Source organism: Nomascus leucogenys, chromosome 3, assembly GCF_006542625.1.
Source record: "Nomascus leucogenys isolate Asia chromosome 3, Asia_NLE_v1, whole genome shotgun sequence".
NCBI classification, from domain to species: domain Eukaryota; kingdom Metazoa; phylum Chordata; class Mammalia; order Primates; family Hylobatidae; genus Nomascus; species Nomascus leucogenys.
In genome coordinates this window covers 121,015,713-121,304,070 of record NC_044383.1, presented here as the reverse complement: position 1 = coordinate 121,304,070, position 288,358 = coordinate 121,015,713, and the positions used below count along the sequence as shown (strand labels likewise).

The 288,358-nt window shown below is 39.4% G+C and overlaps 2 protein-coding genes and 1 pseudogene across 16 annotated transcripts; 2 read left to right on the top strand and 1 right to left on the bottom strand.

Annotated features, from left to right (window-relative positions):
- The first annotated feature begins 90,502 nt into the window (after positions 1 to 90,502).
- On the top strand, positions 90,503 to 188,237 carry HBS1L (HBS1 like translational GTPase). 8 transcript variants are annotated; one of them, XR_004029363.1, is made up of 19 exons: positions 90,522 to 90,752; positions 94,782 to 94,847; positions 103,264 to 103,389; positions 107,048 to 107,242; positions 144,614 to 144,722; positions 149,845 to 150,104; positions 150,556 to 150,721; positions 153,678 to 153,795; positions 160,384 to 160,530; positions 162,574 to 162,648; positions 163,198 to 163,315; positions 163,980 to 164,048; positions 166,830 to 166,934; positions 170,121 to 170,211; positions 170,602 to 170,710; positions 180,040 to 180,140; positions 182,901 to 183,045; positions 184,070 to 184,618; positions 187,877 to 188,237. XR_004029363.1 is itself a non-coding variant. In XM_003255754.3 (18 exons), exons 1-18 carry the CDS (start codon positions 90,710 to 90,712, stop codon positions 184,079 to 184,081), a joined length of 2,055 nt encoding a protein of 684 aa, XP_003255802.2. In that variant the 5' UTR covers positions 90,503 to 90,709; the 3' UTR covers positions 184,082 to 184,733. The 8 variants fall into 8 exon arrangements, 6 of the variants coding, with proteins under 6 accessions (XP_003255802.2, XP_012361559.2, XP_003255803.2 ...); XM_003255754.3 differs by lacking the exon at positions 187,877 to 188,237 and having other exon boundaries at positions 90,503 to 90,752; positions 184,070 to 184,733; XR_004029364.1 differs by lacking the exons at positions 180,040 to 180,140; positions 187,877 to 188,237 and having other exon boundaries at positions 90,503 to 90,752; positions 184,070 to 184,733.
- Positions 187,913 to 234,643, top strand: ALDH8A1 (aldehyde dehydrogenase 8 family member A1). Of its 8 annotated transcripts, none has more exons than XM_030809715.1 (9): positions 187,913 to 187,985; positions 201,460 to 201,590; positions 202,231 to 202,303; positions 208,504 to 208,651; positions 209,904 to 210,059; positions 213,000 to 213,149; positions 219,075 to 219,331; positions 222,879 to 223,040; positions 233,155 to 234,643. In XM_030809715.1, exons 2-9 carry the CDS (start codon positions 201,553 to 201,555, stop codon positions 233,605 to 233,607), a joined length of 1,437 nt encoding a protein of 478 aa, XP_030665575.1. In that variant the 5' UTR covers positions 187,913 to 187,985; positions 201,460 to 201,552; the 3' UTR covers positions 233,608 to 234,643. The 8 variants fall into 8 exon arrangements, with proteins under 8 accessions (XP_030665575.1, XP_030665573.1, XP_030665572.1 ...); XM_030809716.1 differs by lacking the exon at positions 187,913 to 187,985 and adding an exon at positions 198,164 to 198,579; XM_030809713.1 differs by lacking the exons at positions 187,913 to 187,985; positions 202,231 to 202,303 and adding an exon at positions 191,835 to 192,101.
- An 18,814-nt stretch (positions 234,644 to 253,457) lies between these two features.
- On the bottom strand, positions 253,458 to 254,355 carry LOC100588550 (annotated as a pseudogene).
- Positions 254,356 to 288,358: the final 34,003 nt, after the last annotated feature.

Genomic DNA, 288,358 nt, shown 5'->3' with positions numbered 1-288,358 from the left:
GCACAATCTCGGCACACTGAACCTCTGCCTTCCAGGTTCAAGAGATTCTCCTGTCTCAGCCTCCTGAGTAGCTGGGATTACAGGGGCACACGACCATGCCTGGCTAATTTTTGTATTTTTAGTACAGATGGGGTTTCACCATGTTGGTCAGGCTGGTCTCGAACTCCTGACCTTGTGATCCACCTGCCTCGGCCTCCCAAAGTGCTGGGACTACAGGCACGAGCCACTGCGCCCAGCCCACCTCTCTTCTTTCATTCCCCAAAGCAGCACCAGCACCAGACACAGGAAAGAAACCACCTTGAACTTCAAGATAAGTCCATATTGCCCTAAGCTCTGGCCTTGGATGGTCTTTCCTCTTGGGGCTCTCAAAGCCCTAGCATCCACCTTCCCTATCCCGGTTCCTGTAATATGATTTGGAAAATTTAAGTTTGCAGACTTTATTCCAGATTAGGCTCAATGTGTATCTTTGCATATCACAAAAGCTCACCATATTGTTGGCTAAACAAAAGAAAAGTTTCCCAGATTGACCCTCAGCAGTAGGCTAAACTAACAATATGTTTGTAATTATAATTTGTCTTTTCCTTGGCCAAGATTGTCTTTTTAAGCAGTGTTCACTACTCCACCAACCTATGATCTTGAGCCCTGGGTTTTTATTCTTTGAACATTAATTTTCCTTCACAATGACAAGTTTGTCATAAGCTGGAGAGCTGGAAACACTATCTCTTCCCTGAATGTTGGTAGGCCAGTTCATTTTAGACTGCAATTCACAATCTTCCAGTGTTGCTGAGATTTTTTTTTTTTTTTTTTTTTTTTTTTTTTTTACTTTTTGAGATGGGGTCTCACTCTGTCGCCCAGGCTGGAGTGCAGTGGTGTGATCTCAGCTCACTGCACCCTCTGCCTCCCAGGTTCAAGCTATTCTTGGGCCACAGCCTCTTGATTAGCTGGGATCACAGGCACCCACCATTACGCCCAGCTAATTTTTGTATTTTTAGTAGAGACAGGTTTTTTTGAGATGCAGTCTTGCTCTGTCACCCAGGCTGGCGTGCAATGGCGCAATCTCGGCTCACTGTAACCTCCACCTGCTGTGTTTAAGCGATCCTCCTGCCTCAGCCTCCTGAGTAGCTGGGATTACAGGTGCCCGACACCATGCCTGGCTAATTTTTGTATTTTTAGTAGAGACAGAGTTTTGCCACGTTAGCCAGACTAGTCTCGAACTCCTGACTTCAGGCGATCTGCCCGCCTCGGCCTCCCAAAGTGCTGGGATTACAGGTGTGAGCCACTATGCCACGCCAGAGATTTTATGGTTTTTAGTTTAGATTCCTTGGCATAATTAGAATGAGACATTCTGCACTCCTCCCCTCACTGGGTCTGGAACCCTGGATGCTGGCGTGTTGCTACAGGTTTTCTTCACCATCACAGCCAGCTTGCAAGCTATTAACAGCATCCCTGCTGGGCACAGGGGAAGCATTAACCCTAGTACCTTTCTCTTTTTCTCATTTTCTTACTCTCCTAACACAGAATTCCTTTGTAGACTTTAAAGAAAAGGTTTTCTGTGCCATTTCAGCCATAAAAGAAAGAAGCTGCTAGAGGGAATAGAAGGAAGCCTGCGTTATTGCTGAGAAAATATCTGGCCAGTTTAAAGTTATGGAGTTTTTTTCTCCGTGCTTCAGACTTCCTTAGGCTTTCCCTTTCAGTCTCTTTTCCACCCTGACAAAATCTGTTCAATTCGTTCACACTAAGGTATAAATGACTAACAAGACTTAATACATTATCATTTCTAGAGCTATTTGCATTTCATTAGGGTGAAAGGCTTTAGTTAAAGGAAATACTACTACTGGATGGAGAAGAATTATGTTGAAAAGTCACCTTTGGGCTGAGCGCGGTGGCTCATGCCTGTAATCCCAGCACTTTGGGAAGCCGAGGCGGGTGGATCACCTGAGGTCAGGAGTCCGAGAGCAGCTTGGCCAATGTGGTGAAACCCCGTCTCTACTAAAAATACAAAAATTAGCCAGGCATGGTGGCACGTGCCCGTAATCCCAGCTACTCAGGAGGCTGACACAGGAGAATCGCTTGAACCCAGGAGATGGAGGTTGCAGATTGCGCCATTGCACTCTAGCCTGGGCGTCAAGAGTGAAACTCTGTCTCAAAAAAAAAAAAAAGGGGGAAAGAAAAGGTACCTTTGTGACACCTTTGAAATTATTTTCCCCACTCAGTGGGTCACTCCTTGAGACTAAATATGAGGGTAGAAATTGAAGGCTTGTGTTTTTTGGATAGAGAGGTCCCTATTGTAATGAATTCAGCACTGATGAATAAAGTCAGTTTTCCCTTTTTAGAACTAGATTGAATTGGTCCCTCTTTTTTAAGGTAAAATCTCTCACAGGGGTTGAGAGAAAGGAGGTAGTATCTTCTATTCAATCTTTTATTAATATGAATGTGTATTACTCATCAATACTAGCCCTAACGCTCATCTCAATAAACTCTAAAACAGCCATAAAGGAAGGAAAACAGGGCTAGGTGCAGTGGCTCACTGCTGTAATCCTGGCACTTTGGGAGGTTGAGACAGGAAGATTGCTTGAGTGAGGTGGAGACCTGCAACATGGGGAGATCTTGCCTCTAAAAAAAATTTTTTTTTTTTTTTGAGATGGAGTCTCGCTCTGTTGCCAGGCTGGAGTGCAGTGGCACGATCTCTCCCTCCCGGGTTCAAGCGATTCTCCTGCCTCAGCCTCCCGAGTGGCTGGGACTACAGGCATGCGCCACCATACCCAGCTAATTTTTTGTGTTTAGCCAGGTGTGGTGGTGCACACCTGTGGTTACAGCCACTCCAAGCTGCAGTGAGCCGTGATTGCACCACTGGGTGACAGACTGAGGTCCTGTCTCAAAAAAAGAAAAGAAAAGAAAAAAACAAAAAAAGGAAAGAAAACACTCACAGCCTGTGTTGGTCATGCCTGAAAATAAAGGGTCCCCAGTGCTATTAATCCTTGCCTTTGAACAAATCTAATTCAAACAAGAAATACTACAAATGCTGAAACTTGTCATTTTATTACCTGATCTTTGCTCATACTGGTATCTTACATTTTAAGGTTTTGAAAGACTATTGAGGCAAAGTCAAATAAACATCATGAGGTCATGACTGGGGTTGGATTGGGAAATTTGGTCTACTAATTCCAGAAATGAGGACTAGAGATCTGTGCAGATGGAAATGAAGGCCAATTAGACATGATTAACATGTAGATTCCAAAATAAGATAGCATAGCACTTTACTCTGAGACTTTGCCAGTATAGGTTAGTAAATTAAAATGAAATGCAGTCAAGTTGAGACATCAGAAAATGAGGTTAACAGCAACATTATGCAAACATCACAAGACCTGATTAATGGATCTTCACGCTTTGGGAAGAAGGATTCCCTGAAGCTGAACAGTGGGCTCTTTTGTGGTTTGATGACCTTATCCACTTTCTGAAGGAAAGGACTTGCACACAAAATAAGGGAGAAGTATTTTTGGTTAGGGCAAATATCAAAATTGGGGATGCATATAAAGCTTTAGAGTTGCCCAAAGCTTTTAAAAGTTACTGATATTTAGGAGTATTTGTTTCCTTTTATTTATGCCTAGGTTGTCCCACTACAAGATCTGCTTGTAATGGTGCTATTAGCTGCTGTGAAAAGAAAACTAAATAGTTAAATATAAATATAAATTATATTTTGTGGATATAAAGAGTAAGTGATGAGAAAATAGACTGAAGGATCATAAGTCCTGGATTATTTTTTAAAGTTCTACCTTTGCCCTTCCTAAGATTTCATTTCCATAAAGCTTTAGGCTGTTATGGTGCAAATTGCTTGTTGCTTAAGGGCAGCAAGATTTACTTAATGACTATCTGCAAATCATTTTAGAATCTTGAGGGAGGAATGTTATTAGAGCATAGAGCAGTCAATGTTCTCTGTGCAGGGAAAAGCTTCCCCAGCCCATGGCCACAGGCTTTGATCTCATCAGCCCTCATAAAGTCAAATGAATTTCTGTCTTGTGTTTTACAGAGACTTTCTTCTAAGGAGAGCAAACCTCAGTACAGACATTATCTAATTCTTCCTCTTACATTCATGTAAGGTTGGGTGGGGCAGGTGTTATTATTACTCAACCCATTCTGCAGATGGGGAAATAAAATAGAAAGTTAAGTGACTTTCCCAAGGTCAAAGAGAAGCTGAACAAGAGCCAGGAGGGTTCAATTTGGGGTTTCCCAATTGGTGGCCCAGAGCTTTTGTATGCTGACCCCAGAATCATCAAGGAGCAGTTAGACAACTGGCAGGTCATATAGGGCTGTGAAAGGAGAGTGGGATCCTGAGCCCGAGGGGCTGTGTGTTAACCCTTCTGTTGTTTACTGTGTGATGTTAAACAAGTTGTTGTTCCTGCTGGAATTAGTTTCTCTTCTTTAAAAGAGGATATTCTATATTAGAAGTGTGTGCCCCACAAGACTGCTGGATTAGATGAAATAATGCATTTTCAAGTGACAGCACATGATAAAATAGTCCGTATCACATAACATTCCAGAGAGTAAAGTTTATGTCCATTATGTTGACATTCATAAGTACAAATATGAAAGTTAATCAATAAATGCATTATCTAGATTCATTTCAAAATATGCAAAGTAGTCCATCATTATATTTACTGTAGAAGTTATATGATTTTAATGCAGTCAAGGTAGGCACAAATCCATGTGTCTTTGATTCTTTCTTTCAGTCATTGTTCCATGACCCTCACTCAGACACAATTATAATTCCTAGGAGGCCCAAGGAGAAGTCTCATTTGTACTCACAAGGAAGGCCTACTAGCTATCATATGGTTCTGTCATTTTCTTGCCTGTGGTGCCCATGATCATCATTTCCACCAGGCACGGTTGCTGTGCTCTAGGCATGGCCACCACTGCAGCTGGTGTGCTGGGTTCCTCATGGAGCCCAAGAGCCCCGTGTTCTCTGAGTTTTCAAAGAACTACAACCAAGCTGTGTATGGAGCTGGAATTGCTGGTGGAGGTTGGCGGGGACTTTCCTCTCTACAGGTTATACCTTTCTCCGTGGCTTTTCTTCCTGTGTCCTGATGTCACAAAGTTTTAGTGTAATGGCTTCATGACCCACATAGCACTTGGGGGCTGGATCAGGGGAGAAAATTGAGGGTTGATCACTGTGCTGCTCTTAGAAGTAGCACAGTGCTGCTTCTCTTCTGATCACTAGTGCCGTTTATTAAAAAACTGGATCGTGACTGTATTGTGCTTGTCTGAATTGCTTTTTTTAAGGAAGGATTTTCTTCCAAGAGGTATGTCAGACTCTCAGTTAAATGATTTCTGGTAGGCAACCAATCTAGAATAGGAGACATGTCTGAATCCTGGACTGAGCACAGCCATCCCTCTCAATCCTCCCACAGGGAAATAACTGTGGGCCGGGCATGGTGGCTCACATCTGTAATCCTAGCACTTTGGGAGGCCAAGGCAAGCAGATCACTTGAAGTCAGGAGTTCAAGACCAGTCTGGCCAACATGGTAAAACCCTGTCTCTACTAAAACTACAAAGATTAGCCAGGCATGGTGTTGCGCACCTATAATCCCAGCTACTCAGGAGGCTGAGACAGGAAGATTGCTTAAACCCGGCAGGTGGAGGTTGCAGTGAGCCGAGATTGCACCACTGCACTCCAGCCTGGGTGACAGAACAAGACTGCATCTCAAAAAAAAAAAAAAAAAAAAAAAAAAAAAAAAAAAAAAAAAAAAAAAAGAGAGAGAGAACTGTGATGTAAACAAACAAACAAAAAAACACCAAAGTTAATACATAAAAACATGATTTAAAGGTTAGCTTTTTATTCAATGTTTTCAATGAATCCTATGTGCTCCTGGACTTCATTAACTTTATTAGAGAGTGATCGGTTCTTTAGTTTGTAGTAGCTCCTCTTTTCCCTTCAAACATATGAGAATGAAAATAAAAAAGAACCATCCATTGGCCACAAATACTTAACGTTTCAGAGATTATAGCATTTATTAGGTCAAACAATGTCCCTATTTATAGTTGGAAAGTCTACGTTCCAATGATTCATATAATCATCATTTTTTTGAGGTGGAGGAGGAAGATTATTCTAAATTTTTTCTCCTTTTCCTTTTTATCCTGTCTGTCTGTCCTAAATCCAACTCCACATCTTGAGATATAAATGTTACAGATTATAAAGTGAGATTCTCAATCTGTTGTAGTTGTTGTTAGAGCATGAAAAACTATTTCCTCTAGGGGGAGAAAGGCCAATGACAGCATTCAAAACTGAATTGTTCAATTTCTGTCAGATATATGACATCTGAAAAATGATTTCACTTTTTCTTTTAAAACCCAAATTTTTAAAGCAGTTTTGTTTTTTATTTGTTTTTTATTTTTGAGATGGGATCTCACCCTGTCACCCAGGCTGGAGTGCAGTGGCACGATCTCGGCTCATTGCAACCTTCGCCTCCCAGGTTCAACCGATCCTCCCACCTCAGTCTTCTGAAGAGCCGGGACCACAGGCACGTGCCACCATGCCTGGCTAATTTTTCATATTTTTGGTAAAGACTGGGTTTCACCATGTTGCCCAGGCTGGTTTCAAACTCCTGAGCTCAAGTGATCCTCCTGTCTCGGCCTCCCAAAGTGCTGGGATTACAGGCATGAGCCACTGCACCTGGCCTAGATTCACAGCAAAATTGAGCAGAAAGTGTAGAGATTTCCCACAAATCTCCTGCCTTCCCACCCACATGGATAGGCTCCCTATTATCAACCTCCTCAACCAGAGTGGTACATTTTTACCATTAGTGAATGTACATTGATATGCCATAGTCATTCTTTACCTTAGGGTTCTCTGTTGGTATTGTGCATTCTGTGGATTTGGACCAATGTACAATAATATGTCCCCATTATTATAGTATCATACAGAGTATTTTCACCGCCCCCCAGATCCTCTGTACTCTGCCAATTCATCCCTCTCCCAACATCTAATTCCTCCTATTTTTACTGTCTTCACAGTTTTGCCTTTTCCAGAATGCCATGTAGTTGGAATTATACAATATACAGCCTATTCAGGTTGGCTTCTTTCACTGAGTAATATGCAGTAAGTTTCCTCCATGTCTATTCATGGCATGATAGTGCATTTGTTTCTAGCACTGAATAATATTGCATTGTCTAGGTGTACCAGAGTTTATCCTTTCACCCAATGAAGGGCATCTTGGTTGCTTCCAAGTTTTGGCAATTATGAATAAATCTGCTATAAACATCAGTGTGCAGAGTTTTGTGTGGACTGTCTTTTTTGGCTCTAAATATCTAGAAGAGTACTCACTATATAGGTATTATGGTTTTTGGAGTTTGTTAAATTATTATTTATTTATTTATTTATTTCTGAGACAGAGTGTCGATCTGTTGCCTAGGCTGGAGTGCAGTGGTGCGATCTCAGCTCACTGCAACCTCTGCCTCCTGGGTTCAAGCAATTCTTCTGCCTCAGCCTCCAAAGTAGCTGGGATTACAAGCACGCGCCACCACGCATGGCTAATTTTTGTAGTTTAAGTAGAGACAGGGTTTCCCCATGTTGGCCAGGCTGGTCTGGAACTCCCGACTTCAGGCAATCACCCGACTTGGCCTCCTGAAGTGCTAGGATTACAGGCATAAGCCACTGCGCCCAGCCTGGGTTTGTTAAATTATATTTGAGACTTTTCATGGAGCAGAACTTTTATGAAACTTAAAACACATTAATTGAAAATACATTCCTGCCCTCACCCTCTAAATGTAAGTTTGGCTCAAAGATGAATTCCAAAAGAATTTCTGTGGCTGAACTAGAGGCATGAAGAACTAGAGGCTTTACCATGTATCTGGACTAGGCTTTTAAACATATACTCATTAGAATATGAAGATTTATTATGGTGGGTTTTTTTTTCAATATTCTGTTTCAGGACACTAAAAGTGCTGGAACAAAAGTGCTAAAATTTTGACTCCTAGTTTTTCTCTAGGACCATATGTGTATGACTAGATCAGGAGAAAAATCTGTAAGCTCACAGATAAATTAATGTTCGTAAAATTTTCAAACTGTTCTTCTGCACTAAGAATGATACATTGAATATCAGAATGTTGCTCTGAATAGAAGTTTGGAGGTTTTCTTGAACTCTGAAAAATGTACATGTTTGTATATATGCGTATGTGTGTGCACTGGCTATTAAAGAAATAATTACACTGACTAAACTTCTAATCAAAGGCATAATAGCTAAAGACCTCAAAGCTCATTTATTTTAATTTTTGTGCTCCAGACTTTTGACTAGCAAACCTTTATAATATGCACACAGGAGCCTAATAATAGAAATCTCACTGTTCAACTCATTTTGAATGTTCATTAAGAAGTACTTTTCCCCTCAAACCGTTAGTTAATATGAGAAGAGAGTTTATCTTTTTTGTACACTCAAGACTCCTATCAACTCCGTGGCATATAAATAAAGGGGTTAGGAAAAACCAAAGAACTTCCAGAATGACCGTAGGCTACAGGTGTAAGAAGAAAGCACCAACAATGTGGCATATTTATAAAAACTGGCAAATCACAGAAGAGCCTGGATGGCATGGGGAAGGGTACTTGCCTCCCCTCAGTTTGTCTCCGTGCAAAAGCGGTTAAATCAAGTTACAGCCTGACCTGCTGGGAAAGTACGGTTTAGCAGTCTCACAATTATCACTGTTGTTCAGCTGTAAAGGAAAGAAGAGAAGGGTTTTTTGTTGTTGTTGCTCTGTTTTATTTTGATTTTAAGAAGTGTTTCAGCATGTTTAGGAAGAGGAAGTTAGATTTATGCCAAGTTATCACTGATTTCTCTGGATATTCCCTCTTGCTCTCCTCCAGAGGTGGGAATTTCCCTACCTTTCTTGCTTCCCCTGCTGCTTCCAGCTCAATAGTGGAGCAACTTTGCTTATAGGCCTTTTCCTAGGCTGCCCACCTTTGACTGAATCCAGGCCTGAGCTAAGTTTTTGATGTATTTGAATATAGTACAACAATTCAGGCAGAACTTGATCATCCAAAGAATCTTTTTTTTCTCAACCCAGAAGATAATTTAACAGGCACAGAAGAACATTTCCTCATCTGATTATCTTAAAATATGCATACATAAAGACATATAGCTTTGTAATTTTAATCTTCTTTATTTTATGTTTCCCCCTAGTTTATAGTATTTTGCTGTCTTTTTTATTTAAAAAAAAATTTTTTTTTGTCCAGGTGCGTGGCTCATGCCTGTAATCCCAGCACTTTGGGAGGCCGAGGTAGGAGGACTGCCTGAGCCTAGGCATTCAAGATCAGCCTGGACAACATGGCAAGACCCTGTCTCTATTTAATTACTATTACTTTTTTTCTGAGATGGAGTCTCACTCTGTTGCCCAGGCTGGAGTACAGTGGTGAGATCTTGGCTTACTGCAGCCTCAGCCTCCGGGTTCAAGCAATTCTCCTGCCTCAGCCTCCTGAGTAGCTGGGATTACAGACGCCAGCCACCAAGCCCGGCTAATATTTTGTATTTTTAGCAGAGACGGGGTTTCACCATGTTGGCCGGGCTGGTCTCAAATTCCTGACCTCAGGTGATCCACCCACCTTGGCCTCCCAAACTGCTGGGATTACAGGCATGAGCCAACGCACCCGGCTAAAAATTTTTTCAGAGTCAAGGTCTTACCCTGTCATGCAAGGTGGAGTGTAGTGGCACCATCGTAGCTCACTGCAACCTCCTGGGCTCAAGTGATCCTCCCACCTTGGCCTCCAGAGTAGCTGGGACTATAGACATGTGCCACCATACATGGCTTAGCTTTGTCATTTTTCATTAGAAATTCATAGTGGTTTTTTTCCATTTAGTTTGGGAATTTCAAAATTTAAATTATTGTATATAGTTATATTGTTATCACTTATAATAGAATAAAAATAAAGATATAAGCTAGTGCTTATATTCTATTTTCAGTTTCCTCATTTACTGAATATTACTGAATCTTGACATTTTCAGTCACCTATAATCCTACTTCTTATTTAACTCAAAGATTTTTAAAAATCGATAAGAAAATAGTGGTTTTTTCCCATTTTAAAAGGTAAGGTTAATTAGATTATTTCAATTCTGAATATTATTTTATCCCCACAGGATGGCTGTGGGAGAGTATCATGCTGGGAATGGATGGTAATTGTCCATTTTAGTGCTGTATAAAGCATCCAAATGAAGTTTAATACTGAAGTTATTAAAAGAGAGTCTTGATTCTATTCTGAGATTGAGTGTGGCCCTGAGGGCCAAAGAAATGGACAAATGCATCTTGAATTATTGATTCTTTCCTACAGGGTGGGACTAGGGAGAGGAGTGGGTACTTCTGATTATTCTTTTTGCCTCAGGCTCCAATATGGTTTGGGAAGGCACTGATACTGATCTTATCTGCATTTAAAATTTTAATATTTTGATCATCATGACTTTTTGTGTGTTAATACAGATTTCTAAAATTATTCATTAGAATATTATTTCCCTGGATGACTTTGTTTTTTATGACACACTCCCCAACCTTAAATTTGGTGCACAAGGCAATTTTGTGCCTGGCCCTAGCCTGTTTTTCTGTATTTGCTGTTTCCTTAACTCTCAAAGGTGAGTATCATGGCCATCTCTGATTAGTTGAAATGCTTAGAACCTGAAACTATACTCTGCACAGAATAGATGTTTGTTAAGAGGTTAATGATACCACTGACAGAGATTCGACACTTATGCAGGCCAGGTCCCTTCCAATGCAACGAGTCCAGCAATGTTGGCCAAGGAGTCACAACAATTTGCTTCATGACCTCTCCCAAAAGGTAGGGAGAGGCGGGCAGCACTCCCTGAGAATACTGGGCTCATTTACGAAGTCAAAGCATCTGCAGGACCATCTTGAATGTAGCCCCTATACTGTGAGGGTGGCCTGAGTCTACATGACGTACAGTATAGAGGCTATGGAGCTAGATCACCTGGGTTTGCAGCTCAGCTGGCCCACTTGGCACTTGCAGGACTCTGGGTAAGTTGCACAACTGTTGTGCTAAGTTTCTTTCCCTGTATCGTGGGGATATTAAGTGTACCTGCCTCAGATTACATGCCTGTAATCCCAGCACTTTCAGAGGCCAAGGCGGGCGGATCATGAGGTCAGGAGTTCGAGACCAATCTGGCCAACATAGTGAAACCCTGTCTCTAATAAAAATACAAAAAATTAGCTGGGTGTGGTGGTGTTTGCCTGTCATCCCAGCTACTCGAGAGGTTGAGGCAGGAGAATCGTGTAAACCCAGAGGTGGAGGTTGCAGTGAGCTGAGATTGTGCCATTACACTCCAGCCTGGGCGACAGTGCGGGTTTGAGACTCCGTCTCAAAAACAAACAAACAAACAAACAAGCAAACAAAAAAAACCAAAAAGGAGTACCTGCCTCGTGAGCTTTCTGTGAGGATGAAATGAATTAATGCATGTATCTTTGAATAGGTTCCTTGGAAAACTGCCTAAGGCAAAAGCTTCTGTGTTAATTTTTTATTAGGGAGTGCAATCCCAGGAGGCAAGAGAGGGGAAAAGGAATGTAAGACAGGAAAGGAGGGAGAGCAAATACAGAGGGTGCATTGCACTGCCAGCCCATCTTCCTGATCACTTGGTCTCACAGAACTGCTCCAAGCCTGTATGAAAGCATCTAGAAACAGGCCCTCAGAAAGGAGGAAGAGCAAGCTATTCATCTGTCAGCTCCTTCCTGTCTTCTTTCTTTCATAGGTCAAAGTGGACCTATGGAGTTGGAACTCCACCCACCTGTAAGAATTGCATTAGCTGGCCCTCTGGGCAGCTGCTAGGAAAGCCAAAATCTCCACAAGGCCAGTCAAGCCAGTGTGCAGGTCCAGTGGTCTCTATCAGTCAGAGCCCTACATGGTGGCTCCTTCCTCTTTAGCTACAGTGGATAGGGCAGCTGTGGCTTTACAGCCACAGGAACAATTCGAGCTGTATTGTTGGAGCCTGGATTCTTCTCGATACTCTCAAACCTAGAAACTAGTTGCTGCTCCCTCAGCAAAGTATTCTTTGTGTGTTTGAGGGACATATTTGTTTTTGGCTCTGCCTGGTCTCTCTGTCTCCTACACTGTCCTTGAGATCTTCAAATATCTTTTTTTTTTTTTGGTCATTTGGAGCTCAACTCAAATGTCACCTTCTCAGAAAGGCCTTCCAGTGATGGGTGCAACTTTCCTTGTTCTCAGACATAAAGAGATGCATGTATATCCTTCTTCTCTTGAACTCTTAACTCTGTTTTTAAAATGCATCTACTTTTGTCCCACAGACGAGGACATTTTATGTTACAAGAGGAAAAGGCGAGAATCAGGGCCTGCGGCTCACTCTCACACTCTGCAGCCTGGCAGTTCACAGCCAAACCACAAATGGAACTAATGTCTCATTATTGGCTTCCCATCACATCTGACCTATTATGAATCAACCTCCTTTCCCTATCAATGTCAAAACTGGCTTGTTCAGGATGTGAAAAGATGTCATTTCTCTTCCTGTTTCTTTTTCATTCTGTTTAAAACAATTAATGTTGACTTTGAAGTCTTGGCTTATAGTAAATTTAATGCTGGCAGTGAAATTTGGAAAAAAAAATCAGCCACTCACAAATATAAAAGATGCTTTTTACTTTATTTCTTTCCCCTTCATCTCTCTATGCCTCCCTCCTCACAGAACATGTGTATAGTAACCCCCACTCTGCCACCCTGGGCTACTACAAGCTCAGTTCTTTATTCCAGGTACTTGTTCCTGGAATGGTTTCTAACCCTCTTTGGTCAACACATGCTAAGTTACTCACAAGGCTCAAGAATTCATACTTTGTGGTAAAGATAATGTGTGATTACAAAACAAAAGATCTAATATTTCCATTATAATCACCCTCTAATTTAATTTAGCGTTCTTTCGGGATTTTTTTTTCTTTTTCTCTGCTTTCTTATTTGATCCACTTCCAAATGACTTCTGTATAAACGATAATGGTCAGAACTGACACCTTAACTTAATAAATCCAGAAATAAACACTCTCATAATGGATTGAATTCCTTGGCTTCCATGCAGCACAGTCATCTGTCTGTTGAGCACTCAGTTCTTTTTAAAAAATTTTTAAAATTTTTTATTATTTCAATAATTTTGGGGGAACAGGTGGTGTTTGGTTACATGGATAAGTTCTTTAGTGGTGATTTCTGAGATTTTGGTGCACCCATCACCTGAGCAGTGTAAACTGTACCCAGTGTGTAGTCTTTTATCCCCTACCCCTCTCCCATCCTTCCCCCCAAGTCCCTAGAATCCATTCTATCATTCTTATGCCTTAAGTCCTCGTAGCTTAGCTCCCACATATAAGTGAGAACACATGATGTTTGGTTTGCCATTCCTGAGTTACTTCACTTAGAATAATGGTCTCCAACTCCATCCAGGTTGCTGCAAGTGCCATTATTATTATTATTATTATTATTATTATTATTAGAGACGGAGTTTTGCTCTTGTTGCCTGGGCAGGTGTGCAATGGCATGATCTCAGTTCACCGCAACCTCTGTCTCCTGGGTTCAAGTGATTCTCCTGCCTCAGCCTCCCAAGTAGCTGGAATTACAAGCATGCGCTACCATGCCCAGCTGATTTTCTATTTTTAGTAGAGACGGTGTTTCCCCATGTTGGTCAGGCTGGTCTCAAACTCCTGACCTCAGGTGATTCGCCCACCTCAGCCTCCCAAAGTGCTAGGATTACAGGCATGAGCCACTGCGCCTGGCCTGAATTTCTTTAAGTTGGTTTTCACCTGTCTCTGGTGCATCATTGAGTAGCTTAATAATCAACCTTCTGAATTCTTTACCTGGCAATTCAGAGATTTCTTCTTGGTTCGGATCCATTGTTGGAGAGCTAGTGTGATCTTTTGGGGGTGTTATAGAAACTTGTTTCATCATATTACCAGAATTACTTTTCTGGTTCCTTCTCATTTAGGTGGACTGTTTCAGTGGAAAGATCTGGAACTCAAGCACTGCTGCTCAGATTCTTTTGTCCCACACGGTGACCCCTTAATATGGTTCCCTCCCCCTTCTCCTAGGGATAGGGCTTCCTGAAAACCAGACTGCAGTGATTGTTATTGCCCTCCTGGGCCTAGCCACCCAGCAAGGCTACTGGCCTTCAGGCTGGTGCTGGGGAGTATCCTTAAAGAGTCCTGTGATGTGATCAGTCTTCAGTCTCCCAGCTGTGGATACCAGCACCTGCTCTAGTAGAGGTCACAGGGGAGTGAAGTGGACTCTGGGAGTCCTTGGTGTAGTTTTGTTTAGTGTGCTGGTTTTCTTGAATGCTAGTTATGCTAGCAGAGAAGTTGTCACGTGGATGGACTCAGGACCTCTGGTTAGACAGAGTGTTGCAGATAGTGGAATTAGCTGTTGTTTTCTCCTTCTTTGGGGCAGGGTTGTTCTGTTATGAGTTGCTATAATGGCTTGGATTGGTTGGCCTCCAGCCAGGAAGTGGCACTTTCCATACAGCACCAGCTGCAGTAGTAAAAGGGGGATATAATCTTGCCCTACATTGGCCAGGATGGGTCCTCGGGTGTCTCAGGTGATGGGCAGGGCCATAGAGCTCCCAAGAGCTTATGTCTTTTGTCTTCAGAGTTTTTCAGCTGTCTTGTGGCATTTGCAGCAGCAAGCCCTGAACACTCACTTCTATGATGTCTTGACTGTGGTCAACCAGAATCTGGTTGGACCCGGCCATTGAAGGGAATGCACAACCATGTGAAACAAGTCTCCTCACTTCAGAGCAGCTCCAGTGGTGAGAAAGGTCTTTGAATATTGAGCTGAAATCTACATCCTGTGACCCTGGCCCACTGTACTGGTTCACCTTATGAAACAGTGCTTCCGAAAGTACCCCATGTGGTTCTCCTGGAAATGAAGTCTTTCCACCCTCCATGTGAGGCCCTTTGCATGACAGTTGGTGGTTGTGGAGCCCAGATCCCTGCTTTCATAAGCTTAAGTTTGAAGATCTGTGCTCCAAAGCTAAAGAGAATAATGAGGCTAATGCTTCTTATGCATCCTAGCCCTTCAGATAGGTGGAGATAGGTTATTATTATCTCTTTGTTTCTCCATGTCATCTGTTCTCCAAACCAAGTTTCCCCAATTTTTCCAACTGCCCCTCATAGGAAATAGCTCCAAGTCTTATTCTCTTCAAACTATGTTTTATTATTAGCATTTGTCCTAAAATTTCACACTCAGAACTAAACGCAGTGCTCCAACTGTGCCCTGAAAGAGGTTGGGGGGGAAGGGTAAAGAATGAAAGTACAAGCTTTTCTTCTTAGAACAGATATTCTATTTCTTATAAGAGAAACCATTGATGAAATTAAACAGATTTCTTTGGTTCAAGATCTTCACTTAGCTATAGAAAATTTGATCTAGAGAGAAACAGTTTAAATATAACTATGGAACTGCAAAAGAGAATACTGACGGGTTAGCCTGAGCACTGTGTATGGTAAAACCTCACTCATTACTCTGAATTGCCGATTTAGAACTTTTGGTAGTTGGGGTGGGGTTAAGATAAAGATTGTCTTTGGCTTATCTGTGTCAAGTGGATTTAGTAAGCAAAAAATGGTGTAAAAAATTGCCAGGATATACTTAACCTATTTCAGAGAACACATTTTTAAAGTTTGGAATATAATATCATCTGCATTCTCTGTATGTATTCTCATTTTATACATGAATAAAGTAATTCTTGTTATTTATGAAAGCAAGTCTATGAGAGTATCTACTTGCTAGCACTCTTTTTGGCCTAAGAGGACATCATCGGGTAGATATAAGACAATAAAATTTTATTTTTTTAAAGAATATCATATAATTCATAGCTTTCAGTAGTTTAGACTGGCCTCCTTCCCCGCCTATCTGAGTTGAGTCAAAGTTAACCGCATGCAACACCTGGTAGACCAGCTGAGGGTCCTGACATAATTTATGATGTTTACATATTTTTCCTTCATATGGTAACTCGGTGGTTATTATTGTCTATGTGAACAGGTACATCTAAAAATCAAACAAATACAAGACAATTAGTGAATCTTTCCCAACAAGTCACGAATATTGAGCACAGGACTGGTGTGGAAGCAAACCACTGCAGAGTGGAGAACTACATCCTTCATTTATAGCTCCAAAATAACAGTAGACCCTGGTTTTTATGCCTCATCTTTTTACAAATTATTTATCTCTTCCTGATGGCTCCTCTTCCTCCTTCCACCTCACTAGAGTTAGGGTTCGAATCTTAGTTTTCTCTGCCTAACTTTTTCTCCTTTGAAGAGTTCATTTTACTCTTATGGCTCTATCTCTGCTTATCCTCTACCCCTGACTTCTTGATCTTTCTCTGTAACTCTATCCTCTGGACCAGCTGCTGCTATTTGATTTCGAGAGCAAAGTAAATGTTAATCAAGCATCCACTCTGTGGTCCTTCATATCAGTAATCTTATTCATCCTCATAATAATCTCTTGAGGTAGGCTGTGTTACTCCTGTTCAAATATGGGAAACCAGAAGCTTAGAAAATTATATTCAACGTTGCCTTAAACTCAACATTAGTTTGTGAGGATAATTTGATTATTGTCTGTCACTGTGAGGTCTTCATAATGTTTATAGACCATATCTGCATTTGCTCAACAATTGTTTGTATTCTCCCTTGTAGACAGTAAGCACTAAATAAATATCTGTGAATGAATAAATGAATGAGTAAATGAGTGAATGAATGGTCAGATATAAATTTTAGGTATATGATATGTAATACTTAGTTTGATTTGAGAAGTCCAAAGGCAGCAAGAAGACTAGGAAGCAACTGCACCAAGCCAGATGAGAGACGACGTGTGTGGTGGTCATGAAGGTAGTGAGAAGATGGAAGCCACGCTCCTGGCTTACAGGAGAGAGGGCAGTTCATTCAGAGTAGAAATGCCCTGCAAAGATCTTTAGGCTGTCGCACTCTCAGTATTTGGAGACTGACTGAACTCCCAGGTTTCTGGGTGGGTGACAGGGTGCCTGATGTTGCCGCCAACTAAGTCTGGGAATACAGGAGAAAAATCTTTAGGTCTTTGAGCACCCCACTACCAGATTAATCTTCATCAGACACCATTTCCACTATGTAACTCTCAAGATCAAGAATCCATAGCGACCCTTTTCTGCACCGCAAAACAAATACTGATTTTTTATTTTGGTGTCCAAAGAACTTATTTTGGCATTCAATGGTTTGGTACCTTCTCCTCCCCTGATCCCAACTGGATTATAAACCCTTTAAGGGCTGGGAGCATATCACATAGTTTTTTGCTGTTGTTGTTGTTATTGTCGTTATTGTAGTACCTAAACATAGCGCTCGGTGAGTAGTGTGTGTGTAATATTGTTTGTTTAAAGGACTTGAAAACAATTAATAATGATGCCTTTGAAAGTCATGATTATGAGTACGGGGTAATTCAGGAAAATAATAATGTAACTTGCCTTTACCTGAATTTATGTTACAATTCATAACAGCAATCATTCATATAGTGAATTTCATGTGCTACATATTAATTCTAAATGCTTTACATTGATTATTTCATTTAATTCTTACAACCCTATAAGATAGATATTATTATTATTCCCATTTTATAAATGAGAACACTGGGAAGTTAAGAACATTGGTTACAGTTGCACAGGTAGTAAGTGTAGAGTTTGGATTTGGACACAGGCAAGTCTGGCTTAAATGTTCACTTAACTAACACATCATATACAGCATCTTGTAGCTAACTCAGGACCCATTGATTATCATAGTTACAAGATAAGTAGTTATCTCATTTATCAAAGATGAACACACAACTAAATGCTAAAAAAAAAGTAATCAAAATCTTTATCACCTTCGAGCAAATATATTTCCTAATTCTCCATCATGTTATGCTCATGCTTAGAATTATTGAAAATGGTAAAGGTTTAAGAAGTTCTTTTGCATCTATAACTCATTTGATTCTCACAAAAAGTTGTGCAGTTGTGGACAAATTTGTTATGCCTCATTTTTTTGTTTGTTTTTTGTTTTTTGATATGGAGTCTCACTCTGTCATCCAGGCTGGAGTGCAATGGTGTGATCTTGGCTCACTGCAACCTCCACTTCCCGGGTTCAGGCAATTCTCCTGTCCCAGCCTCCTGAGTAGCTGGGATTACAGGCACGCACAACCACACCCAGCTAATTTTTGTATTTTTAGTAGAGACGGGGTTTCACCATTTTGGTCAGGCTGGTCTTGAACTCCTGACCTCGTGATCCACCTGCCTCGGCCTCCCAGAGTGCTGGGATTACAGGTGTGAGCCACTGCGCCTGGCCTGTCATGCCCCATTTTTAAGAGGAAGGTGACACAGCAGAGCTGGAAGAGAAGAGCTTTGCTCAGGGCTCCTGTTTCTAGCCCAATGTTTCCACAGCGTTAGAGACTGGGTGTCTGACCTGAACTCTTTCAACAAGAGCACAACTTTCAGGAAACAAGCTCTAGGATCCAGTGTTACCACACATGTAGGAAATATTGAACTTTGGATTGAGATCTCCTAGGTCAGATGTGCATGTGTAAACCACTGAGATTTTGTAAGAATACTTGCTAAAATGTTTTATTCAAAATATTCCTATATAGTCTTCTAAAATTTTGAAACAATTTACTGTTTATATCCTAATTCTTAGGAACTTTTTTAAAAAAACAGTTAATGGAAAGTTTCATAACTTAATAATCTTAGTTTTTACCATCTTGCTGAATTACCAATAATAATTATTGCTAACAATGGTTGTGATTTGGTAACTTGTATTTGATTAATTCACTGAAAATGAATCTAGGCTCATCGATTCACCAAAATGGGAGGGGAATAATAACAAGAATCTGCCACTTAGAGTTGTTCTCAGGATTGGCTATATGCATTAATTTGCAAAATGCTTCAAACAGCTCCCCATCCCTAGCAAATATTCAGTAAATATAAACTATTATTTTTATTAACATCATTATTAACATAAGTACTAATGGTCCATAACAATTATCTTTTCAGGACGGTATTCCAGTATTTTAAACAGTGGCACCAAGAGCTGTTTTATGTAAGACCTGTGTCCCCAACTATTCCTTAGAGTTCTTTTGGGATCTTTCACTTATTATTTTCTCTTAAGTCCTTACTAAGCCATTATATTATCCCAGGCCACTGTTAGGGCCTTATCTTTCTCTCTGTTAGATAAAAGTAGTAGTTTTGTCCTCCAGTGTTATCTTCTAGATAACATATTGAAAACTCAGTGGAAAGTTGAAGTCTGGAGTTAAATAAAGATCTAGTAGTGGTGTGAAAAGCATTTTATTGCTATTTTCTACCAGCTAACAACTCATTGATAAAAAAGATAAAAATTTTAGTGATCTTTATCAAGTGTACCCTACAAGACTGATGCCCCCGTGTTTAACCTTACTTTGTGGTGACGGCCACAACTACTTTTTCATTATGTCACCTGACACTATTTTTTTTTTTAACAGATCAAGAAATAAACTATTCAAAACAAAGAAAATCCACAAGAAAAAGATTTTGACTCATGAAAGGGGTACCCCTAACTTTCCTTGCTGGGTAAAATGAATCATTGTTAGATAATGACCTCAGGACAGACTTTTTAAAACAAAACATAATATTTTCATTTTCCTTTATCTTTGAATTTCACTCTTACGGATTTGTGGTTATAATGAAACATCCCTCATTTTATTTCAGAGCTATTTTCTGAGGCTAGAGCCATTTCTGTGCCAAAGCTACAACCCTCAAAGATGCCTGGCTGGACACACTGGGAAATTTGTGTGAATAAATGAGCTAATGTACTGTTGTGTTCTGTATGACCAGTGGGAAAATAGTCAAGATTCCTCCTAGTTCTTGGAAAACTTCTTTCCTTCCCACCTTCCTGCCCTTGTCCAATTTCTCTGGTTTTACCTTCCTCTGTCTGTTTCCTTTTCACTTCATATTGTCTTCTTCTATTTTCACTTCTTTTCTCCTATCTTCCCTCCATTCCTTTACCTTGACCCTTTCACTCTGATTTCTTCTATTATTTATTTCCATCTAGGAAATTCTATGGCAGCTTGTAAATCCAAAATACAAACCGTTACTGATAAGACCAAGGGACTAAAGCTAAAACATGTAATCAGGTCATCTTCCTGTCCTTGCATGCTTGCCCTATTTCCCTGAGAATTCAGTTCCACCATAGTTCTTGGCTCTTGGTTCCCTGTCACATTTACAGTCTTGTTCCTAGGCCTACCCATTTATACTTTGCATCTGTATGTAATCTTTCTCTTTCTTACCTTTAGCTCACTCTACCAGACTCTGGTGTGGGTTTGCAGTGCTGTGTCTGCTCCTTGTCACCTTTGTGACACCTTCTGTGTCCTGCTTCTATCTAATTGTCCTCTAGTGAGCCCTACAATGGGCCTGCCCAACTTGCTTCAAGGAGGGCATGGCCACCTCTCCAGCTCATTCCTTCCCTGACATTTGCTAGGTCAGTGTTGTCTTCTGGGCTGAATGGTTCAAGTATTAATTTATTATAATATTTATTAATTCAACAAAAATGTATCAAGCTCCATACATGATAATAAAGGTAGCAGACCTTTTTTCACATATTCCTATTTTTCCTTGAGTTTCTTAAATTCTACTGAATCTAGGAAAGCAAATATTGTTACACATTTCATCTAACACCCTTCAAATAATACCGGATAATTAATTTTTATGCAAAATTAAACCTAGCAGGCATTTTTAATTGAAGTATAATTTACATGGCACCAAACTCTGACTCACCTTGTTTCATTGGCTCTAAGTACAATGTCCTCATGAAATTAAACAAAACAAAACTGAATGATTAACAGAGTTCTCCATTTTTGATTCAGACATTTGACTCTGTTTAGGTCTGAAGCTTTATACAGACACAATAAGAAGTTAATAATAATAAGTACATTTCACCCAGGTGTTATTTGGGGGTTGTATGTGTTTACCAAAAAGGAAAGAATAAAACCAACAAACTGAACAAAACATATTGAAAAGTCCATGAGGAATCTGACTTATCTTAAAGTGCACACATTCACAGAAAAATAAAGTTTCAAAAAGCAATGTATGTTGAAGTTAGGACAAATACCTAATGCATGCAGGGCTTAAAACCTAGATGTTGGGTTGAGAGGTGCAGCAAACCACCATGGCGCATATATATCTATGCAACAAACTTGCACATTCTGCACATGTATCCTGGAACATAAAGTTTAAAAAAAAAAAAAAAAGGGCCAGGCATGGTGGCTCATGCCTGTAATCCCAGCACTTTGGGAGGCTGAGGTGGGCAGATCACCTGAGGTCAGGAGTTCGAGACCAGCCTGGCCAACATGGTGAAACCCCGTCTCCACTCAAAGTACAAAAATTAGCTGGGCGTGGTGACAGGCACCTATAATCCCAGCTACTCAGGAGGCTAAGACAGGAGAATCGCTTGAACCCGGGAAGCAGAGGTCGCAGTGAGCCAGGATCGTGCCACTGCACTCCAGTCTGGGAGACAAGAGAAAGACTCTGTCTCAAAAAAAAGGAAACAACAACAACAACAAAACAATGTATGTTAAAGTGAAAGGAAGAAAAGAGATTAAGATCCTTGTTGAATCAAAAAAAATTATAGCTTTTTATGTAACTCACAGTCAAAAACAATGCTCAACATTCCTTACTTCTGTCTTTCTGACTTCAACCATCAACTGAACGAGTCTTATCATTTTAATATTAGTATGTTAACAGTAATAATGATAATGTCATTAAGTTAAATATATATACAATTATAAGCACTATTAAGTTTTAACTTGGTTTTCTTTTCAGGTAATTTTTAACCAATGTTTCTATTTGCAAAGTAATGCACACATGTGAGTAATTGATATATTATTTGTAGTAACACTTTCCTTTGAGAGACAAGTACTCTAATTAAAATCAAGCAGATAGCATGAAATCACGCTAGCTCCAGCAAAACGAGCACTTTGGAAAATGCATCCCAAATGAGAAAATGAGATTTCCTTGAGTCTGTGCAAAAACACCACATAGCTTAGGACATTGAATAGAGATGTTACACTACTTCCCTGTTCTCCAGGCTAAAAATAAGCAGTATTTAAATTTCCCACTAAATCATTCTGCTTAAAGCTTAAAATATAAAATGCAGCATCTTCTCTTAATGAACTCTTAAGGGTAAAGAATTAATGTGAACTGAGCCCCTATGATGCATGTTATTTTATTTATTCCTTTAACACTTTGGGGTAGACACTGGTGTCCCTGTTTCACTGGTGAGGGAATCAGAGCTCCAAGAAGTTAGGTCAGTTGTCCAAGGTTGTGGAGGCAGAGATGCTATTCAAACCTATGTCTGTTGACTCCCAAACTCATGCTTGTTTCACTATATATTACTTACTTTCTCCCGTTTGTGTTTGAGTTGATAGGATAGAAAATCACTCTGTCATCCATAGTTGCTGCCAGGTGTTTCCACTGGCAAAGGCTGAGGACAGCCTCACAACCTCCTCTCTTGAGAGGTTCTTTCCAAAGTGCCAGTTCAGAAAACAAGGATCACAAGACTGGAAATAAGCAGCCCCGGACAGATACAGGAACAGTGGAAGAGAGGTAGCTGAGACCCATTTACGACACTGTCTGAGCAGTGCAGTTGGAAGCTGGTTGAAAAGCCATTAGGGGGCTGTAGAATGGGGGCAGATGAAGAAAGGGCAGGGGGACTGGGAAAGAGAGGAGGAGTGAGGCAGGTAATACAGACTTGAGGGAGGGAGAAAATGGCTTGAAGGTGAAGAGGTTAAGTGGTTAGAGAAGGGAGAGTGGATGAGGATTATCAGAAGGCACAAGGAGGGCTTTGTGGTGAGAGCAGAGGGTGGAGGGCAAGGCACAGATGAGACGGGAAGGAACTTTGCCTAAAGAACGAATGAAAGAATAAGCGCAGTTTTATCTTCATTAGAAGTGGAAGTTTGTCTTATGTGACAGGTTGTTCCAACCCATTGTGTTGGGTAAAGATATTGGATTATCTCAACTGTTTACCATTAGAAATGTGTAGATTCCTGGGGCCACTTTATAGCAAATGTTCCCTAATATGTCCGAGATCGTGGAATTCATTGTATGCAGTGGGTGCTGAGGTGAAAACAGCATGTGTTGAAAGCTCCCTAACTTCTGATCAATTAACCAGAATCCTCCCAATTTAAGAGCATACAGAGATAAAAAATAATTTTTCAAAGTGTAGATCACTTATTTCTGGGGGCCAACTATATGTGATTCATGGATTTCCTGGGGGTGAATTATACTTTAAAATATAACACTTAGAGTCATCACCAGGTCCTAAAAATCCTGTTTAAGTTTGTTGGAAATGTTGGTAAACTTCCTTAGATACCCAAAGGCCACACTGAGTTCACAGCTTATTTCATGGAGGTTTGCAAACCTTTCAGCAATGCTGAATTGGATTTCAGTTGAATTGCATGCGAACGTGGGCCAAGTTTCAAGGGAACATTGGGTATTTCTTTCAGGTAGAAGCCAGGTGAAACTCAAAGGGTCCAAAGTGGGTTTTGCTTTGAGTTTCCTTTTGGTTCTGCTTGAACTTGACACTCAAAGTGAAACTCAGGAGATCTGTACTTCTTGCAAACTCGGGCTCAAAAGGAGGTTTTTGGAAGCAGAACTTGCATGGTGAAAATGCTGAGCTAACAGTACAAATTGGTGCTTCACTTTGCTCTGCCTAAACCTCTGAAGAGGGTTTCATCTGGAAAAAGAAGTTTTCTTGTAGCATGTATAGAGTTCAGTAAAGCATTGCAAGAGGACTTTGGGCTTGCCGATAGATTGCCTGCAACAAATTCCTATAATGCCAGATTGCCAGAATCCTCTAAGTAGCCTATGGAATGGATTAACCAAGTTCCTATATCACATCCTTGAATTTACATTAAAACAATCTTGTTTAATTCAAATGAAATCTGAATGTATTACCTGGATAGTTGACCATAGTGACATGAAAATATTATGTTATTTGTGAAAATGAATAACTGGAAAGAAAATCCTGAGTTTCCTCCCCTCACCCCGCCCCCATTAAACACATCCATAAGGACCAACATATCACTGTCGTTAAAAGGTAAAGGCACAATAAGCATAGAGATGACCCAATTTCCAAGATATTTTATAAGATATTCTTCTGACCTGAATAGGGGTTGGTGCTAGGGCAGAGGGAATCTAATTTAGTTTTGGCAAACAAGCCTGAATACTAAATTAAACTTAACAGAAATGAGGGGGTTTTTGAGAAAGGAAACAGGTTGGCAGAATTTTGGCATATCAACAAAAGGAAATCACACAAAGAGAAAAGGATTAGTCAAAATAAAGATCAAATGAAGATCAAAAATAAATTGGCTTCAACCCAAGAAACATTTGTTACATTTTACAAGCAGGTCTTTCCTTCCCCGGTGTGAAGAACAGAGGAACCACCTGATCTTCCCTTAAAGGTCACTGAGCACCCTACATACCTGTGATGAAATGCTCCTAGAGACCCTGAGAAAGCCCAGCACAGGTGCAGTATTGGGAGAAAAACAAAACAAAACTTCCTATTCCCACAACGATAAACGACATAAAGCCAATGATTATTGGTAAGCAGATTCTGAGGAAGTGATGGACCAAGTATTTACGCTTCCCAAATACTTGCACAGTAGCTGCTTTAACATAATGAACAAACAAAATCTATCTCACTATCTAATCTTTCTATATGTTAGGCAATCTGAAAGATAGTGAACTTTTTCAGTCTCAAAGGATCTTGTTAGATGCATCATTATAACCAAGATCACATAATTTGTGGGGGCCTGTACCAAATGAAAATGCAGGATCCCTTGTTCCAAAAGCAGGAAAAAGTGCAGTAAAAGGTACTAAATGTAAGACTTTTTCTTTTCTTCTAGGGCCTCTTTCTCGACTTACAGTGTTTTTTATTTTCTAATTAATGTTATTCTATGTAAAGAAAAATTAAAATCATTAAATGTTAATAAAATCATTAATTAAAAATTAAAATTGAAATCATGAGCATGAATTTTACTGCTCATTTTGATTTTGTGCATGGCTTACAAGCAAACTTAAGAGCATTGCCTTAGTATTGCAGAATTACCAAAATTGCGCAATTCGTAGTTTGTAGTTCACACATACATACACATTTCATTCTTACCAGAACAGTGGAAATGCTTCACAAAATTAACTCAACTGTTTTCATTTCACTCCTTGATATGCATATATTGTGGCAACACTCTCTACCTTCAGCTTGCTGATGAGTAAGGAAGGCTTGAAAGGAAAGGAACTATGGGTTGCCCTATCTGTCCCTAACACAGAGGATTTATAGAAGGCTTTGCTGGAGAAAGTTACATCCGAAGACAGTAGAAACAAAGTATAGATGTGAGAATTTCAGGATAATAGTCTGGTAAAGGGCAGGATTACTGCATGAGATTTAATACACTTTAGCACAACTGATGGTTTTATTTTTGTCTTGTTTTTGCATCTTTTGGATTCTCTATAATTAATTGACACATTTTCTAAGTGAGGTGTTCAGACTCATCATGAGAATTAGATCGCCTCCACCAAGTGCCAGTGTCATTCAGAAACTTCCATCTTAGGTCAGAGATTATAAATCCAATCCTGACTAAGCCATTCACACAAACATTCACAATATGTAGGCAGTCCCAATATCTTTTCTAAAACAATGTCTAAAAATAAATGCTACAAAGAATACAATATTTTAGACTCCACAGAGGAGCTAAAAATGGAATGCTGCTGGACATCGAAATGTTATTTAATTCTGAAAGGTGATTTTCTGTGAAATCAAACTCTGAGGTCCTTGTGATACTACAATTATCCTACCTGTTTAAAGAACAAGGAGGCCCCAATTGTAGGAAACCATTAGCTTTTGTGTTTTTGTGTGTTTTGTACTTTTTTAAAATAGATGAAGACATACAAATAAGATTTTAATATATCCTTAAAAAGAGTGCTGTATATTAACTTCTGAATTTGAAATGCATTTACTCTTCATGTTGTTTTATTATTTTGCAAATAAACACACACAAATTATTTACAAACACATGCACTCATTTTACTGGTATATGCAAGTAAGTAGATATATCGATATATAAACTTAAGAAGCTATTATACAAGGATGGGTAAATTTGGTGAGTGTGCGCAGGAAGAGAAACAAATTCTCAAGGTGTAAACTGCAGTGTCTCTTCAAATTACTTGGACAGCTGTGGCATGCAAGGATCTAACAGACGGGCAGAGCATCGAGCCATGAAGCCTGAGCCATCTCTTGGGGAAAAGCCTGAGCAGAACCCAAAGAAATGATGACCCACACATTTTTATTGGAGGCATAAGTCAGAGAGCCAGTGCAGAAAAACACTGTTTTTTCTTAAGCCATTCAATTATAGCTAAATAGATTATCTTTTAAAACAAAAATGAAAAAGAAAAGAGGAGAAGGAAGGCTGATCCGCTAAGTATGTGAGATCATGTTTATACTCAGGGTCTGGGCCCAGTCAGTGTTGTACCCTTGATGGCTACAGATATTCCCCTAAATCATAACCTCAGCTGTGCTTCATTAGTCATATGAAGAATCACAGAAGAAAATGTGGGTTAGTTTGTGCAAATGAAACACGACTCCAGGAAAAAACAGCGCAACGTGCGTGCCCTGGAGACCATGGTTCAGAAATATTTTACACAAGGGAAAAACATTTTATAAACAGCAAATGCCACATGTTTTTGAGTGTCTGAATAGTAGAAGTGGCTTTTCACTCTCATTCGGTATCCCTTGCGACAAGGCGTCTGGTCCCTACCTACATATAGCAATGACCACAAATCCTATATTTAGTAGATCTATACTTAGAAAAATAAATTGCCCGTTTGAGTTTTTATTTATTATGATCTAGAACTCACATGGATTATCTGCTTTACTTTTGCCCCTACAAGCCTGAAGGGAAAAAACAGTTTAATTTTAATAGACATTTTTGGACTAGACTTCTGGGAGTATTTCATATTTTGTGATCCTCTTTTTCTTTTTGTAAATTTCTTTATGGGAAAGACAAGGTTCAAAAAGCAAGTGATTGTGGTCTGTTTTCTTAGACTTGCCTGGCAGTGCCTACCCATTTCTTCACGGCTGGACCTAAATGCCAATGATAATGGCACAGGCATAAGTGACAGAGCAAGGGAAATGTCAACCAGATTAATTTGAATCAGCCCAAGGCTGCCTTTATTCCTGGATTTTTTCACTGAGATGTTTTTTAAATATTAGAAAGCAAAGTTGAGCAAATACATCTATTTTATTTTTAATTTTTTTTATTTTAATAGGTTTTGGAGGAACAGGTGGTGTTTGGTTACATGAATAAGTTATTTAGTGGTGATTTCTGAGATTTTCGTGCATCCATCACCTGAGCAGTATACACTGTACCCAATGTATAGTCTTTTATCCGTTGCCACCCACCACACTTTCCCCCGAGACCCCAAAGTCCAGTGTATGATTCTTATGCTTTTGTATCCTCATAGCTTAGCTCCCACATATGAGTGAGAACATACGATGTTCGGTTTTCCATTCCTGAGATACTTCACTTAGAATAATTGTCTCCAATTCCATCCAGGTTGCTGTGAATGCCATTATTTTGTTCCTTTTTATGGCTAAGGCATATTCCACCTGTTGATTGATGGGCACTTGGGTTGGTTCTATATTTTTACAATTGCGAATTGTGCTGCTGTAAACATGCATGTGCATGTGGGGTTTTTTTTGTATAATGACTTCTCTTCCTCTGGGTAGATACCTAGTAGTGGAGTTACTGGATCAAACAGTAGATCTACTTTTAGTTCTCTAAAAAATCTCCACGCTGTTTTCCATAGTGGTTGTAGTAGTTTACATTCCCACCAACAGTGTAAAAGTGTTCCCTTTTCACCACATCCATGCCAACATATATTATTTTTTGATATTTTGATTATGACCATTTTTGCAGGAGTGAGCTGGCATCACATTGTGGTTTTGATTTGCATTTCCCTGATCATTAGTGATGTTGAGCAATTTTCCATATGCCATTTGTATATCTTCTTTTGAGAATTGTCTATTCATGTCCTTGGCCCACTTCTTGATGGGATTGTTCACTTTTTTTCATGCTACTTTGTTTGAGTTCTTTGTAGATTAGGGATATTAGTTCGTTGTCAGATGTATAGATTGTGAAGATTTTCTCCGTGGGTTGTCTGTTAACTCTGCTGATTACTTCTTTGGCTGTGCAGAAGCCTTTTAGTTTAACTAAGTCCCATCTATTTATCTTTGTTTTTATTGCATTTGCTTTTGGGTTCTGGGTCATGAACTCTTTGCCTAAGCCAAAGACTAGAAGGGTTTTTCCAATGTTATCTTCTAAAGTATTTATGGTTTCTGGTCTTAGATTTAAGTCTTTGATCCATCTTGAGTTGATTTTGGTATAAGGTGAGAAATGAAGATCCAGTTTCATTCTACATGTGGCTTGCCAATTATCCCAGCACCATTTGTTGAATAGCGTGTCCTTTCCCACTTTATATTTTGTTTGCTTTGTCGAAGATCAGTAGGCTGTAAGTATTTGGCTTTATTTCTGGGTTCTGTGTTCTGTTCCATTGGTCTGTGTGTCTATTTTTATACTAGTACCATGCTATTTTGGTGAGTGTGGCCTTATAGTATAGTTTGAAGTCAGTAACATGATGCCTCCAGATTTGTTCCTTTTGGCTAGTCTGAGCAAATGCATTTCTTTTTTTTTGAGATGGATTTTCACTCTTGCTGCCCAGGCTGGAGAGCAATGGCACAATCTCGGCTCACTGCAACCTCCACCTCCCAGGTTCAAGCGATTCTCCTGCCTCAGCCTCCCAAGTAGCTGGAATTACAAGCATGTGCCACCAAGCCTGGCTAATTTTGTATTTTTAGCAGAGATGGGGTTTCACCAGGTTGGTCAGGCTGGTCTCAAACTCCTGACCTCAGGTGATCCACTCGCCTCGGCCTCCCAAAGTGCTGGGATTATAGGCATGAGCCACTGTGCCCAGCCTGCATTTTAAATATTATCATGAAAATAGTTTTGACCTCATGGACCCCAGACCACACTTTGAGAGTCACTGCTATGAAGTGGTTATTTCCATATCTGATTGATATTAATACCAGTATGGGTAGCATACTATATACTTCATCCTCACCTTGCTTATTTTCCACTTAACCATGTATTCTGAAGATCTTTCCACACAAATATAAGGAAAGCTTCCTCACTTGCTTTTCTAATAGCCTGCTTTTCCATTGTCTGCATTGACTATAACTGAATTTAGCAGTACTCTTTTGAATTCCACCTGTCCCATTTAATTTTTTTCTATCATAAATAATAATATAGTGGACAGCCTTGTAAATACAGAATTTTATATACAGGCAGGTGTATTTGTGAGAAAAGACTGCAGAAGTGGGGTGCAACTTGCAGTTTCTTATATCTGGCCAAATTGCCCTTTATGGTGTTTTGCACACCCACCCTGAACAGGACTTCTCCCCCAACTTGCTGGTGGAAACTTTGCAAATCTGTCAGGTGAACAGTGTTATCTTAGTGTAGTTTTAATGTGTGTTTCTCTTGTTATAAACAAAGTTGAACATTTTTTCATATGTTAGGGCCACCTGTATTTTCTTTTCTGTAAACAATAGGTTTTCTTTCAGGTTTTTTTTTTTTCTTTTCAATTTCTAGTGGCTTTTAAAGTATTAGGGATGGTATGGAGGGGCTTTTAGAGTATTGCTTCTGCTACGAATTTCAAATGCTTTATCTTAATTTGTCATTTGTCTGTATAGTTGTTTGTGGTGTCTTTTGCCATGTTGCATTTTTCCATTTTTATGCAGTCTACTTGATCAGTCTTTTTTTTTTTTTTTTTAATTCTTGGCTTCCAGATTTTGAGACTTGGTTTAGAAAGGCTTTTTAGTTGTAAAGAAATGCATAAATATTTTCTTCTTGTATCTTTACCTTCTTGTATCATAGTGTACATTAAATTGTTGACACATGTGTAGACTATCTTGATATATATTTAAAAGATGAATCCAATTTAGTATTTTTCTGTATCTTATCCACTTTCCCCACACCATATATTTATTGAAAAGCCCATCTTTTCCACACTGAATTGAGAAGGAACATTTATTATATAATAAATTTCTAATTATATTTGGTTTCAGGAGCATATGAATAAAAAACACAAACCTCGTAAAGTAGTAGGATTTATTCCAGCGATGCAAGAATCATTCGGCATTAGAAAATGCAGTTATATGCCTGGTGTGGTGGCTCACGCCTGTAATCCCAGCACTTTGGGAGGCTGATGTGGGTGGATCACTTGAAGTGAAGAGTTTGAGACCAGCCTGGCCAACATGGTAAAACCCGTCTCTACTTAAAATACAAAAATTAGCTGGGCATGGTGGCACACACCTGTAATCCTAGCTACTAGGGAGGCTGAGGCAGGAGAATCGCTTGAGCCCAGGAGGTGGAGGTTGCAGTGAGCCAAGTTCGCACCAGTGCACTGCAGCCTGAGTGACAGAGTGAGACTCCATCTCAAAAAACAACAACAACAACAAAAAGAAAATGCAGTTATATAGCTCATTAGATTAAAAGATATCACACCCACCATGTTGATAAATGTCAGTAGTAGAATCGAATTGACTGAGAGACCAAAGACACTTCCTGATAAATCAAAAAAATTTACTTATCTAGAAGCTGCAGAAGGAAGTCAGTGTGATCAGGATATACAGCAAAGAAGCCAGCAGCCTTCTTCAGTAACAGACAGAGGTCACTGGCAGATGTGCAATTGCAGATAGCAAATCTAAAAGAGTAAGAGTCATATGAAAACTCCTAAAATTTCAACTGACCCCCTCCAAACCCAGCCTTATATTCATAAGACTGTGGCAATTCTCCTACAGACCAGAGTGGACAGGAGCAGAGAACTGTATCATCAGAATTCGATGTAGCATCAGTCTCAATGGAACCAAATACATACTCGACTACCTGGCATGGTGCAGACAGCGTGGCATATTTAGTATATTCATCCCCTCAGCTTCTTCAAGCGCACATACTGTACCAATTGTTTTCCCGAACTTAGATCTGTGAAAGAAGAAAAAGTGCCAGTTATAAACTTCTTTGGGAATAATGTTTACAACCTCTTAGAAAAGCTGTTAAGACCAAATCTATAAAAAGAAAATATATATAATTATCTCAACAGATATGAAAAATAACATTTACCGGTAAACAATCAAGAACTCATAAAGACAGAAATCTTAACAGCCTAGGACTTTACCAAGAACCTGTAGCAAGCATCCTTTTGGTGAAATATCAGAAGAATTCCTACAAATACAAGGATTTTTGCAAAACCACCATTAAATATGTACTGAAGGTCCTGAAAAATACTCTGAGAAAAAGAAATTAAAAATATGAATATTAAAAGGGAAGGGATAAAATTGCCAGTTACAGGAGATAGGATCACCTATACAGATATTTAAAAACTCAATAGATGAACTACAATAACAATGTAAGGGTTCATTAAGATGGCCAGATACAAGATTAACATACAAAAATAAAGTGCTCTATATACCAGATATAAGAAAATATAAAAGGGAAAAAGCCCCATTTACAGTAGCAACAATTTAAAATGAGATACTTAGTAATAATTATAATAATAAATTTTAATACACCTATAACAAAAAAAATCAAACTTTTCTTAAGGTTGTCAAAGAAGACTGGAAAAAAATGTAGAGATAAGCCATGTTCTTAGATGGGAAGACTCGATATTGTAAAAAAAATTTAATTATATAATTAATGTATAAGTTTAATGCAATCATAACTAAAATATTATCAAAATGTTTAATAAAGTTTAATTCGGAAATTCCTCTAGAAGACAATTTAAAAATTCACAGAGAAATTATGCAAAAATATGTAATAAACGATGGGGGAAAATCACAATCACTGGACCTTGCATTACTATAGAGGAAAACATAAGCTTTACTAATGAAAATAATATGATATTGGCATTGAAGTGGACATAAAAAGAGAAAATAATTGGTAACCAAGAAGTCAACCTTACTTGTATATAAATATGGTAATTTAAATCTAAGGGGGAAGGGTAATAAATGTTACTGGGAAATTTAGAAAATGATTTGGAAAAGAACAAATTGAATAAGACATGGTTCCTCTGCTAAAGAAGTAAAGAGTTTAGTCAACACATACCACATTTCCTCATTTTCTTATCTCTCGTGACACGTACACTATTGTGAGGAGGAAACCAAGGATTTTTTTCCCAATCTCTTTTCTTTATTCCCAAGAAAATTAGTAGTTCCAAGACCATGGAGACAGTAAGCTTAATGATTGCAAATTTGAGGTGGATTTTTCAGCACTTTATTAAACAAATGCTGCTTATTTTTGCTTTTTATAAAGACTCTGATTTATTGTTTCTAGTATTTGATAAAAGGAAAATGTTTTATTGCTATTTGAGAGCTTTTACAAATAATAATGATATAAACTTAGATGCAAGTCGGCCTTTCTGAGGAAGTTTTTAAATAAAGTTTGAATATGAGGAGTACATTCAAAGATCTTTTTTTTCCCTCTATATTTCTCTGTTGAATTCCTTTTTTATTCTAGAACTTGTTGGGGGAAAGAAACAGAGGCCTTTCTCATAGTAGTAAAAGAATTCATCTTTTTATCTGTAAGAATGAAAATAAAAGGAAAAATTCTGATTGTCTGTAATATAGATGTGTTGTCACTTAGACACACAAATAGCTTAGTCAAGGCAGTTTCGGAAATGATCTTCCCGGCAGGGCGTGGTGGCTCACGCCTGTAATCCCAGCACTTTGGGAGGCCAAAGCGGGTGGATCACCTGAGGTCAGGAGTTCAAGACCAGCCTGACCAACATGGTGAAACCCCGTCTCTACTAAAAATACAAAACATTAGCCAGACATGGTGGTGGGCACCTGTAATCCCAGCTACTTGAGAGGCTGAGGCAGGAGAATAGCTTGAACCCGGGAGGTGGAGGTTGCAGTGAGGTGAGATCATGCCACTGCACTCCAGCCTGGGTGACAAGAGCAAAAAACTCCATCCCCCCTACCCTGCCCAGAAAAAAAAAAAAGGAAATGATCTTCCCCTATTAAATGATTAACAATGTGTTTAAAGTGTATTACTAGCTAGGACTTTATTATTATCAGTAGAAATTCTACTCTCTACAAAAGCTGTCAAATGGTATTTATCATTGTAACTTCTCTCTCCATTTCTACCTCCAACTTAGTGCTGTATCTATAAGAACAGAGGTAGATATCCATGCAGGTGGAGACTATTAATCACCTATGTGTGTTGTAACTTCAGCTTCTAAACAAGAAGTTATGCTTGCAGTCTCAGAGTGATCTTCAGTTTGATCTTCCATTGGAATCTCAACTTGAGAACTAGACTTGTTGGAGTGCTTTCTGTACAAAACAGAAAGTTGACTAAAGTTAGCAAAACCAGAGAGATTACAACCTAGGAAAAATACATCAAGTTTGCGGTTCTGAATAAGATTAAGAAAAATAAGAGGAGATTCTATTGATTAATATTTTTTCATGATGAAACTATGGGCCTACACCTTTTAGTAGCGAAGGAAGATTTTGAGGAGGAGCAAAGGAAGCATCATTGTCCTTCTATTAACTTGGTGACTTGTTGGCTCTCTTTCCTAGCAAGCCTTGATATTCAATCCAAATAGGAATCCTTGGGCCAGGTGCGGTGGCTCACGTCTGTAATCCCAGCACTTTCGGAGGCTGAGGTGGGCGGATTGCCTAAGGTCAGCAGTTCGAGACCAGCCTGGCCAACATGGTGAAAACTTGTCTCTACTAAAAATACAAAAATTAGCCCAATGTGGTGGGCTAAATATGTAATAAACGATGGGTGCCTGTAATCCCAGCTACTCGGGAAGTTGAGGCAGGAGAATCGCTTGAACCCAGGAGGCAGAGGTTGCAGTGAGCCGAGATCACGCCACTTCACTCAAGCCTGCATGACAGAGTGAGACTCCGTCTCAAAACTCCTTAGTTATTCCAGGCAGAGGGTAATTTTATCTTAACCCTACATCCTGCAAACTACTAAAGAGAGTGCTGTCCCTCAAATACCTCCCTCTGCAAATCCTAGACAATAGTCTGACAAGGTCTCCTACCCTCACTGCTGCTCCTTTTACCCTCAACTCCCCAACTTACTCCCTAATCTAAGCCTGGGAATGGCCCTGTGAGGTCCACTGGCTTCCTGTTGTTAGATCCCAGCCAGGGCAGCTGCCGAGCATCCCAGACATGGCATGACCATGAAGCTTTCTGGGGCTTCTCCTTTCCCCTTCGCCAGAACTGCTGCCCCGAGGCCCATCTTTGCGATGGACAAAACTGCCCTTTGTCATTGTCACAATGGGTGCTCTTTTCCAGAGATGTAGAGATGACTCCTCTGCTTTCCTGCTTTTAGTCGGATGACAGAGAACAGAAAAGAAAAATCCATCTCAAGGTCACACACTTTAAACTTCTCTGCTGTCTTCTCACAGATGGAATAGAGAATTGAAGTCGGTTTTTTCTTTTATTCCACTCTGCACCACGAAAACTTAACGTTTTCAGGATGTAGCTCTCCTGGTGGAAATGCTTCTTGTTCTTCCTGGAACAAGGAATTGAATTGAAAAGGTGTCTATAGAACATTCTACAGATACCTTTCAATGCAATAGGGGGAAACCTCAACTCTGTCTCCTGATTCCTCGCCCCCATTTTCAACAAGCACAATAGTCCAACCTCCTAGCATAAGAGGAATAAACTTTCACCATGGCGATCCCTGGCCTATGGTCGTAGCCTCCCAGGGCACAAGTAAATCCCCTGTGTGATTGTTTGGTTTAACCTGTGTATATTCTGCTGCTTATGTTAATGTGCATTTTATGTCATTACTGGTCTTTTTTTTAAAAACCCTGCACCAGTTACATGCCATAAATTAACACAGATTTTAGGAGTTCATTAATATTTCTTGAATATTTTCTGTCTGTCAAGAACTATAGTGTCACCTTCTGATGTGAAGAACTATGTGTAGTTCTTTAAGGTAGAGATTCAAAGAAAAGAAATGAAAAGGAAAGAAAAAGAAAAAAAAAAAAAAGAAGAGTGGTGATCATTGGGTTGGCCAACATTGTTCGTCTTTGTTTCTCATTCTGCCTGTGCTTCTTCATATGAGCTACCTCCCAGTTATTACCTCCCTACAGCAGCTTGTACCAGATGGCAGTAGCAGAAAGGGAGCCGGAATTACTCAACTCTGAAAGGCTTTCTCAATGTATGGATGAATGGATGGGTGATCATGTGTTTGCTTTACTATTTTTGGTGTTTTAGAGTGAAGAACAGAAACAATATGGCAATCACCAATTTTGACTGGCAACACCACAGATCAAATTGCTTCTCTGCTCAAAAGCCTCCACTTTCTTTCTATCTAGCAATATAAGATAACACCGTAATACAATAAAACAATATGTTCTTACTGTGGTCTACAAAGCCCTAAAGGATCTCACTGCTACCCAACATTCTGACTTCACCTGCTGCCATTTTTTTCTTTCTCCCTATAATCTAGCCAGTAACATTAGCCTCCTTACTCTTTTCTAAACATGCTGGGACACTCTTATCTGAGGACCTTTGAACTTACTCTTCCCTCTGCCTGGATCTCCCTGTCCCCAGATACTTACTAGGTTATCTCCCTCACCTACTCGGTTCTCTGCTCATGTATCGCTTTACAAAGAGCCTTTCCCCAGCCACGCCTTCTAAACTGGTTTCTTTCTTACCCCCATCACTTTCTATTCCCATAACCAGCTTTACTTTTTTATAGTACTTACCATATTTTGTTGTATGTTTCTTTATCATTTGTCTCCCCCAGCCAGAATATATAGACTTTATGAGCTTGGATTTTTGTCTATGGCCTATATCCTAACACTTCGAATAATACCTGGGACAAAGTAGGTATTCAAACGTAGCAGATGCTGTCATATCCTCCTAGGTTCCTTGGATTCTATCATTCAAGTGTGCTCTGGCCAACTTCAAACTGCCTGTATCTGCATCTCCAAGCTCCAGGACGCTTTCTAGAAATGATATGTAAGACCATTCTACCTATTCTATGCAACACGCTTGAGGATTTACAACCATCACTACCACAGAGCAGCCCTCAGTCAATGATTCTCATCATCTGATGCATAAATACTACAGCTGCCTTGCTCTTCAACGGAGGAGAATGGGAGTAAGGAAAAGAGGGGAGGGGAATTGTTTTGAGACTTCGGTAGCTGTCTTAATAATACACCTTTGTTGGCTGCCTTCTTTCCCTGCATCATTTCCCCCTCCCCTGCTGGTTTTTAATTCACTCTCAAATTCTTTTTTTTTTTTTTTTTTTTTTTGAGATGGAGTCTCGCTCTGTCGCCCAGGCTGGAGTGCAGTGGCGCAATCTCGGCTCACTGCAAGCTCCGCCTCCCGGGTTCACGCCATTCTCCTGCCTCAGTCTCCCGAGTAGCTGGGACTACAGGCACCCGCCACTACGCCCGGCTAATTTTTTTGTATTTTTAGTAGAGAGGGGGTTTCACCGTGGTCTCGATCTCCTGACCTCGTGATCCGCCCACCTCGGCCTCCCAAAGTGCACTCTCAAATTCTTATCTCAAGGTCCGTTTGGGGCAATTAGAAAATAAATATTTGTTATTGTTGAATGAAATATTCATAGCAGATCCTGGATACATGTGTAGCAAAAAGCTGGATGGGGGCAGTTAGGGCATAGTTTCACAGATAGCGGAAAGCTGGCTGAGCAGCAAGGGGAAGGAGCTATCACCAATCAGGAGGGGACAAGTTGGTTGCATTAATAGGACTTCCAGGATGATGTTGGAAGAAAAAGGAAAAAAAAAGATACATTAAGGTGAAAATGAAAATGAGTCCTTGGCAGCATCTGAGAATCAGTATCTGCAGTTGAGTCCTAGAAAGGGCTGAACACAGAAACAAGCACACAAAATGCCAACTTCATGGGTGTGAAACCTGTGCAGCTGCACAGACTGCACGCTCAGAATGACCCTGTGTTTGCCTTAATGCTCTGCTGTTGCCATCTTGAAATTCTTAATAATTTTTGAACAAGGGGCCCCACATTTTCATTTTGTACTGGGCCTCACAGATTATGTAAGCAAGCCTAAGTTCATTCCATAGTTTCTCACTGCAGTTTAGGAAAAGTCAAGAACTATAGTTTAGGAAGAAAAATAGAATATTAAGAATTTAGAATGAGATAAATAAGACTTAAAGAGCTGGCTCACTAAGTAATTCTCAGGGTCTTCCCACAGTCTACTTTAGTTAAGAGTGCTCATTTCCTGTCTCACATGCAGCCACATTGGAAACAGAAATAAGTTATTTAGTAATATTTCATGGTACTAATTACTTAGTACAAATATGAAAACATTTGATATATATATGTGTATGTGTGTGTATACATATGTATAAACTATATAGTTTATAGTTTGTTTTGTTCAGAGGAAAAAATACAGTTGATGCTAACTAGAAAAACACTGATGAACGGCAGGGTGGGGTGGCTCCCACCTGTAATCCCAGCACTTTGGGGGGTTGAGGCAGGGGGAAAATCTGAGGTTAGGAGCTCGAGACCAGTCTAGCCAACATGGTGAAACCCCCTGTCTCTACTAGAAGTACAAAAATTAGACGGGCTTGGTGGTGTGCACCCGTAATCCCAGCTACTCGGGAGGCTGAGGCAGGAGAATCGCTAGAACCCAGGAGGTGGAGGTTGCAGTGAGCTGAGATTGTGCCATTGCACTCCAGCAGCTTGGGCAATAAGAGTGAAACTCCATCTCAAAAAAAAAAAAAAAAAAAAGAACAAAAACAGAAAAACACTGATGGAATGCTAGCCAAAAAGTCATATTTGTCATCATAGTCGACCTGTAATGTTCTGTTTTTGTGGTATGTGCCCTATTAGCTGCTAGTGGCTTTTTAATTGATCATTCATCTGGCTGTATAATTGGGAGGCTGCCAGGAATTTTTGATGTTTCCTGTCTGAAAAAATGGCATATAAAATGCTATTTTAAAATATGCCATTCTATTTATTTCCACTTAAAATAGAGGAGATTGAAAACAGTACATGTAAATACCAAAAAGATGTCTTCTGATATTAAAAAATAAAAAAAAAGTATTTGAGAAAAAAATTAATGATCCCCGTTGTGGGAAATTTTGAAATTTGTGGATTTTTAAGCAGGGAGCAAATAAGTAAAGCATTGCAGCATTTTTCACTAACTAAAAACAGATGTCATGTGATAATGGGTGTTACATCTGCAGCTGACACCCACTTCAAAGAACAGGTGCCTCTAGTTTAAAAAAAAAAGAGAGAGAGAGGGGGCAGCTCTTACAGCAGTCTACAGCAGCCTTCAGGAAGTGATGAGGGGGAGCCATGGAAAGACCAGCCCCTTGGACGCTCTGGGTCACTACGTCATGGTGGTACACCTGGGCACTTAGGTCCTCAGTGACATTTCTCCCAGGTAAGCCTTCAATGTCAGAGGTTAAACTGCCAGATGATTACATTTATTTAAAAGTTATTACTTTAAATGCAGTAGAATGAAGTGAGGGCCTTCCTTTACATCATATACAAAAATTAACTCAAAATGGATGAAAGATCTAAACACAAGAGCTAGAACTATAAAATTCTTAGATGCATTCATAGGGGGAAAAACTTCATGACATTGAATTTGGCAGTGATTTTAAGATATGACACTAAAAGTACAGTCAAAAAAATAGATAAATTGGATTTCACCAAGATTAAAAATTTTTGTGCATCAATGAATACAATCAGCAGAGTGAAAAGGCAACCCACACAATGCAGGAAACATTTGCAAATCATATCTCATAAAAGAGATTAACATCCAGAATATAAAAAAAAAACTACAACTCAACAACAACAACAAAACCAACTCGATTCAAAAATAGGCAAAGGACTTGAATAGATATGTCTAAAAGGAAGATATACAAAGCACAATAAACATATGAAAAGAGGCTCAATACTGCTAATCACCAGATAAATGCAAATCAAAACCACAATAAGATATTACGTCACACCTATTAGAATGCTCATTGTATATATTTTGTAAAGTGTTGGAGAAGAAGTGGAGAAATTGAAACCCTCGTGCATTGCTTATGGAAATGTAAATTTCTCAAAAAAATTAAATATAGAATTACCATATGATCCAGCAATTCCACTTCTAGATCTATATCCAAAAGAATTGAAAGCAGGAACTAGAACAGATATTTGTATACCAATATTCAGAGTAATCAAAAGGTGTAAATAAACCAAGTGTTCATTGACAAATGGATAAACATATGGATAAACAAAATGTATACACATACAGTGAAAAATTATTCCATCTTAAAAAGAAATAAAATTAATACATGCTACAACATGGACAAACCTTGAAAACATTGTGCTAAGTGAAATAAGCCAGATGCAAAAGGGCAAATATTGAATGATTCCATTTATATGAAGGATCTAGAACACGCAAATCCAGAGACAAAAAGAATAGCAGTTAATAAGGGCTACAGGAGGGGATCTGGGGAGTTACTGTTTAATAGATACAGAGTTTCATTTTGGGAAACTGATGAAAAAGTTCTGAGATAGATAATGATCATGGCTGCAAAATGTGAATGTACTTAATGCCACAGAAGTGTACACTTAATCGAGACCAGCCTGGCCAACATGGTGAAACCCCATCTGTACTAAAAATACAAAAATTAGCTGGGTGTGGTGGCGCATGCCTGTAGTCCCGGCTACTTGGGAGGCTGAGGCAGGAGAATCGCTTAAACCTGGGAGGCAGAGGTTTCAGTGAGCCAAGATCGCACCACTGTACTCCAGCCTGGTGACAGAGTGAGACGCCATCTCAAAAAAACAAGGTTAAAAATGGTAAATTTAGTCTTTTCCTCTTGTTTGTATTGAATTTAACTGGAAATTGAATTAAAGCTAGGTTCAAAATTCTGCCTTCTATAACACAGTGTGGCTTGTTCTCCCTAACTCTATTTTAACTTACCTCTGAGACATACTCGTTCTTTCCCTTATGAGCTAATGCTTGAGGATAGTTTCATTCTTTCAATCCACTTTTCTGTGGTGTAGTGACAAAGAAATTAAGGAAGAGAAAGAGAGTGAGCTTAATCTGGGCTGGTGCAGTCCTGGCTGAGAAATCTTGTTCTTCAGGGTCCTTTGGGGATGTTAAATGTCCTGTCCTATGGCCTACCCCAATCAGCCAGAGGTAGATCCCATCCATGGGCTCACACTGCGAGACAGCCTGGCAATCTGTGAGATGGCAAGTCCTTGCAGCCTTTTCTCTCAATCTGGGTTCTAAGATAATTTTAGGAGCTGCTACTCTTGAGGAATTTTTCATGACTTTTCCCACCGCTATCAAGAGACACCCTTGGCCCGGTGCGGTGGCTCACGCTTGTAATCCCAGCACTTTGGAAGGCCAAAGTGGGCAGATCACCTGAGGTCAGGAGCTCAAGACCAGCCTGGCCAACATGGTGAAACCCCACCTCTACTATAATACAAAATTAGCCAGGTGTGGCAGCGGCCGCCTGTAATCGTAGCTACTCAGGAGGCTGAGGCAGGAAAATCGCTTGAACCCGGGAGGTGGAGGTTGCAGTGAGCCAAGATCACCCCATTGCCCTCCAGCCTTGCCAAAAAGAGCAAAACTCTGTCTCAAAAAAACAAAACAAAACAAAAAACAAAAACCAAAGAGAGACACCTGTACTTAGCACACTCCACAAAATTTTTAGCTCATCTTTTTTTACTCCTCTCTGTTTATGTCTGGGAAGAATTAGAAGCTGTGCAATGCCATGCTGTGCCCCATTAAACTCTTTTTTTCTCTCCTATTCACCACTTAATCTAATTTTTATGGTCCAAATTTATCTGCTCTTCCTAGTTTTGTTGCTTGGAAGGGAGATTCTGTGATCCTGCTTTATTCCACAAATTTTCCCCCAGAAGTCTTTTTAAAAAAATATCGCCACAGTAAAGATTCCTAGATGACCGATACCGACATGATTCAATCAGTCTTGATTAATTATAAAAGTGTTGATATTTTAAATTGAACAAGTGTTGTGATAATTAAAGACCGATGCCAGACTACAAAGAAATTATGACTACAGTTAAATAGGTAGCATAGGCTGGGCATGGTGGCTCACACCTGTAATCCCAGCACTTTTGGAGGCCGAGGAGGGTGGATCACTTGAGGTCAGGGATTCAAGACCAGCCTGGTCAATATGGTGAAACTCTGTCTCTACTAGAAATACAAAAATTAGCCAGGCATGGTGGTGCACACCTGTAATCCCAGCTACTTGGGAGGCTGAGGCAGGAGAATCACTTGAACTTGGCAGGCAGAGGTTGCAGTGAGCCAAGATCATGCCACTGTACTCCAGCCTGGGTGACAGAGGGAGACTCCATCTCCAAAAAAAAAAAAAAAAAAAAAAAAAAAGGTAGCATAATCTTGGAGGAAACAAAACAAAAACCTAGAATCACAGGATTGGAAATGACCATTTAAGGACATATGTTGATAATATACTGTCTCCAGGTGGACACTGGGCTGGTAGGTTGTTTATAATTTGCCCTTGAGAGATTGGATATATATATAACACCAAACACACACACACACACACACACACGCACGCACACACACACACACACACACAATCTCAACAATAAAAGCAATATATACCAAGGGACAGTCTAATCTCGGTTCTCAGTGAAAAAGAGAACTCCAATGTCTGAAGGGAATAGCCTTTCTGTCATGGAGGGAACGTTAGCAGCACCTTGAATGTTATCTGGACACAACTTGTATGTCTCTTTCATGATTTTTGAGTTAAAAAAATTATTCTGGCTTCACTAACTGCACTATTTTAAATACAGCATGATTTTGGGACAACATAGGTCACACTTTCAGAAATATTGTGTGGGAAAATTAATGAAACTTCATGACTAACAAGGAATGCATCCAATGCCTTGTTTTCACGTCCTTCTTCGTCTAAATGACTCTATCCTAGAATTAAAGACATGGAGAAAACAATCACTGGCTGTCTCTAGTATCATGTTCTGTAATTTACAACCTTGTTTCCTTTTACCAGTCACAATTATTGCAAGTTTAAGCATCTTTATGGAAGAAGAATCTCTATTTAAGTTACTAATGGACAAACAGTGGATTTTAGCTATTAAAGTGTATGTCAAAATGACTGTTAAATTTACTTGGAAGAAAAACAGTGAAACTTGCTAAGAAAATGAAAAGCAATGGGAGACATTGTCCTATAAATTTTTAGAAAGGAATATAAAGCCATCATAATTAAAACACTGTGAAACTGGTACAAGTATGAACAGAGCAATAGTACAAAAAGCCCATAAACAGACATGACTAGAAAGAAGAATGAAGTATATGAACAAAATGGCATTTCTAATCAATGGGGAAAGGATAGTTATTCGATAGTGTTTTGATAAATAGCTAATCATTTGAGGGCAAAATATAAAATATATTATTTAGTCCTATATAGGTGTCTCTCTAACTCAAACAATGCCCCAAAACAGATTCCAGAGATATCATGTTCTCAAATGTTAAAACTAAAACCTTTAAGTACCAGAGAATAATTGTTAATATTTTTACAACATTCAGGTAGAGTGAGAATTTCTAAGTTTGGTGCCAAAGGTAGCAGATTAGCTTACATAAAGCTTAAAACTTTGAAAGTTGTTTTACGTTAAAACATGAGAAATTAAGAATCGGCTTGGGCATAGTAGCTCACACCTGTAATCCTGCTTTGGGAGACTGAGGCAGGTGGATTGCCTGAGCTCAGGAGTTCGAGAGCAGCCTGAGCAACATGGTGAAACATCGTATCTACTAAAACACAAAAAATTAGTCAGGTGTGGTTGCATGTGCCTGTAATCTCAGCTACCCAGGAGGCTGAGGCACGAGAATTGCTTGAACCCTGGAAGCGAGGTTGCAGTGAGATGAGATTGTGCCACTGCACCACTCCGGCCTGGGTGACAGAGCAAGACTCTGTCTCCAAAAAAAAAAAAAAGCAAAAACAAACAAAAATAAATTAGTAAAAAATAAAAATCAAAAGAAAAAAGACTGATAAAGATATTGCTACATGTGTAACAAAGGAGTACTACATAACAAGTCCACAGAAATGAATAGTGAAAAATGCCCAGTATAAAAATGATGAAGTATATGAAAAAGCATTTCACAAAAGAAGGTAAAATAAAAGATAAATATATTTTAAAATTGAGTACCATTAGTAACAAAAGAAATACAGAGTTTTAAAAACCTGGCAAGATACCCTTTAAAGCAAAACAATAACAAATGGACTAAGATTGTTTTTAGTAATACTATTTATTGTTACAAGGTTAATTCACTGCCAGAAGCACTTTGGCAAGCATTAAAAATATTTATTCAAGTGATTCCACTTTCAGAATTTATCCCAAGATTTTAACTATATCTGTGCACAGAAATACTCACAGCAGGGTTGCTTGTGAAAATACTGTAAATAACCATATGTTCAGTTAATTACATTATTGTATATCCATACAATACAGCCTTTTAAGTTGATGTTGTACAAAATATCTAGTGACATGAAAAATGTCTATTGTAGAAGCAGAACACAAATTACAAATATTGCATATAATGCAAGATAATTCCATTATTTCTTCTCCCATCCCAAACCCACCCCAGGCTTATGCTTTTCTCAGAGATGGTATTTCTGGAGACTTCTATTTTACTCTTTTTTTCTTTGTATTTTCTGAATTTTCTACCATAAACTCTTATAAGAGAAAAATGTTAATTTTTTCAATAGTAAATGCCAGAAGTTTTTGTCAGTAAGTGTCTTCTGAGGGAACCGCCCTGATAACATTTTGTGGTTTTGATATAATAACATCTGCTGTCCAGAGTGAATTTAATCCTGATGTTGTGTCAGTAGAGTTTCTTAATCGGGAAAACCAAATTGCTTTGTTCTTCTGCAACATCACAAAATTATTTTCACAACTGGGCCTAAAACCAGAACTTAAAAATGATATGCACGGAAAATATGATGGTGCCATTAGATGGATGTAAAAGTTATTCAGTTTGCTCCGGTTACCATAGAGGAGAAGAATAACAATGAGTGTCTGGACGGGCTAGATTAGAAATCTGGAGAACTAGGTTGCAGTTCCATTTGTTCCATCAGTTAGAGGTGTGCTTTGGGGCTAATGAGAATCATCATCATAAAAATAATCGCATGCATTATTATTATTAATCGTGTGGTTACTATATATTACTTTCTGCAGTTCTTTGTTTTATTATCCCGAATCTTCACAACTTCTTTCTCAGGCTATTTAATATCCCTATTTTACTGACAAAGAACTGGGCTTCAGAGAGCTTGTTGACTTACTCAAGATTACCCAGCTTCTAAGTTGCAGAGCAAGGTGTGATGACATTTTCAGTTTGTATAGTTCACTAAAGCTCTGATTGCCCCAGTAAACATCAATTAAAGGCAGCGGCTTTTGTTTACTTTGGAAGCATTGGTCTAATGGTGTGGCTCACAAAGAAATGCTCACTATTCTGACCAAAAATTGTTCACTGCTGCCATAATTCTATTCAGGAAATAATTAATAAATGCCTCTAAATACAACATATTATGTTAGTTATGGCAAGATACACCATTGTCGAAAATAGTCCACTCTTTAGAAGCTTAAAATCCAGAATTCTGGATATGAATCCTAAGTGCTTCACATACTAGCTGTGTGGACCTTGGCTTTAACCTCACTGTGCCCCAGCTTCCTTATCTGTAAAATGGGAAAAGGAATAATAACCATCTCAAAACTTACTACAAGGATTAAAAGAATTATATGTATGGTGCTGAGAAGACTGATATTTGATGTTCTTAAGTACTGATATGTGCTGATGAAACAATATATAAATATATAACCAATCTAGTGGCTAATTAGATAATGTTGACAGCATTCGCTGATAGAACTACTAGTCTACTTCAAAGTTTATACATGTATAATTTCTTTTAGCCACATTTCTCATGAGCAATGGCCCTGTGTATATATTGAACTAACTTACGCCTTTTATTACCTGGTCCTCCTCTTGGTTAGATTATCTGAAAAATGCAATCAGTAACATTTCTAAACTCACTACTTCATTGGCTAGGTTAAATGATATAAGACATTTAAAAGCATTTTATGTGAAAAAGTATATAAATATATGTATATTATTAGTAGTAGATCATTTAATTGTCTACTCAGTAGCTTTCTGTAGGCACAGGGATTGAAGAGGAAATAAAAGGACTAAAATCATAATTAGGTTCAAATCTAGAATTAACTTTTAATAACATCCTCAGTGTGTGAGACACTGTTTCTTTTAAGTATGGTCCAGACATGCAAGATGATGTGAATAGATGTTTTACTAAATTTTACAGAATTCTGAGTAATTATTGTTTTAGCACTTTCATATGCATGAACACTAGCCTTTCAATGACTTTGTAACATCACACAAAGTTCTGATTGTGTGTCCCTGTCTAGGTTGGCAAATACAAAGAATATATTGAGACATTTATAAAGGCAGAAAAGACAGTCCTATTTCATAAATAAAAAAGAGAATTATTAAACAAATATTAAAAAAAGAGAGGTAAGTCACTTGGTTAAGCACATGGTGTAAATTAGCAGCAATGCTAATTAAATAATGAAATTCTTGGCGAAGTACAGTTTTGTGCCAAGTCAGATGAGATTGTTAAAATATATATGCACAAACACATACTTAATCTCTTAATTTCACTCATTTTATATGACTTCATTGTAATTTGAAAGTAGCTCATTGAACAGCAAGCTGTGTGTGCCAAGTACTGTGTTAGAAGCCTAGAATTACAAAAGAGCAAGGACCAGGCAAGGGAAGCAATTTGGTGTTTGGAGGCTATGCTTTTGCTATTCTTTAGAGTATATTACATTATTTCCTAATTCAGAAATTGTTAGGATTTTAAAACATAAACCCAATTATTTAATGGAGAGTTCAGTTGCATCCAACCTACCTATCAGATGAATTCACTCATTAAAGAACAAGTATAGTAGTGAGAATAGCTGAAGTGGTTAGTGTCTCAGGAGATTCTCAGCCCCAGGCCAGGCCATTTTCACTTATATATAACCATAATCATGCACATGTCAAAACTCATTTACTGTAAAATTGATATTGGTTTTGAAATCAGTTAATACTCATTTAAGTAAAGGCAGTGAAAAAATCTCAAAGACTTTTCCCTCCCACCTTCTGCTTCTCTTTCTTCCTTTGCTTACCTTCACGGGCTCAGTGTTGGAAAAACATTGAAATAGCATTGTTTAGCAATATTTTTTACAATTCTACTTTGCAGTTGATGAGAAATTTAAAAAATCTTATTCTTTCAAAAAGTGATCTAGAATGGAAACTCAAAAGACATCCTGTATTACAAAAATGTAACCAAGTCTAATGTTAGACTTGAAAAGCTCAGAGTATTTAATCTTATTTAAACAATGGAATAAAAATCCAACAAAGCCTCAAGGGTTTTAAAAAATTGTTTTTGGAAATAAGAAAAGCTTAATTTAAGCAGTAAAGATAATTATCATGCTTAAAAAAATAAGTAGCAGTGAATCACCAAGACCCATTTTACTATGAGTCATAATGATATGTGGTCAGAGTCTTCAGTAGGTATACCTTTTTTTCTTTCTTCTTCTTCTTCTTCTTCTTCTTTTTTTTTTTCTTTAAGAATACCCTTTGGTGGTTTTCTTCTTCCTCCAGATTTTTCATAATTTGATATTGCTTTCTGGGGCTGAGACTTTTCATCTCTAGAAGATTCAGCACCCTATAAATAAAGTTCTTGTGGTTCACATGGTACAATAGGGCTGATCATATAGATGAGTTCCCTTCGGTGTCACCTACTCAGCTTCTTTCCCCACCCCATCCTGTCTCATGTGCAGACACATAAAATGTTCAGTTGATAAACAGGATGGCTTAAGGTAAAAGGTGAGAAGGAAAAAAAGGATAATATGAAGTGTTTTGAGGGTACAGGTATTATATCTGTTTTTTTTTTTTGAGATAAGGTGTCACTCTGTTGCTCAGGCTGGAGTGTAGTGGCACGATCATGGCTCGCTGCAGCCTTCAACTCCTAGGTTCAATCAATCCTCCTGCCTCAGCCTCCCAAAGTGTGGGATTACAGGCATGACCCACTGCACCCGGCTGAGATATTACATCTTCGTATGCCCCTCTTGTGACTAACACATTTACTCTGTCTCTTATAGGAGATCAGTAAAGATCTGTCAACAACGAGAATGAATGAATGAATGAATGAATGAATGAGGGGTCCTTGAGAATGGTTTGCAGCCTCTTTTATTGCATCTGGGAAAGCAACTGAATTGAAAGAAAGTTATATATAAGGACATTGGAATAATAATAACATCTATTATAGTACTTTATAATAGCTATAAAACACTTTCACATGGTTTATCTCATTTGAACCTCACAAAACCCTTGTTAAGGAGGCAGATGTTATTATACATGGAAAAGATGACAATGTTTTCCTTCAATATATCACTTACAAAGCACCAGCCTGTGGGAGTGTTTGTCCCCTGGATAGCATATAATTAGTTGTGGTCATTGTGGTGAGTAACAAACCATTTTAAAGATTAGAACTGCACCAGTCTAAGGATGAAATAATTAATGCAATGAGTAGTCTTTATGTACACATGGACAGACTGGCGAGGAATGGGATGAGATAGAAGCTTATAAACTATTATGTAAATAACAAACATTTAATGAGAACTTACTATATGCCAGGCACTTTGATAGGTCTCTTTTTGTACATTTTCCCCATTTAACGAATGAGGAAATTGAGACTCTTAGAGATTGAGTGACTTTCCCAAGGCCACAGAGTAAGTATATGCCAGGGGTAGAATTCTAATATCCAAAAAGTATAATAAAAGTTCCTATGTTGGCCAGGTGTGGTCACGCCTGTGATCCCAGCACTTTGAGAGGCTGAGGTGGGAGGATTGCTTGAGCCCAGGAGTTTGAGACCAGCCTGGGCAACAGAGTGAGACCTTGTCTCTAAAAAAAAAAAAAGTTCCTATCTTAAAGAGCTTGAAGGAAAAATCATGAATAACACACATCAGCAGATAAATATAGATGTGGCACAGAACAAACTCAATTGTTCAAATTAAAAATTTGAGCAGTACACACTGCATGAGCTAAAGTGGTTGTTAAGTTCTTGAGAGAGGTCAAAAACTTGAACTGACCCTTGAAAGGTGAATAGGATTTGGACAGGTTGCGTGGAAGGGGAAGGTGTTTCAGGTAAAGTGAAATGCATCAGCAATTTGCAATATGAGTATGAGCATAACATAGTCAAGGGAAAATATAAAGCCTGTTTCCATGGTCATTCACAACCACAATCTTGTATGATTTAGGGCAGGGAGTTAGATATGTCAAAAAATTCAGAGAGATATTAGACATGTCCTACAGGGAGTTAGAGGGGGATCAGTGGGGGTCATTGAAAACTGAGTATGTTGATAAAAGTTCCATGGAGGATCTAAATCTAGAGCTCAATTCGAATGAAATTTTAGACCTTACATGTGCATAGAGGGGAAAGAGAGACTGGGAGAATGCTCTTGGTAAAGTATGCTGGGTTTATGGTGTGTTTTATAGAAAACAACATTGCTATGGGCCTTGGATACCAGGCTAAGGAGTTTGTACTTTTTCACCCAAAATTTAGAAGCTTGGGGTTGCCTGTCATGGAGGACAGACATAGGTAAGTCTTTATTCTAGAAAAATTAGCCATGTGGCTCTCGATAAGGCTGACGGAAGGAGAGGACAAACAGCAGCCAGAGTTAGAACCATCAGGAGGCTATTAAGATAATTGAGCATTAGCATGTGGAATGGGCTCTGGAAAAGAAAAAGAGAAACAGAAAAGTGTGGGCTGGGCATGGTGGCTCATGCCTGTAATCCCAGCACTTTGGGAAGCTGAGGCAGGTGGATCACTTGAGGTCAGGTGTTCGAGACCAGCCTGGCCAACATGGTGAAACCCCATCTCTACTAAAAATACAAATACAAAAATTAGCCAGGCATGGTGGCACATGCCTATAATCCCAGCTACTCAGGAGGCTGAGGCAGGAGAATTGCTTGAACCCAGAAAGCTGAGGCTACAGTGAGCCAAGATCGTGCCACTGTACTCCAGCCTGGGCGACAGAGCAAGACTCTATCTCAAAAAATAAAAATATAAATATAAAAATAAAGGAAAGTGTGGGGACCTACTGATGTGGATTGAGGAGGAAAGAGCAAAGACAAAGAGGGCAGGCACCAAGGTTCTAGTCTGGTGACAAGATGCCTAAGGACAGCTGGGCCACCTGCCTAATACTCTGCAGTGTTCAAAGCTCTCTGTTTTTATGAAATGATTTCACCCTTCACTCTTTTTTGTTTTTTTTTTTTTGAGACGAGTCTTGCTCTGTCGCCCAGGCTAGAGTGCAGTGGCGCAATGTCGGCTCACTGCAAGCTCCGCCTCCCGGGTTCATGCCATTCTCCTGCCTCAGCCTCTCCAAGTAGCCGGGACTACAGGCACCTGCCACCATGCCCAGCTAATTTTTTGTATTTTTAGTAGAGACAGGGTTTCACCGTGGTCTCGATCTCCTGACCTCATGATCCGCCCGCCTCAGCCTCCCAAAGTGCTGGGATTACAAGCGTGAGCCACCACGCCCGGCCCCCTTCACTCTTATGATGATGGACCTGTAGGCTGGCTATCATTCCTCCTGTTGATGAAAGAAGAAACTGAGAGGTCAAGCCAGAGCTCCTAACCACCTGGCATGAAAAGGCAGTGAGCATAGGGAGTTGGTAGGGAGTGGTATGGGGATTGCTGTGAACTGGAGAGCCTAATTCTTATCTTCCATTTTTCATAGATTCTATTGTTCACGTTTTAATTAATTAATTAGAGATGTGGCCTCACTATGTTGTCCAGGCTGGTCTCGAACTCCTGGGCTCCAGTGATCCTCCTGCCTCAGCCTTTGTTCACATTTTAATTTTTTTGCAATTGGGGTGCATCTTATAATCCTATAGTCATTGCCAGTGAGGTGGCAGTCATAATGAAGTTATTATCATAGCTGTTTGTATTATGGTTGATTCAATTTAATGACATGCATTATTGACACTACATGTGATGATTTACTTGCCATATAGGATGCCTTTTAAAAGAGTATGCATTGAAAGTAAAGGTAAGTGTGTACAAAGAAAGGCATGTAAACAAACCTGTGGGATATACATTTGATATTTAACCACATTCATTTTCTATCGCCTCTTTATAATAAATTTATACAAACGTAGTGGCTTAAAATAGCATACATGTATTATCTTACAGTTTCATAGGTCAGAAGTCTGATGGAGGTTTCACTGGGCTAAAATAAAGATGTTGGTGGGCTGTGTTCCTTTCTGGAGGCCCTAGGGGAGCATATGTTTTCTTGCTGTTTTCAGCTTCTAGAGGCTGCCCACATTCCATGGCCCCTTTCCTCCATCTTCAAAGCCAGCAACAGCAGGTAGAAGACTCACATCGCATCTGTGTAACCCTTCTGCTGTCTACACATCTCCCTCTGACTCTGACCTGGGGAAGGTTCTCAAGTTTAATGACTCACGTGAGTGGGATGGGTCTACCTAGATAATCCAGGATAATCTTGCCATCTCCAGGTCCTTAACCTTAATTACATCTGCAAACTCCCTTTTCCCATGTAAATTAACACATTTCCAGGTTCCAGGGATTATGAATCGGTCACCTATTGAGGCCATTATTCTGCTCACCACAGTGTTAAAACAAAAATTCATCTTTTGAGCAAAGACCACAGCAAAGCAACAATTGATATTCTATGGGTCCCCAAAAAGGAGGTTATTACAGAGTAGGCATGAAATGTCTTACTGAGATGTATGTGGAGGATTTTACCAAAAACCAACCAGTGCAACTAAAGTGAAGGGGATTTTGCCCAGTCCCTCAGAATGGATATATTTCCAGTCAAAGAGGATTTACTGATGGAGACTTAGAATATGAGAGGGATAATGATTTTCTAGACTGCTTAAAATCTAAGCTACATAACTTCTCTCTATTTTATTGTCTGAATTAGCTCAGCCTAGTTAAGTACTGATGTTTTTCAACTTGGCTTTGTTAGAACTAGAATCTGTCCTCTTTTTGCCCCTTGACCTCTTTCTATGATAAAAGTGAAAGAATAAGACAAGCGTTACAAGTCAGAGTATGTGTTATTCCTGAGCAAGAGTATGTTAGTGACAATTTCCAGTGTGGGTGGATTTGAGGTTCTGGAGGACGAATGAATATTTTCCAGTTTGCTTTTCTATCAACATCAAAGACTCTATTGTCACATCTGCCCCATCTACTGCTTCAGTCTTGTGCCTGTTACATAGTATGTTCTCGACCTTAAGATTTTTTACAGAGGTTTTGTTTCATATATCTAAGTTTATAGTTAATTAAGTGAAGGCTTTTTGAGTAACTACTTATGCCAAAACAGTGCTAGAGGCTCTAGTGTGTGTCAGCGCATGGAATTTAATCCTCAGAGTGCATCCAGAAGGCACATATCCCATTACTGGGAGCTGGGCCTCATTTGTTCCTGGCAGTGTCCTCCAGGCTAACACTCAGCTAGGCTTAGCTTCATATGGTATTGGCCATATCCAACAACATCACCTCCTCTTCATGTTAGCCCAAGATTTGCTAACATGGAGGCTCTGGGAAGCCCCAAACGCTCTGGTGGATATTTTTAGGTTGGTGCAAAAGTAATTGCCTCCCAAGGCAAATGCTTTTAAGAAAACAAGTCACGTAGATAACAGGTTTTTGGTACTTTTATTTAGCAAAAATCAATAATGTTAATTTTTAGTTATGTTTGCATGAAAGTTGTGACAAAAGCTAATCATCTTTTATATCTAAATCCCCAGCCCCTTTGGATTTTATCAGCAGTTATAATTGTTCAATAAATATTAGAACAAATACATGACTTAAAAATAAAATACCAGGCATGGCAAAAAACCTAAAGAGAAGTGACTGGCTAGATTTGGCATAAATCAATAAATATCATGAAGCAGAACTTGTTTATGCAAATTTCCAATTCCCCTTCCAGTGCCTCTGCTCCCATCCACTGGGGCCCACCAAGCCTATTTCTGCTGGTTTTTATTCTCACTTATAGTGACAGTGTTAGCTATAAAGGATTAAAGTGGCAGCAGTCCATGGAGAATATTCACTTTCACAGTGGCTTTAATGTCCTGATAAGGTTTAGAAAAATCAAAGAATAGCACCCCTAATGGTAGAATCTCAGGAGTAGACACTAGGGCAAAAAAATTCCTATTTGAAGCCTTCAGGTCTTCATTTTGTGGTGACTTTTAGGCTGATTTTTTTTGCTACCCGTTCAGGTCAAGACAATAGTTTAGAGAGTAAACGTTATCATTTCACTTATCAATAAGATTCTAAAATGAGAACCCATGTCCCCAGGTTACTTTTTCTCCAGAGTTCAAATGTGAAACCATGTTCCATCAAACAGGATCTTAACTGTAATTGCAATCTTATGCAGATTAAAAAATTAACATTCCATTCCCAATGATGTTGCCTTTTCCTTGTGAATCATTTGTATGTGACTTTATTTAATGGGGTTTCTAATTACATGCCACCAGAAGACAAAAGGTATCGTAGGCTGCTCTTGTGGCTACAGTTATGATAAATCATGGGAGTGATGCAATAGTTCAGAATATCTGTGGGTGTGAGGCAGTGTATGCTAGTGCTGCTTCGAATTGGCTCATGAGAGCTGATTGTGTGCATTTCTTCCCAGCTCAGGTCCAATAACTTCATACCAGTAGTCTGAAATTGGATATAGGGGGAGTATTTGCACCAAGGAATTTGGCAAACAATACTAGTCAGGGTTATTGATCGATTGACTGACTAATTTCAAGAGAGCTGGCTTACCAGTTCACCACGGGTGTGGGTAATCTATGTCTCCAAAAGAAAGAAATATGCACTTTATTCCCAATTAATATTTACTCATTTTATCCTAGCTGACCCTAAATCAGGTCAGCTGAACTATTACCTCAGGAGCATGTAAGATTGCAGACAACATAAAGACCTGCATTTGTTAATAAATACATGAGTGCCTTCTAGGTGCTGTGGATACAGTACTGACTAAAGTCAGACACAGTACTTGCCCTCAAGGTGCTTACAGCTTGCTGGAGGAGACAAATGTTAATAAAAGAATGCCATAAATAATGTAAAATTCAGCCATGGTTAAGAGCCGTGAAAGACAGAGACGTCATATTACCAGAGTGTGTAAAAGGAGGATCTGATTCAGGGAAGGAAGGGAAGGCTTTTGTAAGAAAGTGATGTTTGCCTGAGATTTAAAGGAACAGCAGGATTAAAATAGACAAAGCTAGCAGGTGCCTAGTACCTGGCACACAGTAGGTGCTCATTAAAGATAAATGGTGGGTAAATTACGTTCTGCTCGTGCACTGGAATCTCTGTTGAACTTTGATAGCAATTTCCTGGGAAACATGGGTTTCTTTCTATTAAAGCATATCACTCTGGGATGACAGCTACGATCTCTTACAAACTGGTTTTCAGGGACCGTTAACACCTGCTCACTGGAAGAACTCCAGCGCTGTGTGAGATCATGTGATAGGAGAGCCGTGGCCTTTAGCTACACATCAACCACACAAGTAGCTGTGGTTTGCAGAGCTAAAAAAAAAAAAAAAAAAAGTTATTTTTCTTTTGAAGCCCAGAAACTGCCAGCCTCTGGAGTTGTTGTGACGCTGTCTGCCTTCATGTCTGCATGTTTGTTCCCTTGTGTAGGGTGACTCATGTTCCATCTTGTCCCTTTGCCATATGGTTTACAGAGGTAACATTCCCTCAAGGAAACAAAAACGCAACCACACGATCATCTCTAAGATAGTGGAACTTAGGTTTTGAATGCAATTGTACGTAGAATATGAGAACATTTTCCTTAGAGAAATCAAACATATCTGTAATATACAGTAAAGGTGCTTCTTTGGGGGTGGTGAGAGTGCAGGCGGATGTGGAAAGGAAGGCAGGACACAAGTGTGATTTGGTGAGAGCTGTTGGTGGATATGCCAACTGGGACCTGTGGTGGGAGAACCTCACTGCCTCAAGCACAAATGCACAAAGCTCACACTAGGGGGCTCAGGGTTCTAGGATTTATGGGTTGGGAAGGGGAAGGGGAAGGGTGTCTTCCACCATCTGGCACTCTGTGGTCCAGCTGTGTTAATCCAACCATTACTGTCCTAATGTTTAGCCCACAGCATCAACAGCTCTTTCTTTTTCATTGAATTTCATAAAGAGATATGAAAGTTTTTAATGTCAAAGTTTTGATTCCTGTAACCATGTCATCCCCATAGAAGCCAAAGTCTTTCCACATAGTCGTCATAAATACCCTGGCCTGGTACTTTTCCTCTGTCCACGTAATGAGCAGAAAGGGGTCCTCCTAATGTATATTGAATGTATACTATGTACCAAGTATTACAGTTCACCCATCATCCTGTAATCCTTCAGCAAAGCGATGAAGGAGGTGCCATCTCTATTTTATAAATAAGGAAACTGAATTGTAGTGATATTAAGTAGCTCAACAAAATCGTACTTACCCAGTAAGTGGAGAGCTTGGGGATTTGTGTCTATGTGTATCTGCTTTCTTTCTACTATGCTGAAGTGTGTTTTTGTCTGAAGTGTGTTTTTGCCTCTCTGGGTTTTTTGTTTGTTTGTGTTTTATTTTTTTTCTTTTGTTTTCTTTCTTTCTTTCTTTCTTTCTTTCTTTTGCCATGGTCTAGTCATGGTGGATAAGAATTTGGAAAAAAAATTGTTTAGTTGCTTTTTTGAAATCTCAGACTAATTTTCCCTAGTTGCAACAATGAAGCAAACTCAGTAATAGTGAGTGATGGAGTTCAGAATAAACTTTCTTATCTTCTTCCCAATGTGACTGAAATTAAGTAAAAAGAGGTGGCATTGTTTTTAACACATCATTTAAATGTAAAGGATTCTGAGAGTCTGGAATGTTTAAGTGAAAGTTACCCCTGCTGAGTTTCTACTGATGGAATCTTCTAAACAGAGCTGCTAAAAATGACTTATGGTGATTATCGTTGAGACTTTAAAATCCCGAGTGTATAACCACAACAGTAGTAACAGACACAAGGTGTGTAATATAGAAACACAAAGTTCAGAGGCTTTACCAAATTCATAATAAATTTAGAACCCAGTCAATCTAGAGGAAATTAGTATATAAACAAAAATAGAAAACACGTAAGAGAACAACCTTGTATGAAAGCAAAGTGAAAGCTGTTGAATTTGTCTTTCTATGGTATGCTTAAATACACAGAAACACTTTAATGCATCTGCCCAAATTAGTTGATCTTGATCTGTTCATCCCTAAAGTCAATCCGTGGCAGCACATCAGTCTCTCTGTCAGCAGCCATGGGTAACTTTGGCAACAGGTGTGCTGGGGATGTCAAGTGGCCATCCCAGACACCCTTGCCAAAGGGCTTTCCTGCTGACCTCAAGGAAAGATACAGTACATTTCCTGGAATTGATTAGAGACCCCTAGGCCGAAGCCAAGAACTTAATTTTTAAAATATTCCAGACATTGAAATAAACACAAACCTACTGTTGTTGCTTTTTTCCCCCCAATATTTGACTGCAGATTTGGTTGGCGCATGTCTTGTTACGTAGATCATCTACCTAAAAAATTCTTCTAAGAGCTTACCTTCACAGGCAATTTGATTTAATTTTTACAGTAATTTTAAAGCCTAACTTGTCTAGGTGAGAGGGAGGGGGAGTTCCAAGCTTGACTCAGATATGTACCAATGTTGCTATTTTAATAAATGAGCTGTAATCACTATCCTCTGCCTGTTATTTATCCTGGATAGACTTTGCTTTGATAACCCAAAGTCAATCACATAAACTCTTTTCTTTCTTAGGATTTTCTTGGTGAATTATTCCAAATATATACAATTTTTAGGAAAGAAGTGCCTTTAAGGCACCCTGCATACACGATTTCATTCTCAACAAGGTTGGGTAAAGCGAAAGTTAAATTTCAGAATCTATCTATATACCTGTCAATCTATATTTATTTATTTTTGTTATTCTTCACTAAATTATGGTTTCCTATCTGTGACTAATACTGTAAATGCTACTTCTAATTTGATTGTTTTTATGGCTGTGATATCATACACAAAATATACTGACTTTTAGTAAATATTTGAGACTATTCTTTTTGGATAAGGGTTGAGTTATAAATAAAACCTATAATGCAGGTTAAACAACATTAAGGAAATGTTCATTTTAAGTCTTCATACTTATTGAAATTATTTGGTTATACTAATCAAATGTATGAAAACACTCAATATAATTATTATCATAGATTTCCTTCACAGCAGAAACAAGCTAGTATCTTTGGTGATTAGACTGAAGGATTACTTTGAGAGACTGAGGCGGGAGGATTGCTTGAGGCCAGGAGTTTGAGACCAGCTGGCCAACATGGTGAAACCTTGTTTCTACCAAAAATACAAAAATTACCTGTGTGTGGTGCCTCATGCCTGTAGTCCCAGCTACTCAGAAGACTGAGGTGGGAGGATGATTTGAGCCTGGGAGGTGGAGGTTGCAGTGAGCCAAGCTCCAGCCGGGCAACAGAGCCAGACCCTGTCTCAAAAAAAAAAAAAAAAAAAAAAAAAAAAAAAAAAAAAAAAGACATTTCAGGCAAGGGGATATTAGGTAAATAAATTAAAAAGGGTTTTACTATAATTATAGAGATTTTTTTTAATAAAAAAGAACTAAATAATCAGCCTGTTTTCCCCATTACATGCGGTGAGTTCCCAAGTCTGCAATACAAGCTCAAAGGTCTCATTCAAAGATTTCTGACTGCTCTGCCTTCCCTCTTCATTTGATGCTTCAAACGATTCTTTGTAAGAGCATAAGTCATATAATCTGCAGTTAATGACTATGCAAAAGTGGCTTATGTTTTGAGTTCTTTTATGTCTTTGTATTTTTTTCTCTCTCCTAGGTCCTACAGATAGTAGTTGTTCCAAGAATTTGCTATAAATCATTCCTCTCGTATGTCAAGTCATGCTTGATTCACGGTATGCTGTTAATGGCCTTGCAGAAGATCTGACCATTATACCCCTTTACTTTATTTCTTTACTTTTACTACAAATGTATTTGTGCATTTCTCCAAAGGGCAATAAAGTCTTTATAGCAGTAAAATAGGTACTTACTGTGATACACAGTGATACAATGAATAATTTCAGATCACATCCAATGTTAAAAGTATTTATGAAAATAATGTGGTACAAATAGGCAGAAATCATGGTAATCCATGATTTGTCAGAATAATGTTTTCTTTTTGTTTGTTTTTTCAAAGAAGTAACAATGGCAGAGACATAGCCATCAGAGTTTTAAAAAGATAAGTAGAAGGATAAATAAAAATTGCTGTATTTGAGTGAGTTCTATTGAGTAAGTTATGGAAATCCTCTGGCAATTGAAGAAAAAAAATTGAACAGCTGTAACTGCATGCACATTATGCAAATTTGAAAGGAGCAAAGGCTTGTTTTGCAGACTGTTCATACCTTTCTCACAGCAAGACAAAGCTTTAGAAGGAATAAAGAAAGTTCCACTGAACAGTAATAGATCTTTAACCTTTTTAATTTTCAGCAATACATAACCATATCTAAAAATGAAATATTATTTTTGTACTATATAGTCCTTTGCTGAAAAGGGTTATTTCTACTAGTCTGAGAAACCCATTCAAGCCAGCTGTAAACCAAGGGTGGATGTACCACCACTTAAGCACTCATCTATTGTTGATCATTCGCTTCATTTCCAGGTTTCTGCTATTACAAATGAAGACTGCAATCAACATCTTTGCACAAAAATCCTTATGCTGGCTATAAAATAGATTCCCAGCAGTGAGATTGCTGAGCTGAAACTAAATGTATTTTTTCACTTGAATTTTAATAGATGCTATCAAAATGCTTTCTAAAAAGATTGTTAATATTTCACATTTCCAAATACTATGTCTCTGCCTCCCACCAGTAGAAGCATTCATACTTTCACATTTTCATCTTACCTGACAGGGTAAAATGAAATCTAGGGGAAAAAATGCTAGAATTAATAAGCAAATGTATCAAGGTTGCAGGATATAAGGTTAATATACAAAAATCAATTCTGTCTTTACATTAGCAATACACAAGTAGAAAATAAACCGATTATAATAGCATAAATAGTATGAGATATTTGGAGATAAACTTAACAGTATATATGTAAGGCCTGTATAATGAAATGAAAACTACAACAAAATTTTCCTCGGATCAATCTATAGAACCAATACAATCCCAAACACAGTATTTACTTGATGATAGTGACCAGATTTAAATCGTTGAAAACAATTTCTCATAATCAGATTGTACCAGAATGCTAAAACGTAGTGCTTAATTTGCCCTACAAGTTAGTAGCCAAATATGAATATTAAACAGTGTTTGATACAATGCAAACTAAGTTGATTGTTCAAAATACCTAAACTTAAAAGTAGGGCAGTCTTATATCAAAGTTGGCCAGGGACAGTTTATGTCATCTGTCCTGATATAAATAATGTCCTCAAACTACTTTGATTTGAATGATGAACTATATGGTCACCTTAGCTAATAGGAACTCAGTGCTTAGTTTCATAACCTTAAACCAGAAAGTTAAATGGAATTTAATAACTACCTGCTTTTGTATTTAATTGGTATATTCTTGTGTAACATTATAATCCTTCTTTTTTTGTTGTTATATATTTTTATTTTCTTAATGGTTGCCCTGGGGATTATAACTAGCATATAAATTTAAATAATTTATTTAAATTACTAGTGATTTGTTTAAATGCATACAAAAATTTTGCTCCAATATATCTTTGTTCCTCCCCCCTCCATTGTGCTATTATTGTCATACAGATTACGTCTTTTTTTTTTTTTGTGATGGAGTCTCACTCTGTTGCCCAGGCAGGAGGGCAGTGGCATGATCTCGGCTCACTGTAACCTCCACCTCCTGGGTTCAAGCCATTCTCCTGCCTCAGCCTCCCGAGTAGCTGGGATTACAGGCATGCGCCAACATGCCCAGCTGATTTTTGTATTTTCAGTAGAGATGGGGTTTTACCATGTTGGCCAGGCTGGTCTTGAATTCCTGACCCCAGGTGATCCACCCACCTTGGCCTCTCAAAATGCTGGGATTACAGGCGTGTCACCGCGCATGGCTACAAATTACATTTTTATAGATTATAAGAGCATCAGCACAGTATAAAATTGTTGCTTTATACAATTGTCTTTTAAATCCAATAGAAGAAAAGAGTTACCCTCAAAATGCATATATACTGTCTTTCATATTAATCTATGTAGTTTCCTTCTTGTGGATTTTCTTCATGTGGATTTGAGTTACTATCTAGTGTTCTTTCATTTCAATTTACATGTCTACCTTTAGTATTTTTCGTATTTTGTTTATGTTGTAATGTCTTCATTTCTTCATTTTTAAAGGATAGTTTGACAGGATATGAAATTCTTGGTTGACAATTTTTTTCTTTCAGTGTTTTGAATATGGCATCATACCATCCTCTGGTCTTCATGATTTCTGATGAGAAATCAAAATACTACTGTTTTTAGGGATCTCTTGTACATGTTGAGTCACTTGTCTCTTGTGTTTTCAAGACTGTGTCTTTGTCTTTTGACTTTATGACAGTGTATATGTAGGTGTTGATCTCTTTGAATTTATCCTAGAGTTTAAGCTTCTTGAATGTGCAGATTAATGTTTTTCACCAAATTTTGAAATTTTTTGACAATTATTTTTTCAAATATTCTTTCAGCTTCTTTCTGTCTCCTCTCCCACTGATATTTCCATTATGTTTACTTAGTATAATTGATACTCAGTTGTACTAAGTACAATTAAGGTTATTGGGGCTCTGTTGATTTTTCTTCATTCTTTTTTCTTTTTGTTTCTTAGGTTGGATACTCTCAATTGACCTATCTTTGAGTTTACTGATTCTTTTTTTGCCAGTTTAAATCTGCTAGATCCCCTCTCGTGAAACGTTCATTGTACTTATAGTACTTTATAACTCTAGAGTTTCTATTTGGTTCATTTAAAAATAATTTCTACCATTTAACTGATTTTTAAAAATTTGATGAAACATCATTCTCAGCCGGGAGCAGTGGCTCATGCCTATAATCCCAGCACTTTGGAAGGCTGAGGTGGGCAGATCACTTGAGCCCAGGAGTTTGAGACCAGCCTGGGCAACATAGTGAGACTGTCTCCACTAAAAATACAAAAATTAGCTGGACATGGTGGCATGCACCTGTAGTCCCAGCTACTCAGGAGACTGAGGTGGGAGGATTGTTTGAGCCTGGGAGGTGGAGGCTGCAGTGAGCCAAGATTGTTCCACTGCACTCCAGCCTCGGTGACAGAGCAAGACCTTGTCTCAAAAAAACAGAAAGAGAGAGAGGGAGAGAGAGAGAGAAAGAGAGAGAGAGAAAGAAAGAAAGAAATGGAAAGAAAGAAACATTATTCTCATATTTTCCCTTAATTTTTTACCTATGGTTTCCTTTAGTCCTTTGAACATATTTGAAATAGCTGATTTAAAGTCTTTATTTAGGTAGTCTACTGTCTGTGTTTCCTCAGAGATAGTTTTCATTGACTACTATTTTCCTGTGTATTAACCATGTTTTCCTGTTTGTGTGTCTTGCGATATTTTTTGGTCAAAACTGGGCATTTAAAATATTACATTGTGGCAACTCTGGTAATCAGAGTCCCTCCCTTCTAAGGGTTTGCTGTTGTTGCTGCTGTTTCTTTGTTTAATGACTTTCTAAACTAATTCTGTAAAGTCTTTTGTTGTTGTGTGTGGCCACTAAACTCTGCATGTTTAGCTTAGTGGTCAGCTAGTGATTAATCCAGGATTTCCTTAATGCCTTGAATAGTATATCTACTACACTTTGCTGAAAAGCTATGTGTGTGTGTGCAGGCATGGGTGTATGCACACATCTGTGTGTGTGTTGAGGCTCACTTTCGACTCTAATAGAGAATTTTTATTATGTAAAAAAGGAATTCTTTTTTTATACCACATATCTTCTGTTTCTTAAATTAAAAGCAATGTAAAAATCCCTAAAACATCTTTAAACAACAAAACCCAACACTGGTTCCCTCAAGTCTTTGCATTGTGTTTGTTTTCCAATTTTAAAAAATGACTATCTTGCTGTGCTCAGACAGTCTAAGAACCATGTGGCAAGGCTTACAAACAACTTCTTTTCACAGTAAAATAGTGCTGTTCACAGAAATAAATGTGTTAGGCTTACATTGGATTTAGAGTGTAAATAATTGAGCAGGCAGAAGTCTTGAACAGACTGCTTAAATATCATTGTTATTATAAAAAGTGTTACAGTGAGTCCACACTTTCAACAATTCATTATAACACTGCAATGTGCACTCCAGCATATGGAGTGGCAGTGTCTCAGAACATTTTGAAATATTCTGTTGTTTTATATGTCTTTTTGTGTATACCCCCCAAAGCATGATTAAACATTTAATGATCTTTAGAATTAAACTTCTAAAGATACAAACTATGAAAAGCATTCATAAAGGAGTATTTAATCTAATTTAAGATTTTAAGGTTTTAAGGGGAATTCATGGTTAGAATTTGGTGGCATAGCTTCTATGTTTCTTTTCAGAGATATTAGCACACCACTTTTCATAGCAGAACACATGATTAGTGTATGAAAGCTGCTGACTTTTGGGGTTCCCTACCTGAGAAAGTAAGTGGGAGAACAGCCTCCCAAAAAATAGGAGATATTGTGAATATAAGCACAATATTAAATTGAATATTAAATTAGTATTATTATATTAAATTAAATATTAAATTCATCTCAATACTTGTGACTTGTATTTCCCTTATTTCACATAACCTGCAATATTTAATTTATTTAGCACATATTTTAGCAGAATCAAAATTTCATCCTAGGATTATGCATTATTATTATGTGTGTGGGTTTTTTTTGTTTGTTTTTTTGTTTGTTTTTTGAGATGGAGGCTCGCTCTGTCACCCAGGCTGGAGTGCAGTAGTGCAATCTCGGCTCACTGTGACCTCCACCACCCAGGTTCAAGTGATTCTTGTGCTTTGGCCTCCAGAGTAGCTGGGAAATACAGGTGTGCACCACCACACCCAGCTAATTTTTGTATTTTTAGTGGAGACATAACTGAGACTGGTTAATTTACGAAGAAAAGAGGTTTCATTGACTCACAGTTCTGCATGGCTGGGGAAGCTCAGGAAACTCATAATCATGGGGGAAGGGGAAGCAGGCACCTTCTTCACAAGGTGGCAGGAGGGAGTGAGTGCGAGAGTGCAGGAAAAACTACCATTTATAAAACCATCAGATCTCATGAGAACTCACTATCACGAGAACAGCATGGGGGAAACACCCCCATGATCCAATCACCTCCCACTAGGTTCCTCCCTCAACATGTGGTGATTGCAGGGATTACAATTCAAGATGAGATTCGGGTGGGGACACAGCCAAATCATGTGGCACAGCATACCACATGCTATGCTCTTTATTCTCCAATCTTTCTCCCTATGTACTTGGTCACCTATTTCCTCCCCCTTGAGTCACTAAAGTCTATTTCCTCATCTTTGAGCTGAAACAAAGAAACAAGCAGATAGATAACCAATCAAAATAAATAAATATATCAACTTATACAAATTGACTTCTCTTAGGCCCTCTTACAGCCTCAGTAAATGTGCTTAGATATTCCTGAACCACAGTAGTGGACATAGTCTAGGCTCACACAGACTTCCTGTATACATAGTGCACCAGTCAGGCAGCACGCCCACCTTAAGGTCTGAGTCTCAGGTCCATGAACCTCTCCCTCTGATCTTCCGGGCATCAGCACCAGCCCTGCGGTGGTTCCTCTTCAGAGGCCTGAATCCTGGCTATGCTTGGTCCTTCTTCTGGGCTTCTATGTTCTGACAAGACCCATGTCTTTCTTTTTGCCCTAGAGTGGTAGCTTCTTCCTGGGGTGACTTATCTCTGTGTTACCTTAGTGTTCCCTTTTTGCTTTAGTTCTCTAACACCTGATCATTCTTTCATTCATTACATTAAATGGTCTCATTATATTAAATGATCAATCTTTCATTCATTATACTAAATTCATTGTATTTCATTCATTATATTAAACTAGTGTAGTTTCTATTTTCCTGACTGGGTCCTGGTGGTATCACTGTAGTGGCACCATGAGGATGCCTCTGGGAGTGCTGAGAAAGGCAGAAGACATGGCCTCTGCCAGGCTGAGACTTTTGCTGAAATAACACTGTGGAACAAACAGGAAGATGCAAATCCTTTCTTCAACCTGGCTTTCCTGCCTGCCTCCAGCATTTTTTTTTTTTTTTTTTTTTTTAGAGACGGAGTCTCACTCTGTCACTCACACTGGAGTGCAGTGGTGCTATCTCGGCTCACTGCAAGCTTCCCCTCCTGGGTTCACGCCCTTCTCCTGCCTCAGCCTCCTGAGAAGCTGGGACTACAGGCGCCTGCCACCATGCCTGGCTAATTTTTGTATTTTCAGTAGAGACGGGGTTTCGCAGTGTTAGACAGGGTGGTCTCAATCTCCTGACCTCGTGATCCGCCTGCCTCAGCCTCCCAAAGTGCTGGGATTACAGGTGTGAGCCACTGCACCTGGCACCTCCAGCATATTCTATTGGCCATGCCTAACAGGGAGTCGGAGGACAAAAGAGAAAAGCTCTTTACAGAGGCTCAGCCCCAGCATCACAAAACAGAGTAGAAAGGGTGGGTTTGGACACACACGGTTTTGATCACGGCTTTTAATTGTTAGTGATCCCAACTGAACTTTTGACTAATCTTGAGGATTCAATGATATGATGTTAGGTGCTAGGAAGAGAGGCATTTCACAGTATCCAAAGTATGCATTGTTTTCGTCTTGAATATGTATATGGAGATGTACTTTGTTATTTCTTGACTAATAGTGAAAAAGAAAGTTTGAACATATGCCCATACTTTTCAAATTAACTTGATGGTTATATAATCTGAAACTAGGAATCTAAAACTAGCTATCAGAAATTAATAAAGATGGAGTTATAGAACTTAGTTATAAGATATAGTGGAAAGAGGCTTGAAAGTGCATATGGACTATAAACAGCAGGCACAAAATTGTAACACTGGAGTCACAATACTACCATTTTTTCCCTTTGCTTTAGTAAGTATATTCTTCTCCGGAGACTCAGGAATTAAAACACAAACAAACAAACAAAGGATATTCTGTTTTACTCTACCAATTTATTAAAGTATTTAATTTTTTCTTTGTATACTATATCTTAAGACATAATATACTTATAGATATTAAACAACATATTTTCATTCATTTATTCACTCATTAAATATTGACTGATCATGTACTATGGGCCCAGGAATGTGCAAGATATTCGAGTTATGGTAGCAAACAAAAGCAAGATGGTTCCTGTCTTTAAATCTCCAAAGATAGACATTAAGCAAGTAATGTACTAAACTTGTTGGGTGCTATGATACGGAAAAATGGCCACTTTATAGCTAGTATATTTATCCAAGTCTACGGAGTTGGAAAATGCCTTCCTGAAGGAGCGAGGTTTCAGCTGAAACCTGAAGGAGGGATAGGAGTTAAGCAGGTGATGGAAAGCGGGATGGAGGAGTGATGAGGGACGTGGGACAGTTGTGAGTAAAGGAGGAGTTAGGAGAAGGAAGAGTGAAGAAGAGTATTCCAGGTACAGCATAGGCCATATTCAATGATAATATTATTTTCCCTAGACTGTAGGCTCCTTTTGCATTATTATATTTTTCCTTTCCATTATTTTTATATTATTTTTCCTTTTGCGGTTTTGTGTCTCTGGTTTCTAATGAAAGGCTTGTCACATAGCAGGTGTTCAATAAATATATAAAAACTGTATGAGTGAATGTGTTTTTCCTTTTCCTAAAATATTGAAACTCATTGATTTTCTTGGCAACAGTGATTCCATCTAGTAGGTATTCATACCAGTAGGTCTAGATACTTTGGTTTTAGGAAGCTCAGTTTAAAATCTAAAGATCTGGCCAGGCGTAGTGGCTTACACCTGTAATCCCAGCACTTTAGGAGACCAAGGCTGGCAGATCACTTGAGGGCGGGAGTTTGAGACCAGCCTTGCTAACATAGTGAAACCCATCTCTACTAAAAATACAAAGAACTATTAGCTGGGTGTGGTGGCATGTGCCTGTAGTCCCAGCTACTGGGGAGGCTGAGGCAGGAAGATCCCTTGAACCTGGAGGCAGAGGCTACAGTAAGCTGAGATCTCACCACTGCACTCCAGCACTCCAGCACTCCAGCCTGGGTGACAGAGCGAGACTCTGCCTCCAAAAAAAAAAAAGCCAATAATATGCCTATAATCTCAGCACTTTGAGAGGCCATGAGAGGAGCCCAGGAGTTCAAGGTTACAGTGAGCCATGGTCATGCCACTGCACTCCAGCCTGGGTGACAGAGCAAGACCTCAGCTAAAAAAAAGAACAAAAGGCCAGGCGCAGTGGCTCACACCTGTAATCCCAGCACTCTGGGAGGCCGAGGCAGGCAGACCACAAGGTCTGGATTCAAGACCAGCCTGGCCAACATGGGAAAACCCCGTCTCTACTAAAAACACAAAAATTAGCCAGGCATGGTGGCAGGTGCCTGTAATCCCAGCTACTCGGGAGGCTGAGGCAGGAGAATCGCTTGAATCCAGGAGGCGGAAGTTGCAGTGAGCCGAGATTGTGCCATTGCACTCCAGCCTGGGCAACAAGTGCAAGACTCTGACTCAAAAACAAACAAACAAACAAACAAAATGAACAACAACAAAAATACACCAAAGATTCTACCCCCAAAAAGAAATATTGCATAGAGTCATATTTAGTCAATAATAGAACATTTTGAGACAACACTAACATGTGAAGTTTCACTGAGCCAGGTCCAGGACTTCTAAAGGAGAAATCAGATGTTGTCATGTTTTAGCTTTGCCTAAAACACTCAAATATAAAATATCAATATTGTTTGCTCAGTTCTCTAGAATGGAAGTAGAAAGCACTCATTTAATTCATTTAATATTTTTATGTTCATATTTTAAGTGGCCATAAGGAAAGGAAAGCTGTTTACTGGTCTGTACATGAAGTTTTCTAACAAAATTCTTAAAAACATGAGATATGAAATGTTATTCCATGAATATAATAATAAAATAGCATATGAGTTATTTCACTGTTCCATAGTCAAATTCCTAACTAAACAAATAAGCACAAACATGTAATAATCAATAATCAATGAAACAAAAAGCACTAAAAAGCAAAACAAAATAAGGGCTTTAGATAAATTCCTAACTTCTTAACTAGAGTACATAGTGCAAAGGAAGGAAGAAACGAAGGGAGGGAAGGAGGAGGTAAGGAAGAGAAAGGAGGAGGAAGGAAGGGAGGAAGGGAAGGAAGGAAACTTCTATTCCTGCCACCTAGTGTCACGAAAAAGTCATGCCAAGGTCAAGCACAAGTGAGAAAAGTCAGGTGAAGAGCAATTAATTATCCATTTACAAAGTAAGAATAGAGATCCTAATTTAGTATTCAGTAATTTTTTTAAAAATTAGGTCCTGGGAATAGTAGGAATACCCTAACCAATGTATAATTGAATACTCTTGCTTAATTATATATACATGGATCTGGTCTCTGAGATAAGGAGGAGCTGGTTAAGTTAATTAGGAAAATGTGGCCTTTTAGGGCCAGACTTTCAAATTTTTAAAAATGTTTCTACCTTAGAATTGTTTAATTAGATTTCAAAGGAACAGTTTCTCATGTTTGAAATTGCACATAGTTAAATTAAAATACCCTAATAAAGCATTAAAGAGTTTATAAAAATAAACCTTTACTTTCAATTACAGGCTATTGAACTTAGCCAGTGGTTTCTATAAGTAAAGCCATATTATAAATTTACTCACAAATAACGAAATAGAGTCTCTGAGGCAAAAAAAAATAAGAGAAAACTAGGAAATGATGGGGAGCTAGAACACAACTTCTGTAAGTAAAGAGACAGCCCTCCCTTCTCACTGGTTTACAAAAATGCCTCTAATATTTAAAATAAGTAAGGGGTATAGTCCCAATTTCAAGAGTTATATTCCCAATTTCATTTGAGAATGAGCCAGGATGATATGTATAATCTTAGTTTTAAAATAATGGTAACAGCCAAAGTAAATACATTTTTTTAAAGATTTACTACTTTCTCAGGCAAATTGGCAGTTTGTCTCTTTGTACTCATGTCATAAAGTCTAAAAAAACTCATTAGACCTTTTTTTCCTGTAACTTAAAAAAAAAAGTTTCTTCTTTTCATTTTGTGGCTAATGTTGTCTGATTATCAAGACTTTGCATACTTTTAACACCCAGCAGCCCTATCATATTATTTTTCTCTGGCTGACGTCTGAGTGACAAGTATATTGATACAACTGAATCATCCTTCTGCAGGCATGTCTTTGTTATCAGATTAGTTTTCAAGTAGATTTATGCATTTAAAGAGTATGTCCGTTTGAACAAGATTAGTCTTTGCAAGATACGACATTTATCCTAGCAATAGGTGCTAGATTTCTACACTTTAGACATGTGAACCAAACTAGATAGTAAGCTGACATATTGTTAAGTAGTTCTTTTCTTCTTGGCTATCAGATCAAGTCACCAAAATGAAGCTGAAAGAGTGTTGTCATGAAAGTTTATTGGATTAGGGCCAAATTTCCGCCCTCTTATGATGCCAGGTGATGCCAGGATTTTCCAACAACCAAACCAAGTTAAGTCTTGCCTTAATATAAAGAGAATTCAGAAAAACTGACAAAGGAGAGGTGAAGTAAAGAAGAAAGCAAAAGTTGACGTTTTCTTGGATTTCTGTGGTGAGCCTAAAAAGCACTCCAAAGAGAACCATGTAAAATACAAGAAAAATTGAAAAGATGCGTCCCATCAATGTAATTTTAGAGAAGATGCTATATTGCTGTATAAAAATAATCCTATTATATTCCTTAATCATGATCTTTCATAAATATATATTAATAATATAATAAAGATCTAAAGTGTACCAAAAGTTAAAGAACCTTTTTTGAGGGATATAAAGAGTTTGTAGACATTTAAAAATCTAAGAATCACATTATACCACATAGTATAATGGTGTAAACAACTCCAGACATGTTTTATTAGTTTTTAAGGAAGTGGAGTGAAGTATGACTTCCTTCAATTAAACAGCAGAGGATTTAGGTAGGTAGAATGAAACTATTTGACTTGGAGTTTAACCAAAATGTAGGGGTATTAGCACACCTTCCCACTGAAGTACTGTATGATCTTTTAAAGTACAGGTGCGTAAAGGGCCCCGGTTTTATTTTATTTTCCAGAAAAGGATCCCCTTTTTCTTGATGGAGAAGTAACATTGTACAAAAACATGATGTGTAAACTCTGCAGGGCTTTTTGTTTGTTTGTTTGTTTGTTTTTGAGACGGAGTCTCGCTGTCACCCAGGCTGGAGTGCAGTGGCGCTATCTCGGCTCACTACAAGCTCCGCCCCCCGGGGTTCACGCCATTCTCCTGCCTCAGCCTCCCGAGTAGCTGGGACTACAGGCGCCCGCCACCTCGCCCGGCTAATTTTTGGTATTTTTAGTAGAGACGGGGTTTCACCGTGTTAGCCAGGATGGTCTCGATCTCCTGACCTCGTGATTTGGAAAGCTCTCCTTTACCTTCACAACAGCTTCTCACATCTCCCTTTCCACCCATTTTTCCCGACTTCTTGTCTTCCTCTCTCTCCCCCACCACATATCTCATTGGCATAAATTACACAGAAACAAACGGTCAGGGATTTAGCCCACATCCTTGTCATTTCCCACCTCAATTGCTTCAAAGTCATTGGATGCTGTCTACCGTTAGCAAGGACACTTTTAACAGTCATGAACCACAATCCTCTAGCAGGACATACCAACTTTCTATTTGTACTTTTCTGGTTAACCTGTCAACTTCCTGTTGCATTTTGGATCAAGCCCCTTGACTCAATATATGAAAAGGGAGAAATTTGGAGCATGGCTATGACCTCTTTTAGTGGTTGACATTTTTTTCTCACTTGGCTTATGGACATTCTTGAGAGACCTAACCCTCATCCTGAAGGTCAAAATGCTTTACTATGCCTGGCTAAATTTCTTTACTGATCTTGTCTTTTCCTATTTCATATTCTCTTTTCTGTTTAATTTCCTATTTATATCCTATTATTTTCCCAGAGCTGAGTTTTCTTTCACTCTCTGTTTTATGCTTAAGATATTTTCCTGCCTTAACTTACTATTTAATTAAAAATAGAATCACAGGCTAGAGATGAATGAGTTCTTAAAAGAACATCTGGTCCAATGTCTTTTCAAATAAAAAAAAATCTTAAAATTTTCTCAACAGGATGCTTCTCATAATGGGAAATTCATTGAAACACTTCTTTCCATTGCTGAAAAGCTTTCTGTATGCTGGGCGTGGTGGCTCAGGCCTGTAATCCCAGCACTTTGGGAGGCCAAGGCAGGCAGATCACAAGGTGAGGAGATCGAGACCATCCTGGCTAACACGGTGAAACCCCATCTCTACTAAAAAATACAAAAAAATAGCCGGGCGTGGTGGCGGGCGCCTGTAGTCCCAGCTACTTGGGAGCCTGAGGCAGGAGAATGGCGTGAACCTGGGAGGCAGAGCTTGCATTGAGCCGAGATCACGCCACTGCACTCCAGCATGGGCAACAGAGCAAGACTCCATCTCAAAAAAAAAAAAAAGCTTTGTGTGCATTTCCCTCATATTCAACTGAGACTTTTGTCTTTATAAATCCCTCTCTTCTAGGACAACACAAAATAAAGTTATTCTAAAATCTATAGAACAGTTCTTCGAATTGCCACGTGATGGCTTAGACTGCTATTTGATGATAGCAGTCACGTCATCCTTTAGCCTTCTACTCTCTAATCTAATTAGCTCCAAGATATTCAATTTTTTTCTGTAGTATGGTATTCATCATCTTACATCATCTTTGTCCTTAACTGTCAGTCTTCATGCCACTGTGTATAAGCATCTGATTCTCATGGTTCTCCGTCTTAGTCCATTTGGGTTGCTAAAAACAAAAATACCACAGACTGGATGACCTAAACAACAGGCATTTATTTCTCATAGTTGTGGAGGCTGAAGGAGTACAATATCATGATGCCAGCAGTTTGGTATCTCATGAGGGCTCACTTCCTAGTTCATCTCTCTGTGTCTTGATCAGTCAGAAAGAGGGCCAGAGAGCTGTCTGGGATCTCTTTGGTAATGATATTAATCCCATTTATGAGGGCTCCAAACAAATGAATTAATTACTTTCCAAAGGCTCCACTTTCTAATGCCATCACTTTGGGGATTAGGATTTTAACATGAATTTTTGGGTGACAAGCTCAATCTATAACATTTCCTTTCATCTATTTTCCAGTACACATTTATTTCACCTTTAACATTAATTTGGTTATGGCTATGGTTTGAATGTATCCCCCAAAAGTTCATGTGTTGGAAATCTAATTTCTCTCTTCATGAATGGATTAATGAATTAATGTCACTATCATGGGAGTGGGTTTCTTATACAAGTGAGCTCTCTGGCTCTCTTGCTCTTGCCCTCTTACCAAGCGTGTCCTCCATCATGTTATGATGCAGCAAGAAGGCCCTCACCAAATGCTGGTGCTATGCTCTTGGACTTCCTATTCTCTAGAACCATGAGCTAAATAAACTTATTTTGTTTATAAATTACCCAGTCAATGGTATTCTGTTATAGCAACAGAAAGTGGACTAAGATAGTTATTTAAAATAACTGTTGCATTTTATCTAATGTCCAAATTTGAACATATTGCTTATAAACAACTTTGAAACAGATACTGTGTTGTCGTTTACATTTCGTTTGTATAACATATATTAAAAGACAGAGAAAAATGGGCAACATTTTCAATTCTAAAATAATTATTAAAATAAATATGAAGATAAGAAATGTTTCAAACACCTTTTTACATGTGGAAATCAGAATGTATGATATGGTTTATTATTTGCTGCAATCTGTAAAAATTTCCTTATAAAGAGGTGATGCAAGCATTTTGTCGGCCTTGGAAGAATTATGTATCTTTAAGAATTAAAGCTAGAGGCTGGGTATAGTGGCTGACACCTGTAATCTCAGCACTTTGGTAGGCCTAAGCAGGTGGATCGCTTGAGTGCGGAAATTTGAGATCAGCCATGGGCACCATAGCAAAACCCCATCTCTACAAAACAAAAAACAAAAATTAGCTGGGTGTGGTGGTGTGTGCCTGTAGTCCTAGCTACTCAGGAGGCTGAGGTGGGAAGGTTGCTTGAGCCCAGGAGGTGGAGGTTGCAGTGAGCCAGGATTGCACCACCACACTCCAGCCTGGGAGACAGAGCAAGACCCTGTCTCAAAAAAAAAAAAAGAAAGAAAACTAGAAATTTGCTCATATTTTCGGACTTTGTAAGAACCTAAGCACACCAAGACTTAGTGTGCTTTCTGCTTTTACATTAAAAAATGATAGATGCTATAAATGCTGTGATTCAAGTATCATTTTCATTTTAAACTGGAGGCCAGGCATGGTGGCTCACGCCTATAATCCCAGCACTTTGGGAGCCCAAGGTGGGCAGATCACTTGAGGTCAGGAGTTCTAGATCAGCCTGGTCAACATAGTGAAACCCGTCTCTACTAAAAATACAAAAATTAGCCAGGCATGGTGGCACATGCCTGTAGTCCCTGCTACTTGGGAGACTGAGGCAGGAGAATCGCTTGAACCTGGGAGGCGGGGGTTGTAGTAAGCCAAGATCACACCACTGCATTCCAGCCTGGGCAACAAAGCAAGATTCCGTCTCAAAAAAAAAAAAAAAAAAAAAATTAAACTGAAAGAAACTTAGAGGTCCTGTGGCAAAACCTGTTTAAAAGCAAACAAACAAACAAACAGAGGATGGCAAAGTGAGTTGCCTTGACACAGTTAGTTGATTGCTAACCTGAAGCATTCCTAAATTATAGATAGATATTCTTTGCCTTGCACCAAGTTGCTTTTTGATAGGAGGCGAAAAAAAGGAGCCTTTCTATGCATTTCTTCATGACAAAGTTTTCTGCAGCCACTGCTTATATTGGTAAATGAAGTACTCTTCTTAGGTTCTTTGGGACACATGCTAAATACTGGAAATTTGCCATGACATGAAGGATACCAGAAATCAATCCTACTAATAGGCTTACCATGATACAGGTTATTTCCGAATTCCTGATTTACCCCTTATTCTAGAGTGCCTATGTTAAGGCACATAAAGAATTTAAAAATCTCTCTCCTTGTGGGAAACTCCCTCCCTAAATATCAGTGTGCCCCTGAAAGTTTCTTTTCCCTAAGTAGAATGAGTAAATCAGAAGGCAACAGCTCTATACAAGGAGTTCAGAATTCATCAAGCCAATACTCCTAGGTCCAGGGCTGAGAAGAAGAAAGAGGGGCCAATATAAAGGCCAGTCTACGTTTGGCTCTTCCTATTGGTCTCGTTAACCAAATTGTGATTTTAAAAAAATTTCTAGTATATTTTTCCTCTAAAGCTGTTTATTGTTTTTTCTTCTTTTTCATTGCCTGTCAATAGGCTATGACTAGTGGATAAAGCAATAATGACCTATATATTAAGACAGATTTATGTACACTAGTATGTCTGAGTATAGGAACAAAATTATCTCAGCTTTTGTCTGGCCTAAAACTCTTGGAATGGAATAATTAATTCTTAAGCATTTTACTGAAGGTTTGCAAACATCTTTATAGAGAATTTTCTGTGTTTAATGGATTAGGACTATCCTAATAACATGACAGTGTACTTCACTGCATGCTGCTTAATTTCCTGTCCTCTTTTTCATTCACTAATAAAAGCATGACTTAAGGAATAAACTGTCCTTGGGACACATCTGAATCAATTATCAGTGCAAGTGAAATTTAATATCCCTGTAGTAATTTTTTTTTTTTGACAGAGTCTCGCACTGTCGCCTGGACTGGAGTACAATGGCACGATCTTGGCTCACTGCAACCTCCGCCTCCCGGGTTCAAGCGATTCTCCTGCCTCAACCTCCCAAGTAGCTGGGATTACAGGTGCCCTACACCTCACTCAGCTAATTTTTTGTATTTTTAGTAGAGACAGGGTTTCACTATGTTGGATAGACTGGTCTCGAGCTCTTGACCTCATGATCTGCCTGCCTCAGCCCCCCAGAGTGCTGGGATTACAGGTGTGAGCCACCACACCCAGCCGTAATTTTTTTTTTTGAGACAGTTTCACCCTGTTGCCCAGGCTGGAGTGCAATGGTGCGATCTCAGTTCACGGCAACCTCCGCCTCCTGGGTTCAAGCAATTCTCCTGCCTCAGCCTCCTGGGTAGCTGGGATTACAGGCACGTGCCACCATGCCAGGCTAATTTTTTGTATCTTTAGTAGAGAGGGGGTTTCACCATGTTGGTCAGGCTGGTTTCGAACTCCTGAACTCATGATCCATCCGCCTCAGCCTCCCAAAGTGCTGGGATTACAGGTGTGAGCCACTGCACCTGGCCAACCCTGTAGTAATTAAAAATAATAATAATAAATGACCCACATTAATATTACTTGGGAAGACGATATTTTATCAAAAGTTTCCTTGTTCAGCTGTCATTTTTTTAAAGGGCATCAACCTTTGAATAAAATATTTGTTCCTTAAAACTTCTCAGGCAATTAATATGTTGGGTAACAAGTGAAAGAATGGAGACTACAGAATTTCATAACATAAATTTTCCACACAGAAAATCAAGTCCTTGTTACACTAGCTTTCTTGATTTGTTTTAGTGTAACATTTCAATGGGGTAGAATAAAAAGATCTTTTATGATTATTTATGGTATAGCTGGGAGGCAGTTTTCAGAATTGTGACTAGTGACCAAAGAAAATCTCACTTAAAGCAGACTCTCTAAACTTGTATTCTTTGTCATATAAATAATCCGAATCAATAGTACTTATAATTAACTTTATATATAACTACCATTAGCATTTTCATGAATTATGAGAGTCTATAGACATGTAACATGGCAGTATTTACTACTGTCTCTGTGAGATCTTTTTTGGGTTGATAATTATTCTCTGGTTATCTATTGCTAAACAACAACCCCAAAACTTAGTGGCTTAAAATAAACATTTATATTTGTTCACAATTCTGCAACTTGGGTAGAATCAGTAAGGACAGATGATCTCTATTCCACTCAGCATCTGCTGGAGTATCTGGAAGGCTGGATACTGGGATCATCTGAAGCCTCATTCACATACATGTCTGGTCATGAAGGCTGGTTGTCATCTGGAATCTCAGCAAAGGCACTACTGGGCACCTACATATGGCCTTTCCAAATGGCTGTTTGCCTTCCTCATAATATGGCGACTGGGTTCTGAGGGTGAGCATCCAAAGGGGACCAAGTGAAAGCCGTATCACCTTTTATGGCTCAGCTTTAGTAGGTACATAATGTGGCTTCCAATGTAGTCATAGGTCCACCCAGTTTTATGGGGAGGAAAGATCTCTCAATGGAAAAGTATGTCTTAAAGGCAGAGTCTCCCAATCTCTCAATGGAGAAGACTCAGTGTATTAACCTGTTCTCACACTGCCATAAAGAACTGCCTGAGATTGGGTAATTTATGAAGAAAAGAGGTTTAATTGACTCACAATTTCACAGGCTGTACAGGCAGCATGGCTGGGAGGCCTCAGGAAATTTACAATCATGGTGGAGGGATGAAGGGGAAGCAAACATATCTTCAGATGGCTGCAGGAGAGAGAAAGCAAAGAGTGAAGTGCTACACACTTTCAGACAATCAGATCTCATGAGAACTCACTCACTATCATGAGAACAGCAAGGGGGAAAGGGGGAAATCTGACCCTATGATCTAATCACCTCCCACCAGGCCCCTCCCCCAACATTGGGGATTACAATTCAACATGAGATTTGGGTGGGGACACATAGCCAAACCATATCAGTCAGTATTACATGGAAAGAAGATCATGTTGGATAGAATGTACTAGTGTGGACATCTTAGGAAAATATAATCTACCACAATACCACAGTCATAATGGGAAACCTAAACGACTAATTTTTGCCCAGTGTTCTACTTGAAAAGGATTAATATCTATTCTGTTTATCTAAATGCAAACATGGCTTTAAAAACTTCTAATTATTTCAATGTGATTATGTGTATCTCAACCAGAGTCAAAAGCAACTCTTGCCTAATAAAACCATCACAAGTCAGGAAATAAGGAAATATGAACAAATATGAAGAAAATGACTAATCATATTGAACCATTTCCTGAGAGAAACAGAAATTAGGAACCAAAGTCTTCTAAATGACCCGTGGTAAAATTACACAGGCAATCAGTATCAAGTGGCCTCTTCTCAGTGTGAAAGTTTTTCGGAGCTTCTAATGAATTTTACGGGATAGTTTGCAAAATCTATGGCCCAATATACAGGAACTCTGTTGTGTGACTGTCCCATATCCAAGTTTTTCAGGATGAGCAATGGCTCAACCCTATACACATATTGAGGTGAGAAGGAAAACAAGTGCTTTCCTTTGGCCTTTCCCATTTTCCAACTTGTCTTTCTGAAGAAAATCTAGTAAGAACCATATCCAGTGGCTGAAAGGGTTTTGATTTAAATTATTTTACTCCTTTCTTCTCAGAGTTTTTCTAGATACAGGTTTCTAAACAACACATTGACACTATAGCCCATTTTCTGCCTTTTCAAAGAAAACAGAGCATGACAGGGCAAGGAAGGGAAATTCCTCAAACAGTTCAGTGTTTTAAATGACTTTTAATGAGAGCCGCTTTTACCTTTTAAAACCCTACCTTTTATGTGTATGCTTTTTTTCTGGTTTAAATTTGATTTGCAAATTTTCTTTGCTTTGAATTTTCCCCTAGGATTTAAAGATGTTTCGTCCTTTGATTTGTCATTAACATTCCGTTGGTGCCTTGGAGCATTTTATACTGCGGACACACCTCTTTCCCATGGCTGAAAAGCTGTATGTGTCCCTACATCATACATACACTTGGAGTGCTAAGATGATACCCAGAGGTAGACAGTCTATAAATCCTGGAGGAAGTTGTGCACACACTAAGATGGTATATTGGCAAGTCTGGATTCAGACTAGGATGAATCTAGAAAATAAGTATTTCATCTTTGAAATTTTCCCACCCAACTTTCTTTCTTAAAGAATACTATACTCAAAATGGACAGTTCTCTTCAACCTGTGTAGAAGCTGTTGTATTAAAGATTTCCAGATGTATTGGATATATCCAGCAATATTGGGAGCTATGCTAATTTCTTTTTTTTCTTTTGTTTTCTTTTGTTTTTTGAGACAGTCTTGCTCTGTTGCCCAGGTGCAATGGCACAATCTTCGCTCACTGCAACCTCCGCCTCATGGGTTCAAGCGATTTTCCTGCCTCAGACTCCCGAGTAGCTGGGATTACAGGCGCCCACCACCACACCCAGCTAATTTTTGTATTTTTAGTAGAGACAGGGTTTCACCCTGTTGGCCAGCTGGTCTCGCACTCCTGACCTCAGGTGATACGCCCACCTCGGCCTCCTAAAGTGCTGGGATTACAGGCGTGAGACACCGTGCCCGGCCAAGCTGTGTTAATTTCTTGAGAACATAACCTGGAAAGGCTGAAAGTTCCTCAAAAAAATCTCCTACTTGGCATGGTGCAGTGTTGAGAGTTGGGCAGGAGGGTAGTGATATTACCTGGCTAGGGACTGAAAGGAGTGACCGAGGGCAGACTCACTGAGTGTTGCACGCCGCAGCATAGAGCTGAGAAAACACTTGACAATCATGAGCCCTACCAAGGGGCAAGAAAATGCTAAATGTTTTGTTGGACCAATAGGTGTGACATAAAGACAGGGAGGCCTCCTGAGGGCCTCATCACTGGATGCAGTGATAAAGTTCAAGGGCAACAGTAGTGATGTCAGCACCCAGGCAACCAAACCAGACCAACCTCATCTCATAATTTTCAAGACCCAAATGGAATCTGTCCTGTGCAGTGGAAGTCAGTGGGGCCAAAGAAGAATACAAGCATTGTTGGAGTACTTTCTATGTGCCTAGAGCTGCTCTAGATGCTTTAATGAATTAAGCCATTCAAATCTTCATGACTGTTTAGGGTAGTTCAATTTTTATCCTCTATCTTACAGTGTGACAACTAAGGCCCTGAGAGGAGAAGCATTTGGCCCAAGTTTATGCAGTGGCTCATGCCTGTAATCCCAGCACTTCGAGAGCCTAGGCAGGAGGATCCCTTGAGCCCAGGAGTATGAGGCCAGCCTGGGCAAGATAGCAAGACCTCGTCTCTACTAAACATAAAAAAAATTGGCAGGGTGTGATTGAGCGTGCCTGCAGTCCCAGCGTGAACCCAAAAGTATCTGAGACAAGTCTCAATTTAGAAAGTTTATTTTGCCAAGGTTAAGAATGCACTCGTAACACAGCCTCAGGAGGTACTGAAGACACGTGCCCAAGGTGTTCAGGGTACAGCTTGCTTTTATACGTTTTAGGGAGATATAACACATCAATTAATGCATGTAAGATTTACATTGCTTCTATCTGGAAGGGCGGGACAATGTGAAGTTGGGGGGGGGCTTCCAGGTCATAGGTAGATTAAAAAATTTTCTAATTAGCAATTGGTTGAAAAAGTTATTGTCAGTAGTAAGGAATGTCTGGGTCACAATAAGGGATTGTGGAGACCAAGATTTTATCATGCAGATGAAGCCTCCAGGGAGCAGGCTTCAAAGAGGGCAGACTATAAATATTTCTTGTCACACTTAAGGTCTGTGTTGATGTTAATGCTGGAGGGGTATAATGAGGCATATCCAACCCCCTCTTCCATCACGGCCTGAATTAGATTTTCATGTTAACTCTGTAATGCCATTGGCCAAGAGAAAGGGTCCATTTACATGACTGAGGGGCCTTAGAAATTTATATTTGGTTTATACCAGCTACACTGAGAGGTTGAGGAAGGAGGAGCACTTGAGCCTGGGAGATTGAGGCCGCAGTGAGCTGAGACTGTGCCACTGCACTCCAGCCTGGGCATCAGAGCGAGACCTTGTCTCAAAAAAAAAATTACACATTTGGTAAATTGCAGAACAGAGCTTTTTGCCCAAGTGGCTTATAATCACTACAGAAATTGCCATTGTGCCAGACCTTTCTCCTTCTCTGCCTCCAAGTTACAGAAGTTACAGAAGCTTTTCATTGCACCCATGTTTCTCAGGTGGCTCTCTGCTTTCAAATTGACTGAATACTGCCCAGGTGCAGTGGCTCACACCTGTAATTCCAGCACTTTGGGAGGCAGAGGTGGGTGGATCACTTGAGGTCAAGAGTTTGAGACCACCCTGGCCAACATGGTGAAACCCCGTCTCTACTAAAACTACAAAAATTATATGGGGGTGGTGGCACGCGCCTGTAGTCCCAGCTACACTGGAGGCTGAGGCAGCCGAATTGCTTGAACCCGGAGGCAGAGGTTGCAGTGAGCCGAGATCGGCCACTGCATTCCAGCCTGTGTGACAGAGTGAGACTCTGTCTCAAAAAAAAAAAAAAAAAAAAGATTGACCGAATATCTGAAACAGATTGTTTCACTGAAGGAAGCTCTTTTTAAAAAAATAGAGCTATACTGATATATAATTAACACCAGAGAATTGAAGCAGCTACCTTGTCTGGGGTAAATACCTGGGGTTCATCATCTCGTGCCACGAAAATTTAGGACACGGACACATCTGAGGAGTTTAAGAGTGGCAGTTTAATAGTCAAAAGAAAGATAAAGGAAACCAGCTCTCTCTAGTGAGAGAGAGGGGACTTCTGAGAGGAAAGAACCAGCTGGTGGATGCACCAGATTTTATAGTCAGGCTGGAGGAAGTGGTGTCGGATGTACATAGGGCTCACAGATTGGTTGAATCAGGTACTAGGTTTACATAGCTCAGGAGAAGGCTGGCCGCCCCACCCTAATCTTATTATGCAAATGAACTTTCCCGTCGTAGTGCCATCCTGTTTGCTCCTTCCAGTACACCTGGCTGGCAGAGAAGGGAAGATGGAGTCGCCATTTTGAACACAATTGACACAACTGCCAGCATGTATGTCTGCAGCTCGATTTTACAGGCTGCTCTTTGTTAGCAAAATGACTTGGGGCTGCTTTTCATTTAAAGGAAAACCTTAGCGAGGTCTTCTATACCCTCACTATCTAAGTAATTTTTTGTTTTTTTTGAGAAGGAGTCTGGCTCTGTCGCCCAGGCTGGAGTGCAGTGGCGTGACCTTGGTTCACTGCAATCCCCGCCTCCCAGGTTCAAGCAATTCTCCTGCCTCAGTCTCCTGAGTAGCTGGGATTACAGACGCGTGCCACCATTCCCAGCTAATCTTTGTATTTTTAATAGAGACGGGGTTTCTCAAACTCCTGACCTAAGGTGATCTACTCTCCTCAGCCTCCCAAAGTGCTGGGACTTTACAGGCATGAGCCACTGCACCTGGCCCAGTAATTTCTTCTTAACTCCTATATTAGAATTGACCCATTTAGGCCGGGCACGGAGGCTCATGCCTGTAATCCCAGCACTTTAGGAGGCTGAGGCAGGTGGATTGCTTGAGCTCGGGAGTTTGAGACCAGCCTGGGCAACGTGGCAAAACCCCATTACCACAAAAATTAAAAAAAATTAGCCGGGCATGGTGGCATGACAGAGTGGGTGACAGAATGAAACCCTGTCTTAAAAAAAATTACCCATTTAAAGTGTACAGTTTCTTAAGTTTTTTTTTTGTATATTTACAGAGTTGTACAACCATCAACACCCCCAATCTTAGACCATTTCCATCACCCCATAAGGAAACGCCCCTGTCCACTAGCAGTCACTCCCCATTTCCCCCAACCTCCCCATCCCTAAGCAACTACTAACCTACTTTCTGACTCTATAGATTTGCCTGTGCTGGAAATTTCAAGTAAATAGAATCATGAAACGTGTATTTCTTTTGGTTGTGCATACACTAACAAGATATATTTGGCAAGCCTGGATTCAGACCAGGATGAATAAAAAAAAATAAATATCTAATTTTTCACTGAAGTATCCCCAGCCAACTCAGAAGAGGGGCTTCTTTCACTTCATGTGATGTTTTCAGGTTCATCCATGTTGTAGCTTATTATCAGTACTTCACTTCTTTTTATTGTTGAATAATAGTGTACTCTGTGAATAGCCCACATTTAATTTTTCTATTCATCTGTTAATGGACATTTCAGTTGTTTCTACTTTTGACTCCTATGAATATGCTGTTGTGAAAATTCATGTACAAGTCTGTATGTGGACATAAGTTTTCATTTCTGGGGGGTATATACAACAGACACCTTTAAATCTAGAAATTTCTACTTATAGCCCTCACTGCCATATTACCCACTCTCTTGCACTCTCTCATTCCTTGCAGATGGTGTCCTTCTCCAGAATATTACTGATATTGGTCTCCAAAGTAATGAACTTCTTACAAATATATTTATTTTTCATGTTATAACTTTGTTCAACAATAATTCAATAACATTTATTTTATATATTCTAGTTTTGTACCAGCCACTACACTGGATGCAAGAGATACAAAATAAACTAGAGTGTCCCTGCCTTTAAGGAACTTACATCTAACTGGGGAAGTGGAGAGGGGTAGAAGCAAACATAAATTAGAATATTATTAATGTGTGTTGTAGCAGAAACAAATACTGTGCTTTAAGGCACACAGGAGGGACACTTATTTTGCAGAGTCAAGGAAGGTGTTCCAGAATGTGTGATGGAACCTGGGCTCTGCTGAGCAATAAAGAGGGAATGGGGATAGATGGGCATTCTAAGTAGAAGAATTAGTATGTGTGAATGTCCCGAGTCAGGAAGAGCATGGCTGGACCTGGAACCATAAAAGTAGGAGCTGAGACATAGAGTGCCCCATGTCTGGTGGTGTAGAGGTGGCAGGTGAAGTGGGAAACCAGGCAGCATTGACATCATAGTGGAACTCCTATGTCCTTCTAAGGATTTGGACTTACTTTGTAAATAATGTGCTTCCATTGAAAGATGTTTAACCTGGAGAACTGATTATCATTAGAGAGTTTAGAACAATATGAACTTTCGAAAAAGTATCATAAGGAGCTCCTGAAACATCTTTATTATTATATTTCATGATTAAGTGCTTGACAGCTGGAAAGCCTAGGGTTGGTGGTTGAAAGAAACTATCTGTGCAGGAAGAAGATTTCACCCAGGTGGTGTTAATTTGCTGGTATTCCCCATTTAGTGGTTCATGGCTCAGTGTAGAACTCTTTGACTTTTATTTTGTTGTTGCAGGGCATTACTCTGCCTTATGAAATGCATGACCCTATCATTACCTCTCCAAGGTTTTGGTATATTCTGCATTAAGCTTTATAATACCACAGAGAAATTAAAAATCACCCACTGAGCCTTCTTTGAAGATCCGTTTCAGCGTCCCTGAATACCTTCTTGTTTGCTTGGTTATGCTGTCAGCGCTTCTGTCAAACATGGAATTCCCAGAGGGCCTCAAGTCCTTTGGGGGCAAAGCTTTGTCTTGATCACAGGATCTTGTCACAGGATCTTGCCAATTTTTACTTAGCTGGATTTCTGTCAAGAAACAAAGGGGCAGGGAGTGGGGGAGAGAGAGAGAGAACGACAGAACAATATGTGAGGAAAGTAGTCAGGGGGAATTGCAGATAGGAAGGTAAGAATATCATTCGTCCAGACAGAGGGTTATAGAAGTAATTCGGGATATCAACAGGAAAATAAAGTAATCTGTTTATAAATTTTACAGATATTCGGTAACAATAATCAAGATGAGCAGATTTGCATTATTAACATATAATAACAAGTATAATTCACAAGTCCTCAAAACAATCGCAAAACTGCAAAGGACCCCAAAGGATCTTCCCACACACCTACGACATTTTCTAGTTTGTAGCATAGGCCCTACTTTCCTAGACACTTAACTAGAAAATTCTAGAACTTTTCTTATATACCATGTCTAATGTCACAATTATAACTATCCTCCATCCCTCCCATTCTTTTTTTTTTGGAGATGGTGTCTTGCTCTGTCACCTAAGCTGGAGTACAGTAGCACGATCTCGGCTCACTGCAACCTCTGCCTCCTAGGTTCAAGTGATTCTCCTGCCTCAGCCTCCTAAGTAGCTGGGATTACAGGCTCCCGGCACCACACCTGGCTAGTTTTTGTATTTTTAGTAGAGACATGGTTTCACCATGTTGGCCACGCTGGTCTTGAACTCCTGACCTCTAGTGATCTGCCCGCCTTAGCCTTCCCAAGTGCTGGGATTACAGGCGTGAGCCACCGAGCCCGGCCTCATTCTTCCTTTCTTAATGACTAAGATCAATTCCTTCATTTCTTTTTAATAGTTATGGAGTAGAAGCGTCACTATAATTTATTTACCAAACCTCATATGAGTATTTAAGTAGCTAACAAGGACAGTGTCATTTCAGGAACAACAGAAAATGTTAAGTGTAAATGGATCAGTAATTGTTTAGTTTCAAATACAGGAGGAAGAACAGACTATACTCTGAGAAATACTGATATATTGTTAAGTAAATTCTAACTCAGATGTATCACAGTGCTTAGTTTTTATTTGTATCTTTAAAATGGGACACTATATGCTGGGCATGGTGGCTCATGCTTGTAATCCCAGCACTTTGGGAGGTGGAGGTGGGAGGATGGCTTGAGCTCAAGAGTTTGAGACCAGCCTGGGGAACATAGTGAGAACTCGTCAATACAAATAAAATAAAATAAATAAATAAAACAACACTATGAGGCATAAAGGAAACATCTGACATATATGTATATATTAAAGATAGGAATGAAAATTCCATTTAATAAATTTTTGCATTTTTTAATTTGGTTTTTAAATTGAGGTATAACTTATTACTGGAAGGTGCATAAATTCTAAATGTACAGTACAATAAAATTGTACACATGTATAAAACCTTATAATCCTAACCCAGATCAATATATAGAACATCTCCAGCACCTCTGAAAGCTACCTTTAATTCTCTTTCCTGACTCCATTAATATCTACTTCAAAAGTAACTATCATTTTGACTTAAAAATTTTTTTTTTTTTTTACACAGAGTTTTGCTCTGTCACCCGGGCTGGAGTGCAGTAGCAATCTTGGCTCACTGTAGCCTCCGCTGCCCAGGTTCAGGCAATTCTCCTGCCTTGGCCTCCTGAATAGCTGGGATTACAGGCACACGCCCGGCTAATTTTTGTGTTTTTAGTAGGGACAGGTTTTCGCCATGTTGACCAGGATGGTCTCGAACGCCTGACCTCAGGTGATCCACTCACCTCGGCCTCCCAAAGTACTGGGATTACAGGCATGAGCTATAGCACCCGGCCTAATTTTTCTTTTTCTGCACTGGTAAGTATGTAGAGCAATCATTTTGACTTCTATCACTATAGCATGGTTTTGTCTGTTCTAGAATTTCACATAAATAGAATCAAACAGCACATACTCTTTAGGTCTGGCTTCTTTTGGCTCGCTGCAGCCTCGACCTCTCAGGTTCAAGTGATCCTCCCACCTCAGACTCCCCAGTAGCCAAAACTACAGGCGCTGGAACTGCAGGCACGTGCCACCATGCCTGGCTAATTTTTGTACTTTTTGTAGAGACGATGTTTCGTCATATTGCCTAGGCTCGTCTTGAACTCCTGGGCTCAAACATTCCTCCTGCCTCAGCTTCCCAAAGTGCTGGGATCACAGGCAAGAGCCACTGTGCCCGGCCTTGGTGCCTTTATCAGATTATTTTAGCCATTCTAGGATCTTTGCATCTCCATTTAAATGACAGGATCTGACTATTTCCACACAAAAAAAAAACCTGCTAGGATTTTGTTGAGATAACACTGAATATAGATTAATTTGGGAGGAATTGACATCTCTCCCATTTAACATAATAATAGTGACTTTTCCTATCTATGAACATGGAATATCTCACCATTTAATGTCATTTCCTTTATTTCTCTTAGCAAAGTCTTCTAGTTTCCCAAGATTAAAAAATTTATTTATGTTTTTTTTTTTTTTGAAATAGGGTCTTACTCTGTTGCTCAGGCTGGAGTGCAGTGGTGCAATCAGGGCTTACTGCAGCCTTGACCTCCCTGGCTCAAGCAATTCTCCCACCTCAGCCTCCCAAGTAGCTGAAACCGCAGGCATACACCACCATACCTGGATAATTTCTGTATTTTGTGTAGAGACAGGCTCTCCCTACATTGCCCAGGCTGGCCTGGAACTCCTGGGCTCAAGCTATCCTCTAGGTTTGGCTTCCCAAAGTGTTGGGATTACAAGCATGAGCACTGCACCTGGATGGATGATATTTCTATGCTAATGTGACTAATTAATTTTTAATTTTTATTTTTCTATTGTTTCTATTGTATATAAATGTTTCATGATTATATATAAAATTTTATAATTTTATCCAATTATCTATCAATTATATACCTTCTATATAAATTATACATATAGTTGTATATATAATTTATACAACTATATTCACAATTGTAAACAAACTATACAGTGTATAAAATATACAATTTTGTGTATTGGTAGTGCCAATTAATTTATTAATTTTAATAGTTTAATTGCACAACTTTACCTTGAAATTAAAAAAAATTTACATAACATCAAAAATATATGGACTACTTGGCCAGGTGTGGTGGCCCATGCCTGTAATCCTACCACTTTGGGAGGCTGAGGTGGGCGGATCACCTGAGGTCAGGACTTCAAGACCAGCCTGGCCAACATGGCAAAACCCTGTCTCTACTAAAAATTAGCCAGGCCTGGTGGCGCACGCCTGTAGTCCTAGCTACTCATGAAGCTAAGGCAGGAGAATTACTTGAACCTGGTAGATGGAGGTTGCAGTGAGCCGAGATTGCCACTGCACTCCAGCCTGGGCGACGGAGTGAGACTGTGTCTCAAGAAAAACAAAACAAAACAAAACACACGCACACACACGCACACGCACACACAAACATGGAGTACTTAGAATTAAATCTTCAAAAATTGTGCAAGACCAGTCACTGAAAAACAAAAAGCATTATTGAGAGAAATCAAAGGAGACCTATATAAATGGAGAGACATACGTTGTTCCTGTGTTGAAAGACTTAATGCTAAAGTGTCAATTTCCCCCAAATTGATCTATCAAGTAAGAAAAATACAAGTTAAATTTAGAAGGAACACATGTAGTAATTGAAAAACCTCATTTTAACATGCCTATGGAAATATCAAGAACCTAATATAACTAAGAAAACTTTGAAAAAATAGAACAAAGTTGGAGGATTAACATTACTAGATTTTCAGATTTATGAAGCTGCATTATCATGACAGCATGGTAGTAGTGTTAAGGTAGATCAATAGATCAGTAGTATATCAATGGTCCAGAGATAGACTGACAGCAGCAACTGATTTTGCATAAAGATGTTGATGCAATTCAGTGGAGAAAGGACCTTCTTTTCAACAAATGGTGCCGGAACAACTGAATGTCCATAATAAGCAAGAAATAAATCTTTTTTTTTTTTTTTTGAGGCAGGGTCTTGCTCTGTTGCCCGGCTCATTGCAACCTCTGTATCTCTGTCTCTTGGGTTCAAGTGATTCTCACACCTCAGCCTCCTGTAGCTGGGACTACAGGTGCTTGCTACTATGCCTGGGTACTTTTTGTATTTTTTAGTGGAGACGGGGTTTCACCATGTTGGCCAGGCTGGTCTCCAACTCCTGACCTCAAGTGATCTGCTCACCTCAGCCTCCCCAAGCACTGGGATTACAGACATGCGTCACCACATTCGGCCAAGAAATGAACTTTGATCCAAACCTTTCGTTATATACAAAAGTCAACTGAAAATCAACCATAAACCTACATGTAAAATCCCAAATTGTAAAACTTATTTTAAAAAGGAGAAAATTTTGGCTGGGCACGGTGGCTCACGCCTGTAATCCCAGCACTTTGGGAGGCCGAGGTGGGTGGATCACGAGGTCAGGGGATTGAGACCATCCTGCCTAACACAGTGAAACCCCGTCTCTACTAAAAAAATACAAAAAAATTAGCTGGGTGTGGTGGTGGGCACCTGTAGTCCCAGCTACTTGGGAGGCTGAGGCAGGAGAATGGCGTGAACCCGGGAGGTGGAGCTTGCAGTGAGCTGAGATCAGGGGCCACTGCACTCCAGCCTGGGTGACAGAGTGAGACTCTGTCTCAAAAAAAAAAAAAAAAAAAAAAAAGGAGAAAATTTTTGTAAACTTAGATCAGGCAAAGATTTTCTTAGATACAAAATCAATAGCATACTCTATTAAAGAAAAATTTGATAAACTGGACTTTATAAAAATGAAAAACTTCTATTCAAAAGACACTGTTAACAGCATAAAGAGATGAGCCATGTACTGGAAGAAATATTTCCAAATTTTATATCAGATAAAGAAATTGTATCCAGAATATAGAAAGAACTCTCTACTACAAATACCCTATTAAAAATTGACCAAAGATTCAAAGACTTCACCAAAGCTGATATACAGAACTGTCAAATAAGCTTAACATCTTTTTATTTTTTTTTCTCAAGACACAGTCTCGTTCTGTCGCCCAGGCTGGAGTGCAGTGGCGTGATCTTGGCTCACTGAAACCTCCACCTCCCGGGTTCAAGCAATTCTCCTGCCTCAGCCTCCCAAGTAGCTGGGATTACAGGTGCGTGCCACCACACCCAGCTAATTTTTTGTACTTTTAATAGAGATGGGGTTTCACCATGTTGGCCAGGCTGGTGTCAAACTCCTGACCTTGTGCTCCGCCCATCTCGGCTTCCCAAAGTGCTGGGATTACATGCATGAGCCACTGCGCCCGGCCATAAGCTTAACACCTTTAGACCACATGAAGCGTTGGCAATGATGTGGAGAAAATAGAGAAAATGGAACTACATTGCTGGTGGAAACATAAAATGTTACAACTGTTTTGGAAAACAGTTTGACAGTTTCTTTAAAAAGCTAAAGATAACCTATCATATCATTCTGCTCCTAGGTATTTACCCAGGAAAAATGAGTTTATGTTTATATGAAGATTTGTACACAGATATTCACAGAAGCCTTATTTATAGTCGTCGAAATGGAAAACAAACCAAATATCTCTCAATGGGTGAATGGAAAAACAAATTGTGGTATATCCACACAGTGGAATCCTCCTCTAATAAAAAGGAATGAACTGGTGATTCAAGCAGCTACACAGGTGAATCTCAAAATAATTATGCTGAGTGAATTAAGACAGATAAAAAAGAAAACATACTATATGATTTCACCTGTATACAATTTTTAAAAATGCAAACAACTCATAGTGACAGAAAGACGATCAGTTATTGTGAGGGGCCATGGTGAGGAGGCCTTGACGGGCAGGAAGTATCCTGGGATATTCTGGCATTTTTATGCTGGATATAAAGGTACTTTAGGAAACTTTTGAAAGTCTGGATATGTTCATTATCTTGATGGGGTTGATGGCTTCACTGGTGTATACATATGTCAAAATGTATCAAAATTACACATTATGTGCAGTTTATTGTCAATGATATCTCAATTAAGTTGTTAAAATTTTTTTCAGTAATGTAGTTGTACTTCTCTGATTCATAATTTTTTTCACAAATCAATATAAAATGATTTGTATTGTTATTTATGACATTTAACAATTCCATAGCAAGAGAAATGTCATTTTATTTCTCTTCTTTTACTCATTAATTCATTCAGCAAACATTTAAAGTGCCAGACATTAGGGTGCCGGAGAAACAAAGATAAAGCTTTGAAATTAGTGGGGGTAGAGAACTGGCATTTATTGAGTACCCACTCTGCAACACCTACTGTTTTTACATATATCATTTACTTTTCACAAAACAGAAGACATACATTTTCAGATATTCGATTTTACAGATGAAGAAATTAAATCCGAAGTGGTTAACAGCAACAAAACTGGGACTGAAATCCAGGTTCGTGGTACTCCGAAGTCATAGTACTTTCTGTCAAAACACAATACCAGAGTCTTTTATTTTTTATTTTTTTGAGTCGGAGTTTTGCACTTGTTGCCCAGCCTGGAGTGCAGTGGCACGATCTCAGCTCACTGCAACTTCTGCCTCCTGGGTTCAAGCGATTCTCCTGCCTCAGCCTCCCGAGTAGCTGGGATTACAGTCACCCACTACCACGCACAGCTAATTTTTTTTTATTTTTAGTAGAAGATGGGGGTTTCACCATGGTGGCCAGGCTGGTCTGGAACTCTTGACCTCAGGTAATCCACCCGCCTCAGCGTCCCAAAGTGCTGGGATTACAGGCGTGAGCCACGGTGCCCTGTCCACACCTACAGAGTCCTGAGGGGAGTGGAACAATCCTAACTTTTTCTGAAGAAGTCAGTGAAGGTTTTGCCATCATTGAGGCTCTATTGTTTGAGATGCAGTAGATGCTGTGCAATAGTTTTAAAGGACTGCGTTATTGACGACCTAAGGGCAAATTATATATTATCTGACAGAAGTAACTTTTTCTTATTCATTGTTCCTGTAGTACTTTGCTTATGTGGTCTATAACTCATTCACTTCATACCTCAGTGAGTTGTAGTTAAGCTTGTAATTGACAATTACAGTGGAGTGGAAGCTGCCATTTGTATTTTAATAACATAATTTTTTTGGGGGGGGGGCAGAGTCTCGCTCTGTCGCCAGGTGGAGTGCAGTGGCACAATCTTAGCTCACTGCAACCTCTGCCTCCCGGGTTCAAGCGATTCTCCTGCCTCAGCCTCCCGAGTAGCTAGGACTATAGGCACACGCCACCACGCCCAGCTAATTTTTGTATTTTTAGGAGACAGGGAGTTTCACCATGTTGGCCGGAATGGTCTTGATCTCTTGACCTCATGATCCGCCTGCTTCAGCCTCCCAAAGTGTTGGGATCACAGGAGTGAGCCACCGTGCCCAGCCAATAACACAATATTTTTAAGCACCTACTATGATCTGTGATAAATCCTCTTACATGGATAAATTATTCACAGTTTGTGAGTTAGTGTCTCTATCTCCATTTTACAAAGAAACAGGCTGCAAAATAAAAATTACCTAAGGGTGTAAAATAATAAAAACACTTAAGCCATGTAACATTAGCAACTATCTCTATTTTTCTGTAAAATTTTATCTTGGAGCTACATTAAACAACTATTTTTGTAGTCAAACACATTCAAATGCATGAATAAGTTACGTTCCAAGCCACTTAAATATAAACGAAATTTGGATTACTCTTATTTCTATTGTGCATAGCAAAAAGCTGAGTAAGCTTTTAATTATCTCTAGAATTTGACATTTGCCTTTGATGTGAAGTATCATCATTTCAAAAACACAAGCTAAAACTGAAGTTGTTTGTTCAGTATAATGAGGTTGGTTTCTTATATAGCATTATTAACTTTATGTTCTAAGAAATGAGGACATTTAATAGTAGGTTATAGATTCATGCATCAACAACATTCAGCATTACCACCTAAGGCCAGTGCTATGTCTAAAAAGCTATATTTAATACTCGCAATGTTACACACAATTATGTGTTCAATGAATGTTCAGTGAATCCTTCTTTATGATACTGATAAATATCGTTTATATAGCTAAAATCGTTTACATAGCTAAGGGCAAATCGCTGTTTACTAGAGATAGTAATGCCGAACGGAGTGAATACATGAAGTCGTAAATTATATGAAAGCAGGGTGATCTATTATAGCCAGGGTCTCAATTTAATCATATATACCCGTTTAAAAATAGCCTTATTTCCTTCTCTAAAGCTTGGACTCTTTTTTTTTTTTTTTTTTTTTGAGATAAGGTCTCACTTTGTCGCCCAGGCTGGAATGGAGAGGCCCGATCTCAGCTCACTGCAGCCTCGACCGCCCGGGCTCAGGGGATCCTCCCACCTCAGCCTCTTCAGTAGCTGGGACTACAGGTCTGCACCACGGGGCCGGCTAGTGTTTGTATTTTTTGTAGAGATGGAGCCTCGCTATGTTGCTCAGGCTGGTCTCGAACACCTGGGTTCAAGCGATCCGCCCTCCTGGGCTTCCCAAAGTGCTGGGATTACAGGCAGGAGCCACCGCACCGGCCTGGGCTAAATCTGATTCCAAGTTTACACAAGTTTGTTGAATGCCCACTGTGTGCCTAATGAAAGATCGAAGTTTGATAAAACAAGGTCCCTGCTCTTACTGAGCACATAGATTTCTCAGATTATCAGAAACCAAATTTGGAAAATAATCCAGAACGCTGGCTTAGGTAGCTCAAGGTTCCCAGCTTGCAACATTTAGTCCAAACCAGTCAATTCTAGGCGGCGGGATTTCTCCATCCCCCTCCGTCGCCCAACCTTTGGGTGGGGCCACTCCCAAACCCTCCCCCGAATCGTCCCGCCATGCGCAGCAGTGCGCATGCGCCCTCAGGGAGGCGGACAGCGACCCTGAGGCATTGCCGTCGCGCGGTGCACAGATAAGACGCCGCGCTTGCGCAGGCGCTCGGCGCAGAGGCCTGCGGGAAGCCAAAATGGCGTATACGGGTTCTCCAGGCCGCAGTTGGCGCCTTATCAGTATCTAAGCGGAGTGTTTTGGAAGGAGTTAAAGGGCTGTGGCAAACGCCCTCTCCGCTGTCATGGCCCGGCATCGGAATGTTCGAGGCTATAACTACGATGAAGGTAGGTGGCAGGGTCATGCCGGGAGGTTCTTTTCCCGGTTACAGCTGGGATCCTAGCCCGTTGGCATCCACTTCAATCTGTGAGTTTCTCGTCAGTGTTGCCCTGTCGGGATTGGGAGAGCCCCAGTTGGGGAATATAACAGGCCTTCTAGTGCCGCCAAATGCCGTCGTTTTTAAGTCATGATTTCTGCCCTCTGGGGTTGATTTTATTTGGGGAGGGGGAGGTGCTGCATAGCGTCGTATGGGTAGGACATTGGTGAGGTTGGGATCCGGTGATATATAGGCACGTAAGCATTATCACCTCTTCCATTGTTTCCTCCCATGTCGGGCACTCACGTGCCTGCTTCTAGCTTCTCTCTCTCAGATCCCTTTTGAGAAATGTCCATGAAACGTTGCTTATTTGTAAAACACAGATTGACTTAATACCTACATTCAACGGACCTGTACATGTGTTAGATTTACATGATAAACCTTTTGTGTATGTCCATACATACTTAGTGCAGAACCAATTCGCGCTAATTTATTTTTCAACGAATTTCAAAGTGGAAACTTAGGAGACAGTAGAAAAGACACATGTTAAAAAGGCCCAAAGAATGAGTCGATCAGATGGATCGTGAAGTTTATACTTAGTTCTTGGCTGGTAATGCTTGATATAAATGTATTTTGAAATTAAATAAACGGCAGTACTAGAGGAAAGAGTGTATGGGAAAGGACTTTTTGATATTAAAAAATGAAATAAAAGAAAAATGTCTATATGAATGTTCTGTAGGAGTTAACAGGAGTTAGAATTATTTTTAGGAGGAGCACATCCCTCTTCATGCAGTAGATAACTATAGGCATCACCAAGCATCACATAAACTAAAAATATAAACAAAAATAAACTAATGCAGGAGAAGAATAAAGAACTATGCTTTGCGAAGTGCAGAACATGTAGTGCTTAATATGTTGGTGATTGTCATTGGCACCCCAGTAGATTATTATAGAACATCAGTATGCTTTAACTAGAGTGAGGGCAGCTAACACCCTGTTCTCCATTTGGAACCTGTGACCTCAGTCCGTCTAGAACATGTGAATTTTCTGGTGGTTACTTTAGAATGGAGGCCCTTTTAAATAAATGTTGCAATGGATGGTATTGCATGTGGACCATTGTCACCTAAGAAATGACTTTAGACTGAGAGACATTTTTGCAAATATAAAGTACATGAATAGGTCTAATTATTATTCATTCATTTCTTGGATAGTTGTTTATCATTTCCTCAACCACCATTAAGTTAGTGCTTAGAGTACTGTTCTAAGCTTTGAGGACTGACAGTAAGATATTTGAGGGTGGTCTAAAAGGAGAAGATTATACGAGTTACAGATTATTAGAGTATGAAAAATGCTACAAAAGGTACTGAGAAAACGCTATGGGAGGGATACACAGATGAGAACACTTAATTCAGAATGGATTGGGGGGAATTTAAGCAGGATTTCTATGTGAAGGAATGCTTCATGGAGGAGAGGTGGTTGGCCTCAGGGAGCACCTTGGCTTCTTGAGGTCAGGTTGTCGTGTTGTCATGTTTCTTTGGAACAATTGGTGACATCATAACCAAGCTGTTCCTGTAACATTAAGGAGGTTCATTCCCTTTTCTTGTTTATAAAAGTTGTGCTCATCAAGGTCCAGTTTATTTCTCTTCTTCCCGGTTAGGCTTTCTCTTGAATTCTCAGAATAATAATTTCAAAATTCTCTTAAGTAATATAACCTCATTAGAGAGAGTTTGTGTTCTAAAACCTACTGGTTCTGCTACTTAACTCCCACTTTGTTTTTCTCTGTAATTTATGTAATACTTTACATGACTGCCTCAGTCACTGATTTAAAAGTCTCAGGAAGGCAAAATCCATACTTTAAGTAGCTGGCACAATGTTCTTTACATGTAGTAAATATTCCATAATTTTGTTGATTGAGGAAACAAACTATGAAGATTGCAGGAAAGAATTCTCTTCATCTTTTTATGTTGTGGCACTTCGGGGTCAACTTCAGCATTGACAAACTGACCTAGTAAAAAAGAGTCTTACTTTTTTTTTTAAGAGACAGGATCTCACTTTGTTGGTTGGCCAAGCTGGAGTGTGAGTGCAGTGGCATGATCATAGCTCTCTGTAACCTCCAACTCCCGGGCTCAAGCAATCCTCCTGCCTCAGCCTCCCGAGTAGCTAGGTCTACAGGCATGTGCCCCCATGCCCGGTTAATTTTTTATTTTAGTAGAGACAGCATCTGGCTATGTTGCCCAGGCTGGACTCAAACTCCTGGGCCCAAGCGAGATCCTCCCTCCTCGGCTTCTCAAAGTGCTGGAATTACAAGTGTGAGCCACGATGCCTGGCCTGTTGTTGTCTTCAGTATCTAAAAATATTTTGTTTGTGAATGGCCCCTTGTTTATTTGCAAATAAATTTTTATTAACTCGGGATTGTGATCTAATAATTTATTTAATCATATACATTTTTGCCCAATAGTAGCACTTATCTAATTTTTCTTTGCTGTAAATATTTGGTCTCAGCCTTTGAGCATGCTGTTCCTGCTGCATGAATACCCTCAGAAACTAGCTAACTCTATCCTTTGGAATTGGTTTGGATATTATATTCACGGGGATCTTTCCCTAGCTACCCCACTCCCAGTTCTAGTTTTGTCATTCATGTGTGTGTTCCCAAATTGCTCTGTGTTTCTCACGTCAGGTACTTGTCACATGGTTTTGTAATTGCCCATTATCTTGTATGTATTCGTTGTCAGATTTTAGGTGCGGTGATAACTGGAAATGTGTTCACTGTTATACCACAGTTGTCTCAGCTACTCCCTGGCATGGTGTTAGTGTTTGTCAAATGAAATTTATGTAAATATATTTATGTTCTTTGTGGGTTTTTAGTTGTAATTAGTTTGATTCATTAATTTATAATAAAACAAATATTAATCTAGTGCTCCATATGTGCCAGGTAGTTGGCTAAACCAAGTCTTGCCCTGAAGAAGCTGATAGTCTCATGTAGTGAACAGGCGTAGTGCTCTGTAAATTGGGTAAGTGTGCTGGAGGGTAACAGTAGCAGAGGGGCTTACTGCTTTACCCAGAGTGGTCAGGGAAGACTTGTGCAAAGAGGAGACATTTGAGCTGGAACCTTAACTAGCAGAAAGAAATGGCCTAGGAAAATCTAGGCAAAGAGCATATCCCAGGAAGCAGAAAAAAAGGCAGTTAGCAATCAGCGGGTGGGCATAGGGAGTTTAGGGTAAGTTGGTTTGTATAGATGTTACCTAGCTCTCCATAAAGAAATACTACTTTCATGATCTATTGTATACCCCCATGTTCTGTGGAAGAGAAGTGCTTTGGTTATAGAGGGAACTTGGTGAAAAAAATGGTTTATTTCAGATTTTTGTCAACACTGGAGAGACTAAGTTTTTTTTTTTCTTTTTTTCTTTCTTCTTTTTTTTTTTTTTGAGACAGAGTCTTGCTCTGTTGCCCAGGCTAAGTGCAGTGGCGCGGTCTTGGCTCACTGAAACCTCGCCTCCTGAATTCAAGTGATTCTCCTGCCTCAGCCTCCAGAGTAGCTGGGATTACAGGTGCACGCCACTATGCCCAGCTAATTTTTGTATTTTTAGTAGAGGCAGGGTTTCACCATATTGGTCAGGCGAGTCTCAAACTCCTGACCTCATGATCCGCCTACCTCGGCCTCCCAAAGTGCTGGGATTACAGGCATGAGCCACCGTGCCTGGCCTCAAGTATATTTTTTATAGGATTATTATATTTGATCCTATGAGGTGAAAACTTGGGACCTGGGTAAACCCAATTAATTTAACAACCAAAGAACTATGTATGTCTTTATAAATATAGAGTTAGTAAATAACCTATTTTGTGGGTGAAATTCTTAGAGTTTTTTTGAAAATAGACATTCTAGGTTCCTTAAATTTTGATAAACAGTTTATTTTGGAGAGGATTCAGATGCTTCCTCACTAGTAACTAAGAATATAAAAAGAACTTGTAAATGAATTTATCTCTTTTGTCTTTATTTTAGATTTTGAAGATGATGATCTCTATGGCCAGTCTGTAGAGGATGATTATTGTATTTCGCCATCAACAGGTGAATTTTTAAAAATAATTTGATTCCTTGGATTTGGTGTTTAAAAACATAAAGTAAATGTTAGTCGTTCAAGGACTGGAGTGTTCTGTGAGACTGTAATATATAACATTTAAAAAGTTAATTATATATTAATTTTTAAAGGCATATAAAATAATTTCTTTTCCTGTGAGTAGAATTTAAACTTGTGATTCTATTATTTAGTTTTAAATAATATGAAAAAGACTGTGGCTTTTTTTCCAACATACTTTGCATCATGCGGTTAATCTAAATATACTAAAATGGTAATTTAGTCAATAATGAAATTCTGAAGCCTCTGGAGGCAGGCAGCCATTACATCCTCAAAGATCTTTTGAGTATTAGAAACTTGGAGGTGTTATGCCTAGAATTTCCTTTATACAGTACTTTATCTGTTCTTAAACAGTTTGGTAAATAAACCAATACATGTAGTTCAGACTTCTTTTGGAGCCACAGAGGAATTTGGCATTCATATTTCTGTATGATTCCACATCAGAGCTGCATCTTCTAGATTATCAGCCCAAAGATTTCTTCTCTGCCACCATATAAGGAAAACATTCATATATTCTTCCCAGCAAAGGCTGAGTCATTAATCCTGATCCTCCTGTCACTTATTTCCCTAACACTACATTTGTCTCCAAATTTCAGCCTACTATCTACACAGGTTAAAATGCCCTGCCAAATTTTAGTATGGTATAGGCCGGGTACGATGGCTCACGCCTGTAATCCCAGCACTCTGGGAGGCTGAGGCAGGTGGATCACCTGAGGTCAGGAGTTCGAGACCAGCCTGGCCAACATGGTGAAACCCCGCCTCTACTAAAAATACAAAAGGTAGCCAGGCATGATGGCGAGTGCCTGTAATCCCAGCTACTCAGGAGGCTGAGGCAGGAGAATCGCTTGAACCCGGGAGGCAGAGGTTGCAGTGAGCTGAGATCACACCATTGTACTCTAGCCTGGGCAACAAAAGCTAAACTCCATCTCAAAAAATGGAAAAAAAAATTAGTATGGTATAAAAAGAGAGTATAATAGTATATTTACCTATACTTGGGTATAGCATAAATATAATTTATAAAACTCATTTTTCACAAGTTTAAAGGTTTGATATAACTAACATTTCTTTCAGAGTCTTCTGCCATGGTCTGAATGTTTGTGTTTCCCCCAGATTCACATGTTGAAATTCTAACCCCCAAAGTGATGGTATTAGGAGGTGGGGCCCTTGGGAGGGGAGGTGATTAGGCCATGAGGGTGGAGCCCTCATAAATGGGATTAGTGCCTTAATAAAAGAGGTCCCAAGGAGAACTCTTGCCCTTCTGTCATGTTAGGACATAGCAAGTAGGTGCTGTCTGTGAGCCAGAAAGCGGGTGTTCACCATACACAGACTGCCTTGATCTTGGACTTCCTAGCCTTTGAACTGTCAGAAATTTCTGTTTATAAGCTACCTAGTTTATGGCATTTTGTTATAGCAGCCTGAATGGACTAATCCATCCTTCTTGTCTTAATTACCCTCTAGTCTGCTGGGCTGTCTTATAAACTGTACCTGCTTTCATCCCATTTTTAGCCTCTCCAGACCAAATATGCCCCTTCTGACTTTTATAATTTCTTTTTCTTTATAAAGGCATAGATATGCTAGAAGTTGTCTTTATCATATCTACTCTGTCATCCTTTTCCTGTTAACTGGTTATTCTGAAATGCATCTAGCTCTTTATTTACAGGCCTGCTCTTCTGGTCAAGTACTTTTCTCATTTAGCTTAATTGTGGCTTTTCCTCTCATCTTTTAATGTTTCACTGTTATCAGTCCATATTCTGTTAGGAGATAAAAATTGCACCAGTTATTTTATCAGAGAACATTTAACATAAAAAGTTGTTAACCAGGTATTATAGAACAAATAATGCAAAAAGTGCAACCAGAATATCAAGAAGGTAGTAAATTCAGGAAGCACTTTACTGTCCCTAATTCTTAGGGGAACAAAAGGCAAGGTTGAAACCACCTTTTAGAAGCTGGTGGAGGCTCCTTGGAGCTGTGACTTAGACCTTAAGGAGAGGGTTCTTTGCTGCTTTACCTCTGAAGTTCACAAGAGGGACTGTGGGGCCAGGACTTAGACCTCTGGGCAGGGAGACACTGCGTGGCTGTTGCTGGTGCCTCAGAAGGTCCCTGAATCTTAGAGCTGGGATTCAGCCTTTTAAAGAGGGGATTCCAACCTACTGGCTGATTGTGTTTGGGGAGTGAAGAGGCAAATTGAAGCTGGTTCTGGGAGTTTTGGAAAAACTGAAAACAGATATTAATTGCAGTTACTAGAAGAAACTGCTTCTGGAAGGTGAAGTGAGTATTGCTGGGGTGATACTGGAACAAGAAGCAAAAGGAAAGGAACATGTGCCTGCCTTCCCTGGCTTTCCAGTGTCCCTTTAATATCTCCTTATTGGATGATCCTAAAAGGGAGCTAGGTATCAAAGAAGAAATGTGCTTTACAGTGACTTCAATCCAGCATCACAGAGCTGAGTAAAGGATGGTAGGTTAGAAGCTGAGAGATGGCTTAATAAGCAGCATTCCTTTATAGCTCCTTATTCAGGGATTCAAAAGAGAAGACATTTTATAGTGACTTAGGAATAAAACAATTTCACATTTTTTCTAGGACCCTCCTAGGCATTTGCCCTTGGGGGCTCCTATAATTCAGCATCACAGTTGACTAGGTAACTGAAATATTAGAGGTGACAAAGTGATGTCTGGTAGTACTGTCCTCATCACTCACGTTCCAAGCACGTTAGAGAGCATGGCATATTCATAGAACTGAGAAGATGATATGGTTATATTAGATTTGAGTTAAAAAAATCTCTAATAAATAGATAATGGATTAAAGGTGGTATATGGATGGATGTAAGTTGACTCGTTAGGAGACTGTTATATGTATTTATCTAGAGGAGATGAGGCTATTTTAGGACAGTGTTCTCAAAGTGAACCATCAGCATCACTTGAGAGTTTGTTAGAAATGCAATGTTGGGGACTCCACCCAAGAGTCAGAAACTGGGAGTGAGGCATAGCAGATGTTTTAACAAGCCCACTGGGGTATGCTCTTGGTATGCATTGAGAACCATTTGTTTAGGGCAAGAGTGGTAGCATTGGATTTGGAAATACTTTCAAGAGAAAATTTATAGGAGTTGAGGTCTACAGGACTTGGAAGTTGGTTGAATATGGCTTTGTATAAGCGTGGAATCTTTCAGGGGGGATTACTGAAAGACACCTTAATATTGCAGGTTAACACAGTCGTTGATCTAGGCTTCTCTGGATAAATGTTATGTTATCTTGAATAATAACGTAATAGTACACAAAGACCTTCAAAGGGTGTTTCTCTGAGATTTGCATTTATGGCCTAGCTTTCTTGAGGACAGAGTCAGAGTTTATCCATGTGTCTCTCATAGCTTTTGATGTGGCTCTTACCTGTGGTTTGTATTCAGGACAGTCTGACTCTGAGAGTTACTTTTCGAACACACCAAGAAGCCAACTGATCTTAGCAAAGCAGGAGATAGTTAAATGTTTTTGGTTTCTTCTGTGACAAACTGATATTTTTAACAAAAGCATATGACTTTGGATTTTCAAATTTTTCAAAGCATTTAAAAAATAGCAGTGACATCAGATAAGAAACTTACTTTCCTCTATAGTGGTATATTTTCCAAGTAATTTTCAATAAAAAATGAATGATTTTAGAAGAATATTTTCTATTCTTAAGCAGCTAATGTCATTGAAAAGCTGATTGTATTCATGTTGTAATGAAGTCTGATAATTGAATGACTTTATCAATTAATTGGAATTTCTCTCTAAAATTCATCAGCACTTGTATATTTTTTTGAATTCTATTAAGCCCAATTTTCCTGGTCTCACTACGCTGTCCAGGCTTGTCTCAAATTCCTGAGCTCCAGTGATCCTCCTGCGTCGGCCTCCCAAAGTGCCAGGATTATAGGTGTGAACCACCATGCCCAGCCTAGGATGGTGATTTTTAAATGTTAACTTTTCTTTCTTTTAGAAAGATTGATACTGAGTATTGAACCTATGTCAAAGAGTGGGGGGTAGCAAAAGGAGTTTGTACATAAAACTTTATTTGAATGGTGACGTATTTTGTTTCAGCTAATATGATTAGAAGTAATCTTTATTTGCTCCATTCTAATTTCACACCTTTATTGTATATTCTTTTTTTTTTGTAAGAAAAACGCTGTTCTAATACATTTATAAATTAGTTTGGTATAAGGAAGCTTGTTTAAAGTCTTGTTCAAATAACTTGCTACAACAGTATTATGGGTAAAGAAAATAACCCTGACTGAAGGAGTCTGGGAAGGCTTCTAGAAGGAGGTGGGATTGAAGCTAGTAAATTTGGGAGTAAGAATGGCATCCCAGCTAGAGGAAACAACGTTGCTTAAGCAATGGCCTCTAAGTGAGGCTTGTTTCATCAGACTACCAGGATTAATGCAAGTGGCAGGAGGAAAGAGGGCTAGGAAAGAAAATAGGAATGAAATTGTGAAAGACAGTTTCTAATTTTGTGTTTCTAGTGTCAACTTATTGGAGTTTTTTGAGTAAGGGAGCTAGTATTTTGTGCAGATAACTGATCATGGTCCACAAAGTGGTGTATAGGTGGGCCAGAATAAAGGGGAGACTTGTAGGACACCAGTGTTTCTTAATCTTACCTTGTGATATGAATCTGCTGGGAGTAATTTTTTTTTTTTTTGTGAGACGGAGTCTCATTCTGTAGCCTAGGTTGGAGTGCAGTGGCACGATCTCAGCTCACCTCAACCTCCACTTGGCTCCCAGGTTCAAGCAGTTCTCTAGCCTCAGCCTCTCAAGTAGCTGGGATTGCAGGTGCCCGCCACCGCGCCTAGCTAATTTTGTATTTTTAGTAGACATGGGGTTTTGCCATGTTGGCCAGGCTGGTCTTGAACTCCTGACCTCAGGTGATCCACCTGCCTGGGCCTCCCAAAGTGCTGGGATTACAGGCATGAGCCACTGTGCCTGGCCAGAATAATTCTTAAGAATACAAATTTCCTGCTTCATTCCAGCACCACTGAATCATAATCTCCAGGGGAAGAAGCCTAGAAATCTGTATTTTTAATGAATGCCTCATGTGATTTTTATTTTAAGATGTTTAGGAAACCATTGTAGGAAATTTCAGGTGTTAGGTTTTGAATTCTTTGCACTTTTATGTTTGTCAAAATGCCTTAAATTTTAAAAATTATAGGTGTCCATTTTTTCAGAAAGCACTTCCATCAGAGTTTGTGATTTAAAATTTTAGAGAATAGCATTTTGTATTTACCATTTTCTCATCATTACTTTCTCTCACTCCTTTATTTGTTGTATTTGTTGCTTTTGGGGCTCTCAGTACAACTTCAGAGGTTTGGACCGCTTCCCGCCTCACCCACCCACCCTTTGAAAGTAATGGAAAGACCTGCGGTTACTTTTGCACCGACCCAATACTTCTCCTGGGGGAGTTTTCTTACTCTTCCCCCCACCCACCCTTTGCAAATCCAACCATTACTACTTCCAAAATAGTGGCCACAGTATAGGTTTTTGAATTGGAGTTATGTGTTGGGTGTGTGTGGTGGTATAGGACCACCCCCGACCCCACCGCAGAAAAAATATCTCCTGGCAGGCAGAGGAGAAACCTGTATATTGAAAACTTCCTCTTCCCTGTCAGTATTTCCTGACTGAAACTTGTTGAGGGAAACATCTGATTTCATGCCTCACTTGATTTTTTAATTTGTCTTAGGTTTCTCCCTCCTAGTTCATGGGTAGGAGGAGAAGTTGGGGGAAGTATGTTTGTTACTTTTAGACGAAACTGAATACAGTTTATTAAAGCCGGGAAAGCACCAGGGACCAAAGGGCCTCATTTATACCACATTTTATTAAATCTGAAATGCCATGAATTGTAAGGTGTATCATTATTTTAAGGACCACTTTAAAACAAAAGGCTATCAGTCTAAGTATTATGTAATGCTAAGATGTCATTTGATTGAAAGACACATCTCTAATTCTGAGATTTGTAATGTGAAAAAAAGTTGTCCTCTTAAGAGAACTTATGAAATAGGATGTCTGTTCTCCTATTTAGCCATGCTGACCTTATACCAGTGTTGTTATCTACTTGCACGAGAGGGGGAAAATAGGGATATCTATATCCCTACACATACATACATACACAACATAACGTGCATTCTTAAAAAACTTTGTGGTCTTCAGAATTATATACTAAAATTAACAACTTACGGGAAAAAAAGATCAGGACAAACCACTCCATCTATAGAGTGCAAACAGAAATAATTTTCTTAATAAAAATGCTTGCACGTTTGAAAAGATACATTGATTTCCTAATAAGTACTCCAGTAAATATAGGATTTTACACTTTTAAAAAAGGTGAAAGCTTGATAGGAGATGTAAGAAAGGGTTGAAACTAAAGGATAATATTGTAAAGGCACAATGCTCACAGACCTTGGAGAGCCAAGCAGTAAGGGCTCTCCAAACAGGGCACACGTCCAAACTGAGCCAAGGAGAAGAATGTGGAGCTATGTGGCATTACAATACAATTATCTTACAGCATAATATTTCTCTGTGGTTGGTGTTATCAGACTTTATATGTGTTGTTATTATGCAGTGATGCAAAACTTTGAAGTTTTGGGAGAAAAATTTCATAAACTAAAGCATCCTCAGTGTTACACTTTCATAGCCAATTGACAAGAGGTAATTTGTTTTAAGGAAACATGCATTATAGTAGAACGGATTGAATTCTCTCAACTGCTCTTTATTAATGTTTCTCTTACTCTGTTCTCCTTGTTCAGGATCTCTTCCACCTCTTCAATTTTCCCTATATTCCTACCTCCTTTATTGTAATGCTCCAGTCTTCGTTGGTTACTTCTGTGCTTCCACAGTGCTTGTTGTCTGGTATTACTCGTTTGGCTTTTAAAATAAATCATTACGTTTTTCTTCTTTGCCCTCCCTCCTAATTTGTAAGGCCATTGACTTTTACAATGAATAGAGAGTGCTTATGCTTTAACCTTCTGAGTATAGGTGTTACACATACACTGCAGCTTTATGTTCTATGCGTTATCTATACATTTTGATGTCTTTTTCTCTACCCCCCAATGTGATTGTATATCTATAAATTTTGAATGTAGCTTCCCTTTAATAAATAATATCTTCCTGATAACCTATACACAAGTCAATGAACTTAACATGTTTTGTGCTCTTATAGAAAGCTAGATAATACCTCTAATAATACCTTGCCTTTTGAATATTATATCTATATTTCTGTCCTTCTTAACATATTTAATTTTGTTCCTTTACAGTTGAGCACGGTGTCCAGGATTCAGTTCAGTGGCCATCCAGTAGAGCTGGAAGCATTAGTACTGTGGATATGCCTGTGATTTTCTCCTTTGCTCACTTGTGTTTCATTTATGATACTCAGGCATTTATTGGCATTTAGATAATCTGCCTTTCCTTTCCTTAATGAGATATATATGAATACCCAGTTATATATTGAGTGATGATGTTTGGCAGTATTGCAGAGTAGCACAGATGTCTGAAACTTAAAGTTAGGTATATGACACTAGTTTACAGTGTCAGTGTGTGATTGAAAGTGTGTGATTGAAAGCATGAGTTGTTTAAAGATTAAAGTCTGTATTTTCCATGAACTCTTAGATTCAGGCAAACTTAGCACTTCTTGTGTTTTCCTTTCTGTTTTTTTTGAGACGGAATTTTGTTCTTGTCACCCAGGCTGGAGTGCAATGGCGTGATCCCGGCTCACTGCAACCTCTGCCTCCTGGGTTCAAACGGTTCCCCTGCCTCAGCCTCCTGAGTAGCTGGGATTACAGGTGCCTGCTACCATGCCCAGCTAATTTTTATATTTTTAGTAGAGATGGGGTTTCACTGTATTTGCTAGGCTGGTCTCGAACTCCTGACCTCAGGTGATCTACCCGCCTTGGTCTCCCAAAGTGCTGGGATTGCAGGGGTGAGCCACCGCGCTTGGCCATCTTGTGTTTTCTTAATTATGTAAATTAGAAGTTTGATATTTGGTTTGAAATATTTGTATCGAAGAGAAAATTTCAGGGAACACAGGATAGTACACAAAGAAGAGATATTAGGAAAGGTAGATTTTGGAAACCAGGGAGAAAGTAGGCTGAGTGGAATGGTTTCAGTGATTGGGGGAAAGAAGGAAGAATATTATAAGAGAATAATAAGTTGTAAGCACCTTCGAGTAGGATTTTAGATATATGTTTTGGTATGATATTGTTTTTGTTTTCATCCCTTATTATGAAATATGGGTAACTATAGGTGATTGATTAGAATTTTTAATTTTTACTTTAACTTTTGTAAAAAAAAGTTATAGGAAATGGCTGTACCATAGCATTCTTTGATCATTTTATATTCTAGCTGCTCAGTTTATTTATTCACGGCGTGACAAACCTTCCGTTGAGCCTGTGGAAGAATATGATTATGAAGATCTGAAAGAATCTTCCAATTCCGAGTCGAACCATCAGCTCAGTGGATTTGATCAAGGTATAGCAAAAAGTAGTGTATTTGTTATCTGAAAGTGATTAATAACCAAATACACCAGAATTTATCAGTTTTATTGTGTTTATAACAGTGACTATGAACACTAATGATGTAAACTTATCTTTCATATTCAGGGACAGTTTATGTTTTATTAAATATGTTTTGTGAGGAGTGTATTTAACTGTATGATTGAAAAATTGTATGGCTATTGTTTAGTAACTGGAATTTTAATTGAACTATCCCATTTAAAATTTTTTTCCGTGGGAGAGAAACTCCAGTGATTTGTTAAGAAGAACTTTTTCAGACGATTTAATTGTTTCATAAGCTGTATGTGGAGCTTATGATTAGAATACATAAACTCCTTTACTTACAAAGATGTTAAGTTCAAGAGGTTTGAAAAAAAACCAGTTGAAGTCTAAAGTGACACTGTATAAGTGTCCTCAGGATTTACATCTGTGTGAATTAAGTTTCAAGATTTACATATGTGTGAATTAAGTTTCAAGATAGAACTTGGTAATGACATCGGTTCTGAGTTTTTGCATATTTTCAACTCTCTTAAACATTTTAATGAAGATATTTATATTTTAGCTTTCTTCTTTTATAAATAAGTTCCAAACATGACATGGCTTCAAACATCACTCAAGCCATAGATTTGATAGCAGAACTGAAATGACCAGGTATAACAATAATGCCATTTGTTGATAGCACGAGGATTTGATCTTTCTCTGGAGTGTGGCTTTGTTCTATAATTTTTTTTTTTTTTTTTGAGACAGAGTTTCATTTTGTCACCCAGGCTGGAGTGCAGTGGCACAGTCTTGGCTCACTGCAGCCTCCGCTTCCCAGTTTAAAGGGATTCTCCTGCCTCAGCCTCCTGAGTAGCTGGGATTATGGGTGCCTGCCACCACAGATGGGTAATTTTTGTATTTTTAGTAGAGATGGGGTTTCACCATATTGGCCTGGTCTCGGACTCCTGAGCTCAAGTGATCCACCCGCCTCAGCCTCCCAAAGGGCTGGGATTACAGGCGTGAGCCACCGTGCCCGACATAATTGTTTTTACATTGGAAATTTGTAATAATTTTAAAACAAGAAATGTATGAATCTGGGAGTTGATCTTTGAATTAATAAATAAAATATATACTGGCTGCTAACCAACTCAAGAAAAATGGAGAGAAAGCATGAATATACAAAAGTAGAAAGCAGAAAGGGAAACAACAGATAAAGGAGAAATAAAAGGGATTTACCAACTCTGAAAATACATGGGAAAATCTGGATAAAAGTCTAGCTGTAGTATGAACTCACTTTTTAATTGTATTTTTAAAGAGTATTATTGTTAAGATTGTAAGGAGAGAGGATAGGAATAGGATGGAAGTTCTGTCCTGCTATGCCTCAGTGAACAATGATTAAGGAGTTAGGAAATTCAGAGTTATTTTTGAGGAAAAGTTAATCATTCCAACCTGACTTATATGTAAGTGATGACAGTAATAATGATCACAGCTGATTTTTGCTAATGCTCTTTAGGTACTTTCTATGTACTGTTCAGGTGTTAGCATCTTTAATCTTTACAACAACCTTATGAAGTAGGACAGTTGCCCTCATTTTACAAGAGAGGAAAATGAGACACTGAGAAGTAACTTGCTTGAGGTTGTACCTGCTAGTAAGTGGCATTAGGATATGAACCAAGCTAGCCTAACTCTGTAACCTCTACTTTTAACCCTCTCACTATACTGCCTCTTTGGGTGGGTACAGAAAATAGTTTTTATAATTAGAAGAGGCCTGGCGGGCATGGTGGCTCACGCCTGTAATCCCAGCACTTTGGGAGGCCGAGGCGGGCGGATCACCTGAGGTCAGGAGTTTGAGACCTGCTTGACCAACGTGGAGAAACCCCGTTTCTACTAAATAGAAAATTAGCTGGGTGTGGTGGCACATGCCTATAATCCCAGCTATTCGGGAGGCTGAGGCAGGAGAATCGCTTGAACCTGGGAGGTGGAGGGTGCTGTGAGCCGAGATCACGCCATTGCACTCCAGCCTGGGCAATAACAGCGAAACTCTGTCTCAAAAAAAAAAAGAGGAGGCCCTGATGCTAGCTAGCTATACTAAGTATTTTGTTACAGTTTCAATAATTGATGTATTTATCAAAGAGATAATATTATCCCATAGCTTATTAGCCTTTAAAAGTTAATCTTAGATTGAAGCAAAGCAGAATTGCCCAAATATTTCAGGAATGTATTTTTAATAATTAATGGGCCAATGAAAGAAGTATCAAATACTTTTTTTTTTTAAAGGAAGTGTATTGCCAGTAGATTACTTGTTCAGCATATGAGCACGTACAGTTAAATATAAATTGCATTCTGTGAAATGGTTTTGTGGAATAGGGAGTTTGAAAACCTCTATTCTATTTTGATTATTGCTAACTTAGTAGTGCCATGATTTTCAATCTTATCTTTATTAAGTTAGAATTTGCTTGATATATCTAGCTCATAGACTTATTATGAGGATTACAAAAGAAATATACATAAAAGTATTGTGAAAATTGTCAAGTGCTATACAAAAATATGAAGGAATCTATCATGCATTTTTATTCATTGGCCCCCTAGTTACCTGGTACTAGAGATGAAAAGGGTTCTAGGGATACAAAGCCTCTCTGCTCTTACGGATTTTACATCATTAATAAGTATTATTAATAATTACTTTTAATACTAATGTCATCAGAAAATTAAAATTCATAAACAGCTTAGATAATTCCAGATTTAAATTTTTTTCTTTTAAAAGTGAGTGCTGGCTGGGCGCAGTGGCTCATGCTTGTAATCCCAGCACTTAGGCAGGCCGAGGCAGGTGGAAACCTGAGGTCAGGAGTTTGAGGCCAGCCTGGCCAACATGGTGAAACCCATCTCTACTAAAAATAGAAAAATCAGCCAGGCATGGTGGCAGGCGTCCGTAATCCCAGCTACTCAGGAGGCTGAGGTGGGAGAATTGCTTGAATCTGGGAGACAGAGGTTGCAGTGAGCTGAGATCATGCCACTGCATTCCAGCCTGGGCAACAGAGTGAGACTCTGTCTCAAAAAAAAAAAAAAAAAAAAAAAAAAAGAATGCCTATCCTCCCCTTAATCTCCTGGACTTTCTTATTTTTATGGCATTTTTATATTATGTTATCTTGCTGTTTTTTAAAGAGTCATTAAAGATTGTTTTAGTTAGCTGGGAAGAACTGAAGTTAGCCAAAAAGGAAACTTAAGGTAGCAGCTTGAGAAATATAAGAAATATACTTCGTGAGTAACTGGGTTCACTAACAAATTAGAAATAGTTCCACACTCACCCCTTCCTTTCTGTACATGCAAAAAATGATCAATGCAGATACCATCATCATTGGTGACTGAAAATAGATATTAGTGTATACTGTGCAATGTACACTTTTTTGAAACATTAGTCACTATTATTCAGGAGACATTTTATTATAGTGATTTTTAAATTAACGAAATCGTTCCCCTTATGAGGGAAGATAGGTATATTGTAGATAAAAATACGATCATTAGAAATAATTTTTGCCAAAGAGAAAGGAGAGTTGAATATTCTAATACAGCTGTAAATTTTAAAATCAGTTTTGAAGATTAAAAGTTCTTCCATTGCACCATTTAGTATAGATTTTGACCATTGTTGTCTTTTCTAGCTCGTCTTTATTCATGCCTTGATCACATGAGAGAGGTACTTGGAGATTCTGTGCCAGATGAAATATTAATTGAAGCAGTTCTGAAGAACAAGTTTGATGTGCAGAAGGCTTTGTCAGGGGTTCTGGAACAAGATAGAGTGCAGAGTTTGAAGGACAAGAATGAGGGAACAGTATCTACAGGAAAGATAGCAAAAGGTATGCCTTTACTTGTTCTTTTTCACTTGTTTTTCGTAGTTAATGCCTAAAGAGAGGCTTTCATTTGCTTGAGCTTTTAAGAAAATATTTAATTTGCTTGAGCTATTAAGAAAATCTTGCATGTTATTGTTAACTTTTGATTATCAGTTGATCTAGTTGTGAATTTTTAGGATGAGTACTGTGTTTCTTTTCTTCTGTTGTAGCCTGTTTTTGTGGTTATTTTACTGCTTGATTTTTTTTGTTTGTTTTTTTGTTTGTTTTTTGAGACAGAGTCTCACTGTCACCCAGGCTGGAGTGCAGTGGCATGATCTTGTTCACAGCAGTCTCCACTTCCTGGGTTCAAGTGACTGTCTTTCCTCAGCCTCCCAAGTAACTGGGATTACAGGTGCGTGCCACCATGCCTGGCTTTTTTTTTCTTTGTATTTTTAGTAGAGATAGCGTTTCACCGTGTTGGTCAGGCTGTTCTCGAACTCCTGGCCTCAAGTGATCTGCCCACCTTGGCGTCCCAAAGTTCTTGGATTACAGGCGTGAGCCACTGCACCCGGCCTTACTACTTGATTTTATAACAACATAGTGGAAATAAAATTAGATAAGACAAGACATCTTTTTCTTCTTGTTAGTAGCTTATAGAACTTTTTAATTGTTTTTTTTTTAACTCTAATGAGATAGGAAAAGGAAATTAACAGCCAGCTTATTAATGTTAAAAAAATCCCTTTATGCTTTTATTATGTATAATTTTATTTAAAAATAATTAGGTATAAGTATCATAACTCTACTACTTTGCATTTTATAGCCAGAGATTTAATTTTAAATTTGTAAAATTTGGGGTTAAATTTGGAATTCAGTGGACATAAGAGGGGAACTGAGGTGGTAGCATTATATTAATTGGCATGCTATCTCTCAGTATGAGTATGGCGATTTGTTTACTATGTCAGTGTTTATTGTAACCTCTGGGCTAAATTTTTTCTACAACAAAGCTGCGTACAGCCTGTTACCAAGAAATAAGAGTGTGTTTTCTGGGGATGCTGGGCACATAGATGGGCACTTTTAACTGGCTGTGATGGGAATGAGTCTGTAATATGTCATCTTGTATTGATAGTGTATCCCAGATTGGGGTAGAAATTACCGGGGGTTGTTTGCTTATTTGTTTCTAATACATTGAAATACAGAATAAAATGAACCTAGTTTTTTTTGTTTTTTTAAAGAAGTTTTTGAATTTGAGACAATCCTGACTATAATTTAATTATGGTTAAGACCTCACATTTTTAAATTCGTGAAAATTAGAACATTGACTGACTTACATTGTATGTATCAGTGAACAGAGTATAAAGGTTACTTTAAATTGGTAAAGGAAGGTAATACTCCCTTATTGTTTTGTAGAGTATTCATGTTAAGTAATGATCAAGTATCACTTTATTCATGTCATAATCAAAAGAAGCATTTAGTAATTAAATGCCTCATTTCATGTTTCCTTTTGGTTGCTGTGACTGTCTTCTGCGTATATCAACCTATTCATCTGAAAATTAATGGCTCTTGTAAGGTAAGGAGTCTTATTTTCTTCTTCTGAAGTTTCAGCTGATAATGTTCAAAGTTCTTATCCTCAGTCAGCAAATCATTTGGATTATAGTAGCAAACCCTTTGATTTTTCTAGCTCAGTAGGAAAATATGGATTATCTCATAATTCTTCAGTTCCAAGTCACTGTTTACTCCATAGAAAAAAGAAACTTGACACACTTAAAAGTGAAAAGAAACTAGAATCATGTAAGTTAACAAAAGAACTTTCACTAGCTGACCTAATTCATGATATGTCAAGAGATTCCTGTGAAAGTCAGCCATCAGTCAGATTATCATCTACAGACAGTCTGGAAAGTCTACTTTCAAAGAACCTAGATGCTGATTTGTTGAGACCTCATGCATCTGAATGCGTTTCCAAAGATGATTCTGCATTCAAAGAAATACCAGATTTAAAGACCATAATCATAAAGAGCACAACACCGAATAATTCTTTATATATTCAAAATAATTCACTGTCCGATTTTCAAAACGTTCCAGTACAGGACAGTTTAGGAAGTTCAAATAATCCTTTGTACTTAACTAGCTCATTGGAAAATATGACTGTTGATAATTTAAATGCTAGTAAAGAAACTGAAGTTGGAAGTGTTTCTTTAGTTGAACAAAGTGCCAAGAATCACACTTTTAAAAATGATAATTTGCAGTTTTCTCAGTGTGAAAGTCCATCCCTAACTGAACTGTTTCAGGAACACAAAGAAAACAATATAAGCCAGTGCTTTACTTTATCTGACCTTTGTAACCAGTCATCTGCCAGTTTCACAGATCTAAGTTTGGGATCCTTTCCCCTGTCACAATTAGCAAATCGCTGTCAGTCTTCACCTGGAATATCAGAATTAACAGGATCTCTGTCATCATTGGCATTTCATAAAGCTTCTCCCACAAGAGACCTTGAGAATTTGTCACTTTCTGAATTGATTGCAGAAACAATTGATGTAGACAACTCTCAGATTAAGAAAGAGTCCCTTGAGGTCAGTTTATCTGAAGCGAGGTCTCCTGGAATAGATTCAAATATTGATCTTAGTGTCCTTATAAAAAACCCAGATTTTGTTCCAAAGCCTATAGTAGACCAATCCATTGCCCCGTCATCACGAACTAAAGTTCTAAGTTCAAAGGTAGGGAAGAATTCCAATTTTGCTAAGGATAATAAGAAAAACAATAAAGGCTCTCTGACTAGGAAACCACCTTTTTCTCTGTCTTGGACCAAGGCCCTTGCTGCTAGACCTTCAGCTTTTGCCTCAACACTGTGTCTTCGTTACCCACTGAAAAGCTGCAAGCGACGCACCCTTGACCTCTATAAGACTTTTCTTTATAGTAGACAAGTTCAAGATGTAAATGACAAAGAAATAAGTCCACTTGTAGCGATAACACCATTTGACTTCAAATCGGCATCACCTGATGACATTGTAAAAGCTAATCAAAAAAAAGCATTTACTAGAGAATAGTAACAAAAGGAAAACTTGATTGCTGTTGTAGAGCTTTTTATTTTTAATTAAAGTCTTCAGAGGATCACTTTATATTATGGGATTCAAATTCTGATTTTTATGAAAATTGTCGTAGGTCAGTTGATTAGTTGATACGTATTTTTGCACTGAATTTTTTTTTTAACTATGTCTTCTTTCAGTGATAACTGGCTTTATTTAAGTTGGTAACCTATACTGAGTATATGTTTACAAAGCGGATATGGAAACTTGATGTTGTGAAATCAGACCTCAGATATTTTTGTTTGAAGCATTCAACTTTCTATGTTTCTTATGATGAAATATTTTTTTCTATGAAATATTTTTGTGCTTTGTTCTTAAACGAAAATGCCAGCACTTGGGATTATTATAGTTTAGTGTGAAGATTATTCTTATGTGGCACAGCATAGCTGAGACAATATATTTTAAAATATGATATAATTCCTAGTTTCATTATTTTTCTGTAGATAAATACTAAAATTTTTCTATTAGAAAATCTTAAAATTCCTGACTTTTGAGAGTACTGTGGAGATTGTTGAAATACATTTTTGATAATAATAAAATGAAAATCTTTTAAGGGACCATGTAAATGTAGAAGTTGGATTAATATGTGAATTATTTTTATACATTTTTAAAAACCATTTGTCCTAAGTATACACTTTAAAATAAATATATAAAAAATGTTTTCAAGTATGGTTGCATGTTCTTTGAACGGAGAATTTTACCAGATCTCTTTAGCTTCTTCTTCTTCTTCTTCTTCTTCTTTTTTTTTTGAGATAGAGTCTCGCTCTGTTGCCCAGGCTGGAGTGCAGTGGCGTGATCTCGGCTCACTGCAACCTCCGCCTCCCGGGTTCACGCCATTCTCCTGCCTCAGCCTCCCGAGTAGCTGGGACTACTGGTGCCCACCACCACGCCCGGCTAATTTTTTTTTTTTTTGCATTTTTTTTTAGTAGAGATAGGGTTTCACTGTGTTGGCCAGGATGGTCTTGATCTCCTGACCTCATGATCCGCCTGCCTTGGCCTCCCAAAGTGCTGAGATTACAGGCGTGAGCCACTGCACCTGGCCTGTTCTTATTATTTTTTTTAAGACGGAGTCTCTCTGTTGCCAGGCTGGAGTGCAGTGACGCTCACTGCAGCCTCTGCCTCCCGGGTTTAAGTGATTCTCCTGACTCAGCCTCCTGAGTAGCTGGGACTACAGGTGCGTGTCACCACGCCCAGCTAATTTTTGTATTTTTAGTAGAGACAGGGTCTCACCATGTTGGCCAGGATAGTCTTGATCTCTTGACCTTGTGATCCACCGCCTAGGCCTCCCAAAGTGCAGGGATTATAGGCGTGAGCCACCATGCCCGGCCTAACTTGTTCTTTACAGTAAGTAATGGAATGTGGAGTTTTCCTTTTTGCTACTGACAGTTGTGTGCCCTACAGCGACAAAGTTTCAGCAATGGAGGATCAATAAAAGCTTTTCTAATCAGTAGAATAATTATGTAATTCATCCCTTAAAGCAGTGGTTCTCAACTAGCAATCAGAATCACTGGAGGAATTACTTCAGAACACAGATACTGTGGCTTCACTCCATATACGCTGAAGCAGTCTCTGAGGAATGGCACTTGGGAATGTGTATTTTCAAAATTATTCCCCAAAATGTATATTTCTGTTCGAGAACCATTGCCTTAAAGGGAGAAATCAGTAGAATGAGTTATCAATGCCAAGAATAACATCTGACCAACTCGAATGAATAATTTCTAGAAATCAGGAATACCAAGGAAAAATGCTACTTAGGAATTATGGCCTTTTGCATAAAATGATGGAGATATTATTAGTATTCCTTGCAAAAATATAATGCAGTAGAATCTAAAATGTTATTTTATTAGTTTTTTTGAGATGGAGTCTCACTCTGTTCCCCAGGCTGGAGTGCAGTGGCATGATCTTGGCTCACTGCAACCTCCACCTCTCGGGTTCAAGCGATTCTCATGTCTCAGCCCCCCGAGTAGCTGGGATTACAGGTGCGTGTCACCGCACCTGGCTAATTTTTGTATTTTTAGTAGAGACGGGGTTTCACCACATTGGCCAGGTTGGTCTCGAACTCCTAACCTCAGGTGATCCGCTCACCTCGGCTTCCCGAAGTGCTGGGATTATAAGCGTGAGCCACCACGCCTGGCCAAATATTTTTTTTAAATGAAAATAAAAAGGCTGGTCTTTTCCCAGTAAATATTTTTTCTCTGGCAGCTACTTTACTGTGCATTTGATAATTTTTTGTATTACTTTTGTTTCTGTTTATTTTCAGAATGACATTCCAAAATTTTAATCTCTGTGTGATGTTTTTATATTCAGTATTTTGATGGTAAAAGTTAAGATGGCATTATGTCTTTTTTTTTTTTTAAACCAAACACTTCTTGATTTCTTGTGGTGTCTTCAGGTTTTTGTTTTTAATTGAATGTATCAGTGCACCATAATACTAATGCTTAGGAGATCATTTAGATCACAAGCTGTATTTTGTGATTGATTTTAAAATTTGAATTATCCCAATGGTTGAGATTGTTTTTCTAGTCTCGAACCTTGATCAAACATTTTAGTAACTTTGAATTAGTATATGACTGAACTAGATGTATATATTGGCAGTCTCCAACTTAGGAGTGAATTAATTGAATTATAAGAGTTTGTTTGTAACTGATGATAATTACTGATAGGTTAAGTGCTGCACAAGTGGTCCACATTGCACATGAATCCCCAAATACTTATGTAATCTACACTGTAGTTGAATATTGAATAGCAGCACTATTGTGTTACCTTCTTTTATAACAAAGTAATTTTCAAGTGGAAATGCAATACTTTTAAAGCCATGTAGTAGACCTTCTAGGGTGAACTAGGTCTCCATTTGTTGGCTGATTAGGGTTGTAACTACCAGGTATGAGATTCTTTTGGTGGGGAAAAAATTATATATTATAGGGTGGTAAGAGAAGGCAACAATATCTTAAATAGGTTTCCAGGCTTCCTATTTTCCTTGGCTTGGCTGCTGGTCTGTCAGGCATGTACATGACAAGTACTTGCCCTGTTGACTAAGGGAATGTCACAGTCTCTTTGAGACTGCGAAGGTGGAACTGAGCAGAGCTTTCTACCTTCCACCCTTGGCCATCGATCCTTGGTAAAAAGTCAAGTGTCTGCTTGTTCGTGAATACACTCCTTGTGATGATTGTTGGTACTAAGTGTATATTCTGTACCAGCTGCTGTTTATTGATTGCTATCTTAGTAGCTCAGGTATGCTACGTGTTTTAGTCGACTTTATTTTCCAGTTCAGCTATAAATTTTAAGATGCAAAGCTGTTTTTATTTGCATTATGATCAAGGGCATTAATAATTTACTTTAGGAATAGAAATAATATTGTAATTATATTCTAAATGATATAAAATACATTATAAACAATTTTTGCTCTTCACTCTTTTTGGTTTCTTAAAAGATCTGATGTTGTTCATGGATGGATGTTTTGTCCTTTTGCATTCTAAAGTCTTTAGGTGGCTCTTTCGGATATGATTCTTTTTGCAATAAATTGCCAAGAACCAGGGTTTCATTTCTGTACAGAGCACTTTTTAAAACTTTTCCTTTTTAAAACCTTTCCTAGTTACTAAACTGGCATTATAACCTCTTTTTCTCCTTTTAGCTTTGAATCTGTCTTTCTTAAACTTGTCTTTTACTCTTTTTCTTCTCATATGTATTAATAACTATAGTCAGTGTTTTATATTTAGTTTTTAGTACTCAGTGGGGGGTCATGTAACTAATTGTCATACCAGGGATAAAACTAATAAGGTGCTCATTTTTTGTAAGTAAAAGGAACCACTGAAGATAAAATACGGTTATAGAGAAGAATAATGAGTTCTCATATGATTACTTACCTTTTTAAATTGACCCTGAATCTGTATGTGGAGCATTGCAAATAAACAAGTATACATTGTATGTTGAGAAAGAACTGTGTATCAACATGTTTTTTGTGTTCATGCAGGTATATATTTGGTTATAAAGTCAGTTTTATAATAGTTCAGAAATTGTTTTATATATAAACAGATTATATATAAAGTGGACTAGACAGGGAGGGATTAATATGAATTTCTATACTAGTTTTCCTTTACCTATATATTTATAATGACAAAGCTCAGCTTATGCAGTTATACAGTTTTAATTTTTAGATTGTCAAAAATTTGTCACATTTTGAATATAGATATTTTGTAAAAGCTACATTGAAAGAAATTAAAATTCTGAGATTTTCCTAAATCAAATGTAAAAACATACAATCTATCCATTAGGATTTTCTATATAAACTTGATATTTCTGAATGGTCTTTTAATCATTTATGCTGAAAGTGCTGTTGTATTTCTATAAACAAATTAAAAAAACAAACTACCTGGTTGTGAAAATTTTAAGGTATTTAGCATTTAGAATTCTTGCCTTCCATGGGGTAAAATTTTATATATTCTTTTTACTTTTTAGGACTCACATAGAAACACTCTTTAAGTATAGGTTGTGATGAATATTGGTGATGTAATTGCAGAGATGACAGTGCAAGGCAAAGGAAATGATAAGCTGGGTATGGTGGCATGTACCTGTAGTCTGAGCTGTTTGGGAGGCTGAGGCAGGAGGATTACCACTTGAGCCCAGGAGTTCAGGTTCAGCCTGGGCAGTGTGGTGAGACCCCGTCTCAAAAAAAAAAAAAAAAAAAAAAAAAAAAAAAAAAGAACTGATAGAATGCATTTATTTCCGACATTGACATGCCTAATTTATATTGGATGAGAGAAGGAAAGCAGTTTAGATGCAGGATATAACCCAAGATGAACAAAGATATGATTCTTACGTCAAAGGGGAGGTGGATAGATGCACACTTCAACACATGATTATCTTTATTACAGTGTGCTGTATTATACCCTTCAAAGCTGACACCTTTGTCTTCCTCATCCAAGGTGCCACCTTCTCTTCTGTTTCCCGTCTTTGTTATTACTATCACCATCTAGTTAACCAAAACCAGGAGCTTAGTATCATCCTTGGTTCATCTCTCTTCGCCTGCTACTCATAATTGATTACCATTCCTGTTATTCTCATCTTATAAATAAGTAAATATATGTGTGTGTGCACATAATATGCATACATATATAGTTGACTTTTGTTATTTGCAGTAGTTATGTTTTATAGTTGCTACGAACACTGAATTAATGAATACTGAACCATTGCTCCTACAAGAAATACAGCGGTAGGTTCCTGTGGGCCTCTCGTAACATTTTCATCAATCAATGAATACATAACATTGTTTTATATGTGTCTCTGTTTAAAGACACCTTATTTAATGGATGTGTGTAGCATGGATTCATTAACACCGAACTCATGGCCAACAGCACTGAATTCATGCCTTATCTAACATCTTTTATTTGTTAGGCACATCCTAGCCTTCTTGTGTTTAGAATACTAAGCACTACACTTACAGGCCATTTTAAAAATTACCAACAAAAAGTACAAAATTACCAACAAAAAGTACAAAACTGGAAAAAATGCGACACTAAGTAGACCATGAAAAGGACATTTGTTTACAGTATGAGAGCTGTATCAAAAAGGCCGACTGTCACCTTCCGTGAAATTGCATGTTGGATGACTCAAACTTTTCGCTGCTCTGCACATGTCCCCAAGTGAGTGCAAAAGTGAGTAGTGATTTTGGGATTACAAGTAAATTGTGATTCGGTGAATTCACAGATGTGGAACCTGTGAATAATGAGAATCAACTGTACATTTTTTGGCCCACTACTCTTCATTGTTATTTTTCCTCTTTATTATTTTCTTTATTGTTACTTTTCCTCTTTATTGTTACATCTTTATTGTTACTTTTATTTTCATTATTTTATTTACTGTTACTTTTCCTCTTAAAGGCCATTAGCTTTTAGCAGAATTACCTAAACATCTGACTGGTTTCTTGACTTTTCAGTTTATTTCAGCCAGAAAAAGTTTTCTAAACTAAAGATCTAATTTTCTGTCTCCCTATCTAAATCCTTTTATTTCCTGAGCCCCTTTATGAACTCATTTCTGTTTTGTACCTGCTTACCCAAACCTACCCAAGAACACCTACCTGAGTTTCCTCTCCTTCTATAGTGCTTGCCTTTTTTCTCTCCCCCTTCCCTCCTGGCTAATTGCTGTTTGAATTGTAGTTTTGGTATCACTTTACTCTCAATCATGGGGTAGGGGAACTTTCATATGCACCCATAGTTCACTGTTCTCCCTTTATTACCATCCCATGTGAAGTCATAATTCCTCTCCCACACATACATAGACTTCTGTTGTAACTCTGCTTTATTCTTCACAGCACTTGTGTCCTCTGACACTGTGTTTGTTGTATATACACTTGTTTTTGTTATGTTTTCTCTCTGCTCTCCCTCCACCCCCCTTCCATGTAAGTTCTACAAATACAGGAATTTTCTGTATTCACTGCTGTATTCCCAACTCAGAATATGTCTGGCACATAAACGTAGGCAAGGGTTTTAAGTAAAAATTGAGCCTGTCTCCTAATATGGTCCCACAATCTTGTTCCTTAGAGGAATGCCACTGTAAATACACTGTTTCTTCTTTATTCTTCCAAAGGTTTCTCTAGCATGTTACACGTATGTGAATGTACGTATACATTTTTATACAAATGGAGAATATACTCTAACACTTATATATGTATCACTTAATAAAGCGTTTTGCAGAACTTCACTGCCATATACAGATCAATCTCATTCTTTCTTAACAGCTACCTAGAATTCTGTAATGTGATTGTACCATAATTTATTAAACAGCCTCTATTGATGAACATTTTAAGTGTTCCAGTTGTTATTGCTAATAATAAATAAGCATCCTACATTTCTAGAAATTGAGTTTATATACTTGAAAGTTTTGGATAGATATTGCCTAATTGCCCTTAATAGAATTGATTTCCCTCCCACTAGTTTATGAGCATTTCTGCCCAAATTCTTATAGATAGGGGTATTATTCCTTTTGGTATTATACCAACCTGATAATTGGAAAATTTTTTTCATTTATTTATATTTCTTATATATAAAGCTGTATTTTTCTCCCTGTCTACTCTTAATCTGCCCATTTTACTGCTGGTTTATCTCATTTCATGATTTTTTAAAGGTGTGTGTGTCTGTGTATGTGTGTGTGTATGTGTATGTATATGTGTGGATCCATATACACACGTATGCATATTTATATACTAAGGAAATTAGTCATAAAATTGTTATATGCATGGAAAACACTTTCTGATTTCTAGTGTGTCAGGTCATTTGTTAGAAGATAGATTTTGAAATTGTATATATTCAGATTTATCAGCCTTTTTTCTTAAGGGTTTTGGAAAATTATGCTCCACTACAATATATATATTTTTTAAAAATATTCATTTTTTTTTTTTTTTTTTTTGAGACGGAGTCTCGCTCTGTCGCCCAGGCTGGAGTGCAGTGGCGCGATCTCGGCTCACTGCAAGCTCTGCCTCCCGGGTTCACGCCATTCTCCTGCCTCAGCCTCTCCGAGTAGCTGGGACTACAGGTGCCCGCCACCACGCCCGGCTAATTTTTTGTATTTTTAGTAGAGACGGGGTTTCACCGTGGTCTCGATCTCCTGACCTCGTGATCCACCCGCCTCGGCCTCCCAAAGTGCTGGGATTACAAGCGTGAGCCACCGTGCCCGGCCGCATATTCATTGTTTTTTCTAATACCTTTGTCAGATTCATTATTTTACATTTGTATCTTTGATTTAGCTGATATTAAGGGCTAACATAGGAATCCCATTTCTCCACCATCTTTTCTCTATGGAAAGACGGATTTATCGTAGTACCTTTTTAAATTACTTAGCTTTTTAGTACCTATTTTTTTGGTAGGCTGTCTTATTTTTTTCACTCCTTTTTGTAGTTTTTCTGAGTTATCTCACATGCCTCTTTTTCCCATATGAGCTTTAGAAACAGCTTGTCTCGTTACTAAAAAAAGAAGAAATTCCAGCTATAACTTTTATTGTTGTATTTAATGCTAGCAAGAGATTTTTGAAGGAAAAAAATACTGTCTCCAGAGATGCCAAAGGCTTTAGATAACGTTAGACATTATTATTATCTTAGCAGATTTTCTAGTATTGTTCTAGTCTTATGATGAAGAACCATCTCCAGCTGGTCATGGTGGATTATTATTTTAATGTGATGGATTTTACTTGCTAACATTTTATTTAAGATGGTTTCATCTATTCATAAAATTACTTGCATTCATGTGTATGTGTATGCTCTTTGGATTTTGGTTTTTCTTGTGATGGTTTTACAAAAAATTTAAAATGATTTTATATTCAAATAATTCAGTAGCATTGAAATGATTTATAATAGGATTTATCTTTTTGAAGATTTTGGGGTCAAATTTGAAAGTTTTAATTTTCTTAGAAAAACGTCCATTTCATCCGAGGTGACAAATGTATTTGTTGTGCGTTGTACCAAACATTGTCTTATTCTTTTAGATTTTTCTGTGTTTGTAGTTACTTCTCCATTCTCATTTTCAGTATGGTTTTCTCTCCTCTAATCTTCCCTTTCTCTCTGCCCCGCATTTTTTTTTTTTATTACCTTGCAATTTGTTGTTTTCTTCCCTAAATTTTGGTTCCAAGATCTGTAATTAGTTCTCCTGATTTAATTCATTACTTTGGGTATGACTTAATGTATTTTCCTTATGTTTTTTGCTTTTCATTTCCTACCCTTCTGAGTAGAATATTTAACATACATGCATTTTTAATTCATCTTAAAAGTTTTTATGGCCAGGCGCAGTGGCTCATGCCTGTATTCCCAGCACTTAGGAGGCCAAGGCAGGTGGATTGCTTGAGCTCAGGAGTTCAAGACCAGACTGGGCAACATAGTGAAACCGCATCTCTACCAAAAATAAAAAAAAAATTAGTCAGGTGTGGTGGCACGCATCTTTGATCCCAGCTACTTGGGAGGCTGAGGTGGGAAGATTGCTTGAGCATGGGGACAGGTTGCAGTGAGCCAAGATTGTGCTAACGCACTCCAGCCTGGGCAACAGCGTGAGACTGTCTCAAAAAAAAAAAAAAAAATTAGTGTTTATTTATGGAATTTCCAACAGAAAAATGCAGAAAATAATGTAATAAACACTCATGGAACTAGCACTTGGTTTTAATAAGCTAACATTTTGCCATGTAAATTTCAGATCTCTGTTTAAATAAACTGTTAGATTGGAATCTGGCCTCATCCTTTGCTTGTTCCTTCCTAATATTTTAAAGTTGATATGCATCATTCCCACTTTCTTCTTATTTAATTATATCTTATTTTCCTATGAATACTACGTTTGCAGTGGCTGATGGGTTCTTTTAGAATTACTGTTATTTTCTGGATAATCCACAATTTTAATTTTGATTTCGTTTTTAAGCCAAGAGTCCAAGAGAGTTTTAGAATTTGGTTGCTGGGGAGTTTTGTTATTTTTGTTATGATTACTGGTTTTATTATACTGTATATCAGAGTATCTGGTCTGTACTCTGTTTATTGAGTTTGTGGCCCAATGTAGTTCTCTGTAGTTTCATAGGCATTTGTCAACAATACTGTTCTGTTTGCAGAATACAAAATACAATACTTTTCTGTTAGCTATTTTTTTTTTTTTTTTTGAGATAGAGTCTTACTCTGTCGCCCAGGCTGGAGTGCAGTGGCGCAATCTCGGCTCACTGCAACCTCCGCCTCCTGGGTTCAAGCTGTTCTCTGGCCTCAGTCTCCCGAATATCTGGAATTACAGGTGCTTGCAATCACACTTGGCTACTTTTTGTAATTTTAGTAGAGATGGGGTCTTGCCACGTTACCTATGCTGGTCTCGAACTCCTGGGCTCAAGCAATCTACCCATCTTGGCCTCCCAAAGTGCTAGGATTATAGGTGTGAGCCACCGCACCCGGCCTGTTCATTATTCTTATAATCTGTTTTTTTTGTTTTTGTTTTTGATTGGCGATAGGCTGAGTGTGGTAAGTTAATATATAACACTCCTGCATTTTTATTTCATATTGCCTGGAGAGTTTACTCTCTAAAATTTGATATATTAAGATACATGATCTTTCTATGCATTTGAATTTTTCGTTAAATTTCTCTTTTTGCTAGTTTTTCAATTTTTGCCTTAAATTCAGTTTAGCATTAATATCATGATTTCTGCTTTCTCTAAGTTTTATTCATCCCTTCTTTTGCTTTCAATGTTTTGAGTCACTTTGGTTTAGTTGTATCTCCTGTACTTGTATATACTTGGGTTTGGATAGAGAGTCTTTGTTTTAATAGATGGGTTTTTCTCATTTATGTTATTAATAGACCAGATAATAATGTCTGTCATTTTTTAAAAAGTTGTCTTTTATATTTACATATTTTGATACGATTTGTGTTTGTTTTTATCTTTGTGTATTCTTTGATAACTTGGAAATTTTATAGTTTACTTTTATCATGTAATAACATACTTTAACTTTTAATTCACCAACTTTAAACAATGTATATTGATCTCTCACTGTTAAAAATGGAGATGTGTACATTTACAATTTACCCCTTTTCTATTTCTCATTAATTTTGTTAATATTTTAAATTCTTAGGTAGGGTGTTCACCTTTACACCTTTGATAGTATATTTAAACTTCTGTTAACTGAATTTATTAGCTTTTAAACAATTATTTTTTTAAACAATTTATTAAACAGTTTTTTAAAACAGTTTATTAGTTATTTTAAAAGTGATTTTGTGGCCTGTATTTGCATGACAAATTGAAAAGAATAGTTTAGCCTTACTCTTTCTTTCCTGGAGGACTTTGCAGCTGTTGCTCTACTGTTTTTTATTGTTGCATGTTGCTAACTAGCTAACCTCGATTCTGCCACCTCCAGTGTGGCTTTTATTTCTACAGGAGTTTCCCACTCTCCCTCTGTTCTTCTCCTGAGCCCTGCTGGCTTACTTTTCAATTTTTCCTCCTATTTGTTTTTATCATCTTTATTTTATCCTCTGTCTTTCTTTTAAGCTCTTCTGACAGAGACTGTATTTTCTTTGCTATATTTGATATCATAAAACTTTAAAAACCCTGTCTTTTTCTTTTTACATTCAACTGTTACATATTCTTCATCTACCTTGTATTCCTCCATATTTATTCTTAGAGTATCTACCTGTAGCTTCTATGTCATGCCCTCTTTGAATATTTGAAAAGGGAGGGATTTATTTTTTGACAGCATTTTATAAAGAATAATGGGAGGGGTGTGGTGACTGAGCTCGGACCACCTTGTACTCTTGAACTTGCTGTTTATCCTTAGGTCATGTTGCAGCAGTTTTCTCAGCATTGTCAATTTTGTCTCTTTGAGGCAAAACAGAAGCAGTGAAAGGCTAAGTGAAATTCTCTTTAGAAGGTTTTTATGATTTCCTTGCTTGGTGTGGATGGGTTCTGAGATTCTTCCGTAGCCTTCACTGTTGCTATTTTCTTGATGACTCTTTTGTTGGGTCCTTCAGAGGTATGCTTCCAACTTTGGAGAACTCTGGCTTCTGGACAGAATCTGGAGTCCTATGTTTCTCATGTGCTCTCAGTTTGATCCACATTTCTGTTTGGTAAGATGTTCTTCATAGTTTGTGCTTTGGTGTTATGACTGTTTCCTACTTTTTTGAAAGTACAGTTTTCTGTTTTTCTTGCTCTCGGGAAAATGGGATGGGTGTTTTTTGGAAGAAGAATGGGATAGAAACATCTTTGCTTTGGCTCTTAAACTGGATGTATTTTTCCAAGGGCACTTGTTAGATTAGATACCCCCTTTACAACTGTGAAACTAGACTGATCTAAGAGGCTTGTGATAATTTCTTTCTTAGTATGTGATACAGCAGGCCTTGTCCTAAAGATTTAGGAGCTTACGTATAATGGTTCCAGTATCATGTCAACTTGATACCACTAAACATTCCAGAAGAAGATTTCTCTTTTTTCCCCCATTCAGAGAAATTTTCAGTATTTTAATATATTTATAGTTTTAGAATGTGAACTTCTTAGTATTTACATAAAATTAGCTTCTTCTGGTAATAAATTAGAACTAACTTCTAAAATAATACATTAAATGTTAACATAATTTAGGCAACATTTCAGTTCATTTTGTTAACAACAAATACATATAACCTTAAAATGTTATTTTATAATTATGTTATACATTCCCATGAATGAACTGCTAAAAAGGCACATATTTGGGGAATAAAATTGTGGAATAATCTTAGTTTTCTGATGTTATTTCCCTTGCCACCTTAAACCTACCAAGAAAAAAAAATCCCCAAGAATATAAAACTGAGTAACACATACTCTTCCACAGGAAAATTCAGAAATTAAAATTCATACATCGTTCTTGTTTTTTTTTGTTTGTTTGTTTGTTTGTTTGTTTTGAGACAGAGTCTCACTCTGTCACCCAGGCTTGAGTGTAGTAGTGTGATCTCGGCTCACTGCAAGCTCTGCCTCCTGGGTTCACGCCATTCTCCTGCCTCAGCCTCCGGAGTAGCTGGGACTACAGGCACCTGCCACCACGCCTGGCTAATTTTTTGTATTTTTAGTAGAGACGGAGTTTCACCGTGTTAGCCAGGATGGTCTCGATCTCCTGACCTCGTGATCCGCCCGCCTCGGCCTCCCAAAGTGCTGGGATTACAGGCGTGAGCCACTGTGCCTGGCCCATCATTATTGTTTTAAGGGACCCTTTTCTCAGAAAAATATTATTTATGGATTAAGATTTTATAATTAGTCAACTGGAAGATAGCTTTCAACAGAGTAGATATTATGTGGAGCGAGGTTTCACTCTTATGATTCCTACTGAGGCATTTTCTACCACTGGATTAATTTTATTTCATTGAAAAATTAGTTAATGTTAAAAAAAAGCATTGAGAAAAATAGTTGGTCTAAAAATCTGGAAAAAGTATCATGTATAATTTAAATTGGACATTTTTTACAGTTTTCAAAATTGGTATTTCCATTGCCTCACAAATAAAGTAGCTGATAAATGTTTATACTAATCAGATCATTAAGGGAATTGATTGTTTAAAAGTATTGCTTGGTTTGAAGAAATAAATTTATAATTGAGCTCCTATTTTTGACAAGGTGTGCTTTAAGTAATAGTGGTCTACCTGTACTGGTTAGAAACCTATTATATATCATTTTCCTTTTCTTTTGAATTTTATCTAGTTTTCCCTTCAAGTAAAGCTTTTATTTAGAAAGTAAAGCCTAATTTTATATGATGAGGTAATATTCTTTCTAGCATTGTTTTGCCATTTCATAGTGTTAATCTGTTAAACTTTACGTAGTATATCTGTACGTGAATATCTATTTAATATTATTTATAACTCAGGTGATGATTATCATACTTTTGGTTCTTTTTGTTGTTGTTGTTGTTTTTGAGATGGAGTCTCGCTCTGTTGCCCAGGCTAGAGTGCAGTGGTGCGAAATCGGCTCACTGCAAGCTCCGCCTCTGGGGTTCATGCCATTCTCCTGCCTCAGCCTCCCGAGTAGCTGGGACTACAGGCACCTGCCACCACGCCTGGCTAATTTTTTGTATTTTTAGAAGAGACAGGGTTTCACCGTGTTAGCCAGGATGGTCTCGATCTCCTGACCTTGTGATCTACCCGCCTCGGCCTCCCAAAGTGCTGGGATTACAGGTGTGAGCCAGTGTGCCTGGCCACTTTTGGTTCTTAATGGCAGGTTGTTCCCTATTCTTCAGTAGGGAACTTCAAGAAGTTTAAAAAAAAAAAAGATAAAGAAGAGCCATAAACAATTTCTGTAAGATTATTTTTTTTTACTTGTTTATTTTGCTGTATTTGTCTTTCTCTTAGACATCATCACTGTGTATCTCATCAGTAAATGGGAAACATAGTAACATTTGATTTTTATGAGGAGATGCAACCTCTTTTTTTTTTTTTTCCTGCTTAGTTCAAATGTATTATGAGATTTTATCCTTATCCTGGAAATAAATCCTGTGATTAATTTGAAAAGTTTATGTTACAAAGAAATATGAGATATTATGAATACTACTAAATCTATATGAACTTTTCAATAATGCACTTAAAATGCATCTTTTATTTTAATCCTTTTTAATAGATTGTTAAGTCATATTTAATGCATCTTTTTTGGTTTTCCCTTTTAAATATATTTTTCATTGAAAATTTTTTTCACTAATTTATTCATCACTGAGTATTTTTATTTAGACAATTAGGAGAATTTTATACTTATACAGGTAACTTCAGAATTAATTGGCTTTCTGCTTAAAATTATGTGGGCTTTGTAAAGGAAGTGGTTTATTTCAGTGAAAAAACTTTAGTTCAGAATGTTCTCAGCTATGTTTTAAGATTCTCTTTGTATGTACACCTACACTGGAAAAACTGAAACACTAATTGCTTAATTTAAAAATAATTTGCTTTAGACTCTCAAAACAGTGTATCTTCATGAACAGCTGGTACCATCTATGAATTACATGAATGTTAAATATAGAGTTTTCTTTTGACATTAATTACCTTGCTTTTTTTTTAACCTTACAAATTCTCATCACATTATATATCTTCGTATGTACTTTCTTGTTTTATTCTAAGGCAATTATACATCTTTTAGTAAAAAATAATTTTTGAGTGCTTTTTATGTGCTAGGTATTACTAAGTACTTTAGCCAAAGAATAGAATGGAAGGAGAGGACAAATAAAATTCAGCTTAGCCAGCATTTATTGCACATTCCTTTTTTTAAATTAGAAAAACGTGCTAGGCATAGGGGACATAAAACTAAGGTACAAACTTTCCCCTCCAGTTTTAGAGTAGCTCGTAAGGGGCTAGGTCTCTGATTTAATAGATGTACCTATATGGCCAACTGCTTTCAGTCTGAACATGGTGTCTGCTGCTTTTTCTTGGTTGTCTGTAAAGCTTTCTGTTCTGGGAGCTACCTCTCAAGGGGAGATAGGGAGGTGAATTAACATTTTGAATATCAGCTATGTGTCAGGCTTTGTATATGTTTTATTTGTTCATTATAAGAACCTTTAAGGTGAGGCTCATATAAAATAAATAAATTGCCTAATTTTACGTGGGTGTTAAGAGGCGAATTGTAATTTGAACAGAGTTCTTTGAATCTCTAGTGCCCTTTTCATTGTTATACATTACTTTTCTTGCAACAAACTTCTATTCTGTAACAGTTTAATCTTGTTAAGTGATAAGTATCTTAGGGATAAAATTGAATCCATTGTCAAGGAAACCAGCTTTATCATTAGTAGGGTATTTAAAAATTAGGTTTTTTTTCCTGCTAGTATTATTTAACCAAGAGACTTGACATTCATGTATAGAGAATTGGTATCAGTTTCTAAATCCTGCAAATTAGCAGTCCTAAGAAATGAAGTCATTTGCTAGTCTGTTTAAATTTCAGATGACTTTGTGGTCTTTGGATTGTAAAACAACAATTCTGTTTGATTTAAAATACTGTATAATTTAGTTTATTAATATTTGCCAGCTTGGTGCCATTGTAAGTACCAGCTTAAATAATATTGTTTATTGAGAACCAATTTAAGAGAAAGCGCATGCTTAATCCTATGGAATCTAGAATTATGTAGCATTTTGATGCATTTAAGCAGTAATTGTAGGCAATATTAATGAGTACTTTACACCAAATGTACTAAATTCTTTATATCTGCTAACATTTAATATTCATAATAATCATATAGAGTAGGGATTATTTTTATCCTAGTTTTATAGTTGGAGGATCTGAAGCTCCAGAATGTGTAAACATCTTCCCCAAGACCACAAAACCAGTAAATGATAGAACCAGCATTCACAGCAATATGTTTCTAATACTGAAGTCTTCATTTTTATACTCTGTGTGTGTTTCTACATATTAGAGTATATTAGTCCTTTTTTTTTAAGTGGTCATCTGCCTTTTTGAAAAAGCCCATTTTAACTTAATCATGTGCAACATTAAACAACTCTTCATTTTGCCTTCCCTCTAGTTTCTGACAACCACACATAGACCCTTTCTTTATACCGATAAATTTAGATTTCATAGTATTGCATTGTCTAGCTGTCTGGTTATTATAGGAACTTAAGTCTTTCAATTTATTATATAAAAGATATGATTTTAGAGTGGAATTGCTGGATGAAAAGGGATGGGCATTTTTAAGACTTTTAGTACATACTGTACATATAGTACTTTTAGCCCACTTTTTCAGAAAGATTATATTAATTCTTAAATTTAATTATTACTCATAATAGCATTGATAGTGTTATTTCATAAAGGATAATTATACTCCACTGAAGGATTTTGTATTTGTATTGAAGTTTTCATTCATTGACAGTGGATAAAAGATAAATTATGCAGTTTTTGTTGGGCCTGTTTATGGCAATTACCTTGTGTCCCTGAAAATTGTGTCCCTAGTGCATTGAACATGCTGTTATAGGTTGGCATTGCCAAAAATACCATTTATCCATGAGAAAATAATGTCTACCTTACAAGTTTCTGAGAAGTAAAATAACCCATGTGATGCAGTTGTCATAAGGTCTTGCTCATGGAAAATGCCCAGGAAATGATCATTGAACCTAGTTCAAAGAAATAGTGTTCTTTTATTACCACTTAAAGAGCAAATGCTGTTAAAAAGTGGATTATTGTGTTAAAGTCTAATGAATTGAGGTGCTCAATTACTTCCACTGATTTTTTTTGGAGGGTTTTTTTTAATCATTCATAATGTTTTTATGTAGGCCCTTTTACCTGTTGCCCATTTCTCCATTTAGCCATTTTAACAATCTGATGTATATTCTTTCACATAACCATTTATAAAAATAGACACATACATACAGGGATTTTTGATTATGCTTTTGTAAATAAAAGGCATATTTTTCATTTTCCTTTTCCCCCCATAATACACTGTCAAGTTAGATCAGGCTACAATAGTTATACATCTACATAGCAGTCCCTAAATAATATTAATTTCCTTTTCCTTTACTGATTGCTTTAAAATTCATTATATTTGTTACTATGGAGTTATTTCTGGATATTGGTGCCATTACTAAGTCTTCTTAAGCCATCTTGCTCACACACATGAATTCAAAATGGTGTTTGGAAATAATGTATTATATCTGGAGATATACAATGATCTTATTGTATATCTTTTTTAAAACTAGAATTTTTTTTAGGATTATTCAAATGGTGTAACCTCTCTCTGTCTTTAAGGTCATGTTTCTGAAAATCCCAAAGGTAAAATGTGTTAAAGAAGTTGAAGACTAGGTTGAAATAAGGATTATGCTGAATCTACGAAGGCCTGTGTATGTGTATTTTATTGTCACTGAAAACAGTGTGTAGCACCTAAATATACAGAATATTAATAAGTTTTGATGCCTTTTAAATTTGATTAATACAGTTTAATTTTCATTTATCGTCTCTGTTTCTAGAACCCTTGAAGTTTTCAGTAAGGTCCTTATAAACCTTTTTTTCCTTATTTCAGCTCATGCATACTATGAAGTTTTTTTCTCCTGAACTTTTTCTTGTCTCCAAATGTGCACTATTTTTCTGATTTTTATGACTAGAGTTGATTCTCACTGCTAGTTTCCACATTAATTTAGAAGAGCACTGGTACTTGTGTTAGACTGCTTCGATTTAGATTTCAACTGAACCAACTACTAGCTGTGTGGCCTTTAGCAAATTACTTAACACTATGCCACAGTTTCCTCATTTGCAAAAGTAGGGTTATAGTTCTTATTTTTTCTGGTGGTTGCAATGCTAAATGAGCCGTTATAGCATATATTAAGTCATTATAGCATTTCTTGGTGCGTGGTTGGTACTTACTCAATTTAGATTATTCTGCATTGCTGAGGAGGTATTTCTCAAATATACATTCTTAGCTTTGCTTATAAATAATATGCCTAAGCTTAGGACAGAAGAATTAATGTGATTTATTAGGAGGGACTCAAGGGTAGGTAGTTCCAGGGATGGGGATATAAATGAGATCTCTCAGAGAGAGTTTGGGATAAATGAAAGAGAAATCCTAGGACAGAATGGTAAAAAATACCAATGTATTTGTGTAGTGTGGGTTTTTTTCCTTGTTATTTTTTAAAGGTTGTATACTGTTTTCATTCTATAAAGTAAAAAGGCCTTGTTTTGTAGGCTATCCTATTTCTAGTCCAACAAAGTTTTCAGTCACAGTAGTAATATTTTCGAATAAAATATAAATCTCCTTTTTAAAGGAAAATTATTAGTAACAAGAATTTTTAATGCTATAGAATGGTCATAATATGATAATTTAAATTCATTGCATGTATTAGATTATAAATTTTGCATATACTACCTCAAGGTTTATAATCCAATGTAATATGTAGGTTGAATTTGTTTATTTAAATGTCTTTGTTTTAAAAAATTGCTGGTTCAGTGTTATTTACATAAAATTGAAATCTGGTCTCAGTGAATCTTTTAGGTTGTTTTCTTCTAGTGTGATAGGAGGATGGATGCTTTATAATGGATTTGATGAGGCAAGTTATGCTATAAAGCTGCTTTAAAGTGAGAAAATAATTCATAACAAATAAATCACAGTCAATGCAACAGTGCTATTGAAGGAAGTGGTTTATTCTCCATAGCCTAGGTGGTGTACTTTCTGAATGTACATCTGGTAACTAGAATTTAAATGTTTCGTCAGATTCAGTGAAATGATTTCATATTTTAAGTAGTGTTTTTTTCATTGGAAATTTAGCACTGATTTCTTTGAAATTTTGAAAATCTTAATTTTGTGTGTGTGTGTGTGTACATGTATCTATATGTACTGGCATATTGAAACATTTATAGGAAAAATATCGATTGATGGCAAAAGTGTACGTACCTGGAAAACCCCTGTTTTTCTTTTTTTTTGTTTGTTTTTAAGTAAGCTTGAATGTTGTTTTCACCAAGGCATTTTGATCTGAATGACTTTAAATTGTGAATTTGTCTCACATTAAAAGTCTGTTGTGAATTTGTTTTGAATGTTTCTAAGCCATATAAATATAAAAAAAATTCCCCGTTTTGAAATCTTTCAAATCACCTTTTCACAATGTCAAAGTAATATATTAATGTAATAGAAGGGAAAAAAGTCACTCATGATTTTCTTACCTTGAGATAACATAATTTATCTTTGCCTTATTTTTTCAGTTTTTGTCTATGCATTTCTATTCTTTATGTTGTTAAGATTATATTATACATACATTTCTGTATCCTATATTTTCCTTTTCTTTATATATTTTTAAATGTGGAATAAATTTTTAGATCTCAATTTGATTCAGAATACTTCCAAAATATTGATTAAAAGTTATAAAGGCATTTTTAATTTAAAAACTAGTGTTCTACATTAGTGTTTCACATCTTTATAGATACTAATTAAAATTGAAATTACTTAATGCCACAAGTTTACTTTTAAAAATTCTCCCTTGCAATATTTCTCACATTCAGTTGAGGATTTTATGTGAAGAAAGAAACCGAACTTGATGGTTTGGATTGCATTTAAGAACATTATCCCTAGGCAACAGTTTTCATTAATTGGTACCCTATTTTATGTCAATGATAGTATTAAAATGTTCAAACATCTTGCATTTGATGTCATTTAGAGATAAATGATCTATCTGTATGGAAGAGCGATTAGGATTATGAGGACATAAACCTTAAAAGGCCATCTGGTTTTCTGATTTCAGGCAGGTCTTCAAACATCTTTTTAGTTAGGAACCTGAAACCAGTCAACACTAGGTAGGTGATTATAATTTGCAAATAATGTTAAACAGGTGTGAACAAATTGTTTAATTTACGTGAACCTGACTTCTTTATCTATAAAATTAGTTTTATACCAGATAAATAGCTCTAAATCTTTTTTTCTGTCCCAGGACACATGGGAGAACACTTGTCAGCATCAGTGTCTCCTAGTGACAGTGTTTTTTAAAAGGGGAAGAAGCAAGGATGTTCCTGTTGTTTTAATCTACCTGTTCCAAGCTGAGAATCAGTGGGTTAGAGAGTATGTTCCTTTTTTTCATAAATAAATAATTTTATTAAATATTTGAGTGCCTAGTATGTACCAGGCACTGGACTGGATATTGTAAAATATATCATAAAATAAACTTCTGGAGCTCTTAGTTTAGTTGAAGAGGTAAGGCACTAATATATTTTACAATATAGACAGAAAACAGTATATGCTACATGAGAATATGCAATAAAGGCTTGATATGCCAGTTACATCATTTTGGTCTGGAGCTATTATTTTTAGCAATTTGAGATTATCATGTGTGACTTAAAGTTGATAGCATCATGTTGTGATGTATGCTTTAGAGCCTGAATATACCTTTCTCACCTCCCCAAATCGGCATTCACAGAATGTTAAGAGGACAGTATCCAGGTGTTTATTATTAAAGGAAGACTAGCCTAGCCTTCAGGTTTCCCATTGGAAGTAAAAATTGTAGTAAACAGAAACTTTCTCTTTGTTAAGCAGAAAATGAACTAACTGCTAGGCTTTAACTATGTATATTAGGACATTCTGAAATGCAAACATTAAACCTAATCAGAATAATCGGTTTTAACATTAACTCTTATTCAGAAGTATCTGAGTAGATGTTAATGATGGTTAACCTCACTTAAACTTGAAAAATCGTGATCTGGACAAAGCATTAATATTTTTAGAGGGACTGGGCATGGTGACTCAGGCCTGTAATCCCAGCACTTTGGGAGGCCAAGGTGGGCGGATCACCTGAGGTTGGGAGTTCGAGACCAGCCTGGCCAACATGGCGAAACCGCAGCTCTTCTAAAAATACAAAAATTAGCCGGGCATGGTGGCAGGCACTTGTAATTCCCAGGTACTCGGGAGGCTGAGGCAGGAGAATCTCTTGAACCCAGGAGGCAGAGGTTGCAGTGAGCTGAGATCATGCCACTGCACTCCAGCCTGGGCAACAGAACAAGACTCCGTCTGGGAAAAAAAAAAAAAAAAAAAAAAAGGCTGGGCACAGTAGCTCATGCCTGTAATCCCAGCACTTTGGGAGGCCGAGGTGGGTGGATTGCTTGAGCTCAGGAGTTCAAGACCAGCCTGGGTAACACGGTGAAACCGTGTCTACTAAAATGCAAAACAATTAGCCGGGCATGATGGTGTGTGCCTGTAGTCCCAGCTGCTGGGGAGGCTGAGGCAGGAGAATTGCTTGAACCCGGGAGGCAGAGGTTGTAGTGAGCCAAGATCACGCTACTGCACTCCAGCCTGGGCAACAGAACGAGACTCTTGTCCCCCAAGAAAAATAAACAAATAAATATGTGTGTGTGTATATTTACATTTAGAGGCACTTTATTGGCAGTTTTTGTATACATTCAACTTCAAAATCACCCTGCTTCAGTTACCTTGGGAATACCACTTCCATGAGGTCCTGAGAAGATTTAGAGGACAGAGAGTGGAAAGGGGAGAGTGCCGTGGAAGCAACCTAGAGAACACCAGAGCGAAAACTCCACTAATCAGCCATGTGAACTTTGGAATCTCACTTAAATTTTCATCTGTAAAATGATGGACAAGACCAAATGACCTCTAACATATGGCTGTCAAATTGTATGATATATGAATCTCAATTCTATGTAAGGATTCTATGAGGAAGGTAAATACTTGTTTTCAGCCTCCCTCTCTATTGAGTATTAAGAGTTCCTTCATTGGCTGCCTTCTCATTCTTCATTTTCGATAAGCGATCTAGGTCTTGAATCACTTCATGTGTTTTAATGTTGGTAAACATTCCTGTAAACCTGATTATCCAACTGTTTTCTGTGGATTTCTATCTGTATGTCTGGGTTGTTTTTTGTTTGTTTGATTTTTTGAGACAGGGTCTTGCTCTGCCGCTCAGGCTGGAGTACAGTGGCATGATCTTGGCTCACTGCAACCTCCGCCTCCCGGGCTCAAGCAATCCATCTTCCTTAGCCCCCTGAGTACCTAGGACTACAGGCGTGTACCACTATGCCTAGCTAATTTTTGTGGGGTTTTTTTTTTTTGTAGAAACGGTTTCTCCATGTTGCCCAGGCTGGTCTTGAACTCCTGGGCTCAGGTGATCTGCCCACCTCAGTCTCCCAAGGTGGTGGGATTACAGGCGTGAGCCACTGTACCCGGCCTCTATCTGTATGTCTTAAAGGAATCTCTGACCAAATGTGTCTATATTCATGAACAGTGTCTAGGTTAGAGTCATAGCACTCATTCAGGTTCCTATGTTTTGCCTTCCTAAGATATAATTAATCTCCATGTTCTATTAATGTATTGACTCTCATGTCTGTTCCTTCTTACTCATTTCTGGTGCTATAGTACTTGCTCAGCTGCAGTCACAGTGGTTGTGGTCTCCTAGAAACTTATCTTAATTTCTCTGTCTCTTTTTTCATTTCATCTTATCGTACTGTTCATCACATCTGTTAGAATGAAAGCTATCTGAAAACAGTCTGTCACTCATCTTTGTGTCCTCAGTGCCAAGAACATGCTGTAATTTGACCTGAAAAACTCTGAAGATCCAAGATCGTATCTAGGCAGTCTTTAATAAAATAAAATTTTTGGTGACAGTTTCTACTTAGGAGGAGGAAGCAGAGTTCCCCTATGGACTGTTGTAATTTTGTACTGAATGAAAGGAGTAAGAGAAATAAGATTCTGACCAGCAGACTTCTCTTAGTTTCCTGGAAGGTATTTCCTGTTTGTTCATGGCATCACCATCTACCCTTTCTTTCTTGGCAGAAAATCTGAGGACTGTCCTTTCTCTCATCTCCTCCGTTCATTCAGATATCAAGGATTCATGATTTTACCTTGTACACTTGTCCCTCGTTTCCTTGGGTTTCGGCTCTGGTACCGCCCTCCGTCAAGCATCTGCTAATGCTTAAATCCCTGATATAAAATGTCATTGTATTTGCATATAATCTATGCATATCTTCCTGTATACTTTTAAATCATCTCTAGATTACTTTTTTTTAATTACCATTACATGAAAAGGAATCTAGATTGTAAGTAATCTAGATACCAAATACTATGTAAATAGTAGTTAAATACTGTAGTTTTAATTTTTTTCAAATATTTTCAATTTGTGTTTGGTTGAATCCATGGATGCATAACCCAAGGATATGAAGGTCTGACTGTAATATCTTTTAATGTTTTTTAAATATTCCTTTCTCTATCTCCATTGCCCTTAGATCACTGTAGAATTTCTTACATGTATTTGTACTACAGTCTTCTAACTGCTTTCCTTTCAATCTTGCCTCCACAATCCATTTTCTATTCTGGGGTCAGAGTAAGTTTTAAAAGTATGATATGTTTCTCCAATGCTTAAATTCCTTCAGTGGCTCTTATATTTCAAGATCAAGTGAAATGTTAGACATGGTTCTAAATGAGTTACCTGCTTTTCTAACCTTATGTCTCACCACATTCTTGAGTCTGTTTATTTCAGTACCTAGCTTAGTGTCACACAGTTGGCATTTCTCGCCTTCCTTTCATGAATGAATATGTGATAGCTAGAGAGTAATTCGTGTTTGTAAATGTCCTGGTATCACATGAGAAAAAGAAGAAGTCGGCATTTTAGTGACTGTCAGAGACCCACGGACTGTGTGCTTTCATATGTGCCAGTCATTACATGTACTTTATGTGTATTGGCTCATTTAATTCTCAGCTCTCCTAACATCCTTGTTAGGCAGATACTATTATTTTATGGACGAGGAAACTAGGCATAGAGAGAAGTTGAGTGATTCACTTGAGGTCATGCAGTGGCAAGGCCTGGCTTCAAACTCAGATTGTGTTGCAGGAGAGTCCATGTCTTATCTACTAACCTAACTGGCTGGTGAATTGGAGGCATTTGGTGTGGAAAGCTTGTGGGATTCTCCTGTGAGGGCATGAAGAGTATGCATGTAACTTTATATGTGCTTTATTCTGTTGGTAATTACCTCAGAGGCTGTCAGTAAATCTTTGTGAAATGAATCTAAGAGTCTTTCATCATACATTGCTGGAGTTGGCCTCTGTGATTCATGCATTACCAAGAAGCCATGGCTTCCTTCTGTTAATAATCATAAATCTTAGCGCAATAAAATTAAAGTGTAATTTTCATGAAAGTAGTGGCTTTTGCATGAAACATGGAACTAGATGAGCCATGGCCATGCATGTGAGAAAACAAGAGTGTTTATGTCAGGGATTCTCAGTCTGTTTATGGGAGTTTGCAAGGAAGAGGTGGATCTTGAAGGGTAAATTGCCGTCATGTTAAGGACTAAATATACAAGTAGATTTTTTCTGTACAGAGCTACTACAGGGTATATTTTAGCAGGTGAGATGATGAAAACCCTAGTGGACAGAAGTAGAACATGGTTTGAGGAGCTAGAGGTAGAAAGCAGAGACACCATATCAGATACTACAGGCACAAGTCATTTTTATTATAAAAATAATATACAGTCATTGTAGCATAGAAGTATATAAAGTTTGAATTGAAAAGTCAACTTCTGTCTTTCCTGCTATCACTCCCTAGAAGTAATCACTTTAAAAAGCATGCACTTTTTAATGCCAGTCGCATAGTGATATGATATAGGACCATTGCTATATTATATTTTAGTTGTTTTTTTCTATTTCACGTGTCATAGTTATCTTTTCATACATGTAGGTCTTCTAATTCTGTATCTGTAGCATACTATTCCGTTGTTTGGATACATCATAACCATTCCCTTATGTACATCTACAATTTTTTGTCATTACATACGGTAACACACTGAACAATCTCATTCATATATTGTTGCACATTAGTGTTAATGTTTCTATAGGCCATATTCTCAGAAGTATGGTGTACATAGCAACATTTTTTTTCCCCCTTTCCTCCACCACACCTTTGACTTGTGTTTATTGACCTGGCCCATTTATTGCTCACTTTCTTTTTCTTTTTTTTTTTGAGACGGAGTCTTGCTCTGTCACCCAGGCTGGAGTGCAGTGGCGCAATCTCGGCTCACTGCAAGCTCCGCCTCCCGGGTTCCCGCCATTCTCCTGCCTCAGCCTCTCCGAGTAGCTGGGACTACAGGCGCCCGCCACCACGCCCGGCTAATTTTTTGTATTTTTAGTAGAGACGGGGTTTCACCGTGGTCTCGATCTCCTGACCTCGTGATCCGCCCGCCTCGGCCTCCCAAAGTGCTGGGATTAACAGGCGTGAGCCACCGCGCCCAGCCCGCTCACTTTCTTTTTCTGAGGAGTTTTTTTCTCACTAGTTTGTAGGAACTCCTTTTTTTTTTTTTTTTTTTTTTTAAAGACAAGTTTTGCTCTTGTCACCCAGGCTGGAGTGCAATGGCACAATCTTGGCTCACTTCAACCTCCGCCTCCTGGGTTCAAGTGATTCTCCTGCCTCAGCCTCCCGAGTAGCTGAGATTACAGGTGCGTGCCACCACATCTGGCTAATTTTTGTATTTTTTAGAAGAGATGGGGTTTCATAATATTGGCTAGACTGGTCTCGAACTCCTGACTTCAGGTGATCCACCCACCTTGGCCTTCCAAAATTCTAGGATTACAGCCGTAAGCCACCACGCCTGGCCAGGAACTCTTTATTGTATATATTAACTAACCCCTTGCATATATTTTCCTCACATATTTTATGCTCACTTGTGGTATCTTTAATCAGGGAGAACCTTTTTTAAAGAGACAATGCCTCGCTCTGTTGTTCAGGCTAGAGTTCATTGGCACAATCATAGCTCACAGCAGCCTCAAACTCCTGGGCTCAATTGATCCTCCCATCTCAACCTCCTGAGTAGCTAGGACTACAGGTGCATGTTACTGTGCCCAGCTAATTGAAAATTTTGTGTGTGTGTGTGGAGACAGGGTCTTGCTTTTTGCACAGGCTGGTTTTGAACTCCTGGCCTTAAGCGATCCTCCCACCTTGGCCTCCCAAAGTGCTGGGATTTGTAGGCATGAGCCACTGCGCCTAGTCAGGCAGAAATTTTTGTAACAAATTTGTACATCTGTCTTACCTGAAGTCCCTATATTTTTGTGTTTTTCTCTTTGCTTTACGTTCATATCATTAATCAATAAGGAATTTATATATGATATGCTGTATATATGATAGAGCCTTTTCTCCTAATGAATTGCCAGTGTTTCCAGTATAATGTGTTGAATAACCCATCCTTTTCTCATTGATTTGAAACACTTCTGCATATACTGAATTTCTATTTATAACCACATATAATGTATAAATTCCTATATATTTTTCCATATACTTAATTCCTGTTAATTCCTATATATAACATTCATGTAAATATAGTTCTACTGATTGGATTATTTGCAGATGCCCTATTCTAATTCATTGAATTAGATATCTGGTATCTTGATATCTGGTAGTTCAACTCCCCCATTATTATTCTTAGTTTATTTTATTGGTCATTCTTTCACATTTACTCTTCCAGATGAACTTCAACATCAACTTGGCATTTTCCCCCCCAAAATAGTCCCATTGAATTTGTACTACCAGATCATTCTTAATTTGTTATGTACTCTTGAAACTTATCTGCATGACACTTAAGCAAATAAAAAACACTGAGTTCAAGCCAAGGTAAGGTACTTTGTGATACTATGTATCTATGGCTAGATACATATTTATCGTAGTACTTCTTGATCCTACTATCACCTAAAATCACTTTAAAACTAAAAGAGGTTAATAGGTACAGAAATAGCCAGTAAAACCAAAAATTATCAGTAAACATATAGTGATAACAAACTTCAGCCATTAAGAGTTTTCTTCCAAGGATATTATTATAGAAACAATAAAATAATTTTATAGAATAAAGGTCTGATTTTTTAGTTTTGTATGAGAATTTCTTAAATGCTTTTATGTATATGATATGTATTATATCATTGTGAGGTAGGTGGTACATTTTTCAGATGGAGTAAACTCAGTCTCTGAAATATCCGATGACTAGGTCAAGGCTCAAGTTCTGTGAATTGTCTGGTGGCCAAGCCTTAGATTTCTAGTGATAGTAGACTATTAGGATTGGTTGCCCTTGTGTATAGAAGATATCTGTAGAATGTAAATAGGATCCTAGGGCCAAAGCTTAGGGAATGCCTTATTAATAGTTTGGAAAAGGTAAGGAATTATAGAATGATGAGACACAGCAGCATATTTTATGGAGAAATCATCATCACATATAAATTTCTATGGTTTTTCTCTTCCATAATCTTAATTTGGCTTTTCTCATTTCTAAGCAGTTTTACTAATTATCCTTCCAAAGAATATTTAGGCTGGGCACGGTGGTTCATGCCTGTAATCCCAGCACTTTGGGAGGCCGAGGTGGGCGGATCACGAGGTCAGGAGATCGAGACCATGGTGAAACCCCATCTCTACTAAAAATACAAAAAAAAAAAATTAGCCGGGCGCAGTGGCAGGCACCGTGGTGGGCGCCTGTGGTCCCAGCTACTCGGGAGGCTGAGGCCAGAGAATGGCGTGAACCCAGGAGGCGGAGCTTGCAGTGAGCCCAGATCGCGCCACTGCATTCCAGCCTGGGCAACAGAGCGAGACTGTGTCTCAAAAAAAAAAAAAAAAAAAAAAAAAAAAGAATATTTAATACTACTTCTGTTTCACTTTCTACTTATTAAATGAGAAAAGGAGTCCATGAACATAAATCTACAAAAGATGTTTTTTTTTTTGAAAAAAGCCATTTTTTAAAACTTTAGTTATATAGTCTTTAAAAGTATATTGATGAGTGCCCACATTTAGATTTTTTGCCCCACTGACCCCTGCATATGCCTTTTCTCATATTATTTTTGCCTCCTCTTTATTACTTTTCAGTCAAGTCAAATCTCATTTCATTTGTTAAGCCTTCTACAATTACTCAGGTACATATTTTGAATTTCTCTTGCATATTGCCTCTACAGCTCAGCTCAACAACTTTTATAACTTGTCTCTCAGAATAGTGTAGAATACACTTTTTGATAGTAGCACCATGTAATTCATATCTTTTTTTTTTTTTTTTAAATTTAGCTATGTCACAGGCCACAGTTGTATGGCCTCTGGCAGATCAGCCTGTCTGAACCACAGTTTCTCTAAAGAAGTATAGAAGTAATTATACCTATTCTGCGTGGTTGTGTAAAGGTAAAAGACCATGTAAAGCACCTGGCTGAAGAGCATATGAGAGTGCCACGTTGGCTTTCTAGAATTTATATCTCAACTTTGGGAGGTAGCTGGTATTAAATGCAAGGAGTGAGTGAGTAAAGAGAGTAAATTGAGGAGGTTGTTGCCATCTAAGGTAACTTATAAAGACAATAGAGGTCACCTTGTAGTTTCACAATTTAAACCCTTAGGGATTAATCATTAAACTATTTATTGGGGGCTTATTATAGGCAGAGCACTGTGTCGTGTTGTGGACTGTGTGAACGTGTGTAAGGCACTTCCTGACCCCTGACAGCTAGTATTCTGATAATGAGTGTGCTTAAAGACCAAAGGAATGAATCAGAAGAGCATAAATTGGGGATATGCAAGCAGAGGGTTTCATTAAGTTCAGCGAGTCTGTATCAGTTTTGTGATGTGAGATCTACCTTTGCATCCTTCACAAATGAATATACATTGAAAAAAAAATCTTCAGGACAAGAGACCTACATCATTTCATGTTCAAGAGAAAACCTAGAATCTATTTAGATCTTAGCCGCAGGAAGGAACCAGGAGAGCCCTGGGGAAAGCAGCTTCTCAAGGGGTAACCACTGGGGACAGAGTTTCTAATTATGTTCCTAATTATGGGGACGGAGGCAGTTTCTAATTGTGTTTTGCTGCAGAGGTAGCTGGAGTATGAGAAAGGTCAACTGGACAGGCAGCGAGGTAATTTGGTTTAAGTGCAAGCTCTGCCACTAAGGTGAAGTCACTTATTTGTCCCTTGTTTCTTTGTCTATAAAATAAGATTAGACTTGATCAGTTGGGTAGCCCTTCAGCTGGGTGGCTGTTATTTCTGCCCGAATGAAAGCTTTACCTAACAGATGATTAGTTCTTCTCTATTCTAGGGACTGAACACTAATTATGAATATATGAGTTTTCAGAATATGTATCTTTTGGGTGATCATGATTTGGTGGGTGGGTTTTGTGAGGCCTAGGGGAGGACATTAATAATCTTTCTTTGGAATGGTGCATTTTACTTTTATCTCATAGTGGGCTAGTTGATTTAAAGGACATCTTAGTGGTTTAATTCACCTCGTTATAGAAAGTGGAAATTTTACGTACTTCATGGAAAAGTTTAGAGGAAACTGAAGCTAGTCAAATTAAATGAACTGCTTAAGCCGTAAGGTGACAGCTAATCAGTGGTAGGGCAGGGACCAGAATCAAAGCTTCCTTCTTTTTCATCCAGTACTTATTTCTTCCTGTCATATTTTGGGACTTACTCAAAATTTAGTGTTCAATTTCTTGGGATTGTTGAATGGTGAATGAATTTCCAGTTGTTTGGGGAAGATGGGAGAACACAGTAAATATTTTACATTTTAAAAAATATGGATTTGATTAATTATATATATGTATCTCTTATTGATCTATGACTGGCTATTTTAGTTATGAGTTCCTTTCTGACTTATGTCAGTAGAGTTTGCCTGCCTTCCCGAATGGTGCTAGTCATGAGGGGGACTTTGTAATGTATTGAGTAAGTGGAAGTAAATCACGTTGCTGTTAAGAACAGCTCAATGGATAATTTACTGAATGTATGTTTTTATCCTTGACTGTGGATAACATCATTAATTTAAATTAATGTATTTCCAAAATAGCCTTAGCCATGGTTATCTCTCAAAAGGTGTAGACTTGGACTTACTGATGTCCTTGAAATAGCATGCAAAATTTTATATGTATGGTACATTTTTCTGTGAAGAATGCCCCATGGTTTTTGTTAGTTTTTAAAAGGGGTACCTGACTGAAAATAAAGATTTAAGAACCACTGCTTTAATGGGGTGGTATTCAAATCCATACTAGACTTTTCCCCTCTACTTTCACTTAAATAACCACATTTTTGAAATGTTACATCATGAGTTTGATGTTCTATAGAAAAAAATCGAAAAGTATTATGATATTCATTGCATCCCCAGAAATATTACAGGATCACATTGTAATTTTTTTGTGTGCTTAGAGACCTTTTATGCCATTGTATGACCCACCTACTTTTTTAAAAGCCAAAATTTCAGTATTTCAGTATACTAAATGTGTTAAGTGGGACAATAAATTTTTTACATGCAAAATGGTTGGAAGATACTAAGATGAACTATGACAGGAAGTTGGAATTAGCGTCATAAAGGCTGGATTGAGACATTTTCATGCTCTATGGTTTTTTTTTCCCTCTTCTTTTGACAGAGGCCAGAATCCCCCATGCCACTTTTCCTTGTTTTAATCAGTCAGGATGTCTCCTTGTTCCTAACACATACGCATGCACATATGCACACCCCATCATCGTCATCATCATCATCATGCTCTTAAGTATCCTCCTTCCTTATCTCATCACTCACCTCTCACTCCCCGCCACTTTTGCTGTAACTTCAGGAACTGCTTTTTCACGCAAAGCCAATCCTTCTATAATTCTCAATCTATTTTCCTAGTGTTTTTTCTACTCCTTGCTTTACTTCATTTACAGTCTCCTAAACCTGAGGTTCTGGAAGATAACTGTTCTCTGTCCTTCCTTTCCATCATTATTCTTTCATCGTTTTCCCCCCTTGATTTCTATTCTTTTGAAGTTATTGTCTTTAGCTGAGCCAGCCTTCTGTCAGTCCTTCCTGCTGTCATCTAGTGAACAGCCTCACAGTCACTTCTCCTTACTCATGGGAGACTTTGGCAGCTGGCTTACTCTTTTCTTCTCCCCCTAAGCTCTTCATGATCACAGCTCATGACCTATCTGTATGGAAAAACACCACCAAGTCCAACACTGGATTTTCAGTTCTTTGACTACCTTATTTCCAGTGAGCTTCACCTCTCATCAGAAATTTACTAAGATTTCTTCTCTTTCTTTGCTTACAGATCCCTCTGCTTTCTCCTAGTGCATCAGGACTCTTCCTTTGTCATTTTATTTTTTAAAATCAGCTTAGATTTCATTATTTGTAATTTCAGTGCCATATAATTTCTTCTTATACCTGTTGGGTAGATCCTTAACTCCTAATGAAGCAGTTAATGTCTTCTCTGTGCCTTTTTCATGAATGGCTGAACATTGCTAGAGGAAGTCACACAAAGGCAGATAGGTTCCACTATAAATTCATTATCACAAATTTTAAATGGGCCCTCAATACTATCCAACAATTCTTCTAATTTTTTAAATGTTCAACTTACTCTCTTTTTGTGCAGCAGTTACTGAAAACGTTATTCACTTTGCAAATCTTTTTACTTTCCTTGGGTGATCCCAGAGCATAACTAGGTGCTGTATTATGGAGAAAAGAGAAATCATCCATTAGGAATTTTCATTTTGCAGTTCCTAAACATGCAAAGCTGCCTTCTATTGCAATAAAAGAGCGTTTCTCCTGTCTCAGCTCAGTTTCTACCTGTACTTTGGATTCCATCTCATTCTACCTTCTCAGAAACTCTAAAATATTGATGATCTCTTTGTAACTTATTCAACTAAATCTTCTCCATTTAATCTTTTCTATCAGCTTGATGCCATATCCCCTTTCTACTGCTATTCTGCCATATTATTCGCTTTTCAGACAAACTTTTTAAAAGAATCATTTTCATACAAGTGCAATCCCTATCTAAAGCCCTTAGGGCCAGATTTGATTCAGAATTTGGAATATTTTGGATTTAGAAAAACATAAACATGTATATACCATCTGTAGTATAATAGCCCCAGTGAATTGTGGAGCAGTTGCCTGTAATCAGACACATTGCCATTTCTGCCCTGAAGTGTGTGGCTGTCACTTTCAGTAGGAGCAATAAGTGCTATCGATAAATAGCCTCATATCAGTCCATGTCAGATTTTGCTTCCAAATGAGTTATTAAAATAACAAAACCCAAAACTTTAATATTTCAATGCTTTTGGATTTTGAAATTATAGCTGAGAGGTAGTGAACTTGCCTTCATTTCTCACCTTATATTTTTTAACCTAGTTTGCCTTTTACTTTTCTCACTTCTTTCAAATGACTCTTGCTAACTCTACCAATGACTTTTATCTAAAGTGATCATGTCACCAGTGAATGTTTTCAGTCTTCATTCAGTTGACTGGCCCAGAGCCCCAGATCCTGGCGATGCCAACTCCATAACACTCTCTTCCCTTAGCTTCGTTGGCACCACCCTCCCTGGCTCTCCTTCACCTTTTTGTAGGCGTATTGTCCATTATCTTGGCATTAAATGCTAGAGTTCTTCCAAGGCCTCTTAGGACCACTTCTCTTCTTGCTCTGTGCTCTCTTCCTTGGTGGTCTCGCCTGTATCTATGTCTTCAATTACCAATTATGTGCTGATGCAGCTCAGACCTCTCCTTTGAGGTCAACCAACATGTTCAACTGCCTATTTAATGTTCATTGTCATTTGGAACTCTCAAATATTGGGTCCAAATTCCTAATATGTCTCAATCTCAAAATTTTCCCTAAACTGTTTGTTTTCAGATATCCCTTTACTTCATCCTCTCCTCTCCCTACCCCTTTCCCTTCTCTTTTGCTTACCTCATTTTGGTAACTTCCGCCTCTGTTAGAGCAAGCATTAGGACCTTTGGTATGAGTTAAAGGTCCTGCACTGTCTGGTCCTGCCCATCTCTCCAGCTTCATGTAGCTTCCCTTCTGCTCTCACTCCCTCTGAAGAACTGTGCTTCCTCCTACAGAAGGACCATTATACAAGCTTCTCTTTCTGCTTGGAATGCTCTTTCTTTCTGTGCTAGTTATTATAATTCATATTCACTTTTCCCGTCATAGCTCCAATTCTCACTTTCCTAGAGAAGCTCTCTAAGTCATGTGCCCTATCATCAAATTTTATGGCACCATATATGGATTCTTTATTACACTAATAATAATTTTAATTGTGCTTCTTTTTTTTATCATTTAGTATGTTTTCCCCGCTAGGATGTAATCGCCCTTAGAGCAAGTGTTACGTCTGTTCTTCACCATCACATTTCCAGCATAGTGCCTGGTGTATAGTAGGCAAATAGCAAACATTTTAAATGAATTTTACACATTAACTTATCTTTTCTTATATTGTTAGTGGTTTCTGTATATGTATTTACCAATGTAGCACATGCAGTTTCCATAGTTTTATGTGGATCCAATCCTGGTGGTACTTTTTCTGAAAATTATAGACACATTTTTAAAAGTTCAATGAAGTATGTGGGGATCAAATGCAAAAAAAAAGTCTTACTTTGATCTAGCTCATAATTTATTCTCCATCCCTCCATTTTTAATTATTTTTATTTATTTATTCATTTATTTATTTTTGGAGACAGAGTCTCACTCTGTCACCTAGGCTGGAGTGCAGTGGCGCAATCTTGGCTCACTGCAACCTCCACCTTCCAGGTTCAAGCGATTCTCCTGCCTCAGCCTTCTGAGTAGCTGGGATTACAGGTGTGTACCACCATGCCCAGCTTATTTTTGTATTTTTAGTAGAGAGGGGTTTGACCATGTTGGTCAGGCTCGCCTCGAACTCCTGACCTCGTGATCCACCCGCCTTGGCTTCCCAAAGTGCTGGGATTACAGGCGTGAGCCACTGCGCCTGGCCTTTTTTTCTTTTTTTTAAGAGACGGGGTCTTGCTTTGTCACTCAGGCTGAAGTGCAGTGGTATTATCATAGCTCACTACAACCTTAAACTCCTGGGCTCAAGCCATTCTCTCACCTTAGCCTCTTGAGTAGCTGGGACTATAGGCACGTGCCACCATGCCTGACTAATTCCCCCATGTTCTTAATTCAATTTTTCTACATTAACCTCTTTCCCTAGATTCTTTATAGATATCAGTATTTTAGTAAGTCTACTGTTGTGTGCAAGTAAAATATATACTATATTCCAGCACAATTCAGCAGACTCTCAACTTGTTCATCAGTTCATAAACCTCACAGGATTAAAAATAGTTTAGCCATCTGCTAACTGACCAAACAATTTTAGTATTGTGAAAGGGTGTGGTAGGAAAGGGAGGTATAGGGTCTAGGTATAATGTCAGAACAAGGCTCAGTGCAGAAACTACTTTGTGACCTCTTAATACTGAAACTTAACAGTCAGTTCAAAATTAGGAAGAGATTTGGTGGAGGTTAAGCATAGGAGAGTCCTGACAATAGGGGATTTCCTAGATTAAAGTGACAGAATTTCTTTCAGCATTAATATCTTACTAAATTTTTTTAGAGATAAGATAATGTGTTTATAAAGACATTCTGTGAAAGTTATCATAATCTATAATTTAAAATACTATGTAATAGATTTCTTTATATTACTAAAGAAATTAATTGGCCTTTTATATTTTACTCCTTAACTAGGAAAACCAGTAGATTCCCAGACATCGCGAAGTGAATCTGAAATTGTGCCAAAAGTTGCTAAAATGACTGTATCTGGAAAGAAGCAAACTATGGGATTTGAAGTGCCTGGGTAAGACTTTGAGTACCTCCCTCATCCCCACCCCCACCCCCATGTTTTTGAAATCAGTATTGCCTCCTATTAGTCTATAAGAAAGAGACTGTTTCAATTTTGCATAATATATCATTAGCACTGAAGTATCATATATCCTCAGTATAACATAGTACAAAGGACAAAATGAGAAATTAGGCTTGATTCTGGCCTTATCTTGTGTGTATTACTTATTTTACCTCACTGTCAGTTTTCTTACATAAATATTTTATAGCTACTTTAACATAAAAAACCCTGTGATTTTGTGTAACCTAGCACTGTGAGATAGGGAATTCTTATACCACTAGGTGGCGGAGGTAACCAGATTTTGGAGTGAGTCCCCGAATCATGGAATCATTAATTACATTTTTTAATAACTAAAATATTTTTAAACTCCTTTGGATTTTCATATTGAATAAATTGGACCATTGTAGCAAAGACGTAAATTGGATCATTGTAGCAAAGACATATGATATGAAACATACGTAGAATTTCAAATATGTAGTGAAAAATGGAAATAAACCATACCTTGGTAGCACTTGTTTGTTCTTATCACAGTCTCTAGAATCCTTCCAGGAGTTTTTATAGACAAGGGAAGTGAGTTGCTTTAAAGCCATTAATTTTTAAACTCTAAAATTTTTCAGAATTTTCGATTGTTCAATAAATCTGTTACTTATAAATTATATGTATTTTGTCTGCCAAAACGATAAACATTGTTATCAAATATAAACAATAGGTTTTTACTATAAACAATAGATTTTTATATATATACTTTTTTCCTTTTTTTCTCTCTTTTCTCAAGTTATATTTTTAAAAAGATATAAACCCAGGAGCCTTATTGTTTTTTTTTTTCCTTACAATATTCTTTTGTCTAAACTAGTGAGGTATCATGAGTTTTGGTTGGGAATAATGTTTATCACCTAGTTCAATTTTTGGATTTTATAGAAACAAGACTTTATTCACTAGATTTCAAAGTCAGTGAAGGAAAGGACTCCTTATCTAGGACATAGTAGGCATTCAGTATACATTAATTGAATGATTGGATGAGTGAAAATGTTAATTTTTATCATGAGTAACTTTAGCCTGTTAAAATAATTTAGAATTCTGATTCAGTCTCAAAAAGCTTCATGTATGCCTTTTTTTCCTTCTGAATTGGGATTGAGTTGTCAGAATTATCATTGCCCTTTTTGTCCTTATTCTTGAGTGCCATTTAATTCTATTATGGGATTTTTGCATAGAGAGAGAGAGAGAGAGGAAATAAATAGAATACAGAATTTATTGTTCTAAGGATTTTATAATCTTAGTGCAAAAGATTTTTCAGAATTCTTAACATGCAAATGAACCCAAATTAATGTATTATATTGGAAGTAAATGCATAGGTATCTAAATGAATAATTATAAATATAATGGGTAATAAATATATCAATAAATAATGTGCATAATTTTTGAAAACTCTGTAAGTACAATGCAGGCCTTTCAGAATTTTATGACTATATTCTTTGCGAGGCCAGAGACTGTTAATATTCATCACTGTATTCCTTTTACAGAATAGTTATTAAATATTTATTGCTCAGAATCCTTGGGGAAATACGTATTATTTTAAAAACAAACTTGCAAATAATGTAAAGGTAAAAAATCCACCCATGAGGCAACATTTTGATGTGGCTCTATGGGAGAAGTCATTAGAATGTGAAAGGTCTTGTAGTTATAGATCGAAATACTCAGAAATGCTTAATAGTGCTCAAGGCCAACCAAGTTGTACTATTACACGATTTTTTTGAGATTTATAATAGGGATAGCACTTAGCCTATTCTGGGTTAGTCTTAAGAAAGCATATAGAAACACAGTGAAACACTTTTGAGTCAAGATTTCAGCATCATAGGTTTCTACGTAGTGTGATTCTCAGTGGTGTCTTATTTTAAGAAGGATATGGCTGGGTGCAGTGGCTCATGCTTTTGATACCAACACATTGGAAGGCTGAGGCGGGAGGATTGCTTGAGCCCAGGAGTTTGAGGGAGCTGTGATCCTGCCATTGCATTCCAGCCTGGTCGACAGAGTGAGATCCTGTCTCTATTTGGAAGAAAAAAAAATAGGATAATGCATAATGCATTGCTTGGAAGGAACTGAAACAGCAAACTTTTTCTTTAATAATATTAAAAATAGTAGATGCAAGTAAGTGCATGTAAGTAGAAATGGAACATTGCATATAGAAGAAATATTCTTTTAACCTCTTAAATCTCAGTTATTCGCTAAGTATTTAACTCAAAAAGAAAGATTAAACCTCTAGATTCATGTATAGTTTACTTTTAGAAAGGTAGTTTAGAGAAAAAAAAGACTAGTCATTTTATAATATTAGATATGTGTACAGGGTGGGCATTGTGGTTCGTGACTGTAATTCCAGCACTTTAGGAGGCTGAGGTGGGAGCATCACTTGAGCCTAAGAGTTCAAGACCAGCTCGGGCAATATATTGAGATTCCCCCATCTCTACCAAAAAAAAAAAAAAAAAAAAAAAAACCATTAGCTGGGTATGGTGGTGCATGCATGTGGTCCCAGCTACTTAAGAGGCTGAGGTGGGATCACTTGAACCTGGGAGGCCAAGATTGCAGTGAGCCAATATTGTACCACTGCGCTCCAGCCTGGGCAACACAGCGAGAGCAAGACCATCTCAAAAAAACAGAAAGAAAGAAAGAAAAAAAGCTTACAAAATGATACCAGAAAGCACCTGAAAAAAATTCAACCAACTTATTCTTTCATTCATACCAGTCAGTAATTAATTATAGGCCTGAAATCCAAATGGTCATTTTTAGACCTTAGATATTTTTCAAATCTTAAAACATTGACTTTTATTTCATAATATGCAGAAGTTTTTTTTTTACTAAGGGCAGCCTTACCTAGGATACTTTTCTAATTACTTTGGTCATTTCCCACTAACACTATAGAATTTTAGTGAATTAATTTACAGTTTGCCTAAGATTTACTTAAAAGGGGCCGGGTACAGTGGCTCATGCCTGTAATCCCAGCACTTTGGGAGGCCGAGGCAGGTGTATTACTTGGGGTCAGGAGTTTGATACCAGCCTGGCCAACATGGTGAAACCCTGTCTCTACTAAAAATACAAAAATTAGCCGGGTGTGGTGGCCAGCGCCTGTAATCCCAGCTACTCGGTAGGCTGAGGCAGGAGAATCGCTGGAACCTGGGAGGCAGAGGTTACAGTGAGCTGAGATCGCACCATTGTGAGCTGAGATCTCACCATTGCACTCCAGCCTGGGTGATAGAGCGAGACTCCATCTCAAAAAAAAAAAAAAAAAAAGATTTACTTAAATGGAAATGCTATCCTGAAAGCCAGAGGAAAACAAACCTTTCATGTTATTGAATTGCAAATGAAATGATCAAGTCAGCCCTGTTTTGTGAAGCCCTTCCTATTCTGGCAACCCCTCTGATGGCTGCCTGGATTGGTGGGGGAGCTGAGCTTCAAGCCCCTGCCCACTCTGTCCACCATAGCTGTCTGCTTTGATCTGTTTTCCATATTGAATTTAATGTAAGTTTGCCTCTGAAGAAAATGTTTTGCAGCTAAAAACAAAAAGATCTGGGGCCCGAGATTGTGATTTCTCCCAGGTCTGATCCAAACTAGAGCCTGTGTCTAGTCACAGTAGATCACTTGTATTATAATTTGTGGGGCTTTTAAAATTCTTCTAAGTACAGAATTGTCAAGTTTTGGTTTTAGAACTAGCTGTGGTCATTCAAACAAATATTTGCAAATTATAGTCTGTTTGATTTCACTTAATTTAGCCTGTTAGAATCCTTTAAAAGTATGGGAACATTTTCCGCATATTACTGTTTTTACCTACTAGTTTAAGATGAAGTGCATCTGTCTAAGCAGTGCTCAAAAATGAACACCTAAATTGGTTAGTGGAGATCTGAAAAAGCAAAATAAAATGAGAATGGATATGTGGCTTTTAATAAAGTTGCAAATATAACTATTGTGACTCTTTTCCTGAGGCATATTGTGAGGGGCTAATGTTGGGCATATAAAAATGCCCTGACAGGGAAAAACCAATGTATTTTTTGTTATAATAGGCAAGAAGAAAATAGATGTGCTTACACATATCCATCATGCTACAGTCTTAAATGATTATTATAAACTGCTTTCTGTATGTAGTTTTTCTCTGCCAGCTCCACACTGAGTTGGATATAATTGGTTTCATTCTTAATAACTTCCAATTTAACCTGCTCTTTGTCCTAATTCTGTTTATCCATAGTTGTTAAAGGAAAGTGAGGCATATCATACATAGTCTGATTATTAGGTTACATTCCTTATAGCTTATTCACAGAGTTGCACCAGTACTAGTTTCTATGTGGAGTGTCAACGAGCTCATGAAGAACTAAGATCAGTGTTTACTTTTGTCAAGGAAAGAATAAGTTAAGCTGGGCAGTCTTGTTTCTCCTTTATAGATCTGAGTTCCTCACTAGATTGTAATCTTTTGAGAGTGGTAGTTAACTTTTTAATTTCTGTGTTATTTTCTTTTTGACATCAGTCCCTAGTATATGTTGTAGTTTTTAATAAATCAAGTGTTTGTTGGAATTAAACAGTGGAATTAAAGCTCCACTGTCAAAAATGTTTATGAACTGTAGTCATTTACAGATAACTCCCCTCAGGGTAGTGTTTGAGTAAAAAAGATCATAAGTCTATCATGTTGGAAGGATGAGTTGAAGTAAAACTATATTTTAGTACTAATTCATCTCCAGTAATATATTTGGTGCCATTTTTACAAAATATCTCCTTTATACCATTGATTTTGATAGGATGGATTTTATGGCCAAGGCTGTGGGCTTGATTTTGAAGTTCAGTTATTTTTCAACATATTTTCTTCTTATCTTCATTTTTGGTACACTGTTTTTCTCATGGGATCTTCCACGGTTGTATTTGTGTGGTTTGAGTCTAGCTACTTATCATTTCCACCTTAACAGACTTTAGCTACTTAGCAGAGATTATTTTTGGTCTGGAGCATAAAGGATTATGAAGAAACAGCTTCTCTGCCCTTCTGACATTGTAGGACATCAATAGAGTTGGTTTAAAATACTTTTTTCCTGTCTGCCTTCTGTAGAGTATCTTCTGAAGAAAATGGTCATAGTTTCCACACACCTCAAAAAGGACCACCCATTGAAGATGCCATTGCTTCTTCTGATGTTCTTGAGATTGCTTCTAAACCTGCTAATCCACCCCACACGATTCAAGCATCAGAAGAGCAGAGTTCAACCCCAGCACCGGTGAAAAAGTCTAGCAAGCTAAGGCAGCAAATAGATGTGAAGGCGGAACTGGAGAAACGGCAAGGAGGGAAGCAGCTCCTCAACCTAGTGGTCATTGGTAATGCTCTTTGTCCCTCTGGATCGTCAGCCAGCCATGCCTTAGCCTGCCCACTGTCTGGTGGCAGCATGGAAACTCTGAGTTTCTCCATGGGTGGAATGGACAGAGAGGAAGGAGGCACAGCCTCATAATGCTTTCTAGTCACCTGGGGAGAGATAATGCCAAGTTACCAAAGAGGTCATTACACTTGATTGTGGGGTTTTTCATTTTGTGAACATTTTGAAATTGGCGTGTCTTGTTGACAATTTTAATTTCCAAAAATCTGAGAAATTCCCCCCCTCTGTAAAGAGACATGCTCTTTTTTTCTATTAGATGTTTTAACTGTCAGTTTATAAATATTGGTATTACTGTAAACCACTGACATGAAATATTGAATTACACATTTATGCAATGCCTCAATGTGAACATCTGGAAATGTACCTGGTATTAATCCTGAATCAATTTTCTTTAGGTCATGTTGATGCTGGGAAAAGTACTCTGATGGGCCATATGCTTTATCTTCTGGGTAATATAAACAAAAGAACTATGCATAAGTATGAACAGGAGTCTAAAAAGGCTGGCAAAGCTTCGTTTGCATATGCATGGGTCTTGGATGAAACTGGCGAAGAAAGGGAAAGGTAGTCACTATATTTCAAAATTTTCAGTTTGAAATCATACAGTCTTCTAAAATAAGTGTGTAATATGTGTTGAATTTGTAAAACATATGAAATACTTTAGAGATTGTTTTTAGAAAATAGCTTTTAAATATCAGGGAAATATTTTGACTTTTTTGTTGTAATCTACATACTGTTTTTACTCTTCTGAATTTTACGGAAATAGATTAAAAGAATGTTTAAAAGAAACAAAACAAAAGCCATGCAGAAAAAAAACAGTAAAAATCATAAGCTAATTATTCTATGGGATAAGTTTCAGTTGTCACTTCCCTAAGTATTTGTCAAATTGCCTTGATTTTGAATTAAAATTATGAGTAAGACTTTTAATTTCATGTCAGCTTACAAAGGAAAGGTAACTGTAGTAAAACCTCTTCTGTCTAGAATCTAAATAACCAGCAAATTCAAATTACCAAACAATTCATTTTTATACTTTACATATTATGTTTTTATGAGACAGTCAGCAAACAAGTAATTCTGTATCTATAATGCAGTCAGTTACTCCTCTGTCTCTGTTACTGTGTTGAGTGCTAATTTTGGGGGGATTCTAGTAGGAATATGCAGCTACTCATACTCTGGCCAAAGAATAGTATTTCTTTTGAAGTCTTTTTAGAGTGTCAGTATAGATCATGTTAGGGTTGTTAGGGTGGGAGAGCCAAAGGGCACCTTAATAATTAGTGAAATGGCAGATATATCAACTGTGTCAAAATAATGACTCTTTACAAACCTATAAAGTCCTGTGGAAGTCGTAAATTAACAAGGAGATTAAACTGTGTTCACTGATGTCTTCAATCTGATTATTGGAGAATGTATCTGGATTTTCATGCCTTTTTAATGTGTATTTTCTTGCAGTCTTGGATAGTCTCCATTATAAACATATAAGGTAGCGCTCTGTAAAGCAGGTCACAGTATTCCTTAGCTCTTCTGATAAACTGGAATTTGTATCATAATGGTTTCTCTTTTTTTGTGGGTGTCTTTAGTTCTTTATAGTATCACAGACCTGTTTTCTATCCTAGTAAGAAAAATTAGCTGGACAGTTGCCAATTTTGGAAAACAATGTAATTGTATATGATGCAATATTGGAAGCCTAAATAATTTTCACCTCTCAGTTTAACATGCACATTATTAAAGTATGTGGCTTTTTGGTTTTCTTTGCATTATCTAATAAGCAGGTAAAGACATTGAGAACAGTATAAGTTAAGTTAGAATGGTTTACTTGAATTTACATGGTATCTTAGTTGAGCTGGCAAGTGAACTAATAATCTATTTGATTCCTATAATGGTCAGTCATTTTAGCTTTTTTGATAATATATCTATTGATTGGCTTTCATATTTTTGCTGCTGCGTTTTGCTGCTGCTAGTTTTTTATTGCTCAGCATGATATAAGTTCTAGAATATTTCTTCATTCCATAGATAGCAGATGCTTCCAGGTACACGATGGGAGTTTTAGCTCACCACCGTATGTTCCTTAATAGCATTTACAAAATGTAATATGTTGCTTATCCCACCATGTTAAATATTTGTAAATCCCCTAGTCTTCTCAGATACTGAAGAGCAGAAATTAGTAAATTGAGTGACATTTCATATCTTTAGGGTTACAAATTGAAATCAGAGCTGGGTCAGCAGAGTATACCCAGGTCAGTCTAGGGAGGATCTCAGAATAAGTGTTAGTTCACCATTATTCTGAAGGTGTCTGTGGTCCCTAGAGTATTTGGGAATTATTAAAGAGAATTAAGCGTCACTTTAGCAAACTAGGAGGTCCATGCTTTCAGATTAAACTAAAATGGCTTGACTAAGGAGACCTACAGTTACTTTATTGCTAGTTCATATCTATAGTTCATTATTCTAATTGTTGTACTCTTTTGGTAGTAAAAGGGAGTATTATTATTCCTTACTTTGGGTGATTCTGGGGCAAACCTAGTTTATTGCCATATGATTTCCCTGTCTAAATTCCTGAGGCCTAGAATGACTGAGTGCCCTTGTAGACTTTCCTGGGGCCTTCTTCTACAGGTTAAGCATCCCTAATATGAAAATGTGAAATTTGAAATGCTCCAAAATCTGAAACTTTTTGAATGCTGACATAACATCACACGTGAAACATTCTACATCTGATCTCATGTGACAGGTCACACAAAACGACTGAAAATGTTGCATAAGATTCCCTTCAGGCTGTGTGTATAATGTGTATATGAAACAAAGGAATTTTGTGTTTAGATGTGGGTCCCATCCCCAAGATATCTCATTTTGTATATGCAAATATTCCAAATCCGAAAAAGTCTGTAATTTGAAAAGCTTCTAGTCGCCAGCATTTCACTAATCTGAATCTACATTTTTGTGGCTGAAAAAAGGCACTATGTTGGTCTCCAAGAAGAATTAAATAGGATACAAAGCAATCTGCTGTTCATCTATCTCTGTTTTTTAAAAATTAGGCATCTGCTTTGATATCTTATGTTTTCTAAATATGTAGCATACTAACCAGCCTTGCAAATTAAGTTTTATAAGCTCATTTCTATAATTAGTGAAGCATAAGCATAGAACGTGAAGAAAAACACCTCTCGGTTGTGGTAATTTTTCATTTATCTTTTCTCATATGCAGTATTTTCCCCCCATTTAGAGTTGTCCCCATGTATCTTTCTTTCTTCACAATTTACACTATTTCTTACAAAACAAATAAGATAATAGGGCATAACTATCATTTTTATTGAGCTCTTTGTCCTCCATTTTGTGTTAAAACCATATGGATGCACTTCTATTATAGCAGAAATTCTAGCCCCGATTGATAATTTAATTATTCAAAAATAATGGTCTATAAAAACAATTTCCATTTTTACCTAAGAATGTAGATGGTCATGTAGACTATTATTAATTTACTCTATAGCACTATTTACATAGTACATGCTAACCATGTTATGTTTTGTTTAAGGGGAGTAACCATGGATGTTGGTATGACAAAGTTTGAAACCACAACCAAAGTTATTACATTAATGGATGCTCCAGGCCATAAGGACTTCATTCCAAATATGATTACAGGAGCAGCCCAGGTAACTGCTGTTTTCCTCAGTGTAGTGTACTGATTCTACTTTACATAAAATTTCCTGATGCTGAGGTTACAATTCTAGGATTTTGACTTTTAAAATATTTTAAAATTAAACATTTTAACCTTTATAAAGCTTGAACAAAAAAAGAGCAATATTGTATTTTTCATGATCTTTTTACCTGTACTTTGTAAAACCTTTTAAAATTTCTTACAAAGAAACAAAATGTATAAAAGCTATGAGTTTCTTTATCGTAAAAGTAATGGTAAAGGACTTGATGAGTATAGCTTCGTATTTCCTTTATTGATAAGTTGGCCTGAGTATTTCAAAATCTGCCTTATGTCTTTCAATATATTCAAGTCCTATATCTTTTTAAAGAGCTTGTTTATGCAGAAATACTGAAGCTTGGGTATTTTCGCCCAGTGGTTTATTTACTTTCTTTATAATATTAAAAAAGCATTGCAATTTCTAAATTACATGATTCTTAATAAGCATACTGCAAAAACTCAAATATAATTTGCATCCATACATCACTTAATGATAAGGAAATATTCTGAGAAGTGAGTTGTTAGGCAGTTTCATCATTTGTGAGTTTACTTACACAAATCTGGATGGTAACATCTTTTATACACCTAGGCTACATGGAACCTATAGTTCCAAGGCAACAAACATGTGTAACATATTACTGTATTGAATACTGTAAGCAGTTGTAGCACAGTGGTAAATATTTGTGTATCTAAACTGATCTAAGCATATTATAGAAAAGGTACAGTAAAAATAGGTCATAAAAGATAAAAAATGGTACACCTGTATGGGGCACTTACCATGAATGGAGCTCGCAGGACTGGAAGTTGCTCTGGGTGATTCGGTGAGTGAATGGTGAGTGAATGTGAAGGCCTAGGACACAACTGTATACTTTACAAACACTGTACACTCAGGTGACACTAAATTTATTTAAAAATATGTTTTTCTTTAATAGTAAATTAAGCTTAGCTTACTGTAGCTTTTTTTACTTTATAAACGTTTAAGTTTTTTTAACTTTCTGACTGTCTTATAATAACACTTAGCTTAAAGCACAAACATGTTGTACAGCTGTATAAAAATATTTTCTTTCTGTGTAGTCTTATTCCATAAGCTTTTTTTAATATATGTTTTTTACTTTTTAAACTTTTTTTGGTGAAAAAGACACAAATACGCACATTAGCCTAGGCCTACAAAGGATCAGGATCATCAGAAGTGAAAAATAGTAAGTACATAAACCACTATCATAGTTATCATTATAAAGTACTATACATAATTGCATATGCTATATTCTTTTTTTTTTTTTTTTGAGACGGAGTCTCGCTCTGTCGCCCAGGTGGGAGTGCAGTGGCGCGATCTCGGCTCACTGCAAGCTCCGCCTCCCGGGTTCACGCCATTCTCCTGCCTCAACCTCCCGCATAGCTGGGACTACAGGCACCCGCCATCACGCCCAGCTAATTTTTTTGTATTTTTAGTAGAGACGGGGTTTCACCGTGTTAGCCAGGATGGTCTCGATCTCCTGACCTCATGATCCGCCCGCCTAGGCCTCCCAAAGTGCTGGGATTACAGGCGTGAGCCACCGCGCCTGGCCTGCATATGCTGTATTCTTTTATACAATTGGCAGTGCAGTAGATTTGTTTATACCAGTATCATCACAGATACATGAGTAATGCATGGTGCTATGACATTATGGCGACTACGACATCACCAGGCAGTGGGAGTTTTTCAGCTCTATTATAATCTTATGGGACCACCATCGTTTATGCGGTCCATGGTTGACCAAAATGTCATTATGCTGTGCATCACCGTAACTTTAAATGATTAAAGCAATGAAAATAGCACTGCATATATAGGACATTGATTTCTTTCATAATGGATGATTACTGGAAAACATGACGAATTAAAATAACTTGACTGTTACATGGCAAAAACATGACTTCAAGCAATTAACCATTTTCTGGGATCTACTCATTAAAAGATTAATTTTTTGAGACAGAATCTCACTCTGTAGCCCATCCTGGAGTGCAGTGGCACAGTCATCAGTCACTGCATCCACAACCTCCCGGGCTCAAGGGATCCTCTCACCCCAGCCCCCTGAGTAGCTGGGACTGCAGGCATGTGCCACCATGCCTGGCTAATTTTTTAATTTTTTGTAAAGATGGGATCTCACTGTATTGCCCATGCTGGTCTTAAAATCTTGGGCTCAAGCACTCCCCACCTCAGCCTCCCAAAGTGTTGGGATTACAGGTGTGAGCCACTGTGCCCAGCCAAAAAGAGAATTTTAATATGAACATTTGTCAACCAAAAAGGATATTGTGTGAATACATTATAATATATTTGAAGATAAACAAGAATTTTTTGATACAGTTTTAGAAAGTTGACATGTAATTTTAGAATATTAATTCAAGATTCATGGACTGAATGTGATAAAAGATTGAAATAAAGTAATTATCGCTATTAATTGAGTACCTAATATGGACCAGATACTGTATTAGGTGTTATATGCATTTAGTTTAATATAATCTTTATAACAACTCTAGGAAGTGTATATTATCACCATTTTAAATTAGTATACAATCATCCTTCTATGTGCATGGATTTTGTATTTATGGATTCAGTCAACTGTGGATTGGAAATATTTGGGGGGGAAAAATTCCACAAAGTTCCAAAAAGCAAAATTTGAATTTGCCACACACTGAGTACTGTGTTGAATCCATGCAAATGAAGTGATATGTAGGCATTGTATTAGGTGTTACACATAATCTAGAGATAAAGTGTGTGAGAGGAAGTGTGTAGGCTATATGCAAAGGCTACCCTGTTTTGTATAAGGGACTTAAGCATTCATAGATTTTGGTATCCACGGGTGTTGGGAGGTCTGGAACCAATCCCTCACTGATACTTAGGGAAACTGTACTTCTCATTGCATTTACCAAAGAATGCAATATAGTTTTGATTTCTCCTTATATATGTATATGTATGTGTGTGTGTGTATGTCTGTGAGTCTTTTTCTTTTATTTTCATTGATTACTTATTCAATACTGGCTGTGTAGCAAGCACTGGGGTAGCAGTGTGGGAATGCAATACCTACAAAGCACTGATAGTTTAATGGGCGAGACAAACACCAGAAGAAGCAGTTGTAGTAAAAAATGCTTCTGAATTCTAGAATCTTAGAGGCCACAGTTATTATAAAGATCATTTATTCCAGGCCAAGGTGTGGAGGTTCACGCCTGTAATCCCAGCACTTTGGGAGGCTGAGGTGGGCAGATCGCTTCGACCCGATCTGGGCAACATGGCAAAACCCTGCCCCTACTAACAATACAAAAAATTAGCTGAGTGTGGTGGCAGGTGCCTGTGGCCTCACTTACTCAGAAAACTGAAGTGGGAGAATCACCTGAGCTCTGGAAGTTGAGGCTGCAGTGAGGGAAGAGTGAGACCCTGCCTCAAAAAACAAAAATCATTTATTTCAAACTCTTTATGGAATTATGGTGGGAAAGGATTTTAGAGATCATCTAATTGAATTCCATTATGTAACAAAGAAATAAAGAGACTCAAAGATGTTAAGTAACTTGCCGAGTGTGCAAAATATTGCAGTGGGCTTTGGGGACACAAAGAAGCATACAAGGCATGCTGCCTCACCTCAGGGAAATCACAGTGTGGAAGACAAGACGTGAAGATGAAAGGCTAACAGTTGCACTCCAAGAACAGAGAAGATACACGTTGTGGAGAGAGATCACTTTATTCTGCGTGATCATCAGAGGCTTCCTTGAGAATGCGTAGTAGGCATTTGGACTCCCAAAGACAAGAGCTATTGCCTAGAAATAATATTAATAGAGAAATTGCCCAGTAATTTTTTGGAGATAGTAATAGGAAGATTAGGTAGAACATTTGTGGCTGTAGGTATCTTTTTTTTTTTTTTTTTTTTTTTTTTTGAGACGGAGTATCGCCCTGTCACCCAGCCTGGAGTACAGTGGCCCAATCTCGGCTCACTGCAACCTACGCCTCCCAGGTTCACGCCATTTTCCTGCCTCAGCCTCCTGAGTAGCTGGGACTACAGGCGCCCGCCACCATGCCCAGCAAATTTTTTGTATTTTTAGTAGAGACGGGGTTTCACCGTGTTAGCCAGGATGATCTCGATCTCCTGACCTCGTGATCCGCCCGCCTCGGCCTCCCAAAGTGCTGGGATTACAGGCGTGAGCCACAGCGCCCGGCCGGCCTTAGGCATCTTAATACCAATTCAATGAATTTCACATTTTAACCTAAGAAGGTAAATATAATTTTACAGTTATTATGAAAACCTAATGAGAAAAAGATTTTCAATTACTGTGCCTAGGACTTGGAAGTTCAGGTCTGGATGTTTTATATAAACTATATTTACTCCCTAGTGTTTCTGTGAAGTAAGTAAGTTGGTAACACAGAGAGGTTAGACAACTTGCCTGAGGTGTGGAGAACAGTTATTGACTACAAGTATGCGTGAAAGAGCCAATTTTCAAATTGATTGCTTCAGTTTGTATGCTTATTCTTATCTAAGAATCCTTGATCAAAAGAGCTGGATCTCACTGAGGAAATTAATGTTCAGTTTTATAAAATATGAAGGATTGGAAGTGAAGATGGCACTTAAGAGTAGAGACAAAGCAGGAGTATTTAGGTACGAGTAAAAGGAAACAGGAATAGTGTAAATTATCCCACCAGACAAAGTATATGGATAGTACTTCAATTTAAATTGTAATGTTCTGTTGTAAGAAAGTATCTGAGACATTCTTGACATATTTTATGACCATTTATTTTCCATTATGGTGAGGATTATATATTATATCTGAAATTCTTTAAAAACTGGAGAGCACAGAAATAAAGGGTCATTGGGGAAGCAACAAAGAAACAAGCTGTTGTGGACTCTATTCTGACCAGAAAGCAGGAGAACTTAATGATGTGGATGGAATATAAGAGGACCCTAGAGAGAAAGTGATTATCATGTAACAGTCCGAGATAGCTAAAGAGGGGAATGCCAGGTGTAGTCTTTGTTTCCTGGATTTCAGAAAAGTGGATTTCTATGACAAACAGGTATGCATACAAAGCAAAAGCTGTAAAAGAGAAAATAAAAGTGTTCTTTAAAAAATGCCCCTACAGTGCATTGACAGAAATAATTGATAAGAATGAAAAGGAGGAACTTCTATGGTTGCACAAACTGTCTATTGCACATTTTAAAAGGCCGCATCCACATGATGCAAGTGGCATCAACACAAAAGAATAGTGGGAACCTGTAAAGTTAGTTTCAATAAGGCTAACAAAAACTGAGCTAAGCTGAGGTTAGCTTTCTTCTTTTGTGGGGTGTGTAATTTGAGTCTGAAAGGAATGTCTTTCCTTCTGATTCACAAGATGGTCCACACAGGTTAGAAAACTTTGTTATACAAGGCTTTTTTTTCAATAGCTATAGAGGATGAATATGCTGCTTTTTGATAATTCATATATTTGCTGTTTTTCTTCATTATAAACAATACTCTGATGAATATCTTTGTAGAGGTATACTTATTTCTCTGGGATAAATTCCTAGAGGTGGAATTGATGGGAAGTAAAATATGTATTATTTTTAAGTTCTTGATACTTTTTGTGAAAATACCCGCTGGAAGGTGGTGCACCTACAGTCCCATGAACAATATTTGAGGATGCGCTTCTCAACACATCCTTGCCTACAGCAAATAATTTTGTCTTTTAAATCTTTAACAATGTGATTTGTAAAAATGGGAGAGGGGGAATATGTCAATGTGTTTTTATTTTACTTTTAAAAAATTTTAGTTTCTACTAAAGTTGAATTTTTTTCATGTCTGTTGACCATTTATATTCCTTTAGCAAATAGCTTGCTTGTATCCTTTAAAGCTATGTCTTCTTGCTTTGTTTTGGGGTTTTTTTTTTTTTTTTTTGGTAAAGATTCTATAGAGATTATAACTTTTACTTTATATGTTACAAATGTTTGTCCCTCCCTGTCTACTGTTTTTTGTTTTTTTTTTGAGACAGAGTCTTGTTCTGTCACCTGGGCTGGAGTGCAGTGGGGCGGTCTCGACTCACTGCATCCTCTGCCTCTCAGGTTCTAGTGATCCTCATACCTTAGCCTCTCAAGTAGCTGGGACTACAGGTGTGCACCACCACACCCAGCTAATTTTTGTATTTTTTGCAGAGATGGGGTTTCACCATCTTGGCCAGGCTGGTCTCGAACTCCTGACCTCAGGTGATCTGCTTGCCTTGACCTCCCAAAGGGCTGGGATTGCAGGCGTGAGCCACTGTGCCTGGTTGCTGTTTATTTATGTTTTAATTTTGTTTATATTTTTCCTCCTTTGCTTATATATTTTAATTGTTATATAATAAAGTGTGGACTTTTTTCTTGTTCTTTGTGTCATTATTTTTGGTGACTTTATTTTAAAATTTTAATCCATCTTTGGGAGTCTTTTGTTTAATTTGCTTTGGTGGGGGTAGTTAGGGTCTTCGTTTAAAAATTTGACTAACATAATTAATTGAATAATCTGTCCTTTGAATTAAAATGCTGAAACATTATTTCTGGCTTCGATTATTTTTCTTCTTTAGGCGGATGTAGCTGTTTTAGTTGTAGATGCCAGCAGGGGAGAGTTTGAAGCTGGGTTTGAGACTGGAGGACAAACACGAGAGCATGGACTCTTGGTCCGTTCTCTGGGAGTGACGCAGCTTGCTGTTGCAATTAATAAAATGGATCAGGTATTTAAGGGCTTTGTGGAGATTTGTTTAAGATGCTAATTAAGATGTTATTCTGCTCATATAGATGACCTTAGATGTGACTAGTGTACATTTTATTAGTCGGTTGCCATGTTTTTAAAAATAAATTCTCTGTTCTCATCTTAAATAAATGAGATGTTAGTAATTTTTAAGTAAGAAAATGTCTTCTTCTTTTCAAAATTAATTTTTAAAACCTAAAAATTGTTTTAAATTATAAAATAATACATGTTTCTTATAGGGGAATGAAAGTATAAAAATCAGAAATAAACCTATATTTCCAATTCTCCTTCCCACCCAGAAACTTATAACATTTCATTTTGTATATTCATCCAATTTATTTTTATAGATAAGACTCTTTATTTACAAAATTGGGTTATCTGTTTTATCATCTGCTTTTTAAAAAATAATTTTCTTGTCTTATGCATGTTTCCAAGTAATTGATAATCCTTAGATAAAGAGGCTATTGTATTTATGGCTGTATTCTAGTCTATTTTAAAGATGGAATTTATTAAACATTTACTTTTGAACATTTCCTGCATATGTATTTAGAAATGGTTCATTCCATGGAAATTTCTGGGCGTAAGGGAATATACGTTTTAAGACTTGCTGAACCTGATTAAAATGCCTTTGAGCAAAATTCTAGTTATTTACTTCTGGCACATATGGTGTATTTACTTTCCTAAACTCGTATCAATACTGCTGTTATTACAAAATTGTTTTCCCAATTTATGTATGAAACATGATTCCTCTTTTTAAAAAAATTTACTCTTCTGTGAATGTTCATATAAATGTTTTATATATTCACAATTTGTTTTTTCTTTGGGGAATTATTTATATAATTTCCTCGTTTATGTAACTGTATTTTTTTCTTATTGGTTTGTAAACATACTTTATTTGTTAAAGTTACTACCCCTCTATCCTCTCTTAGATATCTTTCCAATTTGTTACTTTACTTTTTGTTTATGGTATGTTTTAGATATATACTGAAATTTATAAATAGTTCCTTTTGACTTCTGTCTTTATGCCTAGGTATTTTCTTTCTTTCTGTTTTTTTTTTTTTTTTTTTGAGTTGGGGGTCTCACTCTGTTGCCCAGGCTAGAGTGCTGTGGTGCCATCATAGCTTACTGCAGCCTCAATTCTTGGGCTCAAGCAGTCCTCCCATGCCAGTCTCCCTAGTAGCTGGGACTACAGGTGTGTGCCACCATGCCCTGCTAAGTTTTAATTTTTTGGAGCGATAGTGTCTCACGGTGTTGCCCAGGCTGGACTGGAACTCCTGGCTTCAAGCTATCCTCCTGCCTCAGCCTTTCAGAGTGCTAGGATTACAGGTGTGGGTCACTGCACCCAGCCTGCTTAGGTATTTTCTTACCCTGGGATCTGATGTACCTACATTTGCTATTAGTTCCTTTATGGTATCATTATTACATCTACTTTTAATTTTTTCCCAGCATTTGACCATGAAAAATTTCAATATAAAGAAAAGCTGAAAAAATTTTATAGTAAACATCCATATTATACTCACTTATTAAGATTCTACCTCTTACTTGATCACTTGTTGGTTTCTCTGTGTACTTCTTTACCCATCCATTAATCCATTCCTTTGGCATGCATTTCCATGTAAGTTGCAGACCCCTAAATACTGCAGTGGCATGTCATTATCCAGAGTTCATATTATGTATATTTTTTTAGTCTATTTGGCTTGAGGGGAGTGCTGATAATTTTATTTTATTCTAACAGTTGGTCCAAGCAAAAGTGAGTAAAATATTCACTTTTTCCCCCCAAATTTGAAATCACTTTTAGCATATATAAAAAATTCTAAATGTATTAGAGACTATTTCTAGGCTTTCTGTTTTAGGAACAATTACTTTTAGATCATATTATTAGCAAGGTCTGATATTCTGTGTTTTGATTTTAATAGATTTTATATTTATATTTTATATAGTCTTGATTATATTTCATTGCAGAAATTTAAATTTTATGTATCATGTTCTGAAGCATAGTTTTAAAAATAAATTGGATCTTTATCAGGTTAATTGGCAACAAGAAAGATTTCAAGAGATTACTGGAAAACTTGGGCACTTTCTTAAGCAAGCAGGTTTTAAGGTAAGATCATTTTAGATTTATTTGTTATTACTTTCCTTAAGTCATCTTACTGGTATGAGAGGAAAAACTAATACTTTGATATTCTTATTAAATTTGTTTAATTCTCTTTGCTTTATTTTCTCTTGAGTATCATGTATATAATCTTTGTATTATTTCAACTTAGAAAATTGCATATGTTTAATATTTGGGTTGGTTTTTATGTAAGCAAAATACTTTTTTACCCTACCTATTAAATTAGATGGTATAGGTTTAGAGAGGTCATAGAGGAGTGTGGAAACTGATAGGGAAGAATTTGTCCAGCAAGCATCTGTAATATGCCTTTGTTACCAAATGCTTGAATGTTTTGGAATAAATTTGCAAGTTTCCCACAATAAAAAAAGTTGAAAATTATCGGATCAGATAACTTTGGGGCTGTAGTTCTATGATTTCTATTACGTTTTAAAAAGTACACTGTTGCTTTTGCAAACTTGGTGCAGTTACAGTAATGGTGAATCTTTTAATGTTTTAAAAAATGTTGTATTAAGTTTCATAAGTCAATCTTTTTAATAGGAGAGTGATGTAGCTTTTATTCCTACAAGTGGTCTCAGTGGTGAAAATCTAATCACAAGATCTCAGTCAAGTGAACTCACAAAATGGTATAAAGGACTATGTTTATTAGAACAAATTGGTAAGTATACTGCCATTCTAGCTTTAAAGCATTATAAGCTTGGTATTAATTATTATTTAGAGTTATTTATGGGAGATAGTCACATGTATGAAAAAGCATAGGATTTGTAGTCGGAGGAACTAAGTTGCCTGTTTTGTCATCATGTGCAATACTTAACCTGTCTAGTGCTCTGTTTTCCTCAGTTAATGAGGCTAGTGCCTGGTCCTGGTTTACGTATCTTGTAGACTGTTGTTAAAATTAAATGAGATTAACATTCATTTTGTAAACTGCAAACTATTACTTGGTTGAATGTCTCTTATCCGAAATGCTTGGGACCCAAAGTGTTTGGGGTCTAAAATTTTTTTTTTTGAATTTTGGAATATTAACATTATACTTATTAGTTGAGCAGCCCAAATTCAAAAATCTGAAATCCAAAATGCCCCAATGAGCATTTCCTTTGAGCATTATATCAGTGCTCAAAAAGTTTCAGATTTTGGAGCATTTCAGATTTCAGAATTTTGGATTTGGGATGCTCAGTGTGTATATTAGTGACAGTTAATTTGCTATTAGTAATTATAAAAAGTAGTTATTTTCTAGGAGAAGTGGGATTATAATGAGTTTACTGAAGTGAGTCAAAAATTTAATTTTAAATTAAACCTTGCCTTTTGCAATTTTTTTTTTCCAGATTCCTTTAAGCCTCCCCAGCGATCTATTGACAAGCCTTTTAGATTATGTGTGTCCGATGTTTTCAAAGGTAAGTGCTACCTTTGCAGTGCTTCTTCATTATAGCCCCCTTTTCCCCATTCCCTCCTAACCTCCTTTCCTGGACTAAGTTATGACAGTATATTGCCTTCAGAGTCCCTTCTCTCCATGCCCAAGTAAGGATCACTGTCAGATTAATCTTAAAATGCACAGTTTTAGTCACTTAGCTTCCCTGTCCAGGAAAACCTTCAGTTTACTCACCGTTTCTCATCTTTCAAGCATAAGAAAAACTTGCCTTTTGTCTTTCTAAGTTTATAGTTTTTTTTCTCCCATTAGATTCCTTTAGTTTTCAAATCCTTCAACCAAACTGGATTGTTTATTGTTTCTTAACCAAACAGGATGTGTTTATTGCCACATGTCTACCCGTGCTTCCCTGTTGTATTGTTCTTTTTCTTAACTTGTCCATTTCCTCCCCATCTGTAGCAGTCTGGGTCCAGTTAGGAGTTAGATACCACACATAGGTGAAATGGGAAATGTAATATAAAGAATTATTAACTATGATAAAAATGCAACTAAAAGATATACAGAAACTTTATAGGTAGGCTTGAGGAAGGACCAACGTAGAAGAGGTTCAGAGCTTGCTGGAAGAGTTGATATATTAAATACCTAAGAATATATCTAACTTAATATGGGCAAGATCCTATATAGAAGACTATAAAATGGAAATACAATTTAAAAACTCAATAAATAAAAGGATATAAGATTTATTATTACAATAATAAAAACTGTAAGGATGTCATTTGTCCTCTAAATCTCCATTGTCACAGAGCCAGCAATGCAGAGTGAATCTGGAACTGAGCAGCAGTAAATTGATAACTGGCATGCTTACCTGTGCACGTGCCCTGACGCGTCCCTCTGTATTCTCTGTGCCCTCTGTCATTGTGCTTTCATGCAGCATTATAATTTTTTCTATGCTGTCTGTTTATCCCACTTAGATTATGAACTCCTTGAAGGCAAGTACTATCTCTTCTTTATCTATATCTGTGGCTCTAGCCCAGTGCCTGGCACATAATACATTTAATACATGAATAAAAAAATGAATGAATGAAGGTGCTTTGAAAAAATCATGCAATGAAATCAAAATTTATCATTATCATATTAGCTTCCAGTGTTCTAGTAATAGAGGAAATATGGTAATAGTTTCCAAGATGCCCATTGTTTATCAGGAATACGAGAGGTGGTTACTTTTCTTTGATTAACAGTGTTTGCTGACTGTACTTTCTCACCTCCTGTTCCCCTTTCAGGCTGCTTCCTGGTTTCCGCCTATGCTGCTCTCCCGAGTGTGTTCCTTCTGAGGTCATGAAATGACCTTTTGGTTGCCAAAGTCAATATACACTTTCAATTCTATCTTACTTGAATTTGGCATTGGTTCTGATGCTGGTAGCCACATCCACCTTGAAACTCCTCCCTTGGTTTCTGTGACCTGCTTTCTCCTGGTAACCTGTCTATTTCTCTGACCTCTCTATCTCTGACCTCTCTATATCTTCTGTATGGGCTCCTCAGTCTCTGTCTTTTAAACAGTGTTCTGCTGCCTCAGTCCTGTTCTTAGTCTTCAAGCTCCTTTTGAACTGACATCCATGAATGTCTCTACCTTCTGCATCTTGATGCTTCCCAAATCTGTATCTCCAACCCAAACCTTTTCACTCATTCTCCACACACTTGTCTAAGCACTACTGGACATCTCTCCTGGGAGAGTGTTCTTTTAGGGGTACCATTCTCATGGAATGTGGTGTGATTGGTCCCCCCTGGAATGCAATTTCTGCATGTGTGTGTCTCATAGACACTTCAGATTTACCAAGCCTAGAATGGATCTTGTCCTTAGTTTCGTATCTCACAGTTAATGCATCGTCATCTCAGATTTTCCCCTTTCTGTCATTAGTCTTCACTTTCCTTACCACTCCAAACTTGTTATTCCTTATTCCCGAATTCTTGAGTTTATTCCCTTTCTGTAGTAAGTTTGTGCATTTGTATCAGCCTCTACTCTAAGACAGAAATACCATCACCTTACTTCTCTGGTCACAATATTTACTGGCTTCCTATTACTTAACTGCAGGATGAAATTTAAACCCTAAGCATGATTTATGAGACCCCTTTATTATTTCTCCCTTGCCTATCTCTGTTGCCTCCTGTCTTGCCTTTTCTTCATTATTCTATATGGTCCCCTCCCCATGGCCCCCACAAGTGACACATGATTCTTGGCCCATCCCACATTTGGTTATGCCTTTGCACACACAGTTTCCTGGGGCAGCAATGTCTTCCCTTTTCTCCCTACCCATGCATACAAGCTACCTAATAAACACTTATTCCTTCTTCAGAGTGCCCAGATGTCTATTGTCACCATCATGGATTCTTTGGTGCATCTTTCTGTTTCTATTGTATATTTTAAATATTATTTGTCTCAGGACAATGTAATTGTTTCCATGTTTCTCTTCACTAGTATAATATCTTTATGGGCAGGGACTTACATTTTTTTTTTTTTTATCCCCAGAGTTTAGTATAATATCTGGTACTCACGTATTTATTATTTCTCAATAAATATTTGAGAAAGGAATGAACCTTTTTTTGGTAATATGAGTATTTTTATTTGCAAAAAAAAAAAAAGTAAAGTGTGGTATGCCATATTTAGTAGAGATGTTAATTCTGAAATGATTATTATTTAATGTCCATTGAACTACTAGTTTTATATGACTACTTGAGAACTAAGTATAGTTAACAGTATTAATCATCAGATAACATTGCTGTATGAACCATAAGATTTTGGTATATTTTTCAGATCAAGGATCTGGATTTTGCATAACTGGTAAAATAGAAGCTGGTTATATCCAAACTGGTGACCGACTACTGGCAATGCCTCCTAATGAAACTTGTACCATAAAAGGTATTTATCTGCAAGATGCTTTTGCTAAACAAGCCTTAAGTTGAGACAGCAGATTTTTAAAAAGTGGTTTAGTTACAACTCCAAAGTAAGTAACCTCTTACTGAAATTGTAACTGACTGTCAAAATGATACTGACTGTTGAAGATTAAAATGTGAAAACATTAAACGATTTTTTTCTGTTGTGACTGTGTCTGTATATATATGTACATATAACATTCTAACTGTAGTAGCATTCTATTTTTGACACTGATTTGAGAAGACTGGTTAGGATTTAATCAGATATGTATAGATACCTCACAGATGTATTTGGAATAATATTCTGTAGCAGAAATTAAATCTAGTCCCAGCCTGACCCTAACTAGTCAGTGGCAAAGCAGCCTTCTACAGTCTGTTACTTTGAAATTATATGTTTCAGAATAACTGTAAATTAACAGCTTTGATCATGTTTATGCCAAAAATGTAGGTATATTTTATAGGAGGATATAAGTAAGATTCAAATGGAGAAAAACCCAGTGTTGAAAAGAGAAATTGAACTAGTTTAAATTGCCAGTCACTGTTTCTGCATATAGATCTAATATTTTTTTCATAATGACAGATAATTGTTTCTATCTTCTAATACATACACACATATATATTTATGTATATGTATACATGTTATATGTTACATGTACATGTATATTCCAAATTTTGACTAAAACTTTCTAATTCTATACCTCTTTTATTCTGGCTTCCAACTAAGCCTCTGACTTCTGAAGATCTGTTTTATACTATAAAATAATCTTATTTGTAACCATTTTAAGCTGAAGTATAACCTATTGGAACTGTAAAAATTTTTTAGATTTTAGTATTTTTCTCTCTGTTACTCTTAATTTATAGTTTATATCTAGAGTTGTACCTGACTAGTTTATCAATTTGAATGTATATTTTTCTTGAATTAATATGCTCTCTTTAAAAGATTTCTTGAAAAGTTTAAGAAGTTAATATCTATTGAAGTTACATGGTTTAACCTATATTTAAAGATGAATAAGGGAATGAAAATCAGTTATTTCCATTTGACCTTTTTACTTGTGCCCACTAGAGATTATGAAATTTCTGTTTTGATAAAAAGTAATATGCACTTTAAAAATAGTGTCATTTTCTATAGATCTGTTCATTGTGTGCAAGTACAGGTCTCTGCTTTTGTTTTTTAAAGTGACAAGAGCTATAATACTTTTGAAACACAATTTTTTTGGTATGTTAATGATCTTTTTTGAGAACAAGAATTTTTTTATGATTAAGAGCCATAAATTAAAACCACGATCCTAAAGTTATCACAGACCTTGAGATTGGCTCCCTTGTAACCTCTAAAATCCTTAGTCATCTCTGAAAGTCTCACATTCTTTACCCTCCTCTTCTCTCTACTTTCCACACAGAGAAACTCTAAAGTATTATCTTTAATCGGTGTTTGTTAAGAGAGAAGTCTTATCAGAAGCCCCAGGGAAGAACCACCCTACTTCTTGAGAGCCAGTCTTTTAACTTAACAGAGAGGCTCTCCTTCCTCAATTCTGACCTTACTGCTTTTGCTTGGTTTTCTTGATTCTTGAATGCACTGTTCTGTCTAAACATTTTTAGGTACTACTGTGGCTCTCTAACCCGTACTGTCCCAAAAGAAAGACTTGACTGAATCTACTACCAACAAATAGAAATTCTAAATTACTTTTTTTTTTTACTTTATCAATATATCAAGCTCATAGAATATTTAAAAAGAGCCTCTCTTTGTAATGTTTGTCCAATGAGAAAAGTTTTTTGATAAATGTCACATGTGGAACAGTGTAACATGATTGAGGGGAAGAAGAACCAGATAATATAATTACCTTTGGAAAATTTTAATACTGTTAATTGAACTTGTAGTATGAAACCTCTACAAATGTTTAAGCCAAAGGCAATCTCTATTGTATGTAAATACCTAGCTTCTGTTTTTAATTCCATATTTCATAGCAAAATTCAGATATGGTCATTCTAAATTTACATTTTAAAACTAAATCTAGTAAGTTGATATTTAACAAACATTCCTTAATATGATAATTGCTAACATGTTTGGGAGGAAGAATCCCTGATACCTGAAGAAAGTTATGCCTTTTCTCAGATTAATGCAGATGTGTACATATATGATATTTTGCATAAAACTCCAGATTGTCTCAGAGCTCTTCAAGTTAAATCCTTGAGCTCCCTAAAAGTCAGAAACTCTTCCCTGCTGCACAGGAAATGCGTATTTTCAGAAAGATATGGGTGGATTATAATTTACTAAGAACATGTCAATGTGTCGATCAAGAACTATCCACAGTGGTTGGCCTACACATTCTGTTTGTCAAAAGGCCTACATTTCTATGGAAAGGAACTTAATCCATAAATGTATTCCATAAAATCAGAAAATATGGGATATATTTTAAAAGCCTTTGAATAAGGTAGCTGAGTATTGCCCTTGGGAACTGCTCTCTCCGACTACCTTCAGGACTATGTCTAGGTAAATAGATGTATATCTCCAGATATATAGCAGCACCTAGGATCATTTTTAAATTAAATTTTCGTATCACTTTTCCTTAATATTTTTCTTTTCATATAACTAGTCATTAGTATGCAGATCTCTCTCTGGAAAGAAGTTCTTTTGAGCCGGGAGTAGTTAAGGGGCCTGCTGAGAGGACCGTTTGAAATTCTGACTGAGTGTACATGTCCCATGGGTTACTTGGAAAACAAGGGTTGTTTAGGTGGTTGTCTAATTAAAAGCAAAACTCAAGAAAATACTGCTAGACATCTTCTCCAGCTCCATCTTTTATGTCATTATGAATAATTTGAATTGTGTTTTATTTTGTCTGTATCTATTAATATAATAGAAATATTTGAATGGGAACTGTTTAATGAATATACCAATTGTGCCAATTAGTTTAAAAATCTTGATTAAATAAGCTGAAGTCAGCCTTTTATGAGCAAATACAAGTCACTTTATGTTTAGGGTGGTATTCTAGAAGAGTCAGTTCTAGAAGAACTGTGTTTTCCTCAACGCTCACAGTTACACTTCTTACTCTCAATCCATTCATATTGAAAATGATGAGTATTGACTGATGAAGCACAAATCAGCCAAACTCTGTTGGTTGTTATGGTTTGATATCGAGGTGTTTCACTGTATGCTTTGGTTCTTACTCATTTCCAGGAATCACTCTGCATGATGAACCTGTCGATTGGGCGGCAGCAGGCGATCATGTTAGTCTTACTTTGGTTGGGATGGATATCATCAAAATCAAGTGAGTGAGAAAATGAGTTTAAGCAACCATTGTCTTCATGTAGGACCTCACCTCTAAACACATGTATTTTGCAACCTACTAGTTCCATTTTGAATTTCATTTGACCAAAAATAGACACCTATGGAAATGTAAGCAAACTTACTTAAAATTTGAATTAATACATGTCAGCACACATACTTGGCATGTGCTTTGAATGAAAGCTCTAATGTATAAAAATGATGTAAGGTTAATAATGGTTTAAAGTCATGCTTTAGCTCAGAAGAGAATATTTAGAAAAAGTCCCTAATTTACTTAATTGTTTTACTTTCCTTGTAAATGTTTTTGAGGTCTTTCTATTTGATGTTAATTTGTCCCCCAATTACCTTTCCTCTTTTTTTGTTGTTCTTACAGTGTTGGCTGCATATTTTGTGGCCCCAAAGTACCCATTAAAGCTTGCACTCGTTTCAGAGCCCGAATCCTCATCTTTAATATTGAAATTCCTATCACTAAAGGATTTCCTGTAAGTTCCAAAATGTTTTATTATTCCTGTTTTTATAAATTCAAAGTAACTTTATCCTAAAAGTGGTAACTTTCTTTACAAGTGGTGATACTATATTTATTTTCAATCAACATCTTATTACTGTAATCCAGAAAAACTTGTAATTAGAAAGTTGTTTTTATTTTGTTTTTTTATTTTGATCTTTGAGCCTGAAGACTTTTTAAAAGGCATTGAGAAGATATTTAATAATAAATAGGATACAAAGTAATGATAATAAAATTTATCCAGGGAAAAATGATAGACATATTTTCATTGTGTTCTAAAGTTTACCTAAGTTTTTTAGGTTGAATCATTCTAGGTTTCCATTTTGCTTAATATGTTGATTTGCAGTTTTTCTGATAATAAAAGTAATAAATTGCTTAGAAAATTTTGGAAAACATAAAAATATGGAAAATAAAAATGCCATATACTTGCATAATCCATAGATATATATCTTTACATGTCAGTGTGTTTTTATGTAAGCATATTATCCACCCAGTATGTGTACATACTGGTATGTATTGGGTGTATTCTGGGGATCCTAGACATATAGTAAACTTCAGTTGTGCTGAAGCAACACATTCAGACCCTGCATGTTGTAAGGTTGGTTTGCCAGCATCATTTGAACATATACATTTTATGGGAAGAGGGAGCTTTTATACAATAATGTTACTTATCCTGAAAAGCTGTTACTTGTGAATAGTCTGGATTTTTTGTTTTATGGGTAATTGTTTTGAGATATTTGGGACCGTACTCTTAGAGTTTTTGTACCTTGCTTTTGTCATGTGACAGATGACCATTTTTCCCATTAGACTTTTTTTCTAATTAGCTCATATAATACAGATTCTGCATGACAATAAATGTTTCTCAGTGATGTTTCTACCATTTGATGCATCTTTGAAATAAAAGTAAGACTTTTTAAAGTTAGTGATAGTGGTTTAGAGGTTGGCAATACATTTATTTGGGTCATTTATACTGATACACCTGTATTTGAGATAACCTGTACTTTATAATTCTTTGTAATTATTTCTATATTAATTTGATCATGTAAAATTATGTTTTAAGGTACTATTTAGGTACTTTACTTACATAATTATATTCCATTTCTTCCATACACTAAAAAAGAAAAGCTTCTTTAAAAAAAATTGCTATAGTTGAAGATACGTAAATATTCAGAATTCATGTATTGATCATCAAGTAACAACAAGTTAATTGTTGTGAGCGAATGGAACTCATTCATAGAAAGCAGTATGTCCTATGGGGCAAAGGAGAGGTTGGTTACTGCATATTTTTACTCATGCAATAATAATATTTGCCAATGGAGAGGTAGAGAGGTCAAGAGGTCAGTAGTGACTTTGAATAGTAATACTGTCTCCCTGACTACTGTAGTTTCTTAAAAATAAGCACAGATTGCAAGTTTTTCACTGTTGCTTTAGGAGATTCTGCCAGCATATATTGATTCAGAAATACCAGGATCAAATTTGTTTCAGAAAAAAATGGCCATATTTTGTCAGTCTACTCCCTATGGGAGAAAAACTTCAAAAAAAAATTTTTTGAGCAAACAAAGGTTTCTTAAGCTATTAAAATTTTACTAATTAGGGACTAATGCCATAATACTACATAAATATATTTAAATTTCCCCTATTGTGTATGGGAGACTATTTCAGTAGCTATTGGGTACAAGTAATTTTTTCCTTTGTTTTTTATTTATTTGTCAATTTTCTTTTTACTTCTTTTTACCAACTAGTGGTTTTTGATTACATGGATAAATTGTATAATGGTGAAATCTAAGATTTTAGTGCAGCCATCACCCAAGTAGTGTACATTGTACCCAAGATGTAGTTTCTTATCCCTCACCCCCTTCAAGCCCTACCTGCTACTGAGTCTCCAGTGTCCCCTATACTGTTCTGTATGTCTTTGTGTACCCATAGCTTAGCTCCCACTTTTAAGTAAGCACATATGCTATTTGGTTTTTCATTCCTGAGTTACTTCACTTAGAATAATATCCTCCAGCTCTATCCAAGTTGCTGCAAAACACACTATCTCTACCCTTTGTTTGGCTGAGTAATATTCCATGGTGTACATATACATTTTCTCTATTCACTCATTGGTTGATGGACACTTAGGTTGGTTCCACATTCTTGGAACTGTAAATTGTGCTGTGGTAAACATGCCTTCAGGTATCTTTTTGATATAATGACTTATTTTCCTTTGGGTAGATACCCAGTAGTGAGACTGCTGGATCAAATGGTAGATCTACTTTTAGTTCTTTGAGAAATCTCTATTCTGTTTTCCTCAGAGGCTATACCAATCCACATTCCTACCAGCAGTGCACAAGTGTTTCCTTCTTCATCGCATACATGGCAACATCTATTGTTTTTTGACTTTTTAATAATGGCCTTCTGGCTGGAGTAAGGTGGTATCCCATTGTGGCTTTGATTTGTACTTCCTCGATGATTAACGATGTTGAGCATTTTTGCATATGTTTCTTGGCCATTTGTATGTCTTCTTTTGAGAAGTGTCTGCTCATGTCACTTGCCCATTTCCTGATGGAATTGTTTGTTTTTTTTTTCTTGCTGATTTGAGTCTTTTGTAGATTCTGGATACTAGTCCTATCAGATGCACAGTTTGCAAACATTTTCTTTCATTCTGTGGATTGTCTGTTTACTATGTTCAGGATTTCTTTGCTGTGCACTAGCTCTTTAGCTTAATTAGGTCTTATCTATTTATTTTTATTTCCGTTGAATCTGCTTTTGGGGTCTTAGTCATAAATTCTTTACCTAGGCCAATGTCCAGAAGAACCTCTCCCAGGTTTTCCTCCAGAATTTCCATGGTTTCAGTTCCTAGATCCAAGTCCCTCTTGAGTTGACTCTTGCATGTGGTGAGAGATAGGAATCCAGTTTTCATTCTTCCATATGTAGCTATCCAGTTTTCCCAGCACCATCCATTGAACAGGGTGTCCTTTCCCCAATTTATGTTTTTGCATGCCTTGTCAAAGATCAGTTGGTTGTTAAGTATTTGGCTTTGTTTCTGGGTTCTCTATTCTGTTCCATTGGTCTATGAATCTACCTTTATACCAGTATCATGCTATTTTGGTTATTATAGCCTGTAGTATAATTTGAAGTAGGGTAATGTGATGCCTCCAGATGTGCTCTTTTTGCTTAGGATTGCTTTGGCTAATTGCGCTCTTTTTTGGTTCTATATGAATTTTATGATTGTGTTTTCTAATCTTGTGGAAAATGATGTTAGTATTTTGACAGGAATTGCACAAATCTGTAGATTGCTTTGGGCAATGTGGTCTCTTCCATGATATTGATTCTTCCAATTCATGAGCATGGGATGTATCTCTGTTCATTTGTCATCCATGATTTCTCTCAGCAGTGTTTTTTAGTTCTTGTAAGAGATCTTTCACCTCCTTGGCTAAGTACAGTCCTAGGTGGGTTGGTTGGTTGGTTTTGTAGCTATTGTAAAAGGGATTAAGTTCTTGTTCTTGATTTGATTCTCAGCTTGATCGTTGTTGGTGCTACTGATTTGTGTACATTGATTTTGTAACCTGAGACTTTACTGAATTCATTTATCAAATCTAGGTGTTGTTTGGGAGGAGTCTTTACGATTTTCTAGGTATGTAATTATATCATTGGCAAACAGAGATAGTTTGACTTACTCTTTTCCAATTTGGATGCCCTTTATTTCTTTCTCTTGCCTAATTGCTCTGGCTAGGACTTCCTGTACTGTGTTTAATAGGAGTGATGAGAGTGAACATCCTTGTCTTGTTTCAGTTCTTAAGGGGAATGCTTTCAACTTTTCCCCATTTAGTATGATGTTGGCTGTGGGTTTGTCATATGTGGCTTTTATTATTTTGAGGTATGTTTCCTCTTTGCCTAATTTATTGAAGGTTTTATCATTAAGGGATCCTGGATTTTATCTAGTGGTTTTTCTGCATCTATTGAGATGATCATCTGTTTTGTTTTTTTTTTGCTTTTAATTGTTTCAGTGGTGAATCACATTTATTGACTTGCATATGCTGAACCATTCCTGCATCCTTGGGAGGAAACCTCCTTGATCATGATAAAATGTCTTTTGGATATGCTGTTGGATTTGGTTTGCTAGTATTTTGTTAGGGATTTTTGCATCTATGTTTTTCAGGGGTGTTGGTCTGTAGCTTTCTTTTTTGTTATGTCCTTTCCTGGTTTTGTTATCAGGGTGATCATACTGGCTTTATGGAATGAGTTAGAGAAGATTCTCTCTTTCTCAGTCTTTTAATAGTTTCAGTAGGATTGGTATTATTTCTTTGAATGTCTGGTAGAATTTGGCTGTGGATCCATCTGGCCTTGGGCTTTTTTGTTGTTGTTGGCAATTTTTTTTATTACTGATTTATTCTCACTGCTTGATATTGGTCTGTTTATGATTTCGTATTTCTTCCTGATTCAAGCTTGGAGGGTTGTATGTTTCCAGGATTTATCCATTTCTTCTAGATTTTCTAGTTTGTGTGCACGGAGGTGTTTATAGTAGTTTCAAATGATCTTTTGTATTTCTGTGGTGTTGTTTATAATGTCTCCGTTTTCATTTTGAATTGAACTTATTTGAATCTTCTCTCTTGTTACTCTATATTTTTTAAGAGGAAATAATAGAAGAATGGATTAGACTTTAAGTGAATTTATATTTGATTCTTATTATTTTATATATGTGTGTGTAGATAGATAGATAGATAGATAAAACATAGAATTTACCATTTTTAAGTGTACAATCAGTGGCATTAAGTACCTCCACAATGTTGTGCAGTCATTACTACTATTCATTTTTTTTTTTTTTCTTGAGATGGAGTCTTGCTTTGGCGTCCAGGCTAGAGTGCAGTGGTGCAGTCTTGGCTCACTGCAACCTCCGCCTCCTGGGCTCAAGTAATTCTCCTGCCTCAGCCTCCCGGAACTGCCTCAGCCTCCCGAGTAGCTGGGACTACAGGTGTGTGCCACCACGCCTGGCTAATTTTTTTTATTTTTAGTGGAGACGGGGTTTCACCATGTTGGCCAGGCTGGTCCTGAACTCCTGACCTCAGGTGATCCACCCACCTTGGCCTCCCAAAGTGCTGGAATTATAGGCGTTGAGCCACTGCGCCCGGCCAGTCATCACTACTATTCATCTGCAGAACTTCTTCAACATCCCAAACTGAAAATCTGTACCCATTACACAGTATCTTCCCATTATTCCCTCTTGGAATCCCCTGATAACCATTCTTCTACTTACTTTCTCTGTGAATTTGCCTGTTCTGGGTTCCTTATGTAAGTGGAATCATACAATATTTGTCCTTTTGTGTCTGGCTTATTTCACTTAGCAAATTGTTTTCATGGTTTGTCCGTGTTGTAGTATGTATCAGAATTTCATCCCTTTTAAGCCTGAATAACATTCCATTGCATATATATACCACCTTTTAAAAATCCATTTATCTGTTGATGTACATTTGGGTTATTTCCGTCTTTTGGCCATTACGAATAATGCTTCTGTGAAAACGGGTGTACAAGTATCTGTTGAGATTCCTGCTTTCCATTCTTTTGGGCATATGCCTAGGAGTGGAATTGCTAGATCATATGGTAATTCTATGTTTAACTTTTTGAGGAACTGCTAAACCATTTTCCATAGGGGCTCTACCATTTTACATTCCCACCAGCAGTGCATAAGGGTTCTATTTTCTCCACTTTCTTGTCAACACATTAAATAACAAGTTTTCTAGGAGTGGGGTGTGGGAGAGGGATTTTTAAAATATAATAGGCAAACTAATAGTTAAGTGGTGTCTCATGGTGATTTTGATTTGCATTTCTCTAATTAGATGCTGAACATCTTTTCATGTGCTTATTGGCCATTTGTATATCTTTGAGAAATGTCTTAAATCCTTTGTGCATTTTGAATTAGGTTGTGTTGTTATTAATAAAGTTCTTGATATCATCCCTTATTACATACATGATTTGCAGATATTTTCTCCTATTCTCTAGGCTGCCTTTTCATTTTCTTGATAGTGTCCTTTGCTGCACAAAAGTTTTTAATTTGGTTGAAGTACAGTTTATTTTTTCCTTTGTTGCCTATGTTTTTGGTGTATTATCCAAGAAATCATTGCCAAATCCAATGTCATAAAGCTTTTGTGCTATGTTCTCTTCTAAGAGTTTTGTTGTTTTTGCTTTTTATACTTAGGTCTTTGATCCATTTTCAGTTAATTTTTGTACATATGTAAGGTAGAGCTTCATTGTTTTGCATATGGATATCCAATTTTCCCAGCACCATGAGTTGAAAAGACTGTTCTTTACCTATTGAATGGTCCTGGTACCCTTGTTGAAAACCAATTCACTATGTATTTGTTAATATTTTAAAAATACAGGTTATCTAGAAAATTAAGGAAAACAATTTATTTGGCCACCTAACAGATTATGTAGCCCATTTGAGTTTATAAAACACTAGATAATTGATTCTCATAACCCTACATGAAGAATAGAATCTCAGCCTTTACCTGAAACCCTTTAGGCCAATGGTTTTAGAATTCGGAAATGTTAGAACTTTAGAAAGGTACATAATGCATATAAGTTACATAACAGAAGGGAACAACACTCTCAAATCAAAATATTAATGTTTCTGCACCAGAACTTATTAACACTAACTAAGATGAATAAGATCTATACATTGCCTCACTTCAAGTCTGGTTTTGCACTTAAGTGGGCTTGTTACAGACTTAGGAAAAAACTTCAGATTTTCAGTCTTTGGGCACTTGGGAATTGCAGACAAGTGATTGTGGACCTTTATTACTATGGTTCCCATTTACAGATAAGGAATTGAACCCTCCAAGAGGTTGTGCTATATAAATAATAAGTGATTAAGCCAGGACTCCTTATTCATTTCCTTTACTCTGAAATCCAGTACCTTTTTTTTCCTATTACACTATGCTGCACATTGCTTTGAATTGTAGATGACTTTGGTTACATATAATATGAATTAAAATGTTGAGATAGTGTACAGTCACTTCTCTCTGTTATTTTCGTGTGATAATTTGTTTGAGCTACTATTTGCAAGATACTGAGGAGATAAAAAGACATATAAGACCTAACTTCATGCTGCCACAACCCATCCTTTGTCCACCCTGATTTTACCTGGAATCCACACATAGCTCACCAAAGGTAGAAAGAACTTAATTAGGTTTGTATGCTTCTGTTCTTTCAAATTTGGCTATGGAGACTGGTTCCAGTTCCTTAGTCACACCTTGGCTAAGCGAAGTGAATCCTACTTGTTTACCTAAGTTTTTGTTACAAAAGAAATGTTTCTTAGATATTTAGGCTTATATTTATGTTATATTGGTACTGGTTAAGACCTGGATCCTTTGAATGCATACATGTGTTTCTCACCACTTTACCATGCATTGTGGCAAGTTTTTCACCCCCAATAGTCAGTTTTTAATTCTTTTGGAATCTTTCCAGTTCTGACTCCTCAAGTGCCATTGAAAAATAAAACCACTTTTGTCTTTTTGGAGTAATGCAGGCTCAGCTGTGCCCTTTTTCTTTTTTTTAATTGAATGAGTTGGTTTAGAAAGTTTCCAAAGTCTAAGATTGTGCATCTACAGCCCCCCTTGCATTTCTGTTTTTTGAATGTGCAAACTATTTTGGCTAGGAAATTCCAGAGTAGAAGTGCCAATGTTTCTACAAACAGCATTAAATGGTACTTATAAACCAATGAAACTTTCATAGCTCTGATATGTCCTGGGCATTGATCTTTCCAATATCTTCAAACTATAGACATATTACACACTTAATGCTTATTGCACACTTATTATTTGAGCGAGGATAGTCAATCTACCTTTGTTCTGGTTTGGATTAGGGTGTATCCAAACCTTAGCTTCATCTTCATAAAGTGAAAGTTTCCATTTATATGATTTCTATAGGCCTCCTTGTAAACTCAAGTGGGAAGAGCTTTGAATTTGTAGTTTCAACTGACATAAGCCTAAAATTCAGCTCTACACACAGCATCATAGCCACATTAAATTGCTTAACCTTTTTGATTTTAATTTTCCTTACATATAAAACATGGAAATAATAGCTAATATATAAGGCCATCAGTTAACTGAATGCTTGCCATGTGCCAGGCACCACTTTAAAATAACATCTGATTTTCCTCATTTCAGTGATAAGGAACCAGAGGCTGGGGATTTTAGGGGTGGGAGATTGTTAAAGAAATTGCCCCAGGCCAGGCGCAATGGGTCATGCCTGTAATCCCAGCACTTTGGGAGGCCGAGGCAGGCGGATCACCTGAGGTCAGGAGTTCGAGACCAGCCTGGCAAACATTGTGAGACCCTGTCTCTACTAAAAGTACAAAAACTAGCTGGGCATGGTGGCATGCACCTGTAATCCCAGCTGCTCTAAGGGCTGAGGCAGGAGAATTGCCTGAACCTGGGAGGTGGAGGTTGCAGTGAGCTGAGATCCCACCACTGCACTCCAGCCTGGGCAGCAGAGCAAGACTTCGCTTCCAAAAAAAAAGAAAAGAAAAATAACTTGCCCCAAAGTTCACACAACTAGAGGTAATTTGAACCCAGGTCTATCTGACTTCAGGGCCTACTAAGCTGCTGCATAAATTAAATAGTGCATATAAATCATAAATCATATCATACAATGCTTGTACCCAGTATAGTTAAAATGTTATTTTCCTTCCTCTTTACCTCTATATTTATTATAATATTTTATTCTTATTCAACAGTGAATACATTAATTACTGTGAATATGATATTATCCCCCTCTCTAATTTGTATGAGACAATTCATATTGGTTGAACATCTACCATGGCAGGCACTGCGTCTGATCCTATTTAATTTTCATCACAACGGTATAAAAGCCTACTTATTTTACACTTGAGGAAACTGAGGTACAGACAGAAGAGAAAGAGTTGAGATTCAATCCCAGGTTCTTTCTCTACTACTACTAATAATAAAAATGACAACAACAACATTTGTTCTAAATGACGAATTCTCTTACTTAATCTTTACAACAACCCTAAGATGTTGTTACCCTCCATCTTTACAGAGGAAAAAGCTGACAGGTTATGCACTGAACTAAAGTTGATGCAGTAATTGGTGGGGTAGAAATTTGAAATGCCTCTCATGACTTTTTTCCCCTTAGTGAGTTAAGTAACCACCTGATTAGAGTGGTGGGACTTAGAGGAAGCAACTGGAGATCCTGAAAGACTCCAAGCAGTAGCGCTGAATCGAAGATAAATAAGTGTAAGTGCCAAAAGAAAAGGCCAGAGATGCTATGGTAGCAGATTTTTAGTGTTATAATTTTTTGTTTTAGGTGCTGTTACACTACCAAACTGTCAGTGAACCCGCCGTTATTAAACGATTGATTAGTGTCTTAAACAAAAGCACGGGTGAAGTCACAAAGAAAAAGCCTAAGTGAGTCTTTTAATGCAGAAATGATAAACAAGCAATTTAAGCCAATTTTTTAAAGATTAACTCATTTGTGTAGTATTTCTCTTTGTGGTAAGTGAAACCCATTTTTACTTGTTCCGGAAATTATTTTTGTCAAGGACTAGATTGAAACAAACATAAAAACAAGCAAGTATTTAAGCTCTTGTTTAGATATGAATGCTAAATATAATTTCTGTTATGTGTGGTGGTGGAGGACATGAATTATAAATAAATGTAAATATAAACTTATATATGTATGTACATTTCAAGCCATAGATACCGATGATGTGAAAATAAGGGCATTTTAAAAAATATGTCTAGACACCGGTTCCAAATTTCTACTGCATGTTTAACTTTCTTGTCACCTCCTTAATAAGATCATTCCCTGTGCTAAGCTAAGAAGAAAATAATCTACACACTCTGTAGTGCCTGCTTTTTTCCCATCTGGAAAGGTTTTTTTTTTTTTTTTTTGCTCAAAGTCCACCTGGAGCCTTAAGTTGAGGTGATCAGCATCCTGTTGGGCCTGCTGATTAGCATTAATGTCCAGGTCTAGGTGTGACACTTCCCCTTTGGCTACGACAAGATTGGGATTTTTTAAGTACTTCCTCAGAAACTAAGTACGTAAATAAAAACAAAATAGAAGACTAGAGATGAATGTTACAAAATAGATTTCTTGGCCAGGCACAGTGGCTCATGCCTGTAATCCTAGCACTTTGGGAGGCCAAGGTGGGTGGATCACCTGAGGTCTGGAGTTCAAGACCAGCTTGGCCAACATGGTGAAACCCCTGTCTCTACTAAAAATACAAAAATCAGCTGGGTGTGGTGGCTCACACCTGTAATCCCAGCTACTCAGGAGGCAGAGGCAGGAGAATCCCTTGAACCCGGTGGGTGGAGGTTGCAGTGAGCAGTGATCACGCCACTGTACTCCAGCCTGGGTGACAGAGTGAAACTCCCTCTCAAAAAAAAAAAAAAAGATTTCTTACCCAAATCCAAGTTAAGGCTAATTGCAGTTTGGCTTGGCTGCTTTAGCTTTGGGGTTTTCCTTCCAACTTCTTTTCCAATAACATCCCAAATCCCCTTTTTTCTGTCCTTGGTGTTCCTCATCTTTTACACCTGCAGAAGAGGCCAAACGTGGTTAGTGGGTTAATAGGCTGACTGCAAGTGGAAGAGAAAATCTCACATTGCTCTAGACCCTTGCCTGTTTCTCCGTTAGGAGGAAGGGCTACTTTACCTGTCTCCTAAAGGTAGATCTTTATATTTAACCTGAGTCTTTAGCTTCTGGCGTGAGTGTTTGCCATAATGTTCTGAGAAACACGACATAACTATGACTAACCTTTCTTGAGGACCACTATTTTTTAGGCTGTATTGTGAATGCTTTCACATGATGTATATTCTTAGCAATCCTGTGAAGCATCTAGCAAGTGACACAAAGCTCAAGTGGTAGAGGCAGGATTCTAACCTAGTCAATTGGTTTACATAAATTATATTCTTTCGTTCAGGAGCCAGGTTGTTTGACCCAGACAATTGATACAGAATTTTCAGTCTGAAATTGGCTCATCATATATAATCCTGAGTCTTCCCCTCCATGCTCCCGCTACAAAATCCTAGCTCACTGATGGTAGAGTTTAACATATTCTCGTGTTTGTGTTCCCCGTCACCTTATTTGTAGCTTTATCCTTTTATTTTGCACAACCGTTTGGCCTTTCCCTTTCATTCCTGTTCAGGCACGTTGTAGGCTCTTGATTGCTTTATGCAGAATGGAATTTAATATTCTAGAAACTAAATTAGGAACAAGCCGTGTATGTATTAGATGCTCTCCTTCCTAAGGAATGAACTTAAGCCTGAAATTGTCCAAAACCAATATTTGGAATTTTTGGTGTATTTTTTTAGAACCTTCTTTTAGTCTGTCTGCCTCTGAACTAATCTTTCAAAAGGAGAGTTTATGATTTCTGTCCACTATACTTCTAGAGTACATCAAAATTAAATTAGAAAACAACTCCAAAATGTCCCTTTTTAGGTTCTGCCTCTCTCCCTGAGTCTGAGCAGGGCCTAGCCTAGAGATTTTTGTTTACTTATTTTTATGAAACCATTTACAGTCTGGTCCATGCCCTGTCTCCCTTCATATTTTACAAGTACGATATTGTGGAAAAGCTACTTATGTGATTTTTGTCCTGAACTCCTGCTGAGGAACTATTATTCCTGTGTGGGGAAAGAGAGAGATTGCTTGATTGATTGAGGGGAATCTTAGCAACAACAGATTGATTGTCCTCTTTACAGATAACTTCCTAATACCCATTCCATAAATTACAGTTTTACTAGGAAAGACATAGGACATTATATTCCTCTTGGCCAATACTTTTTTATAGAAATAAGCATTAGTATAACTTTCTTTATTTGATAATTGAACTCACTTTCTTGAGGGAATGAAAGAAAAAGCATTTCTTTCATGACGAGGGGCCTTAAGCATTTTAGGCTATGGTGGTCCCGTAAGGGATAGAGTTATATTTGGAAGATTGGTAAAAATGAACTACCTAATGTTTCTTAAATCTAGAATTACTCCTCATTTCTTTCAACTAAAGCAGAAAGTCCAAAGACATATATTTTCATTCAAAAAAATATTTTTCTTGTTTTTGAAAGACTCAGTTGATATGTTGGTTAAATGTGAAATATTTGTTTTTCAAGTTGTTATTATTACATTTACTCACCTCTATCATATATTCATTTGTTCTTTTTTTTTCTTAATAGGTTTTTGACTAAAGGCCAGAATGCATTGGTAGAGCTACAGACACAAAGACCAATAGCTCTTGAGCTATATAAAGACTTTAAAGAGCTGGGGAGGTTCATGCTACGTTACGGTGGTTCTACAATAGCTGCTGGTGTTGTCACTGAGGTATTTTATTTTAAAGTGACTCATTATACATCCATAGTTATGATGCCTTTTCTTTTTTACCTTTTAGGAATGAAAGAGAAAGCATTGATGAGGAGAAGCCTTACGCATTTTAGGTTGTAGTGGTCCTTTAAGGGATAGAGTTATATTTGGAAGATTGGTAAAATCTTGAGTGAGATTTTATGCCTTAAAGGAAACACAGTTATGCTACTAGAACAAGAAATTAGAATTTATATTAAATTCTAATTGCTGGAGAAAATAGCCAGAAATGAACCAGAAAATTTCAATGATTTAATTTCTTCTACACTATCATAATTAATATGAATCTTATGAATATTGTATTTTAAAGGTACTTCATTACCCCGCATGATTGTTTTCTGCCTAAAACTAGTTCATTTAATTGGATATAACATAAACTTTAAGTTGCATCAAAAGTGAGTTACACATATCATGAAAAATCTTTAAGTTGCTGAAGCACCAAGAAACTCTATATACATAATTTAAGTAAAATACATATGGAAGGCGGTGTGGGGTGGAGGTGAAGAGAACAGCTTTCAGAGTTACACTGCCCATTCGTGTTCTTGCTCCACCAGCTTTTAGCGGCATGAATGCATTTCTCCTTCAATTTACCTCCTTCAGTATAAAAATAGGATAATAGAATCTACCTCCTAGAGTTGTGTTGAAATGAAATGATAACGTGCAAAGCACTCGGCATAGTAGTCGGCACATACAAAGCATCCAATATTAGTAGCTGATATCATCGTTGTCATCAACATCACATGTAATCTATCAAGGCATTCTTTCTAAAAGAGCATTCTAAAAATAAGATAGAGTTGTTTGTGGAGAATAATGGAGAGATTATAGTAAATTGCAGAAATAGCACGACTGGGAAAGGAAGAAAGTTGCAGGACAAAGAAAAAGATTTTCTCTTGATATAATAATTCTTTCACTGTAATTTTCCCTTTGTTGTTCCTATAATGTGATTGATTAAATTATAGCAGATATCTTTTTTTTTTTGTTTTAACAGATAAAAGAATGATGGGTCAGAATTTCTACCATGTTTCCGGATCCAGTGAAATAGCTAACCTCTGTTTCAAGAATCCAGTTATTAAGTCAAAGGAACAGTGTGCAGTTGGTATTTTTTTAGATGAGAGAGAAAAATTACAGCTAAAATTAGCTGCAAAGAAGTATTAATAATCACCTCTGCAAAAATTCTAAGTTGCCAACTGGCAAAGAAAGGCTAATGTTAAAAACAACTTTGCCTTTGAAATGTTAGTAAATGGATTTACTTTGCTGAGATTTATGGCAAGTGTCAAAAATAGTATCCGAAGATACTGAATCATCATGAAATGAACTCTACTTCTGGCCAAAGCACAATGTATTTGCAGTTTTCTCTTTTGATTCAATTATACTGCACATGTTTTAAGGAAAAGTAACTTAATTGGGTTTTTCAGGCAGTTGATATTTGACCTAAGCTTTTTTTTTTTTTTTTTCCAGTTAACGCTAAGAAAAGATTTGGGGAAGGTTATAATAAAGGTATTTTGTGGTGACCACAAGAATGTCCCTCCCCAAACAGGTAAACTTGTGAAAGTTTAATTTGGAATTAGTGGAAGCTGTTCCTTTGAAAGCCAAGATATTATTTAAGTTGTAAAGCCAGCTAATAAAATGCCTTAGTTTGAGCATAATACAAACTGTGTTTTGTTCTTTAGACATTCATGAGATCCTCTAGACATTTATGATATTCTCTGCCACTAACACTAAATATGATTTAGGGGTTTTGTGGGATCTTTTTCACCTAAGAGTTTCCTAGCTCTGTCACATGAATTCTTTTTTATCCTAATGGCAGATCCAATTTCATCTCATCCATTATTTTAACCATAGCTTGCTTTTCCCATTCTCCTTTTAGAATTACACCTATGATGGCCCTTTCTTTATCTTGCCTGCCTTATAGATTATAAGTCCCCTGTGAGTAAGTAAGAGTCATGTTTTTCTTTAAAGTTTCAACAACAAACCCCAAGGTTTATTTATTTAAAAACAGGTATTCGTTGAGGTGCCTTCTGGGTGCAAGGAGCTTTAGAGTAGATTTTGACCTCAGCTGAACCTGGAACTCTGATCTGATAGACTGTTTATGATAAGCTTTTTTTTTTATTAGAAAGCAGCGTGATTTGTATATCGATGGCTTAACATATACAACAGCATTTCTTCTTGCACTTTTTCATGAACCTGCCATTTTGAACATAAGCAATAACATCCATATGGTAAAGTAGGCAGATAGTACATGTGTTGCTTAGTGAATGATTACCAAGTGAACACACTTGGTATATTTCTTTACCAAAATACATGTGTAGTTGTCACTTCAGATTCACTGAGTTAAGAAAGTTTTGTTTATATATTAATATTAATCAGGAATTTAACAGATATATGTGACAGAAATCTAACTTCAAGTGACTTAAGCAGAGAGAAAAATTTTTGAATGACATAACTGAGAACATTAGAGGTAGCTCTAGCTTTGATTCCATTTAGATCGAGCAGCTCACACAATGTTAGCAAGGACTCATCTCCACTCTGCCTTCCCTGGTGCTAGTTTTGTTCTCAAACTCTGTATAGAACTCTTGGCTGGGCGCGGTGCTCACACCTGTAATCAAAACACTTTGGGAGGCTGAGTCAGGAGGATAGCTTGAGCCCAGGAGTTTGAGACCAGCTGAGGCAATATAGTGAGACCTTGTCTCTATGGAAAAAATTTAAAAACAGATTAGCTGGGTGTGGTGCCACATGCCTGTAGTCCCAGCTACTCAGGAGGCTGGGGTGGGAAGATCACTTGAGCCCAGGAGGTCAAGGCTGCAGTGAGCCATGATCACATCACTGCAGTCCAGCCTGGGCAACAGAGCAAGACCTTGTCTTAAAACAAATAAAAAACCTCTTCTGTAATGCCAGGTTCTTGACAAGATGTGATAATTCCACACTTATATCCTCAGATCTCCCATCCAGGACAAGGACAGACTAAAAGAGCGTATCTTCTCCAGAAGTCCTAGAAACATCTCATCATTGACTATGATTGAGTTTTATTTATTAATACTTCCCTAGGATATCCTGTGTTTGAGTGTGAAGTAAATATCACACAAAGCATATAGCTAACAGTTGTGGGAGGGTTGGAAATTCAGGGTGCTGTTAGGAAAGGGAAATGGATTGGGGTTTAAGGTTGGGGGAGTAAAAACAAGAAACCATCCACTCTGTATATTATATAAGACCATGATCGAATTAAGAATTTTAGTTTACAATTTAGCATAAACAAATAGTAGTAGTAGAAATGAATGCATTTATTCCTTCTCTAAGTGTTTAAGCACAATCTTTTTATTTGCATTTTATTGATGATTGATTGTGGTTGAAAGGAGTGGTGATATTGTTTCAAGGATCCACTGTGTGAGAAGACTGTTGGCAGTGGAAGGCTCGAGTTAATTAAGTGACAGAGGTAGAGCAGGCATGCCGAAGCTTGGTTATGCTCTGATTTCCTCACCCTGTTACTTTCATCCATAATTTATAGTACATCCATTTTGTGTCATTTTGCTTCAGGTATTTCTTGTCCTGACTCTCTTCTTTTTTATGATTTTACTCTTTCTTCACACTAATGACTTTGTCCTCTGACTTTGACTCTTTGTGAGATTCTTCTGAACAGTTAACCTCTAGGATAATGTGGCTTGAACACATCACAGAACCGTGTTTTGACTTGTCAGTATTATTTACACATTCATGACATTTGAGCCTCTCTACTGTGAGAAATGTTTTAGAGACCAGTTTCTAGGCATAGCTATTTTTTTCCCATGAGTATGCAAATCAATAGTTTTAACCATTGTTAAAATGCAATCATAGTGACTTCAGAAAATTTGGAAAATACAGAAAATATAGGGAAGAGTAAAATTAACCCACAGTTCTGTCACCTAAAGGTAACTGCTGCCAGTGTTTTCATGTATTTCTTTTCTGTCTCTCCAATGCATTTTTTTACATAGTTGTGAGCGTTAGCCAAGTTATTTTCATTTTATTATGTAATCAATATTTTTCAATAGAAGTTTTAGAGGTATTTTTTATTGATATAAAAATAACAATTACAGATCCTGATGTACAGAAATTAGTGAAATTTATACAGTTTTCAAAAAATCAAGACAAGTAGGCCCAATACAAACTACTGAATCATCTTCTAGTTTCCCTGTAAAATATTTATAGAAATATGTAAGCAGAAAAAACATTCATTCTTTCCTCATCTAATTATGAGCCTGCCATATTCCAGGCACAAGAGAAAGCTCTGGGGCTTGAGTCTTAATAGGGCTGATAGTCCAACCAGGGGACAGGGTATCATAAAGAGATAATTCAAAACTTCAAGACTGGGGGGTAGGTGATGGTAGAAAATTCTGCAGCAAACATTTGTTAATGCTCATCATTTGTTGATGTCATCAAAGATCACCAGGGCATAATTGTAATCAAAATTAGTTTCACTGATGCTTGCTGCAGCAAGAGAGACTGCACGCCACTGGGGTCTATAGGTGCTTCTCAGTGGGAAGGTGTAAAGAGGGGCTTGCTAAGAATTTGAGCACATGTAGCTAATTTTAAGGAGGGCTCAAGTGAGCAAGGGTTTCTTCTGGATTGAGCGCTGTCAGAAAGTGGGAGTGATTTTGTAATTGGGTATCTTAATTTTTATGTTGTGGGTGGGAGGAAAGGAAAGAAGCAACTAGTCACCCATGTTAGCCGCAAGAAGAGGTTGGCTATTTATGGTTTGCACAGTGACTTTGTTTTTGTCTGTGCTCAGGCATGATTACAGTATCTCATTTTATCCGGATTACAGTGACCTCATCTGATGTTAGAGATTTGAGAATTGTTAATTGTTCAGCAGGAGAACGCCACCGCCTAGTGTGAATGCTAGGTCAGAAGCTGCTTTTTCACACTGAAACCAAGTAAGTTAATAGTGTAAATGTAGGTGTAAAATACAATGCAAAACAAAATAATGAAGTAAGTGAATTAAATTATTGTACCAATTATGGGGATATGAAATAGGGAAAGAAAAGCATTAAGTTACTTATAGTCCATAAAGGGACTATGTTATTTTGTTATTCTGATAATCCCATAAAACAAAGTTTTAAGAATGTTTACAGTAACCACGAATGGAATTAGTGAAACTATTCATATCAATGCAAAAAAAAAAAAAAAAAAAAAAAAAAGCAGAGAAACTAAGTCTGTACAGCAAAAGATGGAAAGGAAACAAGAAAATTAAATGAAGATAAAGGTTGTGATTATTACAGTAAATGAAAATAGGTTTTTATCTTTAAAATGTAGACTCAAACTGCAAAGCTAATGATATGCTATCTACAAAATATTCCTATTTTGTAAATAAATAAAACCATAGATTTAAAGAAGAAAGGGCACAGATGTACTGGGGAGACAAAAATAACTGTGATCTGTTGGGTGTCTACCATGTGCCAAGCAATTTTCATATACTCATTTAACGTGATGTATCTATAATTATATGAGGCAGGTATTATTAACCTCAGTCTATAGATGAGAAGACTAAAGCTCAGAGGGATTACTAAAAACTAGTAAATAAATTATGGAACCATGATTTGAATTTAGGTTTAAGTCTGACTGAGGCATGTTCAAAGATACTACACTGCCTCTCCAGAAATCAGGAATAGCAATATTAACACTGGACTAAGAATTTAAAGCAAGTTAAAAAAAATTAAGGTAAGAGAATTTCATATTAATAACAAGTATAATGCACAATAAAACTGTACCAAATGACATAAAAATGCATAATGAAATTTAATAGAAATTAAAAATTAAAGGGCATAGTTACAATTATTGAGGAATTCTCATAGCTCTGCCTTATAGATCATGTAAACAAACAAGGTCATAGAGGACTTAAATAGCAAAGCAGAAAAAAATGAATATATGTAAAAAGAATATACTGTTACAAGTTTCCTTCAAGAATTTGATAATCAGCAGTTAACACTGCTCTTGAAGAGTTACGTTATAAAGTGAACTCAGTGGATCAGACTATAGATATGGGAGTTATCTTTCAGGTTTGGAATCATTTAAACGGACTACAGATACTGGAATTACTGGTTACAGAACATAAAATAGCTGGCCAAAATATTTAAATATTTAATATTTCCTTAGAAGAGGTGGAAATGTGAGTAAATAAGAGACTATAAAATGACCATGTGTTTTAAAATCAAACATAACGTTTAAGTGTGAAATATATAATTGAAACTAAAAACTATTTAGATTAAACAGATTAGATACAGCCAAAGGAAGAATTAGTAGCTGGAAGCATAGATCAGAGAATTTACCCACAATACAGCACAATAAGATAAAGATATGAATAAGTTCATGTGGAATGGAGACTAGAATGAGAAGGTATATATTACATAAAATTAAAGTTTTAGAAAGTGGGAATACAGAGAATGGATGTACAATATCAAAAAATAAAATAGCTGTAAACTTTTCCAGAACTGATGAAAGACATGAATTCACAAATAGAAGCAATACAACATATTTCAAGGATGGTAAATAAAAAGAAATCCACTTCTAAATACATTTTAGTGAAACTGCAGAATACCAAAGACAAAGATTCTAAAATTGGTCAGAGACAAAAGTCAAATCTACAAAGGAACAGGAATTAACAACAAAATGGAAAACAAAAATAGCAAGATATCTGCAAAGATTTAAAGAAGGTTTGTGCCATTCATAAGAGGGCTTAGTTATCCATGGAATCTTAAGAAAGGTTCACAGCAACAAATGCTACTCATTCAAAGCCCTGTCTCTCAGTCTGTTCGAGCTGCTATAGCAAAATACCCTAAACTGGGTAATTTATAATAACAGCCATTTATGTTTTAACATTCTAGAGGCTGGGAATTCCAAGATCAAGACACCAACAGATGTGGTGTCTGGTGAGGGCTCTCTGCTTTAAACATGACGTCTCTTGCTGTGTCCTTACATGGCAGAAGGGACAAACACCATGTTCACACGAGGCAGAAGAGCTGAAGGGACAAACTTGCTCCCTCAAGTGCTTTTATAAGGACATTAATCTCCTGCATAAGGATGGAGCCCTCATGGCCCAATCTTGTAATTAAAAGGTCTCAACTCTTAATACTGTTAAATTGGGAATTAAATTTCATCATGAATTTTGCAAGGACATAAATATTCAAATGATTGCACTCTGTCCAGAAAGGAAAGACTTCCTGGCTCCCTTGGCCAGGCCAGGCCCAATTAGAGGATAAATACATAACTCTGAGATAGATTCAAATACTGTTGAATTTTGATTTGTCTAATGTCTCTTCTGGTTCCTTGTTGGTCCTTTAACTTTTACTGAACTGCATAAGTGCTGCTGAAGGTAAGAATAAATGTGCTGAAGTTTGATTATTTGGCAATTCAAGTAGTTTAATTAGAGGAAGGGAATGTGCCAAGAATGAGGACACAAGAATCTGTGGGTTTTCTGGTATACTTCTCATAGTATATAAATAAATTGGAATTTGAGTGTTAAATATCAACCCCTTGAGTTTAGTTAAATGAGCCTATTCTCAGTATATTGACAAATTCAGATCCCAAAGCCTATAAGCCAGATATTGAACCATGGTAATTTCAGCAAAATACTGTTGATGCCCCAGAGAGCCTCCTGCGTGACAGCCTACTGACATTTTCATCTGAGGAGTTTTACCTTGGCTAGGCTTATTTCCTTAAACACCTTCTAAAATGTTGATTTACAAAAATTGAGTGTATTCTTAGTGATGAAGAAAACCCCAGGTTATCAAAAGCATAATACTCAAAAATTCTATATATTAAAATGAGTTTTTAGAAATACCTTAGTCATGGGACATATAAAAGACACTCTTCTAAATAACCTAATGAAGAAAATTTAAGATTATTTTCAAAAATGAAAATGAGACTACTTATTAAAGCTTCAGATAGCTTTATACTCACGATGGTTTTCTCTTTGTTTTGGCTACCAGGAAGCTGACAGCCAAATTTGAGGCCCCAAAGTGTACAGGATCTTAGGCATTTTGTAAACTACCTGTATACCTGGCTTTATCTTGTTTGCAAGCACTTATTTTTCATTCTTCCTAATATTTTCTCCCCCACAACCTATTATAATGTATGTATTTTTATTTCTGTAAGTCATCTCAAGTCATTTGTGGAATACAAAGTAATAGAAGTAAATCAGCAAAGTAAAAACTTTTTAAAATGTGTGTAATACATATACCTGTGTATTACATGTGTATACAACAAATATATTTTACATATATGCATGTGTATATGTGTATATATTTGTATGTAATGGAAAGAAATCAGTATATCCTTAAATATTTTTTACTATAAGCCTGTGGGAAAACTAACTAAATAAACATTTAACTAAAAAACCTAGAAAAGAAACAGAATGACTGTCCTTAGGAAATACACCTTTGAGTCCCTACCAGTATGAATAAATGATTGAATAAATAAAGGGAGGTTGAATAAATAAGAAAGGGGAAATGAAGAGACAAATCTCTTGTAAAAGCATTTCAAATAATTTATGTAGATACTTTGCCTTCATGGAGGTAGAACATAACACTCCCCTCCTCATGTGTGGGGCTGAGCATAGTGACTTCATTCCAAAGAGTATGGTATGGAAAAGGAGTGAAAAGAATTTTATAATGGAAAAACCTGACAAGTACTACTTCAGCCAGGTGATCAAGGTTAACATCAAGAGTGACGTCATGTTGATTATATATAATGATGTGGTGGTGGATATATATATTATATATATATATATATATATAAAATAATGTGGTGAAGATGGCACTTTTTCTCTTTGATCTTCCTCTTAAAAACTCACAACACCACTCTAATCATGAGAAAAACATCAGGCAAATTTTAACAGAGGAGCATCCTACAAAATTCTTGGCCAAGACTCATTAAAACTGTGAAGGTCATCAAACAAAAGAAAAATCTGAGAAACTGATTGCCATGAGGACCTAAGGAGACATAAGGAAATGTAATGTGGTGTCATGAGTGGGATCCTGTGCCAAAGACATTAGGTAAAAACTAAGGAAATATCAATAAATTACGGAGTTTAGTTAAGAATGTATCACTACTGGTTCCTTAATTGTGGCAAATGTACTGTTCTAGAATAAGATGTTCATATTGGGGGGAAACTGGCTGCAGTATTTCTATAAATATAAAACTGTTCTAAATAATAGTCTTTAAATTTTTGTTATATAGTATTTAATACAAGCAAAAGCACATTTGTATTTAATATGTAGATTAAAAAAAATCAAGAAAACCCCATAAACTGTTCCCTCTACTAATGATTAGAACATTAGCAATAAGTGCCATTGAAGCTATCCTAATCTATCATAGCCTTTCCCCAGCCCCGACTGGGGATTTTAACATTTCCCTTCTTTAAAAAAATTTTTTTTGTTAATTGTTTATGTGGTATGAGTAATATGTTCATGATATGAGTTAAGAGTCCACTTCCTCTTCTGTTATGAATATTTTGGAAAATATTTCAAATAAATGAAAAGTTCTGAGTCCAATAGAAACAACTTTTTTCCTAAACCATGTTGCCACATGATGTCCCATCACTACTGAATTGAATATCAGTTTCCTACAAAGTATTCTCCACAGGTCGGGTGCAGTGGCTCACACCTGTATTCCCAGCACTTTGGGAGTTCAAGACCAGGAGAATGCTTGAGTCCAGGAGTTAAGACCAGCCTGGGCAACATAGTGAGACCCCGTCGCTACAAAAAATAATTTAAAAAATAGCCAGTCATGGTAGTGCATGACTGTAATTCCAGCTACTTGGGAGGCTGAGGTGGGAGGATTGCCTGACACCAAGAGATGGAGGCTGTAGTGAGCCATGTTTGTGCCACTGCATTCCAGCCTGGGTGACAGAGTGAGTATCTATCTATCTATCTATCTATCTATCTATCTATCTATCTATCCATCTATCTTCTGCACAACCACAATAATCAAAATCAAGAAATTAATATGTATAGATCACAGCTATTCAACCAGCCTCTATTAACATTTCATCAATCGAAGCAAAAATGTCTCTAACCCCACTTTGTTCCTGCTATAGGGAGGACGAGGCTATTCTCTGACTCGTCTTGGAGCCCTGCTGTCTAGGGGTTGGGGAAATCCCACGCTCAGCCCCACTCCCACTACCCTAGTTCTTCAGTGGATGGAGAATTGTTGAGAACATTAACTTTTCTGGCTCAGCATCCAGCAGAGGGTCTCACTGTCACCCAGGCTGGAGTGCAGTGAGCAATGATTGTGCCACTGCACGATCACAGTTCACAGCAGCCTTGACCGCCCGGAGCTCAAGTGATCCACCTTAGCCTCCCAAGTAGCTGGGACTACAAGCATGCACCACCATACCCGGCTAATTTTTTTCTATTTTTTTTATAGAGATAGGGGTCTCACTTTGTTGCCCGGCTGGTCTCAAACTCCTGGGCTCAAGTGATCCTTCCACCTCAGGCTTCCCAAAGTTCTAGGATTACAGACGTGAGCCACCATGCCTGGCATTAAACAATCCATTTCAAGATACAGAGTCTTTTTCTGAAAGACTCCTGTTTGTGTTGCCCCTGAATCCCACATGCCATAGGGAAATTTTATCTCCACTTTGTTGTTCCTGGCACTTTAACAGAGTGTTAATGTAGATTTCTGGGTACCTATTCTGCCTAATGCTGATCCATGTTCAGCTATATACTGGGCAAGTCTTTGCATCTGTCCTTTGTTCTTGATCCCAGAATGAAAGTCTAGGCAACCAGGGCTTCCTCCCAGGGTAAACAAATAAGCAGTGAGATCCCTGGCCTCATTCCTGGTCAATTGTATACATGGCCCAAGAAGCCCATGTTATAAGCCCTGCACCTCTTCTATTCTAGATATGCCTGAAAACATCTTGTTAAATCTCTTGGATGATAAGAAGTGGTCCCTGGCCAAGTAAAACCCTTCCTGTGAAAATCAGTTCCTAAAAATCTTTCCCTTGGTCAAACTGGATCTGACCACAGAGTTAGGAAGCCTGGAGGATCTGCTGCTGCATGGGAGTTGAGAGTGAGGGAGTCTCATACCTTTGTACATTTTGAAAAGAAAAACAATGCCAGTTACACCCATTATAAGATATTGTGAGTCAGAATCATTTCTGTAGTCCACTTTGCTGAGCAATTTTTTCCACTTAGTATATTTGGTGTAAGGTATTATTTTCTCTGATTATCCTTGGCCATTTGGCCCAGAACAACTGCATCTTAATTGATCCTAATGTCTGATCCTCCGCAAGTGTCCAGTCACAAATATCAATCAAGGGACCGTGGAGTCAGATGGTAGCTGCTTCCACAGTTCGTGGCCTTTGTAATACCAATTCGATACCCCTTAACTGGGTTTAAGTTTTGTCATCTTAGCACTGTTTCCATACTGGAGGAGGTGTACGCCTTCGCCCTGGAGGCTCTTACCTTCCTCCACTGACCACAGCTTTAAGTCTTGCCTCTGAGCTGGGCACTGGACTTTCACCTCCTTGGTTAGGGAAGTAGGCTAGGATTGCATCATTAACATGGTATGTCGCACCCGTCAGGCCCCACGCCTTTGGCCATGCCCTTTTCTTGGAGGAAAAGAGCCATGTCTCCTCACAGAGGGCTCTATTCCTGTCTAGATATGGGATCAGTGCCCAGGGACTGGTATCTGCAAGATAGCATCCATGAGAAATTTTGAAATTTTAGCCAACTAAAGTTATATGCCTGCTAAGAAGGGTAGGCTTGTTTATGCTGTGATTGGTTAGAAATTGACCCCCAAAGTGGCATAGGAAAACACATGGTTATTTCATGCTAATTATCACCACATAATAAAACTGTACTCCATAGAGTGACTCAGCAGTCCAGGCTGACAGAGGTTCTCCATCCTGTACCTGCCACCTGGAACACACAGCCTTCTTGGTCTACATGGAAGTGGGAGAGACAGTGGACAGTTCCCAGCAGGCTTGGCTTTTACTCAAAGACCCCGACCAGAACTATCCAAACAGCCCCACCTCATTGCAAAGGGGCTGAGGAGTACTCAGGAGGAGAACTGTATGTTAGAGAACATTAGGGGTGGCCACCACAGGGGGCACCTAGCATTTTCTCCAAAATGGCTGAGTTTAATATAAGCATACGTGTTAAGGTCTTATCTGTTCACACTTGAAACAGAATCCCATATACATACTTCTTGAATTTCTCTCTTATACATTGTTCCTCTCCTCACCCAGTTTTTCTAGCCTTCAGCTCTATCTCTTGGGGGATCCTGCAACCATCCATCATCCCAAGACAGTGGTCCCATTCTGAGCGCTAACCTTGGGGAGCAAGGGCACGTCCCCAGATTCCTCAGAGTGGAGCACATGCAACCAAAGAAACCTCTGGTGTTTCATATTGATAACCTTGCACAGGATAATTCTGATGTGTGATTGTGCACAGTACCTCCTCCTAGGAGTGAGGCTAAGAAGACTGGGGTTTGAGGGGGTGGCAGATGGGCAAGAGAACAACATTCTGCCACATGTAAGTGAGGGTATTTATTCCTATAACAACAGCACTTTCATTTTCATTCATTCTGTGTAACATTTTCAGTAGGAGAGAAGGATTATAGAGGAGAGGACAGAGGCCAGAGAGCCAGAGAAGGTTCTTTTAAATTTTTGTTTATTATATTATTTTGTTTATATGATGTTATATTGGAGAAAGGAGTTCATTTAAAGGCTGAAAGTGCCAGGAGAGAGGAGAAGAATGAATAGATGATAATCCAGTGAGCAAGTTTCTTGTGGAGACAGAAGGAAAATGACGCCCCAGAACAGGTATTTATTTGGCCTGGAATTACCATCTTGTCTGTCTTTTAACTTCCTCTCCATGCTTCTGTATCCATCCTCCCCTATCCTTTGCCAAATGAATGAACTCTGATGGCTTCATTTCACTCATAGGGAACTCTCCGTTCCCCATCCTGTGTTTCTCCTGAGTCTAGCGTACCCCTCCCAGCTGCGTCATGCTACCGTGCTGTGATTTTTGTTTACCACTGTGGGTAGTTCAGAACTCCAGTACACCTGGGGCACCCTAAATCAGGATTGCCTCTCCCCTTTTAAAGAGAGTAACTTTTGCTCTATTAGATAAAAACACCCTATTCTCTTTTGTAATATTCTAGAGCAACTAGTTCTCTTAGAATATTAGTATACTTAATACCTCCAATTTATAATTTTTTCTCAGTTGCACTCAAGGTCTTGAGTCCCCTGTCCTCACCGTGCAGGACCTGGCAGTGAATCCACCCCTTGGGATGTGGTGGGGGGTAGATTCTGTTACCGCAAATGGGAGTATGCTTCACCCATGGGTCAGAGTGGTGTTACAGGTATGTGGTAAGAACAGATCTGCATTCAGCAGGACACACTGGCAAGCAGATGGAGCCAGCCAGAAGAATTCAGGAGCAGGTGATACCCACACATCCAGTGAAGCAGGTAGAACTACCTGGAAGTAGGTTCTCAGCCACTAGGCCCAGATACAGGATTTTGTGTCTCTTCAAGGGAAACCAACAGGAGAAACATTGGTGCCAAGCTTAGAGAAAAGGCCTTGAGGGCATGTCAGAGCTCCGGTATCAGGACTGGGGTCAACAGACATGGCCAAACTCTGAGTGAGGCCCATGCTCTGTCCTCCAGGGTGAAAGTCTCTCCCAGCTCAGCTGAGCTCTGGTTGCAGAGTCATCTCTGTGGTTGACCTGCAGGTGGGGATCAAATGGTTGCTTTGTGGACAGAAAAGGGCGACAGGACAGAGCGGGAAGGGAGGGAAGGCCCAGTACATTGTGAAAAACCAGCGAGGCTGGACGCGGTGGCTCATGCCTGTAATCCCAGCACTTTGGGAGGCCAAGGAGGGCGGATCACTTGAGGTCAGGAGTTTGAGACCAGCCTGACTAACATGGTGAAACCCCATCTCTACTAAAAATACAAAATTAGCCGGGCGTGGTGGCATGTGCCTGTAATCCCAGCTACTCGGGAAGCTGAGGCAGGAGAATCACTTGAACCCAGGAAGCAGAGGTTGCTGTGAGCTGAGATCGTGCCATTGCACTCCAGCCTGGGCAACAAGAGCAAAACTCTGTCTCAAAAAAAAAAAAAGAAAAGAAAAACCAGCGAAGGCTCAGCTTGAGTAGCCAATGGCACAAGGAAGCCACTGTAACTGACAGACATGCCTACTCTGCCACTGGGCCTGATCTTGTGTGGGGAGTTCTGATCAGCACCAGGCACTCTTTAGAAGCACTGTGTCCAGTTTCTGTCCTCTTCTGCTGTCACGTGGCAGAAAATTCCTCTCTCATGCCATCTGGGAAAAGTCCTTTCAAAAAGATCTCCCTTCCATAGTCCTCCCATTAGAATCCTTTGCATTCTGTACAGAAAGACAAACACTCTGATGAGTCCATCAACATTAGGCAGAGTTGTTGGAGACCCAGGGAGATGGGCTACAGAAGTCTTTATGCACATACCGGATGGTACTCACTGTCTGTCAGCACCAAGCTCACTTCTTGGTACTTTGCTCTGTGGTGCCAGGACTGGGACCTGCATATTTCTCACATTCTGTCTCCAGCTGACCTTCTGACCCTGGGCAGCACCAGAAAGAGGCTGAGACTACCTTATGTCTCCAGTCCCTGTCAGCGACTCTCCAGCGACAGGCAACGGCACCAGCTCCAGACTCCAGCTGCTCTGGGCCTCCCAGCATCAGCCACACCATGCCCTTCAGAAGTCCCAGCACCGGCCAGGCACGGTGGCTCAGACCTGTAATCCTAGCACTTTGGGAGTCCGAGGTGGGTGGATTGCCCGAGCTCAGGAGTTCGAGACCAGCCTGGGCAACATGGTGAAATCCCATCTGTACTAAAATACAAACAATTAGCTGGGCATGGCAGTGTGCGCCTGTAATCCCAGCTACTCGGGAGGCTGAGACAGGAGAGTCGCTTGAACCTGGGAGGCGGAGGTTGTAGTGAGCTGAGATGGAGCCACTGCACTCCAGCCTGGGCGACAGAGCGAGACTCTATCTCAAAAAAAAAAAAGTCCCAGCACCAGCTGGGGCAGAGGGAGGGGGCTCCCCTGAAAGTTTCTAGTTTCTCGTAGCCCACCTCTTCCTTTTTGTCCTGCAGTTTAAAGAATGGCAGCTGCTTTTTGTGGTTGCTAATCTCTGGGTTATCTCAGCAGCCCTTACATGCTGTTTCAGCTTTATCTGGGTAAACATTTCCTGGTATTAAACCTTGACAAACCTGCCATGCTTTCTGTTTTCTGAATGGACGCTGACTGTGTATGTGATTGTATTTATTTACCCATATATGTATTTAATAGTTATGCCTTGCTTCATGTTGGGAATACATTCTGAGAAATGTGACATTAATTGATTTTATGGTTGTGCAAAAATTTTAGTGTGTACTTACACCAAGATGGTGCAGCCTACTACACACCTAGGCTAGATGGGATAGCCTGTTGCTTCTAGGCTACAAACCTGCACAGCACGTTACTGTCCTGAATACCATTGTAACACAATGGTAAGTATTTGTGTATCTAAACAGAAAAATACATAAAAAATTATAAAAGATAAAAAATGGCACACCTATATAGGGCACTTATCCATGGAATTTGTTCTGGGTGAGTCAGTGTGTGAATGGTGAGTGAATGTGAAGGCCTAGGACAGTACTGGACACTATACTGTACACTTAGGCTGCACTAAAGTTATGAGCAAATACTTTTCTTCGATAATAAATTAACCTTAGCTCACTGTAACTTTCCTACTATATGAACTTTTCTACTATATGAACTTTTCTATTTGTAAAATACTTTTTGACTTTTTGTAATTTTGTAATAACAGCTTAAAACACATACATTGTACAGCTGTACAAATATATTTTCTATATATCCCTTTTTCCATAAGCTTTTTTCTGTTTTTACATTTTTTACTTTAAATTTTTTTACTTTTCAATTTTTTTGTTAAAAATGAAGACACAAACACTCACATTATCCTAGGTCTACACAGGGTCCGGATAATCAATACTTTCCACCTCCGCATCTTGTCCCACTGGAACGTCTTCAGGGGCAGTCACATGCATGAAGCTGCCATCTCCTCAGATAGCAATACATTCTTCTGGAAAATCTCCTAAAGCACCTGTCTGAGGTTTTTTTACAGTTAACTTTTTTTTTAATAAGTGGAAAGAGTATACCCTAAAATAATGATAAAAGTACAGATAGTAAATACATAAACCACTAACAGTCATTTATTATCACTATCAAGTATTAGGTACTGTACATAACTGTATGTGCTAGACTTTTATACAAGTGGCAGTGCAGTGGTTTGTTTGCATCAGCATCACCACAAACGTGAGTATTGCCTCTCACTATGACATTACGATGGCTATGATGTCACTAGGCAATAGGAACTTTTTAGCTCCATTATAATTTTATGGGACCTTCGTTGTATATGGAGTCTGTCATTCACTGAAATGTTGTTATGTGGTGATAACTGTATTTATATATATGTGACCAGTGTTTAAAAAAATCAGAAGAGATTTTCAACAAAAGCGTAGTAATATGACCGAAAATCATTAACACAAAATAAAAGGAAAAAAAAGTTTGTGACCAGCCTGGGCAATGTAGGCAAGACCCTGTTTCTACAAAATAGCAATAATAGTAACAATAATAAATTAGCCAGACATGGTGTGGCATGCCTGTAGTCCTAATTACTCAGGAGCCTGAGGCAGGAGGATTATTTGAGCCCAGGAGTTCAAGGCTGCAGTAAGCTATGATCACACCACTGCACTGCAGCCTGAGTAACAGGGAAACTTGTATCCAAAAATAAAAATAAAAAAAAAGGATTCAAAAATATTTTTTGTATATGGTGCAAGGAATAAATAAAAGTTCATTTAAAAACAAAAAAGTAACATAGAAAAGGAATGTTAAAAATTTTAAGCTGAGAAAAAATGTACATCTTTAAACATCTTTATACTGCTTTCCTACTTTTTACTGGGTGAGGAGATTGAGCTCTTACTAAGAATGTGGTTATGGCTGGGCACAGTGGCTTATGCCTACAATCTCAGCATTTTGGGAAGCTGAGGCAAGAGGATCACTGGAGCCCAGGAGTTCAAGATCAGCCTGGCCAACATAGCGAGACCTCGTCTCTACAAAAAATACAAAAATTAGCCAGGCGTGGTGGCACGCACCTGTAGTCCCAGTGACTTGGAAGGCTGAGGCAGGAGAATCACTTGAACCCAGGAGTTCAAGGCTGCAGCGAGCTAAGGTCACACCACAGCACCCCAGCCTGGGCGACAAAGTGAGACTCTGTCAAAAAAAGAAAAGAAAAAAAAAAGAATGTAGTTAAAGATACTGAGTTATATTTCCAAAGCTTCTGCAGAACTTTTGAGCTGCAAAAAAAAAAAAAAAAAAAAAAAAAAAAAAGACCAAGAAGTTGGTCCTTTGTTTAGCAGAGTGTCATAGATAGTCTTCAGATAGGCTGAGAGGGGCCTGGAGCTTAGTTCCACAGGGAATGGGTTGCCTGTTGCTTTGCATCAGAGATTAGCAAGAATTTTGGAGAATATCTAGGGACCAATAATGATGGAAGCAGAGAGGGCCTAAGGAGGTGCACGGCCAGCAAGTGCCCTCATGTGATCAATGAATTTTAGAATATTGGTACCTAATGTTCAACTGAATTATAACTATAAATCATAATTATAAAAGTAATATGGGCTTGCCATAAAATATCCAAGCAGTTAAAAAGTATTTAGAGTAAAAATGGCTTCCCATCAACCATGTAAATAGCCAAAGAAACTATACTGTATATATTATTCACTAGTTTTCTTTTTTCACTTAACAATACATCCTTCTAATGTCTAAGTAGTATTCCCTGTTATGAATATAACTATTATACTCTAATATTCTCCAATTGATGGACATTTAGGTTGTTTTGATTTTTAAGTTATGATAAAAAACGATGTCCTGTGACTTATGTACTTGTTCATGAGCACGTAATTGTGTAGGAGAGATTCCTAGAAGAGAAATTGACCAGACCCTGACAAATTGCCCCAAGCAATGTTCTGCGAACCCTCCCACCTATGGACTAGGGATGATTCTCCACATCCTCACAGGGTGGATGTTCTCAATCTTTAAAAATGCTCTCCAGTATGATTGGCAAATCAGGCCACCTCTGTATTTCACATTGCTTGCTTAATAACAAGGCTGAGCATTGTGAATATATTCATTAGCCAATTGTGTTCCTTTTCCTATGGATCGCTTTTTTGTATCTTTGCTTATCTTTTCTGTTGGGGTGCTCATTTCTCTTACCAATTTGTAGAAATTCTCAGCCACGTCAGGGATCTGAACCCCTTGCTATATGTGTCACACATGTTTTTGGCTTGTCTTTATCTCCATGGCACATCTAGGAAGATGTGAGCAGCCACTGTGGCCCCGGTTTTGGCATGGAGAGACAGCTCTTCCGAGAGAGGGCAGCCAAGGTAAAGAAACACAGATGAGCCATGGAAAGACGGCATCTGTCTTCAGTTACCTCTGCAGGGTGAGCAGTGATGCGTTGAGGGAAAAGTGTATGATTTGGAGATTAAAGGGCTACAGTTCATCCCCTGCTAACTATGTGACCGTGGAAAAATGGTCTAATCTCTCCAAGGCTCAGTTTCTTCTATAAAAGAGAGGAAGTAATGGTTACTTCATATAGGATTGTCGTGTGGAATAAATGAGTAAATTCATGTAAAGGACTTGCTTCGGGGCCTGGCATCCAATCAGTGTTTGAGCAGTGAACAGTTTACAGTGTGAACCCAATAAAATCACATGCACAGATGCCTTTTGACGATTTTAAAGGGCTATGAACACATAAGTAACTAGCTGTTACTTTTACACACAATTATCCATGTCAGGTAATGTACTAGAAGTCTGTGAAACATTCAGCCACTCTCTTAGTTCTGAGTTTGGAGACAGGAATGCTCTCTGAGAGCGTCAGGTGCCCTCCCACACTCACTGATTGGTAAAGGGGAAGATGGGGGCTGGGAAGGGGGAGGCTCACTCAGGAGTCCAGACAGTGGTGGGGACAACCTGAGTGCTCAGTCGTAAAGAGGAAAGGCAGAATTTTTCCTTGCTATGGCTGGAACAAAGGCACTTTTGATGCTGGAAAACTTCATAGATGGAAAATTTTTACCTTGTAGCTCATATATAGATTCTTACGACCCATCAACGGGGGAAGTGTATTGCAAAGTGCCAAATAGTGGAAAAGATGAGGTGAGTATATGCACTTAAAGAAGACTGAAGTGTGTTTAATATGTTGGCCAATTATGGGTAACAATTTTCTAAAAGCAGAGGGAGTTGGGGGAAGATGTAGGATTGTTAAAGATGATAGAAGGAAGATTCTAGTTCTAAGAAGATGTACCTTGTAACTGGACTGTATGATACATAGAACAAATCTCTTACTATATGCGGAAAGTAAGTCATTTTTCTAGCCAAGCTAACACAGCCCTGTGTGCAGTTTTTTTTTGTAATTCTCAAACATTTCCTAATCAGTATCTAGTACAAAGTATTATTTGTAAGAGCTATCACTTTGTTAAATATTCCCTTTTCTCCACCAAGCACTGCTTAAATTTACCAGTATATCCATGGAATTAAAAAAAAAGTATAGCTCTACTAAAACAAACAAACAAGCAAAAAACTGTGTGGGCTTCTCATAATTTGTCATGTCTTCAAAATACCTAGTAAAATAAAATCAATCATTTGAATGGTGAAACTCAAAATCAAATCCCCATATATTTTTGAAGTTAGATTTAACAGCATCTTTTTTCTTATCCAAAGTGTTTAATGACATATGCATTACATTTTTTTAGTGATGTAGAATTAATTTTACTTGGAGAATTTTGTAAAATATTTGAGATATATTTGATTAGCTATCAATTATTGCACTGAGAATGTAAATATATCTGAAGTGGTAAATGTAGCTGATGTATATATAGTCATCTAATACCTTATGGATTATAATTCTTTTTAAGGCACAAAGAACTAGATTATTTAAAATATAATTATAGCCTTCATATAAAAATATATATTCTATGCAAAGTTTTTTTTTAAGAACATTGCTTTTTTTTCTTTTTTGTTAATACTTCAAATCTGTCTTGCATTTAAAATAAACCTTTAGACTTAGGGATTAATGTTTGCAAATGTTGGTTAATGCATTGGTTAAATTATAATCTGCAATTTTGTTTGCTTCAAATGACCTAACACAGCTCTGGGAAATCCAGCTTTGTGTTTTCCTCTCTTCCTTGTTTGCCAAAGTGAAGTTAAAAATGACAAACATGCCAAATTCAGCAGAAATATTTCCTGCAGCTAATGGCTCATACCGTTTTAGAAAATAGAATGAGGTATGGATGCACTAGCTAGTAGAGTAATATGTTCAATTTCTCAGCAATCCAACTTCCAAATATCCTATCTGATCCCATAAGTCATAATTTTTTTCTGGCTTGAAAAATATGGCTACCATACAAACCGCATGTCCGATTTCCCAAAACATCACTCAGGAAAATGTTGCTGGTGCTGCTAACAGTGGCTCCCGTTTATTCAGCTTTTGCTTTGTGCTTTGCAGTCATTAAGCCCTTTTTTAACAAAAAAATTAAAAAATTGATACATAATAATTGTACATCTTTATGGGCATATGTCACATTTTGATACATGCATACAGTGTGTCATGATCAAATCAGGGTAATTAGGATCTCCATCACATTAAACATTTATCATTTCTTGGTGTTGGGAACATTCCAAATCTTTTCTTCTAACTATTGTGAAATATACAATAAATTATTGTTAACTATTGTCACTCTACTAGAACTTATTCCTTTTAACCATATTTTTGTATTAATTAGCCAACCTCGGCCGGGCGCAGTGGCTCACGCTTGTAATCCCAGCACTTTGGGAGGCTGAGGCGGGCGGATCACGAGGTCAGGAGATCGAGACCACGGTGAAACCCCGTCTCTACTAAAAAATACAAAAAATTAGCCGGGTGTGGTGGCGGGCGCCTGTAGTCCCAGCTACTCAGAGAGGCTGAGGCAGGAGAATGGTGTGAACCCGGGAGGCGGAGCTTGCAGTGAGCCGAGATTGCGCCACTGCACTCCAGCCTGGGCGACAGAGCGAGACTCTGTCTCAAAAAAAAAAAAAAAAAAAAAAATTAGCCAACCTCTATCCTCTCCTCTACCCTTCCCAGCCTCTGGTAACCATAATTCTACTCTCTACCTCCATGAGATCAGCTTTTTTAAGCTTCCATATATGAGTGAGAACACATAATATTTGTATTTTTGTGCCTGGCTTACTTCACTTAACATAATATCCTCCAGCTCAAATTGTGTTGCTGCAAATGACAGGATTTTATTCCTTTTTATGGCTGAATAATATTCCATTGTGTATATATACCATATTTTCTTTATCCATTCATCTGTTGATAGACATTAGGTTGAGTCCATATCTTGACTATTGTAAATAGTGCTGCAACAAATATGGGGGTACAGTTATCTCTTCAGTATACTGATTTCCCTTTCTTTGGATAATTTCCAGTAGTGGGATTGCTGGATCACATTGTTGTTCTATTTTTAGTTTTTTTTTTTGAGAAACCTTCATACATTTTCCATAATGGCTGCAGTAATTTACTTTCCCACCAACAGTGTATGTGTCTTGTCTTTTTTTCTGCAGCTTCACCAGCCCTTTTTATTTCTTGTTTTTTATAATGGCCATTTTAACTGGGATGAGGTGATAACTCTTTGTGGTTTTGACTTGCATTTCCCTAATAATTAGTGATGTTAAGCATTTTTTATATGCCTGTTGGCCATTTGTACATCTTCTTTTGTGGAATATCTATTTAGATCATTTGCCTATTTTTAAATTGGATTTTTTTTGGGGGGGCTATTGAGTCGTATATGAATATATACAAGCTCAAGCTCCTTATATATTCTGGTTATTAATCCCTTGTCAGATGGATAGTTTGCAAATATTTTCTCCCATTCTGTAGGTTGCCTCTGAACTCTGTTGATTGTTTCCTCTGTTGTGCAGCAGCTTTTTAGCTTGATGTTATTTTATTTATTTATTTATTTATTTTATTTTATTTTATTTTATTTTATTTTATTTTGTTGCCTGTGCTTTTGAGGTCGTATCCAAAAAAATCTTTGCCCAAATCAATGTCCTGAAGTATTTACCCTATGTTTTCTTATAGTAGTTTCACAGTTTTGGGTCTTACATCTATCTAAGTCTTTAATCTGTTTTGATTTGATTTGGTGAGAGATAGGGGTCTAGTTTCATTCTTCTGCATTTGGTTATCCAGTTTTCCCAGCACCATTTATTGGAGAGACTATCTTTCACCAATGCATATTTTTGGCAGCTTTGTAAAAAACGAGTTGGCTGTAAATGCATGGATTTATTTCTAGATTCTCTATTCTATTTCATTGGTCTATGTGTCTGTTTTTACACCAGTGCCATGCTATTTAGGTTACTATAGCTTTGTAGTATATTTTAAAGTCTGGTAGTGTACATTCAGTAAGCCCTTTAACATGGATTATCCAAAGAAGCAAATGGTAACAACCTAGAAGTCTCTATTATGATCCTTATTTTACAGAGGACAGTGCTAACACTCTCATCTCTGATGCTTAGATCCATGGGCATGTGCACATGTGTGCACACACACATGTACATAGCACATTTGCATTATAGCATTGCAGTTACAAGCACATACTAGAGTCAGACTGCCTGGTTCAAAGACAAGCTGCACCACTTGGTATCTATGGCCTTGGCTTAGAGCTGAACTTCTGCATGCCTCAGTCTCCTCATCTATAAAATGAGGATAATAATGATATCTACTTTATAGTGTCATTCTGAGGATTAAACAGACTAATATGTGTAAAGCCCTTAATGCTTGGCATATAGTAAATGCTTTCTATGTATTAGCTTGTGCTAATATTATTGTATGTAGTACATTAATATATATTCTATATTACATGGACATAAGATGTGCTGTAAGGCAACTTAGAGAATATGAGTGGACTTGAATTTTCTGAATAGCAAAAAGATCAGATTTTTACATTGACTGTAGGAATTCATGCTCCTCTTGCTGGCTGGCAGTGGGGCTTCCTTATGGCTGCAGCTAGTGGTGGAGGTCACCAAAGCCATCTCTTCCCCCATCCTGTCTGCAGGTCCACATTCGAGATTTAGTTTTTGAGGTGAAGCCACCATATTTCTAGAAATTTCTAATTAAGATGAGAATCATTTTATACCTTACTTCAGCTCAGCTAAAAGTGACCATATTAATTCGTTCTCACACTGCTATAAAGATGCTACCTGAGACTGGATAATTTATTAAGGAAAGAGGTTTAATTGACTCATAGCTCTGCATGGCTGGGGAGGCCTCAGGAAACTTACAATCATGGCCGAAGGGGAAGCAGGCATGTCTGGCGGCAGGCGATACAGCATGTGAAGCCCAAGAAAAACTACCATTTATAAAACCATTAGATCTCACGAGAATTCACTCACTATCATGAAAATAGCCCCCACAAACCAATCATTTTCCTCCCTCGACACATGGGGATTACAATTCAAGATGAGATTTGGGTTGAGACACAAAGCCTAGCCATATCAGTTACTTTGCATGAGGAACATGAAGGAGGGGTGTGGGTCAGGTTTGGCATGAGGGCTAGCACAGGCTCAGGCGGGTAGATTGCTTCAGGTCAAGTGCTCCAAGAAAGATGCTCACGGCTGCCAGAAGCCTATGGAAAAGGATTCTGAGTCTGAGCCAGGGCCCAGTGGTGCAAGATAGCTGTGATTATAATTTTTCATGCATGTGAGAAAGGAGAGGAGTGAGACACGGGTTAGGGATTTGTCATCTCTGGAGAAGGCACTACTTAGACATTGCCGGAGAGAAGAGACAGGCAGAAGAGGACTTGAAAATTATTTTGCCTACATCACATTTTGGCCATGAGTTGACCCTGCCCATACCTTCCCATATATACATTGTTTCCATTTGTATGTAACTCTAAAACCAGGTATCCAAGCCACAAATCTCTGCTTCCCCAATAAGGCCTCTTCCACTGGGCAGAATCAGGCAGCAGACAGAGCAACCTGTGGTCCTGGGAACCACCAAAATCTGGGTTTGAGTCCTGATTCTGCCACTTATTAGCTGTGTGACCTATGGCAAGTTACTTGAGTTTCTGTGTCTCAGTTTTCTCATCTGTAAAATGGGCGTAGCAATACTCATGTTATAGAATTTTAAAAGGACTTAAACAAAATAATTTGTGTATACTATTTAGCATATTCCCTTATATAAAAATTAGTCAATAAATTATGAATATAATTAGTCATTTCAAGTGAAAATGACAATCTGAGGATGTGATTTCATGCAAAATTTCAGACCTTATAAGATATATCAGAGCTGAGTTAGAAGCTTTAGAGATTCCACATATCTAGATTAATTTTATTCCTTTACACTATATATAATATATATATATATACTATATATATTATATATGTATAACATATACTTTTTTTGAGACAGGATCTCACTCTGTCACCTAGGCTGGAGTGCAGTGGCACAATTACAGCTCACTACAGCTTCTACCTCCTGGGCTCAAGTAATCCTCCCACCTCAGCCTCCTGAGTAGCTAGGACTACAGGCATGCACCACCATGCCCAACTAATTTTTTTAGAACAACTTTGTGTAGAGACAGGGTCTCACTGTGTTGACCAGGCTGGTCTCAAACTCCTGGGCTTAAGTAATCCTCCCAACCCAGCCTCCCAAAGTGCTAAGATTACAGGCATGAGCCACCACTCCTGGCCCACAATATTTTTAAAAATTCCCGTTTCTGAAGTGATTGAAAATGTACATCTTTTAAAATTCAGATAGCTTCTTTCTAATGATCTGATTACCACATTTGGGACGCACTGGTTGAAATGGAGCGTGTTTCTTTGTTTCTATGGTACCCCTCCTTTGCTGGTCATGTAAACACCTGTGTCATCTACTTTGTGAGTGGCTCAGCACTGGGACATGTTGAATATTCAAAATTAGGGTGGGCCAGGCGCAGTGGGTCACACCTGTAATCCCAACACTTTTGGAGGCCGAGGCGAGTGGTTCGCTTGCATTCAGGAGCTCGAGACCGGCCTGGTCAGCATGGTGAAACCCCCTTTCTACTAAAAATACAAAAATTAGCTGGGCATGGTGGCACATGCCTGTAATCCCAGCTGCTCGGGAGGCTGAGGTGGGAGAATCACTCGAACCCCGGAGGCAGACTTTGCAGTGAGCCAAAATTGCGCCACTGCCCTCCAGGCTGGGCTACAGAGTGAGAATCCATCTAAAAAACAAAACAAAACAAAAATTAGGTGTGTGGAGACCTGAGGATCCTTGTTTCATCCATCCCGTAAGGAGTAACAGCTTTAAGGTGACCCTTTCTCCCATTTGCTCCTCAAAGATCGAAGCTGCGGTCAAGGCCGCCAGAGAAGCCTTTCCTGGCTGGTCATCCCGCAGCCCCCAGGAGCGCTCGCGGGTCCTGAACCAGGTGGCGGATTTGCTGGAGCAGTCCCTGGAGGAGTTTGCCCAGGCTGAGTCTAAAGACCAAGGTGAGAGTTGCCTCTTAACTGTAACATGGGACTCAGGGCATCTCTGATTATTCATGTTACCCCTCCTGGGGCCATTGGGCCAGCCCATGTGCCTGCTCCTCTGGCAATAGTAGAAGTGGAGAGCAAACCCTCCCCTGCTCCAGGCCTGGGAAGGCCAGGACTTGTGGCTGGCCCGCCCCTGTCTCATTCAGATGTCCAGAGAAAGTCACATGGCTGGCTCCAAAAGCTGAGGGGCAAAGAAATATACTCTGTCCATTGGATGAAAGGAAGTGCAAATATACACAGCAAAGGGCATGGATATAGGGAGAGATGAAGAACTAGGGCTGATCATGCAGTCTCCTACTCATTCTAAGCATAGAATTTCAAAGCAAAGATAATTTGAAAAGCAGTTACGCAGTCAGATTATTTAGGATGTTTTCTGATATGTCAGTCACCATTCCACTCCCGACACTTCTCATTTTTTTTCCCACTCTTTCCGAGAGGTCAGGGTAATGGAGTAAATATCTGTAAATTTTTGCAAGAATATCTGTTAGGATAAGCCAAGAGTTTTAAAAATTACATGTGTGCCATAAACTAACCAAAAATTGGAAAGCAGCCTGAGTCCAAGCCCTTAAAAAGAAAATAGTTCTCTGCTGGTGTTCCTGGCCAGTCTCCCTGCATCACTAAAGAGAACTCAGTAGCAGTCCAGGTAAGCTTCTCTTTCTCTTTCTGTTCCATCCAGGAGCTAGGACGTGCAGGGCATGTGATGGGCAAGCAGGTGCCACACAGCATCCTGTGCCAGGGCGTTCCCAGCCGCTCTTCTGATGACTCTACCATGTGTTGGGAGGTCATGAAATGCACATTACATGTGTATAAAAGTGTTTTGTTTTGTGCTGTGCAAATACAACTGTCCTAACACCCATATTTCAGTGCCTTTGTCACAGGTACAAAGCCTGGTGATTTTGAATTGCAAGAGTTTGTGTGGGTGAAGTGGTAGCACCTGGCAAATTGATGATGAGAATGATGTGTTCAGTCCTCAGAACAAAGATTATTGACTCAATTTTAACCCCCCACCTCAGTTTCCAACCTTATACCTAAATATTGTATGGTTTATCAAACCATGATCAAGTCTTTGTGAGGTCAAGGAATGCCTGCCCCAGGCTAGAAGGAATCCAGGCCGTTTCAGTGTGAGTTGGGACACGTGGGCAGTGGAAGCTGACGGATAGAGCGTCCCCATTAGCTGATAGTGCTTTATGTTGTTTGCTTCTTACAGGGAAAACCTTAGCACTGGCAAGAACCATGGACATTCCCCGGTCTGTGCAGAACTTCAGGTTCTTCGCTTCCTCCATCCTGCACCACACATCAGAGTGCACGCAGATGGACCACCTGGGCTGCATGCACTACACGGTGCGGGCCCCGGTGGGAGTCGGTAAGTGCTGTTCAGTGAGAGCCCACCTCCCGGTTATGCTTGCAGATGCTCACAACATTCTATGGCATTGTCCTCAAGGAACAGGTTAAAGAAAAGGAAGAGCTGATATTTTTCTTTTACCTAAAATCCATCGGCCTCAAAGATCTAATTCTAGTTCACTTTCTTTGTGTCAAATTCCCTGCTTTTCTTTTTAGACAGAGTCTTGCTCTGTCGCCCAGGCTGGAGTGCAGTGGCATGATCTCGGCTCACTACAACCTCTGCTTCCCAGATTCAAGTGATTCTCCAGTCTCAGCCTCCTGAGTATCTGGGACCACAGGTGCGAGCTACCACACCGGCTAATTTTTGTACTTTTAGTAGAAACAGGGTTTCACCCATGTTGGCCAGGCTGGTCTCAAACTCCTGACCTCAAGTTATCCTCCCACCTCGGCCTCCCCAAGTGCTGGGATTACAGGCGTGAGCCACCACGCCAGGCCTCATGTTCACGACTTATTCCTGGAACATTATCTTGGAAAATCATAGGGAAAAGAATGATGCTAAGAGTAAATATATAAATTCACATGCCAGGATTTTTTTTTTCTACTTATATTTAAAAAAGGAAAAATCAGGCTGGGCACAGTGGCTCACGCCTGTAATCCCAGCACTTTGAGAGGCGGAGGCGGGCGGATCATCTGAGGTCAGGAATTCGATCAACCTGGCCAACATGGTGAAACCCCATCTCTACTAAAAATACAAAAATTCGTCGGGCACGGTGGCTCATGCCTGTAATACCAGCACTTTGGGAGGCCAAGGTGGGTGGATCGCCTGAGGTCAGGAGTTCGAGACCAGCCTGGCCAACATGGTGAAACCCCGTCTCTACTAAAAATACAAAAAATTAGCTGGATGTGGTGGCAGGCACTTGTAATCCCAGCTACTTGGGACGCTGAGGCAGGGAGAATTGCTTGAACCCAGGAGGCTGAGGTTGCAGTGAGCTGAGATTGCGCCATTGCACTCCAGCGTGGACGACAGAGTGAGATTCGGTCTCAAAAAAAAAAAAAAAAAAAAATCAGCCAGGCGTGGTGGCATGCACCTGTAGTCCCAGCTACTTGGGAGGCTGAGGCAGGAGAATCGCTTGAACCCGGGAGTCGGAGGTTGCAGTGAGCTGAGATGGTGCCACTGCACTCCAGCCTGTGTGATAGAGCGAGAGACTGTCTCAAAAGAAAAAAAAAGGAAGAACTATTTATGTACATTAAATAGGGCATGTAGTATGGTGCCAGGTGTGTGATAAATAAGCCCCTACTGAGAATTATCTTATTTCATGCATTCCTTTGCCTCTTGACCTTTGGAAGAACGTATAAATAAATGTCTGCGATGACTAAAACTTTCCACTAGATGTCACTGTTTTCTCGGAGAAAAAAATCATCTTTTTAGCTTGTTATATTTTATGAATATAAGTTAAAAGGAAAACAATTGGGACATCTCATTGCTTTGGTTCCTTGAAACCTTCAGAAGCTATGTTTTCAAGGCATTGTGGAAAGCTCTACCTCCTCCTAAGAAGTGTGCTAATATATTTTGCTGCAAAAATATTTTTATCCCCTAAAGAATGGATTTTTCAATGGGAAATTTAATAATATAAAAGATGTATTTACTTTCATAGCACAGGCTTGAGGGAAGAGTATAAAATAAGGTGAATCAATTTCCTTTCAGAAGGTAGATTTTTATATTTGTGTGTTTTGTGGCTGGAAACCTGGATAGTTTCAGAATATTGCATGGAGACATATTCTAGCTGCTGGTTACGTTACTCATCCAGCAAATCTATCTGGTCAGGATACAAGTGACAATCTAGAGAGAATTTTTATTTAAAAATATTCTAAATAGCCAAAATGGATGTCACAGTCCATAACCAAAGGTTAACCCATAGGCCCCTATTTTATGAATAATTATATAAAGCTTGAGATTTTATGTCTCAGCCCACGACAGATTTGAAATAAAGGTAAAGAAACATGTTAGAAGAAATAACAGCCGGACAGTTAAAATAATGGGGAAGGAGACGTTTTTGAAAAAGTAAAGCTCAGTCTATAAATCTCAAAATGCATCACATTCTGGAACTGTTTAGTGACAGGTGACAACTGTTTTTTTATTTTTTATTTTTTGAAGTTCCAGGGTACATGTGCAGGATGTACAGGTTTGTTACATAGGTAAATGTGTGCCATGGTGGTTTGCTGCACCTATTAACCCATCACCTAGGTATTAAGCCCACCAAGCATTTGCTCTTTATCCTAATGCTCTTCCCCCCGACTCTCCCCTGACAGGCCCTGGTGTGTGTTGTTCCTTTCCCTGTGTCCATGTGTTCTCATTGTTCAGCTCCCACTTATAAGTGAGAACATGCAGGTGTTTGGTTTTCTGTTCCTGTGTTAGTTTGCTAAGGATAACGGCTTCTACCTTCATCCATGTGCCTGCAAAGGACATGATCTCGTTCCTTTTTATGGCTGCATAGTATTCCATGGTGTATATGTACCACATATTCTTTATCCAATCTATTATTGATGAGCATTTGAGTTGATTCCATGTCTTTGCTATTGCTATTGTGAATAGCAAAGTGCTGCGATGAACATACACATGCATGTATCTTTATAATAGAATGATTTAGATTCCTTTGTGTATATGATAGGTGACAACTCTTTAGCTCTGGAGTTTATATTGCTGTTGTTCATAATCATGAACCACCAAGAAATGGGTAAATCGTATTGACTTTACTCTGTTTTAAAAGGCACAGTTGCTTGGAATATATTTTAGAATTATTTCCCTGAAGGTGGCTACAAATAAGCAAAGCTTGGGAAGAAATTAGAAGAGTAAGCTAAGTTTCCTGCAGCATGAAGGAGTTTTACGTTAATAACCCCACTTGGCCAGTCCGCCTCAGAGGGGTATGCCGTCACAGGCAGTGCTTCTGCTCTCATCTCTTAGCTGGTCTAATCAGCCCCTGGAATTTGCCACTCTACTTGCTGACCTGGAAGATAGCTCCAGCGATGGCTGCAGGGAACACTGTGATAGCCAAGCCCAGTGAGCTGACTTCAGTGACTGCGTGGATGTTGTGCAAACTCCTGGATAAAGCAGGTAATTAGGTGTTGGGGTTGGGGGGCAGGCACAGAGTTGGAGCAAAGCTATAGTTTATAGAAATCTTCCACTCAGCAGCACAATCGATTCCAGTGACGTCGTGGGCTTTGTCTTTCTGGTCCTTGTCTGGGAAATCCCCTCCACCCACAGGGTTCCCTCACCCTGCTTCCTGTCTTCAACACCAGAATGGTGCTACTGCAGGCGAGTTCCACTCCCCAGGGTGGGCGACTGGCAGCACAATAGTGACACAGACTTAAACAGCCCCATCAAATCAAAGACACCTGCCTGCTCCAGAGAGTCAATTAAAATCTTAAGTTGGGGCCAGGCGTGGTGGTTCACGCCTGTAATCCCAGCACTTTGGGAGGCCGAGGTGGGTGGATCACGAGGTCAGGAGATCGAGACCATCCTGGCTAATACGGTGAAACCTGTCTTTACTAAAAATACAAAAAATTAGCCAGGCGTGGTGGCGGGTGCCTGTAGTCTCAGCTACTTGGGAGGCTGAGGCAGGAGAATGGCATGAACCCAGGAGGCGGAGCTTGCAGTTAGCTGAGATCGCACCACTGCACTCCAGCCTGGGCGACAGAGCGAGACTCTGTTTCAAAGAAATAAATAAAAAAATAAAATAATAATAATAATAAAATAAAATCCTAAGTTGAATCACAAGTTAATCTTGATGACAATAAGAATATTGCTAGGTACACCTATAGTTTGCTTGGCTATAGAATACCTAGTAGAAGTAGCCCGATTTCAAGAGATCTAAATATACATCCTTCAGTTTTCCTTGCCTTTGGGACTGCTACTGGAAAGCTAATACAATATGGCCTCTTCCTAGCATATCAAGGTTCACACGTTTGCTCCTTGTTCTTTTTCTGCTAATAGTTAATTGGCCGCATTCAGGATGCGCTCCTGGTTTTGTTCTGGGCTGTAGCTCCGCACAGGCACAGGCTGGCACTGTTTGAAGGCAGCAGGCAGGAGACCCCAGAAGCCCTCCTGTGAGAAGTCCTCTTAATGTGAGGTCTTTTTGCTATGTCACCCCACAGCCAGGGCAGGAGTGCTGGGTGGTGGGGACAGACTCACTGTCTTTCTAGCTGAGTCTTTCCTTGCTGCCTTTCAGCCCATAGAGAGGCACTGCTGGGCTCTCCTGTATCCATAGAATGCCCTGTGGGTAAGAGTCCATCCCTCTCTCCGGCTTCGGAACACCTTTCTTAGAAGCACAGACATACACATTAACTTCCAGTAAACCCTAGCCAGTTCTTTACTCCATGAGGAAGATGATGGCTCAAAACTGAGGCTGTTTAGGGAACGGCACTGGGCCTTAGGATCCCAGGGTCCTCCAGAGGAATGAGACCTCCCAGCCTAGGACTCTGAGTTGTCATCTATGGAGATCCCAGGCTTCGAGGTGGAGAGGGCGGGGCGGGGTATGTCATTTAAATGTGCCGACCCTTCCCATGTTCCTCGCCTACAAAAGACCTCACAGTGTAATCTCATTCTTTGTAAAATGAAGTCTGTGGTGTCTGCAAAGGCGCGACATATTTCTTCCCTGCCTGGTGACTAGGCCTGGGGCTTGCCCTCTACTGGGACTTGGAGGCAGGGGTGGCGTGCAGAGCCATGTTCCCTTAACCACTCTCTCCTGAGACCAAGCACTTCTGGATGATGATGAGTTATCTTTCCCAACCAGTCTGCCCTGAACCTGGCCTGCACCAGAGTTTCTGTTTCCATCTCTGCACAGCATTGATCTTATTTCTTGGGAACTAATAAGCCCATTAAACTAAGATAGCCCTTCTCCTCTTTCCTCCATGGGCTGAAACTTTCTCCCCTGACAAATATAGAGTGTCGTGTTCACCTTGCTCCTCTCTTGAGCCCTCAGTTTCTCCACTGGGATTGGAAGGAATGTGAACCACATCTGTGTCATCTGCTTTAGAGCAATGTGAGAGAAGCTTTTAGTGGGGGAGGGAAAAGTGAAAATAACTAATTCATTCTGGATGTTTAAAGAGTTAGCTCCTCTCGTCCTGGGCATTTGAACAGACTTGACAGATAACCTTCCTTTAAAATAAACTCATTTTTAAGATGACACAGTGAATACTTTTGTGGGATTCCTGGAATAGTCATTTTCTTCTTGGGGGCACTAAATATTTGCCCTCATTCCTGGAGTGCCCACTGACTGCATTTTCCTGGCCTGTCCCATTAGGTGTGTGTGTGGGGAGCAGGAGATGTATCTGTGTAGGTGGGTGTGTGTGTGCTCTATTTAAGCCTAAAATTCTTCTTGTTGCCACCCTGCCAAGCCCCTACATTTGAGGGGTTTCCTTCTAGTCTGTTCTCGTCTGTTCCTAACTTGTCTGTTAGCCACCTCCCCTGAGTTTTGCTAAATTGCTATTTGTCAGTTAAACTGCTTTCCTTCTCTTATCACCAGAATCTCTTCAAGGTTAGAGGGCAGACATCTCAAGAAAAATTCCATTAATTTCTGGATAAAACGTCAAAATGGTACTGAGAGGTAATGGCCAGCCGACATTAGCATCGAAGCCCAAGGGAATGTAGTCAAAATGATAATACCGTCGTGGGGAAAGCAATCCGCTGCCGCAGTGAGCTCATTTTACTGTGGGGATAAATATGCAGTGCTTCTGCGTTCTCTCTCACCCTCGGTTAAAATGCTACTGTGAACATTAGCAGTGATTCCATTCATTTTTTGCCTTCAGGATTGATAAAGCCTAACAGTCCACCCCCTCCTGCCCCACACCCCGTCCACCCACATGCACGCCCCATCACTGGTGGAGATGCGGGGCCCTACCCAGGAAACTGTGGGAGACTTGTCCTTGTTTTGTCCCATCACCTACTGAGAGGGGGCCTCTCCTTCCACACTTGCTTTTGCCCCAACCCAGAGCTGGGGTGCTCTCACATGGTGCCAGCCACTCCTCTGACAGTGACCTACAATCCAGGACTGACCTAAACTAGATTTCAACAAATGTACATGTTGGGTAAAGAGATGCAACACTTAGAAGTGCGGCTCTGGCCAGGCACGGTGGCTCATGCCTGTAATCCCAGCACTTTGGGAGGCCAAGGTGTGTGGATCACCTGAGGTCAGGAGTTCAAGACCAACCTGGCTAACATGGTGAAATCCCATCTCTACAAAAATACAAAAACTAGCCGGGGATGATGGCAAGTGCCGGTAATCACAGCTACTTAGGAGGCTGAGGTGGGAGAATCGCTTGAACCTGAGAGGCGGACGTTGCAGTGAGCAGAGATCACGCCATTACACTCCAGCCTGGGCGACAGAGCGAGACTCCATCCCCAAAAAAAAAGAAAAAAAAGAAGTGGGGCTCTGCTAGGCACCATCATGACTTATGGAATCTTCCTACCCATCTCCTGAGGACTCACTGGGATGGGACCTTCACTGTAGCTTCAAGGTGATTGGGCCAAGGCTGTGGCTTTATGGGAGAATGTTCTGGATGATAATGGATCATCAGTGTGAAATTAGTATTTATATTATTTATAATTTAAACGTAGATTCTGGAACAAATGGGTTGTATCCAAAGGAGTATGTTTCTAATGAGGAGATACTGTCTAACCTGGAGCAAAGGGAAGGAAACCAGAAACAAGGAAGCAGGTCACAAAGCCGAGATGCTGCAAGATTTCTGCACCTACCGTAGGTCAGGCCTGAGGAAATAGAGGGAATAAATTCTGCTACCTCCAGGCAAACCCTAAGAACTGCTTAAGAACTGCCTAGACACAGCGTGATTATATAGATGACTTTCTTTTTGGACATTATAAAGATGATTTTCTTTTTAAAGCTTCCCCATTCATGAACTATTTCTAATTTGAATAATGTACACTAAACATTCATTTGCTCATTCATTTACTTAACAGTCATTAACCTGTCAGCTTTGCTACTTACTGGTTGTTATTCAGTCTCACTTTGCCTCAAATTTCTTCCTGGTGAACTAAGTATAATAAAACTACCTACATCCTAAGGTTGTTGTGAGGACTGAAGGGTGTGAGTCACGGATAGTAGTGGTGAGTACACAGTAAGCACTCTATCTAATGTTTGCATTTACTGGTTTGAGTTCCATGTGCTATCAACTGAAGAATCATAAGGTTCGTGCATTTGGAAAGGAGGGTTTTATTTCTTATAAAGGGTTGCAGCCTGCAGGCTGGCCATCTTGCAGGCTGGGAAGCGTAGCCTCTGCCCAAAGCGGAGAACAAGTACTTGGAGTGGGGCAAAGGGAACAGAAATTTATCCTGAGCAGAGTGGCTGAATATTCACATTCAGTAGGATATGGGAGGAGTCATGAATATTTATGAAAGGGGAAACAGGTGCATGCACAGATAGCTTAATGTGTCTTCACTGGACCACGTGCTCAAAAAATGGCAGCCTTAGCATGTTCCAAGGGTGGAGTTTTTGGCCATCTGACATCAAAAGGTGAAGCAGAGGACATGAAAACCCTCACTACGTATCCTCGGCAAGTCAGCCAAAACCAGTCCAGAGATGGTGGTCAGTTTTTAGGAAGGGATGTGTTGTAAGACTGGTGAGCTGTCACATCCAAACTGCAAAGAGGGAGGAAAATTTGGTTGCAGTTTCAGATGGTTAGCTGAAGGCGACAGAGGAATAGGTTATCCATTTCTTGTTTTTTAGAGCTGGTTTCTGCTTACACTCAGGAAAGAATTCTGGTTAAAGATTAATAAGGAAGAGTCATACTATGGCGTGTTTGACCTCTCATCCCATAATGGCTGGGAACTCAGTTCTTAAGGTTTCTCTGGGATCCTTTTGGCCAAGAGAGGCTCCATTCAGTCAACTGGGGGAGCTTAGGATTTTATTTTTATTTCTCAGTGCCAAACTAGGCTGTGGCACAGAGTAAACATTGGAGAGCAAAGAACAGATATTGTTTCTGCCTTAGCTAGCGTGCCTTCTAGTTGTGTGCAGGCAATGAACAAGTAAGTCCAGAAAACATCATGGATAGGCCGGTCGTGGTGGCTCATGCCTGTAATCCTAGCACTTCGGCAGGCCGAGGTGGGCAGATCATTTGAGGTCAGGAGTTCAAGACCAGCCTGGCCAACATGATGAAATCCCCTCTCTACTAAAAATACAAAATTTAGCCAGGCGTGGTGGTGCACGCCTGTAACCCCAGCTACTTGGGAGGCTGAGGCAGGAGAGTCTCTTGAACCCGGGAGGCAGAGGTTGCAGTGAGCTGAGATGGTGCCACTGCACTCCAGCCTTGGCAATAGAGCCAGACTGCATCTCAAAAATAAATAAATAAATAAATAAATAAAACAAGAAAACACATGCATAAATGCACGAAGATACAGGGTAGCAGAGTCTTGTGATACAAAAGATTGGGGCACCCATTTTTGGTTGTTGTAGTACTTGTAAGTTGGCCCTACAGTGTTATGATGCTGTTTATAGGCATGGTGGACATGACTTCCAACCTGAAACCCACCCTCCCTGGGAGCCTTGCCCTGCTTCCCTGGGCCAAGATAGTAAATCTCTTCTTTGCACCTCTGCAGCATGTATACATCTCTCTACTTAACGTTTTCACACTGCATTGTGACTCCTGGACACCAGGATGGAGCAGGGTGCTGCTCCCCTAGTGGGCTTGACCTGCCTGAGACTATCTCTGCATCCTCAACCCCTAAGGCCTAGCCAGTATTATGGAATGAATCACCTAAAATATGTTCCACCCTGCATCTCTTTAGGGCAAAGCATCCAGTGGAATCCCACCTGGTGTGTACTGTGGGCGGAGGTGGCTCTGTGGTTTTTGCTTTGCTATTAAACCAGAGGCAGCCATAGAAGTTCCAAGTGTTGTAAAACCCAAGTGCTTCCTCCATCCCCACCCACTCCCATTCAAGCGATTGGACTTTAAAGGAGAATTTCCATGTAACTTGAACTCTTCAACATACTGAGAATTACTGTAACTGATACTGTTTCCTATACAGGTGTTCCACCAGGTGTGGTCAATATTGTGTTTGGAACCGGGCCCAGGGTGGGTGAGGCCCTGGTGTCCCATCCAGAGGTGCCCCTGATCTCCTTCACCGGGAGCCAGCCCACCGCCGAGCGGATCACCCAGCTGAGTGCTCCCCACTGCAAGAAGCTCTCCCTGGAGCTGGGGGGCAAGAATCCTGCCATCATCTTTGAGGATGCCAACCTGGATGAGTGCATTCCGGCAACTGTCAGGTCCAGCTTTGCTAACCAGGTATGTCCCCAGGGGTTCTTCTCCCTCCCCTCCGTGGCCCTGTCAAGCTGGATCTGTTTCATCACAGTGCAATGCCTGGGAGCAAGCAGGTCAATCCAGTGCCATTTCTGAGAAAGCAGGATCAGTACATTGTGTGATTCCCTTAACTCTCTGCTCAATTTTACCATTAATTAGTGGCCTTGCAGAGTCACAGCTTCTGTTCAGCAAACTCCTCTTCTTGAGTTGCACAGCTTTTATCAGGTACCAGCCATGGGTGGAATGATTGATTTTGCTGCTCCAAGCATCTCCATTTCTTTATTCACACAGTTGCCCTGTCTTGTCTTTTATTCTTTTCTTAAACCCTGTCTTTGCTTGTGGTTCAAATGTCCTATTCCCAGTAAACCTTACTCTCATTTCAAAAGTATTCCAAATGCATTCATACACTGAGTTCCAAATACCTGAAACTGACTAGAGAAGATTTCTCGGCATGGATTCATGGATCAGCTTCAGGGCATCATTGTAGCTCCTGAAATTACATAACAGATATTTCTCTGGGCTCTGTAGTTTTTGTCAGATTCTTTAAGGCTATGGCATTCCAAAGAGTTAAGAACACTAGACCAGATCAACTAAAGAGTAGGCTGCAAGAAGATGGAAACGCTGCCTGCTTTTGTGTGCTATTTTCAATGTCAATGCTTAGAATACTGCCCAGGATATAGCAGATGTACATAAACACTGGATGATTTTCTTCAAAGGATATTTTTATTTTAACAGAGAATAAAGACATAGGCCAAAGACTTAGAACTTCATAGAAGGAAACAGCAGTGAAATGAGAGATGTCTGTATTGAGCTAACTCAGGTAACGTTGAATATTGCACAAACTTTTGAACCTGTATTGCTTCACTAATAAAATCATGTGAACAATAATGATGTCTTCTAACAGGGTTTTCATGAGTATAGAGTGAAAAATGTTACTTTCAATTATTATCTTCATGATAATCATAAGTGTAATTATTTCTCTCACTGTAAGTCTTGAAGTGGCTAGAAATATAATTTCTGGATCGATAGACAATATACTTTTACAATACAACAAATTTAATCATTAAGCAAGTTTCAGGTGAACGTTTAAATCAAGTGTTTTCATGGCTTAGAGACAACAACAGAGGGACAAATTTTGTGGACTGAGAAACTAAGATGAGAGAAAGGTAAACTCTGTATTAAACAAATTCTGAGGGGCCAGGCACGGTGGCTCACACCTGTCATCCCAGCACTTTGGGAGGCCGAGGTGGGTGGATCACCTGAGGTCAGGAGCTCGAGACCAGCCTGACCAACATGGCAAAACTCCATCTCTACTAAAAATACAAAAATTAGCTGGGCATAGTGGTGGGCGCCTGTAATCTCAGCTACTCGGGAGGCTGAGGCAGGAGAATCTCTTAAATCCGGGAGGTGGAGGTTGCAGTGTGCCAAGTTAGCACCAATGCACTCCAGCCTGGGAGATAAGAGCAAGAATCCATTTCAAAAACAAACAAACAAAACAAATTCTGAACATGGAGATAAGAAGTGTAATCTTCTCTCCTACCAGAATTGTGCTAGGATTTGAGTTTGCCCAGAGAACCTTCCTTTTGGGGTTGTTTTAAAAAGGAAATAGGGAAAGAGACATACACCTAACTAATTGGCTAATCCAAGGTTACAAATGGATTTTAGGCAAAATAAATAAAGCAGCTTGATTTAGCTGAGCGATGAATTCCGTGTCGTGCATATTTCTTCCTTAATTGAATGTAATTGGCTTCTTTGAGGCATCTCTGTGTGACCTTGGACATGTACTAATTCAAAACTTTTTCTCCTAACTGTAAACTGGAAAAGTTAACAGGCTACAGAATTATTTATAATGAGGAAAGCACCCTGCGCAGTGTCTGGCTTGACGATAGGCACTCAACGAATGATACTGTCCTTTTCTTACTCTCTCCAAAGTCTTTCTTGTGGGCATCTTGGTATGCTTACCTACACTTTCTAGGCACTGAGCAACAGGGAACTGGGTAAACCCCTCTAGCCTCTTCGTCATGCTCTCCTTCCCTGATGTCACAGGGCACTTGTGCAAATGAAACTATCAAGTGTTTAGACATTTCCCAAGCTAGATATGGAGATGATCCTAACGGCGATCCTGGTTGCAAAAAAAATGTATTATTTCAAAACATTAACAGCTTAATCTGGACAATGAACCTTTGTACAAATACCAAGACAATCAGGAACCTTCTATTTCCTAGGATTGTTATGAAGTCAAACACAAACATGGTGAAAATATTTATGCATTTATGTACTTGTCATACATAAATAATGCTTTGAAAGTCTAGAACGTGGTTACATGCTAAGTATAAGTCTAAACTGTTACATGCTATGTTCAAATGATAGGGTTATTTTTCACTGAGAAATCTGTTATAACCCCTCCCCTGCACACTCAGCATCTCTATTTGATGTCTGTGAGGCATCTGACACCCAGCATGTCCAAATCAGAGCTCTCGTTTCCCTCCCTCTCCCTTCCTTACAATACCAATCCTCTTTCCACCTCGTGTCTGCCCTTCCAGGGAACAGCACCACCATCCACTCTGCGGCCTACTCTTGTTCTTGCCCTCTCTTTCCATCGACAGGTCCTGTTGGTTCTGTCTTTAAGGTATATCCTGAATCTCATCACTTCTCCAGTGCATCCATGCCAACTTCATCACACTTTGGAGGTCCCGTACCCCTGGAAGAATCTGTTGAACTCAGTGGGTCCTTTTCACTCCTCTGCATCTCCATGGATGCCTCCCTGGTCCCAGCTACCTACATGCATCTGGACTTCTGGAATATTCTCTTAACTCCTCTGCTGTGTTCCCACACTTATTTCCTTCCATCCTATTTCCCCATGGCTGCCAGAATGATCATTTTAAAATGTAAATCTGATCATATCATTCTGATGCTTAAAACCTTCCCTTATTTTTTCATGATACTGAGAATAAAACATAATCTCTTTATGAACCTATGAGACTGCACGATAGAGCCTTGCTAGCCTCCTGACCTCCTCTCCTACCACGCGCCTCCTGTCCTTGCCTCCTCTTCCGGCCTCAGCCCCACCCACCTTCTTGCTTTTCCTCATACACACCAGTTCATTCCTGCTGCAGGTCCTTTGTACTTTGAAGAATTCACCACCTCCAGATCTTTTCCCGTATCATGCCTTCACATCAGTCAAGATTCCATGCAAATATCCCCTCTTTGCAAGTGCCCTCCAAGACTCCCTTTCGTAAAAAAGCTGCCTCTGCCCATGCAATCAGTTTCCATTCCCATCCTCTGCTTAATTTTCTTTTATGGCTTTGATCACAACCTGAAGTTATATTATTTATCGAGTTTATTTACTTGTGTTTTTGTTTGTCTTTCCTACAAGACTATGTGTTCCACATGGTGGGGACTTTGTCTTATTTACCATTGTACACTATTGCCTAGACCAGTGCCTGATACATGGCAGGTACTCAAAAGTGCAGGGTGCTCTATCCATGAAGGAGAGTGTCCGCAGCCTTATCCCTGTTCTCATTCTTGGCAGGGTGAAATCTGTCTCTGTACCAGCAGGATCTTTGTCCAGAAGAGCATCTATAGTGAATTTTTAAAGAGATTTGTAGAAGCTACCAGAAAGTGGAAAGTCGGCATTCCCTCTGATCCATTGGTGAGCATGGGTGCTCTGATAAGTAAAGAACATTTGGAGAAAGTAAGTAAATTTCTGCCATGTAAGTTACAGAATAAGTTCTTATTTGAAGAGACGCTCAGTACGAGCATAGCACACATCAGACTCTGAAATATTGTTAGTTTACTACCCCATTTTTGAAAAATTATAACCTGGGAGAAATTGTGGACACAGAGTCTAACCATTGTGGATATGAACATGCAAATGCAGTCCCAGTGAAAGTGCACCACATGAAATTAATGAACTTGAGACGTCAGCATAGAGATACCACCAGTAGAGAGGGGAAGCCAAATTTCAAAACATAAAGATCAGCTAATAAGGGTGATATGGAAGAGTGCCAGTGATTTCCATAGGCAAACATTCTCTTTGGAAAAGGCTTGCCTCTGGTTTATAGCCAGAAGTGCCAACACAAACAGTCTAAATTGTGTCGTCCTTAGTCAGTGGGGGACCAGGGGTAGCCCATCTGGAAGAAACCACTGATAGTCTCTGAGTGATTGATGAAACTCAGATCTTTAGGGTCATTTTTTAAAAAGAGCAGATCTGGCCCTTGACTGCAATTTAGGGTTATTTTAATTTATTACCAGATGTGACTCCCAAAATAAGTCGTACATTTTGGAGTCAGAAGGACTCTGCTTTCAGCTCAGTGCCACTGAGGGAAACTTGTCCCCATCAGCCAGCCAATGAGAGACAGAGCATTTACGTAAGTTTGTAGAAATCCCTGACACTGCACAGTGCACTCCCACTTTGTCTATATTTAACTTTGACTTTCAGGACACTGCAACACAGTTGCCTGCAGATGGAAAGATGAAGTAGCTTGAAGGCCTGTCCTTATTTCTTCTGTTTTCTCAGTGAAATAGGCATCAGGGTGAGGAGGGGAAAAGGTGTTGAAGGTTTCAGGAGGGAGGAGAGGGTATGAAATAATCTCGCGGTAGGTCAAGAGAGAGAAAGGACTGGGAAATGACCAAGTTATTAGCAGAGCAGCTCAAAGGGCTCACTTGAGGCTTGTGGTCATTTATTTAAATTGAGGATGATCAGCATGGCATGTTTTTCTTCAGCTAAATTTACCTACAAGATTGCTGGTACATAGGCAGTGGTCCCCAGAATGTCCGGGGAGACCAACAGTTGTGGACGGTCCTTCATGGAATGAAGACTTTCCAGGTGCAAGAGACTCCCTTGTTCTCTCTCCTTCTGGCTCTTTTGGACACTAGGGCTCCTTGCCTGCCTGCCCACACTTGCAAATGACTGGTGAAAAACAATGTTAGTATGCCCCGGACTGCTTCCTGGGAAACAGGAAGGAGTGGAACAAAAGTTAACCTCCTAGAGTACCTTTCAGCAGGCTCAGGCAATACTTCAGTGTGAGGTTCCCTGTGCAATTCACTCACTCAGAATTTCAAAGTTCTTTCTGTATCAACTCAACAGCACACCATTTCTTTTCTATTTTAGTCGCTGCCATAATAACTATTTTAGTTACCCAGTGAGAGAATATATATTAGTGAAACAAATAAAAGTATTGACTTTTCTGTATCAGTTGAATGATCTCTTGTGTGTGTGTGTGTGTAAGAGAGAGAAAGGGAGAGAGAGAAATTGATGCCACACTTTGACTCACATTGGTAGCTATGGCTTTTCTCTGTGATACTCTAAATATTTGTCTTCAATGTGTTGTAATTCCTGTGGACTTTCATACGATATTTTTGATGCCCAGTATGTTCTTGTTTGGCCACAGGAGGCTTCTTCTTCTTCTTTTTTTTAACATGTACTAAACTGAAATGGGCCACTGCTGGAGAATTAAATATTTAATATTGTGATGACTTATACAAGACGCTAATGAGTTCTAGTAATTAGCATAGATTGCAGATTCTATGTGTTTATGAAATGCAATACTAGATGGGCAACATGCCCTCACCTTTAAAACTACTCCAGGGGCCCTCTCTTTAACCTGCTCTCCTGTCCTTCTGAGCCCACTGGAGGCCCACCTGTAGGCATCTCTGTCCTCTGACAACAGGCGGCCTCAGGTGGTCTCAATTGCTCTGCTGCACATGGACAACAAGACCTCTCTCTACTGAGCCTTGGTTCTTTTCAGTGGAGAATTGTAATCAAGACAAGCATTTGAGCTTAAGGGTGCCCATTAGGGGATTTCCTATTACGTGACAAGTGGCCCAATGACATCCAAGAAGAGGTGGCTTAAAACCTTGTGGTTTTTTTTTTTTTGAGATAGAGTCTTACTCTGTCACCCAGGCTGGAGTGCAATGGCGTGGTCTTGGCTCACTGCAACCTCCACCTCCTGGGTTCAAGCAGTTCTCCTGCCTCAGCCTCCCAAGTAGCTGGGACTACAGGTGTGTGCCACCACACTCAGTTAATTTTTGTGTTTTTAGTAGAGACAGGGTTTCACCATGTTGGCCAGGGTGATCTTGATATCTTGACCTCAGGTGATCCGCCCACCTTGGCCTCCCAAAGTGTTGGGATGATAGGTGTGAGCCACCATGCCTGGCCACACTGCCTTTTTTAAGAAGGGTCCTGGCCAGGTGCAGTGACTTATGCCTGTAATCCTAGCAGTTTGGAAGGCTGAGGCGGGCAGATCATTTGAGGTCAGGAGTTTAAGACCAGCCTGGCCAACATGGTGAAACCCTGTCTCTACTAAAAATACAAAAATTAGCCGGCGGTAGTGGCACATGCCTGTAATCCCAGCTACTTGGGAGGCAGAAGCAGGAGAATTGCTTGAGCCTGGGAGGTGGAGGTTGCAGATTCCACCACTGCCCTCCAGTCTGGGTCACAGAATGAGACCCTGTCTCAAAAAAAAAAAAAAAAAAAAAGAAGGGTCTTGAATCTATGCTGATATTTCTAATGTAGCTACATTACCTTTTAAACCTTGCTCAATATCATAGTTATTTCATCACTGGTGATGATGTGTCATGCTATGTATAGTCATAACCCATGTTACTCACAGCCAATGCCTAAGTCTTTAGAATAACCTAAGAAACTGGCTATGATCTGTCCCATTACCTCTGTGACCTTCCCTTTCCTCATTCCACTCCTGCACACTGGCCTCCTGTTCTTCCTGGAAAATACCAGGCACCCTCCTCCTTCTTGGCCCTTGCTCTTGTTGCTCACGCTGCCTGGAATGCTCTTCCTTCAGATGTACGCATGGCTCTCTCCTTCCCCTTCTGAGAGTAGATGTCACCTGAATGAGGGCTTTCCTGCCTATCCTATATACAGTGGTACCTTTTAAAACTTTGACTTCTTTGGAGCTTTATTTTTCTCCATGGTTCTTACTGTCATCTGACATGCAATATATATATCTTATCCCTTTACTGACTATCTTCTCTGGACTAGAATGTCAGCTTCTTGGTCAGTTTTATTCATTGCTGTATCTTTAGACTCTAGAAAGCTCCTGGAACATAGTAGGTGCATAGTATTTGTTGGGTGAATGACTGAATTAACACCACATGATGTGTTCCAGTTACAATATATCCCCCAAATTTAAGGTATCCATTTTCCTTGAATTGTTTTTGATCCTTAGCTTAAACTACCTGGAATGGGTCCAAAATGCACAGGTCCTGGCTGTCTCTGGCCAGCAAGACTCAGCATCAAGACTCTGAAAGGAAAACAAAATAAACACAGAAACTAAAATCCAGCCTTTCTCCAAGAAAACACTTGAAACCATCCTAGCCTGGAGCCTCTAGTATCACCGATCATCAAATCATAACAATGATAAAGGGGCCATATAGACACATACATGCCTTTGAGGTTTGGCTTGAAATTCCTCTTTAACTCTTCATCATTGGTACAAGTATTGGTGATTCCAGCTTAGGTCACAAGTAGTTTTGGTATCTAGTTTTCTGAAAACATTTGGTTAAATATGGATCTTTAATACCTCAATAGTATACAAATCTGACTTTTTAAATGCCAATTTAGGAATCTAAAAAATTACATCTAGATTATTATCAAAACTAATTTCAGATTTCTACAGCATTACTACAAATATACAAGTGAAAAAATTTCTGCAGGTTCATATTTCTCCACTATTCTTGTGTTTCTCAAGAATCAACTTATTAAAAAGGTACCAAGATATTTCTATGATAATATTTAGTTAAAGACACCATTCACATTTGGAATGCCTCCCAAATTCTCAAACTTCAGTTTTGTGTTTTGGTGATTCCTAGTAGTTTTCATAACCCATAAAATAAACACAGAATTTAGTGAGTTTAGGTGTCAGAATATTTCAGCATAAAATATCCATATATTTCCTTAGAGTAAAATATATACCCTGAACATTGTGTCTGTGAGTGACTCCACAGAGAAGACCTAGATTACCTTTTCTTTAGTAGGTTTGTGGTTAGAACCTTTCAACCTAAAATAACAACATAGAGAAGGACTCTCTAAAGAAAATAAAGAATGAATTTTATTTGGGAATGAATGTGAGAAGATTATGAACTGGGATATGCGTGTTGTGATGGATTCTGGGCATAGCCAGGGAGGTAAAGGAAGACGAGGGTTTTTAAAGGTAAAATGAGGAAGGTGACAGAATGTTGTTTTGAAACAATTATTGTTGGCTACAAGGATCAATAATAAGGGTGATTTATTATTAAATGGGGGCACCAGTCCAAGGTTGAGTGGACAGTTACTGTCCTTGTAGAAGTAGTTTTTGGGCAAGGTTGCGGTGACCTTTGTGCAAGGCTGTGGTTTTGGTAGAGTCTCTTGTGATAGTTTTTGTTATCAGGCAAGTATGTATGAGGACTCTGTCCATGGCAGATGGTAGCAGAGGACTCAGTTTGCAAGTGCATGTCCCAGTAGCACCGGCATACAGGTGGGAGGGACACCCTACTTTGAGTTTCTGAAGATGTGTCCCTCTCTGGCTGGCCCTCCTTCTGCCTCAGCCCAGCTCCCTATTTGGATTATGTCAAGCAAGTTCTTATCTGAATCCAGACTAAGACATGCAGGGAGAGCTTGGTTTCCCTCGGGCTCCCCTTGTCCTGGCCAGGTCCAAGCTGTGCATGCAGGGAATCAGGGGACCTACAGTACTTTGCCAGGCTTGACCACAATGACTCCCAGGAAGAAGATTCTCGTGTCAGAGCTCCTAATATTTTTACAGCTAATTTTCATCCCTTGCACCTCCCTAATAATAAATTTGCCTTAACGTAGTGCTTACATCACCCCATCTTATACACCATGTTTTTACCAACCCCATCTTCCCCTAAAGGAAGGAGAAATGAGAAGGCCACTATTCCTCATTCCTCATTATTTCTAGTATCACAGCTGCAGAAGCTGTGGACAAAACCCAAGATTTCTAATAGATCTAAACCACTTATTATATTCAATATTTTTAAAACTTGAAATATTGCCAAAGCCCTAGACATGGTGCCAGCTTCTCCTGGACGTATCTAAGTCCAGAAATGCCATCTTCTACTAAACCAAATTACGCCTGAAAATCAAGCATCTGTTTCACATGTTAGTTGTATTATCTTAATATCATTTCAATTTAGTATACTTAGGTGCCATGGATCACTTTGGAAATGATGAATCTTAGCAGTTATCAAATTTTTCTGACCACATTAAAATATAAGGCCATAAACTCAAATTTATCTTTTAAAAAAAACTTTTGAAAGCCCCTAGATATTTTTACCATTGAATGCTTTCTCTCTCAGTCAATTTTTCTTTTCTTTTTTTTTTTTTTAATAAACCTTTGCTGGGCATGGTGGCTCATGCCTGTAATCCTAGCACTTTGGGGGGACAAGGCAGGAAGATCACTTGAGCCCAGGTGTTCCAGAGCAGCCTGGGCAACATGGCAAAACCCTGTCTCTACAAATTATACAAAAAAATTTAGCCAGGCGTGGTAGTGCGTGCCTGTAGTCTCAGCTACTCAGGAGGCTGAGGCAGGAGGATCACCTGAACCCCGGGAGGTCAAGGTTGCAGTGAGCTGAGATCATGCCACTGGATTCCAGCCTGGGCGACAGTGAGATGCTGTCTCAAAAAATAAGATAATCCTTCTACTTTGTAATAATTTAAGATTTATAGAATGTTTCAAAGATAAGGCAGAGAGTTTTTATATCCACTCACCCAGTTTTTCCTGTTGTTGGCATCTTACAGTCCTAAGGTACATCTGTTCATGCTAACAAACCAGCACGTTACTATTAACTCAACTGAAGACTTTTCAATCAACTACTTTTGATTTTCTGTTTGATCCTTATAGAAAATAATTTTTCAGCAACTATTCTTATTTAAACTAAGTATAGCTAAATAGTTTGCACTCACCTCAGAAAGCTCCAAAATTCCACCGCTTCAAAGGGGAAAGATTTTGGACATGGTTAAAAAGTTATTCACTGTTATATTGGGTGCAGTGGCTCATGCCTGTAATCCCAGCACTTTGGGAGGCTGAGGCAGGTGGATCACTTGAGGTCAGGAGTTTGAGACCAGCCTGGCCAACATGGTGAAACCCCATCTCTACTAAAAATACAAAAATTAGCCAGGTGTGGTGGCTTGCACCTGTAGCCCCAGCTACTCAGGAGACTGAGGCAGGAGAATCGCTTGCACCCGGGAGGCAGAGGTTGCAGTGAGCCGAGATCGCACCATTGCACTCCAGCCTGGGTGACAGAGTGAGACTCTGTCTCTCAAAAAAAGAAAAAAAAAAAGTTATTCACTGTTGAAAACTTGAAAATGGTACTTATCGGCAGCCAAGTTTTTCAAGGGAAAAACAATAAGGATGGTATTTCCATAACCACAGCACATCTAAAACGCTGGTATCTATGTGGCTTGCCTTGTTTTGTTGTCCTGTCTGATCCCTCCCACATAGAGTAGAACTCCTCTCAGCTCTGCCCGCAATACCTCCTCTGTATAAAGCCTCAAGAGGATCTACCTTCTGCTGGGAAGCAGGCTGCTGACCGCATCTTCCTGTGGCTTAGAGGATCACTGAGCATCTGCCATCCTCACTGCTCCACTCTGAGTGTGTGCACAGATGAAATGAGATATGGCTTTATATTGAGTGAGCTTCCCACCAGCTGGACTCCTGATGAGGCTTTCAGCTCAGTTCTAGCGAGAAAGCCCTGCTGTCTCTGCCTTTTGGGAGAGAGCTAATAGAAACACCCAGAGAAACGTTAAGTACGGCCTCTTCAGATTGTGACTCTTCAGTTCTGTGTGCCAAACCATCTGGGCTGGAGGAGGCAGTGGATGCCCTCTGCTGATGGTCATCTTTCCTCATGTTACCCCAGAAAGCTTTGGGGCTGAGTGCCCAGGAAGACCGGGCTGCCATCTGCATTCCAGCACTCTCTGCCCCTGCAGTGTGTTTTTGTCTTCTCCAAATCAAATTGGCCATGTGGAGTCTGGAGTTTTCGTGTCCGTCCTACATCTGCGTGATTGCCACAATAGGTGGTGATGCCGTTGGTGAAAGACTCCAATTAGAATATGTAAAAGTTGTTTTGTAATGGCCAAGGGCTCAAGGACTTATGGAGATACAGCATGCTCCTAGATGGAGGCATGATTTCCCAGGGTCCCAGTGACTCCATGGGAATGCTCAGTAACCTGCAGGGGATTCTATCCTTGTGGATTGAAGATAAGTCTCTATTTGCCTTTTCGCAGGATTGCGTGTTTTCTTTCTACCTCCTGAATCCTTCCCTACTTGACACTCTGGAGGATCTGGCTGTGTACCTGCCTACCCAAAGATGCAGGCAACTATATAGAGGGAATTCTGGAGGGTTTACAATGAGGCTGGAGGAAGCACAGAAGAAGCTGACGGGTGCATCCCTTGCTAGGGCCAGGCTTCAGACCTAAGCAAGGCCCACTGTTGCAGTTTCCTGTCCGCTTTTGTCAGATAAAAAGCCTAACCTACAGAATGAGGGGCATCTCTGAGGTCTCTGAGCTAATAAGTGTCAGGTCAGTCATTTCATCATCATCACCAACATCATCAATAACCACAGAGGCTGACAGTCAAGAAGGCTTACTATGTGCCACGCGTCATGCTAAATCTTTTGTATATATTATTTTATTTAATCCTCTCAAGAGCCCTGTGAATTAGTGACCATGTTAATTCTATGTTTCAGATAAGGAAACTGAGGCACAGGACATCTAAAAGCCCTCAGCTAGTAAATGGGTGAACTGGGATTTGAATACAACTTGGCTCTCCGGTTACTCTTCTAACCCCTGTGCCCTGATTTTATGTCTAAAGCTACTGAATACTAACTATTCTCTCTCCTGAAGAAAAAATTTTATAATAATTTCTTACATTTATAGCATATTAGTAGTCATGGTTTTTTTCTCCACCCCCCACCCTCCCCCCAGAATTTATTGAAAATCTCTGTTCCCGAGCTGCTGGGGTAGATATTATCTAGTCATACTTTTTCTAGGAAATGAATTCAATTAGTGTGAGTCACCTTATATATTAAATGTTTTGGTAAGTTCACAGTTTGAAGACTGACACTTCTCTTTCTCTTTTATGATTCCAAGAGCTTCTGAGAGATAAACCATGTGTGATCTCATTCGACATAATGGTCTAAAGCCAGGTACTCCTCGTGCCGTGCTGAATCATTGATGAAGTTCAGCCACTGCATCCCAGCAGGGCCTCTGGACATCTGCACCTCCATTCCCCTATTCACACAGGACACTCACCTTCGGAAACTTTTAATTAGTGTGGATGAGTTATTTTCAAAAAAAGAAAGAGAGTAGGGATCAAGAGAGGTACAAACTTATTTTAGTTTCTACCCACAAACTAGAGTAGCATATGTTCTGGGAAAGCTTTGAGATCACTATGGATGTTGGGAGTGGAAGTTAATGGAAGGGAATATAAATCTGTACCAAATGTTCTATTTTTTAAAAAAGTCTTGAGCTGGGTGTGGTGGCTCATTCCTGTATTCCCAGCACTTTGGGCAGATCCCTTGAGACCAGGAGTTGAAGACCAGCCTGGGCAACATAGCAAGACCCCATCTCTATAGGAAATTAAACAAAATGAATTAGACATGATGACTTGTGTCTATAGTCTCAGCTACTCAAGAGGCTGAGGTGGGAGGATCTCTTCAGTCCAGGAGTCTTCAAGGCTGCAGCAAGCCATGGTCGTGCCACTGCATTGCAGCCTGGGTGACAGAGTGAGACACTGTCTGTAAAAAAAGTCTTTAACTTCATGGCTTATTAATTCTACAAACTTGGAGCAAATTTAATAATAGAATAACATTACCTCTATTTTACATAGAAAATATACATATAGTTCTACACTGAATATAGTTCTACAATGGAGTTCTAATGTAATCCTGGGGTAGAATGCTCGATAGATAAGTAAAAATCCAAAACATTATTGCAAAATTTACCCTGTCTTTGGTTTACTTCTTTACTGCTGTTCTACATTTTTAATTTTTAGGACTACTTTTATACTTCTCTTTTGCTTATAATACCCCTTGGAGTAGAAAAACATATAATTGTGACTTCAACAATGTTTATATATGTATAATTATTATGAGCTATTTCTACAACCATTGTTAATATACATCTGTCATTATCTCTGAGTCACTGTGTTAACTTGCTACATAATTTATTTCCCATTATAGTTAGCTAAAATATATTACCTAGATATATTTTCAGAGTATATTCAGTAATGAGACTAGAAATTAGAAATGATTTGTTCTGGAAGCTCATCTATTAAAGGGCATTCTGGCCTTTAACTAAATCTTACACATCTTTCTCTTCCCATTTTCTGCAATGGACATAGCTCCCAAAAAGGGAGAAAATATTCTTTCGTGTGTTTAGCTACAGAATATACCTGAGTGTGAATTCTAACTTTACTGTTTATTAGCTCTATGAACCATTCATATTTTTTACACTCAATTATACTATCAGCAAATAGAAGATAATAATAGATTAACAATAGTTAATAATGTTTTGAGACAATCAAGTGAGGTTGTATGAAAAGCACTTATCTGAGTTCCTGGCACTTAGACATTAATTACTTCCCTCCCTTATGTATGAAAGGTGAATGCCCAAATGATGCTTGGAGCGCCTCTGCCCTCCGGCTTAGCAGCTGAGTGATAAGATAATCGACCATAGATTTCTTAGGAATGACCTTATCCCTCCTTCCGAGATGATTAGAAAACATTGAATTTTCTGCTGATTTGTGTGAAGCCACATGGTAAGACATTGCTAATTATGATTTTTACCCACGCAGGTCAGAAGTTACGTCAAGAGAGCTCTTGCTGAAGGTGCCCAAATTTGGTGCGGTGAGGGAGTGGATAAGTTGAGCCTCCCTGCCAGGAACCAGGCAGGCTACTTTATGCTTCCCACGGTGATAACAGACATTAAGGATGAATCCTGCTGCATGACGGAAGAGATATTTGGTCCAGTGACGTGTGTCGTCCCCTTTGATAGTGAAGAGGAGGTGATTGAAAGAGCCAACAACGTTAAGTATGGGCTGGCGGCTACCGTGTGGTCCAGCAATGTGGGGCGCGTCCACCGGGTGGCTAAGAAGCTGCAGTCCGGCTTGGTCTGGACCAACTGCTGGCTCATCAGGGAGCTGAACCTTCCTTTCGGGGGGATGAAGAGTTCTGGAATAGGTAGAGAAGGAGCCAAGGACTCTTACGACTTCTTCACTGAGATCAAAACCATCACCGTTAAACACTGATCTTGCTGATGGTGGAGCCACTATGGCCAATGCCTGGCTGCAGGCATCAGTTGTTCAGTGTGGTGGATGAAAATCATGGCATGAATTCCAGCTATGCCTTGACTTGGCAGAAGGTTATCTCTAGCTTGTCCTCAGTTCTTAGTAATTTTACCCGCTAGTGAAGAGATACTGTCTATTTTCAATGTGGACTCGGAAGAAAAGACTTCTAAGTAGGAAGATAGAGCAATGATGCCAAACAGTTGTCAAGCTCCTCCCAGGTTATGTTTTCATAGTGTTTCTTTCATCATCTTCATTGAACTCTTGGGAATCTCCAGATAATCAGATTATTTCATTTGCAAGTATATGGTAAATTTTAAAAAAATCTACAATCAGGCACAGTGCCTCATGCCTATAATCCCAGCACTTTGGGAGGCCAAGGTGGGTGGATCACTTGAGTTCAGGAGTTTGAGATCAGCCTAGGCAACATGGTGAAATCCTGTCTTTACCAAAAATTTAAAAATTAGCTGGGTGTGGTGCCCTCTGCCTATAGCCCCAGCTACTTGGGAGGCTGAGGTGGGAGGATCGCTTGAGCCCAGGTGGTTGAGGCTGCAGTGAGCCAGGATCATGCCATTGCATATCAGCCTGGGGGACGGAGTGAGACCTTGTCTTAAAAAAAAAAATGCTGCAAAACCAAAAAGAAACAAATAGCCATAATTTGCCATCTTTGGAGAGATTATGGAGATAATCTCCTTGTCTATTAGCCACTAGCATGGCTAATTGATCATTGATTGTACCTCATTACATAAGGGGGCAGTGGACGTCTTTGGAATTTGTTAGGGGAAGGCTATGTGGTAAGCTCTACTAAATGTATCTGTACAAGGATGAAGAAAAACAAAATACTACTTTTGGAGCAAACTTGGAACAAGAAGAGGACATAGTTTGATCTATTCCTACGGTCGAGTCTAATCAATTCCATTTCTTAGTGTATGCATCTAATGAGGCTTACAACTTGCTAACCCCAAAAGAAGCAATAAATGTTAAGCAATTTTAGTAACCAGTATGGCATGTATCTTATTTTTGAATGCATTCCTCCTTATCCCCATCCTCTTAGGAATATGGACGTTTTACTAAGTAATAAAGATTTCAAATGCTTTTTTTTTTCTTGGATCCCCAAATGATCACAGGAGAAAACTGAGGTTTACAGAGGTCGAGCAACATACCCGAGGTCACACACATGATATGGGTAGAGGTAGGGTTTGAACCCAGGACTTTCAGGTTCCAAAACCCATGATCTCTCACCCCCTTCCACTTGCCTTAGCTGGTGCTCAGGAAGCAGTGAAGTACCTGTGGTTCCTGGCACACATGGTGTTTCGTCTCCCTTCCAAGTCTCCTTCTTATTTTGCCTCCTCCATCCTCTCTCCTACCCACCTCCACTTCAAGGCCCTTCCTCAGTGGCCATGCAACTCAGGAACACCTCCAGCACGGGCCTTCCTACACTGATGGGAGTGATCTGTTTGCATGTCTGTCTCCATAACAGGACAGGAGTGTCGAAGGCCAAGGCTGCTGGTACTGCACTCTGAAGAGTCTCAGTTCATAGCATAGTGCCCGGCATACAGAAGGTGCTCAAAGCAAGTTCTGGGAAGGGAACAAAGTCTTCCTGGTGCTCTGGGGTATTTGTTCCATGGTTTGTGTGTGTGTGGTTGAGGGTGATGAGAGGGGAAGACCAAGCTTTATAATTTTGCTTAGGATTTCAGATATATTGGCTTGCTTGCAAATGCTGAGAAATAAAAGCCAGCCCCTTTCAGATCAAGTGATGTTGGATTATACCCGGCTCTAGATTCGACCTTCCCTTCTCCTTTCCTTGCCTCTTCTCTTCCTCAGCTGAGTCCCCTTGACCTTAATCACTTCAGTGAAGAACCAATTTGAACATCAGCAAGAGGAATTTCAGCAACTCCAGTCTCTAGGAATTTGCATCTTCACTTTTGTAAATGGGCTGGCCGAAGCTCATCTTTATTCCTGAGACCCAAGCCATATCTTGAATCCAAATTCTAGCAACTGACTCCTTGCTCCCTGTGCCTGGACAACCACCTTCCACCAGCTTGTCTTTGCCCAGGAGACTGTTCTCTCCAGGGCTCAGAGTCAGCCCTGCTCTTGTTGGTTCCTGTCTTGGCCCTGGGTCCTGCCTGCGGAGGGGCCTGCTTCCAGCTGACAGACATCCTGGATGCCATTTCCCTACTTCTGGGTCTTTTGGATCTCTAAAACTCCTCCTGGGCTCACAAGGCAGCCTCATTAACGCCTATTTGAACAAATGCTTTTCCTCCAGCCAACACTATTCCATCTCTCAGTTGTTATAACATTGTCTGAGTCTTAGCAGTCGAGCTAGAACTTTCCTAGTTTTGTTCCAGCCCCTTCAAGTGAGTGAGTACGGACCCAAGACTGAACTCCTCCCAGGCCATCCATGTGATCTCAGGTCCCCACAGCAGCTGAGGCGCCACTCCATTTCTGTGCCTACACTGCAGCAGAGTCCCACGGGACCAGTGTATCCTGACTTGGGGCTTCCACACCCCTGCCGTACTGTGCTCAGAACTGACGATAGAATTGGGGTGAGGGTGTCCACAAGGGCTTTATTTTTAAGCCAGTTGATGGGCACATAAGTGATCACTATATTATTTCATTCAGAATTATTTATATACCAAAAAAGGAAAGTGGATGATATTGAAGGGACAACCAGGAACAGGCTGAGAGGAGAAGCTGAGAAAAGGTGGGAGAGACACCTCCTGGCAGAGCCCAGAGGTCCCAAGCCAGCTCAAGGATGGACAGCAGCTGAGGAGTAGTGCTTCTTAGACTCGGAAGTGCTCCTGAAACACCAGGGACTCTGTTAAAATACAGATTTGGATTCAGTAGTTCTGTGGTGGGACCTGAGATTGCACTTGGAGTGTTGAGGAATTAGAAGACACTGATTAGAAGACAGGTGCCTCCTCCCCTCTTCCTAGGTTTCAGGAGAAGCTGGCTACATTTGCTCCCTGCTGGAGACACTAGAGTAGAAGAACTTCCCAGGAATGCCTCTAATGGAGCTCCAGGCACAAAGCCTGAGATAGCTCAGGACCTTCCATGCAGTGCTGGGGAGGAGGAAGGGAAAGGCAGCCCCATCTTGGAGTGAGATGCACTGCCAAATTTCACCACCCAAGGCAAAGTCCTCCTCCCTAGTAGTTAATGAGGGTGCAAGATGAACTCTCCACACGTCTTAAAAAGAAGCTTCTTTTCTTCAGAAAATGGGGATTTAGTCCCCCATTCACCAATGGGTCTTATGGGTAAACGGTTTTTCCAAATTGCAAAAAATAACTTTGTCAATTACCCATGCCAATCAACAATATCATTTTTTTGTCCCTTTTTTTTTTTGAGTCAGACTCTTGCTCTGTCACTCAGGCTGGAGTGCAGTGGCACAATCTCGGCTCACTACAATCTCCACCTCTTGGCTTAAAGCCATTCTTGAGCCTCAGCCTCCCGGGTATCTGGGATTACAGGCAACCACCATCACACCTGGCTAATTATTGTATTTTTAGTAGAGACGGGGTTTCCCCATGTTGGCCAGGCTGATCTCAGACTCCTGACCTCAAATGATCCACCTGCCTCGGTTTCCCAAAGTGTTGGGATTACAGGCATGAGCCACCGCGCCCAGTCAACAATACTGTTTTTATTAAAAAAATTACTGGCCAGGCGCAGTGGCTTATGCCTGTAATCCCAGCACTTTGGGAGGCTGAGGTGGGTGGATCACCTGAGGTCAGGAGTTTGAGACCAGCCTGGCCAACACAGTGAAACCCCATCTCTACTAAAAATACAAAAAATTAGCTGGGTGTGGTGGCACACACCCAGCTAATTGGGAGGCCAATTACTTGGGAGGCCAAGGCAGGAGGATTGCTTGAACCCGGGAGGTGGAGGTTGCAGTGAGTTGAGATTGCACTGCTGCACTCCAGCCTGAGTGACAGAGCGAGACTCTGTCTCAAAAAAAAAAAAATTTACCAAGCAACTAAGGATTATTAAATTTTTGGTAAAAGAAAAATATCGAGATGTGTGAAAGAGCAACTGACTGTGGTAGAAACAGATACAAGAAGGAGCAGAGACACTAAAAAGTTGAATGAGTCCCCTCAGAAAGATGTGAGGGGATAGCACATTTATAAATAAGAACAGGCTTCTATGAAAAAGGAGCAAGCAAACAACATAAAAGAGGTCTTGAGAAATTAAACATTGATTCTCCAATTAAATTTTTAAAATTTATAGAATTGAATCATTGATATGGCTGAAAAATTAGTAGTCTGGAAGATAAAGTTGAGAAAATAGCTCAGGATGTAGAGAATGACAGAAAAGGAAAAATATAAGAGAGTTGGTGAGATGCAGGATAGATCCAGTGAGCTATTAATATGTAACTAATTCAAAATGTAAAAACAAAGACAAAAATATGGAATCAGCCTAAATGCCCATTAACCAACAAGTGGATAAAGAAAATGTGGTATGTATGTGTGTGTATGTGTGTATATATGTATGTGTGTGTATGTATATCTATTATATATGTATATATATATACATATACCATGGAATACTACTCAGCCATAAAAAGGAATGAAATAACAGCATTTGCAGCAACCTGGATGGAGTTGGAGACCATTATTCTAAGTGAAGTAACTCAGGAATGGAAAACCAAACATCATTATGTTCTCACTTATAAGTGGGAGTTAAGCTATGCTATGAGGACACAAAGGCATAAGAATGATATAATGGACTCTGAGTTCCCCCGGGGGGCAGGGTGGGAGGGCCATGAGGGATGAAAGACATTGGGTACAGTGTACACTGCTCAGGTGATGGATGCACCAAAATCTCAGAAATCACCACTAAAGAACTTATCCATGTAACCAAACACCACCTGTTCCCCCAAAAGTATTGAAAAAAAAAAAGAAAAAGGGGGAAAAAAATCAAATAAATAGAAAAAGAAAATTTCTCTGAACTAAAGACACTCTTTTTAGATGGAAAATACCATGTTTCAAGAAATACTCTGTTGAAAATTTGAAATTCCTAGTGTAGGCTGGGTGCAGTGGCTCACACCTGTAATCCCAGCACTGTGGGAGGCCGAGGCAGGAGGATATCTTGAGGCAAGAAGTTTGAGACCAGCCTGGCCGATGTAGTGAGACCCTGTCTCAAAATATCAAAAATAAAAATAAAAATTCCCAGTGTAAAGCTTACAGAGTGAATCAACAGGATACTTACCACAAAAAAGCATATAAGATTGTCATCACTATTTTCATTAATAACATTGATGCTAAAAGACAGACGAGCAAAATTTCAAAGTTCTCACGGAAAATTATTTTGAACCTAAATTTATAGGCAGCGAAACTCTTATTCACGAATGAAGGCACAATAAGATATTTAATGACTCGAAAAGTTTCTTCCTATCTGGAAAGTTTCATCCTTTCTGGTATGACTTGGGGATGTAATGCAGCAAAAAGAAACAAGAATTCAAATAAACAGAAGAACTGCCTGAAAAATGAAATGAAAATTTCAAGTTGTTAGATATTTAAAAAGAGGCCTAGAAAGCTATTGGCTCAAGTTAGGACAGGGAAGACAGAACATGGTGATTGAAGAACATCTTTAAAAAGAACATGGATTTAAAAATACGGTTTAATAATCTGGAAGGTCTTAGATATGTAAAAAAGCTAAAGGGGAACAGAATATGCCATCCCAAAATATGGTACTTTGATACATTGATTGTTTTGAGCTGAGGGTAATTGAGAAAAAGCAGACACAGGAAAAGCTATTTTCCTCCCGTTTGCCTAAAAGGAGGGCATAACATTCCCTTATGATAGTGTTCTCTCTTGTACCAGGACAGAAACAATAACCTTTATTTCTGGAGATGGAGATGGTGCCGAGATGTCTGCATAAACAAATCTCACTAAATAACTTTTACCTTCATTGGATTTTCCCCCAGATATTTACCTTTCTACAATTTACTGGCCCTAAAAACCCAAACTCCCTCTTCTTTGTTAGTCATTTCTCAATAATCTTTCACCTTTGGTTAAAATGGTACTTACAGCCCCAAGGCTAGCCACTTATTTGGGTTTTTACTTCTTTTCTATGGAGCTCCCATGCACATAAAATTTAAAATAAAATTCATATGCCTTTTTCCCCTGTCAATTTGACTTTTGCCAGTTTAATTCACAAGGCCCAACTGAAGAGGGTAGAGGAAAAGTTTTCCTCTCCTACAGAAATAAGATAAAAAAACATGTTCATCTACTTTGTGTTTGTCAAACATGGATCAAATTCAAAACTTTACATTTGCCATGATTCTAGAACTAGCACAGAAATAACTTTTTTTAAAAAGGGGAAAAAGATGGCTTCAGAGTTTTTAGGAGCTAAAATTAGAGGTTGTGGATGACATGATTAAGTACTGGCCCCAGGGTGTTCTCTCCTCATTAAATGGTCTGATCATCCTCCTAGAAGGCTTCATTTTATAAGAGAAGAATTCATTGCTTTAATAAGTTTAATCCAAAACACTTGAGTCAGTAAATTCCTGATTTAAAATTCCTACAAAATATTACTCCATACTCCCAAGTTGACTTTTTTCTTGTTAGATTGATTTATTAGTACCTACTCTCCTTCCTAAGTTTTCAACTACAAAGTATTGTTTTCTCTTTTGAAGCCGAAGCACATACTTTGGAGAACATTATAGAAATGCTGTGATTCACCCTATGAGTTATAACCACAGTCTCTCAATCACATGATGGAGAGTAGAGCCCTGGAGAGGCTATTCAAGGGGTTACGTGTAATGAACCCTCTAAATACAATTCACCTGAACAGTGGGCTGGGCCAGGCCCTACCTGTCTGGGTGGTGGTTGGAGGGCTCTGGCTCCATTCCCCCACTGGTTGGGCCACAATCCTTGCCAGGCAACAGGCACCTATTAGCAGATTTTACACTCTCTGATGAGTCAGGGTACTTGGCTTCCATATTCTCACTTATGGGATGTGTGATTGCTACTCAGAAATCAATAAAATCTAAAATAATTATAATTTGGTTTCTGCCTCATTGTAAACAGATGTGTCATTTTGTGTCCGGAATTGGTGGGTTCTTGGTCTCACTGACTTCAAGAATGAAGCCGCGGACCCTTGCGGTGAGTGTTACAGTTCTTAAAGGCAGCGTGTCCAGAGTTTGTTCCCTCTGATGTTCGGATGTGTTCGGAGTTTCTTCCTTCTGGTGGGTTCGTGGTCTCGCTGGCTCAGGAGTGAAGCTGCAGACCTTCGCGGTGAGTGTTACAGCTCTTAAGGTGGCACATCTGGAGTTGTTTGTTCCTCTCGGTGGGCTCGTGGTCTCGCTGGCTTCAGGAGTGAAGCTGCAGACCTTCGCGGTGAGTGTTACAGCTCATAAAAGCAGTGTGGACCCAAAGAGTGAGCAGTAGCAAGATTTATTGCAAAGAGCAAAAGAACAAAGCTTCCACAGTGCTGAGAGGGACCCGCGGGTTGCCACTGCTGGCCCCAGCAGCCGGCTTTTATTCTCTTATCTGGCCCCACCCACGTCCTGCTGATTGGTAGAGCCGAGTGGTCTGTTTTGACAGGGTGCTGATTGGTGCATTTACAATCCCTGAGCTAGACACAAAGGTTCTCCACTTCCCCACCAGATTAGTTAGATACAGAGTATGGACACAAAGGTTCTCCAAGGCCCCACCAGAACAGCTACATACAGAGTATTAATTGGTGCATTCCCAAACCCTGAGCTAGACACAGGGTGCTGATTGGTGTGTTTACAAACCTTGAGCTAAATGCAGAGTGCCGATTGGTGTGTTTACAATCCCTGAGCTAGACATAAAGGTTCTCCACGTCCCCACCAGACTCAGGAGCCCAGCTGGCTTCACCCAGTGGATCCCGCACTGGGGCTGCAGGTGGAGCTGCCTGCCAGTCCCGGGCCGTGCGCCCGCACTCCTCAGCCCTTGGGTGATCGATGGGACTGGGCGCCATGGAGCAGGGGGTGGCGCTCGTTGGGGAGGCTTGGGCCGCACAGGAGCCCATGGAGGGGGTGGGAGGCTCAGGCATGGGGGGCTGCAGGTCCCAAGGCCTGCCCTGCGAGCTAAAGGCCTGGTGAGAAATCGAGCGCAGCCCCGGTGGGCTGGCACTGCTGGGGGACCCAGTACACCCTCCACAGCCGCTGGCCCGGTTGCTAAGCCCCTCACTGCCCGGGGCCGGTAGGGCCGGCTGGCTGCTCCGAGTGCGGGCCCACCAAGCCCACGCCTACCCGGAACTCCAGCTGGCCCGCAAGCCCCACACGCAGCCCTGGTTCCCGCTGGCGCCTCTCCCTCCACACCTCCCTGCAAGCTGAGGGAGCCGGCTCTGGCCTTGGCCAGCCCAGAAAGGGGCTCCCATGGTGCAGCGGTGGGCTGAAGGGCTCCTCAAGTGCCGCCGAAGTGGGAGCCCAGACAGAGGAGGGGCCGAGAGCTAGCGAGGGCTGTGAGGACTGCCAGCACGCTGTCACCTCTCAATTTCTCCAAGACATGGGACAATTACTATAGTGATTTTGATTTTTATTACATTCAGTGCAGCAGATTTTTGTGGAGTCTCTATGCTGTCCATGGCATTGATCTGAATCTATAGGGATAAAATAAATCCTGGCATACATCTAATATGAAAAATAATCTCTACCTTCAAGGAGTTTGCACTCTATGGAGAATGGAAGAGTGTTGGAATGCATTTTCAGAGCACTGCATGTGAAGCATAGAGATAATGCTTATGTATATTTAAAACTACATAAATAATAAAGAAAAGAAAAAGAAAAAATGGAACTGGGATGCCTTAAAATTCTTCAGAACATGGAAATGAAATGTTGCTTTCTGGCTGGCTAACCTCTAAGGCAATCAAAATAGAATACAATTAGCTATCTATTGCTGCCAGGGCTTAAATCATTTTTCCAAATTGTGTTTGCCAAGACAAAAGGAGGTATTTTCTGTAGTACAGGAGAGGTGAATGAGAGGATGAGTGGGTTGAACAGTCCTGAATAATTATTACATTTATTTAGGTTTCTGCAGCTATCTATCAGGCCCTTGGCTTATGATAGCAAATGATAATGAACAGTCAAAAGGCAGAAATAGCAACATTCACCCTATCATGACACAGGGACATTATATTCTTTTTATACACAATACAGTGCAAAGGTTCAGGGAGAGCGAGAAGTCTGACCTGAAGCCATTTTTCCACTACTCATCATTTTTGACAGTTACAAGAAATCCAGAGAAGGGATTTTCTTGTTTAATTATTTCTAACCTTCAAGTTCAGGGAGTCAGTCTTTCTCGAGATTAGGATGCACTAAATACATCCTGAGGAAAGGGTGCAGTACATGTTCTATGAATACTGTCCAGGAGCTGTGAACTCTCTCCATTTATTTAGGATATCAGAGGAAGGGGCAGGAGAGGAGAGTTCAGTCATCTCAGCTTGAAGCAAGTGCTCGGTAAGCACTTTGGTATCGCTCCCAAGGGGGACTGTATCACTTCCATCCCAATGACTGAACTCAATCTGAATGCAGACCACTGAGTCCAAGTCCCAAGCCTCAGGATCACAGGAGTTACTAGAAAGAAACACTCAGAGCTGCTTTCTGGTAGATTATTAGTGGGAGAATACATTTCCCCTAAGATACCTAAAATCAATGCAAAGAGGACCTCAGAAGCATGTATTTTGCTGAACTTGAAACATCAGAGAAATTGTTCAAAAATCCCCTGAAGAGATAAATATGCTGATATTTAAATTTTTACCTATCTTGATGATTCTCACATGCTTTGATTTCTCAAGGATGTTGCATGAAAGTCAGATTTCCTCTATTAGAAATTCATGAGCACCTGCCGCTTACTTCTCAGCGGCAGTCCTTGGGACCTGATATGTGGGCACTTTAAAAAGATGCTTCAGGAGGGCATTTTATGCTCTGTGCAGGGACCTGTGCATTTTATGCTCTGTGCAGGCAACTGGCACCTGCAGTCACAGAGCCCGAAGCTCAGGGGCTGTCACATAAATTGCACAGAATCAGAGGCTGCTCCCCACACAGCAGCCCAACCACTCCAGATAGCCCCACTCTACCTTCAGTCCCCCAGGGAAGGGGTTTCCACCCTCTCCCGCCGTTCGCTATGTCTGAGCTTGAAATATTAAAATAGAGGACTTGTTTCATATATAACTCAATTCCAACAGCTGTAATTAAGAACACATAGAGGCCAGCTGCTTATTATATGTAGGCAGGAGCTCCAAAATACTTAATCAGAATTTGCAATTAGTTGTCATTGTCCTCAGAATACCTCTATTTCTTTGATGCTTGTATAGTTCTATAGGTCCTGTATATTCTGTATTCTAGTTCTGTTTAGGAGTTGTTTGTTGTAAGATCCTTGGCAAGCCAATAAGCTTCTCCATGCCTCAGTTGTCCATCTGGCAGTGGGGAGAGAGCTACACAAGGTAATTTCAACATCCCTGGCAATTAACCTTGTTATGATTCAGTGACTCCATGAATCCTTAATATTCCAGGAGTATTTTTCAAGGCTTTGTTGGAAATTGTTGAGTCACACTGGAATGAATTGCCATTATGAGATGAGGTTGGAATGTTCTGATCGCTCCAAGGGTAAGACTGGACTGAGGAATGTGGAGGAGGGCTGCGACGAGGTGTGGGATGGGAAAGTCATCATCAGATGCGTGGAGCTGGCATATCCTAGGCCAACAGACAAGATTAGGCAGATTCCCAGCACCTGATGAATGGCCAGCTGCAATCAGAATTACGATTCTTCCCCAAAGAGCAGCCTATATTTGTTTGGCAGAAGCCTCAGAGTCGCGATGACGATGATTTGCACCGGCCTTTGGGTGAGTCAGCGCTGACCTGAGGCACTGACAAGCTTGGCAGCAGAGACTGACAATGACTGTTCTGGACTGTTACACGCATTTCAGAAGGCTTGCTGTAGATACTCAGGAACCAAATATCTTCCCCACACTACAAACTGAAACCCTCATGAACAAAGCCTGAAGTGAGAGGCTTGGCTCTGGGACATCTCAGGGGTGAATCCACCCTATATGAATGGAGTCATAGTCAGCTGCAGGCAACCCCAAGCAAAGGACACTGGACATTCCCAGAAGATAAGCAGATCTGAAGCAAGGACCAAGGGCTTTGAAATTGTCCCTTTCTTTCTTTTTCTTTCTTTCTTTTAAGGCGGAGTTTTGCTCTTGTCACCCAGGCTAGAGTGCAATGGTGCCACCTCAGCTCACTGCAACCACCACCTCCCGGGTTCAAGCAATTCTCCTGCCTCAGCCTCTCAAGTAGCTGGGATTACAGGCATGCACCGCCACGCCTGGCTAATTTTTGTATTTTTAGTAGAGACAAGGTTTCACCACTTTGGCCAGGCTGGTCTCGAACTCCTGACCTCAGGTGATCTGCCTGCCTCGGCCTCCCAAAGTGCTGGGATTATAGGTGTGAGCCACCGCACCTGGCTGAAATTATCTTTCGAAAGTCTGAGCTCAGTGGCTTATGGGAATATCTAACATGGATGGCCCGAGGGCAGATGGATCATCCTAGACCAGCCCCTGGCACTCCCTGTGCCAGGCAGAAGGGAAAGAGCAGCGCAGTGGGAAGTTGGTTCCCAGGGGGTCTGCCTCTCCAGGTCTTCCTGCTGAGCAGCCAGCAGCACTTGGGGCACGAGAGGACATTGTCCTCCTTTGACCTCACCTGGAGCAGGCTTTCCAGGTTGTCTCTGGGGAAGGTGTTCTCTCCAGTGTCCCTGGGTGTCCCACGACACTAGCTAATCTCAGAATCCTTAAAGCAGCTGGGGATAAGAGGGCTAGAGACCTGGGATATCCTTGGAGAACGTGGAGCTCAACCTTCCCGGTTCCCACTCCCAAAGAAGCAACAAGAGTTTGTAAATACATACATTATTATTTATAAAAGGCTGATTGCGATGTGTAAAAAAAAATGAAAATAACTTAAGAGTGCCTAATGATGCAAATGAAAGTAAAAGAATTTCGCTCCGTGTTAAGCTAAGCACTTCCCTCTCCATCCTTAATTGTTCTTCCCAGAATTTAACCATTTAGAAATAGTTCTGGATTTAGGTCTTCTATGTCTTCTGTACAGCAGAACTAACCCATATGTGGCCCCACATTTCTGGCCACATCAGCTTCAAATAATACACAGTTTTTCAGTTTCCTACAATGAAAGGTGTGAAATTCAATACATGTACCCTACCTTATCCCACCTGCAACTCCCCTTCCAATTTTTATTAGTTACATTAATATTTTAAGACATTTGGCCAGGCGTGGTGGCTCATGCCTGTAATCCTAGCACTTTAGGAGGCTGAGACAGGTGGATCACTTGAGGTCAGGAGTTTGAGACCAGCCTGGCTAACATGGTGGAACCCTGTCTCTACTAAAAATACAAAAATTAGCTGAGCATTGTCCCAGCTACTTGGGAGGTTGGGATAGGAGAATTGCTTGAACAGGAGGCAGAGGTTGCAGTGAGCGCCACAGCATTCCAGCCTCAGCGAAGAAGTGAGACTCCATCTCAAAAAAAAATATATATATATATATTCTATATTTATATATAAATATAGAATATGTACTTTATATATTCTGTATTTATATATAAATATATATTTTTATATAATATATATTCTATATTTATATATTATATAAAAATATATATTTATATAAAAATATATATTAGATATGAAAATATACATTTATATATAATTGTATTTATATATTTTATATTTATATGTAAACATATATTTTATATTTATATATAAACATATATATTAAGATATTTAATGGTTCCATGGATCACTTTAATATGTATAAATTTTAATCTGTTCATTTATCGAGTTTTGACATTATCTACCTTCTCCCTATTCTGTAAGATGAGGAAAGTAGATGGTGACCACCATCCCAGGCCTCCATCCTTTCCCCTCTCAACTCGCCTGCTGATTAATTCCATTATCTAGGCTAGTAACTTCTGCACTCTGTTCTGTAATTTTAAGTTAGCTTTCTGTACTTTGTCTATAGCTTGACTTTAAATAAAAAAGGCTAAAAACCAATAAGAAACATTCCTGATATTAAGATAATATACAGGCTGGGTGTGGTAGCTCGTGCTTGTACTCCCAGCACTTTGGGAGGCTGAGGTGGGAAGATTGCTTGAGGCCAGTTCAAGACCATTCTGGGCAACATGGTGAGACCTCATCTCTACAAAAAATAAACAAAATTAGCCAGGTGTGGTGGCATGCACCTGTAGTCCCATCTCCTTGGGAGGCTGAGGTGGGAGGATTGCTAGAGCCCAGGGGATTGAGGCTGCAGTGAGCTGTGATGGTGCCACTGCACTCCAGCCTGGGTGACAAAGTAAGACCCTGTCTCAAACAAAACATAACATAAATATTAATTGCAGAATCAAATAGTATGTAAGGTCCATAAAGATGGAAAGGTAATTTAATGTTGCCAAAAATATCCACCCAAAAAGGTGAAAAAATGGATTCCTTTTACTTTTACCCTTTTATTTATCCAAGTCATATCACATTTCAGTTTGCTCTTCTTATAACTTCTGAATAGCTTTTTCTTTCTGTTTCCTTCAATGGATAGAATAGACATATACCTTGGAAGGGAGGGAAAAAAACTTTCCTCTATCCCCATAGGTTTTGTGTCTGAGACCTGCAAATTAGACTGACAAAAGACAGATTAACAGAAAACAAAAGACAAACAGGCTGGGCACAGTGGCTTATGCCTGTAATCCCAGCACTTTGGGAGGCCAAGGCGGGTGGATCACTTGAGGCCAGGAGTTTGAGACTAGCCTGGCCAACATAGTAAAATCCCATATCTACTAAAAATACAAAAGTTAGCCAGGCATGGTAGTGCATAGCTGTAATCCCAGCTACTCGGGAGGCTGAGATATGAGAATTGCTTGAGCCCGGGAGGTAGAGGTTGCAGTGAGCTGAGATCGTGCCACTGCACTCCAACCTGGGCAACAGAGCAAGACTCTGTCTCAAAAAAAAAAAAAATACCAATTTTATTTAATATTTACATGCACAAAGGTCTTCATAGAAAAGAAGATCCAAAGAAATGGTTAAATTTGGGGGGCTTTATACTATCTTAACAAAAGATAATAAATCATGGGGAAGTGATAAGAGGAGAAGTGTGGGCATCTAGGGGTAGTAAGTTTGCTTACCAAAGTTGAGGAGGTAGGGGCTGGTCATTTACGGAACATTAAACTCTCTCTATGGAACCAGGGGGAGGGCCTACAGGAATAAGTGTCTGTTGTGGTGTGTGCTTGTGTGGACGCTTAATCTGGGTGTGGGGATTTGGGAGGCCTCCTTACCTTCCCTCATTTTGCATTACTTTCTCTCCTCCTCTTCCATTTTCTTCTCCTCCTTCTCCTTATTTTTATTTTTTGGTATGTTATACATTGTAACTTCATTTATCTACAGATCTCTGAGTTTTTAAAAATATCTGCACCAGGCCAGACACGGTGGCTCACGCCTGTAATCCCAGCACTTTGGGAGGCCGAGGTGGGCGGATCACAAGGTCAAGTGATCGAGACCATCCTGGCTAACATCGTGAAACGCCGTCTCTACTAAAAATACAAAAAATTAGCCGGGCGTGGTGGCGGGCGCCTGTAGTCCCAGCTACTCGGGAGGCTGAGGCAGGAGAATGACGTGAACCCAGGAGGCAGAGCTTGCAGTGAGCCAAGATGATGCCACTGCACTCCAGCCTGGGTGAGAGTGCGAGACTCCATCTCAAAAAAAAAAAAAAAGAAAAAAAAATCTGCACCATTGAACATTTTTCACCCTCCTCCCTCTGTCTTACCCTTAGGTATTTCTTCAATACTATGGGAACAGCCTGTACCCAGAGCTTGGATCACGGGCTCCTCAGCAATCTGTACATGCATTTGTGTCACTGAGTAGTGCTAAATAAGATGAAGTGTTAAGATTATAGAGATCTGTATTAGGTTACAGATCCCGAGACATCATGTGAGGTGGTGTGACGACTAATGTTCCCTGGCACATTTTCCTAGCTTGGCCTTTCTGCAACCTGTGCAGTTTTCAAGGAAATGGCTGAGTGGTTCTGTTCTGGTTGAGTGTCAGGGAATGGGGACATGTTGGGAGACACCCATCTTATCTTCTTTTCAAATTGTGCTGAAGATCAGAAACAGGAAAAAAAAAAGTCCAGCCTGGCTGGTTGTTACCGTTGACATGGCATGTGAGCTAACTCGTGCTGAAATGCCCTCCTAGGTACAGTGATTGCTAAGATAGCTGGGCAAATATAGGCTCCTTTTTAGCTAAGTGTTTCCTTATATGGGGCTGCTCAATACTGAAAAGAATTGATGTTTTTACTTTTCTAGTGCCTTGAGTGCCCTGGTGTGGGAAAGCCCTGGGCTGGGAGCGTGATGCTGCTGAGAGATGAGCAGAGAAACTCGGTGGCTCTCTGCAGCCTGTCCCTGCAGAAATCCTGGCTGACTTCAGGGAGGGGAAGTGGGTGAGATCTCTTTGTATATCCTGACCTAATCATCATAGCCCTTGGCCCCTCGGTCTATGGCTCATGGTCTCTGTCCCTCTGTAGACAGTATGAGTTTCATCAGGCTGAAGATGGCTGATCAAAATAGCATTCTGCAATGAAGCCAAGGAAATATACTGAGTACAACGACACTCCTTTATTTTCAGTACAATGAAAATAAAATCCTTCTCTAATCATGAATTATTTTTGACATCTGAATCGGAGCTCACAAATCCCAGTTTGCAGAGCAAGTTTTATTTACTTGGATGGAGTGTGAAAGAGTCCTAGACCAGAGGTTTAGGAGAGGTGGCTCTGCTGTGTTTCAGGCTGGGGCCTGGGGGTGCGACTGGGCTATGGCCTGGTTAGTTGTAGGAGACTAGTAAGGGGCAGGGCGCTGCATCTGATGTTCCCAAAGGACTGAGGCAAGTGCTGAAGGGCAGGACACCCAGCAGAGCTCTGATAGGAATTGAGAGCATGACTATGGCAATGACCATGAGGGGGTGGCTGCTGCAAGCAGGGGGAAGCAGAAGGGCACCTCCTGTCCTAACAGGACATTACAGTGGGAAGCAGGAGAGGTTCCCAAATTCTGGCAAGCAGAGTGTGGCATCAGAAAACCTGGTTTTAGACAGCAGGGCTCTGCTGGAATTCAGGGGTGGGGCTCTGATTACCAGCAGGGAGATAGGAAAAAAGCCAGGCAGAACCCCAGTGCTAGACAGTGATGGGAGCACCGGCAGGGTTATCCAGACAGGGAGTTTTTGCCAAGTTTTCAGGGAACTTAGAGAGTCTTATCTTAGTGACCTATTATCAGAACTGAGGCACCGTGTCAGGGATAAGCTAGCCGCCACATTGACTTGAACCTGGAGTCCTTGAATCACTCCTTTCTCAGCCCAGGAAGGCTCAGCTGGGCTAAACCTGGAGGTGAAGGTCAAGTGGATGATGTGTGTGCAGAGGAAGCGAAAGAGGTGGGGCAAAAATGAGCTACAGATGCTAGGACCTTGCCTAAACCTGATAATTCTTGGTCTAACAGGGCTGTTGTGAGTTCAGCATTAGGTATGGCATATTAAAGCAATTTCAGAAAGAAAATTCATGTGAAAACTCAGGTCACATAAGAATGGAGGTTTTTCCATAGAAATTTTATAAGACAGAGATGCTAGGGTGTCTTCAAGCATAGAACTTTTGCCTTGGCTGTCTGTTTTTCTGCAAAAGCCCTTTCTTCCTCCTCTAGGCCTCTGTAACCCCTGCTTAGTCTACTGGTCTTTTATTATTATTATTATTTAGAGATGGGGTCTTGCCATGTTGCTCAGGTTGGTCTTGAACTTCTAGGATCAAGCAATTCACCGGCCTTGGCCTCCCAAAGTGCTGGGATTACAGATGTGACCCACTGCACCCAGCCATACTAAGCTTTAAAAACTCATTTCGGGCCGGGCGCGGTGGCTCACGCCTGTAATCTGAGCACTTGGGGAGGCTGAGGTGGGTGGATCACCTGAGGTTGGGAGTTTGAGACCAGCCTGACCAACAAGGAGAAACCCCATCTCTACGAAAAATACAAAATTAGCTGGGTGTGGTGGTGCATGGCTGTAACCCCAGCTACTGGGGAGCCTGAGGCAGGAGAATTGCTTGAACCAGGGGTCGGGGGGGCAGAGGTTGCGGTGAGCCGAGATCGCGCTATTGTACTCCAGCCTGGGCAACAAGAGTGAAACTCCTTCTCAAAACAAAACAACACAGAAAACCTAATTTCAGTAACCCTTTTCTGGAGAAGCCTTTTCTGCATCCCTGACCAGGTGGCATCCTGCTGCAAAGTTCTCAGCTAGCTGAGTTGGAATTTTATGTATTTTTGCCCTATCATTTAATTACTACCGACCTCTCCCACTGAAAGGCACATTTCCTGAGGATAGAGGGTATGTCTGTCCTTTTGTTTCTGTGTCCATAGACTTATCCCAGTGCCTGGTATATTTTAAGTGTTCAGTTAATATTTGTTGACTGATTGAATGAATATTTTGAGGGAAATAGAATTCTTTTTTTGTAGGAGAAAGCAGGAGTATTACTGATGGTATTTGGTATTGCAGAACACTTAGGAAAATAGACCATCCTAGAAACATATTTCAAAGACCCCCAAGATATCTGAGGAGACCAGACTGGAAGGAATTGTAAAGCCTGGAAATACTGGTAGCTATGTCCTTATATCTTTGGCCGAGATTTGACATGAAAATAAGCAAAGGTGAATCTAAATAGGTTTTTAAAGGAAATTCAAGTTCATCTGCAGGACAAATAGAGGGTACCACAGTCCTATCCTGTTTTCCCCTCTCCTTACCCCCTACATTGTGCATTCTGCATCCTGTCCCCACAAATCTATGTAAGTTGATACAAAAATAAACACCGGATGCATTCTTTTTTTTTTTTTTTTTTTGAGGATTCTTGCTCTGTTGCCCAGACTGGAGTGCAGTGGTGCAATCTCAGTTCACTGCAACCTCTCCCTCCTGGGTTCAAGTGATTTTCCTGCCTCAGCCTCCCGAGTAGCTGGGATTACAGGTGCTCACCGTCACACTCAGCTAATTTTTGTATTTTTAGTAGAGACAGGGTTCTGCCATGTTGGCTAGGGTGGTCTCAAACTCCTGACCTCAAGTGATCCTTCCACCTCGGCCTCCCAAAGTGCTGGGATTACAGGCGTGAGACACTGTACCCGGCCTAGATGCATTCTTTAAGGAGGAAATAAGTCATGCCCATAGCTAGAATGGAGGCTGTAGAGCGGGGTACCCCTTATTTAGTTTTGATGAATGTGATAATTCTTTGGTTTCCAGCAGCAGAATCTAACATTGGCCATGGTGTAAATTGCATAATCCAAGGGAAGGGTGGAAAGCCAGGCTTGGAAATGAATTAGAATGGGAACATCTCTATGTAGCCAAAACTACAATTTGGCCTTGCCTGGGTAGAGCTGTGTATGTATTTTCTAAAGGCCTATTTCATTTTTATTCTATTTATCAGGTTGCTTGGGTTTCAAGTTCTAAGAGAAAGCAGCTGTTTGGGTTGTTTTCTGCCCAGAAAATCTTAATACTTCCACCAGACTTTACCCAATGGGGAAGATAATTTCTTAAAAAAAAAAAAAAAGTGAGCTGGGCGCGGTGGCTCACGCCTATAATCCCAGCACTTTGGGAGGCCGAGGCGGGTGGATCACAAGGTCAGGAGATCGAGACCATTCTGACTAACATGGTGAAACCCCGTCTCTACTAAAAATACAAAAAAATTAGCCAAGCGTGGTGGTGGGAACCTGTAGTCCCAGCTACTCAGGAGGCTGAGGCAGGAGAATGACGTGAACCCAGGAGGTGGAGCTTGCAGTGAGCCGAGATCGCGCCACTGCACTCCAGCCTGGGCGACAGAGCGAGACTCCGTTTAAAAAAAAAAAAAAAAAAAAATGACGTGCTATTTCCTAAAAAAGGAAGTAGGAGTGCAGGGCACCATCAACAAATGAATGGATGAACAAAAGGTTGTATATAGAGATGAAATAGGATATTATTCAGCCTTAAAAATAATTGAAATTCTGACACACGCTACAATATGGATGATCCTTGCAAACATTATGCCAAGTGAAAAAAGCCAGAAACAGAACCAATACTGTATGATTCCACTTATATGAGGTTCCCAGAGTAGTCAAATTCAGAGAACAGAATGTAGAATTGTGGTTCCCAGAGTTAGGGGAAGAGGGGAATGGGAAGTTACTGTTTAATGGGAACAGAGTTTCAGTTTGGGATGAGGAGGAAGTTCTGGAGATGGTTGATGATAATGGTTGCATAACAATGTGAATTAATTAATTAATTTATTTATTTTGAATGTGTAGCCCTTTGTTAGCAACTAAAATAGAAGGTATCTGTTGTACAACATGGGTAGTAATTGACTATAACTGGAGATTTATTATCATACAGATCATTTATAAATGCAATTTCTTTATTGAAAAGCTTCCACCTTTTTGTTTGTTTGTGTACAATTTGCAAAACTATTCTGAAAGCGGAATATATGTGCACAAGTCTGCAAAGAGTGCAAATTTAGGATACGGTAAATGCTTTTCAAGTTACTTTCAAAAGCTGTCTGCCACAACTGAGCCTTTGCATTGTTATGTTTTTTGATCAAAATATTTTGATGCCAGCCTTCATTCCACTGCCCTAAACTATAAAGCATTTTTTAATGAGTTGAAATTAAGGAAGGACTATGCCTACTAGAAAAAAAGAGAAGAAAGTTCTATTACTTTGAGGTTTCAGAATCCCCCCAAACCAGGACCAGTATCTTGGTAAAGGCTAGGCTGGGACCCTGGACAGAGTATGAGAATGTGCAGGTGGCCTCCCCGAGGATTCAGAGCTTCAGTGGACCGTGAGTGCTCCAGCTGCGTAACTCACTGAACTGTCTTGCCAGTTTCTACACTGGCTTGGCTGGGCATAATTCAAAAAGGAAAAGCTCATATTCTTCCATTCTTCTGGAGCTCCGTGATAGCATTTAACACCCTAAAGGGATGTCTTCCACATATAGTATTATGGTGTTTCCTCAAGTAATTGCTAAAAGATACAGGGTCTAATTGTTCTATAATACTCATACCCATTTTATCTAGATATTCAACGGATCTATAAGTCTCCCCCTGGGATTCATCATAGTAACTGTAACGGAATGTTTGACCCCAATGGCAAAAATCAGAAGAAACCACAAAGAAATTACTAGGATCTGCTAGATATTTACTGAAGAGTTTTCTGAATTCCTGTTCTTTTGACTCACTCAGAGCTCCAACCAGTACAGGAATAATGGTAAACTCATCCTTATGGATTTCCATGGCTTTAGCTGTATAAGGCAAATGCATTTCAATACTGTGTTCATCTTTGTCTGCAGAGACATGCATTCAAACATTCCTTTCTTCCACAGCTCTCTGTAAATCTTTTGGTCAATACGAAGGTCATACAGAGGTGTCCTACCTATATCCACACTGGAAAGTGCACACTGAGAGAGGGACACATGATGAGAAGTCCCAAGGATGAAAATTCCCTGGGTAATAGACGGATCCACTTGTTTATAAGCATGGGTGGCACAAGACCCACAGTACGTATATCCTGCACGGGGTGCAATAATGGCTCTAGCAGGTCTTTTTGTAGACTGTACTTGTGAAAGCCAACCTTCTAGCTGTGTGTTCAGCTGTGGTCCTGAGGCAGAGTACCAGCTCCCAGAGTGTCTGGCTTCCCAGCGGACCACTCGGTTGGACATCTTGATGCCTGTGCCGCCTATGGTGCACAAGGATGAATCAACAATGTGAGTATATTTAATGCCACTGAACTGTCCTCTTAAAAATTGTACATTTTATGTTACGAATATTTTACCACAATAAAAATAAAGAGCCAGAGTTAATCAATGTCAAGACAAGGAGAATGGAAGCTCATGATCATTGTAAGAAAAGGCCACCTGGACACCTGGTAGAGTGGACTGGACACCTGCAAGCGCCAGCTTTTCTGTGTATCTTTGGGCAAGTCCCAAAACCTCCCTGACACTCTTTTTCTCAAGAATAATAACACCGGCCCTATTACCTACATGATAGGAACTGGATGGTACTGTGAAAGTATTTGGTAAATGTTAAACATTCTGTACAAAGGGAAGGCATTAGCATCTGAGGGAGTGGAAAAACTCTTTATAAATCTATATGGCAGTGGCCTGGATAAGTGGAGACCACCTTCCTTAGGTTAGTATTCTGGAGGTGACTATCCCACGTGGATGGAAAGGGTTTGAACAGAAAAATCAGAGCAGGACAGGAAACAGTCATTTATGTGCATGCTACAAAACCTAAACTGGCCTGAATTGCCCTACCGTGCTGCCACTCCATTAAGGCTTTACAACCCTCAGGGAAGGCTCAGCCGTATTCATAACTTTGGTGAAGCAGCTGGTGTTTCCAGCTGAGTGTCTCTAAAGGGCCTGGCCAACAAAGGAGCTGCTAATGAACATCCATAAAAACCCAATAAGGGGTGCCTGTTGGATGCATATGACCTATGTCTGGTATAGGATTTGGGCAAATAAAGTAATGATTGGTTCCAGGCAAAATTCCAAAGTTTCAGCTTTGGAAACCAAAGGTCTATTTCTATGTTAACTGCTTATTTGCTAACATGAGACCCAAGGTACAGGGTTGGAAGAGATTTCATTGCAAAGATTCTTTTTTTTTCCTTTTCTTTTTGAGATGGAGTCTCACTCTGTTGCCCAGGCTGGAGTGCAGTGGCACAATCTTGGCTCACTGCAACCTCCGCCTCCTGGGTTCAAGCGATTCTCCTGCCTCAGCCTCCTGAGTAGCTGTGATTACAGGCACACACCACCACCCAAGGCTAATTTTTGTATTTTTAGTAGAGACAGGGTTTCATCATGTTGGTCAGGCTGGTCTTGAACTCCTGACCTCGTGATCTGCCTGCCTTGGCCTCCCAAAGTGCTGGGACTACAGGTGTGAGCCACCATGCTCGGCTCATTGCAAAGATTCTTCTGGTCCTGATTTCTGCCTAGATAAAAGTCTTCAGAGAGGGACCATTGTTAGAGCTATGGTTTAATCAGCCTCTAGAGTTATTGGAAGAAATGCTAGTATGTTTATAACCTTTGGGTAGAGTTTTCTGGTCATCCTTCAGTGATAGCATTTGGCTTTTTCACTGTTAATGCATAGAACACAGTTCCAACACCTGCTGAGCAGGTGCTTGGGGCTTCAACCCTAGTTCTGAATTATATATTTCTTCTTAACTCACTGAGGGCCACCTGGCTTTAACACCTTCTCACTCTTGTGTCCTTAAAGGTGCTATTCTCAAATTTTCATTTCTTGCTTTTGAATTTGACTATGTTACATAACTTTTATCTATCTCTATCTCTGTCCACACGCACACCCTCAGGTGGCCTCTCCTTCCAATGACTATAACCTCATATTCTTCCTATCTTTGCACTGACTGACTCTGGCTGTCCTTGTTATTTTTATCATGGTAAAATATACATGACATTTACCATTTTAATCGTTGTACAGTTTAGTGGCATTTAGTAGATTCACACACACACACACACACACACACACTCATATATTTCTACCCATTCTTTATGTTGGGAGTGGAAAGAGAGCTTCCTATACATGCTCAGTTTTCCATTCTGGTGATTTTGATGTTTGGCCATTCGGAGAACCTGAGAACCAAGATGGCACTGCCTTATGGAGCTTGGTGTATCCTCCTGGGGCTGATGATTCCATGGTGGCCAGCCCATGACCATTTGGAGTCACTGCACCCTATTAGGAGGAGAGGATTGGCCCTACTCATTACCATACGACTAGCCTTTTCATGGCATTGGAATTATTGATTTTTATTGGTTGAAAGTGACTTCATTTCTGTCTGTCCAGGAATAGACAGACCAGAGTTGGGGTTGGGTATTAGGGAGAAGAGACATGGTCAAGAGGAAGATATGAAAGAGAGAGAAAGAGGACAGAGAGGGGAGAGTAAGATTGAAGATAAAGAAAAGAGAAAGGAAGCTCGGGGGAAATCTGGATGGTCCAAGACAGAGAAAAGAGAAAGAGGAGTTAGGATGGGTGGGTGGGTGGAGGGTAGGAGATGCTGCTTTCTTCTCTGCCTGGGAAGGCTCAGCTTCCAGCAGCAGCCGGCCTTGGTCTGTGATTACATCTGGATGTGGCTGGTGGCAGGGGAACACCTCTCTCGTCCTCTCTCTTCATTTGTCAGACACATTCAAAGTCTAGCTCAGACCCTGGAGCCTGCCTCCATGTGGCCTGAGGGAAGCTCATTTTCAATGAACAGATCAGCTGGGGAAGCGACTGGTTGCTATTTTTCACAATTTCTGTCTGGATATCCACTTGAGGGCAAAGCTGCTGCAACCACATTTGTTTTCCTTTTTGAGCTGGGGTGGGGGCATTCAGTGGCAAGTTTTCAAGCCGCCCCATTTCTTTATAGCAGGAAACATTATTGAAAATCCAACATGCAAATGTTTGTAACAGAAAGGTTTTGACAGTGTTCTTGAATGTTCTTGAAGATCTAAAGAAGCAATCTATCTGACTGACCTCCTGCATTCAAATGATCTGCCATACAGGTCTTGCTCCAGTGCACAGAATTAATGTGTGGCCTCTGAATTGTGATGAATTCCAATTAGTTGCTCTCTTTAAACAGCAGTTTTTGGTGTCTGGTGGTATTTAGAAACTTCTAGCACCCCATTCTATTTATAAATTGCTTTTATAACCAGAGGATTTAAAGACTGAAAGAGACCTTAGAAATGCTTTAATGAAAAGAGCACTTTTCAATTCCAACTTCAAAACCCATTTGTCTGTGACCTTGAATACACCACTTAACTTCTGCATGTCTGATATTGCTCTTCTGTAAAGTAAAATGCTTGAACTAACTATGGGGTTACTTTGGTTCTCACCTTCCTTTATGCATCGCTCCACTGTTACTTCCCAGTGAGTGGTTTCCAGGGAGAGGCTCTGAGTCTTTAAGTGCCCAGGCCAGATCACACCCCAAGTTAGAGGCAGGTCCCCCGAGACCCTGCCTCATGGCTCTTCTCTTAGGATGTCTCCACGATGCTCTGAGGAGCAGTGCTGTCCAGCTCACGGGGAAGCCCAGAGGCCAGAGCGGACCCACACCAGCTCTAAAGAGTTAGCGAGGATGGGGATCCTTGTTCAGCGGGAAAGGGACCTAGATCCCAGAACTCACCATGCTTGTTCTGGGTGCGTTTCTGCTAAGAGGTGCATTTCTCTGCCATGGAGTAGGGTCTTTCTCACCTTAGAGAGAACGAAGGTGAAGGTTTTCCAATCTGAATGCTAACACGATTCAAACTGAATTTGACATCTCTTTAGACCCATTCCCCATAGTCCAGGCTATCTTGACCTCTCTGCTCAGCTTAGCTGACTGGACATGTCCACACAGGTGGGCCCTGGGCCATGACTTACCACATCAGACAATAAATTCCTTACTCACGTCCTGCCCCAACCCAGCTGCTCCCCATTCTATGTTTTCTACATCTATCAGCACAGTTCATGGGACTAGTGTGGACACAGTGGCCCAAGCCAGACTCATCTGAAGTCATCTTTGATTTTCTCTCTTCCTGGCCACTTTTGCCAGTTGGCCTCTGTGTTCGTTTCCCAGGGCTGCTGTAACAGAACACAGTAGTTCCCCCTTATCTGAGGGGGATATGTTCTGAGACTCCATTGGATGCCTGAAGTCACTGATAGTATCAAACCCTATAAATACTGTGCCTTTTTTTTTTTATCTGATAACCGAGCCAGGTCCTAAGTGATTTGCAGGTGGTCAGTGTCTACAGCGTGGATCCACTGGACAAAGGGATGATTCATGTCCCAGTGGCAAGGAGTGGACAGTGTGAGATCATATCACACTACTCAGAATGGTGCACAATTGAAAACTATGAATTGTTTACTTCTGGAGTTTTCCATTTAATATTTCCAAATTGTAGTTGACCACACGTAACTAAAATTGTGGAACATGAAACAGTGGATAAAGAGGAGCACTGTGCCACAAACTGGGTAGCTGAAAACAACAGAAATGACAGAAATGTGTGCTCTCATAAATCTGGAGTCTAGAAGTCCAAATCCAAGTTGTCAGCAAGGTCGTGCTCTTCCTGAAGGTTGCAGGGGAGAATCCGTTCTATGCCTTTCTGGTAATCCTGGCAATCCTTGACATTCCTTGGCTTGTGGAGGCATCGCTCCTTTCTCTACCTCCATCATCATGTGACATTCTCCTTGTATGTCTGTATCTCTTCTCTTTTTATAAAGGCATCAGTCATATTGGACTAGGACCCCCCTAATGTGTGAATATGACCTCATCTTAACTTGATTACATTAGCAAAGACCCCATTTCCAAATAAGGTCACATTCATGGGTACTGGGGATTAGGAATTCAATATACATTTTTGAGGGACACAGTTCAATCCATGAGAGCCTCTAAGTCCTGTTAATTCAACCTGTTAACTATCTCTAGTCACTCTCCTCTTCTTCAACCTCACAGTCATTCTCTTTGTTCCCTATGTGAATTTGTTCAAAGCCTCCCACCAGTTCTGCTCTTTCTACCTCCACACTGATGGGATAGAAATCATCTCTCAAAAAGTTTGGAAGATTATTATTATTTTTTTAAATAGAGTGCTGGAAGTGGAATTGTTGGCTGAAAAGGCATATGTCTTTAACATTTTGTTAGACACTGACAATTGTCATCCAAAGAAGGTATTTATATTTGTAGTTAGCTATGCCTTGTATATGGTTTGTCCCCATCAAAACTCATGTTGAGGCTAGTCCTCAATGTAAAGGTGTTGACAGGTGGTGGCACCTTTAAGAGGCCCTTGGATCATGAGGGATCCACTCTCTTGAAGGGATTAGTGCTGGCTAGAGAAAGTGAGTGATTTCTTGCTGTCTTGGGACTGGATTAGTTACTGTCACAGTGGGTTGTTATATTTGGCTTTCTTGCTTTCCTCTTGCTTCCTCTCTTGCCCTGTGGTACTTTCCACCATGTTATGAGGCAGCACAAAGCCTTCACCAGATGCTGGTGCCATGCCCTTTAACTTCTCAGCCTCTAGAACTGTGAGTTAAATAAACCTCTATTCTTTACACATTGATCTGTGGTATTTAGTTATAGCAACAGAAAAAAGACCAAGACATAGTCTTATATATAATGTGTGAGTGCCTTTCTCCACACACTTTTTCCAACACAGGATTTTTATCAATCTTTTACATTTTTCCCAATCTGTCAGATAATGGTGTTTTAATATTTACATTTGTGTTTTCCTAATTACCAGGGACTCAGACCACACACCATTGCCATGCTGAATGGTGAGTGTGGCGCCTTATCCTGCTGCTGTTCTCTCTTCCCTGCAGCTCCAGTCAGCCTTAGTGCCCTCGGGGGGATGGGGACATTAGTGCCTTCAGAATCTCCAGGTGAAAAGCAGGTGCCAGTTTCTAGGTGTTCGCGTGTGAAGGGACACATTGCAGGCTCATTCACAAAGTCCCACAGCTGAGTAAGCATGCAGTTGCATACAGATGCCAGTCTCCTTTTGGTGCTGACACCCTCCTTCTCTATGATTGACACTCTTGGTGCCCTTTTTGATTGGATTGGGCTGAGGGATTGGAGGGGGACATTCCTGGTTCTGCCAAAGCACTTTTTCCCTGGGCGTGCACCTCACTACCTGGATGATTCCCTTTCTCCTTCAGGAGACTGACCTTCTGCTTCTAGAAGCTAGATGGGGTGGAGTGGCAAGGTAGAAGGGCCAGCTTAGCCAACTATTTATAAGGCCAAAGGGTGATTTGGGCAACTCTTTGGCACTGTGTTTAGAATGTGTGGCTTTGTTGAAATGACTGGCTTCAGCTTTGAAGATTTAGCCAAGATTTCAAGACAAAAGGAGAGAACTCAAGCAGCATTTTGTTACATATATGTTCCATATGTGTATGAACATGGGAAAGTGTCTGCAAAGTACTACTCATGCCTTTGTTTTGGGGATTATAACATTTGTGACTTCTTTTCCATGTAAGAGTGCATGCATTGGGGCACTTTTACTCTGGGCTTTATAGTTTTATATTGCTTAAATTTTTTAAATGAACTTTTGCTATTTTTGTATATAAAAAAATTTTAAATATCAATAATTCACCTTTTGGAATCTCCCTTTTACTAGGTTGTAGAAAGCAAAAGCATTGACACATCATTTTTCAAAAGGAAAGAGGTAATTTTAAAATTATTTTCTGAATGTTTGCTCTATGCACACCTCTGGGACAGAGTTTATTACACTACATTTTTGTTGCTGTTGAAATCCCACAATGTCTTGTATAGGTATTGTCAAATAGGAGGCACTAAAAGCAGAAAAAAAAGAAAGGAAAGCCAGAAAGAAGGAAGGAAAGAAAGCAAGCAGGCAGGTGAGACTGACTAAGCAATGACAATGCGAATCCCAAGGACTTCTCAAAGGTGAGCTAGGTTATCACATTCTCTCTCTCTCTCTCTTTTTTTTTTTTTTCTTGAGACAGAGTCTTGCTCTGTTGCCCAGGCTGGAGTACAGTGGTGTGATCTCAGCTCACTGCAACCAACCTCTGCCTCTGGGTTCAAGTGATTCTCCTGCCTCAGCCTCCCAAGTAGCTGTGATTACAGGTGCCTGCCACCACACCCAGCTAATTTTTAGTAGAGACAGGCTTTCACCATGTTGGCCAGGCTGGTCCCAAACTCCTGACCTCAAGTGATCTGCCCACCTCTGCCTCCCAAAGTGCTGGAATTACAAGTGTGAGCTACTATGCTCAGCTGGACTGTCACATTCTCAAGACTCCTCTTTAACTTTACACAAAAGCATTAATTGCTATTTAAATTTATTTTTCGCAAAGATTCTCTGGCAAGGTGCTTATCTGATTGCTGCCTCCAAGACCTCTGAGCTTGTCTTTCTCCTCAAAGATGACACAAAAAATTCTTTGAGGTTTTTAAATTAAATTAGGTGCCCAAGAAATTTGTACTTCAAGATATGGTCATGCACTTGAAAGTGGTAGAGAATGATCCAGAACTGCACGGATTCCAACCTGAAATGCAACTTGAAGTCTGTCTTGCTGGCTAGTACTTGAAACATAAACTTGAGTCTGGACTCAAGGATAGCTGAAGATGAGCCAATGTTTTCCTCCCAGGAAATGTAACTGAATTGCCAATTAAAAAGCAAAGTGCTAGGCCAGGTGCGGTGGCTCACACCTGTAATCCCAGCACTTTGGGAGGCCGAGGCAGGCAGATCACCTGAGGTTGGGAGTTCGAGACCAGCCTGACCAACATGGAGAAACACCATCTCTACTAAAAGTACAAAATTAGCAGGGCGTGGTGGCAGGTGCCTGTAATCCCAGCTACTCAGGAGGCTGAGGCAGGAGAATCGCTTGAACCCAGGAGGTGGAGGTTGCGGTGAGCCAAAATCATGCCATTGCACTCCAGTCTGGGCAACAAGAGCAAAACTCCGTCTCAAAAAAGAAAAAAAAATGCTAATGAGAGCAGAATAACATAACAGCATAAAAAGCGAATCAAAATAGAAAAAATATCGAACCTCATTAGTATTCAAAGAATTGTAAATTTACATAATGAACACAATTTTTTACCTATCAGCTTGGCAGGGATTTAAAAAAGAGGACACTACTCAGTTACTAAGGCGTCAAACACTCATGCACTGCTGCCAGAGGTTAATCGGAACAAAATTTTTAGACTGTCCTTTTTCAACTTGTATACAGATGTGCAGAAATTTGAACCCCAGTAACACTTTTAGAAGTTTCAGAAAATATCCTGAATATGCAAAATGATTTAGCTACATGCTGCTTACTACAATCTTATGTTTAAAAACCTGGACATAAACTGTATAGCCAACAAAGGGATATGTTTAGAAAATTATGGTTCATCCATAAATAAAATGCTACTCAACCATTAAAGTGGATGCTGCCAATCATTTCATTCAAACTGTGTTCCACAGAGCCCTGGGGGTCTCCCGTGATGATCTTGGGAAGGCTGAGTGTGGGAGAGTCCAAGCTTCTCACACCCACTCCAGCCAGAACAACAAAATGCTGTGAATACTACATGGGACAGCTACCACCAGAAGAAAACACGAATTTTAATATATGGAAAGGTGTTGACGGTATAGCGTGAAAAAAGAAAAAGGCAGCAAGGGGTAGGAATACTCTAAGTTTAGTGTTTAGGTGGCATGATGGTTTTGCTTTTTTCCCCTCAGTTTTCACATCCTGAGGCCTTTCTACCTCCTCTGTGAGGCAGTGCACGTACAAAGGGTAACAGAAGGGAGTCCTTCTAGAGGAACTCAAAGTGGGAAATGGAAAAAGGAGAGAGACTTTTAAAGCATACTTATAACAAACAAGTAAGAGATACACTAAGAAGTAGTCATGTTTGACACAGTAAAAGATCTCTTTTTATTGTTGTTTTTGTTTGTATAGACATTTCACTTATCTTCAATCAAAATTAGTCAGAATTACACGTCTCATTCCTTTGGGACCCACAGCATTAACTAGCACATCTGACACTTGAATCCAGTTGCAGCGCTGATGTGAAGGTCTGTCATGGGGAAGGGCACATAAACCCAGGGAGCATCTCCTGTGGGTCTTGTGGAGAAGATGCCTTTATAGTTTTGCCAGTGCCGATGTTGGAAACTTTAATCTCGGTGTATTGGAGGCTCCATTAAAGACTTATCTGGGGGGAAATGGGCATGGTGGTCCACACCTGTAGTCCCAGCTACCTGGGAGACTAAGGCACAAGTGATATGATCACTTGAGCGCAGGAGTTTGAGGCCAGCCTGGGCAATATAGTGAGACCCTATCTCAAACAAAAATTTTTCTAGGGGGTAATATGCTCCTCGAATGCCTCTGTGCTCTCGCATTTGAAAACTGCCCTCCTGTGAGGGATGCTCATGTCTACTCGGAACGTTATGCAGATAGGTGCTGGTCTTTCTTAAGAATGCCAGAAAACTTCCAGAGTCCTAAACTGATTTTAAAACCGTTATCAGAGCATATTTTGCACATCACTCTTTTCAAGTGATTTTTTTTAGTAAATTTACCAAGTTATGCAACCATCACCATAGATCTGTTTTAGCACATTTTCATCATGCCAATTCCATCCCTCATGCACATTTACTGCTAACTTCCATTATCCCCTGTCCCTAGCAACCACGAATCTACTTTCTATCTTTATAGCTTGCCTTTTGTGGATATTTCATATAAATAGAGTCCTAGCACATGTAGCCTTTTCTGCCTGGCATCTTTCACTGAGTGTAATGCTTTTGGGATTCATCCACATCATGGTGCATATCTGTAGTTTGTTCCTTTATCTTGCCGAGTCACATTTCATTGTATAGATATACAAGTGTATTGACTCTTAAGTATGCATTGCATGTATAGATTCCATAGTAGATATACACAAGAAGAAAACCAACTTGCTGAAATGTTAGTAGCACCAAAAAATGTATTTCCAAGACAGTCTTTCTAATGAGAATAGAACATTCATGTTATAATACTATCTAATCCATCAATAACTTGGACTTTATTTTAAAAATAAATATTCATTGAGCTCATGCTCACTGTTGTGCTAGGAGTTGGTGATGTCTGGACATGGATAAGACAGAATCATTACCCTAAACGAACTCAGATTCTTTTTTTTTTGAGACGAGTCTCACTCTGTCACCCAGGCTGGAGTGCAGTGGCGGGATCTCAGCTCACTGCAACCTCTGCCTCCTGGGTTCAAGTGATTCTCCTGCCTCAGCCTCCCGAGTAGCTGGGATTACAGGCGTGTGCCACCATGCCCGGCAAATTATTTGTATTTTTAGTAGAGACAGGGTTTCACCATGTTAGCCAGGATGGTCTTGATCCCCTGACCTCGTGATCTGCCTGCCTTGGCCTCCCAGAGTGTTGGGATTACAGGCGTGAGCCACTGCACCCAGCCAACAAACTCAGATTCTTATGGTAGACAGACACAGAGCATAAGGTGAAGAAATGAAGTGTTGGGTGTTGGTAGAATATCAAAGTAGCTGATATGGTTTGACTGTGTCCCCACCCATATCTCACCTTGAATTGTGATAATCCCTACGTGCCATAGGAAGGACCTGGTGGGAGGTAACTGAATCATGGGGATGGGTCTTTCCCATGCTGTTCTCATGATAGTGAGTAAATCTCAGGAGATGGGATGGTTTTATAAAGGGCAGTTCCCCTGCATACGTGCTCTTTGCCTCCCACCATGTAAGATGTCCCTTTGCTCTTCATTTGTCTTCTGCCATGATTGTGAAGCCTTCTCAGCCATGTGGAACTATCAGTCCATTAAACCTCTTTCCTTTATAAATTACCCAGTCTCAGATAGGTCTTTATTAGCAGCATGAGAACGGACTAATACAGTAGCCAGGCCTAAAATTCTAAATTGGAACACTTGTGCACATTTTAAGGTTTTTAAAAGTTCCTATTCTAGGTTCATGGTGGATAATTAATAACCTCAATGTGGAGGAAAACAAGTCATTTCTAGGGTTTTCTATTAAATTCTGTACTAGTAACATGATTTTGATGACCTTGAATGAAATCACACAAAGACTTGCTTATCTAAATATACATTGTGGAAGGCATGCGTGCTAGGTACTTGTCTTTATTGACCCAATATTCATATCCCCCCTTTCCTGCTAACAGAACTCAAATTTATTTGGGTAGTAGCAGAAGTCCTTTGGTTTCAGGGAGGAAGGGCCCACCCTTAGTTCCTGGGAATTAATAGTAATTCTAAGCCAGTTATTCCTCTTGGCCAGTCATTGGTCTAAGGATGACTGCGTGATCCAGTGCTGGCTGATAATATGCAAAAGAAAGTATGGTTAGTGACACTTCTGGGAAAGTTCTTACTTTTCTGATACAAAGGGGACAGACCCAGCTGGCATGGAATTTGTCCCTTTGCCCTTTCCCTTGGTTCTTGCCCGAAATGTGCACGTGATGTCTGTAGGTGAGATAGGCATCTTGAGACCGAGAGACAAAAAGCATGAGGATGAAAGTAAGCTTGCTAAGGATAATGAATCTGAAAAGATGAAAGGAAATGTGGTCCTGATGTCACTGGCAACATGAGCCCAGGGCTGCCTACTCTCAGATTTATTGTTATGTGAGAAAAATTAAACTCGTGTGTTTAGGTTTTTGTGCACAAATTTTTCTGTTACTTGCTGCCAAAAGCGTCCCTAACTGATATAGTATGCTTGTCAGATTTTCAAATGTTTAAAAATTGAGATGAAATGTAAACATATGTGCTGACAGAATTGAAATTTAAAAAGTATATTTTTTGATTTATGTATGCACTAAATATTAAATACTTTCCACGTACAAGATCTAGTGCTAGTTCTGGGCTGAAATGGTGTCAAAAAAATAAAACACTAAAGGGAGTAACAAAAACATGCCACATTTAGGTTCAGCACAGTTAAGTGCACAAGTGTAGGACTGAATTAACCTTGTTTACTTGAGTATCTAATAAAAAGATCCTCCCCCTAGTCCTGCACAGACACAGACTGAGCACACTTATAGGCTCTGCTCTGTGAACCAAAGCAGGGAGATGTTATCATCCTCTTCAATACTCTGATTTTTAGGACACTTTTAAAGCAATGTGCTCAGTAGTGCTGGCCCCCATATGTAGAAGGACATTGACAAAATGGACAATCTGGAATGGCTGTGGTGATCTAACCTTTGGAGGAAAAATGGGTGTTGAGATATGTGTAATCATATGTTCTATGTGTAATCATATCTGATACCTACCTCTGGGGGTTTGCAAGTCTTTGGATAGTCCACTTAGCACAGGAGTGACCTCACATTATTGAAGCCAACACTGAAGTTGGAAGGCTATTTAAAAGGTTGTTGCACAAATGGTTACTGTCCTGAGAGGAAGATGATTTCTAAGTCTCCTTCCTGCCCAAACCTTTATAATGAAAGAAAATTAATTAGTAATCAATTAATTAATTCATTATGTATGCATTATTTACAATGTGAAACAATGTCTAACCAATTCTTTTCTCAATTCTTATTCTTCTAGATGTCTCTGGGATCTTTAAAACACTGTCAATGCTTCTCTTAGGCTTTGGGTCAGAATCCTTCTCTTTAGCTTTTTCTTTTTCTTCCTTTTCATTTTCTTTCCTTCTATGTGACCATTCCCTTTGTTAATATAATTACTATTTTTTGTATTTTTTATTGACATATCACAATTGTATATATTTTGGGGGTATATGTAATATTTTGATACATGCATACAATGTGTAATGATCAAATCAGGATAATTGGAATATCAATCACCTCAAACACTTATCATTTCTTTGTGTTGAGAACATCCAAAATCTCCTCTATTTTGAAATATACAATAAATTATTGTAACTATAGTCCTACTGTGCTATTGAACAGTAGAACTTATTCCTTCTATCTAATTGTATGTTTATATGCATTAACCCCCCTCTCTCTATCTCCCCTCCTCTACACGCTTTCCAGCCTCTGGTAACCATCATTCTGTTCTCTACCTCCATGAAATCAACTTTGTAAGCTCCCATATATGAGTGAAAACATGTGATATTTGTTTTTCTGTGCCTGGCTTATTTCACTTAACATAATGACTTGCAGTTCCATCTGTGATGCTGTAAATGACAGGATTTCATTATTCTTTATGGCTGAATAATATTCCATTATGTACATGTACCACATTTTCTTTATCCATGCATTCATTGATGGGCATTTTAGTTGATTCCATATCTTGGCTATTGTGAATAGTGCTGCAATAAACATGGGAATGCAGAGATTTCTTTGATTACTGATTTCCTTTCTTTTGAATATATACCCAGCAGTGGGATTGCTGGCTAATGTGGTAGTTCTGTTTTTAGTTCTTTGAGGAACCTCCATACTGTTTCCAATAATGGCAGTACTACTTTACATCCCTACCAACAGTGTCAGAGCATTCCCCTTTCTCAACCTCAATGGCATTTGTTAATTTTTGTCTTTTTGACAACAGTCATTCTAACTGGGGTAAGATGTTCTCTTGTTGTGGTTTTTGATTTGCAGTTACCTGATGATTAGTAGTTTGAACATTTTCTCATATACCTGTTGGCCACTTACATGTCTTCTTTTGAGAAATGTCTATTCAGATCTTTTGCTTTTTTTTTAATTGGATCATTTTGGGGGTTTTTTTTTGTTGTTTTGTTTGTTTTTTGCTATTGACTTGTTTGAGTTTCTTGTATTTTCTGGTTATTTATCCTTGTTGAATGGACAGCTTGCAAATATTTTCTCCCATTCTGTAGGTTGTCTCTTCACTTTTTTTAATGGTTTCCTTTGCTGTGCAGAAGCTTTTTAGCTTGAGGTAATCCCATCTGCCTATTTTTACTTTGTTGCCTGAGCTTTTGAGGTTTTACCCAAAAACCCTTTGCCCAGATCAATGTCCTGAAGCATTTCCCCAAAGTTTTCCTCTAGCAGTTTCATAGTTTTAGCTCTTACATTCATGTCTAGAATTATTTTAAGTTGGCCGGGCGTGGTGGCTCACGCCTGTAATCCCAGCACTTTGGGAGGCTGAGGTGGGCGGATCACGAGGTCAGGAGATCGAGACCATCCTGGCTAACACGGTGAAACCCTGTCTCTACGAAGAATACAAAAAATTAGCCAGGTGGGGTGGCAGGCGCCTGTAGTCCCAGCTACTCAGGAGGCTGAGGCAGGAGAATGGCGTGAACCTGGGAGGCAGAGGTTGCAGTGAGCCGAGATCGCTCCACTGCACTCCAGCCTGGGCGACAGAGAGAGACTCCGTCTCACAAAACAAAACAAAAAAAAGAATTATTTTAAGTTACAGTATATTGTTTGATACAAAAAAAGTATCAAAGAGCCAGATTTCTCTTCTGTTTTTACATACACATTTGTGAGCTTAAAATCCTCTTTCTACCACTCTGCCTTTTACACATTCAGGGCATCTTTTCACATCTTAGAATCATTCCTTCCTGCATGTGATTGCCAGGTGAGTCTTCTTAAGACACAGTTCTTATCACTTTATTTTCCTTCCCAGAAATCTTCAATGCTTTTCAATTGCTTACGATAATAAGCTCAAACTTCCTTATCCTTGCATTTACAGAATCATCATGTCTCAGCTTCCTTTTCCTGCCTTATCTCAAACTATTCTCCTAAAAATTCCTACTCAGGTTAAATTGATTTTCCTGGTGTTTCTCAAGCACATTTCATTTTTTTCTTATCCAAAACGTTTAACATGTTCTTGGTCTCCATTTTTTGGTGCTTACTTCAGTTTTTCTCATTATTCATGAATTTCATCAAAATTCTTGTTATTTTTTCACATGTGGCTCAAGAAACCCTTAAATTCTCTCTGCCCTCAGCCAGAAATACTGGCTCTCAGAGTAGCCATTGGTCTATACCACTCTTGAACATACTTTATTTGTTGAATGGCATGATTATTAACTTTTATAATTGCTATTTATCTTTGTATACTTTAATGCCAAGTCTCCAAAACAAGAGATCAGGAACATATCTTACATTTCTCCATACATCTTTCAGTATACAAAATGTCCCACGTTTAACAGAACTCAGTAAATACATGTGGTTAAATTCTAGAGCTGGAAGGAGACTTGGAGGTCTGGGAAGCTGATAAGTTGGGTGGCTGTTTAATGAAGCGTGAACTAAGGGAGACTTCAGACCTGTGATCCTAGCTGTGCCCTCTAAATAACAGATTTTGACTAACTGGCTTTTACTAGCACATATCATTGAGTCTGATTTATAAAGAAAGATGTATAGCATGGGTGGATAGTTTGAAGCAAAAATAAATCTAAAACATGGCTAAAATTAACCTGCGGCGAAATCTTTCCACAGTTTGGTGGTCTTGAAAACTCAGCTTTTGATTAAGATTAATGCTCCTGGTTTCATATTCAGTAGAAACCAAGGCTGGCGATTCATTTCACTTATCACATGCAACACCACGGCACCCCAGCAGGTGACGCTGCTTCTCTGCAGAATATTTTTCCTGGCGCTCACCAGCCTTTCCAACTCTCACAAGCTCTGCTCCTGCAAAGGCCTGACCCAGAAAAGCAATTTTAATCTTTTACTTCAGTAGAAATAGGAATCGCTTATATTTAGTACATATTCCTTGCTAGACACGCGTTTCAAAGAGCCAGTTTTGGTTTTGTTTTCCTTCTGTTTTCATTTGAATATTTCTGACCTTGGAAGACTCGGCTCTTCCCTGAGCCCTTCCCACATCAAGGAGGTCTTTCAGGTACTGTGATCGGCTGAGACTGAGAGGGCTTGAGCAGGTATCGAATCCCACCTCTTCTTTCTACATGCGAGCATCTTGAAGCCCAGATCCCCTGTCAAGGTCATTCATAAAGTCAAAGGCAGAGCCAGGGGTCAAACTCCTCTCAGTCATCATCACTGTCTCACCCTGTCTTGGCCCTTACCCCACTCAACAGAACGGGGCATGCTGCACCCTTACCTGGAATGTGACAAAAGCCAACACTGGTCTCAGTCCAAGAAGCCACTCTCCGAAAACAAGAGAGCTTTGGTAACATCATTGTGTGTGGTGTGTGTGTGGTGTGTGTGTGTGGTGTGTGTGTGTGGTGTGGTGTGTGTGTGTGGTGTGTGTGTGTGGTGTGTGTGTGTGGTGTGGTGTGTGTGTGTGGTGTGGTGTGTGTGTGGTGTGTGTGTGTGGTGTGTGTGTGGTGTGTGTGTGTGGTGTGTGGTGTGGTGTGGTGTGTGGTGTGGTGTGTGTGTGTGGTGTGTGTGTGTGGTGTGTGTGTGTGGTGTGTGTGTGTGGTGTGTGTGTGTGGTGTGTGTGTGTGGTGTGTGTGTGGTGTGTGTGTGTGGTGTGTGTGTGGTGTGTGTGTGTGGTGTGTGTGTGGTGTGTGTGTGTGGTGTGGTGTGTGTGTGGTGTGTGTGTGGTGTGTGTGTGTGGTGTGGTGTGTGTGTGTGGTGTGGTGTGTGTGTGTGGTGTGTGTGTGTGGTGTGTGTGTGGTGTGTGTGTGTGTGGTGTGTGTGTGGTGTGTGTGTGTGTGGTGTGTGTGTGGTGTGTGTGTGTGTGTGGTGTGTGTGTGTGGTGTGTGTGTGGTGTGTGTGTGGTGTGTGTGTGGTGTGTGTGTGTGGTGTGTGTGTGTGTGGTGTGTGTGTGGTGTGGTGTGTGTGTGGTGTGTGTGTGGTGTGTGTGTGTGGTGTGTGTGTGGTGTGTGTGGTGTGTGTGTGTGGTGTGTGTGGTGTGTGTGTGGTGTGGTGTGTGTGTGTGGTGTGTGGTGTGTGTGTGGTGTGTGTGGTGTGTGTGTGTGGTGTGTGTGTGTGTGGTGTGTGTGTGGTGTGTGTGGTGTGTGTGTGGTGTGTGTGGTGTGTGTATGTGGTGTGGTGTGTGTGTGTGTGGTGTGTGTGTGTGTGGTGTGTGTGTGTGTGTGGTGTGTGTGGTGTGTGTATGTGGTGTGGTGTGTGTGTGTGGTGTGTGTATGTGGTGTGGTGTGTGTGTGTGGGGTGCGTGGTGTGTGTGTGTGTGTGGTGTGTGTGTGGGGTGTGTGTGTGGTGTGTGTGTGTGGTGTGTGTGGTGTGTGTGGTGTGTGTGTGGTGTGTGTGGTGTGTGTATGTGGTGTGGTGTGTGTGTGGTGTGTGTGTGGTGTGTGTGTGTGGTGTGTGTGTGTGGTGTGTGTGTGGTGTGTGTGTGTGGTGTGTGTGTGGTGTGTGTGTGGTGTGGTGTGTGTGGTGTGTGTGTGGTGTGTGTGTGTGGTGTGTGTGTGGTGTGTGTGTGTGGTGTGTGTGTGTGTGTGGGGTGTGTGTGTGGGGTGTGTGTGTGGGGTGTGTGTGCGGTGTGTGTGGGGGGTGTGTGTGTGGTGTGTGTGTGTGTGATGTGTGATGTGTGGTGTGTGGTGTGTGGTGTGTGTGTGTGGTGTGTGTGTGTGTGTGGTGTGTGGCGTGTGTGTGTGTGTGTGTGTGTGTGAGATAGGGATTGTGTGGAATTCTCTTTGTCTCATTCCTCTCTGTAGCATCTGGCCTGTGATAAGCCCTCAACAAGGAAGGAAAGGAAGAAGGGGGAGTGTGTTATGGGCTGAACTGTGCCCCCCACAAATTCACAGGTTGAAGTCAGTCCCTGTATCTCAGAATGTGACCTTTAAAGAGGTGATTAAATTAAAATGGGGCTTTTAAGGTAGGTCCTCATCCAATCTGACTGGTGTCCTAATGAGAGAGGAGATCAGGACATGAGGAGAGACACAGGTTTTCACAGAGGCAAGACCCTGTGCAGTCAGCAAGAAGGCCGCCATGTGCAAGCCGAGGAAAGAGGCCTCAGAGGAAGCCAACCCTGCTGGCACCTTGATTGTGGACTTCCAGCCTCTAGAACTGTCAGAAAATACATTTGTGTTGTTTTAGCCACTCAGTCTGTGGTATTTTATTTTATTTTATTTCCTGAGACAGATTCTCACTCTGTTTCCCAGGCTGGAGTGCAGTGGTGTGATCTCAGCTCATGGCAGCCTCTGCCTCCTGGGTTCAATCAATTCTTCTGCCTCAGCCTCCCAAGTAGCTGGGATTACAGGCATGCGCCACAATGCCCAGCTAATTTTTGTATTTTTAGTGGAGACGGGGTTTCACCATGTTGGCCAGGATGGTCTCAAACTCCTGACCTGAAGTGATTCATCCGTCTTGGCCTCCCAAAGTACTGGGATTACAGGCGTGAGTCACTGTGCCTGGCCTCTGGTATTTTTTTATGGCAGCCCCAGAGAACTAATATAGGAGAGAGGGAAGAAAGGAAAGAAGAGAGGAGAGGAAAGGAGGGGAGGAAGGGAGGGTAAAGGAGGGGAGGGAGGGAGGAAGGAAGGAAGGAAGGAAGGAAGGAAAAAGAAGGGAGGAAAATAAGGAAGAAAGAATAGGAGAACAACAGCAAAAGAGGGAGGGAGGAGCTTGGTGACTTGTAGCAACTCCTAATAACCAGTGACATCTGGTAGATCTGGAGATGATTCAACTTGGTTTTGAGCACTCTTATAAATAAGATATAAAACACTTTCTGACCAATTGAATTATTTCATTAGCTCTTATTTCATCCTATTTCCACTCAGACAATAAATTAAAAAATGAATTCAGTGGCTTGTGTATCTGGGTGTGAATAAATCTTCACCTGCCACTTGGATGAGATCTGGCAGCAGCGGGCAGACATCATGGCAGCTCCCAGCATTTCCTCTGCTGACATCATGGAAACTGCCCATTTAGGAGGGCAGATGGAACGTGGAGGTTTTTGGGAACAAGTCTATATTCACAGTCAGAAAAATTCCAGGAAATCCAAACACATGGTTTTATTAGATTCATGTCTAGTGAGAATTATCACTCTAAGTGGAAGCAGAGCCTAAGAGGCTGTGGCCCCAGACAGGAAGTATAGCCTCTCCTGTTTCTGACTCAAACATGAATTATTGGCTTTTCTTTCTTATGATACATCTAATTTTACAGGCAAAGCCTAAATGCCCTGAGTTTTAGTTCTGTAATTTTCCTTCAGACCCAGTTCCTCCATGGAGCAATGTCTTATGCTGTGGATCTCACTTGACCTCATTAGCTCTCCAAACTCAACTGTCCTATGTCCCATTCCCTCCGGATCTCGAGAGTTGGTGAAATACATTGATCTGAACTGATTTGATAATTCTTATCTTAGAGAACCTGTTTGATTATTACCACAGATCTCCCAGAAATATAACACTTTAGCTCGGGAGTTAAATCCATTCCACCAGTGGAGATTTCTAAGGGAGGTCCCTTTGTATCACTTCTGTATTCCATTTGGTTTCCTGCCAGTCATACCACCTGGGCACCCATATGGTTTTGCAAATGAAGGAAGAGATTGCATAAGAAAAATCATTCATTTAGTAAGCACAGTTGAGAACTTACTAGGTGCCAGGCACTGTGTTGTCAGGAGCTGAGGCACAAAGACCAAGCAAAAATAGGTCTACTCCTTGAGGGAAGAGACAGACTTTTTACTGCAGAGTGTTGAGTGGTGGGATTGGGCGGCTGTCTTAGGGGGAGAAAAGGACAGATATCAGGGTTTTTAAAGAGGTAGATTGCAGCAAATGATAGCTGCCCAGTGCCAATGGAGAGGGAGAGGACAGAATCAAAGATGACTTCCAGCTTTATTTTGGAAACCAGGTGGGTAGAATAATTGTAGCTATAGGGAAAATCATAGTTACACAAAAGTAAGTGTGTGTGCGTGTGTGTGCACGTCTATGCTTGTATGAGAAAATGTGAACATGTTGGGGAATGGGATGGTATATTTTCAGTTTAGAAGACTAATAACTTTTTTTTTTTTTTTGAGATGGAGTCTTGCTCAGTTGCCCAGGCTGGAGTTCAGTGGCACGATCTCGGCTCACTGCAAGCTCCACCTGCCGGGTTCGCGCCATTCTCCTACCTCAGCCTCCGGAGTAGCTGGGACCACAGGTGCCCGCCACCACGCCTGGCTAATTTTTTTTTTTTTTTTTTTTTGTATTTTTAGTAGAGACAGGGTTTCACCGTGATAGCCAGGATGGTCTCGATCTCCTGACCTCGTGATCTGCCCACCTCGGCCTCCCAAAGTGCTGGGATTACAGGCGTGAGCCACCACGCCCGGCCAGAAGACTAATACGTTTAAGCCTAAAAAAATGTAAGCCTCAAGAGACCTCATTGGTACCAACCAGGAACACAGTACGTATCACGCTCTTTAATGTAGTCTTACAATTTTAATCATTAAAAGACTAGGCTTGTTTTTTTTGTCCACTCTATATGAGGTCAAATGTGCACAGTTCTTTGATTTCAAGCTCTTATAACTAAGAAAAACTATTCAGACAAGGACTGTGAGGACAACTGTGCACACACGTAATTTGAATTTCATGCAATTTTCAGGTCATAAAACTTTTTTTTTAAACCATAAATAATGGAATATTCATTCTTGGGTCATGGGTTGTACAGAAACAGTCAGTGGGCCAGATCTGGCTCAGGGGCTATAGTTTGCTCACCTCTGCTATAAGACCATGGTTAGAAGTAACATGTTTTCTAACAGCAATAGAAATTTGTTAAATGGGTTTAAGGAGGTCTTGGGGGAGATTTGTGACATAATTTTTATTCATTTGTAAAATGAATGAAATTTAAGAATATTTATGAAATTCTTTTTTTTTTAAAGTAATTTCAACTTTTATTTTAGATTCAGGGGTTACATGTGCAGGTTTGTTACCTGGGTATATCGCATGATGCTGAGGTTTGGGGTATAATTGATCCCACCACCCTATAAAATTGTTTTCCAAAATGACTTTGAAGACTGCATGGAGGAGGAATGTGAGGGGCTATGTGTGAAAACAGAGAGGCACCTTAGGAGTTTGGAGCGGTGGTCTGAGCGGCTGGGTGAGGGTGTGGTGGGATCTATGGAGCGGAAGCAGGGCAGCTGCTTCCCTGCAGAAAGAACTAACAAGGGCTCAAATCCCGCCCTGCGTCAGATCCGGGCCGGGTCTTTCTACACATCTCCTCTTTACTTGAGGCCAACTGCAAATCTCCACGTTTCCTCCAACATTCCTATTTTCAGCTTTCTAGATGCCTGAAATTCTTGCCTTGCTAGTCCCATATTTCTGTAACGAGCATTGTCCCCAGAAAGCTCTTGTCACCTAGGAGATTGATATACTCACAAACTGAAAGAAGCGAATTGTTTGCCACCTATAATTTGTCAGATAATTTGGCTTTAATACTTGAGAGTAGATATCACGGCCTGAAAGGAAAGAAGGAATGATGCATTTTGAGTGGGTGAACAAAGGGAAGATCAGAGCAAAAATGTCCTCTTTTGGGGAAGCTATGGCATGGGTGGTACAGGAGAAAAGAAATAAACATTGACTGTTACAGGTTGAATTGTGTTCCCTCAAAATTCATCTGTTGAAGTCTGAACTTCCAGTACCTCAGAAAGTAATTATTTGGAGATAAGATCGTCAAAGAAATTATTAAGTTAAAATGAAGTCTTTAGGGTAGGCCTTAATCCCATGCGACTGCTGTCCTTATAAGAGGGGATTAGCAGCCAGGCATGGTGGCTCACGCCTGTAATCCTAGCATTTTGGGAGGCTGAGGCGGGTGGATCACCTGAGGTCGGGAGTTTGAGACCAGCCTGGTCAACATGATGAAACCCTGTCTCTACTAAAAAATACAAAAATTAGCTGGCATGATGGCACATGCCTGTAATCCCAGCTACTCAGGAGGCTGAGGCAGGAGAATCGCTTGAACCCAGGAGGCAGATGTTGCAGTGAGCCAAGATCGTGCCATGGCACTCCAGCCTGGGTGACAGAGCAAGACTCCGTCTCAAAAAATAATAGTACAAAATTTTTTAAAAAGAGGAGATCAGGACACAGACATGCACAGAGGGAAGCCCATGTGAACACACAGGGAGAAGGCAGTCATCTTCCAGCCAAATAGGCAGACTTTAGGAAAAGCCGATACCTTATCTTGGACTTCTGGCCTCCAGAACTTTGAGGAAGTACATTTCTGTTGTTTAAGCCACCCAGTCTGTGATATTTTCTTATGGCAGCCCAAGCACACTAGTACATGACCCAAGGGCATGCGTAGAGATGCTGCTTACTATTATGTAGAGATTCTTTGAGCCAGAGTCGGTTGTTTGGTTTGTTTGTTTTTTGAGACAGGTTCTCGTTCTGTTGCCCAGGCTGGAGTGCAGTGGTACAATCACAGCACCTCACTACACTGCAACCTCAACCTCCCAGGCTCAAGAGATCCTCCTACCTCAGCCTCTTGAGTAGCACATGCTACAAGCATGTGCCACCATGCCTAGCTGATTTCTTTTCTTTTCTTTTTTTTTTCTTTCTTTTTTTTTTTTAGTACAGATGAAGTCTCACTATGTTGCCCAGGCTCGTCCTAAACTCCTGAACTCAAGTGGTTCTTCTGCCTCAGCCTCCCAATTGGGATTACAGGCATGAGCCACCATGCCTGGCCCAGTATTGATTATTATTATGATTTTTCTAAGTATATTAAGGCTAGGACATTGCAACAACATTTACGGTTTTTTGTTTTGTTTTGTTTTGAGAGGGAATTTTCGCTCTTGTTGCCCAGGCTGGAGTGCAATGGCATGATCTTGGCTCACTGCAACCTCTGCCTCCTGGATTCAAGTGATTCTCCTGTCTCAGCCCCGAGCAGCTGGGATTATAGGCGCATGCCACCATGCCCAGCTAATTTTTGTATTTTTTTAGTAGAGATGGTGTTTCATCATATTGGTCAGGCTGGTCTTGAACTCCTGACCTCAGGTGATCTGCCTGCCTTGGCCTTAACATTTATGATCTTAAAATGCATTTTCTTTATCCCTATGCCTGTAAGGGGAAAGTGGAGGCTGGAGTTTCTCTTTAGTGTGTGCTACAGAGTACCAAACTAAAGAAAACATTCTTAACACATTCAAGCTAAGTGATTCAGAATTAAATGATATAATTGTCCATTTGTCAGGCTTTACAAAATTGGAGTGACACCACTGTTCTGTGTCAAAAGCAAGGTATGTCTTTGCTTCATTTTACTGGTTGAAGACTATTCCAGAGGGCATTTACACCATTCTTCTACTCTGTAACATTTTAAAATCTGTATGATCTTCCTCAGTAAAATATGAAAAATACTTTGCAGTTTGAGCTGTGCTTGAAATGATAGCCATAGGAGGCTAACTTCCTCCAAATCCCTTCTTTCTCTCTCACACTCCTCCTTTTCATCAGATTTTTTTTTTTAAACTTATTTTTTTTCAAAACATGGGACTGCATGGCTAAAGGACTCAGTTTTCTACCTGTTCTTGGTAGAAGAGGCTACAGGGAGGTAGAAGGAATGCAGAATAAAGAGAAAGAAAAGAACACAAGCCTGGGTGGGTTATTCTCCTTTACCTTGGTTCCCCAGCTCTGTCTTGCACCCTGTGTGTCCTGCTCTGCACCCTGGTAGGGGACCTCAAGTTCTTGCCCTCTGCTTTCTGGTTGGTTTGGCCAAAGGGAGGTATTAGCAGAGGAGGGAGGTAGGCATGGAGAGAGGTCTGGATATTTTTCTCCACTGTCCTTGCACACCTTGCCACAGTTTTGGAAAATCCTCTCCCTGTGGCTAGCACTCCCATTGGTTGGTTCCAAGAACAGCATCCTTTCCCTTTGACCCTGAAGGCCTGGGGGCCACAATAGTTCCTATCTCCTCTGTTGCTAGTTCCTGGATGCTTCACCATTACTTGTAGTTTCCCTCAACTCTGCCCACAGCTCTGCAAATAGTCTTCATTAAACTCTTTTCAGTTAAAGCTTTGAGTGTGCCAATGTGGGGATTCTGATTGTAAGGAAAATGGATGTGCTGTGGTCAAGAATAGGCCGAGGCAAACATATGGTCCAGCATGACTCAGCAAGTTTGGAGCACAGGCGCACAACCCCGCATATTATGTAACCACACCATGTGAGGCACGTTAGGTGATCACCTATGTGAGCTCTTGCTTGGCTCGGAGCCACTATTGTCTGTAAAAGGTATAATTACCCTGCTGATGCTGTACGTATGGCTTGCACCCAGAGAGGGAGTAAAGCCATGTCAAAACTGTCTACGATTCCTTGAGTGTTTTTTCAGCTACCAGCCACTCACCTACCAACTCCCCTCAGACCTCAGTTAGAACCTGACAATTGGCGTTATGAACAGGATCCTGAGCTGTGCTGCTGGAATGGACTCTGATGGAAATCTGGATGGTGGTGGATGGGTCCCTCATGAGCATGGAGAAGGCGATGAAGCAACTGGAAGTGCAGAGAACTGAGAAGGAGTGAGCTTTTGCCTGCAGATTTCAATGGGCATTTTTGACTGTGCTACAAGAAGTACAGTTCCTGAAGACCCAGTTCCTGAAGGATGCAGTGCAGGTAAGGGCCCTCCAGGTACAGGTGGAGCACCCAGGGGCCCAGCTACACAGCTCAGAAAAGGAGTTAGAAGGCCAGGTATGGTGGCTCATGCCTGTAATCCCAGGACTTTGGGAGGCTGAGGTGGGTGGATCACAAGATCAGGAGTTGAGACCAACCTGACCAACATGGTGAAACCCTGTCTCTACTAAAAATACAAAAATTAGCTGGGCATGGTGGCGCATGCCTGTAATCCCAGCTACTTGGGAGGCTGAGGCAGGAGAATAGCTTGAAGCTGGGAGGTGGGGTTTGCAGTGAGCCGAGATTGCACCATTGCACTTCAGCCTGGGTGACAGAGCAAGACTCTGTCTCAAAAACAACACCCCCTCCAAAAAAAAAAAAAAACAAAGAAAAGGAGTTAGAAGCTGCTGTGAATGGGGACCTCCAGGTGCTGGCAGGGTGCTTGGAGGCCTGGCTACAGAGCTTGGAAAGGAATTAGAGGCTGCTGTGAATGCAGGCCTGGGTCCATCACGCTCACAGATGTGGATAGATTTCATTTTGGTTGGGGTTGACCAAGAGAAAATTGATAAGCAGCCCAATGAAGTACTCTTAACTTTGTGGAGATAGTTGTTTTCAGAGCAGCAATTCCAGAAATGTCCAAGGGGGAGAAGGACATTGCTGTGCAACCCAGTCCCACCCGGGCGCTGCAGCTCAAAGACTACTTGCTACAGCCAGGTGGAGGTGTAAAGCCGTTTCTGTTTGATTAGGGAAATGGCCGAGGTGCCTGGCTTGGGGGGATACTGGATGACCAGAGGCCATATACGGACTTGGCAATCCACTGGTCCCTGCATCTGGGTAAGTTTCCAGGCAAGGCTGCATAGATCACTATAGAGACCGGTGAGTGAAAGTGAAACCTGTATCTCTGCACTTTGGCATTGGCTGCTTGGCTTCCCACTTATGCACTATGTATATCTCTCCCATACCTGAATATATTCTGGGGGGTGGAAGTTTTACACGAGTTGGCAGCTGTGCCGTCTATCATGGGTTTGGTGGACTGCTTGACAACAGAACTGGGACAGTACCCCTATGTAGTGGACTTGGCCATGGATTCTTCTCAATTGACATTACTCTAGAGAGCCAGGAACAGTTTGCCTTCATGGGAGGGCAACAGTGGATTTTCACAGTGCTGCCACAGGGCTACATGCATAGCCCCACCTTATGTCATGGTCTCATTGATATTATGTTAACCTCTGACTCTCTTGCAGATTTAGAAGCAGCAACACCTCTCTTGCCTGGGATTGAGATAGTGCGGCTGAAACTGCCTTCCTGGCAGCCAACTGGACTAATCAGCAGATGCAGACTCTATAAGTGATTGACCGGGGTGCCCATTTGAATTTGATATGCATATGACCACAGATGGGTTTGGCTGGGGCTGGTGGCTGTGCATGGAGCACTTTAGAACACCAGTAAGCTTTTGGTCCTAACTTTAGAAGGGAGCTGAGCTCTGGTATTCATTGATAGAGAAGCCGTTAGTAGCTACATATACTGCCCCTCAGGCTCATGAGAGTGTGGCAAGTTGAGCTATAGTCATCATGCTGATAACTTACTCAATAGCAACATGGGTACATTTATGGCTATGGATCCCCCAGCTTGGGACAGTGCAGACATCCCTTTAGCAAAGGGGGGCACCTACTTAGAGCAGCAGAGTACACTGAGTACAAGCTCCTTAACAGCAGAGTTGCAAGAGGTCTTGGGACCTGTAGTCTTTTTTTTTTTTTTTGAGAAGGAATCTCGCTCTGTTGCCCAGGCTGGAGTGCAGTGGCACGATCTCGGCTCACTACAAGCTCCGCCTCCTGGGTTCATGCCATTCTCCTGCCTCAGCCTCCCAAGTAGCTGGGATTACAGGTGCCCGCCACCTTGCCTGGCTAATTTTTTTTTGTATTTTTAGTAGAGACGGGGTTTCACCGTGTTAGCCAGGATGGTTTTGATCTCCTGACCTTGTGATCTGCCCGCCTTGGCCTCCCAAAGTACTGGGATTACAGGCGTGAGCCACCGCTCCCAGCCGGGACCTGTAATCTTAATGCAAGAGAAGGCCATGGGACCTGAGGCACCCCTAGTCATGGGTCTAGCCAAGGACTGCTGTTGCAGTCCAACCTAGTACTGGCACCATATGGTTTGAAACCGGGTATGGACAAAGTAGCCAATGGGCTGAACTCAGGGCAATGTGAATGGTGATCACCAAGGTGGTGACACCTATGGTAATCTGCACCGATAGCTGGGCCGTTTATTGAGGCTTAACCTTGTGGTTAACAACCTGCAAGTTACAGAAGAAGCTAGTTAGTCACCAGCCTATGTGGGGCCAAGCCATGTGGAAAGGCCTGAAGGAGGAAGGATGACCTTCTCCCACCACGTATGGGAACAAAAGGTAACCTGTTGTCGCCTGCCCCAATGCCTCTAAAGGTAGGAAAATAAAAACCTGGCTTAATGTATAAAGCAGCATTGGGGTAATGTCACCATGGGGTGGTTGCCCGCCATAACCTGGAGTTGTTGCTCCCTGTAGTACTGCTGTGGCCTCTGGATCCAGGGTTCTGCCCTGCAGGCGTGTCTCTCCCTAGAACTCCCTTGGCCTACAGGGTGGAATGTAAGGCCTATGTGTCAGACCTGTGTGTCGAAGGCCTATGTCTCCCTCAGCCTAGGGGGTGGAGTGTAAGGAAAATGGATTTGCTTCAGTCAAGAATAGGCCAAGGTAGATATCTAGTCCAGCATGACTCAGCGAGTTTGGAGCACAGGTGCACAACTCCACACATATGTAATCATGCCATGTGAAGCGCATTAGGTGATCACCCACATGAGCTTGTGCTTGGCTCGGACCCACTATTGTCTGTGCAAGGTATAATTACCCTGCTGATGCTGTACATATAGCTTGCGCCTGGGCTCACTCATGTCCAGAGAGAGAGTAAAGCCATGTCGAAACTGTCTACGATTCCTAGAACGTTTTTCCAGCTACCCGCCACTCACCCACTGACTCCCCTCAGACCTCAGTTAGAACCTGATGCTGACTAAGACACAGTCATAGCTCAGAGGATGTTTGATTTCTTATCCTGGACACTGAAAGCAGTTACATGGATTCTAGCATACTTTGGCATAATTTCTCCTTCTGCATACTTTATGGGGTGAGGATATAGAATATGTCCCTGTTGCTAATCTCTAAGTGAACTCTGTACCCTTTAAATCTTCATGGACAAGCATCCTTGTGGTTTTCACCAGCGTGCACTCAGTTTAGAACAGGAAGGAGTGTGGATGAAGTTGCTTGTGTTAAGCAATAACAGATGTATATATCCAGTGCTGTGCTGGTCAATGTTTAAAGCTCAGCTCTGGTGGAGGTGGAGTCTAGGAAGCCCCAATTTGTAGCATTTGCCATTTTCTGTGGTAGAAATATTTTTACCATGCTGATTTTAAACCATAAGTGTAACATCATTGAACATACTTTGGGAAGAGATGCTACCCAGCTCTTGCAAGCCGATGCAAGCTGGTCCCAGCACCTCCCGGTTTACACCCAGTTATAGATAGAGTGGGATAAACACGTTTATGTTACAATGGGAATTTCATAGGTTAAAACATTACAGTAAAGAAGTTTGACGGGAAAGTCATTGTGGGGGTATTATTAGTCAGCAGGTGAATATAAATAGGAAGCACAGGTGTGTTTGTGTTCTCAGTGGAGGGCCTGGCTGCTGTTCAGTCACTCCGGGATTCAAATGCAAAGTGAAGGCAGCCTTGTGATCCTAGAATCCCGATACATTGTCACAGCTTCTGAACTATTGGATATGTTGGCTTATTATTTGCAAATAAAGCTTCAGTTATAGCTTGAAGCTTATTTTATCCTTTCTCAAATTAGTTTTATGTCGAATTAGCAACATAAGGTGAGAATGAAAAAATTAACTAAAAATGACAGAACAACTAATGTGGTTTCTTGTTTTCTTTCTTTTGTTTTCTTCTTCTTCTTCTTTTTTTTTTTTTTTTTTTTTTTGAGAGAGTCTCGCTCTGTCTCCCAGGCTGGAATGCAGTGGTTTGATCTTGGCTTACTGCAACCTCTGCCTCCAGGTTCAAGTGATTCTCCTGCCTCAGCCTCCTGAGTACCTGGGATTACAGGCTTGCACCACCAAGCCCCACTAATATTTTTTTGAAACAGGGTCTCATTCTATTGCCCAGGCTGGAGTGCAGTGGCACAATCGTGGCTCACTGCAACCTCCACCTTCTGGGCTCAAACGATTCTCATGCCTCAGCCTCACGAGTAGCTGGTACTACAGGTGTGTGCCACCATGCCTGGCTAATTTTTTGTATTTTTAGTTGAGATGGGTTTTCACCATGTTGCCCAGGCTAGTCTCGAACTCCTGAGCTCAGGCAGTCTGCCAACCTCGGCATTCCAAAGTGCTAGGGCTACAGGCGTGAGCCACCATGCCTGGTCATAATTTTTGCATTTTTAGTAGAGACGGGGTTTCCCATGTTGGGCAGGCTGGTCTTGAGCTCCTCACCTCAAGTGATCCACCCGCCTCAGCCTCCCAAAGTGCTAGGATTACAGGCATGAGCCACACCCCCTGGCCAACTAACATGGTTTCACTGAAGTTCTCTGAATATACTCCTGAAATTGGACCAAAATCATATAACCAAATCTTGGCATCTAGAACCCAGGAGCTGGCCCTTAATACTTGAAAGAACAAAGTTTGAAGAGAGAAATATATATAGATAATAAACAGCAGCTATTAAAGTTGTAGTACTTATAAGCCCCTAATGTGGGCTTTGATGAAAATATTAATAGTTTCTAAAAGTGGTTAGAGAAATTAGTATCATAAATAAGTTATTATGGAAAACTAGTTGAATTGCAAATTAGTACCAAACTTCTTAAAATGGAATAAGTGCCAATCAAGATCCCTTATATATCTTTATTTTTCATTTAAAATTTTTATTTTATTTTTAAAAATTTTTGAGGTAGGGTCTCACTCTGTTGCCCAGGCTGGAGTACAGTGGTGGGATCATAGCTCACTGCAGCCTTGACTTCCTGGGCTCAAGCGATCCTCCCGCCTCAGCCTCCCAGGTAGCTGGGACTACAGCTACCTGGGAGGCTGGTGATGCTCAGCTAATATATATATTTTATTTTGTGGAGATGGGGGTCTTGCCATGTTGTGTAGGCTGTTCTGGAACTCCTGGCCTCAAATGACTATCTTCCCGCCTAGGCCTCTTGAAGGCTGCGATTGCAGGCATGAGACACCATTCCTGATCTTAAAAAATTTTTTGAACAATTATAAATTTTTAAACAAAGAATTTCAAAACACAGACATTATGTAGAATAGCACACTATATATTTTATAATTTATGTTCCCCATTTATGTTCCTTTTTTCAAATTATGTAATATGTTAATGTATATTAATAGATACTGTATAATGTACAGTAATATATAATGTATTTATTAATGCATATATATATTAATGTAATATATTCTCAATGTAACAATTCAAGCAATAGAGACATTTATAGAACAAAATGTCGACATTCTTCATTCACCCCCACCCCCACAGGTGGTGGTAATCTCTAAGTTGACAAGCATCATCTATTTATATGATACTGCACATATACACACACCTTTTTAAAGTTTTTTACATGGATGAGATGAAAGTCTATATAATTTGTTTTTTATAAAATATAATTTATTTTCCCTTCACAATCTAACTTGCAGAGATTTCTATGTAAATATATATATCTCAATCCTATCTTTTAATTGGCTGTATAGAATAGTTACACATTATTTAACATTTCCTCTATTGACAGTTATTTAGGTCATTTAAAAAATTCTTTATAATTAAAGATATGATACAATCTTTTTGTGGGGGATGGAGTCTCACTCTGTCACCCAGGCTAGAGTGCAGTGGCATGATCTCGGCTCACTGAGACCTCTGCCTCCTGGGTTCAAGCAATTCTCCTGCCTTAGCCTCCTAAGTAGCTGGGATTACAGGCATGCACCACCACGCATGGCTGATTTTTTGTTTTTAGTAGAGTTGGGGTTTTGCTATGTTGGTCAGGCTGGTCTGGAACTCCTGACCCCAGGTGATCCACCCACCTTGGCCTCCCAAAGTGCTGGGATTACAGGTGTGAGCCATTGCGCCTGGCCGTACCATCTTTTAAAAACACATCTGTAAAGTAGAATTTTAGTATTGGACTTGTTGGATTAATCCTAATACATTGTATCTTTAAATGAAACTGTCTAAAGTCCAGTGGAGACCTGGATAGACCATTGAGAATCTATTCTATTTTAAAACTTGCATGCAAATTTAGTTTCTGCAACCTTCTATTGCATTAAATCCATCAGTAGAACTTAGTGGTGTACCAGCAGTGAGCTAGGAGCAGTCAGCCCTCTGTGCAGCAATACAGAGATGCATTGTCTATAAAGGATTGAAAAACCATAAGAAAACTGACTGCAAGTCAGCCGCTTTTTATTATTACCATGAACTAGCATTTCTAAAAAATGTCCATAAAATATTCCTTAAAGAAAATCTGTTGTTGATTTAAGTTCCAAACAATTTTAATGGCCACTACTAAGTTTTAATAATATGCATGTTAGCTCCAAATTTACATATCTTTATTGCTTGTCATTTAATAAACATTGTATTCTCCAAAAATTAGCCGGGCATGATGGCAGGTGCCTGTAATCGCAACCCGGGAGGCGGAGGTTGCAGTGAGCCGAGATCGTGGCATTGCACTCCAGCCTGGGGGACAAGAGTGAGACTTTGTCTCAAAAAAAAACCAACCAACCAAATAAACAAAAAAACAAAATTGTATTCTCACTGGTAGTTAATTCAGAAAATTCTCAATTATCCAGTTAGCCCCCAACACATGAGAATTTAGCTGTATGTTTGTTTCTAGCGTAAGCTCATAACAGTGTAGAGTTCAAGCTCCCTTCTGACAAATTGAGCGTCTCCAACCCCTGGGAAACTACATATACCACATTTAAATTCTAGATTTGAAATAAACATGATAGTGTAGAGATAATAATGACGAAGAAACAGAACTTGAGTTAATGTCTATTCTTCATTTTATTGTGACCACTTTGCTTTTGTGTTTAGATTAAAAACAGTGAAACTGTGCTAGCTGCAAGGTGCAATATTCAAGAAGAGAAAACACTATAACATCAGTGGTATTATTTAGAAGTCACTGAAATTTTAACTTTTGTAGATGTTTTGGCTTTATTAAAATCACTTCTTTTTAATTTTTACTGGCATATAGATATAAAATTCAGTAAAAGTCTAACTGTCTGCATTCATTTTGCCTATTACTATTTGTTTCATCTTATATTTTTACTAAAAGCAATTTTGTCATACAGACAGGGTGAAAAAATGCTGTGAGTGTGTGCGCTAGGTAACTGCTTTAAGGAAAATGTAGTATGTACTGGTTATTTTAGGGATCTAAGATGAATGCTTTTATATAATCACCCCCTAATGTGCATGTTTTGTAACTATAATGTTTTACAAATTCTTTAACAGAAAATCATTAAAATCCTACTCTACAGGATGCCAGGTATAAACAGACTCAGTGACACAGAAATAGAAATGATATATGTCCGCAGCAGCCTGTGAGGAAGAAGCGCATGTACATCTAAGTGACTGCTTCCTCGCGCAGTGGGCACTGCAGGCTCAGAGGCTGGAAAACTGCAAACCAATGCTAAATAGTCAAAGGCCAAGAGACCAAGAAGTACAGGAAAATATCCTTCTAGGCTGGCGGCTGAAGAGCACACAGACACACACGCACACACGCACACATACACACACACTCTAGTAAGACAGCATCTTCCTTTGGCAATATTGTCACCTATGTGAACTCTGCCCATCTGTAACTCACATATGAGTGATATGAACAATCAGACTGTTTCATCACCAAAAATAATGATCACAACCCCCTCTATTGTTTCCTGCAAAATATAATACCTGGAGATGGAACTCGTTCTTCGACTGACTTCCTTCCTTCCTTCCTTCCTCCGTCCGTCCTTCCTTCCTTCCTTCCTTCCTTCCTTCCTTCCTTCCTTCCTTCTTTCCTTCCCTCCCTCTCTCCCTCCTTCCTTCCTTCCCTCCATCCCTCCTTCCCTCCCTTCCTTCCTTCCTTCTTTCCTTCCTTCCTTCCTTGACAGAGTCTCACTCTGTCACCCACGTTGCAGTACAGTGGCACAATCTCAGCTCACTGCAAGCTCCGCCTCCTGCGTTCATGCCATTCTCCTGCCTCAGCCTCCCGAGTAGCTGGGACTACAGGCGCCTGCAACCTCGCCTGGCTACTTTTTTGTGTTTTTAGTAGAGACAGCATTTCACCGTGTTAGCCAGGATGGTCTCGATCTCCTGACCTCGTGATCCACCCACCTTGGCCTCCCAAAGTGCTGAGATTACAGGCGTGAGCCACCACGCCGGGCCAGTTCTTGGAGTTTCTTACCAGTAACCAATAAAATAAAAATGTTGCTACTATTATGTTTCAAATTTCAAATTTCCTACTCAATCTTCCATCTTATATTTTGAATGAAAATCACTTTTTATGTCCTAGGTGAGGGCAGGCAATTACGCAACTGTGTTCAGTTACTGGAAGTTAGTTGTGCTCAAAAGAAGTGTGCATAGCTGATAAGAAATTGCATGTTCAGAAAAGTTTACAATTGGGACTTAATTTAAAAAATTTTATTTGTCCTTTCTTTTGAAGAATATGTGTGGTGAGGGCACTATGTTGAACTTAGTTACTAGTGAAGGTAGGTTCTCTGAGCTCCTACTTAATGTGCTTTAATTTAATCACATATAGAATCCATATTATGTTTTTCTACAAACTAAATCTATCAGAGTTTGGCAGCATCTCTTGGATGATGAAGCTTAAGAAAAAAGTTGCTGGGCATGGTGGCTCAGGCCTGTAATCCCAGCACTTTGGGAGGCTGAGGCAGGAGGATCACGAGGTCAGGAGATCGAGACCATCCTGGCTAACACGGTGAAACCCCATCTCTACTAAAAAATATACATATATAAAAAATTAGCCGGGCATGGTGGCGGGCACCTGTAGTTCCAGCTACTTGGGAGGCTGAGGCAGGAGAATGGCGTGAACTCGGGAGGCGGAGCTTGCAGTGAGCTGAGATCGTGCCACTGCAATCCAGCCTGGGTGACAGAGGAAGACTCCATCTCAAAAAAAAAAGTTAACTCCTTGATGGTTCAGATTTAGAAGTTCAGGACTAAATTAAGTAATTTTTTTTTTTTTAAAAGAGGTATACTGTACACCAGGGCATGAGAGATGTGCCTATTTTGTAAGCCAAAGCCAAAGTATATTAATCTTGTTGATCTGATGAAATCTACTTTTTGTTTTGAGACAGGGTCTCATTTTATTACCCAGGCTGGAGTACAGTACGATCTCAGCTCATCTCAACCTCCACTTTCCCAGGCTCAAGTGATTCTCTATCTGGGACTACAGGTGTGCGCCTCTATGCCCGGCAAATTTTTGTATTTTTGTAGAGACGTGGTTTTGCCATGTTGCCCAGGCTGGTCTTGAACTCCTGAGCTCAAAGCGATCACCCACCTCCGTCTCCCCAAGTGCTGGGATTACAGGCATAAGCCACTGTGCCCAGCCCAAATCTACCTTTTTAGCTTCAAGTTAGTTACTTCCTTATATCCTTTAGGCTGCTAATCATAAGGGGATAGAAAACTGTTCAGGTATTGGAACAACCTGATATGCTACTTCAAGTAAGACTGGTTACTAACCTGAATGTTTAAAGAAGCATTGGCTCTACAAGTTGATGTCTGTGGTGGTGTCATAAATTTGAGATATCAACCTGCATGTTTTTTTCTTCTTCGTTTGACTATGCCTCAAATCGGGTGGGAGATTTGGGGAAGTTATCAGAACTGTACTTGGGGACAAAGATAGCAAGTTCTGAATAGTCCAAGCTTAAGAGCTACAGGTCCAAGT

Excerpts from the sequence above, each read along its gene's own strand:
- ALDH8A1 (XM_030809711.1), top strand. The coding sequence starts at position 197,685 with ATGTCTCCAGTCCCTGTCAGCGACTCTCCAGCGACAGGCAACGGCACC. Across the intron at positions 197,854-201,459 it reads TAGCACTTTGGGAGTCCGAG|GAAGATGTGAGCAGCCACTG; the intron begins GTGGGTGGATTG and ends TGGCACATCTAG. Across the intron at positions 219,332-222,878 it reads GGTCCAGCTTTGCTAACCAG|GGTGAAATCTGTCTCTGTAC; the intron begins GTATGTCCCCAG and ends CATTCTTGGCAG.
- HBS1L (XM_003255754.3), top strand. The coding sequence starts at position 90,710 with ATGGCCCGGCATCGGAATGTTCGAGGCTATAACTACGATGAAG. Across the intron at positions 90,753-94,781 it reads AGGCTATAACTACGATGAAG|ATTTTGAAGATGATGATCTC; the intron begins GTAGGTGGCAGG and ends TCTTTATTTTAG. Across the intron at positions 160,531-162,573 it reads CAATTAATAAAATGGATCAG|GTTAATTGGCAACAAGAAAG; the intron begins GTATTTAAGGGC and ends GATCTTTATCAG.